Source organism: Cardiocondyla obscurior, linkage group LG18, assembly GCF_019399895.1.
Source record: "Cardiocondyla obscurior isolate alpha-2009 linkage group LG18, Cobs3.1, whole genome shotgun sequence".
Taxonomy (NCBI): Eukaryota; Metazoa; Arthropoda; class Insecta; order Hymenoptera; family Formicidae; genus Cardiocondyla; species Cardiocondyla obscurior.
Window position 1 is genome coordinate 4572536 of NC_091881.1, and position 279958 is coordinate 4852493.

At 37.6% G+C, this 279958-nt stretch overlaps 35 protein-coding genes and 4 long non-coding RNA genes across 68 annotated transcripts; 18 read left to right on the top strand and 21 right to left on the bottom strand.

Annotated features, from left to right (window-relative positions):
* Positions 1-227: 227 nt before the first annotated feature.
* On the bottom strand, positions 228-5111 carry LOC139109558 (phospholipase DDHD1). Its single transcript, XM_070668699.1, has 10 exons — positions 4456-5111; positions 3566-3880; positions 2791-2958; positions 2556-2684; positions 2327-2468; positions 2143-2249; positions 1758-2071; positions 1371-1659; positions 1044-1199; positions 228-735 (listed from the first exon to the last, which is right to left on the bottom strand). The coding sequence occupies exons 1-10, from the start codon at positions 4535-4537 to the stop codon at positions 587-589; spliced, it is 1851 nt and encodes a 616-aa protein (XP_070524800.1). The 5' UTR covers positions 4538-5111; the 3' UTR covers positions 228-586.
* Positions 5112-7127: 2016 nt separating this feature from the next.
* Positions 7128-13239, top strand: LOC139109546 (probable methyltransferase TARBP1). 4 transcript variants are annotated; one of them, XM_070668674.1, is made up of 12 exons: positions 8243-8372; positions 8452-8565; positions 8645-10657; positions 10736-10965; positions 11041-11257; positions 11333-11485; positions 11568-11732; positions 11798-11986; positions 12088-12262; positions 12322-12644; positions 12777-12913; positions 12989-13239. In XM_070668674.1, the coding sequence occupies exons 2-12, from the start codon at positions 8509-8511 to the stop codon at positions 13137-13139; spliced, it is 3810 nt and encodes a 1269-aa protein (XP_070524775.1). In that variant the 5' UTR covers positions 8243-8372; positions 8452-8508; the 3' UTR covers positions 13140-13239. The 4 variants fall into 4 exon arrangements, with proteins under 4 accessions (XP_070524772.1, XP_070524775.1, XP_070524773.1 ...); XM_070668671.1 differs by adding an exon at positions 7128-7682 and having other exon boundaries at positions 7762-10657; XM_070668672.1 differs by having other exon boundaries at positions 8452-10657.
* A 1-nt stretch (position 13240) lies between these two features.
* Positions 13241-13961, bottom strand: LOC139109571 (ATP synthase subunit g, mitochondrial). The gene is made up of 2 exons (XM_070668723.1): positions 13798-13961; positions 13241-13584 (listed from the first exon to the last, which is right to left on the bottom strand). Exons 1-2 carry the CDS (start codon positions 13835-13837, stop codon positions 13325-13327), a joined length of 300 nt encoding a protein of 99 aa, XP_070524824.1. The 5' UTR covers positions 13838-13961; the 3' UTR covers positions 13241-13324.
* A 500-nt stretch (positions 13962-14461) lies between these two features.
* On the top strand, positions 14462-19388 carry Ter94 (transitional endoplasmic reticulum ATPase TER94). The gene is made up of 13 exons (XM_070668691.1): positions 14462-14630; positions 15506-15865; positions 16142-16334; positions 16405-16639; positions 16724-16857; positions 16931-17179; positions 17267-17431; positions 17505-17627; positions 17706-17918; positions 17988-18296; positions 18403-18564; positions 18790-18944; positions 19052-19388. Exons 1-13 carry the CDS (start codon positions 14614-14616, stop codon positions 19140-19142), a joined length of 2406 nt encoding a protein of 801 aa, XP_070524792.1. The 5' UTR covers positions 14462-14613; the 3' UTR covers positions 19143-19388.
* Positions 19389-20407: 1019 nt separating this feature from the next.
* Atg18a (Autophagy-related 18a) lies at positions 20408-28613 on the bottom strand. 5 transcript variants are annotated; one of them, XM_070668711.1, is made up of 11 exons: positions 28119-28613; positions 27382-27464; positions 26705-26871; positions 26364-26558; positions 26153-26269; positions 25915-26069; positions 25656-25832; positions 25456-25563; positions 25264-25346; positions 24302-24358; positions 20408-22743 (listed from the first exon to the last, which is right to left on the bottom strand). In XM_070668711.1, exons 1-11 carry the CDS (start codon positions 28277-28279, stop codon positions 22631-22633), a joined length of 1416 nt encoding a protein of 471 aa, XP_070524812.1. In that variant the 5' UTR covers positions 28280-28613; the 3' UTR covers positions 20408-22630. The 5 variants fall into 5 exon arrangements, with proteins under 5 accessions (XP_070524812.1, XP_070524810.1, XP_070524809.1 ...); XM_070668709.1 differs by having other exon boundaries at positions 24296-24358; XM_070668708.1 differs by having other exon boundaries at positions 26705-26880.
* A 624-nt stretch (positions 28614-29237) lies between these two features.
* Fwe (Calcium channel fwe) lies at positions 29238-35576 on the top strand. 2 transcript variants are annotated; one of them, XM_070668720.1, is made up of 6 exons: positions 29238-29375; positions 29489-29609; positions 29987-30194; positions 30301-30408; positions 31427-31586; positions 32570-32708. In XM_070668720.1, the coding sequence occupies exons 1-5, from the start codon at positions 29373-29375 to the stop codon at positions 31548-31550; spliced, it is 564 nt and encodes a 187-aa protein (XP_070524821.1). In that variant the 5' UTR covers positions 29238-29372; the 3' UTR covers positions 31551-31586; positions 32570-32708. The 2 variants fall into 2 exon arrangements, with proteins under 2 accessions (XP_070524821.1, XP_070524822.1); XM_070668721.1 differs by lacking the exon at positions 31427-31586 and having other exon boundaries at positions 32570-35576.
* Positions 35577-35954: 378 nt separating this feature from the next.
* Cul1 (cullin 1) lies at positions 35955-43424 on the top strand. Of its 3 annotated transcripts, none has more exons than XM_070668682.1 (13): positions 35955-36517; positions 36876-37096; positions 37214-37376; positions 37463-37681; positions 37760-38014; positions 38103-38396; positions 38481-38759; positions 38836-39015; positions 39183-39332; positions 39415-39654; positions 40148-40251; positions 40326-40545; positions 40706-43424. In XM_070668682.1, exons 2-13 carry the CDS (start codon positions 36933-36935, stop codon positions 40784-40786), a joined length of 2349 nt encoding a protein of 782 aa, XP_070524783.1. In that variant the 5' UTR covers positions 35955-36517; positions 36876-36932; the 3' UTR covers positions 40787-43424. The 3 variants fall into 3 exon arrangements, with proteins under 3 accessions (XP_070524783.1, XP_070524782.1, XP_070524784.1); XM_070668681.1 differs by having other exon boundaries at positions 35956-36248; XM_070668683.1 differs by having other exon boundaries at positions 35958-36248; positions 38496-38759.
* On the bottom strand, positions 43246-44887 carry LOC139109568 (testis-expressed protein 9). The gene is made up of 5 exons (XM_070668719.1): positions 44513-44887; positions 44268-44441; positions 44067-44201; positions 43821-43955; positions 43246-43737 (listed from the first exon to the last, which is right to left on the bottom strand). The coding sequence occupies exons 1-5, from the start codon at positions 44885-44887 to the stop codon at positions 43642-43644; spliced, it is 915 nt and encodes a 304-aa protein (XP_070524820.1). The 3' UTR covers positions 43246-43641.
* Positions 44888-44967: 80 nt separating this feature from the next.
* Positions 44968-49722, top strand: Sirt7 (sirtuin 7). 2 transcript variants are annotated; one of them, XM_070668703.1, is made up of 5 exons: positions 44968-45097; positions 45532-45630; positions 45771-45868; positions 46064-46279; positions 46452-49722. In XM_070668703.1, exons 2-5 carry the CDS (start codon positions 45532-45534, stop codon positions 47605-47607), a joined length of 1569 nt encoding a protein of 522 aa, XP_070524804.1. In that variant the 5' UTR covers positions 44968-45097; the 3' UTR covers positions 47608-49722. The 2 variants fall into 2 exon arrangements, with proteins under 2 accessions (XP_070524804.1, XP_070524803.1); XM_070668702.1 differs by lacking the exon at positions 44968-45097 and having other exon boundaries at positions 45434-45630.
* A 1521-nt stretch (positions 49723-51243) lies between these two features.
* Positions 51244-62392, top strand: Ckn (CRK like proto-oncogene, adaptor protein). The gene is made up of 7 exons (XM_070668688.1): positions 51244-51693; positions 56755-57033; positions 57180-57503; positions 57613-57950; positions 58079-58465; positions 58636-59094; positions 59231-62392. The coding sequence occupies exons 1-7, from the start codon at positions 51678-51680 to the stop codon at positions 59483-59485; spliced, it is 2058 nt and encodes a 685-aa protein (XP_070524789.1). The 5' UTR covers positions 51244-51677; the 3' UTR covers positions 59486-62392.
* A 747-nt stretch (positions 62393-63139) lies between these two features.
* LOC139109566 (uncharacterized) lies at positions 63140-68818 on the top strand. The gene is made up of 6 exons (XM_070668713.1): positions 63140-63722; positions 65050-65822; positions 66844-67190; positions 67284-67444; positions 68245-68429; positions 68499-68818. Exons 2-6 carry the CDS (start codon positions 65727-65729, stop codon positions 68790-68792), a joined length of 1083 nt encoding a protein of 360 aa, XP_070524814.1. The 5' UTR covers positions 63140-63722; positions 65050-65726; the 3' UTR covers positions 68793-68818.
* A 1578-nt stretch (positions 68819-70396) lies between these two features.
* On the bottom strand, positions 70397-79602 carry LOC139109560 (adenylate kinase isoenzyme 5). Of its 2 annotated transcripts, XM_070668701.1 has the most exons (12): positions 77454-79602; positions 76115-76693; positions 74433-74600; positions 74231-74341; positions 73944-74086; positions 73642-73824; positions 73406-73528; positions 73181-73331; positions 72835-73103; positions 72592-72756; positions 72261-72513; positions 70397-72092 (listed from the first exon to the last, which is right to left on the bottom strand). In XM_070668701.1, the coding sequence occupies exons 2-12, from the start codon at positions 76134-76136 to the stop codon at positions 71845-71847; spliced, it is 1836 nt and encodes a 611-aa protein (XP_070524802.1). In that variant the 5' UTR covers positions 76137-76693; positions 77454-79602; the 3' UTR covers positions 70397-71844. The 2 variants fall into 2 exon arrangements, with proteins under 2 accessions (XP_070524802.1, XP_070524801.1); XM_070668700.1 differs by lacking the exons at positions 76115-76693; positions 77454-79602 and having other exon boundaries at positions 74433-74681.
* A 559-nt stretch (positions 79603-80161) lies between these two features.
* On the bottom strand, positions 80162-82447 carry Pldn (biogenesis of lysosomal organelles complex 1 subunit pallidin). 2 transcript variants are annotated; one of them, XR_011546851.1, is made up of 6 exons: positions 82253-82447; positions 81922-82032; positions 81751-81838; positions 81534-81620; positions 81263-81459; positions 80162-80719 (listed from the first exon to the last, which is right to left on the bottom strand). XR_011546851.1 is itself a non-coding variant. In XM_070668722.1 (5 exons), exons 1-5 carry the CDS (start codon positions 82315-82317, stop codon positions 81343-81345), a joined length of 468 nt encoding a protein of 155 aa, XP_070524823.1. In that variant the 5' UTR covers positions 82318-82447; the 3' UTR covers positions 80162-81342. The 2 variants fall into 2 exon arrangements, 1 of the variants encoding a protein (XP_070524823.1); XM_070668722.1 differs by having other exon boundaries at positions 80162-81459.
* A 648-nt stretch (positions 82448-83095) lies between these two features.
* Positions 83096-86655, bottom strand: LOC139109572 (uncharacterized). The gene is made up of 2 exons (XM_070668724.1): positions 85158-86655; positions 83096-84358 (listed from the first exon to the last, which is right to left on the bottom strand). The coding sequence occupies exons 1-2, from the start codon at positions 85368-85370 to the stop codon at positions 84275-84277; spliced, it is 297 nt and encodes a 98-aa protein (XP_070524825.1). The 5' UTR covers positions 85371-86655; the 3' UTR covers positions 83096-84274.
* Positions 86656-89634: 2979 nt separating this feature from the next.
* On the bottom strand, positions 89635-97754 carry LOC139109567 (mitochondrial glutamate carrier 1). 4 transcript variants are annotated; one of them, XM_070668714.1, is made up of 10 exons: positions 97453-97754; positions 96657-96914; positions 96260-96306; positions 95082-95151; positions 94675-94809; positions 94442-94591; positions 91818-91954; positions 91158-91343; positions 90918-91068; positions 89635-90838 (listed from the first exon to the last, which is right to left on the bottom strand). In XM_070668714.1, exons 4-10 carry the CDS (start codon positions 95123-95125, stop codon positions 90700-90702), a joined length of 942 nt encoding a protein of 313 aa, XP_070524815.1. In that variant the 5' UTR covers positions 95126-95151; positions 96260-96306; positions 96657-96914; positions 97453-97754; the 3' UTR covers positions 89635-90699. The 4 variants fall into 4 exon arrangements, with proteins under 4 accessions (XP_070524815.1, XP_070524816.1, XP_070524817.1 ...); XM_070668715.1 differs by lacking the exon at positions 96260-96306; XM_070668716.1 differs by lacking the exons at positions 96260-96306; positions 96657-96914.
* A 162-nt stretch (positions 97755-97916) lies between these two features.
* LOC139109556 (putative sodium-dependent multivitamin transporter) lies at positions 97917-104664 on the top strand. Of its 3 annotated transcripts, XM_070668692.1 has the most exons (12): positions 97917-98049; positions 98622-98723; positions 98863-99583; positions 99672-99907; positions 100803-100924; positions 101027-101248; positions 101330-101670; positions 101750-101869; positions 101956-102173; positions 102391-102608; positions 102694-102938; positions 103009-104662. In XM_070668692.1, exons 4-12 carry the CDS (start codon positions 99775-99777, stop codon positions 103313-103315), a joined length of 1926 nt encoding a protein of 641 aa, XP_070524793.1. In that variant the 5' UTR covers positions 97917-98049; positions 98622-98723; positions 98863-99583; positions 99672-99774; the 3' UTR covers positions 103316-104662. The 3 variants fall into 3 exon arrangements, with proteins under 3 accessions (XP_070524793.1, XP_070524794.1, XP_070524795.1); XM_070668693.1 differs by lacking the exons at positions 97917-98049; positions 98622-98723; positions 98863-99583; positions 99672-99907 and adding an exon at positions 99935-100226 and having other exon boundaries at positions 103009-104664; XM_070668694.1 differs by lacking the exons at positions 97917-98049; positions 98622-98723; positions 98863-99583; positions 99672-99907 and adding an exon at positions 99937-100415 and having other exon boundaries at positions 103009-104663.
* A 993-nt stretch (positions 104665-105657) lies between these two features.
* Positions 105658-114021, top strand: LOC139109557 (sodium-coupled monocarboxylate transporter 1). 4 transcript variants are annotated; one of them, XM_070668697.1, is made up of 9 exons: positions 105658-105799; positions 109669-110014; positions 110169-110394; positions 110762-110829; positions 111143-111438; positions 111578-111796; positions 111928-112111; positions 112316-112603; positions 112910-114021. In XM_070668697.1, the coding sequence occupies exons 2-9, from the start codon at positions 109682-109684 to the stop codon at positions 113159-113161; spliced, it is 1866 nt and encodes a 621-aa protein (XP_070524798.1). In that variant the 5' UTR covers positions 105658-105799; positions 109669-109681; the 3' UTR covers positions 113162-114021. The 4 variants fall into 4 exon arrangements, with proteins under 4 accessions (XP_070524798.1, XP_070524796.1, XP_070524797.1 ...); XM_070668695.1 differs by lacking the exon at positions 105658-105799 and adding an exon at positions 106095-106132; XM_070668696.1 differs by lacking the exon at positions 105658-105799 and adding an exon at positions 107711-108123.
* LOC139109573 (uncharacterized) lies at positions 106818-117593 on the bottom strand. The gene is made up of 9 exons (XR_011546852.1): positions 116627-117593; positions 115111-115614; positions 112919-114882; positions 112310-112700; positions 111911-112155; positions 111544-111809; positions 111175-111452; positions 109677-109994; positions 106818-107097 (listed from the first exon to the last, which is right to left on the bottom strand). It is a non-coding gene; the product is annotated as an uncharacterized lncRNA (long non-coding RNA).
* On the top strand, positions 114719-119411 carry Myd (stromal cell derived factor mayday). Its single transcript, XM_070668712.1, has 5 exons — positions 114719-114852; positions 115146-115623; positions 116232-116495; positions 117683-117864; positions 118128-119411. Exons 1-5 carry the CDS (start codon positions 114835-114837, stop codon positions 118305-118307), a joined length of 1122 nt encoding a protein of 373 aa, XP_070524813.1. The 5' UTR covers positions 114719-114834; the 3' UTR covers positions 118308-119411.
* On the bottom strand, positions 119319-131446 carry Pdfr (Pigment-dispersing factor receptor). 2 transcript variants are annotated; one of them, XM_070668705.1, is made up of 15 exons: positions 130686-131442; positions 129206-129381; positions 128787-128894; positions 127434-127597; positions 127161-127264; positions 126216-126360; positions 125687-125789; positions 125234-125354; positions 124937-125015; positions 124488-124573; positions 122099-122279; positions 121726-121840; positions 120870-120963; positions 120739-120785; positions 119319-120544 (listed from the first exon to the last, which is right to left on the bottom strand). In XM_070668705.1, the coding sequence occupies exons 2-15, from the start codon at positions 129285-129287 to the stop codon at positions 120504-120506; spliced, it is 1470 nt and encodes a 489-aa protein (XP_070524806.1). In that variant the 5' UTR covers positions 129288-129381; positions 130686-131442; the 3' UTR covers positions 119319-120503. The 2 variants fall into 2 exon arrangements, with proteins under 2 accessions (XP_070524806.1, XP_070524807.1); XM_070668706.1 differs by lacking the exon at positions 120739-120785 and having other exon boundaries at positions 130686-131446.
* Positions 131447-134889: 3443 nt separating this feature from the next.
* On the top strand, positions 134890-136973 carry LOC139109796 (uncharacterized). The gene is made up of 4 exons (XM_070669130.1): positions 134890-135439; positions 135628-136074; positions 136144-136410; positions 136482-136973. Exons 1-4 carry the CDS (start codon positions 134988-134990, stop codon positions 136639-136641), a joined length of 1326 nt encoding a protein of 441 aa, XP_070525231.1. The 5' UTR covers positions 134890-134987; the 3' UTR covers positions 136642-136973.
* A 30-nt stretch (positions 136974-137003) lies between these two features.
* On the top strand, positions 137004-141387 carry LOC139109795 (uncharacterized). 3 transcript variants are annotated; one of them, XM_070669128.1, is made up of 5 exons: positions 137004-137594; positions 137776-138182; positions 138854-138893; positions 138959-139225; positions 140455-141387. In XM_070669128.1, the coding sequence occupies exons 1-5, from the start codon at positions 137128-137130 to the stop codon at positions 140456-140458; spliced, it is 1185 nt and encodes a 394-aa protein (XP_070525229.1). In that variant the 5' UTR covers positions 137004-137127; the 3' UTR covers positions 140459-141387. The 3 variants fall into 3 exon arrangements, with proteins under 3 accessions (XP_070525229.1, XP_070525228.1, XP_070525230.1); XM_070669127.1 differs by lacking the exon at positions 140455-141387 and adding an exon at positions 139297-140378; XM_070669129.1 differs by lacking the exons at positions 137776-138182; positions 140455-141387 and adding an exon at positions 139297-140390 and having other exon boundaries at positions 138447-138893.
* On the bottom strand, positions 139776-140375 carry Agt (O-6-alkylguanine-DNA alkyltransferase). Its single transcript, XM_070669133.1, has one exon. The coding sequence runs from the start codon at positions 140373-140375 to the stop codon at positions 139782-139784; it is 594 nt and encodes a 197-aa protein (XP_070525234.1). The 3' UTR covers positions 139776-139781.
* On the bottom strand, positions 141256-149308 carry Setx (probable helicase senataxin). Its single transcript, XM_070669121.1, has 8 exons — positions 149169-149308; positions 147398-147557; positions 146800-146913; positions 146580-146726; positions 146036-146225; positions 141766-145834; positions 141474-141684; positions 141256-141386 (listed from the first exon to the last, which is right to left on the bottom strand). Exons 2-8 carry the CDS (start codon positions 147473-147475, stop codon positions 141276-141278), a joined length of 4920 nt encoding a protein of 1639 aa, XP_070525222.1. The 5' UTR covers positions 147476-147557; positions 149169-149308; the 3' UTR covers positions 141256-141275.
* On the top strand, positions 148076-149018 carry LOC139109798 (uncharacterized). Its single transcript, XM_070669132.1, has 4 exons — positions 148076-148413; positions 148486-148621; positions 148731-148787; positions 148866-149018. Exons 1-4 carry the CDS (start codon positions 148076-148078, stop codon positions 149016-149018), a joined length of 684 nt encoding a protein of 227 aa, XP_070525233.1.
* On the bottom strand, positions 148779-151938 carry Arp8 (Actin-related protein 8). The gene is made up of 8 exons (XM_070669122.1): positions 151630-151938; positions 151297-151464; positions 150728-151225; positions 150276-150620; positions 150044-150190; positions 149684-149903; positions 149430-149558; positions 148779-149337 (listed from the first exon to the last, which is right to left on the bottom strand). Exons 1-8 carry the CDS (start codon positions 151663-151665, stop codon positions 149165-149167), a joined length of 1716 nt encoding a protein of 571 aa, XP_070525223.1. The 5' UTR covers positions 151666-151938; the 3' UTR covers positions 148779-149164.
* Positions 151939-152374: 436 nt separating this feature from the next.
* On the top strand, positions 152375-154163 carry LOC139109794 (CCA tRNA nucleotidyltransferase 1, mitochondrial). Its single transcript, XM_070669125.1, has 3 exons — positions 152375-152507; positions 152642-153246; positions 153366-154163. Exons 1-3 carry the CDS (start codon positions 152415-152417, stop codon positions 154150-154152), a joined length of 1485 nt encoding a protein of 494 aa, XP_070525226.1. The 5' UTR covers positions 152375-152414; the 3' UTR covers positions 154153-154163.
* A 143-nt stretch (positions 154164-154306) lies between these two features.
* Syngr (synaptogyrin) lies at positions 154307-160716 on the bottom strand. The gene is made up of 8 exons (XM_070669135.1): positions 160160-160716; positions 159994-160084; positions 159587-159814; positions 158825-158945; positions 158077-158300; positions 157797-157944; positions 157341-157666; positions 154307-157049 (listed from the first exon to the last, which is right to left on the bottom strand). Exons 1-7 carry the CDS (start codon positions 160311-160313, stop codon positions 157469-157471), a joined length of 1164 nt encoding a protein of 387 aa, XP_070525236.1. The 5' UTR covers positions 160314-160716; the 3' UTR covers positions 154307-157049; positions 157341-157468.
* An 893-nt stretch (positions 160717-161609) lies between these two features.
* Positions 161610-162799, top strand: LOC139109800 (thioredoxin, mitochondrial). Its single transcript, XM_070669134.1, has 2 exons — positions 161610-161744; positions 161909-162799. Exon 2 carries the CDS (start codon positions 162034-162036, stop codon positions 162451-162453), a length of 420 nt encoding a protein of 139 aa, XP_070525235.1. The 5' UTR covers positions 161610-161744; positions 161909-162033; the 3' UTR covers positions 162454-162799.
* A 595-nt stretch (positions 162800-163394) lies between these two features.
* Pcx (pecanex) lies at positions 163395-175677 on the bottom strand. Of its 2 annotated transcripts, XM_070669119.1 has the most exons (16): positions 175215-175677; positions 174587-174833; positions 173937-174209; positions 173465-173823; positions 173197-173340; positions 172839-173086; positions 172464-172729; positions 172275-172343; positions 168368-171687; positions 167714-168175; positions 167496-167640; positions 167145-167403; positions 166690-167043; positions 166493-166605; positions 166029-166303; positions 163395-165855 (listed from the first exon to the last, which is right to left on the bottom strand). In XM_070669119.1, exons 1-16 carry the CDS (start codon positions 175365-175367, stop codon positions 165574-165576), a joined length of 6969 nt encoding a protein of 2322 aa, XP_070525220.1. In that variant the 5' UTR covers positions 175368-175677; the 3' UTR covers positions 163395-165573. The 2 variants fall into 2 exon arrangements, with proteins under 2 accessions (XP_070525220.1, XP_070525221.1); XM_070669120.1 differs by lacking the exon at positions 172275-172343.
* Positions 175678-176286: 609 nt separating this feature from the next.
* On the bottom strand, positions 176287-177420 carry LOC139109802 (uncharacterized). Its single transcript, XR_011546895.1, has 2 exons — positions 176844-177420; positions 176287-176525 (listed from the first exon to the last, which is right to left on the bottom strand). It is a non-coding gene; the product is annotated as an uncharacterized lncRNA (long non-coding RNA).
* Positions 177421-179402: 1982 nt separating this feature from the next.
* Positions 179403-185504, bottom strand: LOC139109797 (TAR DNA-binding protein 43-like). The gene is made up of 2 exons (XM_070669131.1): positions 185364-185504; positions 179403-185279 (listed from the first exon to the last, which is right to left on the bottom strand). The coding sequence occupies exon 2, from the start codon at positions 185271-185273 to the stop codon at positions 184419-184421; it is 855 nt and encodes a 284-aa protein (XP_070525232.1). The 5' UTR covers positions 185274-185279; positions 185364-185504; the 3' UTR covers positions 179403-184418.
* Positions 185505-185597: 93 nt separating this feature from the next.
* LOC139109793 (TAR DNA-binding protein 43-like) lies at positions 185598-193353 on the bottom strand. Of its 2 annotated transcripts, none has more exons than XM_070669124.1 (4): positions 192445-193353; positions 191464-191591; positions 190939-191079; positions 185598-188056 (listed from the first exon to the last, which is right to left on the bottom strand). In XM_070669124.1, the coding sequence occupies exons 1-4, from the start codon at positions 192680-192682 to the stop codon at positions 187094-187096; spliced, it is 1470 nt and encodes a 489-aa protein (XP_070525225.1). In that variant the 5' UTR covers positions 192683-193353; the 3' UTR covers positions 185598-187093. The 2 variants fall into 2 exon arrangements, with proteins under 2 accessions (XP_070525225.1, XP_070525224.1); XM_070669123.1 differs by having other exon boundaries at positions 191464-191633; positions 192445-193349.
* A 935-nt stretch (positions 193354-194288) lies between these two features.
* On the bottom strand, positions 194289-196684 carry Nc2alpha (negative cofactor 2 alpha). The gene is made up of 5 exons (XM_070669261.1): positions 196497-196684; positions 196177-196249; positions 195983-196076; positions 195731-195913; positions 194289-195669 (listed from the first exon to the last, which is right to left on the bottom strand). Exons 1-5 carry the CDS (start codon positions 196536-196538, stop codon positions 195399-195401), a joined length of 663 nt encoding a protein of 220 aa, XP_070525362.1. The 5' UTR covers positions 196539-196684; the 3' UTR covers positions 194289-195398.
* On the top strand, positions 196642-200729 carry Dnapol-eta (DNA polymerase eta). 3 transcript variants are annotated; one of them, XM_070669257.1, is made up of 9 exons: positions 196642-196764; positions 196856-197227; positions 197308-197490; positions 197737-197871; positions 198058-198266; positions 198345-198511; positions 198604-198827; positions 198913-199036; positions 199105-200729. In XM_070669257.1, the coding sequence occupies exons 3-9, from the start codon at positions 197354-197356 to the stop codon at positions 200488-200490; spliced, it is 2382 nt and encodes a 793-aa protein (XP_070525358.1). In that variant the 5' UTR covers positions 196642-196764; positions 196856-197227; positions 197308-197353; the 3' UTR covers positions 200491-200729. The 3 variants fall into 3 exon arrangements, with proteins under 3 accessions (XP_070525358.1, XP_070525357.1, XP_070525359.1); XM_070669256.1 differs by having other exon boundaries at positions 196642-197227; XM_070669258.1 differs by having other exon boundaries at positions 196642-197204.
* Positions 200730-201007: 278 nt separating this feature from the next.
* Art3 (arginine methyltransferase 3) lies at positions 201008-205225 on the top strand. Of its 2 annotated transcripts, XM_070669260.1 has the most exons (8): positions 201008-201096; positions 201321-201647; positions 201731-201909; positions 201980-202138; positions 202298-202485; positions 202571-202797; positions 202955-203314; positions 203855-205225. In XM_070669260.1, exons 1-8 carry the CDS (start codon positions 201084-201086, stop codon positions 203962-203964), a joined length of 1563 nt encoding a protein of 520 aa, XP_070525361.1. In that variant the 5' UTR covers positions 201008-201083; the 3' UTR covers positions 203965-205225. The 2 variants fall into 2 exon arrangements, with proteins under 2 accessions (XP_070525361.1, XP_070525360.1); XM_070669259.1 differs by lacking the exon at positions 201008-201096 and having other exon boundaries at positions 201131-201647.
* Positions 205226-207052: 1827 nt separating this feature from the next.
* LOC139109501 (insulinoma-associated protein 1) lies at positions 207053-213835 on the top strand. Its single transcript, XM_070668596.1, has one exon. The coding sequence runs from the start codon at positions 210507-210509 to the stop codon at positions 211959-211961; it is 1455 nt and encodes a 484-aa protein (XP_070524697.1). The 5' UTR covers positions 207053-210506; the 3' UTR covers positions 211962-213835.
* A 22997-nt stretch (positions 213836-236832) lies between these two features.
* Positions 236833-239535, bottom strand: LOC139109530 (uncharacterized). Its single transcript, XR_011546846.1, has 3 exons — positions 239309-239535; positions 238573-239114; positions 236833-238292 (listed from the first exon to the last, which is right to left on the bottom strand). It is a non-coding gene; the product is annotated as an uncharacterized lncRNA (long non-coding RNA).
* A 7-nt stretch (positions 239536-239542) lies between these two features.
* Positions 239543-267796, bottom strand: LOC139109531 (uncharacterized). Its single transcript, XR_011546847.1, has 3 exons — positions 267386-267796; positions 267062-267087; positions 239543-239648 (listed from the first exon to the last, which is right to left on the bottom strand). It is a non-coding gene; the product is annotated as an uncharacterized lncRNA (long non-coding RNA).
* Between the last annotated feature and the right edge of the window lie 12162 nt (positions 267797-279958).

Consider the following 279958-nt stretch of genomic DNA (forward strand, 5'->3'; position numbering starts at 1 on the left):
GCGATAAGATCAATAATATTTAGCACTGATCTTAAAACATATTATTTATACATATATAAATGGCAATAGACATAACAAGGCAATCAACGAGAATACATTAGTTATCGAACTAATGTATTAATTAATATAAACTAATCAAAAACAACTATCGCGTCGTAACAAGTCATAGAGCTTACAAAGCATTATACTTAATAAACATCTTGTATATTCATAAACTATATCTATCAGGTGGTAACATAATTCGTAAAACATCACTTTTTTCCACGCGTTCTTATGATATAAAGTTTATATTCTACGTACAAATATCGATTACCTAATGTTTAGTACAAACAAGTTACTTTCCGAAACGAGCAGCGATAAATGTTCGTCTTGTGTAACTCGATGCAGAGCGATTACCCAATTATATCAACATTATAAAATGATCAATTTCCATAGAATTTGCAACATTATTGTATCGTTTTTCCGTTATCACAGATTGTTTTGGTGGTAGGCCCATTTACGATATCATGTTCTAGAAAAGGCCTACAATGGACTAGAGACTAGATTTTAGCGAAGTGTTGACCGCGCTAAAATGTTTAAATTGCCATCATGCTTCTAACGTCGGGAAAAGTCTCGTTAATACGAAATAGGCCACATCGTAGTTATTCCAATATGCCGTATGTGCTGTTACAGTGTATAAATAATTCCTTCCTAAGCCACCTGCACGTAGCACATAATCCAATCGTTGAGCTAATTCTAATGATGCAAAGATTTTTGTAAATAATTTAAAACGGAAAATATATGTACACTGAAAAATAGATATTGCGTTTGCTACGGCGAGCGGCGACGGCGGCTGGCATACGTGACTTCCCCTATTTGACCGCCGAGTACGGGGGGTGGTAGTAAAGGCGCGTTCCTCCTCAGTGCGGCACACCTACGCGCGCGTTTCGTGTATAACTTAACGCACACCACGTTAAGGTAACTATACGCTAACTGCCGTCGCCGAAGCAAGTGTCATATCTGCCTTTCAGTGTACATAATTCTGTAATATCGTATATAATTACCTTGACCTGGACGGATTGGTGGATTTGAATCTGGTGTTGGTGAAGACGGACCTTCCCTGACGTTCCAACCACCTCGCACTAAATCCCAAAGACTCCAACCCTTCTCTGCACGATTAGGTGGACTATCCACAGGACTGTCATCTTTATCATCATTTTCTGTTAATACGCATATTGACATTGTATTATTGTAAGTACTCCTATTTAAGAGTTTTGCTTTAAAAGTTATAAATATTCGCAAAATTTTCACAAAGAAAATCGATATCTTTTTAAAGAATTATAATATTAAAAATCTAATTTAAGCTATATATATAATGAAAAATAAAATACCTGTAGACGGTAGAGTCGGATCCGGAACGTTATTCAACGACGACGGTGACTGTGGTATCTGTTGACCGTCAACTCCTCCGTACAGTGGTATCAAAACCGGCTCAATTTTACTATAGCCTCTTTCCAGAAGCGGTTCCATTCTATATGCCACGGGATCGGACCAGTGAAATATATTATAGAATCTCTTGCATAAACTTTGCGGCATCACGTCCAGTCTATTAGATGGAGCACGTGTACGCAGCGCTAGGAACACAGATAACGGCGAACCCAAACAAAATAAGTTCTCAATCTGTAAACGAAAAAATAATTTTTTTCATATCTTTTATAAACGTAAAAATGATTAACAATTTATCTTTTATTATTTTATTGAGAATTAGGATTACTTACAGGAAATTGCAATCCTTGCAATAAAACTTCTTGCGCCTGTGGGCAAGGAAGCCGCATGTCAGGTCCAATCCAACCTGTAACTATATCGTATACGATCACGCATCCGAGGGAATGTGCTAAAACTGAGACCTTTCCTTGCCAACCGGGATGCCGACTCGCGAACATAAAATACAATCTATTCAACTCCTTTTGCAAGCCAGCTCGGACTTCCGCACCATACAGTGGACTTGTATAATACAAAATATCCATTGCCGATGTATTTAGCAGGTGACGTATGCTTAATACACTATAAGGCGTAATTGCATCTACTATATCTGAAAAAAAAAGAAGGTACACATTCGATAAATTAAATGTTAGCACGGTAAAATTGTATTTTGCTTTTTACCTCCATCTAATTTCAAAGACGATCGCCATTCAACTGGAAAGAATTCTACTCTGTGCTTAGAATTTGGAAAGTATTTTTGTTTAAGCCAGTCTACGCAATCTCTGAAACTGTTAATTTATTTACATTTAAAAACATTTTACAAAAATTATACACTACATAAAAAATGCTTATTATTTGTATGTACCATGTGGTGTTACGTATAATCTTCCCAGTATCTCGCTTCTGGCCTATTCCGTGAACAACAAATACTAAGTGATCGATATCACGTGGCTTATCCTCCATACTCGCATGCGTTTTATATCCCCTTTTCAATCGATAGCCTGTTGCTACCAGTTTAGAATAGAAAACGATTATTCATGTAATAAGAACAAATATGACTTTAATGTTTTTTATATTAATGATTTTTTACTTACTTTTAGCAAAACCCAATTTTGATGTAACGCTTCGCATCAATTTAGTAGGAGTATATTCGCTGTATAATGTTACATCATTGACCGAATGCCAATCAACGTGAAATTCGGGAAACTGCTCGGTATGTAATACTAAAAACATAATTGGAAAAGCTTTAATTTAAATTCATACATGTGCACGCACATTACACAAGTTTTAAAAAGTTAAAAAAAGAAAGAAAAGAAATAAAGAGAGTACCTTTGTAGGATTGAGCATTCGTTTCGCATGTAGTAATACTTTGATTGTTGCTTTCTTTTTGGAATAATTTAAGATGTACCTCTTCTATCACTTTGGAATGTTCTATTTCCAATGGTATCCAACTACCATCATAATACCACGTACCTCGCATAATTTCCCATTCCTCACCTTTAAAAAAATTTAATGTTATTTAATATATTTGTACAGTATACATATTTTATAACAAAACATTTATAACCAAAAGATGCAAGAAAAAAAAAAAAGAATTTGATTATTGCATAATACAAAATTACATCTCTAAGTAGCATTGTTAATTATTAAAAAAAAGCTTAATTTTTTTTTTATTTACATTTGCACGTCATACAAATAACGATACTTATTTCGTTAAGTGCTTTGAATGAACTCTTTATTACGTAGAATAAAAAAAATCCATTGCTTTCGTTATATTTGTTTTGTACATGTTGCAAGTCATAATAGGCACAGTCAATAGGAATTGACTATAATAACTTCAAGGACAAAGTAATCTGTGCAGTATAAAGGCATACATTGCACATACGAATGGAAAATATAGAGAAATTTAAGCAGTCATTGAAACATTATTAGAGCATTCACACGTGTCCGCATGCAATTGCCAAGCCATTGTTTATTGCGATAGACTTTTAGACAATAAGTCGAAGTCGGCGAATTGATTAATATACAAAGCGGCGTATAACAAATACATTATAAAAGCACAAAGCGTGCCTGTGATAAGCTAAAGTTAAATTATAATATTTACCTGGCCAGTATATCGAAACGCATTTCATATTATCAATTTCGACATCGTACATGCCACCTCTGACTACGATTTTTTCGACGGGCGGCAAACCGTTCGTTCCGTCATTACTTTCGCTAATTAAACGACTCTGACGCTCCCGATAAATTCCCTCGATTCTTAAACTGTCGTACCCGCAAAACTCGTTCCACCTCTTGTCAACGCCGTCCTTGTAAAACCACCGTATTTCCTCCGGGGTTAAAGGCTCGGCAGCCTCGCTTGCAATATTAATATCTACATCGTTCTTTGGACCTTCTTCCACTACCGCTTGGTCATCACCTTCACAAAAATTAAATCATTATAAACTTTGTATTTCACATAATTACCAATGATTTCTACGAGCGATAAATCAAGTCTTATTATGCATCGGTGAAGTGTTGCGAAATAATTTCACAAACGTGAAATAAAACCGGAATAGATTTTCATTAAATATATATTTCATAAAAGTGTAGTGTACGCAAAAGCAAATCAATATTTAAATTTATTACAATTGAAAAGTGATCTATGCAAGCGTTATGTGGTCATTGCTCAGACACTTGCAGATTATTTAAAGTCCCGAGAAATGCAGCCGCATAAATTAAAATAGGTAAATAAACTGCAGTCTGTCATGGAACGAGAATAAATTAGAAAGCTCAAAGTTTAAATGAATGGAATTTCGCTTTGCATGCCCGATCGGCCGTGCAACTGTTCGAGCGTCTCCCGGTTCGAACGTCATCGCGGCTGCACGCAGTTTACGATAAGCGAGTTAATGCGGTCAATCGGCGCACAGTCGGGCAATCGAGCACTTGACCGATGCACAATAACGACGTCGCGTTGGGTCACGACACCGGGACGTCGCGTCATCCTTCTAGTACCTTCGCAAGACACTTCCTCGTCTATAGGCATCTCCATCGGCGTCTCACTGAACGGGTCGACCTCGCAGAGATTACTGGACATCCTGCCGCTGAGTCAGACGAGGGGCTGTCAGATACCCGAGCCCGTTGAGCAGCTCCGCGAGCTTAGACGGCGATAAGTCGTCGTTGTACGTGGGCGGTAATCACGAGACTGTAGTCGTGACTCTTATCGCGGACTTGTCACCCTCGCGTCGTCGGCGGGGTGAACTTTGTACGAGCATGGAGGAAGGGCATGCCGAGAGACGAGAGAGAGAGAGAAAAAGAGGAGAAAAAAAAAATACGGACGTACTGGGCGACGAACGCTTCGGGCGAATTTCGCTTCGGCAAATCGCCCGTCTGTGGGCGAATTCCACGGCTTCTTGCGCGTCGTCTACTCGCGGTAGAATCGCCCCCGCCGCGGCGCCGATGCAGCGGCAGTGCAGCGCGATGCGCGACCTCGCCGGTGTTCTCTCCTCCGATCACCTGCCCACCTCTCACATCGTGCGTCGCACCTGCCACGAGCGCTTTATATAATATGCGCCCCCGCGCACTTTTTTTTTCTTCCAGGTCGGACCCTTACCTCGGATGTTTGCACGCAACACGACGGCGCGACTCGCGACCAGCTGATGCAGTGCGTGCGATACGGACGCGCGCGCGGCTCACAACACACCGCTGAGAGCCGCGAGCGGCGTGCGCGATGACGCGCGAGACGTACCCTCCACCCTTTTCCTCCGTGTGACCTGTGCGATATGCGGCACGAAGCAGTTGCGCACGCGCGTCGCACAATCGCCGTGAAGCTGTCACCACGGGGAACACGGGGGATTTTGAATGACAATACCTCTCTGCGTGTTTCGCTCGGGATCGCCGAAATTGCACTTCATTCATTCAATTCGCGAACAACACACGGATTCGCGATGCTATCCGCACGCTATTCTAATTAAAAAGAAAACGTAGAATTTTTCATACAGAGATCTTAATTTATCAACGCGTTTATGTATTTAATAATCTGTTATCAAATGCAAGAAATTAACGATGTAATTTAACGTAGGAAGCGTATGATGTAACTGAGAGATGAAAAATATCATTTTTTGTTATGTTGTGACGCAAATTTTAACATAAATTAACATATAAATGATCAGAAGTCGAAATACGTAATAGCAGTAAGTACGTACATAGTATCTTTTCTTTATCGTTTGAACTTATTATTTTACATTGCTAATAGGATCTCGAATGATCTCTTTAAAAGTTCTTTATTAGTTCCCTTAATTTTTTTTTTAAGAAATCTCCACAAAATACGATCAATATCTTAATTCAAAACGGTGTTCACCTTTACAAACTTATATAATCTTAATAATCTCAATTATTATCTTATATAATCAATAGATCACAAGTCAGAGCAGTCTTAAGATTTCATATCAATGAAATAATTTAGATATCACAAGTAATCGTTATGAATTTAAAAAGAATTTATTTTTAAATATTCCACTCGAAAAAGAGATGCAAAATTAATAACGTAGAAAAAATAGTTTTTTTTTTTTTAATTTTTAAAAAGTATGTTTAAAAAGTTCGTGAAAAAAGGTTAATATAATAGTTCAAAAATTCCCAAAAAATTTATTTCCCGATTCAAATATATTTTACTTATATTCTCTATAGTCTCTACACCATTTAGACGAGTTTCCAGATCACGTTTGAAATAATCGTGGACGTAAGATTCCAAATGGTTCCTTTTTTATATGTTTGCTGCTCATAAATTTGAGTATTTTTTTTAATATATCTAATATCTTCACTGATATGACTTCCCGGTAGAATTTACATGTGCGCACTTTCTCTTTGCATCCGGATACAATTCACGTGCACGTAGCGTGCAGCTCACCAGTGTCCTTGAACAATGAGTCTCGCGCGATTCGTGCACGTTATTTTTGTGGACTAAAGATCACTTGGGCTCGAGAGACTCGTCTAAACGTACAATTTAGCTGGAATTGCCGCTCACATGGAGTGCAATAATTGATTTCCAACTTACAAGTGAGATTCGCGTCTCGCGGAAAAAAGACACGCTAACGTAAAGTGAAAATTGCGAGCTTTTTTTTTTCTGAAACGAAAAAACCGCGTGATTAAGAGCACTCCTTGAATTTCTTGTTTTACACATGCCGTATACTCCCCTGCTCATGCAAACGTCAACAAGTGTCGCAACACGTTGGATCGATGCCCGGTTTTTGTCTTCGACGGTGACCAATTTTGTTTTCCCTTTCTCGTTCTTTTTCTACTTCAGCTGCAATGACTTATAATGATTATCATTTTCTGCCTAGCTGAATCTTTATTGCTGATCTAGAAAATACAATATATATGTATATAAAGAGACAGAGAGAGAGAAAGAGAGAAGCGATCATATCTTGGCAATAGGATATCTAACGTAAAGTTGCTTCACAGAGATAACGATAATGTTAGAAATAAAAATATCATACAGAGTTACAGTACAAACGAATGCAGTTTGCTTAGTGCATTCACGATATAAAATACCATCAAGAGTTTTACGTTTTCATAAAGAAGTTTTAGACTGTTACCTTTGCAAAGATTTTTGTAAATATTAATTAAAGATGATATAAGAGAAGGCGATCTTTTACAGCATAATAAACGGAAGAATATATCGCCAGCAAGACTAATATTTTAGGTTACGCAATCACGTCCGGATTAATTTCGAAGCTAGTCTCGTGTCGATGAATTAATAGACGTTTTTCATAGACGTTACGCTACACCTCTTGTTTTAATTGTGAAAAACTTTTCGCCAAGAAAATTAACTGTAATCGCAGATTAATTTTGTACCTTTTATGACTTTTAGAGCTTGAGAACTTGTTTGAATTACAATTAAACATTACTCATTATCGTCTGTAGCTTGTTTTGCGTTGCAGCTTCCAGTTCCAGCTGCAATAATCAACGAGAGGGCGTTAGTGCTCGATGTATCAAATTTCAACAACGTGAATTTATCAACCCTTCTCCCTCCCGGCGTTATCACTCGCAACCACGTGTACGGTTAGTGGGTTAGGTTTCTATGTGTTAACTCTAAACAAATGTGCAGTAAGTCTAGAAGGGCGCACTAAAGATGTTTCAATTTTTTTAACGTTCGATGGAAGCCAGTAAAGACAAAGAGGTGGATATAACGAAATGCGGCAGGAAGCAATTAAACAGAAATTAGTAAGAAAAAAAACATATTTGTAAGTTAAATTGTAATACATCTTAATAACTATAATACTTAACAAACTGCAAGTATAATAACTTTTCCATATTTTTTAGATTTTAATTGTACTTAGAAAACGCAATACTGATTTTTCGACAAATAAGAAGTGGCGGAGTATGGTGATACATGCACTTTATACAGCGTATTGAGAAATAAAATATTATACTTAGCGATTTCAATTTTTATCGACGACTAAAACTCAACAATCTACTTTAGCCGTGTGGAAAATATTCAAATAAGATGGATCTACATAAACGCTATTTAAATTTTTCCACAGTGAAGGTCTCGTTTCTGCAAATTCTAAACAGCGAGTGCAAGCTCAATGTATATCAAATGATGCAGAGCTACAATCACGAGCTGACCGTGGAAGATTTGAATACAAATAAACTCGAGCTTTGCCGGTTGCTACTGTGTCATGAATATCAGACTGCATTTTACGACATCGAGAACAGTGATAGTAAAAAATATACGGTACCTACTGACGCGGAAAAACTCTATTTTCCTAGCTTAAAGATGATTTTTCCACCGAATCATGTACGAAGTGCTTCACAAATTTCGCTGCTATGCGACATTGTTATTTTGCAACTGGTGCTGTACCATAATGCGAATTCAATCAAACAGTGTTTGCAAAATTTTCTCTGCCTGAGCAACGCGTACATCGCAATCAGTGAGTCTAGAATTATGTATATCAAAGTATCGGAATATATTTTAGAATTTATACGTTTGTATGAACTCTATGCCACTAGCGAAGAAATCAAGGAATTAAAAGACTTTAGTCGCATGTACCTGGAGATTGTGAAGTCATGGGTAAAAGTAAAAGAAGACAGCGAGTGGACACTGTTTACTGTAATGTTTTCCAAGTTAGTAGAAACTTTTAGTCCTAAATATACCGTTTTTCCTTTATGGGATTACTTCTTGTATGAAATGAATGATTTAAAGGAATTTCTCTCCGTCTTAAACATCATGGCGAACATTTGTCTCACGTCATCGACTTCAATGAGTTATATACACCAAGATATTTACTGCAAAAATGCATTCTGGCTCGTCATACTAAAGGGATTGCGGTCGCCCTTGCAACAATATCGCAAACAAGCTCTGTACATAATGAAAAAAGCGATCGATTCTATGAATGAAGAGACTGTGTCAAATTTAGCGAAATCAAATTTTATAAAGGCAGAAATTACACCGTTTATTTGTAATCAATCGCATACGTTTTCATTAGATTGCGTTAAGGAGAAATTCTTCTTGGTGTATGAAGTATTAGAAGAGAAACAGGAACATTTAATAACGCCAGTTTTAAGCCACATAGTTGATTTGGTAAAAGTGAACAAAACGCATAAGGTCTGCGGTTGTTTCAGCATTGTATGGCTACAGTGCATTTTCGAAAAAGTTTTACTGCACGAGAATAATCACGTTGCAAAGTGGGGTGTATTGTACGTATGTAGACTGGACGATACTATTTTTACCGATGAGTTTCTGGAACTGTTTGTAAAAGTTTTGAACAACAACTTCCTATACGAATGTCAGCTTGATGAAGACAGCCCGAGCATCGTGAGAGAACTCTCGCAGTTCCTCAGATGCGCGGAGAAAAGCGATTTGCTCAATAGATTTATTAAAAAGATCAGTAACATTGCCTGGGGTCCTGTGGCGATATTTTACATTATACACGCGCTACGAACGATCTCGGAAGAAGGGATACAACATTCCAGCTGGCAAGCTACCGAATTGAGTGCCGTTAAATCTTTAGTGGAAACCAATCTGAGCATGCACTCTCACATTCTGCGTACCGCGTCTCAAATTGAACTTCTGCGAGCGATTCCTAATTACGTGCGACAAATGGATGATCTATCTCTACTTGCTAATGTCTTAGCTGCCTTTCCCCCTGGAGAAGGTCTCACGAGAGGAACAGTACCGTGGAACATTATTACAGCATGGCTGGAAAAGTTATTGGATAAAAATAATGTCGAGACCTTCGTGTTAAATGTTGCGAATACTATTTCTGAGATAAATCCGAAAACATTTGCAATAATAGTGTATTTGTTATATAATGCAAACTTTATATCATTTTCAAACAAGCTGTGCAACACTGCAGCGTTATTAAATAATTGGCTGTCTTTCTTACATGGTATCATCTTACGACCTTACGCCAACGTCACCTCGAGCATGTATGTGGTGGAATTTATGTCACATTTGTTGGATCTTTCCGCAAAAAATCCTGCCGACGACATGACAAATTTTATATCGTCGCACATACCTAGCTCTTTCGATTTTTTAATTAAATATATGAAGAACATATCCGAAGAGCTGACTTACGAGGACTACGTGAGGTACACAGGTATTGTACACTTGCATATCGTCAACGCGCCTTTCTACATGTCGACGGAGCATTTAAAAGCCCGCATAGAGGCATTGAAACATGGAAGTATGCATCTAATAAACCACTTGCCGAGCGTAAATCTACAATATTTATACGGACTACACGTGTTGTATCTTTCCCAGAGTGCTTTGGCTTCTCCAGTGACAAAAGATTTCTTAACGAAGCACTTGGCTATGCAGACAATGGACACGGATATCAGTACGGCAAAAGGAAAAATTGCATCGGAATATTACTTGCTTTTTTTAAAGCTAATGCGTCACTATCTCGAAAATTCTTCGATGTCTTCGTGGTTACCTATTGCCACAATATTATCTAATTTGCAACGATTTCTCGAGGTGGGCCCACTGGAAAATGTTTCTGAAATTGCGAAGATACTAACGATATTAATTGATAACAAAGCTGTAAGTGATACGAGTGATAGAGAAATGCTGGAAAATACTTTTAACTTGGGCTTTAAGTGCATCATCGGCGTCAAAAAGAACAATGTATTTTGGATGGCACTGGAGAACCTCGTAGGAGTTATTATCAATAATAATTTCTTAATTTTGCTTAACGCAGTACAATTCGCGAAAGGAGTAAGTCAATAATTCATGCCACAAGACGTATCAATATTTTTGAAATAGCGGCCGCTTATAATCTATCTTGCTTCACAGTATATCGCTAAATTACTAGACGAAGGAGATAACACACCGAGGTTTAAAAGGGTGATACTTTCTAAAATGAAAGATTTGGACGTGTGCAATTTGATGAAGCTAAAAAATCCATTAGGAAACTGTTTCCTTCATGGCTCTGTATATCGGCGTGATAAGAAAATTGAGAATCACGCTCATTTATTTATTGTCAAGCACTTGGGTCTTTACTATCCGAAACATATCTTCGCAATGTAAGTATTTATTTAAAAATGTAGATATATAAATTTGTAGACGGCTGGTTAAGTAAATAATAATGATGATATCAGGGATTACAATAATGACGCCGCGATTAGAGCAGAAGCAATTATACTATTACACCGAATAATTCATCCAGAATTAAATTATGCAACAACGTTTGTGCAATTAATACTCGATGCGCTAGAAAAAAACAAAACCAAGAGATATTTTAACGACTCGTTCTTACATAAGTTAAAACACAGAACAATGCAAGCTTTATTGATATTAGAACCAGTGTTGAATGAGGTAAATTAATTTATTATTAAAAGTATAATTTAATTTTTATTTTGATTGAGAAATTAATAAGTGATTACTTTGTAGGAATCTGCATTTTTGCTACAAAAAAAATTGTGCGACTTTATCTTTTCTGAAAGCAATCAGTCTAGCGTGAGAATAATGCAAGAATGGTTACTTATACGAATTTTTGTGCGAAATAGTCATTTGCATGACCAACTGTGGTCATTTTTTGTAAAGGTAATCCAAATAAATTTTAATTGCATTAAAAAATAAAGTAAAATAACTACGTTTGACTGTACAGTAACATATTTATTTTCAGAGTATAAAGCAGCGACCGAGATGTACGATTTCTGTGGCGAGCATTGTCTATCACGTCGCGAAACTTCTTTCAAACGAAAATCAGAAGGATTTTATTCACACGGCTTTGCCATATGTAGCACAATGTTGTTTAGGGCATCAGTTCAACGTGCGTCTTTATAATCAGGCAAGTAAAATTTATGAGAGAATTAAAGTATTTTTTATAATTATGCTTATCTTACATTTTTGTAGTTTATTTTAACACAATTGTACGAATTAATGAAAACAACGTATGGCGATGACAGTATATCAGAATACAAAGGCATATATCAGGCAGCAGTGATTGTTTTGCAGCAGGAAGTTTTGACAAAAAATTCAATTAAGATACAGGACGATTTTTACTTTTCCCAATTTCATCCAATCTTAGATTATAGCTTACAGGTATGCAACACGTTTATTTTCGAAACAGAATTGAATTTATTAATTTTGACGACTAATAATAATGTTAATAACAGTACTGAATTAATTTATAATATTAATAGACAATTTATTACGAATTACCACGTTTGACTAATGTAAGTTGCGACGAATGGATTAGTCCAGAAGTATTTAAAGATTTAATGTTTGTGCAAAATAATGGTACTCTGAAACTTTACAACGCGAACTCGTTTCTAGGCGAGACGAAATCTTCCGTATATCTACCAAAGCCTATTACAGGTAAATTAAAACGGCAATAAATTATTATTGCGTGGAATATAAAAAAAATTACATTGCAGGTGATGCACAGGCCGAGTCATTAAAAAATATTGAAACACTTATGGGTTTGTGCGATATCCAGAAGAAGATCGATCCGTCAAAGCCGGTAAATTTATGTGGCGAAGCGACGAGTGAATTTATGCTTTTGCAAGATACACAATCACAGGAAGGTCTAATAGTTGTGGCATCATTCATCGATCGACCGCCGAATTTAGGCGGCATCGCCAGAACGTGCGAGATATTTGGAGTTAAGGCATTAGTTGTCGCGAATGCTGACTGCGTAAAAGATAAAGAGTTTCAGTTTCTCAGCGTATCTGCTGATAAATGGCTGAACATGCTACAGGTATTTGGCAAATTATTTCTAAAAGTATATAAAGAATAATTTGAAACTATTTAAAATTTTTTTGAGTTCTTTGCTTATTAAAAATATTTCAACTACAATCTAATTGCCAAAAGAACACTTCGAAATCTTTAGGTGAAGCCTCACGAATTACAGAAATTCTTACTGGACAGAAAAGATGCAGGATGGTCTCTAATTGGAGTTGAACAAACTGTTAACAGTATCAATTTGAAGACAATGCAATTTAAGAAAAAGACGATTCTTGTTTTAGGGTAATTAAATTAGAGCTTGTTATTACAAGACGCGTTATTTCAAAATTAGCATAATTCGAAATTTAATTTTTTTAGGAACGAGAAGGACGGTATACCATCAAATTTTATTCCTCTTTTTGATAAGTGTGTAGAAATTCCACAAATGGGTGTAACGCGATCATTGAACGTTCATGTTACCGCTGCGATTTGTATATGGCAGTACGCGAGTCAGCACGTGTTAAAATAATTTTCCCACGTTCGTAATATATAAGATGATAGCGTTGAATAAATGTATTTTTAACAATACAAGATATTCGTTACACAGTAACAATTGTTGGAAAAAAGAAGTACGATCTATATTTTTATATATTTACGAACAAATCTATAATTTATACAAGATTATCTATATAAGATTGTACATATGCAGTGTACTTATGGATTGTATGCAACAATGCGGCGCTTCCCGATACATTCTCCCACAAAGAACCAGCAGTATATTTCGGCAGCTACTAAGGTGTTGATGACAGCTTCGCGTACTGTAACTTCGCGGTAGCGACCCGTCCGGGCGGAGGTGATCAATTTTGAGAATCCACTACGAATCGCAGGGATGTCTTTAAAACTTGGAGGAGTAAGTTCCACTTTGGCGTACTGCAGCCATACTTGCAGCACAGGTCTTGCATGAGTAATACCAACTGTAATTCATATATATTATTCATATATATCATATATAAAAAAATGAACACAGCACTCGTTCACCATAGGTTTTACACGTGCAAACAATTGTCTCGTGAAAATTTAACATAAAAGTAAACGTTACATAATACACAGTGAGGTTAAGTCTCGCTCGAAATAATCGCGCAGCGACAAGAGCGCAGCAATAAAATATTTAAAAAAATTATTCGTACGTTTTACCAATTCGCTGGATTTCGAGACGAGCCCCGCCATCGCGTTCACCTGTTTTCCTCTCGGAAAGGAAGAAAGAAATAGACCCTCAAGCACCAAGAACTTTCGACCGATGAAGTGAAGTAAACCGCACCGCGAACACAGCGAACTACGCGTGACGTAAATCAACTTTAGCCGCGTGCGCAGTCGAAAAGAAATGGGCCGAGCATGTTAGGCTCACAGACCAAACGATCTCAAAGCGTCCATAAAATAGCTTAATTTTTAATTAATTTACTTTTTATTTTATTTTAACAAAAAAAAAAATGTATACTAATAAAATACAATTGGTTTTACATTTAAAGGTAACCAATCATATTGAGATCAAATAGAATCGATTAATCAATGCGGCAACTTGATCAGAGCTTCGAGTAATCTACATTCCTGTTTATCTAATAATTTTTTATTCGGAAAACGCAGCGATACGACAAAGGCGGAGAATACTGACAAGAAAGAAAGAAGAAAAAAAAATGAACAGAGGGAAAAAAGAGGGAGAAATGACTCTATGGTTTTCGAGGATGCGGCGACCTGATTGGCGGCCGAGGAGTTTTGCCTCGCGCGTCGAGGCGTCGCGCAGGTTTACGCGATGTGGACGTACCTTCATCCTATGATTTGGCAACGGTAGAAGCGAGCCATTGCGCATACGATTGCTCATTTGCGTCCGTCACTCCGTTACTAGATTCACCGCTCGCGCCGCAGAAGAAAGGAACACAGAGAAAAAGGAGATTGTGCGTCGTGCGGATTCTGTTTCTTGCACGGGGAAGCAGCCGAAAACTTGGACAATGAGCGACTCGAAGAGGTGAGGATATCCTCGGCGACGGTGCCCAGGCACCTGCTCCCTGAGCGGCGGCGGATTTCACGCGCGCTCGCGTGTACGTGTATGTGTCGCGGCCACTCGATTTCACGATGTCATCATGTCGACGTGACGCTTCCTCTGTCGTTGCCCGCGATCGCGCGAACTGTCGCGCCCCTTGATCAGCCCCGAGCCACCCTCCCTTTTGGGAGGGGGTGTCGCGAAAAACGCGGATAGGAGTCCGTCAATCTTTCGTCACGTCGGTTATGGCTATGCGCTCGCCGAACATGACAAAAGAGAGAAGAAGACGGCTCGATTCTGACGCTCGCGAGTCAGCTGGCCGCAAGCGCGAGTACGAGACCCGCGAACGGGAACGCGACGCTCCTCGCCGCGATCCCACACTCGCGCAATGTGGCTGAAACATTTTACAAATATGCTAATCCTCACGTACCTATTATGTACAGTCGTCTTTCGAGATAATCGAGGAGACTTGGGTGGATATCTGACACATCGCGCTTTATCTGCACATATTCTGAATTATTAATTTTATTTTTACCTTTTTAAACTGAAGAGAATATTTGTCGTATTATATAAATATTTTAAAATAAATTAATAGCAGAAAAAGTTTTAGATAAATTCAGATTTTTATGGATAAAATAATTTTCAAAGGCGTTATCTTTAAGAAAATAATCTTATAATAGGCCCCGATAATTATCTTTTTTATTTTTTTAATTATAGAAAAAAATTTGATTTTTAATTAATTTGTATTATTTAATATTACTTCGATTATATAGCTGTATATTTTTATTTGAAGAAAATAATACTTTTAATATAAAATACATCGAAAGTATTTAATATACAATTAATGTTTTTTGTTTTAGTGGTGAAGATTTGGCAACGGCTATCCTTCGCAAGAAGGATAGGCCTAATAGACTGTTGGTTGATGAAGCGATCGCTGATGATAATTCTGTGGTCGCGCTTTCTCAAGCAAAAATGGATGAGCTGCAATTGTTTCGTGGTGATACTGTATTGCTGAAGGGCAAAAGGCGCAAAGAAACAGTGTGCATTGTTCTTTCTGATGATACTTGTCCAGATGAGAAGATCCGTATGAATCGTGTCGTCCGAAATAATCTGCGTGTACGCTTGAGTGATGTTGTTTCTGTACAAGCATGTCCCGAAGTCAAATACGGGAAACGTATTCATGTACTGCCAATGGATGACACTGTCGATGGTCTTACTGGGTAATTTTTATAAAATTATAATTATAGAGAGAGTGTATAAGGTGTCCCATAGTAAATGGAAATTTTTTCGGGCGTAGGCATTTTACATTTTTTCGCGATAATAGTCCGTTTATTAATTTTTCCAGATAATTTATTTTAACTTTATTGGTTGTTCATAATTTTTTCGATTCCACAGATTATTTTTTTTTAACATAACTTTTTAACAATTAATATTGTTATAAATTTTTTTGATAAAAAAATAAAAAACATAAATCACGTATTTGTATATTTTTGCAGAAATCTATTTGAAGTCTACTTAAAGCCGTACTTCCTAGAAGCCTACCGTCCCATTCATAAAGATGACAATTTTATTGTTCGAGGGGGTATGCGAGCAGTGGAATTCAAAGTTGTTGAAACTGATCCGGGACCATTTTGTATTGTGGCGCCTGATACAGTGATACATTGTGAAGGTGATCCGATAAAAAGAGAGGTCAGAAAAATATTCTATGTTTTTATGTGATTAATATCGACGCAGCTAATAAAAAAAAAATTATTTACAGGAAGAAGAAGAAGCATTGAATGCTGTGGGATACGATGATATCGGTGGTGTACGCAAACAATTGGCGCAAATCAAGGAAATGGTAGAATTACCTCTGCGACATCCGTCTCTATTTAAGGCTATCGGTGTTAAGCCGCCACGTGGAATATTATTATATGGACCACCGGGAACAGGAAAAACTCTTATTGCGCGCGCTGTGGCAAACGAAACCGGCGCATTCTTCTTCCTCATAAACGGTACACATTTGTGAATATTTTTAGAATAGTACTGCATAAGAAATGTAAAACAGCATTAGATAAAAAAATTTACCTTTTTTTTAGGCCCCGAAATTATGAGCAAGTTGGCTGGTGAATCTGAAAGCAATCTGCGTAAGGCGTTCGAAGAAGCTGAGAAAAATTCTCCGGCTATTATATTTATCGACGAACTTGATGCAATTGCACCGAAACGTGAAAAGGTTCGCCAAATCAAACTTAATAATTTTTTACAAATTGCATTTTAAAATAAAAATTATATTTTTTTCCATATAGACGCATGGTGAAGTTGAGAGGCGTATTGTGTCGCAATTATTGACACTTATGGATGGCATGAAGCAAAGCTCTCATGTGATTGTAATGGCAGCTACTAATCGACCGAACAGTATCGATGGAGCTCTGCGCCGATTCGGGCGTTTTGATAGAGAGATTGACATCGGCATACCGGATGCTACTGGCCGATTGGAAATCTTAAGAATTCACACGAAAAATATGAAACTCGCTGATGACGTCGATTTAGAAGAGGTGCTATTTATTTTCATGTTATTTCTAAGAGATTTAAAATATAATCGCATTTTGTACCGTAAAATAATAAGAAACTTATATTGCTAGATTGCAGCGGAAACTCACGGACACGTTGGCGCCGATTTAGCGTCTTTATGTTCGGAAGCGGCTCTGCAGCAAATTCGTGAAAAGATGGATCTCATAGACTTGGAGGACGATCATATAGATGCAGAGGTTTTGTCTTCACTTGCAGTAACAATGGAGAACTTTAAGGTGGGTTATTATCTTAATTTTATGTTAAATTAATTTTTATCTTTTTCTAAATGAAAGTATCTTCTCGTTAAAGTATGCAATGACAAAAAGCAGTCCGAGTGCTCTACGTGAAACAATTGTGGAGGTACCGACTGTTACTTGGGATGATATCGGTGGTTTACAAAATGTCAAAATGGAATTGCAAGAATTGGTGCAGGTAAGAAACGTGTACGGTTAATGTACGTGTATGAATTTGAAATCATAAATTTATTAATGTATTTTTTTTGTTGTACAGTATCCTGTTGAACATCCTGATAAATTCTTGAAATTTGGTATGCAACCGTCAAGAGGTGTATTATTTTATGGCCCACCTGGTTGCGGTAAAACATTATTGGCTAAAGCGATCGCTAACGAATGTCAGGCCAACTTTATTTCTGTCAAAGGTCCTGAATTGTTAACTATGTGGTTCGGAGAATCAGAAGCCAATGTCAGAGATGTCTTCGACAAGGTAACATTTCTCGAACATTTCTTAATAGATAATTAATAATCAATGTTAATAAAACTTTGTTTTTTTTAGGCAAGATCAGCAGCGCCTTGCGTATTATTCTTCGATGAACTCGATTCTATTGCGAAGTCTAGAGGTGGTACCGTTGGCGATGCTGGTGGTGCAGCGGATCGTGTGATAAATCAGATATTAACTGAAATGGATGGTATGGGCGCGAAGAAGAACGTATTTATCATAGGAGCGACAAATCGACCTGATATTATTGATCCAGCAATTCTACGACCTGGTAGATTAGATCAATTAATTTACATACCGCTACCGGATGAGAAGTCCCGAGAAGCGATATTCCGCGCTAATCTTCGAAAATCGCCAGTGGCTAAGGTAATTTCTTGGCAAAATAAAAATATAATGTTAGCAATGTAATGCTTATTATATATTTATATATTTTTACGCGTCTCGTTTTAAAAAAAAATTTTTTCGTTATTAGGACGTAGACTTAAGCTACATAGCCAAAGTTACGCACGGATTTTCTGGTGCTGACTTGACAGAAATCTGTCAGCGGGCATGCAAACTTGCCATTAGACAGTGCATCGAGACTGAGATTCGAAGAGAAAAAGAACGAGCCAATAATCCATCCGCATCTATGGACGTAAGATATTTTCTTATAAAAGACATATTATAATATTTTAAAGACTTTCTGTGTCAAATATATAACAATTATATTCGACACAGAAAATAGTTTTCTTTAACGTAGAGAAAACAAGAATAAATGACACGCACGAACGCTTTATAATGTCCAAATTGCATAAAAATTACTAGCGATATATATACATTATTCCTAAATCCTAAGTGTGTATATTCTCTTTTTTTTTAGATGGATGAGGATGATCCTGTACCAGAAATAACACGAGCTCACTTCGAGGAAGCGATGAGGTTTGCGCGTCGTTCAGTGTCCGATAACGACATACGCAAATACGAAATGTTTGCGCAAACACTTCAACAATCTCGAGGATTCGGGACTAATTTCAGGTACGAGTTTTTTTTCTATTTTAATATTCGTGCAACATTTAAGGGAATAAAACTAAATATATGCATAAAAAAAATGTATTCTTAAAAAAAAAAAAAAATATTTACAGATTTCCACAAAGTGGAGCAGGCGGTGCTCAAGATAATACGCAAGGCGATCAAGCTTTTCAAGATGATGGAGATGATGATCTCTATAGCTAAGTTTTCGTTTCCTTGTATGTCATTACAGTGAGCATACGACAAAAGGGCCTGTCTGTTACCACATAATATATTGCACAGGAATCGTTTTTAAGTGATACAATTGAAATATAAAGAGCGTAACTAAATAAGATAAAATGAAAATTTTATATGAGGTATACATACGGTTTTGTGTTTGTAGAAGAAAGGCATGAACTCTAATTCATGTAACTAAGAAATATTCGGACATAAAATATCGATTAAAAACTTGCTTTGTCATATGATTATTCGCGTATAACCATTTCTATTAATGAAATTAATAATTTAATGGCATTCTTATTAAAAAAAAAATTTTTTTGGTCACGTTCTTAATAATATGAATACGATGGAAATACGATCACATCGTTGATCGATAATTATGTGAGATAAAAAATTATTAGAGTTTGGAAGAGTCCGGGTACAAGCAGTACGTTTCAATACATACATGTATTACGATGCAGATATCTACGTATTACATAATTATATTAACATTTTTAGCAAATAAAAGTATTTATTATTACATGCAATACATGTAAATATAAATATATTAATTATGTTTTACGTATTATATATAATACGTAATTATTATGTAATACAAAAATATCTGCGTTGCAATATGGATACCCGTTTTAATGCACACGGATAAGTGCCCGAATATTCTGAACTTTAATTGCAAGATGATACTATACTGTATATTATATGAATATACACATTATCCATTGCAATTTTACTACATAATTTTACAATTATTATCAATTTATGTATTTTTGTCGAGCTTGAACTTCGAATAGACCCTTTTGCTGGATTATCACTGTACTCGATGAGAATACATTCTGTTGTTCACACTTTCACGCATTGCAGTAATATAAAAAAAAAAAATTTATACCATGTCGAAATGAAATTGTCAACCAATAATGATGTACGTTGACGATTTTATAAATATTCCTTAATAGTAAATTAATCCATATACGACGATAAAGAACCTTTTTTTTCAATCTCGTCATACAAATCATACGATTATCTGCATTATAACTGTTCGCAATTTTATAAACGTTGAAATTTCTGAGATTAGAAAGAGGAGCCAAATAAACCTAACCTAATCGAACAGAGTGATAACGCAATTTTCAATGAAAAAGAGCATCGGTTAATTTATAAAAAATCGTCAGCAATTTTATTAAATACAAATAAAAATTGGGACGTTGAACTAATCGTAAAGAAAGACTCGCAGTGTCTTATTTTTATTATTATTATTATTATTATTTTTTTTTTCTTTTCAATTTTTCATTTGCAGACCAGCACAATCACTTGTGTTAATAAGAAACTTTATACGCAATGACGGTCAAAGCTTAAGCCTTAGCACGTTCATATGTACATTGGTTATTTTAACGCTTTTATTTATCTTTATAAAAGTAAGACTATTTACCAAATAAAACTCATTAGTATAAAACCGCCGCGTAACGACATGACTCATTTAAGGATCTACGATACTGACGTACTTGCGATCGCGTCGAATCCTTCGGTCCGCACAAAAGAAGCTTCTTACTATAGTCTGAGATATTAAAAGATTTATTAAATTACATAATACGCTACGAAGAATCAATGAAAACGGAAACGTAGCTGTGCCTCACTTAATTATATGACAAAATATCTTTGCCAGCGTCAGTGTCGTCTTTCTATTCCGATAAATTGGCACTGATCAATGGAGACATTTTATTCGTAATCAAGCTTGACTGCCAAGAAAATACTAAATGAAAAAAACGCAATGATATCCAAGATTCTGTTTCTACTGTTATTTAGCTATTTATACAAATTGCATGTCATGACAATTTTTGATAATCGATTCGAAAAAGCGCTCAAAGACTTATTGCACATTCGATACGATTATACCTATATTATTATACATCATAATCTTAATGTTTGATATAAAGCATTAAGATATACAGCATGATATCCGATAATAATAGATACAAAACTATCATTGAATTAGAATTCAGTACGCGTAGTTTTGGAAATTATTCTGTCAATATGAAATGACGTTTGTCTAAAATGGTTTCAAATTTAAAACAAAAGAAGAAAAAAAAAAAAAAGATGGAATGAATCCTTTTCTCCGTGTTTTTAAATATTTTATACTTGTCTTTACTATAATTTGTCTTACTTCTTATCTTGTAGTTGTAGCGTAAACTGACGTACTTTTCGAACTCTCTAAATGCCAACGAAGTATTATATCGTTACAAAATTGATGTTTTTGGCAAAATTATACAACCTGATCGTGTTTCACATTCTTCTATTACAAGAAGCTAACGTATGTCAAAAGATCTTACATTTTATACAAGAATTACAGTTGAAGCTCATCCATTCGACAGTTTACTACATATATTTATATGTCTTTACATTTTTTTACTTCGCACAAAAGATGAGCTTTCTTTGTTGAACACAAAGAAGACAAAGATTTTATTATAAAAAGGTATAGCAATCCAATGAAACGTTTAACATAACTATAACGTCGGCTACACTGCAGGTGCATACGTAATTATAAACGTTAGGATGCGAATTTATTCAAATACATTATTCAGAGATATGTAAGAATTTAGATAATTTCACACTCGTCGTTCGTATATAAAAGGATTTCAAAGTCTTTTAAATCACATATAATATATATATATATATATTCGTTTCTATTAATTTCACAAGGCAGACTTCACCTTCATTAATTTTTAAGATGGTATATCCTTAATTTTTCTTCTCTGTATTAAAATAACATTGTGTATGGATGAAAATCCATACAAATAATAATTACAACAGCTTTGCTGAATTACTTAGAATACGGTATTCGTTAAGTAAAACGATTTAATTACTGGTCCGTAAATCCCGATATTTCCAGAGGCCTACATCTTAAGTTATAGTATAAACACACGATTTTTATACGAGGTAAGTACCTTCATATATAAAAAAAAAAAAATTTGAATATAGGAGCATAATACTTTACGCATACTTTCGCTTCAAAATCGTTATCATTGGATTACTATACTCCTCACACGACGTTGCATTCTTTTGGCGAAAGCAATGTCTATTTAACTAATTAATAAAAGAACATCCTTGACAATCTGCAAGCTCATTAATATAACCGAGCGTTACTTAAAAATACTTCTTTTTTTTGCTGTACGCAAAGATTACCATATAAAAACCGATCTCTCGAATGAAGTGCATTTCATTTAGATCTTTAATGCGTACAAAAGATGTAGTAACAATCTCAGTAATATCGCCTGTAGATCTTTTTTTTTTTTTTTTTTTTTTACATTTGGTTCTATTAAATCGGAGTACTGGATATACGGCCGTCTGTAAATACTGGACGTCCTCTGCACTCTGTGCCCCGTTTTGCCCTTTCGTTGCTGTTGCATGGCTTTTTTTTCTCATTTCCGTTCAGCTTGAGCTTTTGATATGCCATTAATTGTGTATGTGTGTGTGTGTTACGCTCAGTCTGTCCTTTGTGTGACAGGCGGGAATTCGGTATCATCGTCCAGACGAAACGGGCCGCCTTTCGGTGGGCTTTCCGTTGCTGCTATCATCTCTTGATACTTCTCTGACTCTACAAATCCATTTACATTCAGATTATCAAGTTTCCACATCAGTTACATTATCTCAAGCGGATATAACGATAAAGATGTATACAGACGATCAGCATTCAATGATATATGATATATTTTATGCATTCAGATAAATTGCCAATTGCGTTTTAAATTATTCTCAACGCAAGCTCCGATCTTCGGTTTGCAATTTGAAAGAACTTGAAATGTAAACTCGATGAAATTTGAATGCACTGCGCTGGAACAAGTTTCTATCTGAGTGCAAATGTTAAATATTTCATTGACCATTGTCTACATCACATTGCCGTGAAATACATTCACTAATGATCTCGTTAATGAAATATGAAACTACGATTTTCTCTAAATGGAAAATCAGTGATCTCACTTAGGTATTAATTTTCTAAATATGGCACGTGTAAAATTAAATTAAATAAAAATAAAATAATTAATTGGACAAATAAATAAATAAAAATAAGATACATTTTTTTTTTTCAACTTAGCAAAATTTATATGCGCGCAGACGGCACGTCTATCTTTTATAAAAGGCACTTCAATGTATTCGCGACGATGTGAATGTTTGCTCTTTAATTTATTCGATAATTAAATATGATATAAGATTAGCAAAAAAAAATACAAAACAGTATTTATAAAATTAAATATGACTTTGGCTTTCTGGTAACTTTATATCAACCGAAAATCTAAAGAAAAAAAAAAAAAAATATTAGATAAAAAGATTTTTCTGTTTCCTAACAATTCTACATATCGTATTCATATGATGTATGTACACTGAGAGGCAAATGTAATATCTGCTTCTCAGTGTACTACGATACTATCACCAGAAGTACGTTATATGTGTACTCTTGATAATATTAGTAAGTTATTTTTAATAATACATGTTACTATTACCTGCTACATAATACCAGATATAATTACATACTAATGTCATACTGGCCATTTATGTTAATAGCTTAATAATAATATATTAGTAATCATTATATACAATTGTTAACATTGTTATAGTAATAAGGTATCTATGAAGTAGCCTTCTCTAAAAGCAGAATACTGCTTATAGAAATTCTCAAGACATTTTCGTAACGGGAACAATGCTGAATATTATTGTATATGTTGACTAGTAAAAGAACTTGCATAACGTGCTTAGTGACCCCGAAAGTATACTCTAGTGCCTACATGCATGTCCTGTGCACACGTGTATCACAGACTCGTTTAAACATATTCGTCCTTAAGAATTCGTTCGGTCTGCTGTTAATAAGCGTAATAGAGATTTGTACTATTTGTGGCGTAACAATATAAACTGCTCGTATTAACGAGGCCGCGTGAAAAGGCACATTATATTAACTCAGCGGTGCTCTCATTCTTCCTTTCGCTGCGTGTACGTACGGAACAAATGCGCGAACGCTATTAGTGAGGCACACACACACAGAGAAAGAGACAGAAAGAAAAGTCTAAAGCTCTAAAGGAAAATTGAGTGTCTCGTGTGCGGAGAATGAGAGCGAAAAAAAAAAAAAAGTTCGAGGGACAGAATAGAGGACATACCAGTACCTGACATGGAGTCTGGCGAACGGCCACGCAACACACCCGCGTAGCTATTTATGCAGGCTTCGGTGGAATATTAAAAAGAAAAAAATTACATCAAGTAAGGTCGACTATCGGGCCCCTCCCCCCCTCCCCAGAGCCCCCCGAAAGAAATTGTCTGGCTATTTAATTTATAAAGGGGACCAGAAGCGAGAAAAAGAAGACATAAAGCAAAATTATAAAAGTAAAGGCGTCCGAAATACGCGGCACACGCAGACACACTTACACACACGGTACATAGCAGACAAAAATATTTCATTAAAGCTGATCTTAGATCAACTTTAATAAATACTATGATCTACCTACAAATACATGAAGTAGCGACATATTTATATTACACAATAAACAGCATAGCAAAATCTATAAACAAGAATACGGTTTTCATCTGAGAAAAAAAAATATATAAATAATTATAGTTTTTTATAATACAGAGAAGTATTACTTGAAGGATCAAGTTAATTAAGTTGATTGCCATTTTTTTATTACTACATCTTCACGGATAAAAATAACGAGATTGATTTGAGAAAAAGTTTTTCTTTTATGTACGTTTAATCAGTTATAAATATATTTCAATATGTTATTCATAGTTTTTTGACTTAAAATATTTAAATGAGTATTTGCTAGTACCAACTGTGTGTGAGTGTGTGTGTGGCATGCTTCAAACAAAGAAGGAAATACTTAATCTATCCTGTTAGTGCTCAAATAACTGCGAAACTTATCAAAATCACAAAATTAAATTAACTTTTAAATAAAATAGAAAAAAATAAAATAAAATAAAAAACTACACACTCAAGCGTATCATACGGAATATATAAAGAAGTTTCGCATTAAATGTACTTTTAATTTAATTGTCGGTAATGTATCTTTATCGTCAACTCGCTTCATTTAATCTACTATAAAATGCATAGTCCAAAATGCGGTCTTCATACCTGTATTTGTATTATTCGTAGTAGCTGCTGCACCTGAACCAGAACCACCACAATCTGATTCATCCCGCTCTTTATCGTCTAATCTGTAAAAAGTGAGCAAAGAATTAATTTTTATTCTTATTTCAAAAATAATAAAATTAATAACTTAAAATAACGATTATTTGCTCACTTTTGTAAAATGAGATCACAAACCTGTGTTGTTTTAAAAGGGTACAGGTTCCGCTTTCTGTTGGATCCACAGAATAGACATATAAGTAACCATCGGCGCTAGCTACTAACAATTTTGGTACCTTATGTGTTCTAAAACATAAACAAGTAAATATATTGTAAAAATATAATTAATTAAATGGGTAATTTATATAGATTTAAGATGGAAATTTTTAGATACTCACACAGTGATGGCACAGACATTTTTTAAACCTTGAAATGGTAGATGGACGCTCGCGAAAGCACGTCCTTGAGTAAAAACGTCAGTCACTTGCGACGGCAAATATGTGGCCGACGCTGTCACAGCCTTCGTCAAATACCCCATCCAGCTTTGTGCTTCATCTGCGGTTTGTTTGTTTGGCCTATAATATGAGTAACGTGTTTAGCTTTTACATTTTTACTGAATATTTATTGAAACGAAAATGGCAGATATGCGATGCTTACGTTTCTTTCGGTTCTTCCAGTTTGAATATATGCACAGTTTCCGTATTACTGGAACAACAGAGCCACATAGAGTCCATGCTGAAAGAAAGACTGTTTATCGTGACGCATCGCTTAACTCCGCGTCGAAATTCAAACAACTTTGTACCCTCGTGGACCTATAAAAAAAAAAAAAAATGTTTGCAATTGCAATCAGCAATTATTAACAAAATAATATTTCTACGTTTATAGTTTATCTTACATCAAAGACTCTAATCACAGTGCCTTTTTCAGAAGCTGTCGCCACTTTTGTACCAGTCGAGCTGAAAGCAATTGCTGCCAAAGGACTGTCGTGTGCCGGTATCATTGTTTTTGCTTGCTGTATAATTAAAAAAACGTAAGATTGTTAAAATTTCTGATAGATTAAATTTTTTGACTAAATTATTTAATTCAAATTTGTTCAAGATATTTACAAGATGATTCGCGTCAAATATCTGAACTTCTCCAATCGTATTCGATCCTGGGTAAGCTACGTAACAGTTGTCGCTATTTGGCGAAAGTGTACAAAGACCCGTAAGATTCGGAGGAGTGTCGCGAATTGTGTGTAACACTCTCATATCCCGTATGTTATGAATGTAAAGGGATTCTTCCAGACATACCACCAATCTCTGAAATAATCGACATTATTAGTAAAGTATTTATTGTGGATATTTATAAAAAAAAAATCTTCTGACATAGACCTGCTAAAGACTCAAGTATATTTTTATACCGCTAAAAAAGAAAAAAAAAGTTTATGTAAATTTGAATAACTCACCGCTCTGTTGAGTTTCACAGCCAAAATTGTATTCGAGTAACTGTAGTTACATATTTCTGTTCCTTTTCTAAAGTGGCACACCGTAAGCGTACGAGGAGATTTAAGACTAACAATCGCCACCAAACTGCTGCTGAACAATCGCTCGACGATACATATGTCCTCGAAGTCTGCATCATCTCGAAAAAAGAATACTCTAATTAATAACATCAAAGACTTTTCTTTGACTAATCGCTTAGTCTCATATTAATAGTTTAATTATCGAGATTATTAACAAACTTTTCAATATAAAAAAAAAAAAATAATAATCTTTGAAATATAAAATTTTTAATTATTTTAAATCGTAAATAATTAAATAGTAATAAACATACCAAATAAAACGTGTGCAATTTACCATAAGAAAACTTTTTTAATCATATTATGCAATATCTCACATTATATACGACTTTAATAAGAATTTTACTGAGGTATACATAGTAAGGCAAATAAAATGAAAAATAACGTGTGTTAATGCAAGACAAAAAACGCTATAAACACCTTCTAATTCAATGGATATTCACAATATTTTTATCTCATTGACAAAGCTTATCGTCAACTATCTTTTTATCAATCATTATTATTGAGCAATTGTTATCTCTAATCTAGAATTATTGACAAAATGTAGGAAAACTAATTATTACCATTTTCATATATTTTCTCAAGATGGCCAGTGGAGCTGATGGAATAAAGTTTGTATCCGGATTTCGATCCCACAGCCAAGGACCTGAAAAAAGCAATCAATCAGAAACTACTGACTTTCTCTTTTCTTTTAGCTTAAAGATCATTTCAAACACAAAGAGAACCAAATACTTTCGATATCCGTGCGCAGATATGTACTTTGTTTATTCGTCGAGTGATATTACCACCGTCGCTGTTCGTACGTGCAGATATCGTGCGCGAAAAAAAAGAACGGCGAAGTTGTCACGAATGATACGCAATCGCGTGAGGTGCAGGAGCAGGAGCATAAGTCCTTGGATAAGGAGGCGCGAGTGGAAGGGTCGTGCGACTGGATCTCGCGGTGCACGCGTACTCGTTTCCTTTTTTTTATTTCCTCCCGCTTACCACGCACGGCACACGAGGAGGCGCGCGTTGAAGGCCCTCGTTAACACGCAATTAATCGGTGAAAGGGGGAGCGGCGAATGACGCAGGCACAAACGAAAACATTGCGCGAACCTTGGCGCACATTCGTTACGTGCACACATGTGTGCATACATGTGCATGTCATTGAAGAAAAAAAAAAAAAAAACGCGCGTATATCGGTAGAAAAGGAGCGAGAGGAGAAGCGATCGAAATGGGGCGCGCGAGGTTAGGATCAAACAAAGAAGGAGGCCGCGGCGGCGGGGGTCAGGAGAAAAAGGACTCGCGTGCAAACTCTTACGTGCAGTCCTGATTGAAGTTGACGAAGTAGGGGCCGTTGCTCTGGGCGTCGGACGTCGGGTCGGACGTCTGGTTGGCCGCGAGGTTCATGAGTCCTGATATGCTGTACCTTAGCCCTTGCGTTAATACATCCAGGTTGATCTCGCGCGGGATCTCTCGCATAAATCACGGCGGCACGTGCGTGGCGTGCGTACTCGATGTGCGTGGGTGCACGCGCGCGCGCGCGAAAACACGCTCCTTGAAGACTCCCTCGTCTACGACGTGCTCGGTACGCACAGCTACTTCACGTACCACCTCGGTACTTCTTCCCCCTGAAGCTGTCGCAGCGTCCACCCCCGTTCTACGTACGCGCGTCCTCCTGCGCGCCACTGCTCACGCAAGAGGGACTCCCGCTCTCTGCTTCGCTGCCTGCGGCGCCTGGGCTGGCTTGTCCTCGCTTCTGCACGACGACGGCCAACTCCTACAAGTGACTGCACTTTGCTTTGCTATCGTTCCATATTGAACAGCTGACAATCGCAGCTGCTGGCCGGAACAGCGGAACGCGAAACATCAGTCCGCGTTCCGCGCGTTCCCGGTTGCCTTGGCGACGCGCTGGTTTTCCACCTCTCGTACCCTCCGCGTAGTTAAGACAGTTCGCAAATACAGCACGTATTAATCAAGAGATTTCGACATCGGCCATTTTGGCTGTGATACGGAGCTTCTTTAATATTAGACATTACAGGGCCCGCGTCATTTATTTTTTACCTTAAAAAAAAAAATTGCTTTACATTTAATTACTTTCAACGATTTTATTAATTAATTTACATGTCTACATTAATATTTTTCTTTTTATGTTATAGTCACCGGCAGAACTCTGCATCTCCGCTGAACCTCATGCAGATTGGTAAGTTGCATGATTTTTTTTTCGTAGTTTGTAATCGGGCGTCTTAAACCGTCGTCGTCGTCGACTATACTATAATGACGCGCGCGAATTGGGACCTTTCAAAAAAAATAGGCTTTTCCTCTTATATTAACACATGCTGAACTGAAGTCCTGTTTGCCGCGCATGTACGAGAAAACCTGTCCCGTCTATTAACACTGGCGATGTTCAATTTCTTATTACTTCAGGAACCCCGTGCATGAGGCATATGGCGCGCCCTCGTGGTCGCGGACGCGCAAGCAGCGGGTCGATTTTCCGTGCATCAACAGACATCAGTGGTACTGTCAGCGTTCTCAGCTGACGCACAAAAAGGAATAGCAATAAAACGTCGCAAAGATGGTAATGAAACATACTCATTATAAGTTTTATAATATATTGTGCGAGGACGCGCGCCCTAACGAGCCGTCGTGCACGCGAATCTTTCCTTCACTTTTTTCCCCCTTTTTTTTTAGTCTTTCGGCGAGAAAATAGCGTCGATCATGCAGAAGCCCGGACAGGACCCTGTCGCCAAGGACGACGTGCCCTGGTGGATGAAGTACGCGGGCCGCGGACTTGGCACCGTAGGCAGCATAAGTGAGTTCACGCATATCGATACCGTATCGCTTCGTAGCTCTTCTATTTTCTTCTTTGTCCATCGTGATATTTCGGTATCTCTTTCCTGCGTGCGTATGTGTGTGTGCGCGCGCGCGCGCGCGCCACATCGGCATACGAGATACTATTATTTATTTAATCATTTACTTCGTAGACTGAGTGTCTTCATTTAATCTGATTTACAGGCGACAATGTTTGCCCCTTTTTGCAAATTTGTATGTGCTAATGTGTAAACATACGTTGACTATACGTAACTTTGTAATATTGAATGTACTAAACGTTATTAATTACAGTCTTGAACTACAAGTCTGTTTGAATGAGATGGAAGTCCTGATGGAGATTGCCTGGTTTGTTTGCAGTTGCAATCTTTCTCGGTGCCTGGAATTGCGCGTCGATACTCTTTGGCCAGATTGACTGCTTGATTAGTGGTATGTGTCAAATGATAGTTGGTTTCCTGGTTGTAATGATTGAGGCTCCTTGTTGCTGCCTGTTCATCGATTTTGTACAGAATTTAAGTGATACTGTGGAAAAGAAACCGTATTGGAATAGAGCAGCCCTTTACTGTGTGTAAGTTTTTTTATTTTTTTTGTAACTTTTGAAATAGATTAATACTTGTGCTATTATAATTTGTACAATTTTTTTTTAATAATTTACATTGTATTTGTTAATTTAGATTAGCATTGCCAGCAGTCTTCCTATGTCCAGGAATGAGTAGTATATTCGGAAGCGGTTTAATATTTACGACGGGTATAATATATGGAATGATGTCTCTGGGAAAAAAGTAAGTATAATTTTGTAAAATAAAATCTATAACTGCATAAGAGCTTTATCAACAAAGAAAAATCAATTATAGAAATTTGCAAGTACAATTTGAGTAATTTATGTTTAACTAACGACATAAATAATCTTTTGTTAACAAAACTAATCAATTTTATTTGATAAAGTTATCAAATTGAATTGATATGCAAAAATGTCTAAAACACTGAAATTAAGGAAAGGAGCCTTAATTAGAACACCGAAAACAACACAATTTTTTAAGAATTTTTTTTATGAAGAATATACGATAATAATAGCATAAAAAAAACATACTGAAATACTTCAAGTTTGGGTTTTTAATTTGAATAACATATTTTTTTTTTAATACTATTAATTTATAGGAGAAAAAAAACGATTTTTTCACTCGGTAATTGAGGTTTCTCCTTTAATACTGTTATTTTGCATAAAATATCTCACAATGGTTGCATGTTTTTTGTCAATCTTTTATGTTAATTTAATTGTGTTGTAAAATCACTTTTTAGAAATTGAAAGTGTCATAAATTAATATTTATTTTATTTATTTATCTTTTCAATTAATAGGATATTTATTACATAGTTTTATATCTAGATAACATCATCTTTAAGTAATATAAAACTAATGTACGCTTTTTTCTCCTTCCTTTTAATGTATATCTTTTTCTTTGCTTTGAGGTGGGAAATCAAATTTTATATTGTGTTTGTATTTTTAACGCTTCCTTCCTCTTCTGCTTTGGTTTTGTGAGAAAATTTTTTGCTGAAAAATATATTTATATGAGACAGCGTGTTAAAATTACCAGAAATATCTTGAAGAGAACTTTGTATTGGACGCGGAGGAAGATACCACAGTTTGGAAGATTGAAACAATTTATTTCGTTTTTAGCTGTATATTGATCGTTATAAAATAACTCTAATAAATGATACATCATATCTTTGCATGAAATAACATTAGCTTGTTTTTCAAATGGTTTCTACAAAGTATTTACTAATGTATAACATAATAACAGAGGAGCTAGGCCCGACCCAGCAGGAATGACGTCGGGCGTGGGTTCCCCACAGGGTACAGTGCCTCCTACTACAGATCATCATACTACTCTCATGGAAGATCCTGACGTCTGGAGGCCTACATAAATCATCAAATATTCATTGCACCACTTCACTAACCAGGCAATAATATACAAAATTTAATGTTACAAAATCTAAATACAACGCCTCGCTATAAATGTTCATTTTGTTCTTAGCATACATTTTTGCTATTATTTGTTTCATTTTGTGTATTGTTTTATTATATGTATGTCTGCTTTGATTCGATATCAAATAGAAATATTTATGCAATTTTACAAAATCAAATATAATTAAATATGAAAATAGCTTGATAATTTTTACAAAATAATGTTTTTTTTATTTTAAAGAGTTTTTGTTCTCCGAGAAAAAAAAATTAAACTTAAAATATATTTATATTGTTAATCGAAGAACTTTTGGTATCGAGTTTGAGTAACATTTTTTCATGTAATCGTCATTCTTTATTTTTTATTTATCAAAGTCTTATTGTTGAACATTCTATTGTTTAAAATATGTGTCTTGTGATGTTTCTGCATTTGATTTTTTCTATTACGCTGATTAATATGCATTATTATGTTGAAATGCTTATTATTATATTACAAGAATATAATTTTATATAATTCTATTTAAATAATTAATTTATTTGTAATATTAGTAATTATTAAATGAGATTACGTTAATCTATATTTGTGTGCATGCAATTATGCGGAAAGAAACTAATTTTAAAATATAATTTGTTAGATATGAATCATTTTTAGTATTTCTACAATAATAAAAATAAAATTTTATGTTACATGCATATTAGTAAAAAAAAAAAAACTTGGCAATTAATTTTTTTCCGCAAATATACTCAATTGAAAATAATGCTATTATGTTGCTTTTGTTAGCAAATACGTATTAACATTATGGACTAAGCAAAAATCGTCAAGCTTATGTATAATTATGTTTCTTGATAAATTATAGATGGGAAACGTTCTATGTGGCGATAAGCTAGAAATAATAAATTTATATTTGAATTATAAACATATATTTTTTAAAGAAAAAAAAAATTAATTTTTGAAAGAATTAATATGATATCCATACTTTAGGGCACCTTTTGGCGAAATGAGAACAACAGCGATGGATGTTCAAGCTCCATCATCGAGCATGCGGTCCACACTAGTTGAAAATACTCAGCCAATCGGTGTTAGTACCCCAGCTAGTATTGTTTGATCGTTAGGAATTAATTGGGTGAGCAATCAATTTTTTGTTTTGTACGAATGATTATAAGTGATATCTAATCGTTCAAGTGACAGTAGTTTAAATAAGTAAACGAACGTACGTGCTTCGTTTTATTTTAGTTCTAACGATACAAATTGTAATAAAGTGTCCCGCTAACTTTACAAGACATTTAGTAATGGGACAAAAGTCGAAAGCAATTGTATCATAAACGTATAAATTCAAGCGTATTAGGAACTGAAATATCATTTAGAAAGATTATTTTTTTAATACTTAATTCCGGGATTTTTCTATTTCCGTTTTCACTTCCGACGTACGAAACACATTCATCAGAGAAGAGTTGTATGCGCTTGTTATACTTTACGTTGTTATATCTTATTTGTATGAAATGTATATAAAATGGAGTGGGATACATTAGAACACAGTATAGAAAAGGATTTGTTGCTTCATTTTAATAATGCCAAAGTCAAAGACTGTCGTAGAAAATGATGCTGTACATGGGCCTAGCTATCCATGGGCCCATCTGTCCATTGTATATCACGAAATGTTAACAGACAGAACGGTAGAAAATCATAGATAACTTGTAACTTGTTTTAACGTATGTAATATCAAAGCGCTTTATTTTGCAATTAGTTAAGTAAGTCAACTTGATCAATGAAATTGAACAATACTTCCTGGATAATTTCGCATTTAAATTATAAAACACATTGTTTAAAAATGTCATATGAAAGAATGTTATAATATATATTAGTTCTATGTATAATAATTATACGTCTATAGATAAGACTCTCTCTGCCAAATAAGTTTTATACGATTTAAATATGTTTTGAAACAATGCATATGAATGCGAAATAATTTTTATTGTAATTCTACAGATTCAATTTAATTTAGCCACAAATACGTAGAGTGAGTTCAATCACTTTAGCGTTTGTTTTAAATCATTGTAATCTAAGAATTTTACGAATGAAACACTTTGTTTCATTTTTTTTCTTGCTTGCGTTTTAATGCGGTGCTATTTGTTATACAGTTAAAAGAGTAACATAACGTAACGCTTAAGATAAAAAAAAATATAAATTAATTCTTTTACCGTGCAATGTGGCAGAGGGATGATTATTTCTATTATTGATATAATTATATAACGAATTGTGTGTATAACCCACAAATTTGAATATTGCGTACGTACAGGTTCTGTCATTTCTCTGTGTATTAAATTTTAGTGATAAATTTCTTCATCGTTTTCTATATTGAGTTAAGATAAAGCGGTTGGACGTAAATTTTTCTTTAAAAAAGGAAAAAAAGAAAAGATTGCAAAAGAATTTTTAAGTATCTGTATTACGTGACATATCTTGTATATATGCATATATTCTTACGAATGCCTACCGTACGATTTCTAATAATTGATTTAAACAAAAATGTAAATTTTCTATAATTTTTTTTAAATGCACAAGTTAGAAATTGTGAGCAAGACACTTAGGGCACTTAGCTGCATGAATGGTAGTTTCATATTATTCTATCTGCGTTGCGCTTTTTAAATTATTAAAATTAGATGTGCCAAAAGTGCTTGTTAATAGTCATTCCGCATTAGCTCAATTTTTTATTCGTAATATTTGTGCCGGTATAATACAAAACTTTTGTATACATTTATTTTATATTCAAATCTTATCAATTTGTATTAGAACTCGTTCTCCCCTCTTAGCCTACACATTCCTTATATGTTACTTAATTTATTTAAGGAAGAAAGAGTTGTAGGATATTGTACTGTCATCTGGCTTTTACTTGATAAATAATTTATATTTAGATAAATAATTGCTCATAATAAAATTAATTCTTTTGTGATCGATACAGCGCGTGCATTGTCACACGACAAGAGAAATATCTAACGCATGTATATGTGTCTACTAGTACGTCACTTAATTATACAAGGTATCCCACTTCTAAAGAGTAAGTCATTAAAATTTAGATCTTTTAAGTAAATTGACCTAATATTGAATCCTAAAATGTCAATGCGTCATTAGCTCTTAAATTATAAGAGATTTAAAAGAAGACTTTTCTAATTAGAAAAAGGCTTCTCGAGATTTTTTTTTGTTAAAGAAATATGTTAAATGGTTCTGCTTTAGTTTTAACATTAAAGTTTAATTTGCTGTAGGTTGACTAGTAAAGATTTAATTACAAATGATGGGTAAAAGTGGAATATCCTGTATTTACTGTATGCTACGTGTATACGTTTGCTGAGTATTTTTGACTTGAGTTCGATTAATCAGCGTATAATATTAGAATAATTGAATGTAATGCGATTAAATGAGTATGATAGTGGAGCAAAAGTGGTGCTGGTTGCAATGAACAAATATTGCGTTTGCATCAAGTTTTTTTCTTCTCTAGCCTTGTTGCGCCTTTTTTCCCAACAATTGGTCGAACAATCGGCCGCCAGAACAAAACGAGAGGAAGGAACAATTGACGCAAATACAGTTCAATCACGTTGCACTCGAATGGGAACATTTTTGCTCTGCATTATGTAACGATTGAAGGATACATGTGATTATTATTTTATTAGTAATTTCGCAATTGCTGAGAAAAGGTAATAATTATGTTCTCTGAGCATAAGAATAGCTTGTTTAAAATATAGAAAACCATGTTCTTCGTGCGAGTAAAAAATTCAAGATACTGCATTTGATGTGCGTGTTGGTTTCATTCTGTTGAACTTGTACATTTCTCATAAGTGCCCCGTTTCCATACAAGTCTCATATAAAGTTTGCACCGAAGGAAGTAAAAGATAATAGAATAGCAGACAGTGTTCCAATTAATAATAAAAAAATATTATTTGGTGTAATAAGTATGTAAGAAGAGAATGAATAAATAGCGAACGGTTTATTTACATTACTTGCTTTAAGGCTCCGAATACATTTATGTGATATGTTAGAGATAAGATATTACGTTTTGTTATTTGAATCATTATGGTATTGTTTAATGTTATATCAAAATGTAAAATCGTAAAGATTTCGTTTTTCCTCGTTAATTCTTTTAACTCTTAGAAAAATAAAAAAAAGACAGGGTCTATGTCTATGTCGGGATCGAGTTTGAAGTATCCGCGTTTAGGCATCCATCGGAGCCGCGTACGAAAATTTATTCGGAAATAAAAAATCTATAGTTTGCGTCACGTGTATTATTAGATTATTCGTTGTTCGGGAATGGGTTTTCGAACACATCCTGGTGGCCGAGTTGCGCGTTGCGGTTGGCAGCTCCGCGCTGCCTAACCTGTCAGAACCGAAGCAGCGGATCCGCGGTAGTGGGTAATTTTTTAAGCACCGTACGTTGGCTCGCTCCGGCCGTGTCGCCGCGCTCATTGTCGCACAGGACGTGGAATTGTACGGGCGCGGACGACGGAGTTTCCCGGCAACGTAAATCCCCCCGTGGTGGTGAAAACCGTGGCGCGTTCGTGCTCCGTAACGCCGTTTTGTGGAAGCGAAGCGGGCCAGCGCTCGGTTTAGCACGGAGAGAACAGTCGTCCCTCGGCCGTTGTTATTCCTGTTATGCGGTGGTGAACGTCGACAGGTGAGCGCGTGTTTTCTTTCGCACAAAACGACGTCGCCTCCGTTTGCGCCCTCCGTTCCTGCGACGCGGCCGTTTTTTCGCCAGCAACGAGAAACGCGAAGGGGAAAAAAAATATGGTGCGCGAGGAACGCGAGTAGGCCTCTATTTCGACATCCCTCCTTCTCTCTCTTTCCGCTGCGCTCGCTCGCTCCTACTCTCGTACGCCTCTGTGTGTGTCTCTCTCTCTGCCTTGGTCTTGCCAAAGGATTGAGTCGTGCATCACACACAATGTAACGGAATACTCATCCGTCGGTTAACCTTTCCCTTTCACACAAAGCTCTCTTTTCTCTAACGAATTTGAGAGTTACCTTGATGGAGTTCTCGTTTCGATTTCGAGCGCGTGGATAAACGTTGATGAGCTACTTTTCTTCGACCTTTAACTCGAGTCGAAGATGTTAAAAGATACTTTAATGGCTTTCAGATAACTTAATTCTTATCTTTAAATGTGGAATATTGAGATAAAAAAAAAAATTCTTTTTGACGTGCATCTCATTATTGTCGTAACTTAAAATCATATGTCTACTTATATTAACAAATAAGTGAGGAAAAAGGTAACACGTTATATTTATGTTATAAATATTTCTACAGAAATTATAGTAGCATATAGTAACGGTGACGCTCACTCGACAAGCATATAGGAACAGAATGTCAGGGCATAGAGGCGGTGGAGGGGCTGGAAGTCATCAAGGTGGCCCTCCAGGTCTTAAGCAAATTGACTTGGATCAAATCTGGGGAGATTTACGCGAGGGCATAGAGCAAGTATACAACAGGCAGTGTATGTCAAAGCCGAGATACATAGAATTGTACACGTATCCTTTTTCATAAGAAATACTTTTCGATTTTTTATTTTTTTTTTTATTTTTTTTATTTATACATATAAAATGATTATCATGTATTTTTCTTATTGCATCATACAATTTCTATAGACATGTATATAATTACTGTACAAGCGTTCATCAACAGCTAACTAGAACTTCAACTAAAAGTAAAAAGGGACAAATTCAACAAGGAGGTGCACAGTTAGTTGGTTTGGAGTTATATAAACGTTTGCGCGATTTTCTTAGGAATTATCTTATCAATTTACTCAAAGTAAGTATATGTAATTGTTGTGCTTTTGGTTTAAAAAATTTTAAGCAAAAATTTACTGTACATATATATGTATGTATATATTACAGCATGGTATTGACTTGATGGACGAAGATGTACTGCAATTCTATACAAGACAATGGGAAGAATATCAGTTTAGTAGTAAAGTGTTAAATGGTGTATGTGCATACCTTAATCGTCATTGGGTGCGAAGAGAATGTGAAGAAGGTCGTAAAGGAATTTATGAAATTTATCAATTGGCTTTAGTTACTTGGCGAGATAATTTATTTAAACATTTAAATAGACAGGTAAATAATATTCTTGCAGATATCACGATACATTTATCGTATATTTCTTTATTAAACCGTGTATAAACTTTTTTTTAGGTCACTAATGCAGTTCTTAAATTAATTGAAAGAGAACGCAATGGTGAAACGATAAATACTCGATTAGTCAGCGGCGTCATTAACTGCTATGTAGAATTGGGTTTAAATGAAGAAGATCCAGGTGCAAAAGGACAAAATTTAACAGTATATAAAGATTCATTTGAAAATATCTTTCTCGAAGATACAGAACGATTCTATACTGGTGAAAGTACCGAATTTCTTAGGCAAAATCCTGTAACAGAATATATGAAAAAGGTATCTCTCAAAAAAAAAAAAAATAATACGCAAAACAGAATAATAATCGTGAAAAAAAATCTTACTCTTCCTTGTCTTGTTTGTGCAGGCGGAACACAGATTATTAGAAGAACAGAAACGAGTACGCGTTTACTTGCATCAAACGACTCACGAGCGGTTGGCAAAAACATGCGAGAGAGTACTTATCGAAAAACATATGGATATATTCCATGCTGAATTCCAAAATCTTTTGGATGCTGATAAAAATACAGATTTGGGTAGGATGTATCAGCTTGTAGCGAGAATACCAAATGGCCTTGGGGAATTAAGAAATCTTTTAGAAAGTCATATCGCCAATCAAGGTCTTGCAGCTATAGATAAAGACGGAGATTCAGCAGCTAATGTACGTTATTTTTAATTAATAAATTAATTAATATTAACTAATACATTGTTAAATATTGTAACTTTTCTATAAGTGAATTGATAGTTCTCACATTTGCAGGATCCGAAAATTTATGTGAACACGATTCTGGAGGTGCATAAAAAGTACAACGCTTTAGTGTTGGTAGCATTTAATAACGATAGCGGTTTTGTTGCTGCCCTAGATAAAGCTTGTGGACGGTTTATCAATAGCAATTCTGTCACAAGAGCAGCAAACAGCAGTAGTAAGTCACCCGAATTATTAGCCAAATATTGTGATTTGCTACTTAAAAAGAGCAGTAAAAATCCAGAAGAAGCAGAACTTGAAGATACTCTTAATCAAGTTGTAAGTAATTTAATAACTTTTTATTTTGTATTTTTCTGAACGAAAAAACCACGTTTATCGTATTTATTATTTACAGATGGTAGTATTTAAATATATTGAAGACAAAGATGTATTTCAAAAATTCTATAGTAAGATGTTAGCAAAACGATTGGTACAACATATGTCTGCTAGCGACGATGCAGAGGCTTCCATGATCTCTAAGCTGAAACAAGCTTGTGGATTTGAGTATACTTCGAAGTTACAACGCATGTTCCAGGTAATATAACATGTTATTATGTAAAGTAAAATTTGAAAAAATTTAATATTAAAAGTTAATTTAAAATATTCTACAACTTGTATATAATTTTATTTGAGCTTTTATCAAGAGATAACGCATTTTATCACAAAAATGTTATAATACAATTTTAATAATTTTATCTACAGGATATTGGTGTATCAAAAGATTTAAATGAACAATTCAGGAGACACTTAACAAATTCTGCTGAACCTTTAGATATAGATTTCAGTATACAAGTTTTATCTTCTGGTTCATGGCCATTCCAACAGTCTTTTACATTTTCTTTGCCAACTGAGGTAAAATTTACCGAAAAGTATTAAGTCATAATTTTTATTTTTAGAACCGACACTGGTATTTACTCATAATTTTTACTTGCAGTTGGAAAGATCTGTACATAGGTTCACTACTTTCTATAGTTCACAACATAGCGGCAGAAAGTTAAATTGGCTATACAATATGTCTAAGGGAGAGTTGCATACAAATTGTTTTAAAAACAGATATACATTGCAAGCATCGACTTTTCAAATGGCCGTTTTATTAGCATACAATGGATCTACATCGTGGACAATACAACAGCTGCAATATGCAACACAAATAAAGATGGATTTTTTACAACAGGTAATATTGCTGTTCGCGATTTTTTGAGACGCGAGCGTGATCGGAGAGCGAGTTGCTACGCCGTGCCGGTATGTACGTGATTTTGCTGTACGTCGATCTCTTCCGGACTTTTCCGATAAAGTAATTCACACGGGCTAGACGCCGAAATTCTTACGCTCGCTTGCCGATCGCAGCTCAGTAGCCGTACACGACTCGCTTCATATACAGCTCCGGTTTCTTTTTTTGCGCGATCTCCCGTACATCGCGTGCCAATTTTTTTTTGTTTTGTACAAGTTGTCCGTCTAGTTTGTAATAAAATCGGCTATAACGGTAAGCCAGAGTATATACTTTTTTTCCACTCGCGTTGTGCTGTATTTCCTTGCGCGGCAGTTATTTCTGGCCGGTCTGGTATTTCACACGTGTACCGCGTATCTCGATCACGCGTCCGCACCTAAACAGTTGCATTTGATAAAATTTAACGATTGATTATATTTAATTAATAATTTTTTTACAGGTTATACAAATACTTTTGAAAGCCAAGCTTTTAACCGCAGCTAGCGATGATGTAGCTGAATTGACCCCGTTATCAACGGTAGAACTTTTTACAGGATACAAAAAGTATGTTACTTTTATGTGTATATGTATATATTTAATTATTCTTTGTAGCATTTGTTACAATAGTCATTTTACAGCAAAAAATTAAGAGTGAATATTAATATACCTATGAAGACGGAATTAAAAGTTGAACAGGAAACTACGCACAAACACATAGAAGAAGATAGGAAACTTTTAATTCAAGCAGCAATTGTTAGAATTATGAAAATGCGAAAAGTATTGAAACATCAACAATTAGTGGCGGAAGTATTGAACCAATTAAGCTCTAGATTCAAACCAAGAGTGCATGTCATTAAGGTAAGTACATTAATTTAAAAAAAAAAGAAAAATTGATATAATTTATACGTTGCTACATTTTTTACAAGTTTGATAAACGCAATATTATTAATTTAAGTATATATAAAAATTGCGTAATATTAATACAAATATTTTAATAAGACTGGATGTCTTCTTGCAGAAATGTATAGATATTTTAATTGAAAAAGAATATTTGGAGCGCACAGAAGGTCAAAAGGATACTTACAGCTATTTGGCATGATCAGAGCAACGATACAGAAACAAAAAAATTAAAATCTGCATCACTCACTCACTTTCATTGATATATACGTACCAGATTTATTTATTTAAGATTTCAAGTGTAATTCCCTATTTTTATTCTGTACATGAATATCTTTGTACCATACTGTCATTCTGGTCGCATTTAGAGTCTGGCTTTTTATATATCTTCTAAAAGATATATGGATATAGCGTGAAAGATGTTAATAAAATTATTTCGTAATTCTTAACCAATGCTAGGTGTGTTACTGTCTGTGCTGGTTTTCAAAACAAAGCAAATTTTGCTGTAATATCACAAGCATTATTTAAGATTTTAGAAAATCTATAGAAAATTATATGAAATTAAAAACGAATATTTTCATTGCATTATTAACACTAATATTTTCTAATCTTATAACTAAAATATTTAAAATAATTAATTTTTTACCAACTGGAAGGAAGCGTATTGTAAATGTGGAAGAAGTAAAAAATGCGTTATGTCCATTATATATATATATATATATATATATATATATATATATATATATATATATATATATATTATATACATATATATAAAAGATTACTAATGTAATTGGTATACCAAAAGAAATCAACTTCACGCACGTATACAATAAGGTTTACTGTATAATAAAAGAAGACAATGTACAAAATTTTTGCAAACACATAGATAGTAATGCATTTTAGCAAAAAATTAACTTTTGCAGTAGACATATATATACATAAGTCAGGAAATTTTATAACAATACATGTAAAATTCTATTATAATTATAGTAATTCAAATGTTTTTGCGCGATAGCATAGTTACATCAACTCTGCGTGTTTTAGATAGAGTATTTGAAATTATAAGAATACAAATCTTATGATTTCTTTTCGAGAGTATACTAATATCAATTTACATGCAATTAGCAATCGTGAAAAAAAAAGGGAAATTTATATTTTACAAAATTAAATTAACAGTATAATTTTTTTTATTTCGAGCACAAAAAGCAGTAATTGTCTTTGGGTCAGAACTGGATTTAAAGATTAACTTAATCTCGAATAAATTTGTTTATATGTTTGTAAAATTTTCATTGCTATGGTAAAGAGTTGCGAGAAACGCTTGATGTTCGTGCAATATGGAAACAGTAATATTTATGGTATAATAGGATTTAAAAAAGAAAAAGTATATATAAATGAATAATAAACGTAAGCTACAAGTGGTGCTTATGTGAATCTTAACTTTAGTGCCCTCATAAGGGCCAAAAAGAACTGTAGATTCTGTAATTATAAGCGCTCACAATAATTACGATCATTTCAGAATTGAGTTTTGAAACTCAATGTGTATAAAAATAAACGAGAAAAATAGAGCGAGAGAAAAAAAAAGGTTTAGAACTTTTAAGTATATATATATATATATCATGATTCTAGGTATTCAAATATTAATGACATTTTTTCATGGCATATTGTCGATGATAAAAATTTGAAGGGCGAGAAGAATAAATTGAGAATTATTGTAATTAAATTGTATTAATATACTTACCCGCAGGGTGAGCAGCAACGTCTATATATGTATATATATACATACATATATATATACATATATATATATTTAGCTAACAGAAACATTAACTTAATGTATTTTAATAAAGCGTATTGCGAATTTCTTTTTCAAACTATAAAAACCATTAAAATAATGTTATTCGATCTATAGGTTGTGCAGAGGGATACTGACTATATCACGCGGTCTTTATCCATATTATATTGTGATATTTGCTATTATTTAATTTCCATACGAAAGAAGCTATTTCAACGAATTGTTTGCGAAAATATTAAGTTTGCTTTTTGTAAATTTAGACTATTACGGTACGTACGCATCATCTAGATCAAAGATCTATCGCAATCTTTATATCGCAGAAAGAACACTAACATTCGTGTGTATCACCCAGTGAATCAATGACAATTTCGATGAGCTGGATATTTTTTGATAATTCGTACAGCTCATCGTATGACATTATTTTGGATGCGCCGCGCAATGGCAAAAATATGTTTATGTTCCCGTTAATATGCAGCGAAATCTAAGCGTTTTGAGTTTTTGTATACTTAGATTTTATTATTGCCAATTATTATTCTTTACACTCCCCAAAAGAAGTTGTGCAAATGAACTGAATGAGACATTTGAAATTGTCAAACGTAGAAATGACTTGGATTTGATATAATCACGATGGAAATCAAATTTTTGAAATGATTTCCTATTATTACCTTGTTACTATTAATTATACTTATTAGATATATTTAAAAATCTGTAAATTCTTTTACGGTCTATTTAATCAGACATGCATTTGTCATTTTATATGATGTCAATGAATTGCTGTAAACACAATAAATGCACGCGCATACGTATAAAACGAAACAAAAATATGAATTATAATTGTTCGCAAAATTATTAATAAAAAGTAACAGTTTCTGATAAATTACGAATATAAGTTTATTAAAAAAGTATAAAATATTTCAATTTGATAATACTCGATTTTGATATGTGAAATAAACACATACAAGCTTTCTCATAAAAAGATGTATATCAAATCTGATTTGTGCTTTAATGTATAATACTGTAAAATATAAATAGCTATAAAATGGGATTAATTTCATCTTTTATACATAGGTTACAATCTCACTTAATTAATATTTTATGTAAAATGTCCGTAAAAAAAAAAAGAGATTGATTAGAATATCAAGAGACACAGTAGCGTCTCGCGTCAAATACACCGAAATTTATCGTATATATCTTTACGCGAGTCGTCGAATTGGCGACAGCTGAGATTATAAATAATATGAATGCTATTACCATAAATGCTACTATGATGCATCCACAATTTTCTGAGGTTTCCACTCTAATAATTTTATAAAATCTTCTTTCGTTAAGCTAAGTTGCCCGTTTGCCATTAAATGTATCTAGAAAAATTATAAGTTATAAAAATTCGTACTTTATGATGCTGCACAAATAGGAGAAATTAATAACGAAATTATGTACATACATTTTGTTTTTTTAAATTGTCTACAAGTAATGTCTGCTTCTTAAATGCTTGCACCAATTCTGACCGCTGTTTTTCTAAACTTTTTACAGCCAATTTCTTGTCATCTTGTAATTTTCTGATTTGATTTCTCAATTCCTGCAATATATTATTTAGAATATTCAAATAGCCTTGTGTGTGAGCCATCAATTTTGGGCACAGCAGGCTGAGCAATATTATTAAAAAATTTGTAGATACATGCTATTATACCTTTTCTTCTATCTGGCTGCATTTCAATGCACTTCTGAGCTTCTCATTGTTTTCTAGAGATCTATTTAATCTTATATCCAAATTGTTTGATTGTTGATTCAATGTTCTTATTTCTTTCTTGAAACTTTCCAAATCCTAGAAGAGAATATTTGTAATATATCCATGCTAGCAATTTTATAATGTGTTGTAAAGTAAAAATACCTTTTTTAAGTTAACATTTTCGTTGTTTAAAGTTTGATAATTGGACAGTGTATCGGAATTAACATTTTCCAATTTCGTAATTGTATCGTTTAACGTTTCTACTTGGTGATGCAATTTAATTTGAGTGCCTTCGAGTTTCTTTTTTTCCGCCTCTAATTCTTCGCAATAATCGCACTGCATATAAAAGCAATTTATCGTGTAGAAAAAAAATAATTCTGTCAAACGGTAAAAATAAGAGGTACTACCTTATCGTTATATTCGAGTTGCATAGTTTCTAACTTTTTATACAGCATATCTATCTTGCCTTTAAGCAAAGTGATAACAGCTTTACTTCCCACAGTGTTATCTCTCTTCGAACATTCATTGTCATTGGTGCATTTTACTGGTGCTTCGGAAATTTTTACCGATGATATTCTTAATTGATTATCAACACTTAGTGCTCCCTCTTCCAAATCCGCGTTTTTAACATCTTGTAAATTTGAAAGCGATCGGCTCGCGGTGTCAAATATATTCTCATGTATAATCGAATCAACGGCCTTCATTACATCGCGCGTTCTTAGCTTAAGATCACGATTCAGCCGGTGAAACTCCTTTTCTTTCGCTAACAAATCGTCAGACATGTTTTTGTCGAAAGTGAAACACCTTTCGAGGTTAGAAAATTTATTGACAGATTAGCGACACAAGTGCGAAGTGTGCATATGTGTACGCGGTGACGCGCCGTGAAGGATACAGAAACGCAGCTCCTTTCATTCTGCGCACGGGAGTTCCGTCTCTTCCAAGTATGCTTCCGGTGTGACGTGACGAACGGGGTGTTTTCAGCTAAATTCGAGGTGAGCAGGCTTAACTGAATATTCATCAACCCCCCGTGAGATTGTTAATAGCTTCGACATTTAAATCTCCTTCCTCGAGTCTCCTTTAGCTTAGCTAATCCGAGACCTAACCTAACCTAACTATCCGCGCGAGGAAAGTCACGAGCGTTATCGTCGCGCGCGCGGAAGATCTGATCGCGAAAAGGGCCTTCAAGAATGAACATTGGCGGCCCGGCTGCTCGTCGTCGTTTATCTACAGCCCTTCGCTGCCGTTAATGGTGATTAGACAAGGGGCATCTCGAACGGTGGCAATGGAGGCTGAAAAAGTTCTTGTCGCGACGCGTGTGAGATCAACGTCGATCCTTGTTCAACAAGAGGACTGACGGTCGAGAGACGCGAGACATGTATCAAGCATGGGCAATGGTACGTCACTGCGCAAACCGTTTTGATTAAAGATGGAGGAGACGAGAGACGAGAGACTCCTGTCGCGAAGACGTTCCGCCGCTTTGAAGCCTTTCAAAGTTAAGGACGAGAGAGTGGCCACTCTAAAAAAGGTAAGGTTCCGCTCCGTCGCTTTGTGACTTCGTCCGCTAGATTATCGCATGTTAATCGCGCTCGAGTCTTGAACCTCGGCCGCCAAGCCGACGTTCTTTAATATCGTAAACAAATCTCATTGATGCATGCTTTTTATTAGGTGGCGGCAATTTTGCAAAAATCCGAGATTGATCGGACGGCGGAGGAAACTGGGATACTCGCCTCGTGCAGCGATGTGGTGAAGGAGGTTAATTTACGGTAACGACTGTTGCAGTAAAAAAATATTTCAGTACTTTTTTAAGATTTCTATAGTGATTTTTATTGTTATTTGGAGTTAAATAAATATAAAATTGTTTTTATATATAAATTATAGTTGTAATATAATTTTTTAATAATTTTTTTTTTTAGATTAGAGTAAAAACATATTTTTATTTTATTTGTCTCGATTTGTAGGCAAGAAAAACGAGACAGAATAAAGGCAAGATTGGAAGAGGTTGAAGATGTGCCTGAAATCTTGGAGGAAAAATGTATTCGCTTGGCAGCAGCAATCAGTAGGGCAACATCACTTGCAGTATACACTGGTGCTGGTATCAGCACAGCAGCATCTATTCCAGACTACAGAGGAACCAATGGAGTTTGGACTCGTATGCAACAGGGAAAGGATATTGGGTAAAAATTATTTTAATTGAAACAATTTTTGTGTTATCTCGTTTTAATAGCCTTTCTGGTTTTGCAAAAAATATTTGAAGACAGTTTGCTGTAAGGTTTCTTTGATATTGTATGATAAATTATGGTATATTGTACAGCATATTTATTGTTAAATTATTTATATTTTTCACAGAAATCATGATCTCAGCCAAGCCGAGCCAACTGTGACACACATGGCCCTTTACGCGTTATATAAAGCGCGAGTTCTCAAACATGTAGTTTCTCAGAACTGTGATGGATTACATTTACGTAGTGGTATCCCGCGCAATCTTCTATCCGAGGTGCACGGTAATATGTATGTGGAAGTTTGTAGAACGTGCAAACCGTCTAAAGAATATTGGAGACTTTTTGACGTTACTGAAAAGACTGCGCGATATCAACACGGCACGGGAAGATCATGCCACAGATGTAATTCGATATTGCAAGATTCTATCGTTCATTTTGGTGAAAGAGGTAACCTGCCTTGGCCGATCAATTGGAACGGAGCAACACGAGCTGCAAAACAAGCGGATGTTATATTGTGTTTGGGTTCTAGTCTGAAGGTTCTTAAGAAGTATCCGTGGTTGTGGCAAATGGACAAGCCCGTTCAAAAGAGAGCCTCTTTATATATTGTCAATCTACAATGGACTCCAAAAGACGAGAATGCAGTTTTAAAGATAAACGGGAAATGTGACGAAGTAATGAAAAAAATTATGAGTCACTTAGGACTAGAAATACCGCAGTATAATCGTACGAAGGATCCGATTTTTTTTCACGCGATGAAGCTCCAAACCGGCGAACAACTTACCAAGACTCAGCCATGCCTCGAGGAGCCAGCTGTAAAGGAGCCTTTAAGTCAAAGCAGCGATGAAAATGTAGAATGCACAGTGCAAGAAACTGACAAAGAAGACTGCATATCGTCCATAGCGGTGGCCGATATAACGACCACTTATCCGGCACCGGTTTTCGCCGCGTTACCGTTTTTGTCTATGGGCTTGCCATTTCCTCCTATGTACATGTATCCCCAATTGACACCATTATTTTATTATCCTTTTATACAAATACCAAATGTGCCAGCGGAGGCACCGAAACCGAAACCAGCGTGTTCGTTTTGTATGGAGCATGAAGGCTCTCTCACCTGTTTGTATTATCAACGTGATGTGGATTGCCCAACACCAATAAAAACCGAAAACGAGCAAAAGGTAGAAGAAGATACTCTAGTGATTCGCGCGGACACTCCCGTAGCATCTGCGAAGAATCCAGGCTGGTTTGGCAAAGGGTATCGTAAAGGTATGAAAAGGAAGCGGTAGCATCCACTCTATGTAAATCTATGCAATATGCTTGACCGACTATTTATCGGGACTATACAATATAATCTTATACAATATATTTAAAATATTTAAAGTCTCCATATCATATAATAAAACTCGTGCATATTTTGTAGATTTATAGCAATTTAATTCCAGTATTTAAAGCTTTAACAAAGAAATAGACTGAAATTTTGGAAATATTTCTTAACGATGAAAAAGCAATCCATTATTTTTGTCCGTTTTAAAATAGACTTTGTCAAAGTTCATTATCTAAATTTTTTTTTCAAGATGGGCAAGTGGAGTGCACATTTTAATTAAAATTTTAGCGTTGTCCGTTGATTTTTAATGAAAGATTTATTTAAACATTTATCTTTACCACAAAAATATCTTTCTTGTTCAGTTTGTTTGATTTCTTTAACTATGCCTCCTAATTGCCTCATTTTATTTAATAATTGATATTATTTTATTTAAGAGAATTGTCGATTTTTATACTATTATACAATTAATATCTCAATATTAATATATAAAATGTGGTATGTGTTGTGTTTTTACAAGCAGCTTAAATTATTTTATCTATAAATTATGTTAAAAAAAAACAATTTATCATCACTTAATGTGTGCGAAAAATGAAACGTCAACGTCTTGTAGCCAACTTTATATGTTAGTATTTTTAAGAACATTATTTTCTTCCTACATTTGCAAATAAGTTATAGAACAAGTTGGGGCAAGTGTAAAAACATAATAAATTTTGGCTGATAAGTAATTTATTTATAGTAACATTTAATATGCAAATTTTAGATACTCATTAGAAGCTCTTTTAGTAAGTTTATAGAAAAATAATTTTATTTCCTTATTTATTATGTTATCTAGTGCCCTTACTGATTAATCAAAAGTGGCTTAATACTCGCCCTAGTCGACTTTACTCATTCTTGTATATCAAGTTTGTATTGTAACACAAATCTAAAATTAAATATACAGACAATTCAGCATAAATAATAGTAAAAACTATTATCATCTAATATATTTTTCTAGGGTATTTAAAAACATGTTTATCATTTTAAAAATCATCTTAATTTAAATTATTGCTATTGCATATTATTTTTGTTATTTAATGAATATATATTTCATAAGCGTGTAGCGATAGATCTGACATCAATCAAATGTACCTGTTTTTAACGTCACATTTTTTTTGTTAAATATTTGGTTATTAACTTGAAATTAATACGATTTACATTATATGTATATAAACGCAGAAATATTCTATGTATATATTTCTATTGAATATTTCTGTATCATATAATTTGTATAATAATTAAAATTATTATATGCGTTTGTAATTATCTATTGTTTAAATTATTTTTGAAGGTCTAAAAAAGCTCATTACTGCATACAATTACATTAGAATATATATATATTTGTTCTTTTATTAAAAATTAATTCTAGAAGTAAAGTTTTTCTATTACATTTTAAAAGTTAGAAATAAAATAAAATAAAATAAAAATAAGCAATAACAAAACTGATATACAATGATATAATTAAAAAATGTTGGTTAAACAATTATGTAAATGTGTCATTTAATATGTTATAATGTCGGCAATTCTCGAAGCAATATATTAATTACAAAATATATATTAGACGACCTATAATACAGCAATTGTGATTTTCACAGGTCATTATACATGTACGCAAGTATTGTACACTTAAAAAATGAATGCTTTTCCTAGGAATTATAATATAATTAACATATACATATATATACACTGTGTAATGTGTTTTTGTATTAAAAAAAAAAAGAAACATGAATTTTTCATGAAAATTTTATTGATAAGGAAGTTCGAGCATTTTTACAGCATAATTTAAAAATATATGACACTGTGTCAAAAAATTAATCCACCTATCAATTTCAAAACTGTCTTTAATACAAGTAATTTTTTTATTCTTTTTTTTTTTATGAGAGAATGTGTCTGTTGGTTTTATCAACTATCGCATTAAATAAAGTATCACCCATGCCATTTTTTACGTCTTGTAAATATCCTGAGAAGTTCTTTATCATCAAATTTTTCATTATTAAATATATGTACGATTTTACATTGGTCGTAAAAGTAATCTAAGAAATAGTTTTTAATTTAAAAAAAAACCCAGTGAATTTCATGCGAATAAATTCTGAATCAATTGTAAATTAATTGTATGACAAATTAGTCAATTGTGCGAAACAAAAAAAAAATCTGTTAAAGTGAACTTGTCAAGGGTCGAAGGTACGGGGACTCCGCGCGGGGTGCGGGCGTGTCTCGGCCACTGATCGTCTCGGCCGACATTGGCGGGGCCCGCACGCGATGAAGTGAGACGAGTATCGTTCTCGCGTTCACGGGCGCGGACGCGGGCGTCCTCGTCTCTCCTTGTCGCTCTTGCAGTCACTATTGTTAGCCGGTGGAAAAAACTTCAACCGGGCGGCCGAACGAATTTCGTGGTCGATCACAAATCGTCATTGGCCAGGTTCTCTGACAGGAATTGCGCGATTATCGCGGGCCTCTGCGACGAGGCACTCTTGCGTGTCGTGGACGCCTGCCGTTCGCGTGCTTCGAGGAACGGCTTCGAGGTCGACGTTCAGCCGTCGTCTTTAAATGGGCAAGCGGTGGTGAACGGGCTTTGGACGGGTAAGAGAGCCTGCGGCGACGGCGAACCGGAGGCGGAAGAATGACACGCGGATCGCGCGAGGAAACCGCCGACGGGAGCACGGCCGCCCCGTGAGCCGCGACGGTCGTGCCGGGAGGTGGTGACATTCGGGCAAGAGCAGCAGCGGGACATTGGTGAGTTAAAATACGTAATCGGGGAAAAAGGCCGCTGCGCGTGGGGTGGACGTCGGTGGCAGGTAGAGACGCACGTCGTACGCAAGGGGAACGTAAAGAAAGGCCGAGGAAGCTCGTAGAGAAAGAGAGAAAGAGCGGGGCGGGAGAGGGGAGTACGATTTGTCGCCATGGTGATGCCGCACAGCATCGTCGCTGTATCCGCCGCGAGCACGTCCTTTGATTCGTACCTCGAGAGCTCGAAAACCCAAAACTCTCTGTCCCAAAAAATTGAAAAATGATCGGAATATTACATCAGTTGATAATTCTAACTCGTAACGTTATTCCGTCAACGCTTATTAAATAATAAAGACAGAAAGACGTCGCACGTAAGAAATTATCTATACTTCGATATACATGAAAAAGCAAGCAGTAGTCGTCTTTGTTTCTCGAATAAAATAGTCGACTTTTCTTTTGTGCATTCTCGAGTGCTATAATGAGTTTCAATAATGTATTCAACTATCAGGAAACACATTCCTACTTGGAATCTCCATTAAATCGCGCCGCGATTAAAAAGTTTCCGCGCGTTTGCCCTCGTCTAGAAATCAGATAAAATATTATGTTACGGAGAGATTATTCACTCATTTATTCGACCACTCTCGCCTATCCGGATACGTATGTATGGCCTTGGCGGCAGTCGGGAGCTCGCGCGCCCTCGCGACGTTCCCGGGTACTAGCGAGAGCCTCACAGTTGTACGCGGAGGGCACCGCGGTGTCGCGTGTCTGTTGGCTCGTCCTCGTCGCGTCTCGCTTTTTTTTTCCGTGCGCGAGTGGTGCGTCGCGAGACGCTGGCAGAGCGGCTTCCGCGCCTCGTCTTACGGCCCGCGTGCAGTCGCGGTGCGGCTTTACACGGCAGCCGGAGGAGACTCGTGGGTGAAGGAGGCGAAGAGGCGGCCCGCGCGGAGGCGGGGGAGGAGGTCGCGAAGCGTAGGCGCGTGGGTCGAAAAGCGTCCCGCCGCGACGACGTACGGAACGGTTTCGCGGCGGTTTCCGCGTACGTGGTGCCAGGAACGGCGACGAGCAGTGCACAGTGCAGAGCAATGGCGCGAGCGCCCCGACGCGCCGCGGCCGCGACGTGCGCGGAGGGCAGATGATACCGCGGCGTCCGGGTCATCCGCGTGGTATGTTGTTTACGTTGCGCGCGAGGGTCTACCGTAGGCGTTACGACGGCGCAGCGCGCTGCCCACCGAAGGACGAGCTCGAGCGCGAGCCGCGTCGTCAGCCGCCATGAGACGCATCAGCGGTAAGCCATCGTCACGAGATCTCTCTCTGTCTTTCCGTCTCTTTCTCTCTGCCTTTCCGTCTCTTTCTCCCTTGTCCCTCTTTCGGTCTCTTTCTCTCTTTCTGGTTAAATGACCCCCTTCTCCCCCGCTTTCCCCGCGTAACTCTCTTCTCCCCTATCGCGGATTTCGAATGCGCTCACCGCCGTCCTCCGTCGGCGAGAACGATCGTCCGACTTTCGCGTTTCCGTATCGAGATCGATCATGTTACATTGGCCAGTACGCCGCATATGCTTCCCCAGTGAGTATATGTGTGCGTACTTGGAATACATGTGCGCCGCAGTGTGCACGAATGAACGCCGCGTACGCGCTGATTGTTACGTTTCTCTGTAATCTTATTTCGTAGCGAGATATTTCGTTATCTGATTGACTCCGTGCAGCTGGCGTCGTATTCGTTGAAACGTTCTCTTCGTTAGTTGACGATTTATTTCCTATCGGAGATAACGATATTCAATTACAAAATATACAATGAAATTAATATTATTATACAAAGAATAAGATAAAAAATAAAAGAAAGTTTTGTAAAGTATTGCATTTCCAAGTCGCCAGGTTAATAGTTCAAAGGCAATTTTATCAATCACTTCCGGAACTGTTTCATAAAAAAAAATAATTAAAAAAAAAATAAAAAATAAAATAAAAATGTAAATTGATAGATTCAATTAATTAACGTCGATAATCGCGTTTCCCTTAAATTCTCTCCTTTAAATTCAAATAATAAATTAGATATAATTTCCGCAAGTTAAATTATTTAATCGAATGACGGCGCGGGAAAAGTTTTTCGTTTTACAAATTTAATATTTAAAGCGCAGTTTGGAGCGAGCGTTGCTTTCCTCTTTCTCAAAGTCTTTGTTTCTTTTATTTTATTTTTTTTTTTGTTTCTTCCTCCATCACGTACTTACGTGTTGTGCGAAATCAGCGTTCTCGATGTACGAGTGCACTTGAATTGCGCCCGACGCCGAATTGTGTAAAATCGCTGATGAACTCGGTAGGTTTGCAACTCACGTTCGTCAGAATACAGAGGAACTGCCCTCCAGTATTGATTCCCGCAATCGTTACTCGATTCGCATAAATGTATATGATAGCGTCACACTTTTCTTTTCTTTCCTTTTTTTTTTTTTAACCTTTTGTTACGAATATTCTATTATGTAGGTCTTGACAAAGACGAGATAACGTTTTGAAAAGCGGCCCTTTTAACCGCCTGAAAAGGATTGCACTTGAATACCGCGGGAAAGTTTATACACGTGTCGCGATTTTCGTGCGACTCTATAACGAGCTTCAGCCGAACAAATGATTATTAGATAATTAAAGGCGACGCGTCTAAATCTATATTGACTTTGACGTGCGATATTTAAGATTTTAGTCTTCTATTCGCGAGCATGTCGCGAAGCGTTTTATTAATTTCATTGGAAAATTCAAGTCGCATCGGCTAATAACGTCGCCGAATTGATATCGAACTGTGACATATAATTCAATTCGTGATTTAACAATTCACGCCCCCGTGGATAAAACCGTCAAAGTTAATTATTCGCTAGTCACAATTCCCGTGAAATGTAGATCCGCGACGCGATTCGTGCCCTTTCATTTCGCTGAAAAACTGCTTCAGCAGCCAGCGTGAATAATAAATGCGCGAATTCAATGAATTTGTCTATCCGGTCACGAGTGCCGCGCGAATAACGCGCAAACTGGCGTTAATTTAAGGATACGATTAAAAGTCGTGCAGCTAACGGCAAATTCTTTTTGAGCTCAATTAAAAAGCTGTGCTCGTAGCTTATTAAAAAGAAAATAAAATAAAATTATTAATAAAAAATAAAAAAAAAAAGGGAAAAAGTTTCATAAAATAGAACACCCGGCTTTCCGATATCGCGTACATTTAAGAAGTGAATATACGATGCGCGCTATATATAAATGTTTATCGTATGCCAGCGCCTGTGCCGCTTATCTCTTCAGTTCGCAAGTGCCGTCGATTAAAATCTGTCGGCTGAAATCCCTGTTTCCTAAGTGTCAATCATTTCTTACGTCATTCACAACGCGCGTTTACGCAAGTACGTTAAAAGTATGCGGGGAGTGGGCGAAGGAGCGCGGAGAAACTGAAAGAAGTTACGGGGAACTTGTAGATCTCCCCGTGGCTCGTTTCGGACGGACGTTAAACCGCCGGCGTGCCCGCGCGCCGGCTGGAAATTATCTCGAAACAAACGAAACGCCGAGGTTTCACGACGGCTAACAAAACGGGCCCCGGGATATTCTGGCGGGTCAGCGAAGTTGGGATACGCCGGGGATAAGAAAGAGGGGAAAATTACGCGGCGATAATTACTACATTTTTCGATAATTACCTCGCTCCGGCATGCGCTGATATTCTCGCTGACATACTTGCCCGATAGCCGCGGGGAGAAAGAAGTTTTATTGACGATGCTCCTATTCGCAATTATCCGCTGCATCACTGGAGTATTGATCCCAGGGTGTTTCAGTCGCGCGGAAACAAATATACTCGAGCTATCGCGAGATATCTCGTTATCAACGAGCACCGGCGTCTGAAAACGTCGATCTCGTGCTATTTTTGCTGTTTCGTTACTCGAAGTTAGTCCCGCGAGGTATTTATTCCGCGATTTAACGCGCCGCGGATGCTGCGCGCCTCTCGAGAAGGTGTCTCGTTTGCCCCCGAGCCTTTCGTGAGATAACGCTTCTCTTCGCGCTGTCGAAACGAGGGACAACGTGATAAAAAAAAGAAAAAAAAAAAATGATAATCAGATACAAAACGATTAAGTCATCGTAATTGCAGAGCAGGGCAACTCGTTTCCGTTCGTCCTTGACGAGGATCCACTCCAGCGATCGTCCACCTCGATACATTATGCAAATTGCTCCGGCCCGGTCGTGGGCAGTTGCGCCGCTTTTCTACTTCTTCCTTTTCGCTTTTAGACGTCCGGCGTCCTTAAAACCGCATTCATATTAACGATTCTGTCGTCGTAAATTCAGCCGTGCCACCACGGTACCCAATAAATTTGATAAAACCGCGCTCGTCGTCGATTTAATTGAATTCAACGAAATCGATCTAGCGGACCTTCTATATCTTTAAATGCCTTGAATAATTCTGGCCAAAGTGCGGCGAGGAGACTTTCCGAAAACATCCAGATCGCTCTAATTAAGATTTATTGTTATCCAATTTTTGTAGCAACGTTAAAACGAGAGGTCTATTTTTTTCTTTTTTTTTTTTTTTGTAATATCAGGCAACTTTATTTTTCTTTCGCTGTCGTCCTTACTCAACGTGCACGTTTGATATCCTCCGATATTACCATTTTTCGCATTGATTCATGGACTATGTTTCTCGCGCTACCCACTCGTATCCTAGCAGAAACCCACGCGACTCACGGGCTCCGGGACTCGTTCACCCACCTTCGATCTCCATTCGCGTTTGTCACCATCAATGTGCCACCGATCGGACGTGCGCCTGCGCTTATCTGAAACCGCACTTTCCAACAGTTGTATTTGGTACTTGTCGCCGGTGCTTTTCCTTTACAAGACCGGCAACGAGCGCGACCGTTCGATCGGCCGAACACGGGATAGATATACTCCGCGCCGCGCGTTCTCTCCAACTTTTGTCGAACAAACAAGTGCCCTCGGATAGAACTACTTCCCTCTAAATAAAAAAAAAAAAAAATAGTGACCGGACCGACGGATGTTTCCGCGATAAAGCGATTGGTTTTATTAATTGTCGAATTTCGCAGAGGGTTTATTTCAAATAAAGTGCTTTCGTTCAGTGCGACCGTTCTAGTAGCAAGCTCAATAAATATATGCAGAGATATGTGAAAGTGGACTAAATGTAACGATTGAATTTTGTACTAAATACCGGTTTATATTTGTACAATCGTGAAAATGTTCATCGGGCTAGTCCCGCTCGAGATCTAGAACGAATTTTCATAGACAAATGGCGATCACCGCCGTGACGAACTGCCTGGGTCCTCCACCCTTGCCACCCGGGAAACGATTTCTCCACAAGTCCTCGAGGAAGTTGTCGTCCACTTATAGGAGCTTTCGCGATCCTGGCGTAGAGATTTGGCTGTCGCATGGGATACCGGATAATTTAACGTCGAAATTGTCCTCGCATGACGTGCCCGCGGGCAAGATCGGCGTCAATCAAAGCCTGTTTAGGAGCTGCTCCGAAGGCAACCTTCGCGCGCGTGAGGCTACGCGTGAGGCGATGCTGGGCAGCGCGCCGTTGAACAAATACATTAAAGCCATTTACGGCAGCTGGAAAAATCTCTTGCACCGTAAGTGCGCGAATATAAAGATTGCGTGTTGCTGAGATACGCACGAGATGAATCACAATGGGATTTTGCCATTGTAAAACCCACGGCCTTAAAATCGACCGAGAGAATTAATTTCCGACGCGAAGTAAATCCGGGAATCGTACCCGCTGCACGGTAATCGTATCCGCTGCACGGTAATTTGGCATTGAAAAGCTATTTTGAAGTCGTGCAATCAAATCTAGAGATTTTACAGACGAAAGTGTACGATTTAAAAGTTAATGTTTCAATTTTAAATCTGTATTATATAAATGAATAGTGAATCGAAGCATTAATGCAATACTCAGCTTTATCAAACGTTAGAGGAGTTTTTCCTCTTTAATTCATCTCGGATGATTTGCTCTGGTTGTCAGCTTTTGCATAGGAAGTTCATTGTAAGCCTCGTATGGTCTTCATGGAACTGATAAAAAGTAACGCGCGCTTAGTATTTTAATGTATATCATTAAGGATGAAAACTGAACGGACGTTTGTCTAGACGGCTTTATTTTTTTTAATTTATTTATAGAATTATTAACGCATTTTATGTTATTGATTTGAGACTTATTTGCATCTATTTAAAATATGTTAGATAATTAAATATATATATATATTTTTTTTTTATTAATTATACTATCCTATGTGAAGCCATTAATCGTGTAATCAGATTCGAGTGTCTGTGGTGAACAGATGTACGTTGCAACACTTGATTGATTTCATACTTGACCTGTCTTCTGTTTTATGTTACAGTTGGCGGTATGAGCCGGCCGTCCAAAGCCGTGACTCAAGCGAAGAAAGTAGCACCACCAGCTGTACCAGACGTGTTTCGACACTCCGGTTCCTCTTTTGGTTCGGCTGGATATGCTAGCAGCGAGGATAGCTGCTTCCTCTCCGGAAGCGGCCCTGGGGGCACGGCGGACGATGGTTCCTACGGGATGCCATCTGGAAAAAGCCCGGGACCTATTTTTACTCATTCGGGCTTTGCCTTTCCGCCGGTGATCGGCAAGTATGCCCACGCCGAAGATCAAGGTGCGAATACGACGTCACATTACTAAGCTAATTCTTTCTCAACGCGAAAAGCGACGTCTTTTTTAAATAATAAATTTATTACGTTATTATTGATTGATTGTTTTATCACTAAAATAGTAAAATATAAATATTTTAATATTTTTTAGGTATCGATATGACCCAGAGTCCTGGCAGAGACAGTCCTGGTAGTTCCGGATCAGGTTCCGGTTCCAGGCATTCCACGGCGTCATTGGATTCTGGAAGAGCGTCTGGATATCACTTGGGCCCTAGAGGACCCGGCGCTCTCGCTTCATCTCCTAGATGCTCTATTAGTTCCCTTGGGAGTCATCCCGACCGACCGGCAGACCTCGACGTTGTTCACGCTTGGTTAACCGAACTCCAATTTGAGGAATATTTTCCTTTGTTCGCTTCCGCAGGTTACGATCTTGCTACTATAACGCGTATGACACCAGAGGATCTCACGGCTATAGGTAAATATGTCGCATTAACGAATATAATATAAATCAAATTGCATTAATTTAATTTATAAATATAAAAAATAGTATAATTGAACAAATATTTTTATACACGATATTACAGGTATCAAGAAACCTAATCATAGGAAACGATTAAAGGCGGAAATAGACAATTTGAATATAGGAGATGGATTGCCGGAACATGTACCCGGATCATTGGAAGAATGGCTCAGGCTTCTCAGGCTTGAGGAATATCTGGGCGCACTCCATCAACAGGGTATGCGATCCGTCGAGGACGTGACAACTCTTACTTGGGAGGACCTTGAAGACATCGGTATCGTACGATTAGGGCATCAGAAAAAATTATTGTTAGCAATTAAAAGAGTTAAAGATATTCGCGCTGGCAAACGTATACAGCCGCTCGATCTTGCGCGCCTGCCGCCGCATCCTGGACATACGCAGGTAAATCATATATAATTATTTTCTACGATCTCTTTAATAATACGAATTTATTTTAAAACATGTTATTTTGTAATTGCCTTGATTAATATATCGCAAATAAACGGTATCGCATAACTTGTGATTTTTAGGATGTTGTTATTCAACGAGGTGGACCCGATTTACCATCACCTGATGAAGATTGTTCTTCGCCTGTACTTAGATCTTTTCAAAGAGGTGGAAATGACACCACTTCTGGTGTTGCATGGAAAAGTATGTACGCCGCGTTTCCAACCGATTATAACACGGTTGGTCGTACTAGTTCTCGGGGAAAATCTTTGGAGAGTTTAGAAGATGCGCCTCTTGGTTATCCTCCATCACCGGCCCCAACGTCGCATCCACAACCTCTTGATTGGCGCCCGCGAAGTTTCGAGGATGGCGATCTCACACCCACGAACGATGCTTCCGTTGTAGACGCTGGTGGTGGCACCCTTCCACGACCAAGACATTGCCTTGTTCGTCCGCGGCCCGTAGCCAAGGTATATTCGATTTCTTTTAATGTATAATTAAATAAAAAAAAATTAATTTTTTAATAAAATTTTACAATGTCGAGGAAACCAATCGATATAAAAAGAAAACCCGACTGCACATGTCGACGTAACTTTTACACCGGATTAATTTTTATTGTGATACATGTATGTAATTTTAGGTCACTGCAACACCGGGGCAATATAAATCTTTGCCGAGAGACTTGGATAACAAATATCAATTAACGTACGGGCTTGAGAGTAGCCCACATCTTCCAAAACGATGTCCTCCATCACCTCCAAGACGACAAAGTTCTAGAGACACTAGTTCTTCCGTAATCGGTGTTGGTAATTCAGCGGTCGGTGACGTTGTAATAGACTGTAGCGGGCCAGTGCCAACCGCTTCGTGCGATGATCATCACATTCATCAACATCATCATCAACATCACCATTTGCTTCATCATCCACCACCACCGCCTCCGGCACCTACGCCGGCACCTTCCACACCGTCGCAATTAAATCGGCCGTCTTCTTCCATGTCACGTTCGTGGGGTAGTGTCAGCGTTAATATTAATGAAGAGCACGAGTTAATCGCATCTCTCGCCCTGCAGCATCGTAACGGATCAGACGCTAGTTTTAAAGTACGTTAAAGTGTTTTACAAGTGTTTTTAATATGTACATTTTTTACAATGAGATAATCTAACGCATATGCTATTGATTGAACTGTAACATTGTCAAGTTGAATATTTGTGTGATACATATATTTTATTTTTACAGTCAAGTTCCAGTACAGAATCAGATTCATTGCCATTTGCCAATGAGAATGCCGGCACGATAAAACAAAGGGCCAGTCGGGCGCAAGAATACATGGCGGGTCATAATAGTGGTATCGGCGGCCACTTAGTCAATCATTCCAATGGTGGTGGTGAACCTGCGGATGTTTTGAACGACATTGGGAATATGCTTGCCAATCTTACAGATGAGCTTGACGCAATGCTCGAAGAAGAAAAACGCCAAGGCCTGAACTCATAATTGTCACTGCCTTCGTTTGCACTTTTCTATTCGACTAAAGTTGCCATAGAAATGCAGGCTTTGATACATAAAATAAACTTGATTAGTGCAACGTACATAATTAGATACAAGTGAATTTACAATTCACGGCCGGGATAAACTGATACAAATCACATTGAGACTCGAAGATCTCAAATTCTAAGATTCTTAAAAACGAAAATTATTACTGATATATAAATCTATATCTTCGTTGCGAGAAAAAAAAAAGAATCTTCTATTTCAAAAAGGACAAATTACATATTATGTCGCTCTAAATTGATGAGAATATCTGTTTTTTTTATTGTGTAGATTATTGCATATCCAATTGTATTTTTACGTAATTTATGCTTTGCTTCGATTATTATTATCTTTTGTATCATTATAGGAAGAAGAAATTTACTTACTTTTGCGTGGGAACATTGAATATTCCGGCAAGTTTCCGAACGCAGCTGTGGTACTGCATTTATAATGGTATTGCACAATCTTTTCTACTTCTTAAATAATTATGTAAGTTATACTTTTTTCCTTATTACAATGGACAATATTAGAAACGAGTGATAATATAATACGCGTCGCTCTATTCTGTATAATGAATTAGAGCAGCCCGGTATTCAAATATAAAATACTGATATGGCAGGGAGAAGGGGGAAAGGGAATAAATTTTCTATCGAATACGGATATATTTGTACAATTATTATTTGTGCAAATTACGTGACAAACAATTCGAAAAGAACACATGTGTCTTCTATATACAAGCCATTTTTATAAGAAATTTCTAATCAAACCTGACCCCTCTTCTCGAAGAATCTGGTTTTCGTTAACATACGTACATTCCAATTGATATTTTTCCATTTCCGTCCTTCGTTAAATCGATAATACGATAGAAATTGAAAATTTTCTACTTATAGTTGACTTTATATGAAAGCAAGGTGCAAAGAAAGATAATCATGTGTTCCATCGCCCAAATGAAACAGCTCCGGACGTTAGAAACATATTTACAGGGAGATTGTTACAATGGTGAAAAATAATCAACAGGTTGCACTTGGCTGCATCCCGATATGAGTTTATAGGACTGCATAATTTTTTTTTTTCTTTTTTTTAAGACACTGATAGTGCTTTGTCGTTTAACAAAGAGTTAAATAAGGGATGCTATCGATCATATTTAGAATTTCAAGGCAATATTGTTTAGTACAGAAATATAAGTAATGTATGCCAATTAACATTTTATATTTATTATCTGTACTAATGAATATAGGGACGTACGTAGCTTACCATTACTGTACGGCACATCTGGATATGGCAAAGCAGTTGGAAAGTATTCATGTATATTAAATCAAAGTGGTAGCTGTGGGGACACTTTTGAGATAGACGCTCGAAATGGTCTTCCGAAAAAAAAAAAAAAATGCGTGTTACTGGTACGTTTTGCGATCTGGATATAATATTTTGGAAGACACTTTTTATAAAGCACTTATATACGACGTATATGGACTGCATTGGAAGGTAATATTATATGGAGAACATTTTTTATCTACCTTTGTAATAATTGGCCGACGCAAAATGGCAGTGTTGTAACTTGAGGATCACTCGAGGTACGATAAAAGTTTTGCATTACACTCTTAGACAACTCAAAGCTGTTTTTTTATACAAGCAAATATATATTAATTATTTTGTACTTATATGATATAATTAATACATGTTATGTATTATTGATATTTGTTACAATGGTTATTTACATGTCTATTTTCACAAAGAAAGATCACTTTACGTACCAGCATTGATGACTGAGAGTGCAAAACGCATGATTTACGATAAAATGATTATAACACCATTTTTTGCGTGGCACATTCTATCTTTAGTTCTGATGAGAATTGTTGTTTATAACCAAATCCACTCGCGTTCCGCAGATAACGAAAGAACGAAAGAAAATGATAAGTCGTATATAGAGTTTTGAAATATATCATTATACTTAGAATTAATTAATGAAAAATGAAGACTGCCTAGCGCAGAATTAGAGATTTGTCTTGTTAATTACTGTAGATGTATTATAATTCTATATAGTATATATATATATGTGTGTACATATATATCATATATATCCCATATATATTATATATATACACACATACACATACGTACAGGATATCCAATAATCCTTTTAATGACATCCTTTGGCCAATTCGTAATTTTTCTGAGTCACTAATTACTTTTTTTCCCTATTTTTTATCACAATATATCTAGAATTAAACCATAAATTAAAATTAAGTCTTATATGATGAATAATGCAGGCTGTTTCTTTACTTTTTTTCTTATATTTAATAACGCCGCTTGTTATACAATTATTTATAACTTAAAATTAATTAAGTTTATATTGGTCATAGAATTTGTCATTAAAAATCAGTTTTAGGACGTCCTGTATATACGTACACGTATGTACATACACCATTAGTAAGCAATTTTATACGATAGCGATCTTGTAATATCCAAAATGCAGTTGAAAGGCAAATAGAATAAAAAGAATGTACATGTAAATAGTAAACTGCTGTTTGCAGAGAAGTGACGCTAAATAATCAAATTTAATTGGCAGAGTTTCTTGCATATTGCTTCTACATGGTGTATAGACACACACAGAAACACACACACACACAAGGTACATTAATTAGTTATGATTTTTGTACAAACGTATGTGTTGCGTGCTACAGTCTCGCTATAATCTCGCTTACAGCGAGCCAAATGCCCGCCTAACTGCATTGTACAACCTCCCTTCCTTCTACGTTGGTTTATATATATTATATATATAAATGCGCATTAAATATATATTATTTGATTTATCGATTAAAGAAAAAGGTGATTGATCTTTAAATAAAGCCAGCGGACACATTTATTCCTTATTTCTCGATCGATGTAGATTATTTTCCCCTCGAAAAAAAAAACCGAACAGTTGTAAAAGGCAGTGTGGGAGTGGACCACATTTTTAAGAAGCGTATATACATTAAAAAATATGTCATTGGTTTGTCACTTTTATTTGGTGATTTTTAATTAACTTAAAATAAAGTTTTTCTTACAGTAAAATGATTGAACTTTATTATTTTTAGTTATGTATGTATGTATATATATATTTTTAATATTTTAACCAACAGTTTTATTTTTATTCTTGTGAAATCCGCTACGAGCCGCCACCGACTTCGCTGAATCGACCTAGTAGTACAAACCAGCGTATCGACAGGCTGACCGAAGGCATTCAGTAGTATCGATACTTAGAACAAAAAAAATTAAATAAGTAACAAAAAAGAACCAGCTTAAAAATTATATAAAATTAAGTGCTACCTAAAAGTCATGTATATAAAAATACATTTTAAATATAAAGTGCAAAGCGGACGCTTTTTGAGAGATCGACGCGAGTCTCGACGTCATCTTGGCCGCCTCGAGATGGTGCGTTAACATCTCTCTCTCGGCACCATTGCGCGTTCGCTTTTTCGTTCCTCTCGCGCGAACGAGGATCTCATCTGGCCGTCCTTGTCGCGTCGGGACGCGGCGTGATTGGCGAGCGGCGGTCAATGAGTTCGACCGCGCGGATGTGTTGGTGCACGCGTACCCGCGCTGTACTCGTCGCGGCTGCACTCTGACAACGGGAGTCGGTCGGCGGACGCCTGTCAGTAGAGCTGCCATCCCCGAGTGCGGAGTGTCTCGCAGCCGCCGCTCGTCCCGACGCTGGCGGACCCAACGCTCGGACGCCTCCCGTCCGCGGATCGATCGGCCGCGCACAAAGGAGCGATCGCGGATCGTTTTTACGCTCGATCGTGCCCGCGAGTGAGTGCCAGCGTGTTGCCGACGGGACGCAAGTCGGATTATCGTCGCCCGTGAGTGATCCTCCTCCTTTTATTCTTTTCTTTTTCCTTTTTCTTTTTATTTCCTATCCTTTTTCACGAGCGCGAGACCGTTTGGTTAGTTGGGAAATCTGCCGCGACCCCAATCGCAGTTAAAAGGTTCTCCTCTCTCTTCCTCTCTCTCTTTCTCTCGAAGGCCTGATTTACCGTTCGCTGTCGCGAACGTACGCGGGAGCGCACCTTCGGCCACGGATCGCTCGCTCTCAGGACATCCGAACGTATGCGGCCCGCAATCGTGCATCTCATCGGCCCCGACGGCAGCGTACGTCCTCGCCATGCTGGAGGCGCGCGCCTGAGAGAAGGCGCATCTCGCAGCGACGCGCAGGGAGATGCAGGTTTGTCTCCCATTGTATATATTTCTTCCGAAAAAAATTGCTTTTCGACTCTCTCGCGTGCGCGCGAGACCCGGAGGAGAAAGCGACGGTTTTAACGCGGGGGTTTTATTCCGGGATAGTCGAGATGCGCGGACGGGTGGTTGATCATCCGACGTCGGTCCATACGGAGGTGGCGGTGAAATGTATAAGGAGATGAGGATGTCGTCTTCGATCGGGCTCGCTCTTGAATTTAACCCAGTTCGTGCCGTTGTTTCTGATCTCGATCGTCTGGTTGGTTTTTTTTTTTTTTTTTCCCTTTTCTTTTCTTTCATCAGTTAAAAAAACTGCAGGTATTTTTGGTCTATGTGTTAAAATTTATATTAACATTCACGTCATGTTACTTTATTTTATTTTGCTACATTTGTGCCATTTATATTGACTTTTATAACTTTTTGGTATTTTTATTTGCTGTTTGACGCGAAAAATGCAAAACGAGCGATTGAATAATGTTAAAAGTATATTTGAAGAAAATGAGGTACACGTTGAGTAGATGCGGCGGCGATGAACTGTCAAAGATCGGTATCTGTAAATTTAACATCATCCGACGGTCCAACAATAACATTTCTACGTGAACTTGGCGCAGCTGCACGCCGAGCTGCACGCCGATTGTTTCTTTTATTCGAACTGCAGTATGATTATCGAGGCGATAAACATTCGTTCGGAGTAAGCTCTGTTAGGGATTATTGTAGTTCTGTGTGTAGGTAGGAAGCGAATAATTTGGAGTAGAAAGTAGTTCTGACAAAGAGACGCGCGTCACAACTGTCCGGAACCGATTCGATTCTTCTCAAAGTGCGTCGTTAAACACAAAGGCACATCAAGGTGGACTTTCCTCGTAAAGAAGACGTCTCCTTTCCTTTCTGCGAACGTACAAAATTTTCAGCGAAGAAGCTGCGGGTTTCATTAAATTTTTCCCCCGCGGAGAGCCGCGACTCGATTCCTCGCCCTAATTTTCTTCCAGCGAAGTTAAAACGAAACCGGCTTTCATTTTCGTTGGGTTCTCTTCGCGCTTAAAATTTAATTTAATCAATAACAATAATTATATTAATAATTTATAATTATGAAATATAATTATATGTTTTTGTTTTTTAATTTTTTTTAAATTAAATTAATCAAATTGAAATCACCGCGAGAGCCAAAATTTCTGTTTTTATCTCTGCGAGAAGTCGCAGAAAGTTTGCGCGATTAAAAATATTGTCAGGCTGCGAAAGGTTTACTCTGACTGAAGACGGCATCCTCTCCGATCGAATCAAATTGCTAAAAATGGCTTTTTTTTTTTTTTAATATTTAGATTGCGTGGGAACGACGATGCCGTGGATCAGACGGTAGATCGGCCGAGGAAGGCTACGCGGCAGCCTTTGCGAGGGATTTACGCCGCGATGGCAAGAACCGAGACGTTATCCTCGCGCGATGCCGCTCCCAGGCGAGTTAGCGGAACACTGTGGAACCGGAGGCTGTGCTAAGAGCGCGTTAACGCGCGCGGTGATATTCGGCGCGCGGAGAAAGGATCTAGTTTCGTGGCCGGACCGGTTTGCCGTATGGCGACCAGTTCAATAGACGATAACGGCGTCGACCATTGTGTTCATATTCGTCTCTCGGAATTGCCATACTCGACGTTGGCATACTCTTCGACAGTTGCGCCTTGCGCCGATCGCAAAAAAAGCGAAGGGAAGAAGATAAGGAGGTGAGAACGCGGGATTCCTGGGCGACGATTCACCTTCGTTCACCGGGCCGAAGGTAGGAAAGGGCTGAACCGAGGAGAGAGAGAACCGTTTCATGCCGAGTCGCAGGGCAGGACAGGGATTGACATAAGACGGACGAAGAGGATAAGCGGCAGATGAAGAGGATTATTCGGGGAGACGCCTGGGGACGTAAGGGCAAGAGAAGCTCAGCCTGAAAGGTTTGACCTCTCGACGGGACGCCCGGGAAAAGGTATTGAGCTGGTAAACCCATGTTCAGGCTCGCACGATGGCCGAGGCCCCATCTGACCCGAGACCCGTGAGCGTTATCGCCGTCGACGGCGCCGCTGCGGATAATACAAGGAGCACCGCAGACCAGACGCAGGTACCGTTTCGTTTCCTCTCGCGACGTGTCGTACGCGCGGCCAATCGACCGAAATCCGCGAGACAGGAAACCGCTTGATATTGCCCGATATTTAAAAAACCCTCCCGGGTCTTCACTCGCTTCGCAGTCATAAGTTCCGCGAGCTGCACTGCATGTTTCGTAGATACGTTTGAATCCACAACGAAGGAAACTGAACGTTCTCGTATGCTGAATGGAAGCACAGAACGCAAAACTTACATGAATTTTTTTTAATTGTATATTGCCCTGATTGCTATGAAATAATTAAGTAATTCGGTCACTTGCATCTTTGATGTTCTTTCGTTTTTCATGTACAAGCAGATAAAATTTCACGAGCGCAGCACAAAATATATGGGATAAATTAAACAGCATACTATAATTAGATGATAGAGAACCGGCACGTAACATCTTTTTATCTCGTATTTTAATCTTGATTGGAGTCTACATCAAAAATAAAAGCGCACTAAAATTACATGCTCTATAAGAGAGAGAGTGCAAATTGTACGCTATAATTTATTATCGTATCGTATTAATAATCGTATTAATAAACATGATAAGAAAACAAAGAGTGAAAGTATCGATGAAAGTCAGCTTGGAATAAATACCGAAAATTCCATCGAAAATAATTATCTTTAATTTTTTAAATTTAAATATCATGTTTTAATATAACTCGCCATACCGATTCAATTAAATTAAGAATAAAGTAATTTAATTAAAATTAAAATAAAGTTAGTTAAGTAATTAGAATAAAATAACTCGTTTACTTAAATTGCTGAATTAAATTAATCATTAAGCAATTATTGTTAATTATCTCATTTTACTTTAAATAATTTTTGTTAGTAAGTATAATAAATAATGTTATAGTTGCATAAATGCGTTACACAGATCCTGAGCACTCCGTGTGAATGTGACTTAAATTCTGACAATCTGAAAATCCGATGATTCGCAATCTAGTCACGTTGCAGTTACGTTGCTGAAATTCACAAGTTTATTTACATTTCAGGAAGTGCGAGACGCGAGGTCTTTTACCTCGACCGAGGCGCAGACAGAGCTGGGACTTCAAAGTGCAGCTCCGCCAAACCAAATCGAAGAGGTTTCCAGTGGTATTCGTGACGCCCGTAGACGAGAGCGACGGATACGCAGACAGCACCGTCGCGCTTTGAGATGCTGCTCTATACCAACGTATCCCACCGCCACGCCAGGTTGTCAGACGGCGTCAACCGCACTAGGAGTGCCGCTAGTACCACCCGCCAGAGGTTTCCTTCATCCTCCGCCTCCGCATCTGAGCCTTAGAGGCCTCAGCCTCGGTTTGCCCTTCCCCGTACCTGCTAGCGTGTCTGCCTTCGGCAGGTAAGCTTCGGTGCTTGTATCCTCGTATAAAAACGCCTTTGAAACACTAATGAAGTTCTCACGATATTTAATTATTCGCAACTTGTATTACAGGGACACGGTACCAAAACAATGCTGCGGCTTGGGTTCTCCGCCAGTACGTTGGTCCATATTAGGTGTCGGTTTCGTAGGTCTAGTCTGCGCCGGTGCAGGCACTCTCCTAGGCGCCCTCAAAGCCTCCGGTCGTGATCATCTCTTGGGAATATTTATGTCTGGTAAGTAAACTTTGCCACGAGCATGTTTCTTTATTCATTAATGTGTTAATAAGAAATGCTAATTTACCGCGAGGACACGTTTAACTGCGACTTTTAGCTTAGAGAGGTGCTTGTTCATTTTAGTTCATTGCAGTTGACTTAGCGATTCTTTTTTGTATTTGTGATTTAGACAATTTTGTCTATTAGAAAAGCGTTGCGGGAGAGATTATTCATTATTTGGTATCACCGCAGAAGGAAGAAACTTTTTTAATTACTGAACTTTGATGAATTCTTAAAACCCTGTAATTGGAAACTGCTTAAGAATACGCAGACGTAATATGTAGATTATCATAACGATCAACTGCACGTGGCGCGCAGTAAGATCGAGGAAGAGAGAGGAGAGAATAGGGAAACTCGAGCTCGCAACAGTTACTTTCTAAACGTGGGCATGTAAGTTGCGACCCGCTTAGAATGCTTCTCACACTGAGAGAATGCCGCTTACAGAGATTGATGTTGTACACTTACACACGCTAAAACCGTGAGACCGAGGGAATAATAGCTCAAGGAACAAATGGAGGAATAGACAAACAGATATACACCGTTGCCTTTTAACTAAAGAAATAATAACTATTGGAATCTATTTGCTCGTTTTCTTTCGTATTTTGACGTAAAGAAAAAAGCTAATTGTCTTATAATTACTTAAAGTGACTTAATCCATTACTTTTATAATAAATATATAAATAAAATAATTTTAGATTGCTTTTCTAAATTTATTTGACTTAGTATTTGTTTAAAATAACAATATGCACTTTTCGTTGCAGGTATAGGAGTGCTCTTAGTATTGGTGAGTGCAGTAGCGTGGCGATTAACTAATCAAGATTACTGCGGCAACTTATTCGGCTTTACAAGCATTTCCGGTAGGATACCGCCGGCGAGACCGATACATCCATACGCCGCTATGATCTATCCAGAATTTCAATTTAGAACACCGCCACCAAGCTACCAAGTATATTTAAAAGCAATATTTTCTTCAATAATTGCTTTCTACAATATATAATTTATTAATTTATTACAGGCTAGTATGCAAGAATATAGACTTAGGTTGTTGCTACTAGACCGATTGCAACCTACGTCGTCGCCGCCACCGACTTACAGATCAAATGCGGGAAGTATCGTGACTCCTGGTACTGCAAGGGAAAGTCGACCGCCAAGTTACTGTGCCGAATCTAATGTCGCGCCTAATATCACTTTAGTGTCTTCGAAGAAAGATGCAAATCTCGTTAGGATTGTCCAAACCGAATCCGAACCAGTTATTCTCAGTGGCGATCAGACGCCACCAGTAGCTGTGGAAGTATTAGCGCATCTTTAGATTAAACGATAAATTCATCAAGCTTTTGCCATTCTTTTTTTTTAAGTGTAAAGTGACAATGTACCTAAAGTAGAATATTATAAATTATTTTTGGTGTGAGAAGATGGAGAAATTGAAATTCACAAACGCCATGTATGCCTTCACCTCAATTTGAATATGTAGAGTTCATTTATGAATCGCAGCTGTGTACAGTCGGGTAGACAATGTATATAAGTCTACATATAATACTTAAAAAAAATTCTATGACTATTAGTTGAGGATAATTGTATTTTATATTTATTTTAATATACGTTATTATATATATAAATATATCTGTAACATATTCTTATATAGATTACTTTATAAACAAATTATTAGATCGTTGCAGATAAAATAATTGTTTTTAAATTTTGAGTTATTACCTTTTAATGAAAAGTATTAGAATATTACAAAGTTTTAATATTTTCAAAGGAGGTAATTAGAATTTCTTTTTTTTTTCTTGTATTTTTTAAGTATAGTTTCAGTCATTTGAATTCGAACAATGCAATCTTTATTATCCATCATGTTCTGTTGGTAAATTTGAAGTAGAAGTATTGGTTGTCTGAATTTTTGTAGATTTTTTTTTTCCTTTTACTAATCATTTTATTATATTTTAATTTAATACCACGTTTTCGTCTTCTTAGATGTGACGTTCAATCTGTAATAAAAGTATAAGTTTATCCTCAATAAATAAATAAATAATTTTATTTTTGACAAACGAATTGACACGTACGGTTTTCAAGAATATTCATCCTTTTTCTCAAAACGACTCGTACTTGGTTATTAAAAATTTCTCTGCACTATACATCGAAACCAGATGGTAGCCGTCCTCTCTTTTCATGACATCATATACCAGGTAAAGTATCAAGACGCTTTGTTAACAATTATACAGCAACATATAATATGCATAATTTGTTTTACATTTGACAAATGAATCCAATTCATCTATAAATTGTAAAAAGTTAATTTATTTGTGTGAAAGAAAATTAGACGAAATCTTTTTTAATATTAAAAAATACATTAATAATTAAATAAATAATATTTAATCCTCAATTAAAATTAAATAAAAACGGTAATTTAATTATGCGCCTATGTAGATAGCTAAGAAATTAAAAAGTAAACCAAATAATAAATTCGTCAATCCCGGGATTTCGCGGTGCTGAGCATCTGAAATTGTCCGAAAACGCTCAGAAGTTATCAGGAGTATAGGAGGAGTAAGTTGGTATACCGAGAGCCGTTTCCCGCTAACATTGTGGCCACGCCTTTTTTGTAATGGTTGCTACTCTTCGCCTCCACCGCAGAATTGGCGGGAACGACCGGAACGACACAGTGAGTTTCCGGTGGCGGCTCGTAGCAGATTTGTTAAAAACTAACAGAGCGCTGTTTGCGCCAACTTCAAATTAAAATAATTAAATTATTACAACAGATGCAATTAGATTTTACCTTGTATTAAACGTGTTATTTTATCTGAGTAATAACAAAAGTAATTACATATAATTCAAAAATAATATTTAAGCAGTATTAGTATTAAAACCAACTTGAGTAAATGGTATATAAAACATTGTTTAATAAAACAAGAGCGAAAATAACACTTTGAGTTCTATTGTATTTTTCAAAATAATGTTTTATACAATCTTCAATATTCAATATATTTCGATGTATTAATATCAAATCCACTACTTAATAGGCTTGGTTAAAAAAATTAAAATAAAAAAAAGGAATAAATAAAATAATATAGCACGGAACATAAAACTATAATAGCAAACGTCATCGAAATCTTTATAGAGTTTCAAGCGTTTTCATAATGATTTCCCTATTCTCTTTTTATGTATTTCTTTCTGACAAAATTCTATTTCTAGATGTTTTCCACCTTCTCATAAATAAATAGGTTATATAATTAAATTGTTAAATTAAAAAAAAACCCTTTAAAACTATTTCTTTCTCTCTCCTTAAGCTTATTGCAAAAAAATTGTTTAGTCCAATTCTTACTGAGATCCGCTAATCTCTCGAGGTATTCTTCATTAAATCGAGTATTATATACACGGTACATCTTGCTATTTGCTGCGCGAAACATAACATCTTTTGACAATTCGTACTAGTCTGTTAATATAAACTAAAATAAAATGTATTCGTTAATCGCATAATGCGCTAAACAAAATTTTCGCAATATTAATTCGCAGGAATAAAAATTAGATTTGTTCGGCGCGATATGCGACTGACGATTAAGTATATTATTCCAAATGATCGCTGACAAATCGCATATAAATACAATTATGAATAATATAAATATTATATAAGTAGAATATGCAAATATAAGTACAATTGCGGGCCTGCGCATGTGAGCTCTATGTGATATTATTAATCAACCTTGATAAATTACAACTTAAAACTATTGTGACCTCAACGCTTTTGTAATAGAATTCTCGAATCTATAACACTATATGCTATTAAAATATCCGATTATCATAAAATGTATGTATAAATATATATATGCATATGCCAGGCATAATGACATATCAGTAAAATTTATAAAAAGGTATAAGGCTACTAAGAAAATAAGAAAAATTACGTAATCCTACGAACTAATTATTGAGAAATAAAGAAATATTATTATTAAGAGAAGGTGCGCGAGAGATTATGCACTTGTGCACATGGAGAAAGTAATTAATTTGGAATAATTGTAACAAATTTGAAAAAAAAATAAAACTCCAAATAAAAGTATACAAGTCGTGTTAAATATACGAAAAAATTTGTATCGAGTGTTTTAAATATTTTAAAATAAACGAGAAATGTACATACTATTTATTTTCTAATAATGACTTTTAGTTTTGGCCGTTTATAGCGGATATATGGACGAATTAATTGTACTATTTCACATCTTTTCTTTTTTAAGGCACGATATATCGAAAGACATTACGATAGCAAATTATCAAAGTTATCGATACAATTGTAAGTCCCAGCGCGTGATCCGTCGCCTTTCACACAATCTCAACAATAATTCAACAACATTAAAAAAGATCAACGAACGTAATGTTCACATGTGAAGATTCTGCTGATAACCATCGACTTCGTTGTACATTTTTCTGATGGGATCTTTTGGCAAATAATTGTGCATCGCGGGTGCAACTTTATTGTTGCCAGGTACAATGCCGTTGGCTAAATGCGCCACACCATTCTGCAACATATGAGCCGTACCGTTCGCGATGCCATTTTGATAAGCATGACCGTTCTGTTGAATATGCTTCATATTGTTTAATACACCATTAGTGATGGTACCTACTCCTAAAAGAATATCAAATAATGAAGCACATTATTAATAATAAAAAGGGACATTTAAATTTCTTTATTATTACTAAAACAATTAGTCGTAAGTTGAAAAGAGTGGTCTTGAAAAGTTTAGTAATACTAAAAATCAATATCATGTGGCTAGTTGACGCTATAATTGTTCACCTTGAGCAATAATTCCGTTTTTTGTCGTGGCTATTTTTCCAAGATTGGATACGCCGTTGACCGTCGGTTTGGCATTGCCATTAGGTATGGCACGTTCATTCGAGGCACGTATTCCGTTTGGGTGTCTCCTTATTGCAGGCGAATCTGGATCACGTGGAATTGCTTCTTCTTTCCTGCGTGACTGACGCATTAATTGATATAACGCAGCGGCAAAATCTTGCTGCACACTAGGCACATCCGTATCGCCGTCCACCTATTCAAAGATAAACTAATTATTATCTAAAGCAACTAAAAAATTAATTCAACACTTTTGCAATTATGTATTACGCACAATTGTTAAACGATTATCGCTGTCCAGTGTTTTCAGCATTGGAAGAGACACCTCGCGAAAAAGTTCCAATCTCTTCCTAAATGCCGAGACACTATCGTCCAGTCTTCCTCTCCCGAGTTGCAATTTGGAACAGTCAAGTAGCACCAGAGGTGGTTCCTGTCCGAACTGTTAAACATTAACACAATTCGTTAATGATCCATCGCGATTTTAAAGCACAATACATTGCGGACAATTCGAACTTACTTTAGTCTGAAACTCCTGCACTTGGTTCAAGTCTCTCGGATAGCCGTCTATGACGATACCGTCCGAGTCTCGATTTAAGAGGATCTGTTGTTCGATGAGTTGCATCACGATGTCATGAGGAACCATTTCACCCGAAACAATCGCGTCATTCACAATCATATTAGATGACGCCATCGTTCTTAATAATTCTCCAATGCTTATATGCAGCCAGCTTGGCATGTTACGAACGGTTTGCGCACAAAGAACCGACTTGTTACTTCCTGGTCCGCCTAATATACATAATACGCAATATAATAATTACCATAATGTATGTTGAGACTTGTATGCGCTTCGAAATAAAACGTACCTATAACCCAGATGAACGCCGGCAATCCTTTCCTCGGCTTGTTAGCGGTTTTTGGAGTGTCTATCGGCGCTTGAACCGGTATCTTGTCAGTTCCTACAATTTGTTGCGATAAAGCCGACCCTGTCGACGCTTTTCTCCTTTCCACTTCCACCTAAAAGGCAACAAGACGCGGAGTTGTAAAAACATAGGCTTGCAATAAGACTTGTAATGCAATTTTAATTTTACCTCGGCTTCCAGAGATTGAGGTACGTCTTGGCCCTGAGTTTCACCGCTCGACATTCCAAGAATCCTAAGAATGGCATCCCGAAAGCTAATGTAGACTTCACTTGGATTGCGTTCGCCATTGATCTGCGCGATAAATTTTTATTTCCATAGTAAATCTAATTTACACATGCATTATTCTGATAACATTTCTAGGTTGTCCATCTATATCATTTTCAATGCCCTTCTTGCCCGCTTACCTCGAGTAGCATTCCGCTTTGATCGAAATATTCCGCAACCGGCATTACATTCCTATAAAAATTATGCAACTCCATTCTAGCTAATCCGATGATAACGTGGCCGAGTTGTGCGCCGAAATCAATTTGTCTCTCCAGCACTTCCTGCCTCCATGACACGAGAATGACACCGTTAACGATTTTTATCTACAAGAAAATTATAGGTATTTAGCTTGTCCCTACACAGTCGAGTTATATCGGAAAACTGCTTTGCGAAATAAATGCTTACGTTAGAGAAAAAAAAAAAAAATGCAAAGAAGACTCACTTTTTCAGCATATTCCACCACGTCGCGCATATTTCGTGGATATCCGCTTACAAGAAAGACTTTAGCTCCCGGGGACATTTTCATTTCAAGCATAAGAACTTCTGTGACGGTTTTGCTACTAAGTTGCCCAAAATCTTGCATATCTACATGAAGAAACAGATAAAATACATACGTTGAACACGATATACGTTGAAAGAATATACTTTTAGAAGTCGTATGTGTCGCACATTGAAATTTAATTAATTGCAAAGTAAGAAAAAATATTTAATAAAAAACGAAATACAAACCGTTTCCTAGTGCGTACTGCTGAAGAAGATCCATCATGTTAATATGCGTTATACCTTTTTTTTCTTGTATCAAATTGTCGCAATATGTCACCTTACCGCTACCAGGACCTCCTGTAAAACGATCGCAGTGCACGTTACTAAAAAAAGTCGATTCTCGGGCCTTAATTTTTTTAATCTCGTGACAATTAGCTGATATACCAACCGAGAACGAATATAACAGGAACTTTAGGTATCTCAAATTTAACTGGACCAACATTTTGCTTCGGGAAATGTCCATCCGGTGGAGTCGCCAAAAGGCCGGCCTCACCTCGCCACCTTCCTGTAGCTCGAGCATCGTTTTCCTCGAACATCTGCGATCCATTTTGCTGATCTGAAATGCATTTGTCACTCAGCATTGTGTTCGCACGATTGAGACACTTGTTATTCGATTTAAAGTCGTTGAATAAAAAAGAAAAGAAAAAATGTTCAATAAAACATCGTAGTCCTTTGCAAAATTATTATTAAAAACCGCGACGATCAATTTGTGGAGATCATTCTCAATTAATTTCTCCGAATGATAAAGTTCCGTCTGTTTTTTTTTTTCAACTGCACTTCCTTTAGAGATCACTTCGCTCTTTCTATATTTTATCGAACACATTGTACATTACATTCGCATCTAGCTCATCACGTTGCGTGACGAAACTGAAGACTCTACGCAGAAGCCGCGGGCATTAAATATGTATTGCCACACTTATATATTATTTATTACATGCAATGCATGTGAAATCAAGTGATTACTTCGATTTGAATCAAATACTAGTATTCACAATCTTAAATAACCGCGTAATTTAGAATTTTATGAATTTTTTTTTTTGCGTAACGCCCGATACTTTTTATCTGGGGCAAAAAATCTAGAAGCATTATCGTAAGGACGATTATACGATACAGTTTAAGCGATGCGATTTGATACCGTCACTTAAACACCAGTGTAACAATTTTTGTGAGACAGGATAATGACAGATATCTGCGACAGATATCTCGAGGTGTTTTCCAATTCATTATACATTCAATCTGATCCAGTATAAAATTTAAAAAGGTAAAAAGGCATCAGATCGATAGCCGCTACAAAATATGATTCTAATAAAGTCAGAACTTTATTGTAAGATTAATTGTCACCGTATATTATAGTTAATCACCTTTTGATTAATGAATTGGCTGTTGGATTTATTTTCAAAATACAAATTAATTAAAATAATGGATGTCAATGACACTTTATGACGCGAACGAAGAAAGCACGTTGCTATTTATTTAATGGCAATGTTAAATTGATATGTATCCATCAGTTCGAATCGCGTATATCTCGCGACGTGAGTATACTGTAACGAGAAAGGACTTTATATCCTATAACAATGCCACTTTCACAATATCGATCGCGATAATGCATTTGCGATAATCGTGGGCATCTTGTTACGCGTCTTGCATCGTGCATTCAAGTTGGTTCTAGATATATCGCGAGAATTCAATCATTACTTGACTTAACGAAAGGAGTGAAATTGACAGTACTAATCGTTCACTTGCGCAAGTAAACATTCATTCTCATTAAAAGCATGAAATTAACACAGATTTCTTTCCTTCTACATACGATTTCAATTTGCGCAAAAAAAAAAAGAAAAAAAAAAGGACGAATTACCTTTTTTCACAAGGCGGATTATTTTCTATTCTTTCTCACGTTTACCTTTAATCTAAAATTGTGATGTATTCGACGACATGAGCGAAAGAATGAGTGGCATTAATTAATAATTGTGACCAAATTGCTTGCAAAAAATATTCCTTCAAGAATAATGCGAAAGAAACGTTCTCCAATTTTAAATTTGTTAAATAATCGTAACACGCAGATATACTAACCAGTGTCCAGGCAGATGCCCATAGTAAGTTGTTCAAAGGCTGACACGATCCTTCTACGGCCATTTACTCACATGCTTCCGATAGATAAGCTTATCTCCGCTTCAGCACATACGAGAGGTGTATGTGCCGAAAAGTTCCGGCGTGCAGCCTCACGGAATCTTTCACATTAGACAGGAGTGTCGCGCGTGTTGTCACTTGATGAATTTCTCGAACGGCCTTTCGGCGGTACCCGAAAACAGCCGCGCTCGTTCCCAAATTGTCCTTTTCTTTTTCCTTCTTTCTTAATTAACCCTGTTTACCCATGGGACTTAACTTTCTCGCCTACAAAGCGACGTCCCAACGACGGGGGCGTATGCACTTGCCACGTGTTGATTTGCGGCTGATCTATTCGGCGTATCTTCTTCAACAGGCACTTGAGAATAAAACCAAGCAAGACCAGTGTCCACATCGACGTTACGTATTTAGACCTTTGGGAAATTTATATTTCGGACTTGCGGCAGGCAATAGCAACTGATCCGATTTCAAATGTCACATCTTAGGCACTTTTCTTGAATAATCACTGCGTGGGTTAACCGAGCACTGAAAATAACAAGTTTGATTTGTCGAGTCTTAAAAGAAAAGAATTTTTGGGGCAATTATTTTCTAGCCAGCTTGTTCTCCTTAATTTCCTTCGACTCGATAATTTGATATTATTAAATGTAACGTAATATTTTACATTTGTTTTGACGAAAATCCAACCGAGAAGTGGATAATTTGGATAATAAAAAATAACAAGAGTATTTACTTGCACGGATAATAAAGAAACTACTTTTGCGTTGGATTGGCGTTAAGAGAATTTAATAAACAAGCTGGTCAGTGTTAAAAAAAAATAAAAAAATAGCAGTACAAAAAAGAAAATCACGAAAAAATCCAGAATACAATTAAAGATACGTAACACTGCAAATAATTTAAAGCATCTCTTCCTTTTTGTATTAAAAAAAAAGAAAGAAACAAAAAGAGAAAAGAGAAATGCTTGAAACCACTTGCAGTGAGACTTTGATTCGCCATAAAACGCATAATATACAATTAGTGCAATCGCAACGTGTTTAAAAGGATCAAGATCAGCCGACAAGATCTGTATTTTAAGAGCTCGTAGCTTAAGCCGATTAATTCTAAATCTACAGCGCAGATCTCGATTCAGCTGGAAAACACTAGAACGTCGGCGCAATCGCCAATTTTCAGAGAGAAAAAAAAAAGAAGAAAAAAAAAAAATTAACAATACGAAATACGAAAACGCGTTGCGTTTAGACTCTCGAGTAACTCGCGAGTTAATGATCGATCTCCCGTAAGTACAACTCACGGATAAGTGATCGATGAGTAAATCCGCACGTTTTCCACGCTTCTACCGATGGAAGCGGCACACCACCATCCGAGCACCGCGGTCGCACGAGAGCACTTTGACGAAACTCGAGGCCGAGCACCGCGTCGTTGCGTGCCTTCGGCCCGAAAATCACGGGGGCCGCAATGTGTCGCATGCGACCACGTAAACGGTAATGAGTCACGTCGTTACCGCGGCGGAGCTTTTACGACGGAGCTTCCTTGGCACGTATCTAATGCCATAATGATTTGCCAGGTACGAATGGAGGTCGTAAGAACCACACATCGTCATGGATACCGCGCAAGCGCCCGGTTCTTTTATACGTTTCGTGCATGTACTTTACATACGGCCGCGATAATGGACGAGTAGACCTCCGCGGGCGCCTGCGAGTGTGTCGTTCACGTACGTGCACGTAATCATGTGCGTGTGACGTGCAGAGGGGTTGTAACGTAGGGAGGTTCAATGTCAAGTTCCTGCCGACGCAACTGTTCTCGAACCGGGGGTTCGATGAGCGGGCAGTCGGGCGAGAGTGGTAACGTGAAATGCAAGTAACGTATACCGTAATGTAAATACAGAAATGGAACGCGGTGCAAAGCTGCAAATGAGTAAAAAAATTTTAAAAATATTGTAAACGATATAGCGGATTAGAGATGGATTCGTTATCAGATTCGTACGCTTACATCTCGCACGAGCACGCGCTCGTTTAGCTCCCTCGCGCCTAATATGTTTCTCGTCAAATAACTTGATGCGAATTAATATCAAATATTAATCACTGTCCGAAATTGTACTATTATGAAATTTTACTCGGTTAAATATAAATCGATAGCGTCTTCTCGTGTAAATACCGATAGGCGGAATCAAAGAGTTGAAACGGCGCAGAATTGACCCGTGCAAATGATAATTGTAAATCACTTTAGCGTCACTTCAGCCGGCTATATCGATTCCGTTTTGCTTGGGTATAAGTTCTTGAAGAAAAAATATATATATATATATTTTATCTCCTTCTCAGAAAGATTACTAATGCGCATATTTTCGTGGGATTTCTTAAGGGTTACAACAGGTGCGCCTAGCAATGTCGCTTAATGTAGGAGTAAGAATGAGGACGTGTCGGGCATTTAACGCACGAGGATAATGTGATATTTATTACCCGGTTTTACAATCGATCGAGAACCACGTGAGGACCATAACGGAAAGATATATTTGTAGTAAACTGAAAACTTTCCAAATGACTCCGTTCGCGCATCGTCTACTACTCAATGCTGATTACAGTGTACTTCCTTTCAGCTTAATTCCTAATTAGCTTAATTTTTCATCCTAATATCATTTCAGTCCAATTTCAATTTGAACGTATTCGAAAAAAAAAAAAAAACTTGGCTGTACGAATTTATTTTTAATCGCTGTCGTATAAGACTCGATTGTTCTGATGCACATACTGATAATATAACAATAAAGGACAAGAAAAAAAATTTATTAATATTTGCCGAGATATATTTAGGCAGTGGATATGTCCAGACAGTAAATCTCGATCGATATGTAAAATTGCATATCCTACGACATGCATGTGCTTTCCGTAGACATCTTAATTCTTCTTTTATTGATGAATGAACGCCGACGTAATATACGCGCGCTTTCGTAATAAGGTAACAACTTGTTTTTATTGCAACATAAGCTGTAAGTTTACCTTGTTCGTATTTCTATCTTAGTCGAATTAAATTAATTTATTAACAACCTAACGGCGGCCATTCAAAGAGCCTCTTGCGACGAATAAAATTCACAGATTGTTTGTTGCATTATTCGTTACGCAACGTCAGTCTCCGTATTGTATAATAAAATAATCCTTATACTTTTAAGGAAATACATTTTACAAGAAATTTAATTTGGACTGTTGTAGTATCGATTGTAATAAAAAAAGCAATTTCTTAAAATTCATTCGGCTTTACACTTTTTTCTTTTTTTTTTTTTTCTCCACATTATGTGTATATAAGTTTTCAAGCCGCAATATGCATAAGTCTGCTTATCGGCCCCGACGGAGGCAACTCGTTATGCGAAACTTCTTAATATAATAATAATTGCATCTCTTTGAAACTGTGAGTCATCCAGCCGTTTTTCCTAATGTAACATTTTCTCGGTTGCACTTCAACATAATCAAAATATAAATATTAATTATTCGCCAGGTATATAAGTGGCGTTTTCAAGGTATATCACTTTAGCACGGAGCTTGTAAGGCGCTGGCAATGTAAGACCGATCGACTTGCTATGAATATTTAATAGATACCTGTTATCAGTCCTGTTTCAAGAAATTATATGCTTGTACAAAGCCATCTAACCCACTTTGCTATACTCGGCCGAAGGAACAAGAAGGAACGGACGTCGATTTAATTGGAATTTAACGAGAGTCTGATGGCTGGTGTTACATACGGCTACTTAGGGGAACGTAACATTTTCCGAAAAGATCTACATTTATTTGACGTCGCAACTTGATATTGAAATTTCCTTCGTTTACTTTCCATCTCTTCACGTAACAAAATTATTCACAAACGTGGCCAGATAAGCATCGCATTAAATCGCTTCGTCTATTAATCCGGATAAGATACATGTATTTTTTTTTGGTAATTTCTTGTAAAAAGTATCAACGAAGCTAGACAGTCGCCCGATACAAACGATTATATATTTTATTAAATAATGAGACGTTGTTTGTTAAATATTTTATTGCGTGTCATTAGTGGACGTACTTTTGCATTCGCAATCGTGTAATATAAATGATTTAGTAGGACACGTTAATATACAGCTGGCTGTATCTCACGTATTCTTGCATAATTCTATCTCGTCAAAGTGGAAGACGCGGCTATCATTTTTGAATATTTTCATCTATATTTTAGGTGACTGCTATTTCCTACTCGCATTCAAACCAAGAAATAAAAATAATCTACCAGCATTTCTTAATGTGTCATATCGCAATTTCTGGTAAACTGGTTTATCTTTATCTTTCTTTCAGAAAAAAAAATATATATAAATTTGCCAAGAAGTTAGAACCTGCTCTCAATCATTTAAATAAAAAAGAATATTTTATCACTGCTTTTCCTCATTTTTAGGTCAAATTTGGCTCGTATTAATATAAATTTTACATAATTATACAAAAATTACTCACGCGGCATCAAGGATCAAGCCAAATAAGAGAACGTGTAATCAGCTGAGCTACAAGAAACAGCCTTCTTCGACGCCGATACTTCTCGATTATTTCATTTTTACTGTGAAAGCATGTTTGACGAGGTTACTTTCTTATTAGTAAGAAATGTATTAACAATTGAATAATACTTAATTCTTAATTAAAATTAAACGAAAACGGTAATTTAATCATGTACTCACGTAGGTAGCTGAGCAATTTAAGTTAAACAAAAAATGATAGATCCGTATTAATCCTAATGTTCCTCGGTGCTGAAACTTCAAAAATGCTCGAGAAGTAACAGAATTTTTAAATGTATAAGCTGGTGACCAAAGTAAGGGAACAAAGTTAGCCATTTTTTCCACCCTCACCGTTAGCGTCATCTTTGATCGAAAGTAAAAAAAACTAGAGCACATTATCCGACGATAATGGAGATGGTAAAACAGAACGGCGTCCTAACTTTCGTCATCTATTTGTTCATTCTAAAAATTTGTTACTTATCAAGCGTTTTCAAATCTTCGACACTGAGAAACATTGAAATTAATACTTATCTATTATTTCGTTTACTTTGAATTTATCAACCATTTATACAAGTGTATGATTAAATAATCAATAAAAAAATAATTACCATTTTAATCAATTTGCATCACGGAACAAATTGCAACAATAAATTCGATTCGATTTAATGTGACTTTTTAAAGATGGGATTTAATTAATTGTAGATCTACCAATTAATTCTTGTTCCCTGCGCAATTCTTGTTCTCGCTGTTGCTCTTTATTCATCGCCTCTTTCTGTTTTATCTGTTGCAGACGCAACACCCGTTTCTGTAAAAATTTTTTTATATTAGTAAAAATATATTGTACGCGCATCTTAAAAATTAGTTTTACAGTAAATTTACCTTTAGTTTGGAAGTCCGTTCGTGAATATTAATCATTTCTTTCCTTATCACAGTTAATTTTCCCTGATAAATTTTAACAGTTGAAAACTAAAACATATATTTTTATTATGAAGGGTATTCTTCCATTTTAAAATAAAATTATTAATACTCCAAGCATATTCTAGTTTCAAGTATTGAGAGTATTCGATTTATATCACAAAAGAAAGGAAAGTTTTACCATATCATTTAAATCTATATCTTCAAGTGTCTCGTGTATCTTTTTATTCTCAAGCTGCATTCGAGCAAGAAGAGATTCCTGTTTGCTTCTGTAAAAAAAAAAAGATTGAGCTGTAATACAAATGACAAAAATTATATATTTATTATTTGCATTATTGATCTGTATGCTTACGTCAGTTCAGAAAGTTCCTGTTTAACTTGCTCCAGTTGGGGTTGATAAATACTCAAAAGGCCTTCCACGAGCTTTTCCGTGGCTCCTGAGAAATCCACTGTTTCCACTTCCCTAAAAAAATTAATTAAAGAATCAGTCTTAAATTACATATTTTTATATAGTATTTTACACGTTAGCATTAAAAAAAATTACACGATTAAATGTACTGACAAGAATTTATTCTCGTATATTAGCGCGGACTCGCTTTCAAAGCGCTATAAAACCTTTTTTTTTACATTTCGTAAATAAATATATAGAGTTGTAAGAAGGAGAGTGAGGAAAAAGAGGTTACCTCTCTTGTTTCTCGGATTTCAATTGAACCTCCGCCGCTCCGGCCTCCCCGACGTCGGTCATCATGTTTATCGCCGCTGTTTTTTTCTCAATTCATTCGCGACAGCGTGATTGTGAGCTTCCGGAGTGAGTAAAAGAACGCAGCGTAAGATTGAAACTCTCGCTGTGGTTACATATATCAGCTGATCGCTTTCACTTTCAGGCAGAGAGCCCAACTCGGAATCGCGGCTTCCACGCATACAGATGCAGAGGCTCGTCCGTGTGAAGCCAGCGCTTCGGCTGCCGTCGGATAGAAGAAAAGGCCAGACTCTGAAGTCTACAGAAATGCATGTACGTCGAGGCCCTTGAATCCCTGTTGCACAATGTGCCACCTAATATTCTAAAATATATATTGGGACAGTTTAGCAAGGTAAGAATTTACAACACAATCTATATGCTTAACGGGAAAACGAAATTTCACGATAATATATAGTATAGCGAAAAAAGGAGCATCTGATAATTTATTAAACGCAATATGAATATTTTATTGAGTGTGTCTCACATTCTAATGATACGTTATATAAAGTGATAATACAAATCTTCTCTTTCTCATTCAATACAACGCATTTAGGACATACTTGCTCGTTACAAAAATCACATAGGATCTTGACAATCGAATGTAAAATATAGCACGCCTTTCCTCTGGTCGTCGCTCAACGAAGATTGCGTTTCGCGATTACGTAGATGTTTACGTTGCACAATATTTAAATATATGCAAACGAATACACGACGAAGCTACTAACATACAAATTTTTGCTCTACTTAAAAATTGGTCACAAGCAGCTGCGCGTAAGGGACGCGAATGTTTCCTGTTTTTTTTTTTCTTTTTTGGTTTATGGGAACTATTTTAAAATACAGATATCTTATTAAGTACATTTTGGTAGTTCCGAAGAGAATATTTCTAATACTATTACCGTATATATATATAAGAATTTTCATACACGCACACATACACGCATGAACACACATACGCATACTTCATTGCAATTGCTCGAATAATTTTATATTTCTACAAATCTTCCGATCGATATTCTCAACCAATTAATTTTCAATTGTGTATTTCAAAAAGAAAATAATTCTTTTTAAATATAGAATATAATTATGCTAATTGCGTTGCCATTACGCATAGATATGCTCAGAACAATTCGGAAAATCTACAAATAGGTATTCGTAGGTCTTCTTCCTTTTTTTTTTCTTTTTTTAGCTTTTTCTCGTTTTTCTCTTTTCTAATTGTAAGATAGTATGGCACATTTAATATTCCAAAAGAGCACATGTTTCAGTCTTACGACAACGAGTGGTAGCTTCGGCTAAGTACAAATACATGCTTGCCTTATTTAAATAGAACTCATTTAAAAAATTGTTGTTTAGGTACGTCTTAGGTAATTGTTGAACGCATGATTGTTTTCCAAGTTGCCCTCGCTAATTCGCGTCTATTTTATTATACCGTTTTATTCTCTAATGGCAGTATCTGATACAAAGACAAAAATTGTAAAAAACTGTTCGGACAGGGCAATGAAGGGACTCCGGTTAACAAATTTCGGCTGATTAATCGACGATAAAATTTCAAATTATGTTAAAGTGATAAGGCATTGATTTGATATTCGTATTAGTCCATATGTATTATACAAATCTTATACCGTTACATATGCCCTCAGTTATGTATCTCTAATAAATATTAAGCTCGTCAACGATAACACCATAGACGGTAATTTCTGTATACATTAAGTTGCTGGCCGATTCGATGGGTTATTTCAGATTGCATCGGCAATTAGGGATTCTTACGTTTAACATAAACTTTCCTATAAACTTTACAAAACGAGTGGTCTCGCAGTACATTGTGAAAGCGTAAAGACTGTCAACGCCTGTAGTACATGAACTTCACATTTTAACGTGGGACACGTAAAACGATGCGTATTTAGGACGAGGAAATTACAAAATGCAATCGCATAATGCACGGCAAAATGCAGAAAAGTATATAGTGAATTTACCAAAACTTTTGCTGCGTTTCGAATCTTAAAGCAATTAAGGCGTATATCCGGCTCAGAGCATGCAATCTGTCCAAATATTTCTGTAAAACAAAACAAAATGATTGCTGAAAGTTTCACCAAGTTTGAAAATATATAAAAAATATATGTATACTACATACAGCTGTTGTGAGATAATCTTAAAACCAATGACGAGAATCAAAAAAGAAATATGTCATGAACAGAGATGTATCGATTAATTTTTTCGACAAGTACATTGATACGGTGCGTTACTTTTTCTGCATTCTTTTTTATCAATTAAAAATTGTTTTCGTGTATATATTTATATAAGAGTTTCTTTTCTATTTATGTAAATCTTTCGATTGGCAGTTTTCTTTCATTGATTTTGTTATTTAATCAGTGACACCGAAAGAAAAAGTCTTCCTACAGAGTAATTCGTAAAAGAAAATATCTGAAAATCAAAAGAGTTCATAATTAAAAAAGGAAATTCTTTTTTTTTTTTATATATTGAAATTAATTTTGTATAACTCTTGACTATTTATCGAATAATTTGAAAACAAGTACTCGATTATATTATATAAAATTTATATCCTTGTATAATTTAGAACCGATATTATTCGATTAATACTTTACAAAATTTTTATACAAGTTTACTTATTTACAAAGTTTAAAAAAATATTTGGCCGCATTCGTTATGTATATACATATATAAAAAAATAAAAAAAAAAAAGAAACGTATCGATAAAGTCTATCTTTATGCTGAAATTGCACTTTAAACGCAAATTTTTCGTCACTTGATTGTTCCAGCAAAAACGACTTAATTTACTCATCTGTTTCGTCATTGGGTTTAATGCTAGCGTAATTGTTCATATTTCTATTCACTCTCAACATCTTGAGAAAACTGCCTAATACCAGTATAGTTTTTCTGTGCCTCCTAAAGATCCCGGCGTACAACTCTTCGCGTACATCCCTTCTGTCGCTGACATCAGAATCGATGCTCGATACCGAGACCACCGAGGGCTTGGCCGAGACCGGTTGATGATAATTATTGGTCTCGCCAGCGTTAAGAATCACACAATGCTGATTATTTATCATTTTGTACCCCTCGACCCTGTCTCTCGCTATTTTCTCACACGCACGCTCGTACCTTTTAACTGTTCGCGCGAATATACAGTCCGCGAAGTCTTCCAACTGTGCAATGTAAAATCTAATCTTTCAGTCGGTTGAAAGACTTATCAAACCGCAGTTTCTAACGAATTCCCTTTCAACGTAGGTCTCAAGTCTTCGTCGCGTGATCGAGAAAAACTGATTAGGAGACTTTGTAGAAGTGATTTTATAGATATACGCTGAAATACGTAATGCAGCTTGTAGGAGCGATAAAGCCTCTCAGTTTTTTTACGTCATTCAAACTGTCACTTATCTTGAAAATTTAAGGCAGCTATCTCGTCTCGTTGTCGGCGTTTTATGTACCGAACTCTTGCGATTACACGACGCCTGAAACGATACTATTACGACAAATTAATACGGTTTCTTTTCTTTTTTTTTTTCTCGCAGAGCATTAATTAATTTAACTTCTTTTTAAGTTCACAATTACGTTCAAGTTCAGTCTCGTAGTTTTTTTTCTTGTTCTATGAGGAAATGTTCGCAAAAGCGCAACTTCCTTTTCAAACGTGTATCTCCATTCCAAACGTGCTCACGTTTAAGAGGTCTTGGTCCGAATTTAGATTTGAATGTGGTGTAAATTAAGCACACGAATAAATTGTTTGTCAGTCGTTTCCACGGAACTTCCGGGGTGATCCGGTACCCTCTCTTGCACTGTAACGCAGGATAATATCAACGGCGCGCAGCTTTGGTACTTTGTCATCGGGTATGATGTAACGTTGCTGAGAACGCACGTGTCGCAATGCCTTCTATTACACATCAGTGGCGCAGCTTCGCTCGCGGTCCAACTTGTCAAGCGACAAAACTGTAAACAGACGAAAGCTAACGATGTAAATTTAAACAAATAACACGCAGAAGTACGTAAGCAAGCGTGCCATGAAATACGTCTAAAAGATTTGCTTGCCTACGGCGGGATATACCAAAAGAAAGAAAGAAAGAAAAAGAAAATTAAGTTCTAGATGCGTAACGTAAAAAATATTCACGAAGCAAATATAAAGAACCGATAAACGTAACTGAAAAGAACAGCTACGAGAAAATGTACTTCGTCACGTTAATTCTGGTGGAATTAAGTTTCAATTATTCGTGCTGTATTTTTTGCGGCTTATTTCGAGTTGAATCTACTCTTCTTGATATACAATTGTATTCTCAAATGCTCTTACGCGGTCTTAAACACCTTTTCCTAACAGCCTGATTATATATATATGGAACATAAATTATTTCTATGCCATTCAAAACTGCGCAGAGTAGGTGGTGTAAATACTACGTCGAATTGATTCTATTAATAACGATAATGCGTTGTTTACGAAACTCCATGTCAGCGGTGGAGAACGGGTCAGTAAAGCAGTACATTGATATGGAATTAAGGAAATTCACCGCCGGAAAATTTTCGTTCTCTTTTCTTTTCTTTCTTTCTTATTTTTTTTTTCGTTTTTGTTTTATTTTACCTTTCCGCTTTTTTTTATCATACATTTTCCATCACGTATTTAACCTTGCGAGGTATAGTTACAACAATTCAGAATAATTGAGGAGCTTACAACAAAAGTTCAAGAAGTTTAACTCATTATCGTATTGACCCTGAGTACCTTGATTAAAAATTCAATACCAAACGATGTACACGTGCGTTATACACACTATGCATATGATGCACATATATAGGTATACCAAGTTTAAGATATGGATTGATAATGCGAAATCTAGCTAGATAGAAATTAGATATTTTCTCTTAACGAGAATTTGATTGCTTTTTACAGTTCGATAGACTTTTAGACAATAGACTGCATTTAATTTTGAATTTACTTTCAATCATTCAATCAGTTAATGAAGTATATGTGCACATTGATTTTTTTTTTTTTTGTCCCTTTGAACAAGTCTCTGATTTGCAGAATTGTAAGAGAAGCTTGATAAGATCTGGTTTATTGATTCTCTGAAGAGGCTGTTCTATATACAAGTTAAAGAGTTTTGCTATCATGCCAATTATCGGCAACGTCAAAGATAGTTAGATTTAATACGCGAACATTCGATTGCATTGAGGCAAGTGCAGCCTTAACTGATGATTCAGATTTAGAGTCACAAACACGGATGAGTAATGCGACATTTGGCGTTTACCTAAATGAATAAGCATGCTGTAAGAATTCCGGTAGATCGAAAAGCGAGAATTTGAAGAGTTAAAACTTGGGACTTAAAACTTAAATGTATGTATAATAATAATATGCTTCGTTTAACGCAATAGCATTTACTCGAAGCATTTCTTTTTACGTTTCGCATAGATAAAAGATACAGCACACTATCTGGAGCAACCTTACTTCAACTTAAGTGGCGGTAAAAACTGTGTTCTTATCTTCAAAAGATCTTTAAGGAAAAAAATCTTGAATTGTAATTAACCGAAAGCACAGAGCGAGGTGTGCACAAGACAAACCTAGAACACGTTCTCAGACAGTACTGCAGGTCAGGTTTCAGAAGCCTTATTCTTAGTACGCGGTGCAGCACACGATACCGAGATCTTCAATGCTTCCTGCATTGTGTTTCCGGTTTTGCACGGCCGACAGCATTGTTTCCGCGCGGCGCGGTATCTTTCCTGTACCCGTCATAACTTTTAACCGATCGTTTCATCGGCGTTCTCGTTGCGAGAAAACGGGAGCGGCGCGATACTCTGGCAGGAATAATTCCGCGTTTGTTTGTAATTTGCAGATTTTGCCGCACGACGCGAGGACGAGGAGGCTGTTCGTCACGTCCGGCGGCTTGAAAAAGGTGCCGGAGATACAAACTGAACCAGGCACCGTTCTCTCGGAGTACGTAACGATTATCAATCGCTGCTTCGCGGAGGAAATCGTCAGGTTACTCTCGTTTTTTTTTAACGTCAATTCGGAAAGAGATACCTTGGCAAAGCGAGAGTCTATGTCAAACGTGTCGGTCGCGCTGTCCCTTCTTCGCCTCTCGAGGCCGCGATTATCTGCGATTCCTCTTTCGTCAAGGCGGCCCCGGCTTTCTCCACGTCGTGCGACGATTCCCTTCGACAGTTCTCATTCAAAAGGCCTCGGCGTCGTCTCTCTCGCGGAGAGCCACCTAGTCGAAATCGTTAATTCATAATTAACTGGCTGCGCGACGATTCCTTATCGCAAAGTGGCCTTTACGCGCGCGGGACATCCGGACGGGAAGCCTGATTCTGCGGAAGAGAAGTGACAGACTATTCGCGGCCCAGGGAAAGCGTCGTAAATTAATTAAGGCCGAACACTAGTTGCTCGTGCATAACCTTCTTTCTTTTCATTTTTTTTTTCTTGGCCCCTTATCAGGGTTACTTACGAGCGGGCGAAGGCGCCGTCGTCTTTCCCTCGTTCTCCCGTGGCCGTTAAAAATCTTGACTGGTACGCGCCACCATCGTTCACACGCCGCCAGCGTGTGGAAATAACTGCCGCGGCACACGTTTCCGGAGTCCCCGGTGTCTTAATTTAAATCGACCGTGCGATAAACAGCACGCCCGCCATGTTGTCACAGCTGATCGCCAACCCGGAGTGTGTTACAACAGATGCGTGGCGCTTCGGCTCGCGTGCGCGCAGGATCAATAAAACGGTTCCGATTGCGTACGTTATTTTCGCGCGCTATAAAAAGGAAATTTATTTCGGGGTATTATTACGATTAATAATTATTATTTATAATTATATTATATATTTTAAATGTATATAATAAAATAATTTAATAATTCCTCTTTTTTTTATTCCTTTTCCTTACATGTACTGCTCTCCTGGCTATCCGAACAGCATCCTGGAAACTGTAGAGCAATATCAACCAAATTGCATTTCCACTTTCCACCACGAATCGTTCCCGGATGACACAGAATCCATCATATCACTTTCCAATGACGAGAGATGATTCTAATTTATATATATATATATTTTTTTTATTATTATTGTATTTTTTTTACGTAGCGAGAGAAGTATTTACGAATATACATTGTAATAAAAAATCCTACTCATAGTACAAATTAATTTTTTTTTTTACGTCAAGTTGTATTGATAAAATTAAATATATTTGTCACTCACGCGCGATCTTGAGACACTTAAGTTATCTATCTAATAAAATTTTCCTTTCTTTTTTTTGCGTTATCTCACGTACACGAAATTGGAATTTGCCGGCAATAAGGAAATCCAGCTGACTATATATGTCCAGATATATCAAAGGAATTCGCGAAATACGATTGGAATCTTACAAAAATTAAGAAATATAAAGGTATTAACAATATCATTAAGCAATCTTTTATGGTGGATGTCGGATACGAAAGGTTTCTTGGGCCGGAAATGTTCTTCCATCCCGAGGTAAGTAATTGATTAATCTTACATGTAACTTGTATAATTGTTATATTTACATTTTTTTTTTTTTCTTTATATTATATGTAAATACTTTAGTTTTCCAATCCGGACTTTACAACTCCGCTCAATGAAATTGTTGACGACGTAATTTATAACTGTCCAATCGATGTTAGAGGACCATTACATGGTAATATTGTTTTATCGGGTGGCTCCACTATGTTCAAAAACTTTGATAGACGATTGCAACGCGATATTTAAAAAATCGTTGACTCGCGGCTCAAGCTTAGCGAGACGTTAAGCGGTGGCCACATTACGGTAAATATCACGATAATATTCGATTGACTCGCTCGTTAAGTTAGCATGCTAGTAATACTTGGTATTAAGATATGAATTTCAGTGTATACATGTATAATTGACTATAATTGGCTAGTTTGGTAGATATAACAACAAAGATCCTGGTATACATTTATCAACGAATATATTTCGTAGACAGGATCTCGCATATAATTTATAGTCTATAAAATACATGGAAGAGATAAAGAAGCGCTATTCTTCTATGGAAAAATTGCATGAACGATCTAAGTCGAATTGAACATGTAATTGGTTCGCGCGTTCGCTGTTCGGTCGTTAAATGTACACACATCTTTAGACGAACATTGATTCCGTTGTATTTGATTAATAAGTTTTTAATGCACTTGACGGACATGAAAGATAAGAATATATTTGCTTCAATTATATATGCATTCGTTTATAGTTTGCAATTTTGGAAGAATTACGATAATTTCATAATTTACTTTCTTATTTTTCTTTATAAGCAATCGCGAGATCCTATTTAACAGCAATATCTTTATTGCAACGACAAGAGCAAAAATCTCAGCAAAAATACAACTACGACCTACAACGATTATTGTCAGATTTCCCAGAGTGTTTGAACGGCACGAATCGGCGATATGGCGATTTCACTTCAATCCCAGCAGCCACTCAGCTACACCAAGATAATACACGGTTTGTGCAATTCCGAATAATGGCGCTATGACTATCATTCGGCAAGCGCCGCCTTTGAAGAACGCCGTAGGTCCCTCATTTTTAAATGTTTTCCTAAAACCCAATATAAAGCTTAAGCATTAATCTTATTAAAATAAAAAATTAAACGATTATTTAATTCCATAGGACTCACAGTATACAGTCTAATACTCCATTGTACGTTGGATCACCAGGTGCTCTTTTGATAACTTGCAGTCTAGTTTTGATTACGTCGAATGGATTTACCATTAATGCAGCCGTTGAACCAGCGGCGCATCCGGAGAGGAATGAACACCAAAATACAGCTAATAAAGAAATATTTTTAAATATATTCTTTTAGGGCCCATCGTATATATTAATACTTATATTAGTAGGTATATTAATTAATACTTACATGAACCGTCTTCTCGTTTTGGTCCGAGATTATTCAGTCTGGCGAACAGAGGGAAGTAAATAACGGAAAATGTAACGTCTCTGAGTGCCGTAGCACCGGTTCCTTGGTACAATCCCAGTATCCCTCGTTTCTTAAGTAGATCTGACGTTAACGACCAAGCGGATACCTTTGGCACTGCTTTACCCGCTGCAACAAGTAATGTGTTATGCAATATATTGCCAGAAGTGCAAGCAAGCGTAATAATTCTGAAACAAACTCTAGTTTCAAAAACTTTGTAAGTCAAACAAATTTATTGATTAATTGTATTAATTACTTTACTCTAATTGCTATTATTATTTCTATACGTATACCAGAAAATTAAATTTTATAATTATTTAAACTAATATTATAATATGCATTACATTTCTATTTCGATGTCGATACACGCATGTGTAGAGTTCTAATTTTATAACGTGTATAGTCGCCCATGGCAATTAATCAACATCATAAAAGATACAATAAATAAATAGCTCGCTCAAAATTATTCACAATATATAATGATGCGGAATTTAGATGTGCAATTTGCTTAGTTTCTTGAATAATAACTGCAAATAATTTTCCTATAAAAAAGAAAAAAATAAAAAAAAAACATTTTGAGAATTTATTGACTGCTTTTATCACCTTCCTTAGCTGCCATGGCGACTCTGCCAGCATCTTGCATTTGTATTTTAAGCAGTTCCATCGGAGTGGTAACGATTATTTGGCATGCTCCCGCCAAGCCGCCAGCGAGCATTTCACGTTCTATTGGCAATTGTTGTCTGGACAACAGATTAAGAAAGTCCTAGGATCACGGGATATCGCAAAAAGTTTTAATACATAAAGCAAGATTGGCACACGACTGGTCTTCGAAAAAAACAAGGAGAAAATGTTATCATCTCAATTACTCATTGTCAATTGTATAATTTAATCGTAGATTAATCAAATAACGCATGACTTAATTATTGAAAAGAAAGTTTCTTAAATTACAAAGTTGCTTAAGGGTACGGAAAATGCTTTTTCTTTTTAAATATTAATTGTCACAGTGCCAGTCTTGATACAGGGGTTATTTAACGCTAGTGGCATGATAACCAATATATCAAACATCTTAACGGACCGCAGAGCATCAAAATACACTGGCAAAAAAAATGTTAACGAAGCAAATTGTTAACTTCATGACTCACAATTTATTTGTAATTTCATGAACGTGATATGGCCATGAGAGCTTTTTATGAATAAACGAAATGATTTTAACACAAAATTTAAATTAAAAAAATATATAAAAAATTAAGACGAGCTACAATTCGTAATTGTAAGCTAAATTAACACTAACTATTACATTGCGTTTTACTGCTAACCGTAACTAAATTAAAATTCTTAGCGATTCTATCGAACTATTTCTTACTAAGTTTATATAATTTTTGACGTGTAATCACTCTTGGATTATTCTAAAGAAAGTATTTCGTAAGGAAGAAAAAGGGGAAAGCAAAAATTACCCTGCTCTTGTCGATTGCTTGCGACTTGGTTAGCTAGTTACAGTTGCTTGCACCTTTTGCCAGGTCATTTAACTCGGAAATTACATTCAAACAGGTAGCTTCAGTCTAAAATTACAGAATAATATATTTCAATAAGTTATATAACACAAAATTCTGGCATAATAGCGCGAGCCCAACTTCGTTTTATTGCCTTTCTCGGCAAGTAGAGAACGAGCCATGCTCGCTATTTTAAAATTTAACAACACTTTAATCGGGTTTAATAGATTGCAGTTGAAAAGTTATAATTCTGTCAATAAATGACGTAAATCATACGGCACATCACTGATCACTACTTCGATTAGCTTGATTTTTCGGTCGCGTTTGACTCAAATCAATCGAGGTAGTGACGGGAGTCAACTAACATATATTATACTTATTATTTTGTTCATTTTAAATTTTGCAAACGCCTATATGGGCACGGGATTAAATTACAGTTCTTGTTTAATTGTAATTGAGGATCAAATATTACTTATGTGATTGTTCAAATGTACTTTTTTAATAACAATTGAAAGTAAACTCGTGCTGTCACAATAAAAATAAAATAATCGAAAAATGTCGGTGCTGAGAAAGGCTATTTTTTTGTAGCTTAGCTAGTCGCACATTCGTTTGGCTCACATCGCAACTTGACTCATAATAATAAATTACTTTTTTACATATTGATAATTTCCTGGTATATTAAGTAGGTATACTTTACGTGTAATTCGTTTAGAAGACAGTGTTGGATGTTAAATGCAAGCAGTTATCAAACCAAATTAATAACAGTAATTAGCAACAAGAAAAATAGACTCTAAGGTGTTCTAAATGCAAAAATGCTATGATGCTCTACTGACAAAGTGCTATAATACTTTTATGATGCTCTGCTGATATAAAAAAGCTCTACATTAATTTTTAGAGCTTGTTAATTGCTTTAAAAAAAAAAAAAAATTATTAAAGCAAAAAAAAAACTAAAGAGAAAAATTAATATTAAAAAATGTTACTTATTTATAGTTTACTTCGTACAAATTGATTTAATCAATACTCTTTGGCTTCGCGCTTCGTTACTGACGTAATTTAAACCCGACATGGCTTCAGAGACTTGTTTGTGTCATTCTTTAATTAAAAACAGTAACAAATTTAATTAAAAAAAATTGAATTAATTAAAATTTTTCTAGTGCTTTACAAATTCTTGTAATTAATTAACAAATTATACTAAGTTTATAAAAAGTTAATTGAAAAGCCCAAGTCTGCAACAAATTTTATATCGACAAGCTACTAGAAATTTTATCCATCCGATATTTATTTCATACTAATCCACTCGCCATAAACTTTGAATAAATCCCTTTAAAATACTTGTTAAATCCAAGAGAAATTTCTGAAGAATATTATAACTTTGAACGAAAATGTAAAGGTAATACACAATAAAAATAAAATATGATAAGTTGTCTAAGAAGTGAGTCTAAAAACATATAGAAATACTAATGTTAAGTATTACATACGATGATAAAAATTTGAATCTATTTAAAATTAAACTTTTGGGAAAAAAAATTTGTTAATCAATAGTGGACATTCACTATGGATACATAATGAGTGTCTTCAACAATATTTTAGCATAATGCTACTAAACAACTCCCATGCCATTTCTCACGGATTAATTTTCATTTTGGCAATGTTACACATAAAAAGGAGCACATACCACAAGCTTATACCTTTGATAACATGAAAAATACATTTAAAAATCAATCGTTTGCAACATACCCAGGTCCGACGGAAAGATAATGCCTAAATGTATCATTGGCAGTGAGTTTGATCGCTTTCTCAGGCGTGATCAATAATATGTTCACTGCGGATCCTTTATACATGCCAAAGTAACCTTCTGCTTTGTAAGTCTTTTTAAAGCAATCAAACCTGTAAAAAAAAAATTATTTGATATAATAATCAGAATTTAATTTGCGATCCGTGACGACTTATATGTTTAATAATGTACTTGCATTGACTTATACATGCGTTCACCATTCGGCCCAACAACCTGATTTTGTAATCTTGTCTTGACCAAATCAAGAGGGAACACCACAGATACTCCGATGATTCCAGCAATGCCACCATTTATAATTTTCGGTACAAGTCTAAAAACATAGATACAAGTTAATATTACATGCATATATGTATACCTTTTTCTACATTAGACTATCGTATTTATAGCAGAAGGTATACGCTTGTAAGAAGATATTTTATTTTTATCCGTTACTTTATTTTTTAATAGCTTCATCGCTTTATTCATGTTATATTTAAAATAAAAAAATTGTGACAGTTTTAGAACAGTATATTCCGATCGCTATTTTACAAGCTTTTATTATTCTGTAAATAAGATTTTATAGAGAAATAAAAAAAAACGTACTTGAATTGCTCCGCGGGCTTCGGAGCCGGACTTTCTTTGGCCATGGCTAGCACGAACTAGTCTCTCGCACCTGTAAAAAAAAAAAAAATAATTAATGGAATCAAATACGGTATCATGCAGTGATTAAAATTAAATAGCGAAGATGCGGTGGTGTTTTCTACGACATAATAACAATTAATTTAGAGGCTCACAAATATAATTTCGCGGAAAACTCCTCAAATTCGTAGTGAAGGAGCCTCGAGATGTCCCGAAGGTATATTTGTCTGCAAAATTGAGGCTGACTTGCCAACGTAGCGTCAGTTAAGCTGCAGGCATTAACTGTGGCATCACGAGGACGCGTTAAACATTAGGCAAAATATTGTGCCAAAACTTCGAGGCTGCTTCACTGCGCGAAGTGCTTCGCCTTGCGGAACGTTTATCGGACAAATTACGCTTTCCCGACAAAGATCAATATGCTCATACGTCCGTCATATATTCCTGTCATCAATTTTTGATGATAAGACTGCACGCGTTCGATGAATTACGCAAACAGGAACTTAAAGAAATAAGCGCAATTAATGTTAAATGTAAATCGTCTATGAAATGACATAAAAACTCGACGTTGTCTATCCTTCGGCGTTGCTTTTGCGTCGCAATGGTAAAAATTTAACAGCTTTTCCTTTTCGCATTTTAGTTCTCGACAGGTGCTCGGTACGTATTTGCTTTATACGTTTCCCTGCGTAATTTCTATTTTCATTCCTCGCCTGTTCTCGATTATTAATGGACTCGCGGGCAATAATCGCCGCTGATCCCACTTAGCGGATAGCGTTTTCGGCCGCAGCGGCTCGTCAGCGACTCGTCCTTTCGTCGGGGCTTATGACTCGTTTAATTATGTATTTTGATATCGTCGCGAAATCGCCTTGGAAACCTATTTCCCTTCAAATGCCGCAACGCCAGTCGATTCGGTCGCGTGCACGGCCACGAGTTTGCTCGTCGCACAATGCCAGGCATCAGCGTCGTACAATACTGCAATCAATGCGGCGAACAGAAATTGTTATCAGCCCAACGAAGACACGAAGGTGTACACGCGAGCCGAGACAAATCGCCAATCAGCCGATTGTGAACCGCGTAAATTGATTTCGCTCTATCTGCCTCTCCCGATCTCTTACATAACGGATGGTAGACCTAGTCGATATTACCTCGGCAAGTTTGGAATCTATTCCTGAGCGGAGATTAAAGTCCCGTCCTGTTAAACAAAAGAAAAAAAAAAGTAACTTAACTCGCAGACTCTTCCTTGCGTCATTTTATTTATTCTGATTTAAGAAATTAAAGTTTTCTTAACGCGACGAAAAGAAAAGTCTCTTAAAATCTTATCGAAATTGTTATATTATTATCTTATCCAGCATGCGTAGGCTTCTTGCAGCAGAGATAAGCGTCTGTGTATTTATTTATTTAAGCGAGAAAAAATTGAGAGTTGAAAAATCTCACGGATAAATAATACGAATTTATATTTGCTAAAACGCGGCATATCTCGTTAAGTGCATGGGAAATTAATATTAATTGCAACGTAATCGCATAGAAGTAAGTGATAATTACACAAATGTCGATGAGGCTCGTTTAATTTCAAGTCTGCGTGGATGTCGCGGGTGAAGTCTCGCTGTATTTGCTGTATTTTAGTGTGATGGATCCGTTGAATCGGACTATTCCCATACGTGCAAATAAAATATCAATTTCTCTCGCCGGAGGAATACATCAAGCGCTCTCCTGACCTATATCCCATCCTGATTCCCTCTTTTTCTTTTTTTTTCTGGCTCTTTTTTTGTTATAAATTTTGAACGACGTAAATTTTTGGAGCTGGAACAGAATGTCAGAGTTTAAAATTTTATCCCGAGCAAATCCTCAAGTATTTCATTTACTAAACTTCAACGTAATTAAGACTTATTAGAATTATCCGAGTGAATTTAGGAGCGATCAAAGATCGGCGTAATCGTGCGTGCGGAGTTTCCTCACGGGAATCAGGCCGCAAAGACGACGATCAGCTGATCGAGCAATGCTCGACTCGCCCGATCACCCGATGGCGTGAAACTCGGCGGGCGTCGCCAAGCGATACGAGCGAGATTAAAGTCTCCGGCGGAGAATTAAAAAACTAAAGCGTTCGGTAAGTCGCGTTCAATCGCCAGCGCTTTGTCAACGTTTATCCTTACGTCGCGAAAAGTTACACCACCTTCTCGAGGTACCAAGAAATCCACGGGCGGCGTCGATCGACTCTTCGGGGTGTAGATCGTCCCCTTTCCTTCGCGCCGCGCCTTTTCTTTCCCCCCGTTGAAGAAGGTGAATCGGTGCTTCCGAAAATCGGTCTTGTAAAGGAGAAAGAACAACGAGTTCGACTTACCGGTCAGGCAGACTCCGAGTGCACGAAGTGGTCCTCTCGCTGACACCGAACCTGCGCCTCACACCGGATTTTCGGCTCGATCGAGCCTCGAGAGACCACCGCGACCCGGGACGGCGCTCGATTAGCGGACCACCGGGAGACTGTTTACCTTCGCGTCGGCCGACTCTGATCTCGTGAGCAGCATCAGCGACGGCGCGGCGGCGAGACTTTTGACAGTCGAGTCCGCGCACAAAAGTGATCTCAGGCCTGACATCTCACACGAGGCACTCATGCGCGCGCGCGAGTTTTCCCGGCAGGCTTGCACCGACTGTGGACGCGAGATTAAAAAGTTCCTCCACCTTCGACTCGCCGCGTGAATCTTCCCTAGAAACGATTGGGGAAACGAAACGAACTCCCTAAAGCCCGTGCGCACGTAGTGCACGCGTTATGTTTACACGAACGCGTGCAATGGCGTCTCCGCTTCCACCGTACCTCGACCGAGCCTCCGTCACCTGATGTAATTACCGTTGAACGATGTATTTACAGCAATCCACAGCAATCCCTTTTGTAACACCCGTCCGTTAGCGAACTTTATTAGATAAATGTAAAGAACGTTGAGTAAGTATTATAATTATTTACGCGCTCTTTAAGCAAAGATAATTTACAAAGCACCAGCTGGGCGCAGGATAATTCTTTGCGGCGGAAAGAACTGAATGAATTAATGTTAACTTTCAATTTTAAATTACTCCGTGATGTTAATGCATGAACTTACATGCTTTTCACGCGCTTGAGATGCACAAATAAGAACGATGACGAAATTCACTTTTAGACAATTCAAATAATGATATAATGAGATAAATGTCATAAAACAATAAAGCAATTAAAAAAAAAGGAAGGATTAAGATAATACGTTTCTAAAGATAGAAGGCAATAAAATTATAATAATTAATTTTTCTATACTTTTTTTTAAGTATGTAATTTACTTACCTATTGTAAAACGTTTTAATCAATGTGTATGTCTTTCGATTTTTTAACGTTTTCTTCTGCAAAGTGCTTATCTTAACGGAGCGACCTTTGATCTGTCCGTCACGTATGTCGTTTCTTTCTTTTTTTTTTTTTATTACGATTTATGAGTTGTATCAATTTATCTTTTTAAAAAACGTTAAGATTTCTTGCAATTTTTGCGACAGGCCATATTAATCATTATTTTGTCATCGCGGAATGGACAATACGACGAAATACCGAAGCCAAGGTCTACTTTCACTGAAAATTGAAAGAGAAACGTGACTGTTGTAAGTATAATATTTTTTATATATCAGTAAAAGAAACATTCAAATATTTAATAATTTGTTAACAAGTCTATATGAACCATTCTGTTATCTTTCAGTATTTCCGTCTGCTATTGTTATCTTCGATTTTCTTTTATTACAGTTTCTTCGGCTTTGTGACTGCCGGTATTTTTATTCATCCGCTCTCTAACAATTGCTTCAATATCTGTTTGTTCTTCAAGCAATTACAAGAAAAAAGTATTCTATGCCTTGATAATACTTCTATGGCACATGACGATTGTCCTGCAAGGTTTAAAAACTTTAGAGTTTAAATTAGTGGAGTGTTTTTTAAACACAAACACAGAATGTAAAGACTACAAAGAATCAAATAGATTGACGCAAGTTAAAACATTCATTATATTATATCACTTTATTTATTAAACGGTAAATGATCAATGACGCATTGTCGGCTGCGTTTCGTAACGTTATTTTTTTTTAAATAAAAGTTTAAAAATATATTAGTTTTTAGTAACTATAACATTTTAAATATAATAAAATTGGGAAAAGAAATTTTGCTTTTGAAACTTGTTAGTTTGATGTATCACTTTAAAACGGCCTTTTTTCTTCTGTTACATTTAATGACATCTCGTGCGTGTTCTTTTTACAAACTAAAATTACGCGTTCGTGGGTGTGTATATCTGTATATATAATTTAATTTACAAACGTCATGTTGAGAGAGATGTTAAGAGAGATGCCGATCTACGATGACTCGGTTATTAAATTCTATAGGATTTTTTAAAGACATGTCTGGAATTGAATGGAACCTATATATTCTACGAAATTAAATTCCACGTTTTATCAACAAAATATAATTAAGAAATGCAGTTGAGTACATTTATTTAAATATATTTATATTAATCGCTAAGAAATATGTATAAGAAATATATTAATTTTTATTTTTATTTCTCGTAGGTCTTTATGTCAATATCTGGTGGTGCATAGAATCCAGCTACTGACGCAGGGATTTCAGGTCTTGGGGATTACAATAGAGAACGGGTGGAAGTGATCGAATCATATGGAGTGTGCGCGAGGCCTAGGGAACGCTGACAAAAGAGAAGTTCCGTCTTTCACGTCGCATTTGCTCAACAACAGTCGTGCGGATTCGTCGTGTTGCACGGGTGTCGGACTACGATTTTCGCTGACGATAGGCAAGTTACCGCAACAGGCTAATTAAAGGAACTCACATTAAAAACCCTCCGTTCAAAATCATCTGCCAACGCGCCACGTGTGCGTCATCTATATAGATCAGTGCAACGTCACGACGCGAATGCCGCTCGTCTCACTTAAGTTTGCGGTCATTGATACTTTTACGTAATCGCTTGCTCCGTTTAAACAGCGAGCTACATGGACACACGGAATGATTAAATACGTTTAAATACTTAAATTGTATCGACATTTTATGTTATGAAACGTGTGATGTGAGACTGCCACTCGGCGTCGGGATGATGTTCACGGCAAATAATAGACGTAAGCGTGTGTGATACGCGCATGATAACGCACATGTGAAACATAAACTGAGTATCACCATAACCGTAAACTCATCACGTGGACCATCCAGTAACCCGTATCTTTGCAAATCCCAGAGAACAATTGCGTCATGAGCCGCACAGTGGGAAGAATAGATTGGAGACAATCGATGACGAAGTCATAATTAGGGTAGATAAGTCGATTCGTGTGATTTAGCATTATTTATCAGATATATTTTCGTTTTTTATCGTCAATTCACAGAAGGTCGGTTAAATCGTGAAGCTGTACATACATATAAATAACGGTTTAAAACGTAAAATGAGCCATACATACACTTTAGAGAATATTTAGTTCTTAACTGTTACTTTGTGAATAAAATTCACAAACCAAGAAACATGTTGTTCCCTTCGGTTTAATAATTTTAATTTCTTTTTCGTAACACTGCAAATAATTTCGAAGGTTTTTAAATTACAATTTCTTATTTTATTCTTTAAATCCATTTGATTCATATGTATTTATATATGCTTTCTTATTTCTTTGTAATTTAGGTTTAATATTTATTATGTAATATTTCAGACAAAATGACAGTAAATACCTTGGGATGGACCGATTACCTGGTTATAGCTATTATGTTGTGCATAAGCGCTGGAATCGGTATTTATTACAGATTTAGCGGAGGACGTCAAAAAACTATGGAGGTAACTATTATTATTAGATTATTTTATAAAAAAAAAAATTTTTTTAATAAAAAAATTACTTTGTTAACGCTTCACTGTAATAAAGAATAATGTATTTTACAGGAGTACTTTGTCGCAAGTCATTCAATGAATATTATACCAGTTGGTATCGGTTTGGTAGTTTCTTTTATGTCTGCCGTTACATTACTTGGTGTGTCAGCTGAAAATTATACGTACGGAACACAATTTGTCGTGATCAACTTGTCGTATCTTATTGGAACTCCTATTGTATGCTACGGCTTCCTACCAGTATTCTACAAACTACAAGCGACAAGTGCCTACGAAGTGAGTCCAACGAAATTAATTTCGTCTTGAGAAGTTTTTTCGATGACGCATATATTTAACAGAGTTTATCATTCCTTTTAGTATTTAGAAAAACGTTTTGGAATACGAGCTAGAATGATAGGTAGTTTTATTTCCTGGCTTCAACTACTCTTGTATTCGGGAGTGGTGCTTTATGCTCCTTCTCTAGCCTTGGAAGCGACCACAGGAATGTCCAAGACTGCCAGTATTATTATCATCGGTTTGGTGTGTGCCTTTTACTCGAGTATAGGTGGCATTAAGGCGGTGCTGATAACCGATGTATTTCAAGGATTACTTATGTTTGCTGCCTTATTCTTGATTATTGGCACAGCCGCGACTGAGGTTGGGGGATTGGGGGAAATTTGGGAAATCGCGAAAAAAGGACAACGGCTGGAATTTGATAGGTAAACCTTCGTCTTTTTCAAATATTATAACTGCATAAATCTAAAAAAGTTATAAATATGTGCTGTTGCTATTTTACAGGATAGATCTGGACCCGACAGTGAGACATACATGGTGGTCTCTTACGTTCGGTGGTTTATGTACATTTTTATCACTTTATGGAGTGAATCAAGTACAAATACAGCGCACGTTGTCTGTAAAGTAGGTTCTCTAATATGTAAATTAAATGTTACTAGCGAAATTATTAATTATATTAGAAAAATAAAATTAAATAACTTTTATTTTAGGAATATGAAGGCTTCACAAACAGCTATGTGGATGTCTTGGCCCATTCTGACGCTTCTTTCGTTCACAACTTGCTTCTCGGGATTAGCGATGTATAGCAAATATTACAAGTGCGATCCATTTCTTAAGAAAAGAATTACTTCGCCCGATATGCTCATGCCGTTATACGTTATGGATACAATGTCCAACATACCCGGCTTAGCGGGCCTTTTTATTGCAGGTAAAACTTTCATTGCGAATCTGTTGGTCGTGCGGTTTAATAATTTATAAATTTTATAAAAATTATATATTAGATTATAAGAATTAACATTCAAGAGCATAAGCAAATGCTTAAATACGATTTTAGGTATAACTTTTGGATAATTTTAAGTAATTTAAAAATAAAAGCGCGCAGAAGATGTGTCCGATACTATTATTAGACTTCGATATTTTTCCAGGTATTTTTAGTGCGGGCCTCAGCACTATTTCTGCAGCGCTAAACTCTCTGGCAGCACTGACGTTAGAGGATTATATGAAGCCTCTGTGTAAAAATTGTATTAGGTTTGAATTTACCCCTTCGAAGACTGCCACCATCGCTAAAATACTTGCATTTGCATATGGCATTATTTCCATTGCTCTGGCATTTTTAGCGCAGTTATTAGGCGGACTACTTCAGGTAATGTTTTATAATAATAATAATTATTATATGTACCAATGTAAGGTTTAATGACCGCGAAATAATTTACTCTTTTCTTTTATAGGCTTCCTTAACTATTTTTGGAGTAGTCGGCGGTCCTTTGTTAGGCATTTTCACGCTTGGCATGAGCACAGTTTCAGCAACGGAAGGCGGTGCGGTAACGGGTGTTTTCACGGCATTTGCATTTCTATTTTGGATCGTATTTGGTCAGCCGCGGCCAATACCACCAAAATTGCCGACGACTATCGAAGGATGTAACGTTACAAATGTAACGATATCCATTTCACAGAATATCATAAATTTATCTAAGTAAGTGATCCGTCGAATATTAGCTGTTAGAATTAATAACTTAATATCACTAATTGTATTTTATTTTTAGATCCGTTGGCGACAGTTCATACTTTTATTTGTACCGCATTTCGTATATGTGGTACTGTCCAATCGGATTTTTAATAACGTTCCTAGTTGGGCTGCTCTTCAGCAATCTGTTTCGTTTGTATTTTAAAAATGAAAACGACAAGCTGGATATTAATCTATTCTTTCCCGTGGTAGCGCGACGTATACTAAAACAACGACGTACCAATATAACCAATGAAGGAATTTCGCCGTTAGATAGAAAGTATTCTTTCAGCGATGTAATTCACGGGAAAGACAATGCCACGGATAAAATTTGTACAAAACTTTAGTAATTCAATTACAGTTTTAAATTGATAAGTATTAAAGCATTCCGTATTTATAATCAGATAAAATTTATTTTTGAGCCAAAACTATAATTAAAAAAAAAACATTTATCATTAAACTCAAATCAAAAATTGGTCTAACAAATTTTATCTGTGATTAGTATAAAATATAATTTGTTGTGTTCATAAAAATAATTTTTTATACTAACGTAACGTACATTATTTAACATTGGTTTTTTAGTACAAATTTTTTTGTATTAAAATTTTTGTAATTACATGTTAAATTACAGTTCGAGAGTGGTGTCTTCCATAATAATGGCGTTTGATACTGCCGATTTATATGATACTTAATCAAAATCTTTTACGAAGAATGTTATTTAAACAAGTTTTACTTTGTGTTATTTGTTTTAAGTAAAAATTTTTGTAATGAGACATATCTGTATATAGTTCCTGTTACATGCATATGCATTCTTGTAAATGTATTTATAGAGAATCCATTTCTAAACCAAAACGTGACAATAATTCACAACGTAAAATAACTTTAGAAAAAAATTTTCTTTAAGGCACTACACTTGTAACGCTTTAAAGAAGCTTTAGCCCTTCAGTGATAAGAAACATGTCATGTTATTATTTTTACTGTGATTATTTTTTGTTGTATACGTATAGGATATAGTGTAATTATTTAAGAAGACTTATTACTTTTTACAAAACGGTTCAATCATGATAGGAATAAATCTGCAGCAGCAAAGTTTAGTGGAATCGTTTGATACGCTGCTATTTATAAATACGTAAAATTTCGATTTAAAAAATGTATATTTGAAAAATATTTTGGCATTTAGCTATTCAAAATGTTTGGTAAAATTTAATATACAATATTATAGAATTAAATAATAATGATGTTAATATTTTAGGAATTAATATTTTATTCTAAATATACCAAAACCTTAAGTAATTATTAAAATAAATGCGAGTTCTATGTTAAAAATACCACAACTGAGGTTTGCATTTATTATATACTGTTATTTTTAATGATAAATAATTATTAATTATTTATTAAGTATTAAAATCGATTGAAGCGCGTGAAAAATCACTTTATGTAACATCGTAACGAGAAAACGTCGATTTCAAGTGCAGTAATTATTCTTAGCAATTACCAAGAATGTCCTAAATAACCAATACTTACATAATAATTTCATCAATTAATGGTATTTTTTCAAAGGAAAGAATAATCACTTCTTTATATAAGTTTACTTTTATATCACTCTACAGACGTAATTCTCGCCAAGAATAAAATTAGATACTTAGTGTTAGAACAATCTAATATTACCTGATAATAACTTCGTTATTAAATGCTAAAATAATGTCTGATGATTTCAGGATGCGTAATAGAAGTAGAAAAAGAAATTTTTTTGCTTCTCACCTGGTTTTTAAGTCGCAACTTTTCCGTCAATGGTTTTCCTCCGTGCTGCTGTTGGCACTTTAAGATTCTTGCCAAAGCGAGCAAAATAATAGAAAAAAAAATGAAGAAAGAAAAAAAGGTCTTTGGATTTATGCAAAAATATGGCACACCATCACACGAGGTGGATGGAGGGGAAAAAGCCAAGGTGGCAGCGGAAAGCTTCTGGTTCGTTCGGATTGATACGCCAGATTGAACCAACGTCGGCCAGTTGAAACCAGTTTCAATTTATGCGACTCCGCCGGACTGCCGATCGAGGCTCTTTATGGGCCCTTTTTAATTATTTTTCCACTGAAATGAGTCAGGGGACGAAGGAGGGAAAGGAAAACTATAAAATAGCGCCCGATGTTAAAGTCTTTTTTCTTCCAGGACCGGGTGACAATTTATTAATGACTAATTAAGCCATCAATTTAACGAGCAACGAGTGCCTCGTATTCATCATAGATGTCAAAGGTCTCGGTGACCTTACTTCGAGTTACGATCGGTTTCCTTGACGTGTATTTCCGACGCTGCCTCGTGGCTGGATTTAATTTGGCACTCTTTAAATTGTTAATTTACAAACAAGACGAAAGATTTACGACCCACATGAATTTAGTTTCGTTTAGTAAGCTGACTTAAGAGTCATCGCAATCGTTCTTACTTCTCTCGGATCTGCAATTATATTTTAGAAAAATTAATAAACTGAGAAATTGAAGAGCTATCCCATTATAAATAGGGAAATAAGAAATATATATATATATATATATATATATATATATATATATATATATATACATACACGTATAATTATTTTATAAGAGAAGGGTGGAAAGACACTTGTATTCCTTATTCCCAGGGTCTCTCTGTTCTTCACAACATGCTTATATTACATTCGACTCTAGATGTCAACAGTATCTGTACGCCAGTGCCTTGGACACCAGTTCCGCAAAAATGAAATTTCCATTTCGCACCCGAGAGTGATACATAAAAATACTTGTTTAACTTGTTGAGTGTAATAATGTGTAATCACCAAGTTTTGCTTTTTCATTTTAAATGTGAGTTTTTGCCATCAAATTCCCATTACTAATGCCAAGAGTAACATGTCAGTACAACGTTGAACGCGTGTGAACGACTTGACAGTAAATAATGCGGCCTATACCCTGATAATTAGCCGCGTATTTTATAGAACCCGTAATTCACATCTGAGAAATCGCGACTGCCGTGACTAGAAATGCATCGGATAAAAACTGTGCATCGCCCTTCGTCGATTTTATTCGGAATTATCTGGTTAGATCTGAACGCGATCGTGTACACAGGATTTCAAGAAATTCCTTCGCACGTTCTCTTGAGACGCAGGTATCAAAAATGCAGGACATTTATTGCCTGAGGTAAATGTGATCTTTTAACAGTTACTCAATTAAAAAAAAAAAAATAACACGCAAGTAATTTGCATTCTTGGCATCGAAATCTTGATTTGTTCGTTCTTTTTTTTTAATTAAAAAAAAAAGTTTTTTTTTGCTTGCTAATACAAGTCAACAAATATTTGTTTAATATGGATATATGTTAGAAAGAAAGAAGAATACGTCATTTCTGTTTAAGAAAACGTACGCTGTTATCATCAATTTGAGATTATGATTTTAATTAAATGCACAATTTATGCCATTTCAATATCAATTGACGTACATCGGTGCATAATCCTGCATCTGTTAGAAATTCTCGTTCTACCTCGTTTGTTTATCATCCTGTAAACCATAACCGGTTAAATGTGGACTTAGCTGGATTCGCAATGTGGTTTTCACGCGTGCCGCGACTTCTTACACGTTGAACGTATGACATTGGCTTTTTGTCCTAGCTTCAATAGCGAATTAGCTCCTAATTTTCGACCATCGAACTTAATACGCTCATCGTCATTGAAAATATTATACGCCGTCCTGCGTAATCAAGCTACGATATGATGAAATACATCTACTATTTTTAATAAAAAAAAAATAAAGTACGAAAATGATATTGACATTTTTAGGAAAAAAAAAACGGTAGAGAAGTAACGTTATAAAAATTAAATTAACGTTATCATTTGCTTCTTCTTTCTTTTTAATTATTTTTTCAATATGTTTTTTTATACGAAATAGTTTTGCAGAATATCTGATAATGTAACTTATTAGCAATTTTTAATGCTGTAGAAAATAATAGATGTAGGGCCTCTTAATGGAGAGACATATGTTTCTTTTCTTTCGTGTAAACTTATAGAATTAAATATTCACCGAACAAGCGTCATCCTGCGTCATTTGGATATATATTTTTTCCGCAAACATCCACCATTTGCCGATGTGTCTTAAATCTCGAGTAATATCATCTGAAATAATACATTAATTTTGGATAGCAATCTTGCAAAAGAAATAATTTAATGTGGTAAAGTTTTTGTTGAGTCAGCTTAATAATTAGCACCTGATTTCCTGAACGCTTTTATATAAATCTCCTTTATATGCAAACTGATACGATCTCTTCTTTTATGATACAGAAAATGCTACATATTGTGTAACACACAGCTAACAAAACGTATTTTACCGTATAGAATATTTGCATTTAGTCAGTCTCATCTTAATCATCCACATAAAAGCTAATCTCGAAGAACCTTGCAGCGTTCAAACAAATTTCAAAGTAACGCGTTATTATTTCCGATTATTATTATCATTCTTGAAATTATTATGTTCAATCTAAGATGGCGAAACATTGTATAATTAAAAGAAAAAAAAAAAAAAAGGAGAGAAAAAAAAAGATGCGCGCAATTTATATAAATACGTAGAATTATAAAACCGCGAATAAATCCCGAGAGAGATCTGTGATCAATTACGTGATTTATAGATTTGTTATCGATACGGTGCAGCGGCGACTGGATGATCGTTATCGTTTCGGGGAGTTTCACGCTGAAATCCGTCGCATATAGTAGTAGGGGGATGATGATGGAACCGTTCGTATAAAAGCGCACACGTGATAATTAAAACGATCAGTCTTGATTCCGTTCTCTGTTTAATCCGTTGTTTCATTTTTGCATTGCGCAAAACCGCAAACGGGGTGAGCGCGGAATCGGAAATCGGTAGTGTTCGAAAGGGCTTTTGAATACCGCGACCCTTCGCTCGCGAGCCTTCCTGGGCGAAACGAGCGGACTCGCGTAAAAGGCGGGGCTTTGATCGAAGAGAACTCATTAGCCGATCATATATGCGTTACATTAGGAAAACGAGCATAATAATTCAACTACAATTTCGTACGTTCCTATCGAAAACTGGCACGCGCGACTAAGCGCGATCGAAAGGAATCTTTCGTCTTGCACGCAGATTCTTTCGGGTGATCCGTCCCACGTCTTGAAAGAAGCGACCAAAGGGTAAGCTCTAGAAACATTTCTAACGTTCCTTTATAATTGAATCGGGCCAAAAAGAATTTGTTTCTGCGTGCAAACTTTCAATTTGACGACTGCCAACTTTCTCCATTAACATTTCCGATGCGACCGAGTAACGGTGAAAAGTATACGCGTTTTACAGCTATTCTACTTTATTTCTGTCCTCGTATTTTCTTCGTGGATGCAAAAACAATGCGAATTTAGCTCGCGTCAAGGATTATTAGATATTTAATATCATAAAATACTTTTTAAAATATATTTATAGTTATAGTGGTAAAGTTCTGTTATTAATTTACTCGGTAGCAGTAATTACGAAAGATATTTTAGAACACTTAGATGCTTTAATTATTTTTAACTCGTTTTAAAATTTTTATTAGTACAATATCTAAAAAAAAAAAAATAACAAATAAATAAATAAGCAAGAACGTATATCAAAATCATTACTATTAAAATTAAAAAATTTATAAAACTATATTTTCACTTTTTGTTATTAATTTCTTGCTTAATTTTATAAATATATTTCTAACATTTCACTGAAATATGAATTGCTTCACTGCCAGAATTGATTTTAAATTTAATAAAAAGTATAATATATTACGTAATCAATTTTACCTAGATTATATTCCAATATTTGATGTAACCAGTTTTAACTAGTAAGCTGATTCCAACCGGTTCGATCATAAATCTCAATAATGATAGAGAAATAGTTAATAACAATTCTGACGAGAGTGACGAGTAATTAATAGAAAAAAAAAGAAATATATAACACTGTAGTTGTACTGCGCGAATTATAAAATTAGAATTAATCAGCATGTCATAATTTCTTAACCGATTATGTCATTAAAATAATTAATTGACAATTAATTCGTGATTGACATACTTCCCTTTGTATTAATCTACGCTTCATCAGAAGATTGATAAACTTGATAATGTAATCTTTTATATTAATCGATGCAACGCTTAATGAGGCACAAATTATTTCAAGCTTTTGTTAATCGACATTCATCTTTGTAAAGTTAAGTGTCATTTCTTGGAATATTTTTTAAAGTATGAATAAATTAAATTCAAGACTTTAATACCGAATAAGTATCAATACTCTCGACTAACGTCATACGGGCACGTTTGATTTGAGTTAATTGATATTTCGATCGAAGTTATACCGATGACGTTTAAATCGAAATGATATTTGACGTGATCGATGAGATTTAAGGTGAACGATGTCAAATGACAGAACCAATTGAGACTGTTTCTTATATCAATTTATATGAAGATTATTAAAGTATCAGTAATAGTGATTGTTGAAGGATTTTTCCGGAATTTTCTGTGCCGCTTGAATATACATCTACATCCATTAACTGTTAGATAATTTACTTAACAAGTTAATCGATATTTTAATTATTTTAATATTTTTGAAATTTGACTCGACATGCGTGAAGCTGTTTTATTTGTACGCCGTCATATCGATTAATTCTCAATTTTGTAAATGCTTTTCTTTTTTTAAATTTATAAAAATAAAAAAGAAATTGATAGATACTTACAGAAAATGCGGCCACATCTCCTCGTCTTGTTTTTCTTCCTATCGGCGTCATCTGCAGAACAACGGCACGTAGATACCGCCGAGGAAGAATGTCAGGCGGAGCATCCAACCTTGCTCTATTATTTCTCATGGGCGGATTACCTGGTGTTCGCCACGATGCTGATAGTCTCCTGCCTGATTGGCACTTTTTACGGCTTTTTCTCCAAGAAGCAAGAGACCAGCCAGGACTTTCTGCTGGGTGGTTCCAACATGGGTACGTTTCCCACGGCAATGTCGTTAACCGCCAGCTTCATCACGGCCATCGAGCTTTTGGGAAATCCTGCGGAGATGTATGGACAGGTGCGTTAATAACATGCATTCATAAACTATTATAAATAAATATGATTTTAAAAATATAAAAAGTCTCAAGTAGAATTTCTCAATAAAATTTTCTTTAAATAATATCTATAAGTCTTATTATTATTTTTTTATTTTATTTTTTTTTTTTTTACAGGGAACTCAATTTTGGATGACTTGTTTTTCTTTCATACTCGTGGTGCCGATCACCTCTTGTCTGTACCTGCCAGTATTCATGAAATTAAGGTTGACATCGAGCTACGAATATCTGCATTTGCGCTTTGATCGGAATTGCCGATTACTCGCAAGCGCATTATATATGCTACAAATGGTGTTGTACACGTCGGTAGCAGTGTATGCACCTGCATTAGCGTTAAGTAACGGTGAGTGATAACATAATTGGAAAGTTTTTCATTTTATTATCATTGAATTTTAGCTAAAAGTAATTCAAGAACTTTTTTTTTTTATTCGATATAACATAAAGTATATTAAAAATCTTAAAGTTCAGCAGCTAAGTCACAATAAGTAACTTTGGAGAAAGAAAGAGAAAAAACTTTCACACTTTCAAACTCTTATATATTTATTCCCTTTTTATATTGGTGCTTTACTAAACTGGTTTAAATAATTTCTACCAGAGTTGAAGAATATATTTATCAGTTGATCCGTAAATAATTAAAAACTTTCACAACTAGTGAGGTCAATTATAAAATTTAACAGTTTTAAAATTAGAAAGGTGCTCTTTAATTTCAGTCACAGGCCTGAATACTTATATAGCCGTCACTCTAGTCTACGTGGTCTGTATTTTCTACGCCTCACAGGTTTGCACAATTTTTAATATAATTAAATAATTAATTAATTAAAAAAATAATATTTTCTTTTTTTTACGTGTATGTAAATTATCGTATCTTACATAACATTCACTTTTAACCATTTAGAGCCGTTTGTTCTAATTTTCTGGCAAATTTGCCTGTCAGGTAAACATGTTCCTATCTTTTTCTACTTAAATTCTATTTAAAATAAAAGATAAAGATAGAAAAATGATTACTTGATAAGTAAATTTACAAAAAAGTTGGAACAGTCGGGCCTAAATTTTATTTATTATATATTTATTTGCGAATATATTCTCGACAGGGTGGTATGAAAGCCGTGATAATGACCGATACCTTTCAAGCCGCCGTACTTGTTGGCTCGTTGTTCCTCATCTTGGGTTACGGGCTGTCTTATGCGGGCGGTACCGCGTACGTTTGGGAGGAGAATGCGAAATCCAACAGGATGGAATTTTTTAATATGGATCCCAGCCCTACGGTGCGGCATAGCTTCTGGAGTGTTGTGATCGGTGGTACTTTTTATTGGGCCACTATGTTCTGCAGCAACCAGGCGTCCGTCCAAAAGTATCTCAGTGTTGAGAGCATCTCGCAAGTAAGAATGTGAGTTTCCGAGACTGTAACATGAAAAGTCGACAGAGAGATTTTAGTTAACAAGTTTAACGTCGACACGCTTGTATGAACTTTTAATGAAAGTATATATATTACATATATATTATTAAATTGCCAATTAATTTTACAGAGCGCTGTGGGTGTCTGCGTTTGGCATGATTGTAATTTATAGCGTGAACTTTCTGACTGGAATGGTGCTGTACAACGCTTACAAAGACTGTGATCCTTTGACTGCCGGATATATAAGCGGCCAGGATCAAATACTTCCGTTGTACGTGATGAATTTCTTGGGGAATCTTCGTGGAATGCCTGGATTCTTCGTGGCTGGTATCTTCGCCGCATCTCTTGGGTATGTAGAATGCCTGAGGGAAAAAATAAAATAATTAAATAGCATGTTTAACAAGAAGTGAATTAATTTTCCTCGAACTCTGAAATTCATCAGATTAATACTTGAAATATATACCTTTATTGTATTTTCAGAACTGTGGCGACCGCTCTGAATTCATTAGCAGCGATAACATGCGAAGACTTTCTTCGCGGAGTCTTCCAAATAGACCTGTCGGCGAACAAAGGCGCCGTTTATGCCAGATGGATCAGCATAATTTTCGGAGCTGTCAGTTTCGCATTGGTCTTCATCGTTGAGCGCCTTGGTAGCGTTCTGCAGGTAATTTACATGCTTCTGCTACGTCTCTTGGTAATTCGAGAGACCTTTGAAGATAAATCAATTGTATAATTCAGGTCATTGTGGAGAAAATTAATTTTTTTTTTTATCGTTTATGTTTTTTCTTTTTATCGCGGTGTACGCTAAAGTCTTATATATCAAAAAGTACCCGCAAAGATACAATTAAAAAAATATAATTACTTTTAGGTTGCTCTGTCTTTTAATGGCATGGTCGGCGGGGTAACTTTAGGACTATTTTCCTTGGGCATGTTTGTGCCGTGGGCTAATGCTAAAGGAGCAATAGTAGGTGCCATCACGAGTTTGATAGTCGTGCTGTGGATTGGATTAGGCGCCCAAGTTGCGGCTGTAAACGGACAGATTCAATTGGATAGCAAGCCCATATCGATTGCAGGCTGCCCTTGCATAAATGAGACTACAATCGTGCTGAATCAATTCGAGCATACCTCCGATAACGAGGTCCTGCCTATATATCAGGTACATTTTGTCTCTCGAAGACATGGCTCGCAATTACGTCACGCAATTATACCTTTCAGCCTTCCAATTAAAACAATAGTGATTAGGGACGTTATTCCTGCAAATAAATATCTATTAGTTAAGAATCGTAATTATCAACTTAGCCTTTCGTAATTGATTTTTATCTAATTAATATAGATCTGTTAGATAACAGCACCAGCGTTACTTTTCAAATTATATAATCTGTTTCGCATTTGCACCGGAGTAGGAGATTGATTTGACATTACATAAGTGCTTTGACAATTGAGACAATTTCTTGATTCGCAGATTAGTTACCTGTGGTACAGCGCGATCGGCTGCGTGTTGACCATGCTGGTGGGCCTGGCGGTAAGTTTTGCGACCGGAGCGCAAAATCCCGGTGACGTGGACCAAGACCTCCTGAGCCCGCCGATCGCAGCAATGTTCCGCATACAGACGAAGCCTCGCGTCTCCACGAATGTCCAGGGCATCGCAAACTTCGGCCTGGAGCTGGAAGATGAGAAGCCACGGCAAAAAGACGTTTGCAAAAGCACGAAGTGATCTTCTCTCGTGGAAGATCATTAATCAAAATCGCGCGCTTATACTACAGATCCCAAGATAGTAAACAGTTGAAAGAAAATTAATTTTATCGGACAACTTGTTACAATCAAAGATAATTCCACGACAGAATATTCGTTCTCCATAGGTAGCCTTGTCCAGGAGATTAAGAAATCTCTTCCTAAACGGCACGAAAAATTTGACTAAACATTAGAAAGACATTTTCTTTTCCCTCCCTGCAATTTGTTTTCTCGTCAGTATTAGATAAATCAAATTAACTATTATATTAACTATCGTTCAAGACACACTTTGCATTTACACTTATGGACTTGTTTAGAATTCCAGAGTTCCGCAATCTGTGTCGCACCACGACAATTGATTTAGTTAATTACAGTTATAATTAACAAAGGTAGTTTAAGAGAATTACAGAGAGCTGTATTTCCTCGTTTGTACATTTTTCTTTTTTCTTCCTGCGCAAAGTGATCCGAGAGTATGTGACTGAGAAAATAGTAGACGTTGCAGCGCTTCGGAAGACATATTACCATGACATAACAGATAAAAGAGAACTGGAAAATTTTTGCTATCGAATTTGCATTAAAAAAAAAACCCTACTTGTAATTTAAAAGAAAGCTTTGGCGCGTCTGCTCAAGCGCTTTTTTAATAACATTTTAAGTAACGCCATTTGACTTGCTTATTGAAATTTCTACGCAAAGGCGATAGCAAGAGATTTCAATTATATACACACAGCATTTATTTACATAATATAATTGCATTGTAATTGTTTCACCGAATAATTTTTAATTTAAATAAACCATAATTTATTGTTAAAATATTACGAGTAAATAAAAAGAAAGATTATTTCAGTCTCCATTTTATTTGGACCTGCATGACCGATTTTATATTATACCTCGCAAGTAATATAACTCAGCGTGCATTAAAGATGCTTCGCTGTATTATATATATTTTTATCTTTCCTTCGCTTAATTTAAGGGAGGAATTTTTTGATGCGACAAGACTACCGACGGAGTACTAGTATCAGTACTTCGTTTAATACCTAAGTAAGCGTTGAGCGAACGTTAACACCATTTGTGTTATTGTCGGAGGGAGGAGAGAAGGAGAACGAGATAGTGAAAGTGGATCAATACGCGGTGAGCGTGCGGCCTGTCTGGCAGCGTGCAACTGTTACTCCTGCGAGGCCGCTTGTGCTGGCAAGACAACTGCAAGGAACGTTGACAGATCAAGTTCCTTGACAATCCTGGGAAATCGTCGGTTTGCCTCCGAGTTCCACGGAACCACTTCGACAGGGATGCACGAGGTTGCTGTCGAAGCGTTGGTGTTCCATCGAGGGTGTCCGACTCGAAGCGCAAGGTGTCTCGTCTTGGCGGCTCCGGATTTAATACCCCGGGACGATTGAGGAGATTGGCACCTTCCCGTACCTGGTCCCGCAACCCTTGACTGCCATCCCCCGTCTCCGTTTCGTCGTTGACGATTCCAAGGGTGTCTTGATCTTGCGTTCGATTATGCGGCCGCGATAGTGTGACGGACAGGCGGCGGATCGATTTTCGCTGCATGGAGTCGGACAGATTGGAAACCTCGCCGGCTTGCGGTTGACGGAGAAAACGAAGAAGGAATTAGAAAGCGGTTTCGGGTCACTGTGTGTATGTTACGTGGCCGAGATGCATTTGTCTCATCTTGTGAGTAACAACAAAGTCACCGGCACTTTACTGAAATTGTAATTTTTTTTTTATAAATGTGACACGTTATAAAAAATTATTATTTCATGCTTTAAGTTTTATTAAAAATTGAAATCAAATTTATTTGACAAATTATAATAAAACAAAATTAATCTTAGTTCTATTTATATGTATATTATTTTTTTTTTTAAATAATTATTTCTATATTTTTATCTACTTTTATATATATAATAATATAAATTTGTCAGATATACTTACCAGAAAAAAATTTGATAAGTAAATCCTTTCCAAAGGTACGAAGAGTGATCTGCAAGCAGGAACTCAGTTGCCTGCGATTCTTACGTTGGACTGTCCTAGTTCCGCTCGTAATTTATATATCGCTACTATTCGTCAAGTACAACAAAAGCGTGCCTCTGAAAAGTTTATCGACTACGGGTGACAGAGACAAGGAAGGTGCTACGATGGATAACTTGTTCGTCGAATTGGAAGCCGTGACTGCTGGCAGGAAGAGCTTGCCGGGGTACAAGAACCCGGGGTTCAATCGGCACGGAGATGAGGAGAGAATAAAGGAGGTTGTGGAAGCGGAAAATCGTCAGGACCCGAGGAGCCTTCTCGAGGATATTTTTCAAAGAGCCGACACCGACGAGAATCAATTGCTGGACATCAAGGAGCTGGCAAAGTGGATCCACACGAAGATCACCGAGCATATCTCGCGTGCCATGCGGGAGAACGCCGGCCTGTTCATCGCCATCGACAACAATCCTAGAAACGGTAATCGGATAAACGCGCCACTGATTGCCGCTGCAATTTGGCACGAGCGTTAATTAAAATCGCTCGGAACTAACTAACATTAATTAACATCGCCTGGGCTATTGGGTTTATTTGACGACGGCGTGGCTTTCGAATCGAATGGATTTCAATCCGCGATACGCAGGAGTTGCGTGGGAATAATTGGCGAGTGGCTACTATATTCCGGTGTGCTGTATTATCGTTGCAATATCACTGCCAAGTTAAATATGAATGAGCACAATCAGAAAAAAGAAAAAAAAAATAAACCACATTCTCGTCATTACGCGCGCATTATTATGTTTATTTCGTTACCGTAATACGTCAATGAAATACTAGCTTCAATTATCTCTTTGATTTCATTAACCGATCAATGATATTCAGTCAACTGCTTAATAATACATAATTAATTAGTATACATGTTCAAATTGTATAATCAATTAATACTATTTTTTCAAATTTAATTCTTGGAAAGAATGTGACGAATGTAACTTTAAAAAAAAAAAAAAGAAAAAAAACTATAAAAAATTTAATGATACGAATTAATTAGTATTGATTGTTTTTCAACGTGTCTTTCGACGTCAATGTTGCAGGTGAGATAACGTGGGACGAATATCACGCTTATTTTTTGAGAATTCACGGGTTTTCTGAGACTTATATTAATTCTCACGACAAGAAACACAGCGAGATGCCGAGGGCGTTAAAAGAGAGCATAATGCGCGATCGAGCGCGGTGGAATGAAGCGGCTCGGAACTATCCCGAAAAGTTGGCTCTGGACGAGTTCCTGGCCTTCACACATCCCGAAAGCAGTCACCGAGCACTTCTACAAATGGTGGAGGACCTCTTCGAAAAATTCGGTTAGTCTCCCGTAAAGAAAACTATGCGCGGCTCGCGTCATTACATTCGGGAACATCAGTTAATTATAATAATTTCTTTATAATTACAATTGAGTGATCTACGACCGACGGCACGTTGCCAGAAAACTTACTTTCGTATCTTCCGGCTAGGGTTAGATTATTTTTCATCCTTCTGGCCGTCCTTCCTTCCTTCCGACCGTCCTTCCTTCTTTCCTTCCGTGGCAGTATTCTGTATTATCTTGACGAACGATCCATTTGTTGTATAAATCTGCACCTTCGATATTCGTCGCGTTGCTCACTTCCACCGGGTCTTCATTTAAGTCGTTCTCGATCGCGACACAAAAAAACTGGTTACGACGTAAAGCGAGGTATCACTTTTGATTCGATTAATTCTCGTCGGCAGAATAAACCACGCGAAGAACTTGCGTCAAGCGGCGAATGACACGAGTCGCGGTATGAAACGTTCCCGATGCACTTTATCTTCTTCAAGTTTCTCAAAAACCGCTTGTTCGAAATGGGATGAGAACTTTGGCCGCGACGAAGAAGACGCGCGAAGTGCACATCTCACGCTCCGACAATGACGGCCGCCGAAATCCTCTGGATGTCGCTGAAAGAGATGGCGAGTGAAGCGGATCGGAAATACTAAACGTGACTAGCTTCATGCCGGACGCTTCGTGCGCTTCGCTCGTCACATAACCTTTACTTTTCGAAGCACTTTTCCAAGGCACAAAACGAAGCACAGAATGAGTAGAATATCACAGAAGCACAGAAAATGATCGTTCCCGAGCCGACACTTATTCGTATACCGAGGATTGTCTTATCCGCGATCGAAAATACGCGTAGTTTCTCAGCGACTAGAAACACGTCCTCGCGCTCGAGACTCCGCGACTAGACTGACCATTAGAGATTTCGGCCCTTAGATAGAAAGAGACAACCGCGTAAAAAAAGTGAGACAGCAACAGGACCGATCGTCAATTGAACGCTGTCTTTCTCGCACGGAGTTCTCGAAGCGTCGAGCTCAACGCCGAGTCGATCTGTTTACATCTTTTTTTTACTCGCCGAGCTCGAGGTATCCTTTCCCCCTAAAAAAAAAAAAACAAGTGGTCTCGATGCTCGAGCTTTAAGACACTCGTGAAGATAGAACTTCTCGCAAAGAAATTCGCGATAACGCGTTTGGGTGGTTTTAGATCGGGACGGCGACGAGCAGCTAACGGAGGACGAATTCTCGGATTTGCCGTCGGAAGGTGTTGGTTTGGATTTACGTGAAGATCGACAGCAGGCGATAGGAGGCAGCGAGGACCGGCGTAAAGAGTTCCAGCATCTGATTGACAAAAACAAAAACGGGAAAGCAGATCGAACGGAATTGCTGGTGAGTAATAGAGCATAAATAAATTAATGAGAGATTCTACGGTTCGATGAACAGGACTGTTGCCGGCAATACTTTGCCTTTTCTTAAATAAATACAAAAAGCACATTAAACACTTAATTGTGACAGTCTCGTAAATTAAATTTCTCAGTACTGACGTAAGAAGATGTTTCTTGTCTACTTAAAAGAATCGCCGCGCATGTTCGTAATTAACGAAGATTAAGGAAGCACCGTTATTTTATTTTTTTGGCTTTTAATAATTTCAGATGTACATCGACCCACGAAATCCCAGACATGCCATCCAAGAGGCCCAGCACTTGATCGCGTTATCGGACACGAATTCAGACGGCAAAGTGGATCTCTTAGAAATTTTAAGCAAGATGGACTTATTCCTCGATAGCAAAATGGTAAACACGGAGAAGAGTTTCCACGATGAATTTCGATAATTTACGCCTACGAACGAGTGTAATTATAAATACGGATACTGGAGGAGGGGAGATGTCTTTTCGACGTTTGTACTAAACAAAATAAGACAATATGATTTTTTCCTTCGATGGTCAACGTGAGATTAGACCAATGCAGATAATTAATCGATTTAAGCAGGGTACACTATTAACGAACTTCAATGGAGTTTCTTTACAATTGACGGACTTGTCGCGGAAATAAAAATCGTAGGCTTTTAGAACGTATCTGTGATAGTCTTTACGACGTAGGATTATTATTTAATTAGATACGGTTATTGTAGTCGTAACACAGAACTATGCGATTAAGATGATCAACAATTACTTGGCAATTAAACGAACGAATAGATTATTATGGATAAAGGGTTTGCAAATCCGTCCTTCTTAAGTCTCTTTCACGACTTCTTGTTCCTTGTGTGTGGCTCACTCATTAACTGCAAACGACTTATTTAGATTTCAGATGAAAGGTTTAAAGAGCTCACCCGTTTTGAATTATCGGTCTAAAATCGTGTCGCTTTAATCACGCAAGAAGATAATATCAGAGATAATGTGAACATAATGTAATTGTTTAACATAACATGTAAAATACAGTATCGTTATTTGATTTGTGATATTAATGAAGGCAATTGATATTTGTATATAATTTATACATTATAAGAAAATTATAAATATAATGTTACGACATAAATGTAATGTTATACATTTATCTATTTAACACGAAACATATAAACGCTGAATGTCTAGCGAAATTGCTACAATAAGTGTACGAAGTTAAAACAGCGGAACATCTTTGGAACATCGTAACGACCTAAGTGTAAAACAGAAAAAGTTCGCTTAGGCCTCTGAGAATCCAAAGAACTGAAATATAACTCGTTGCTCATTATCGGAATAAATTCCGTGACAATTGACGGCTTAATGTCTCGTTTAAGAACGTTAAGAACAAAGCTTCGTATAACTTTTAGATTTTAAGATAACAGGAATTGATGTTTCTTTGTAAAAAAAAAAAAAGAAAAAGAAAAAAAGAAATTTTGTACGCTAAACGCGTTTTCTATATTGTGATCTAGCACAATAAAACTTATTCAGAAAGAATCCTGGTGTTCCACCTTCATCTCTCAACAATTCAAAAGCAATCAGTCTGTTCGTTTATACTCTGAACATTTTTTCTAATTTTTTAGAGGCGCGCGTTGTATAAAATATATTACATTTACAGCTTAAAATTTATTTATCTTACGTTTAATGATACGTGTAAACGTCCTATAGAATTAAGGTAACAAGATTACTTATTCGTTTTTTTTTTCTCACAGAAAAAGAAAAAAAATCTTTGCGGTTCGAAAACGAGTAACACCTTATAGCGTCGTACAATTTTATATCTTCGGCGAATCCGCAGGTGAAATCGTTTATTCGAGTGTGATTATTCGAATTTAATACATCTTATGAGAAATTAATTAATTTATAAGTTTCATAATTGACACACGTGTTAAGAAAAATAACAATTAGAATATTAGACGAGATAAAAACTTTCGGCCTTTTATCTTGTCGATATTAAACATTGACTATAGTATTTCATAAAGTTTGTATTTTACAGAGCACTGTAATAGCGACCTTCAAACTTTACCGTTTAAAGCGCTTCTTCGTGCACGTTCAAACGTTTTGAGCCGCGCACCAATTATAAGTGTTAAAGAGAAGGATCTCGTCGGATAATGAGCCGGGCAATTTTAGAAGACTAAGTTTAAATCGCATCTGATAGCTTCCTTTGACGTAGAGACGTTTCCATCCTCGCGATTACTAAGCCGGATTTCCATTTCCTGTGATCTCCGACGATCGATTTTCTTGACTCAAACTTTTGACGATTAAACGGACAAAAGGCTTAGATCATTCTTCCCGATCAAAGCGAATTAATATTATATAATAATTAAAGGCAATAAATTTTCGCATTTATTAAACGTTATTTCTGGCATTTGAATAACAATTAAATTTCGTTTCGAACACTCTGATTTTGATAGCTTTAATTAAGACGAAGGGATAAAGTGATCCACTTGGATTATGCTTAAGATAAGTGCTATTCGTGAGATACATTAAGATATTGAGAATGAAACGGGAGATAAGAAGCGATAGAGCGAGAGCCTATTACATCAAAGGTATTTATAAGCTAGACGTAATTTCGAGAACTCTAATACATTGTCATTTTCTTTCACCATTTCCCACGCCGGAGCTTCCCTGCTCTGTAAAACAAAATACGAAAGACATAGGACAGATTTTTTAAATAAGTTTTTTTTTTCTTTTTTTTCCTTTTTTGTTTGTCGTTTTTACTCAACAAATAAATTATTATGTACGTAACCATTGCTCGTTTAGTAGAAGCGTTTCCGCATATAAAATAGATTATAAGTCTCGATTTGAATTGCGATTAATTAGATACCTTGAGAAAGCGCGCATTCATCAATTTTATCTCTCTGCTCCTGCGTTCTATAAATATAATACGAAACTATGAGTTCGAGAAGCGGACAAATTTGCAAATACAGCGTGGAATTTTCCTCAATTGTTACTCACTCGACAGGTCGATCCGGTGGCGGGATGTTTTTGCCGCGACAGCACAGTCTCAGCAGCTCGATAGGCCGCGTTTCTTCCTCCTTTATTTCGATCACTACATACGAATAATAAATGCAAAGTAGCCAGAGCTATAAATTATATAATTTATAAATTACAAGATAAACCTCAAATTATAATATCAATGCGATTATTAATTCGATTAATATGAGTTGAAAGGTAATTAAAAAAATGCAAATACCATTGAAGAACGTATCGCTTATAATGAGGAGGAGGAAGAGGAGGAGGAAGCACGTCCGATTCAACAACATTCAACCACCTCATTAGTGGATTAATAGCACTGATTGATCAGTACGAGATTAGTGGCATATTTTTTTAATAAGAATGTGTTATCGGATTATTTTGTAATCAGATTACAGACTTTCGATTTCCACGGTGGCATTATAAGCTACAATCAGTTATCTAATGCATAATGGAAATTATATAGTAATATTACTGCTATATAGTTATAATTACTTTGACATTTTATAAATCCACCAGTTCTAATAACACAATTTTCGATTTTATATATTAAGCATTATTTTACAAAAAAAAAAAAAAATTTCAGTAAAAAACTCGTTGAATAAAATAACAATTATTATCTCGCGCAAGTTGTACATATCATTTTTTTTTCTACTGAGTTTATTCAACGAAATATGTTTCTGTGAAAATATTAACGAGAGATAATTTGTCAATTTTTGAAAAGGTCGACATGTTATATTCATGAAGAATAACATTATTGTACGGGTGTTTATTTAATAATGTAATATTTTTAAAAGGATAATTTGGTTAAAATTAAGATATTTTTTTTTACACCTACCAGAAGTTGCTCGCTGAGGCTGGCAGCCGCTGAAAGTTGATTGCCTTCTAGTCTGCAAGTCGCCTTTTCTCAAGGAAAGATAAACGGCAATAGTTTTATCCAAAGCAAGCCTTACCTAAATAAAAAAAAAAATACAACTTTTACATATCTTCTTTCTTTCTTTCTTTCTTTTTAATAAAGACATGTAGAAATTACAATTTAATATCTCCATTAAAAGTACTTTCTTATTTATTTTTTTTTTACTTTTTTTAAATATATGGTAATAATAAAAATAATTTTTATTTATTTTACTATTCCTATAATTTAACTTTATTGAGAACTTAATCTAAACTTTATGAAATTGTAATTTTAATTTATATATTTTATAAATTACCTCGCCGTTAAGAAAGCAGTAAAGCGTTGCAATAAAGAGGCCCTGAAATGATCCCAGAAAATGCGTAGAGTAGGACCACACGGCGAATTTACTTACGTTATCCAGTGGAGCTTCTATCATGAACAATACGTTAGTGATGCCCAGTAGTGGTAAAAGTACCACTGCTGCTCTTACAGCTTTCCTACGTGCAATGTAAAATTTATTTTAAATTGAGGATCCATAATGTACATACGTGTATTTTTGTCGGGTGCAGGTCACGTTTTAACGAAACGCAAAATAAATTGGATAACGAGCCGCGCATTTAAAGGAAAATTTGTACATGAAACACTCTGAAATTTGAATTTAATAATGAGAAAATAACGATAGTTACATGGACATTTAATTAAATTGCTAATTAAAATAAGTCCAAATAAATTTATTTTAAGTTTATCAGTTTATTTTAAGTTTATTTAATAAAATTGTTTAAGTTATTTATTCTGATAATAAAGATTTCAACGACTTTACGTAACAATTTCTTACTACTCGATAACTACCCGGGTGGAAGTTTATCTATCTAATCTGATTTTGCAGCTAGTGGTTAGATCGCGCAGATAAAATATATTTCTTAACTAGCGACGAGCTTGGTACAATCCATAAATTATAAGAAAGTATTTGTTATTTAGTGACTATCTTCAAAAAATAAATTTGTCATTAAAAGAAAAAGACAAAGTCTGTCTAGTATCAATCGTCCAGTCACTGTCCAACGCGGACCGTATTTCTAAATAGATATCTAAACGTTTTTCGCCGCGTACTTGTTACCGTTGCGTGTTGACCTTACGCAAAGCTCGCTCGACTGCCGAAATCGCCGGGCAGATCTATTTTCGTCGTCCGCCGTCCGCCGCCCGCGCGTCCTCCACCATGCGAACTTGGAAAACGCGAGGACTGCCAGCTGATGAAAACACACACACGTACTAACACTACCGCGGTGGTCGACTGCCGAATTCGCCGGGCAAATCGGTTCTTGCTGTCCGCTGCCCGCGCGCCCTCCACCTTGCGAATTTGGACGCGAAGACTGCCGGCCAGATGTTGACACACGCATACACTCACACTACCGCGGCGGTCGATGACCCAGGATAGGTCAGGACGCGCAGCAGACTTAGCACGTGGCGAAAAACGTTTAGACATTTAGCTTTTCTAGCTCGTTATCAGATAGTAATAATTATCTGATACTTAATACGTTTTGAGAGTCACATTTCTAGCTCGGTGCTGGATAGTTTTGCTAGACAGCCACGAGATGAACCACGAAATGGTTAGCTAAATTATTAGGTAACGCTGGGAATTAATTTCCACTCGGGTATTTATAACTAATTACTGTCTTATCGACGACGTTTCTGTTTTTTTTCGATCTGACATTCAGAAGCAATGGAAGTCGCAATAAGTGGCTAACTGCCTCGCTACACCGCAATGTTATTAACTTAAAAAAAAAATGGGGAAATATTAAAATTAAAAATTAAATTTGCCAGCTTTTTTTGCCGCAAGTATAAGAATTATTTTCGATCGTCTTCGAAAAGAACGATCTTAATTAGTATCTGAACAGCATCCTACGTATCTGTTATTAAATTTCTGAAATTGAAGCTTAGGTGCAAGTGTTGCCGTACAAGATTTCTTTGTCGCGAAACACCTGTTGGACATCGCGCTGTCGACCTCGTACTGATTTATATCGCGTACATATGTGTACATTATTTTGTCCGTTCCATTATTCATTGTCCGTGGTGATGTGCGATTATCAATTATCTCAATTTAACTACCTAATATCTTATTACTTAGAAATTCTGTAACAAATGTCTCGATAAGTAGCGGTTTAGAAATTTTCTTTTTTTTTTTCTTTTTTTTAAATCGTAGAAAAATACTTTCAAAGTTCATTTATTTTCGAGTTCAACTCAAATTTAAATTGTTACTTTTCGAAGACACTACAAAGTTATAAAAGACCGTGCTGAGTTCTAACCGAGGCAAACAAGATTTTCACAAATCGTTTTATGTCGTAAGTTATACCTCTGACAAGAACAACTCTTACGAAATATAACGAAGTTTTCTGAGAAAACATTAAGAAAATAACGGAAGATAAAATTTGATGAGAAACATTTTCAATTAAAGACATCACATACATACAAAAAATAAAATAAAATAAAATAAATTAATCAATTAGTGACGTTATTAATGAGAATATTATTTCGGCAAAATAAAATTAAAAAACATAGCTGTGTTCGATTTATGTATCTATTAAATAAACTATCAAAAAAATCGAGTTTCTATCTCGCGAAACCATAAAGAAACTTAAGTATGTGTCTGAAATCTATTGATCCTTTAACAGAAGTTTTAATTTTATTATCTATTTAAGCGTGGTACTTACAAAACTTGTTCAATTTCACTTGTATGGCTTTGCCGTAGCTTTATCACGAGGACTCTTATAATGTTCAGCAAGAACAAAAAGTTGAGCTAAAAAGAAATAACAAAAGAAATCACGATAAAGTTGAGCCACTTATTACTTTAAATACATCATTAAATGCAATATTAATTATGTTTTCTAACTGAGAAAAAAAGAATACAAATAATAATGAGAAATAAACCAATTGACTTAACTGTCTCATTCAATGCAACATTGATTGTTAAACAATTACTTGTATTATTTATTTAGGAATAATTATTATTAATATAAAAATAATTCCAGTCATCGAGAAATCTATACATATTTAATCATGTTTCCCGACACGTTAATATATAATTTAAAACGTATGTTATCAATTTCACGTTTTAATTCTTTAATCGATTATTCAAATGTTAATACAGTAAATTTCTCACCAATATTAATGCGAATCTGGGTCCCTCAAGGATCCAAAAGTAAGATGATAAATTGTATCCCGACCAGCATCTGAGAAATCTAATATTTCGATAGACAACATATGTATTATTAATGAAATACTCACCAATTAACATATAAAAAAATATTAATTATTATTTTAATTCAATGCGAGAAAAATATCTATTTGTTTTTTAAGAGATTTACTCGTGATTAAGATACGCTAAATGGCGATAGAATTAAATAGTCCACGCGTTAGTTTCACAAAGTTTTTCTACAATCAAGCGATCGAAACTCACTTTGATTTCGGATGATAATAAAACGCCATGATAAAGGCCCAAGCCGATGTCATCAGCACTGGACATCCCCACCCAACGAATCGGTATATCCGATAATGAGATGTCTCTTGAAAAACTGTCACTACAAAATCGTAATTATAAAAGTGAAATGATACACGACAATTGCTCTGAATCTGAATTAAAATGTATTCTAAAATTATTAGCTACGCCAACGATACTTTTTCTTTTTCCTTTTATCTTTTTTTTTTTTTTTTTTGCGTTGGAAGTTCGCTATGTTAAAATCTTATCAAATTTAATTTCTTATCTTTTTTTTTTCTTTTCTTTTTTTTTTAAACATATTTCTTTTCAAATTTTAACTCGCACTTCCATGTTGAGCTTCTGACAATACATGTATAATAACGCGGGTTTTGCACGAGATGTACGTAAAATATTCTTCTCTTTTTTAATACATACCAGTCACCATGTTGTGCAGAAATAGACCCTCGATGAACATCCACATGAACATCGCTGTCTTGACGTATTCCAGCAACACGTAACTGGCCTCGCATAGCAGCGGCTGTAAAAGAAGACGGAAGTTATAACGCGTTTTGCGCAAAGTGAGTTCTTGTGCTAACGTAGGTATACGAAATGTATACGAAATCCGTTCCGCGCTCGAGGGAAAACGTGATGATGAATAATTGACGTCTGAATTTTATCAGCGATCCTATTTTAATTTCAATGAAATCGCATCTCGAGCTGTCATTTCCGGATTGTGCGGGAAAAGTTTTCGCCCTCGTTAACATTTACATTTACTGACTATCGCTCTCGTCCCGTAATTATATTAATAATTAATATTGTGTTGAGGATAATTATAATTAGCGGAAGCAAAAGGGCGGAAATGTAGAAATATATAACGTTATCGTTCTAACGAAAATCGAGAGGATTTCAGCTTTTCCTCTCCAGATGCACTTTGCGAATGTAAAATAATTTTGTCGTGTCTTACGGTATTTCCGATTCCTCGCTGCACATCGTGCGGCTTTCTACGGTAAATTGCCATGTCTATGTATAACGTTAATCTGATTAGTACTTGCACCACCATGGCGACGAAGAGATTCTTGTGAATTCTGGTCCTCGTGTTTCGCAATGACCTATAATGCGATAGATGATTCAGCCACTTAATCGTTTAAGATGTAAATTTATGCAAAATAAGAGACTTTGTAACAGTACGCCAAATGTAACTTGACGTAATGTTTACTAAGTTAATAACTACCAAATTGCAATTAATTATTAAATATTATGCAACATGTGTAATTAATATACATAATGTAACTGATATGTAAATACGTTTATCGAAATTTAATCTGTTGCTGTTAAAAAAAAAAAAAAACTGCAGAAGCTTTTTATAAATTAACAAGTTTATTTAAAAAAAAAAAAAAAACCATAACTAATTATATGTTTGTATTTATAATCATTGTAATATTTTACGTATACAAATTGTCTCTTTAACTAGAATTTGAAATTTGCAATTAAATTTGCACAAATATTATAATAATATAATTAATGTCTATCGCGGGTAATTGATTATTCAATAATTAGAATTATTATTAAAATAAGTACATATTTCAATAATTTAGATATAAATGTAATGTTAATTATTAATTAATTACTGATATAAATTTACTTACTTAAATAAAATTTATTATAAATAAAGATGCTTTACTACGTTCATTTAAAAATTTCCGATATCTTATTATAACTTATAATACATCAGGCTTTTATAGAAAAGTCATTAGAAGAAAATGCCATTAACTAATGAGTTTCTATGTCGAAAATGACATTTAAAATCGAATGATTTTATTTTAGCTTCGAAGACAATATAAATTGAAAGTTGTTGCATTCGAGTTTCTTCATACAATTACATACAAAGAATGCTTTTATAAATACTCACCTAAATCGACAAAAGATCACCAGAGAAGCAAGCAAAGCGACTAAAGATATACTCAGACCGACAAATTCTAGAGTACGAGTTTTCTCGGCTATTTCCATTTTCATCTAACAAAAAGAAGAAAAGCAAACGAGAAAAATCAATTAAATAATGCATCCCTTTTTTTTTTGTTACACGTTAATATAATAGAAAGAATTATTTAAATTTAGCTCGCATAGCATTAAAAAATTTGCGTGTCGCTTATTAATTGAATGCAACACCTTTGATGAAACTTACGTCCCCTTCGACATTATTATTGTAGACTCTGTAGTGAAGCCATAACATTTCTGGAGTTAGGCAGGTGGTATAATTTGCCCAGCCAATAAATAATTCCTCGTTCGTGTTCGTACCATTTTGTGCCTCCCAACGTCCATTGTAACCGCACTTTTTTTCTACGGATTCTAGAAATATATGCGCGATGGGCGAAAAGTGAAATGGAAATTTAATGTCGACAATGGGAAATGTCAATTGCATTGTTATCACGTACAGAATTTTCAACAGATTACTTTTAAGCAAAAGTATTACATCTTATCTGCTTCGACATTGTATCTCCACGATGCTGCGCAAAAGCATCTTATTTCACACTTTTTGCTAAAATATATTAAAATTCTATCGAATCAAAAAATTGAATTGCGCGAATCCATTATATTTATATTGAATTTTTATATTAAAGGGTGTGCCGGTTTGTGAGTGAAAGTATAATGCATTAGATGGACGTTCCGCGAATATGACGGAAACATAAAGAAGACACTCATTTTCTACATTTTCCTTTAAACATTTTTCTAAATCACGGAAAATTGAAGAACAGTGGATGAATGTTTTTCATATAAACTTAAAATATTAACGCGCTCTCGTTCATAATTCATAAAAATATTTTTAATTCGTAAACTAATATAAATTATTTCCCACGTGCAAATAAAGAGTTAGTGTGCATCAATCAAGATATAATAGAAATACATTAATTGTTTATTAATTTCTCAACGCGCCGAGAGAGTTAAATATGTTTGATTTAGTTTTTTAAAGACAGAACGATGAAACAATAATTATAGAGAAAAAAATGTTTAAATAAGTTTTATACGTGAGGAAAGAAGAGAAGAAAATCTGTAATAATACATCGACAAATATGAAATTACGGCGCATTTGGCACTGGTAAAACTGTGCTATTGAATGCAATCAACGTTCGATCGATTCGAGTAAGAACACTTTAAACGTGTCGAGATGCGCGAGAAAAATCTTGTCTTCTCACAGCTGTGCGTCGAAGATGCCGCCTGAATGCTTCCACCCAATCGCATTAATAAAACAAAAAGTGCCTTTAGTAATATTTTAATATTTTTCTAACAAATTGTTTGCATACTTTTTAAAATAAAATATCAAATAATGAGTGACTTAAATTAAATGCTTTTTAATACATTAGAAGTAAAATATGCAAAAGCTGTTACGTGACAAATGTAATTGAAATTATGATTAAAAAAAAAAAAAAAAAAAAAAGCACCTGCAGATATAATCATTCCTCCTCGATACAGGCAACGTTAAGGATTATCAAGAGGATTCAGATCGACATTCTGTGTGGGATCAAATTCATTTACTTACTGGTCGTATCGAATCCGTCTACGAAAGGGCATCGCTGCTTCGCCGTTGTCGAAGCTTTCGTTGGCGGCCAACACAGCAATGAATCCCATACCGGATTACACCAGAGTTCTAAAAAAAAAAAAATATAAAAATAGATTAGAACAAGTGACTTTTGAGGAACTTGAGAAACTTCATTTCTCGCAAACGAGGATCTTTTGAAGAACAGCGCGCGCACAGTTTCTTCTGGTACATTTAAAAAGATAAGGTCTTGTAATTTATACAAAACATATTTCGCAGAATGTAAAAATTTAATTAATTTTTATCAAGAAATATTGCTCTATTTATTTATTAATAATTACGGAAGTTTAAATTTTGCTGATTATATATTTTAATTTTATAACAAGTGTTTTTTGCGATAAGTGAAATTTAAAGAATCGTACCTCCATATGGCACCACGAATTGTTTGTACTGAATGCTACAGAATTCTCGTGTGTTGTTACCGCTGGGATCTAGACCGTCCATTTTTTCTCTAATAACATTTCCATTTTTTTGCTCGGTGTCTTTACATTTTTATTCCAGTGCTTGCCATTCAGTCGACAGAGAAATGCGCATAGTCCTGCAAATAAGCTCTTTCATCATCTGTTTTCTTTTTCTTTCCTCTTTGTAACACCACTCCTATTTCTGTCTTCAATAAAAAAAAAAAAAAAAGATCTGGGAATAAATTGTGGATTACTTTCGCTCTTTTTACTGCACAAAACGTTACGTTTGCATTGTCTAGATTCGTATTGTTTTTCTTTGCAATAGTCCAGAGATGCAAAACTATTTATAAAAGTATAATATGGAACGTTAAACGAAGTTCTGACCGCTATTGTCGGCGCATTTTCTTTTAGAAAAGATAATCAATCAAATAGAATTAATAAAATATTTTACACGTAAATGACAATTATTGATATTGATATTAATATATTTTTAATTTTTTTTTTCTAAGTTAATTATAGCATAAATTAAAACGAAAAACTTTTCACACATTAAATACGTAAGAATCAGTTAGTATGTATTTCAGTATGTTAATATTCGTGACCTTTTTAAGCTTTCAAGTGAAACAGGTCGAGCTGAGCATTGACACGTTTTCCAATAAAATATCTTAAAAAATTTGGGCGCTTTAAAAATTTTTCATATAATCTTATTACTTTTCTTTCAAAGAAATTATCTTATTAATTTAATAAGCGTTACATATACACGTATATTACAGACATTAAAAAAAAAAAATAACATTATATTATTTCCCTACTTATTGCATCTAATAATATTATTAAGATATAGAAGATATTAATATAATTAATATTAATATTATAATGATAATCATTTTAACATATGTGTAATTAAATTGCCTGGATTTATTACACACATGTATCACTTTGTTTTGATAATACTTTCCCCGAGTTTGATAAATTTCTGAGTTTTCATACATATTAAACGGATTTTAGTATTAATTATTATTAATTATTAATATGTAAAATTCGTAAAATATTTTTGCTAAATTATATTTATTTCTACAAATTCATTGATTCGATAATTCCAAGATTGGATAGGTAACCATTAAAGGTATATACGTATATGTATAATAGTCGCAGTTTGTTTAATTCACAAGGGATTTGCGATATGTGTGTTTTCAACCATACTGCAGTTTAATCTCTTGCGACTAACACGATTTTGTAATTAAACTCAATAGGAAAAAATCATTAAAAATAAAATTGCTTTCAAACAACGTTTTCCAACGATCAGAACAAATATGTTTCTGTAGAAACTCAAACCGTACACACAGTACAACACAATATTAACAATGTAATATAAAAAAGAAAAAATTATTGTAAATAAGACACAATATTTAATTTCATAAAGTTGCGTTAAACATCTTACTAGTATCATTCCGTTTGTTTTTCCGTCAGTAGTATAAGCTCAGATTAGTCAGCCTCGTCCGTAAGTTCTTCATTTTTTAAAGCTCTCCAAGAGATGTAAAGTACAAATGTTAAGGCCTACATCAATGTCGTAAAATAATATACATAAAATAATACAATTAAAAAACAATCTTATATTATTCTTAACTAATTTTAACTTCTTTCACAAAAGAAAAAAAAAAGATTCTATATACCGTGCACAACACGTTCTAAAAACTAAAATCTCTAAAATGTTTATGTTAATTCGAAATAATAAATGACACTTTTGCTTCCTCGACAAAATTAATTCAAAATAAATACTGTAATCAAGTTTTACTTTTGTGAAAGTAAGTTACTTTCACAAAATAGAAATTTAATTTTTAAAAAGTCGGTGAATTAGCTTTCACGTATGATTAGAAACAGAGTTGGGAACTCGCGCATAACTCATACAATAACTTTTGAAACTAGGATCCTTCCGCGAAGATGGGAAGGTACGCGAACGTCTCAAGGGATGCGTGCCGACTGTGTCGCATTTGCAACTGTGAATCACATCTCGCAGCCACTCGAACCTCCGCGCAGTCTCCTTCGATATTGGTCCACCCCATTGCCAATCCCGTATTACTACCCCTATCACCGCTTCTTTCGCGATTGAAATTCTTTCGCAAATATAATTTTTCCTCACAATGCATTACGCATTCGAGTATTTTATTTTAACAGAATTTGAAATTATATTTAATTCATAAACTGAAAGATTTTAAATCTGGCAACTAGTGAAACTTTTTATAAATACTAAAAGGTTCTAAAAAGATATTTCTTTTTTCTTTCTTTTAATTTAACAATTGAATTGAATATTATATGTATAGGCAAAGATAATTTTTGAATTACACAACGAAAGACAGACTGATATATTTTTAAAACTTGCAAGAAGTTGTGCAAGAGCATCATGAATATGTAATAAAGGATTGTAACATATTTCTGCACGTGCCTACGGCTTATACTTCCACTTTTGCTTGTGCAATCACTCCTGTGTAACGAAATATCGCTTCGGGGGTTTATTTCTTGTCGTAAGGAAAGGGAGTGCTGCGCGATTCTATAAAATCTGTCGGCTAATGAGGCCAACGAGAAACGTGCGTTATACAGAATAATTTTCAGTTTGCTGTTTATTTGAAAGATAAAAGTACGTCTTTTACGCCTATAATAACAAACTTCTTACAGCCGCGACGACGATGAAGTAATTAAATAATCGAGAGCACGTTTAGAGCTTCAGAAATGATAAGAAGTAAGTTACCTTTGTTCTTGCCCTCGCGGTCATTTTTTATTAATTATACTTTAATTATCAACATAATATAAAAAGATATGAAAAAAACTTAACGTTGAATATAGTCTCCAGACGCAAGAGTTATGTAGTATAAGTCGTAAGTTCTAGTGCAGCAAAAAAAGGAAAATAATGAATATTTTTTTGCAAACGTATGCAGCCAGTTTTACATAAGAATTGATTTAAAAATACGCAGATTGTTAATCGCGCTATATGACGCAAATACGAGCCGCAAAAATTGGATTCAGCGGATATCCGGTTATCAAAACAATTCACGCGTCTTTCTAATGCGCTATGTAACTAAGTCGCTTATATTTTTCATAGACACACTTCGGGAATTAATTAAATGCTCGAGACAACATCTTCCGCAAAAATCATACACCGGTTCATCAATTATATTACGAATTACTCTTCGCGTATTATCTCCACCACATATTTATTATGCAATTTATTCGATCACATTCGTCTCTTTATATTTTGGGCGTTACGAACCTTTTAAGGATCCTGCGCGGCCTGTTCTATACGTTAAAAATGCGAAACAATGGACGTTCAATCGCGCGGAATGAACAGCGGACCCGTTTTAATAGATGAACTGAAGCGACGAAGTAAAGCTTGTGACATTCTCGTTGGCCGTCAACGCCATCGCCGTCGACATTACATAACAAAGGGTAAACCCGTGCGCGGCGCTCTTGCTTACCGTTATTAATTAAATAAAACGCGCGTAGGAACGGCGATTACTAGTCTTTAATTAATATTTGTAAAATGCAGTTGCAGTGCGTCAGCGATTACAAGCTGCGTATTTACGTAACCGCGTGACAAGATGCAAAAGCACGTGGACCGTCGCCGGCCACGTGAGCGGCATCACATGCCAAGGATGCTCGTTTCGGTTCATCCACGTGCCGTAGCACCGTTTCTCTCTTCACCGCGAGACAGAATCCGTGGTGGATGGAATTACGTAACGGCGAAAATCCAACACAAATTATATTCGCTGATTTCTGTGAAAGAGATAATTCTGCGGAGATACAGACCCTTCATCCTTGATGCTATAAGCCAATTATGCGCACCAATTATTCGAAATGTAAATGTGATGCAACACGTCGGTGCGCAAGAGGAATAAACGCACGGAATAATATTGTACGTTTAAGAAACTACGAAGTCGAGTTTCTCGCGAATGACATTTCAGAAAAGGACTTTGAAATATCGAGTTATACATGTATTAACGTTAAAACTTTTATGCACATTGGTTTTACAAATTAAAATAAATAAAGTTTGAGAAATGCTTAAATTAAGAAGTATGTAATAATTTAAAAAATTAATTATAAAATATAATTATTATTTTATAAATATATATATATGTATATATATATATTTTTTTTTTTATTTAATAAAAGACAGATTAATTCAACAACTTTGAATGAGTTTAAAGTATAAATCGCTAATATTGTAAATCTTGGTCAACAACGCGAAGCACGCACTTTATAGTATCTAGTGACTGTAAATTGTAAATAACGTAAGAGCGTTCAGATAAAAGTCTCATTAAAAATATAATTAATCAAGAGACACGATAGTGCCTTGCGCCAAGTATAGGCGCAGCGTACAACCAAGCTTCTCTTATACGAGACGACGTATTGAGAAATCCGTAGATTTTCGGATCTCAATAACAGCTAAATCTATCGCTTTCTAAATAGGTTTATCGTGTAGCTTGGGGTCAATTTATATCCGGAAAGTGTTTTTATTTTTCCGTTACGCATCCTACAAACGAAAATATTGCAATATAAAATTTACTTTCATGTAAATATATTTAAAAAAAAAAAAAGATATTTAATAAAAAATTTAGAAAACTTAGCGCTGCTCGTTTGTACGTATGGGAGTGAGAAAAAACGTGAGAAAGAGAGAAACACACATGTAGACACGCTTAAAAAAGGGAAATAGCGGGACACACACGCACACACATACGTATGAATAAACAAAAACGGGAAATAATAATGTTAACAATTATATCTACTTAGCTTGTTATGCAAAATAACAAACACGCTGTACTGACATCACAAAATTAATAATTAATATAGAAAGACGTAACTAAACTTAACATAAGTAATACAATACATATCGTAAGTGCAATAGTAACAAAGTTCAAGCCAAGTCCGAAAGATAAAAATGTTATGACAAATGATAATCTGCAACATAATAAAAATAATATAAAATAGCAAAGATAGTAAATGCAATGAAACAATATTAAAACTTAACTGCATATATAAAGCTTTAAATAAGTTTATAATAATTATTTAATATTCAAATTATTTCTAGTAAACCTCGTACTTGTAAATAACAGTAAAAACTGGCACATGTTTTGCAATGTCTTTATCGTAATAATAATAAATATCAAGTAATACTAAATTGATATTTCAATATTAAATTGTTCTTTAAGAGTGTTGTAACTCAAGCCCCTCAATTAATTGTTGGCACATCACACGCCAAATAAAGAATAGAAGCTCAGCAGATTACCAATTCTCATGGAATCTAATGACATCAAGTCAACGTTTTCGCCACATCGTGCGATGAGCGGAAGACACTCAGATATCCGGTCATTGCATTCTGCAAATTCGCTAATTGTTCATAAGTTCAAAGCTACATCGAAATAATGCACGAAAGGCCAAACTCGTCCAATTCAGTTATTTATAATTCAGCGGCACGTAAACGAGTGGAAACCTACGGGGAAATAAACACAAGTATATTTTTACTAAGTCTTCATTCAACATATTATTTTGATGACCTCATACGATCCCAGGAAACCGATACCGATTACAAGGCTACAAAACAAAACAAAAATTTAGAGGATATAAAATAACGAATCAGCTTAAATCACACAATATTTTAATCTGTGCACAATACAACATCTCACTTTTACTTCGATTTCTATAACTTTTAAATATACATTGTGCTTCGTGTGTGACAATTAATATTTCAAGCATGGCAGACCAAGATCTATTTGAAAGCACTTTAAAAAAATCTATCTCGAAAAATTTTAATGAAAATGAATTTGTAATGTTATTCAAAGATTTATTTCAAACAAAGTCTCAAAATAAGTTTCCAAATGATTTTGATACCTGGACCGTGAAACATCAGTGCGGGTGGTTGATTGACAATATTGCTGAATTTTTCCCGAACACTCCACAGTCGTTATTACATTTAATCCCAGGTAGTTATTGCCAGTTAAAATATAATGATCGATCGCTTGAAGAATTACCAGATTGGATGGATGTAGATAAGTATCGCAAAGGACAAAAGTTTTGGCTTAAGAATTACATCGCTATCATATTATCTAAAGTAATAGGCCTGACATGTATATTTTCATTCGATGAAGAATTAAGACCAGTTACTTTTGGAGAACACGCACATACTCCATATTTAGCATTCAAGAAGTAAATATCTTCTTTAAAATATAAGCGCGAAAATCTTATTTCTAATGTTACGCATACTTAATACATAGAAAATAAAAAATGGTTATATTCTTTCATTGATATTAAATTTGTTATTGCGTTATTGCCATTAAATAATATTAAGAAAAAACATACGTAAAAAAATCTACTCTAATTTATAAAATTTTTAGGTATATGTCAACTATAAAACGGATGAGCAATTGGTACGAAGGAGATCCTTGGATTAAAGGAACTGACGCTTACAAAGACATGCGAGTGACGCGTAGTATGCATATGCAAATAAGACAAAAGTTATGCGGTATGAGCCATGAACAAATTGCTGCAAAATGCACATTAGCAAACCCATGGAACCCTGACCGTGAAATGCTTCTCAAGGATTTTTCTGCGGCTTGTCCACCGGAAAAACATGGACAACGTCCTCAAAAAATTAGTCAGAAGTCTTCATATAAACCGAAAGGTATAAATAATGGAGATTTCGCTATGACGCAGTTCTGTTTTATCGTTTTACCTGTACTTTATCCAAAAAACATTGGAATACACGACGCAACCGACGAAGATTTAGAAGCCTTCTGCCATATGTGGAAATGCTACGGATATTTTCTTGGAATAGACGATGAGTACGAACTTCAATTGTAATATTGAAATTTTATGTATAATGAAAATTATAAATATGTTTTATAATTTAGGTACAACTTTTGCCGCGGCACTTTCGACGAGATAAAGCAACGTGCATATGACATTCATCATTATTGGATTCGACAAAATTTTAAGGAAATAACGCCAGAATGGGAACACATGTCGCGGTGTCTCATTCTATGTTTAAACTATTTTCCATGGATGTATATGCCTTACAAAGTAGGCATATTATTACTGACAAATATTTTAAACATAGATATGCCTCACTTATATACGTCGTTGAATTATACAGAGTGGATAACGTATAAATTTTACAAGTAAGTGACACGATTGATTTATGTTAATATTATAAATATAGCACTTAATTCCAAAGAAATTTTACTTTCAGATTCATGTTCTATGGAATGAAATTTTCATGGATAAAAATGACAATTAATAAAATAGTGCGTTACATTTTTCATCAAGCGTACGACTTTGGTGAAAAAGAGTTTGAAATTATTCGTAAAAAATCGAATAAATTATTGCCAGACTTTTCACTTTCCCATTAGCAATATAATCTGTATAGTATTAGATATTTGATTTATATTTTAAATATTTTAGTCTTTTATATTTAAATAAATGTACATATATAAATAAAATCTTTTGAATTATATAAAAAATGAACGAATTCATTTTAAGACAACAAAATTTAAATACAATAAAAGTATAATGAATTCTACATGTATACAATTTTATTCAAGTGAAAATCAATTTATATACAAATTATCAATAGAATTTTTTATATTCTTAAGAGGTATAAAAAACAGACATTTTTGTTGCACTTGTTCTGTCGTATTGATATTAAACGTCAAGTGATAATAAATCAGTGTTTCTATATTGAATTAATTTTTAATGGAGGGAATGTAGAGTATATAAAGTTTCATGTCAGCTAAGATCACAGTATAACATAAAGCGTGTGGAAGGAACATCCATTTGTTTCTTTAATTTTTACACTTTTAAATACATTGTCCCTCGTGTGTAACAATTATTTCGATATGACACACGTCAAGAATAATCAACAAGATATACTTAAAGACATCTTTATAAAACGCGACTCAAAAAATTTTGACGAAAATGGATTTGTAATGACGTTCAAAGACTTATTTCAAACAAACTTTCGAGATAAGTTTCCAAATAATTTTGATAAATGGACCGTAAAACAACAATGCAGTTGGTTGATTGACAACATTGCTGTGTTCTTTCCAAATACCCCACAGTCTTTATTAAGTTTTATCCCAGGTTCTTATTGCCAGCTGGATTATAATAATCGATCAATTGAAGAATTACCTAATTGGATGGATATAGATAAGTATCGTAAGGGACAACAATTTTGGCACAAGAATTACGCCGCTATTTTAATATCTAAATTAATAGGCCTTACATATGTATATACATTTGATGACGAACTGAAACCAATTATTATTGGGGGAAACGAACATACGCCATATTTAGCATTTCGAAGGTATATTTCTCAAAATGTACAAGCAAAAATATTTTCTCTTGTGTTATGTATATTTAAAACAAAAAAAAATAAAAACTAATTATATTTTTATATTAACATTAAATTTACTATTGAATTATTACCATTACGTAATATAAAAAAATATATAAAAAATTTTTCTTTAATTTGTAACATTTTACAGATTTCTCTCATCTGTAAAGCGAATGAGTAATTGGTACAATGGAGATCCTTGGATTAAAGGAACTGTAGCTTACCAAGATATGCTGATAACACGTGCTATGCACTTTGGAGTGAAAACAAAGTTATGTCAAATGAGTCATGAACAAATTGCCACGGCATGCATATTTGCAAATCCATGGAACCCTGATCGTGAAATACTCCTCAAGGATTTTTCTGCGGCCTGTCTACCAGAAAAATATGGACAACGTCCACGAAAATTGATAGAAAAATCACCGTACAAACCAAAAGGTATAAACTGTAGCGATTTCGTTCTGGCACAATATTGTTTTGTTGTTCTACCTTTACTCTATCCACAAAATATTGGAATACACGATGCAACCGACGAAGATTTAGATGCCTTCTGCCATATGTGGAAATGCTACGGATGAAGAATTAAAACCAGTCACTTTAGGAGAACACGCGCATACCCCATTTTTAGCATTTCAAAGGTAAATATTTATTGCAAAATAAACATGCAAAAATTTTATCTCTAGTATTATGCATACTTAACATATAGAAGATGGAAAATAGTTATATTCTTTCATTGATATTAAATTTGTTACTGCGTTATTGCCGTAAAATAATATTTGAAAAATACGTAAAAAAATCTACTCTAATTTATAAAATTTTTAGGTATATGTCAACTATAAAACGGATGAGCAATTGGTACGAAGGAGAGCCTTGGATTAAAGGAACTGACGCTTACAAAGACATGCGAGTGACGCGTAGTATGCATTTGCAAATAAGACAAAAGTTATGCGGTATGAGCCATGAACAAATTGCTGCAAAATGCACATTAGCAAACCCATGGAACCCTGACCGTGAACTGCTTCTCAAGGATTTTTCTGCGGCCTGTCCACCGGAAAAACATGGACAACGTCCTCAACAAATTAGTCAGAAGTCTTCATATAGACCGAAAGGTTTAAACAATAGCGATTTCGCTATGACGCAGTATCTTTTTGTTGTTTTTCCTTTACTCTATCCACACAGTATTGGAATACACGACGCCACCGACGATGATTTAGAAGCCTTCTGCCACGTGTGGAAATGCTATGGATATTTTCTTGGAATAGACGATGAGTACGTTCTGAAATTGTAATATTAAAATTATATAATGCAAATTATAAATATGTTTTATAATTTAGATACAATTTTTGCCGCGGCACTCTCGACGAGATAAAGCAACGTGCAAATGATATTTATCATTATTGGATAAGACAAAATTTTAAAGAAATAACGCCAGAATGGGAGCATATAACACGGTGTTTTATAATATGTTTGAACTATGTACCTTTGGTATATCTGCCTTACAAAGTAGGGATATTAATACTTACAAATATTTTAAACATAAATATGCCTCATTTATACGCATCATTAAATTATGCAGAATGGATGACTTATAAGTTTTACAAGTAAGTGACACGATTAATTTATATAAATATTATAAATGTAGCACTTGATTCCAAAGAAATTTTACTTTCAGATTTATGTTCTACGGAATGAAATTTTCAAGCGTAAGAAAGACTGTTAATAAAATAGTGCGCCATGTATTTTATCAAGCCTACAACTTCGGTGAAAAAGAACTAGAAATTATTCATAAAAAATCAAATAAGTTATTGCCAGATTTTTCTCTTTAATATTAACGAATTACATAAATTGCTCTGCAACAAAGTTTTAAATGTTTAATATGTGCTTATTTTACATGTGTGTCTTACGTTAGAAAAAAATATTAGCTTAAACAGATTAATACAAATATTACAAATATCATATGGTGGAATAAAAACGATAAAAATAAAGATGTACTTGAAAAAGGAGTGCAGAAACGGTTGCTCTGTCTAACTTGTATACCTATTCATATAAAAATAATTATACAAATAATTATAAAAATTGACAAACGTTTGATTTCATTCTGTACGACAGTCGCACGTATTCATGCGACGAGCACGTGCTCGCGCCGCGAGCACGTATTTAAATAACAGATTCGCTTTCCAACTTCTCTTTAGCTTCGTACTCCAGGATAGCGCTTCTCCGTTCTCTTCCCCAGATATACTTGGGAGTAATGCCTCGGGCGTGCTGTAACTTATGCGTCACGCGGTGGCATGGCACAACGTAGGCGATGTAATTTCTCGAAATTGCACCTCCCACTGCTCTTGGCGCCTTACAGTCAGTCTTCTGCGCGATATCCTCGTACGTAGTCATCGTTCCCTTCGGGATCTCCATCAGGCATCGCCATATCTTGATTTGAAACAGCGTGCCCTTCATAATAACGCAAACTGGAGCAACTTGGCATCCGTCAGAGTCAAAAATCCTTGCGATCACGATCCCCGTTCTGTTCTCCGTATCTTCCCTGATGCGAGTTAAGGACCACTTTGCTTTTAACACTTTGATTGCCTCCGCCTCGTTTTCATCGTCGACAAACGTTAAATATGCTAAATCACGATCGATGTCGGTCACTGCTATGAGGCACTTGCCGAAGGGCGTCTGATGAAACGCGTATACCAGTTGAAACGTCATGAACTTGGCCTTATACTCCTCCAACGTTATGCCTCGAAATGTATTCATAGCTGTTGATACGATCGAAGAACCTGGAATATTAATTTTTATGATTCTTTTAATGTAACTCTTTTCTTTTTCTTGTCAGATAACAACAAGTAATTTTAAACTTGAGTTCAACAATAGATACGTACTATCGACAAACGTCAAAGTGACATTAAAAACGAAAGACCGGTGAAAGCGATGAACACCAATGTTATTTTAATCAGCTGATCTACCAGTTGCTCGTTCCAAGATGTGATGGAAAAGAAATATGGCACATGCGCAGCACTCTTCGACTTCGTATGGTCAAATATTAAAGAACTTTTAAATTTTGTCAGGACAACGATCCTAAACATAAAGCGAGAATTGTTCAAGAATATTTATTGTACAATTGTCTAAAAGTATTGCACTCACCGCTTTAATCACCGGATTTAAATCCCATAGAAAATTTATGAGACGAACTCGACCGCAGAATACGTAAAACAATTATAAACAAAACTGAACTGAAAGAGCGATTAATAGAAGAATGGAATTTAATTAACGTAGAGTATTCTTTTTTTAATATGTTTAAATATGCCTAAACAATTAAAAAATATATTAGAATAAAAAGCGTATCCGACAAAATATTAATTTTATTTTTATTTTATAAAAAAACATTTATTTTTTAACGTGTCCGAATACTTTTGTAAGATGAAAAATCGACCTGTTTTTGTAAAATTTATTATTATACAGTATATATACCAATTTATTGAAGTAATACAATATCAAAATAAAATCAATAACGTTTTATAAAAAAAATGAGTAAATTTAATTTTTCCATTTCTTATTCAGCTAAATTACATTATAATAATAAATTTTTGGTGTCCAAATACTTTAGAGATTAAGTTCGAATACTTAACTGTAAATAAAAATCTTTATACAGCTTCTTTACTTAATGATAAATTGTTTAATAGCGGTAGGTGTCGCATTGGGTTTGATGTGATATAAAATTCCACGAGTCTTTGCATCAATTAACAATGCTTTCCACATTTGATCTTTCTACAAAGTAAAAACTTAATTAATATAAGCTAAAAAAGAATAATAAAAAATGATTAAAATATTTCTTTCGTATTATCTTTCGCTTACCATAAAAGTGTCAAAATTTCCACATAATATCAAACTACGCTTAGCTCTCGTGAGAGCTACACAAAGTCTCTGCTTGTCCGACAAAAATCCAATACCTTTGCTTCTCACGCAAGACATTATTATAATATCTCGTTCTTGGCCTTGGAAACTGTCGACGGTGTTAACTTCAAAATCAATTTTTTTCTTTACATTATACGGCACAGAAGATATCCTGAAAAGTACGCAAGTTATAAATTTAAATTTGTAATTTTTTATAAAAAATGATTTTTGCATGCACATGTGTGGAACTTACTTTTCGTTAATTTTATTCATTATAAGAGTTCTTTGATTCTGGTATGGCGTGAGAATTCCAAGAGAGACGGTAGTGCTTGTTTGCTCCCAATTAGCAAACAATAGCATGGTTAAAATAATATTGGCTATGAATTCCGCTTCGGTGGTATTGGAGAACTTATCGTCATTCTGAACGAAGCCGTGATGTAATACTCTATAGGGATAAAATGGGAATGTTGAGAAGGATTCGACGGCGTTTTTCAGTCTTCCCTTGTAAAAATGCTTATTTGGCCAGTACGAGATCGCATAATCCATGCGATACTGCGTGTCTAACATTATAATTGGACTGTTCGGGTGTGATGCAAAGACATTCTGTATCCTCGAAAATACCGATTGATCTAATCCCAGTTTCTTTGCTCGCTGACTAATAATAGTTGCGGGCAATTGATTCGGATCGCCCACCAAGACCATTGTGTTCACTCCCAACATCAACGGTATCAGAGTCTCTGCTTCGCAGCTCTGTGTCGCCTCGTCAACGATGCATACGGATATTCTTTCCTTATGCCCGAAGAAAGACTCCATTTGATTTGTGTAACAAGACGAAAGTGTACAGGCAATTATATTAGCGTTCGAAATAATTATTTTCTCAGATCCGCGTTGATATTTCACATATTCTTTCGGATGGAGATCGTTTATCGTCTTATTGCTTCTCAGCAGTTCATATCTTGTTGACGCTTCAAACAGACAGTTTGAGAGTGAACTCCTCTTCGTTTCGTCTCTGTGTTTCATATTTGCGAGCTGATTTCTAAGCGAATCAATACACGTCTGTAAAGTCGCCAGCTCTTCGGCGTAGGATATACTATTTAATTCTGGCTTCTTCGTTATTTTCAGAAGATACTTCTTCGCCAGTTCTGTCACGGAAATGTTTTTGACACTTAAATGCATCGTCTCTAATCGACCAATCCGTACCATATTAAAACGTTTCTGTTTCAGAGTAGATCTAATATCCAGAAGTCTTAGAACGATCTCATCGACGGCGGCGTTAGACGGTGCGCATATCAAAATTTTTAAAGACGTCTTATTTTCTCGTTCACCGTACAGTATTTGAGTAACTAAGTTAACAATAACTTTAGTTTTACCCGTGCCCGGTGGGCCCTGAATAAAGCATAGTTTGGGATCTTTTTTTAACACAGTATCTGTCACTCTAAATACGGCCTCCAATTGCTTTGAATTTAAATTATCTTTCGTGACCAACGAAGATACGTTCTGCTCGTTTAACGGCGGCAATTGATAATTCTCGATTTTCGGATTTACTATCATTTTTAATAGAGGTGATTGAGGAAGATACTGTAATGCCTGCACCATTCTAATATTCGGTCTTAGATATGTGACTGTGCGAACTCTGTGCAGCCTGTTTACAGGAATAACGTGCTCGACATTTCGCGTCAACAAGGTGTATGTTATCACAGTATACGGATCTTTAACATAAGACCGTAATTCTCTATTATAATGAGTAAACTCGTTAATAATCGTGTGGTGCATTTGAGTGATGTACCCAAATATCTTGTAAAAGTTTTTTTTGCCGCGCACGTTACTGGCGTATTCTAAATATACTAGATCCCCAAAAACGGGATGAATTTGCTTACTCAGGTCTTCTTTATTAACTAATACTTGAAGTGTTAGCGTCATCAAAAATAAATTGTTCGATGATATCGGAGTGTATGTAATAGAATTCTCGACTATGGCACACATCATGGTGGCACGTTGCATATTTTTCGTTTCAAAATCCTTAGTTATGATGCACCATATCTCCAGCAAAAGAAGAGGCATTGCGATTTTGTAATACTGTTTAAAAGAATCGTAGGATAATCTCATGGGTTGAAGTTCACATTCAGACACTATCGGCGGATCTCGTTTCAAGTAACGCTGTTCTTCGAGCCACACGGGATTCCACATAAAAATACGCGCCAAAAACTCCTCCAGTTTTGGACTCCAATCTGTATAAACTACGGGTGTCCATACTAATTTATCTGTGGGTATAGGCGCATCTTTTCCATGCAATTTCTTTAACGTGTTGCTAGAATCAATTTCGTAGTCATTTACTTCTAATTTGTCAGAGAAAGATACTTTCTTTTTTTTTAATGACTTATTTTTTACTTTTACGAGGATCGATTTTAAATTATCCGATGATAAATATTTTTTGTTAACCACAGAATCGCGTTCGATCGACATATTTTGCAATGAACTTTTGGAGGTGGATGCAATATTCATGTTACTATTATTAGCATCGTTATGTCTTTTCTTATCATCAATCGTTTTACAGCTTGTCTTCTTCTCTTCGGAAGTAGAAGGCACATTATTTAAATGCAATGTTTGTTGTAATGATGTAGCAATAGTGTTTACTGAATCCTTAGAAACGTTTGTTTTCTCATGCAATTTCAATGTTTTCTTGCAGGAAATCATGAAATTTTCAACATCAGCTTGATTAGTATTCGATGTTGACGGTTTTGTAGATTGATTTGAAATAGATTTAGATTCTTGCGATTCATGCTCAGTAATAAGAAAGTCACCGCGATTTTTCAAAGATATTTTAGCTCTTGGTTTAGCAATCCTACGATTGATATTTTGACCATTTTCACGAGCTTTTTTCTCTTCTGCGGCAGTTTCCGCAATCTTTTTCAATTTCATTTTTCTATTTTCGATTATTTTCTTTTTTTCGTCTTTAGAAATAGATGATCCAGGTTTTGGTAATATTTCACTTAATGAGAAACCGCCAGATATTGATTTAGATCGCTTTCTACAATTCTTTTGCAATGTTTGTTCCTTATCATAGAAATGATCATTAACGTGCTTTTTTATTTTTGACAAATTATGATCATTCTTTGACGTTTTTTCTTTTAGTGCCAATTTCGATTGCGAAGTCTCACGTACTTTTATTTCTTTGTTCTTACTATGATTAATTTGTCTTCTTCTTAAAGGTAATTCTAATGGTTCTATTACTGGTATCAGTTTTTTTGTTGATTTTGCAATCAATTTTTGTTTTAAATTTTCTAATGTTTGATCATCCTTCTTTGCGGTTTGTTTCTTTTCTGTTTTCTGTTTGCTTTTGTCACAAATATTAATATCGGCATCTTGTTTACTTTTATCAATATCTTTTGCACTAGATTCGTGAAAAGAATTAGCTTCGTCTACATCCATTCTAGTTACTTCTTTTATCGATGAACTAGTATTAATATTACTGTTAATAATTTGTTTATTTCTATCACTATCTTTTAAACTAAGTTCATTAGAAAATCCGACTTCGTTCATATTCAACACATTGATTTCTGTCTGTTGTAAGTTAGTATTATAATCGTCTTTTTTATTTCTAACTTTATCATAAGCACTCGCATGTGATTGAACAATTTCTTTATTACAAGAAACCTCACTAGTACTTGGTATTTCAGACGGATCAACCATATTTGAAATTTCATCCCAAATTCCCAAGTCATTCTCATCGTTTGCTACTGTATCAGTAAAAACAGATTTTGAATCGTCGTTTAATAACTGACTTCTCGATAATCTGTCTAACCATGGATTATTCTCATCTTCGCTGTCTGTTAAAATAATCACTTCGTCGTCAACATTTATTAAAGTAATATTCTCAGTACTTAACTCATCATTGTTGACACATTCCTGTTTAATCTCTATTTTAGTATCTGCATCATCTTCGTACTTAATATCAAATAATTGAGAGTATGGAAATATTCCGTCTTCATCATCGCTCAAATCGACAACATCGATATCAGAGAACTGCACTTTCGGCTCGTGTTTTATTTTCTTTAACTTAATCAATGAAATATCTTTGCTTGTATTATACTCCATATGTTCTATGTTTACATCTTCTTCATCATCAGTTTGCAATTCTGGGTTACAATTTGCATTAGAATTTGAATTATTATTTGCAACAGTTTCTTTCTTGACATCTTTTGCTAATGATGTATGAATTATTTCAATGTCATCATCTATAATACATTCTGCTTCTACTAAATTACTAGTACTGTTGTTATTGTGTGATTTCTGATTATTATTAGATAAATCAGAAACATTTCCTGTAAAAAAAACAATTAATTAATAAAACAATTTGTTACAGAATAATTTAATATTTATTTTTTACTTGTTTATTATTTGTAAAAAGGAAAAAAAGATTACGTCAATTTCTGTTTAAAAATGTAATTTCTGATATGAAGGATACAACTAATACTTTTTTGTAAAAAAAAAAAAAAAAAAAAAAAAAAAAAATAGGAACTTACCTTTAGAAGAATTATCATTGCAATTTTGTTTATTATCACATCCGACTTTCAACCTTTTATTTACAACTTCGCAATGTTTAATTTTTCTTTTTAAAACATCATTCTCAGAAGAAACAGAAGGTATTTCTTGCAATGAATTTATATTTGTATCCGATATAACATCAATTTCATCTCCTTCAGTAATAGGTGACTAAAAAAAATTTGCAACATTAATTCAGTGCTCGGAATAAAATGTACATTTCGGCCCAATTCTAAATACTTCTCTTCCGTACTCCCATTATAGCTCGAAGGCTTGCGGCCGAGTTGCCGATCGCACGGGTTACGCTATGTCTCAGGAGTGTTTATACGTGATAAATGCAGTGAGACATAGCATCACACGCGCGATCAGCAACTCGCTAGTCTACGAGCTATAGTGGGAGTACAGAGGAGAAGTATTTAGAATCGGGCCGAAATGAGCATTTTATTTCGAGCATTGCATTAATTTAATGTATAAAAATTATAATAAATGCAAGAATTATTAAATATTGTCCAAAAAATCTCTTACCTCAAAGATGCGAACTCTATAAACATAAAATGTCTCATCATTCTTTGGATTAATACTTGAGCAGCCTATTCCAATAACATCATTGTTCCTTAGTCTAATCTGAACTGATTCTTTTTTTTCGCCGTTGATATGGACACCATTTGTACTCTAAATTAAAAAAAAAGGGGAGAGTTAATATTATTTACATTGCAACAGTAACTTAAGCATTTCTTTTACATACCCTTAAGTCTGTAACATACAAGTTTTCATTATCTCGAAGAAAAATACAATGCCTGCGAGACACAAGTATATTAGGGCAAATAATATCATTTTCCTTACTTCTGCCACAAGTGTACTGAAAAAAACAAATTTTACAATTAGAGTTTATCTTACATATTTCTTAAATTAACAATGTAATATCTAAAAAAAAAAAATTATTTATTCTACTTTGTACTAAGTAGTATACATCTACAATTTATTTATTTAATTACAATCTAAAATAACATAGATACAAATCGATATTAATATCACTTTCATTAAGAACACATAGCAGGGCTTGTGACACATAAGACAAGTAAATCCAATGCTGTGTTCACTCATTCATCAACCAAATATATATCCATCTCATTTTAAACAAATAGATTGACATACATTTACTTCATCAATTAATTCAGAAAGCTCGCACAATCCAGTCCTAATACTTCGACTTACGTAGCCAATATAAAATTGCTGGAGTCGCATATTTGACGTGAAGACGTCGAAACAAAACCACTCCACACCCTGAGCGAACGCATATCCGAGCTACAATGACATCGTGTTATGAATTAAATGTTACTTACAGAGCGATAAAGTTCCGACAAGTAGAAACTCGTATTCTCCGTCTTGTGTATTCGTTCCAGTGAAAATATCATTGTCATCTCGATGAAGACCTGAAGGAAGGAAGCACTGGTTTCGCTTTTCTCTCTTCCTCATATGCGGCATTCATAGGCTCGTGTTAACCTTTAAGACGCAAATGGTGAATCGGGTTTTTTCGTTCACGACTAAGAGCGAATTAAAAGTTCGGCAAAGATCGCGAGTGACTAAAAAGAGAGATTTACTTAAATTAAAGACGCAATACCGAGCACAATTTTTTTAACTGCTTTTATTTACAAGCACTAGTGCGGCTTGGCGGGGCTACAACTGCGCACGGTCTCCCATACCCATAGCTCAATTACTACTTGCGCACGCGCTGCGAGTTTGGTCTTCACTTAACGTTCAGGCCGCGGAATTCTAACGCTGTATAACCTATTCAAGTTGTTGTTGACTGTGGTATTTTTTAAAATTAATTCTTCATATTCTTTATTTTATGAATTAGAAGGACATGGATAACATTAGCCAACTATTCTTTTTAAGTCGATAATTTTTTCTACAAATAATGTGTCACATTTGATTTACAAGGCTATCCTCATTTATGGAAACAGCAGCTTAGCAAGCTCTTGTGTTTGAGAATTTAGATATATGTGATAGAAAAAAAGAACATGGAATATACATTAGAAGACGCATTTGAAACACTAAAAGGAAAGAAGGCGGAACTGGAGAAAAATATCGACGATTTAATAAACAAAATATCAAACAATGAGGTCTTTGCTTTGAAGCCAAGCAGTTCATTGGAGGATGTGAAAATGAAGCAGGACAGATTGCAGGAGAGCTTACGAAACGAAATCCAACCTGTGGAATCTGCAGATTATCCAATTTTAAGGACGTCTGCTTTACGTCTAGAAGTGATAACTGAGATGGAAGTAGACATAAATAATATGCAAGAGCTCCTTAATAGTTTACAACAAAAGCTTTCTGACATTCAGGAAGATATTGCATAGTAAGCAACTTGAACATTTTATCTCCAATTAAAAAAAAAATTGTCTCCTTATCTTTACTGTATGTGTTGCAGTTTAAAAAATAAAAAGAATGGATTAGATAAAATGAAGGAAGCTTATTCTGATAATGTAGAAATCTTTTCAAATAAAACATATGAGAAGGAAGTAGTTCTAACAAAAAGAATATTTAAGGAGGTAAAAGAAGATCTGGTGAGTCATAAAATTACGATATTTGTTACCATTTTTATAACATGAAATTATAACTTTCACAAAATAAGACAAGAAACAGAATATTTTAAACTGGGAAATTTTTTTATAGTATACTGTGGTAGATACCATTTTCCCAGGCAATAATGGATTCAAAGAATTATTAGCGGTATGAATATGCATTTTTATATAATTAATGTATTTTTTACAAAGTTAGATCTATAAATATATGAAATTATGATTACAGGCATTAACGTCAGCTTACGTGAAAGGAGGAGACGACATCTATATAGATATTACACCCGATGTTTTACATTATGTAAATTTTCTACTGGAAGCAGATATAATACAATATCATCGTAATGATAAAAGTAAAATTAAAATGACCGAGTTATTATGATATTAATTAATTATTTAATATTTTACAACCTTGGGCTACTAACGTGACACAATATAATAAAGAATAAATGACAAATATGATATAGGTTAAAAATAAAAATATTCGCCAATTTTAATTATAAATACTAAATAAACTAAAAGGTTTTTTTACCATAAGAAAGGAGATCTTTCTCGTAATATTCTGACTCCCCAACGATGCCACTCTGTTCGCGTAATCCACAATTCCTGAGCCGATTCTAAACAGCTTAAAATCCCTGCCCCTTTCCATGTAGTCATACCAGGATCCATATCTTTCGGTTGTGTTATAATATCTAATTGTTCTAAAAAAAATAAAAATTAAATTCGCAATATAATATTTATTCGCCACAATGCAGGATATTTATTGATTAGGTTATTTAAAAGATGTAATTACCAGGCCTATACATGTAAGGAATTTGAAGAGATATTCGATTGCGAAGCCACATGCCGATACCTTTAAATTTCAAACCTGATCCCACGACTAATACACAACTGTACATTTTTCTTTTGAGATCTTCGTTGGCTGTTAAAAAAATTAAGACTAAGTACAACGTGTTTTAAAGCACTTTTAATAACTCTCGTGTAGATTAAAATTAATAAAAAGGCATTCTACGTACGTTATAATTTGATAAATATTTTTATACTCACGACATCGCTCGATGCTCTGCAATATAGCTTGATCAAGGCCCAATAATTGTTGCGGAACCACGAAGTCTCGGGGAGCTTCTAGGTCACGATTTGACAAATTAGGTACAGGATCGCCGACGGCGTCAACCACAACTTCATCGTCGCCCACAGTCACAGGTGCAACCGCTGCTTCCTCTTGCATTTCTGACGAATGATCGAGAGTTTCTTTCATTCCACGTCTCTGAAATAAAAAGTAATTAAAATTAACTTTGAATAAATGTTAAATAAATGAGTCAATTATAAAAAAAAATTTAATTTAAAAAATTAAGAAATTTAATTAAAAAATGCGTCAATCAAGATTAATATATAACAACCACTTACACTTGTTTCTCTTAAATAATTCTCGTCGTAAGGATCTTCTGGGTCTCCTAACGATCGTTTTTGAACATGAACATTGTGTGTTCCAGTAATTCTGAACAATTCAGGTTGAAATAAACTCAAAGGTGCTATTAAACATTCATCGCCAACCTGTCACAAGTTTCAGAATAAAATTCAATATTTTATAGAAAATTTGCTTTTTTTAAGAATATAAATTTAAAAAAAGATATAATACTTGTATGGTATATGTTTCCGTTTGTTGTTTTGGCTTTCTGACGACAAACGTTTTCTCTTGCGAACCGCATACATTTAAATCGACATGACAAAAATCTATCTTTAACTGTTCTAAGAGTAGCACGTCCAATTTATTAGTAGGATCGCATAATTTATATGGGAATGCAGATTTTTGTAAAAGCCACAAAAACGTTTGTGTGACATCTGCGCCGCCATAATCCATACGAACACGCGTATCCTTGTGAGAGATTGCATCCTCGACGCACGACACCGATATCTTTTGAGCCCCGACGTCCACTATACACGCGTAACCCAAACCTGCTCCAAACATCGCGCCAACATGATCCTGCCATTAAATAAAACACAATTTTAATTCCTGATTGAACTTTACGCGAATTGTAAAATGTTTTAATACAAAGGCAAGAATTTTCTTTTTGAAATATACAAACTAACTTGTAATAGAATACAACGTCCAAAACCAATCTCATCCAACAACAGTGTTGTTAATTCTTTTAAATATGGTCGATGATAAATATCAGGTACAACGAGCACTGCCCGATAGTGTTTCAAATCCTTAAGAGGAATATCTAACTTCTCTGCTAATACATACTCCCAAATGGTTTTTAAATCTGCCATGACTGCTGTTAGGCTACCACCTGGGCCCGAATGTATATTAAGTTCCCCCCTTCTGTATGGAAAATGGATATTAAAATTACATTCTTCCTCCGGATCTAACGACAGGATGTCGTCGCCGATAACTATGTCACGATTAGTCGTCGTCCACTTCATATTGCTGGGAGAAGAGATTTCCGGGCTAGACCTACGATTAAAAGCAGCTATCTGCTGAGGAGGAGTAGCGTATCTTCGACTGCCATCAGATTGCAAACAGGACTGAAGTGTGTGCGACACTTGTAGCCGAGACTCTTCCATTGCTTGCGTTAGCTCCTTTGTCTACCAAAGATCGCGACGATTAAAAAGATGATAACAATAAAATCCTTTCATATATTTATTTCAGTACTTACTAATGTCACAGTAGCAGGTAAGAAGCTATCCTTATATTTTGCTCCATTTAATAATCGTTTTCTTGCAATGGCGTGTAATAATGTAATAGGCTTTAAATCAGAAGCACGGCCCATACGAAGATACATAGAGCCTGGATGAATAACGATAATTGTTTGGGCTTGGATTTGCTAAAATATATTAATAATTATGTAATATTTAGCTAGATAGTACACACGTCCGAAAATTATCTCACAAAACATTTAAATGCGCGCAAATGTTTTGCAAATAATTTTTTAAATATGTGTGGTATCTGAGTGCTTATTATGTATTAATAAAAATATAAAAATAATTACTTCGGCTTCTTGATAAACTGGCATTTTCGTGGACATTCGATTTTTTTTTTGAGAATATCCCTTTTACATTTGGTTTACTGTTGAAATCAGTAAAATATATTTCACTTTCTACTTTCCTCTTGTAAATCTTTTTCTTCAATTTTGTGGCAAGAAATTTTCAATTATAAATATAACGTGGCACGTAGTAAACTCATAATGCGTGTTTAAAATATCGATATCCTTTGACGAAACATTGTCGATGACATTTGCACGCGATAAAACAGGTTATGTTTTCCGTTGTTTATGTTACGTCGCTACACGCTGGCAAAATATTCTGTTGTATTAATGAGAGGAATTTTATATTCTTGCAAGATCCAATGTATGAAAAAAAAAAAAAATTATTATCTTTAAACGCGCTAAGTATTTATTTTATGCAACATTTTTTATGAAAAATAAAATAAGACATAAATTATAAAATCAAGAGCATTCCGAATAAACGCAAAGCTCACGCTTTGTAATATTTAATGTTATAAAAAAGTATATTAACAGTAGAATAAATAATGTTCAATCCTCAATTATAATTAAACAAATACGGTAATTTAATCATTTATCCATTTAAAAAACCGCGAAATAAAGAATAAACAAGCTGACAAATCTGTCAATTCCGGAGTTTCGCGATGACGAATCGTCTGAAATCGTCGAAAAAGTATCAGGAAGTATTAAGAACACAGATGGTGTAAGTTAATGACACGGCGAGAACCGTTGCCCGCCAACTTTGCCACTCGTGTACTCGTCGTGACACGTGTATGAATGGAAAAAACAAGCTAACGAATGCGAGCGCTATGTTAAATACATTAGCACGGCGAACTGGACATTTTTTTCGCCGCCAAATTGTAACCGTAAGTAGAACGATCGTATTTCTCGATACGTCTTCGAAGTAAGTTTGTTAGCAAGGTTATTAAACAGCAATACCGGCGATTGCTCCGGAATAAAGAGTATGGCACGGCGAAAGAAACAGTTGATTTCGTTACAGGTGAGAAAATACGGAGTAACGTCTCACGAGAAGGTTTGGAAGGCATCTAGAATGAGCGATGTGCCATTGTCGAGGATCGACCCGGTCGTCATGAAACTAGACAGCCCGGAGTTCCATTCCATCTTTACTCCGGAGCTCAAGGTTCTATCAGATCTGTTTAACAAGTATAACTACAAGCTGAGGATTGCTGGCGGCGCAGTGCGCGATATTCTGATGGGAAAGCAGCCGAAAGATCTCGACTTTGCAACTGACGCTACGCCGCAGCAGATGAAAGAAATGTTCACAAAAGAGGCGGTCAGAATGATCAATGAGAAGGGCGAGAAGCACGGAACGATCACGGCGAGAATAAACGATACCGAGAACTTCGAGATCACCACTCTGAGGATTGACATCCTCACCGATGGAAGGCATGCACAGGTGGAATTCACAAAAGACTGGAAGCTAGACGCTAATAGAAGAGATCTGACTATTAATTCTATGTTTCTCGATCTTGATGGCAAGGTGTACGATTACTTCTATGGATATGACGATTTGAAAAAGATGAGGGTGGTTTTTGTAGGCAATCCTAGTATTAGGATACAAGAAGATTATCTTAGAATCTTAAGGTAAGCTGTAGTATTATGAGATTTGTGAATTTATATTAATTATTGAATAAATTTCTTAATTATCATAATTATTATACTGATATATATATATTGAGTTTGTGTTGCTTAATTGTCGCCAGGTACTTTCGTTTTTATGGAAGAATAATGAACAGCCCAGATCAACACGACGAGACGACAATAAAAGCGTTGAAAGAAAATATCAATGGGCTGCAGCAAATATCGGGTGAAAGAATCTGGAGCGAATGGAATAAGATCCTAAGTGGTAATTTCGCTTTAGAATTGACGTTGAAACTACTCGAATGTGGAGGTGGTAAATACATTGGTCTACCCGAAGAACCCGACGTAGAAAATTTCCAAAAAGTTTATGAGCGCATGCAGTCGAACAATGTGACTTTAAAGCCTATATCTTTGATCGCGTCCATGCTGAAAAATAACCACGAGGTGTTAAAGTTACATGAAAGATTAAAATTGTCCAATTTTGATAGAGATCTAGGATTTTTCTTAGTGCAGCACAGAGAACAGGAACCCTGTGAACAGGTGTTAAAACCTTATCAAAAATTAATTCTTCTTCAGCAAGCAAAGAGCTATGATATTCTTCGAGATTATGCCAAGGAATTATTGAAATATCAAGGTGCAATACAGCTTTTAGACGAACTTGAACGATGGACAATTCCAAAATTTCCTGTCAGTGGCAGTATGTTAATTAACAACGTATCGAAGCAAAAAATGATCGGCAGCATCTTATTGGAACTGAAAAAAATTTGGATTGATGCAGATTTTAAGCTTACCAGTGAACAGCTTATGGACTATGTACCGAATATAATTAATGAATTAGAAGAAAAATTAAAAGAAAAAAAACCAACATTAGATGGAGAAAGAAAAAAGAAATTAAAAAAAATAAAGTAAATGTTGAAATACTTAAGTAGTTTTGTATACCTGTAACAAAGACTCATTACGCGACATTTACAGAATAGAAGTTTAATTAAATATTTAACTTTAATCGTATCTGTGATTTATATTACCTAATTATATCTTTCCGATAAATACCAAAAGAAACGCATTTTTATGTTGTGTTAGGCACTCAAAGATTTATTAAGAAATAAAATCCTGCATTTTTCTTTGCAAATTTTACAAGACGTGCTATATAATATATACAATCGTAGCAGATGTATAAATTTTTTGTAAAATATTAATTAACTGAAACGAAGGGTATGACATTCAATTTTGCACTCGCGTAACAAATCGCTAATAGCGTAATAAGTGACAATTAGTCAAAAATTACGTATTTTGCTTGTTCAAAAATGCGTTATTGTTGGAAATAATTGTTTGTTTTCGCTGCACTTCTGAAGAATATGTACTGATGCACATTAATGCATTAAATTAGAATATAAGAAAAAATATTTACTGTACTCTAATTTATTGCACTAATTCAGAAATGCAGCTAAACGTGGCAGACTTAATGTGTGCACGAGTATAAATAAACATACAATCTTACTTTTGAAATAGATCTTTTATGGTAGCTTGCACGTCTGTCAACGATGCTTGAACAGTTCAGTATACTTACTATTTGTGAAATAAATGTAAAAGAAAAATAATATCATATGTAATGTATTGTGAATTACACATTAACTTATTAAATTTGAAACAAATAACTGCAAACTGAGATTGCATAAAATAAATATATCGCTTAGCTGTCATACAATCATTTGGACTTGCATAAAAATAATCACTTATATGTATTTTGGCTATTTCAAGTTACATTATAGACTCCTAAACACTCAAATCTTTACAGACGCATACGCATTGCTACTGCATTAAATGCAATGCGATTAGATGTGTGTATATATGTGCATATATACACACACATGCGTTTTATGCGTGTATATATGTAAGTACAATAATACAACAGCTATTTAGTTATCGATATCCACATCTCAACACACGTTTTTATTCCTTTACAGTAGTACGTACGATACTTTTCGGTAGCATTACAGTTTTGCCGATACAATTATGTATGTATCTTACTTCCTTTAATTTCACAAACGCGAAATCGAAAGTATAATATTTTTCTTTTTCTTTCTTCTGGTAAAGATCGAAATTGTAGACTTTATTATTGTTTTAACCCTTCTTGGTGGACACAAGCTGTGCATTATCACACCATACTACCAGTCAACAATGTTATTAGCTATGTACTGAGAAGGGCTAAGATTTCAAAGAGATGAGATTAATTTTGAAAGCAGTATATATCTAAAAATCCCATCCCTTGAATATGCAATCTAACGATTAAATAAAATTAAAAAAAACAAAACTAAAATAACACAATACTGTACGTCAAAGAGATTTCTTTCTTATCACAATTAATCCTGCACGTTACAAGGGATAATATTTTTAGAACTGTCGAGAATACATATAATGATTATTATTGCGATTCACGTAATATTTTATACACAAGCTATATTTTCCAAATGATCAAGATACCTTATCATAGTATTTCTTTTTTTTTAAGAAAGTTACGCAAACTAGAAATATTGAAAACCTTAAGAAAATTAGAAATAGAAATATCTATACGAAAGATCTTTTTAAAGAAATAGAAATTGAAGAATATCTTTCAACTGTACAGTTTATACTTATTTCAAATATTTTCGAAGCACTAAATTACTGCATAATATTTATAATAGTGTTCACATTGTTAAAAACAACATATAATAAAAATTACTTCAACAAATGTTTTAAACCATGAATTTAAAATAATATAAATACTTGATAACGTATAATACTATTATTTTGCTTTAAATAAAATTTTCTGAAACTACGAATTAAAAATTGTTATTTTCTATTATTCGATGTAACGCGTTCCTTGAGGAAGCTTCAATTCAGAATTATTACATTTTTTTAAATAACGCTTACGTTTATTATTATCAAGTAATTTCATGTTTTTAGTAATGCAGGATTTATACATATTGAGATTTTATCCACCTTGCGTAATAAATAAAAATTATATATAATTAAATAAATAAATAATCTAACTAACTGAAGAAAATATATTCCTGAGATTCTATAAATATTTTTCGAAAAAAAAAAAAGATTTAACATAAGAATTTAATAAAACAAATATTTTTCCCTTTTAACTGTAATTTAGAAATTTTTTTCTTCTCATATTAATGATTTGTTAATTTATAGAGTTATGTATATATGAATTTATATTAATAAAAACTTTGGTTTGTTATTCATCACGACTTACAAGTGCAATTACATTTGCTAATGCTATCGTGTAAGGAATATTCCATTACCTTGCAACTGATGCAACAAGTAACTTAAGTAACTTAGATATTGTCTCACTAATATTAAAACACATGTTGACTTATTCGAAAACTTACTCATTTCAATCCTAGATTTTGTGTACATCGTTTAATACTAATTGCATAATGATGCAATGCATTATTACTGTTATATTTAAGTCGCGTTTATCATGAACACGTTACAACGTTAAAATATACGTAGCCTGTGCACATGTACTAATTCTTACTTATTTATTACGGAGCTTTGCTATAGTGTTTTTCATTATAAGATATATTTTACTTCCCACAGATAGTCACCATCGTAACGTATATCCAGGCGTATATGATTTCAAACACACCTAACGCTTTTTTGTGATATTGGGCGTATGGATAAGTGTAACTTACAAGTGGTCAACAATAAGAAGCACAGTTTAACAAATAACTTCCTTCTATATCTTGCCATGAAAACTTATTCTATGACCAACGCGTTGCCCAGCGACCTATCAGCGAATGAAGTTCTTTAGTCTGTAAAGAAAAATGCAATTTGATGTAATTACTAGACAAAATTTTATCGAAATATTTTTACATCGCGACGAAAAAAAATGTACACGCCGATAATTCTTGAATATCATCATTTTTTACGTACCTTGGCACATATTAGCCGGAACCAGAAATATATTTACTTTAATAAAAATCTTGTATCTTTATTATTTTAAAGATTAGTATCAATGCATTAAAAAGGCAGCTACACACGAGAATTTGTGAAGGTAACTAAAATATTAAAAAGATTGTCCATAATAAGGTTAAATTTTTTACCTTTAAGCAAAACAGGTGATGGAAAACAATATATCTTGTTCTGTAAAATTAGCCTAAATCATCTTCTTTCGTAAGTAGCTCGCTGTGCATCAATGGAAATACATTTTGGTATCAACTATGGATGACTTTTAGTAAGCTGGGGCTTGAAAGTCACCCATGCCCCGCTGTTGCTGTTGACCGAACGGCGGTTCTTGGTAAGCAGTATCAGTCGCGTCAGGGTAGCTTGTATATCCCGTACTACCGACAGGATCTGCCTCGTAACTTGGAGCGAATGCCGCGTCGGTACCTTGTTTAAATCTTTGAAACGCAAACCAGGCGCAGCCAGCCTGTAATAACGAAACTAAGTGTCAAACGGATTTACGGAAAATATCATTATTTACACCTATATAAAGAAAAACAAAGTAGATACGTTATTACTTCAATAAAACCTGTCGGGACAAATAAAATCCAACATACCCAAGTAAAGATGGAGAAGAATGAGAATGCGATAGCCGCTTGTACGTTATTCACGCCGTATCCGCCGGGTGGATTTGCAGAATTATTCCATGCATTTGTCAAGTAGCAGAATCCCACAAAATAGAGGAAAGACCAGAAACCCGAAAAACTATAATTATAATATATTATTTGTACATGTTTTATTAGAAAAATTTCAAAACACTTGACATCGTTTAAAACGATATCAAAAATACAATCCGATCAGCTGAATGATCAGATTATAAAAGAAAGCATAGCTCACCCCAAATCTATGAGAACAAAATGTTTCCTGGTTTTGACCGATGACATTTGTTCAAATAGGTATTCACCAGCAAGGAATCCGATACTAGCCAAAAACGCCAGTACACCAATACCAATTCCATAGTTGCACGCATTATTGTCCTCTTTGTAAAGACAAACCTCCTTCCCTTCTTTTGTAATATAGCCTTTGCTGCTTATACATCCAAAGACGATTATTGCAAATAGCTGGAAGCACAACATAAATTCTTTTATAGTGTACAGAGGGAAGAAAAAAAAAAAAAAAAGCAAATAAAGATACGTATAAAAAAAGGGTCTAGGGGCGTAAAGAAACCGAGGAAAGAATTCGTTTCATAGCTGATAGTCGAGGGAACAGAAGATGGGGAAGGGGCTGGCAAATTCAGCCCCGTGTTCTGCAAAATATGTCCGCCACGGGACAAGATTCGAACGAAAGACTCGTTCCATTAAATCGACGGATATCAAATCGGATCGTCGAGCACCATGGGGATCTACGGCGGTGTGTGCCATTGGAATTGGTGAAAAATCAATAGAACCCCATCGTGGGCGCGGTAGCGGGGAGGAGAGGGGAGAGGAAGGAGTTTTAAAATCAATGACTATCCGCGTTGAGAGCTCTCTTCCCCTCTCTCTCGCTCTTTCTCTGTCGCGTTACCGCGATCGTCGCGTTTCGCGTACATGTATCGGTCTGAGAGGACAGGCTGGCCAGCTGCGGGTGCTGATCGATGATGACTTACCAGGCACACCGCTCTCAGAATCACCTGCGGCCGTTGAACGAACGCAATCGGATCAAATGGGGCCCCGGCCTTTCCGCCACCGTACGCTCCGCCGTCCATCTTAGCGCGACTGAAGCGGAGATTTCAAAGCCCACACAACGATCGGGGCGCATGCGCATGCGTTCGACGGGGGGAGGGGGGTGTCCATGGTATGATCCGGAGAATCCGCCCCGCGCGTCCCCAAAATCTCCGCGAGCGCCCTCGGAATTTTTCTTGGTCGCAATTTGAAATTCCGATCGTGTTTCTTCTCGACTTTCCTTCTTATCGAAATTTATCCGCAACAACTTGCAGCTTCCATTCAATTTTGCAATATTGTATTATTATTTTATTGTTACAAATAATTATTAAATATAACATTAATATTTCTTTTTAAATTATATTATTAAAAATATGTCTTGTACTTTTTTTTTTTACGAAGTATATTTTAACAAGAGTTACAAAATACGTAGAAAAATTTTTGCTTCCATGTCTTGTAATTAAAAAAAAAAAAGTATACATACATTAAGGCTCTTAACAATCTATGAAACTGTTTATCTCCAAAATCTGCGTAGTAATATATACATTGCAATGCACGCTCCGCTAAACGGAATACTATATAAGGCGTAAGAATGCTTCCACCTTTTTTCGTAAGGCTGTAAAAAAAAAGAAATTTAATTTAAAAGTTTTTTTAAAAGTAGATGGGAACTTGGCATTTTTTAATAAAATCAGACATGTACCATAAGTATCACAGTTTCTAATTCTTTGAGTTTCAACTCAGCTTCATGGATTTCCTGAAGAGTTGCGTCAGTAACCATACACAAAATTTGAGATGCGCTCAAAGCCTTATCTGGCTCGACAAAAAAGTTATGTCTTTCCTTTTTCAGCTTCATTCTGCAGTATTTTACATAGTCTTGAATTATATTAAGCTGTCTCTCGCCCAGCTGTAGTATCTCTACTTTATCAAGTAATAATCTGTAAGAAAGAAGTAAGACTTCTCAGTCTCCACGTTTGTATTGGCAGTTTTCCTTTTACGTAAATGCCGATTGTCATAAGTTAAACAAGGTGTTTTGTTTAAGTTTTAATGACATTCTAAAAGGAAAGCAACCAAATTATATGTATGCCAAAATGCATTTTAAGTCATAATTTAATACTTGTAGTTAGATTCTGCTTTCACATGAGATACATTTTTCTTGGAGGTACACAGAGCATTGATTATGTTTTCCGCCTGATTATTATCGGCACCTAAAAGCAAATAAAAAAAATTAGTAAATTGTTGACAAAAAACAATGCAATTTTTCATGGAAAATAAGCGATTACCAAGATGTATAAAATCCTCTTTAGTTAATTTGCGCAACGCATCGGTTGATATGTCCCTCCTTTTAAACTCGTCTATTAAATCTTGCGCCCCTACACCGCGCAATAACACCTCGGTCTGCTTAGTGAATCCTTGAAAATCGATGTCCTTGCTCATCTTTCTCCAACGCGAAAAATATATTTACTCGAGAAAAACTGTTGGAGATATAAAATTGTGCATCTACGTTCCTTCTTTCCTGCTTGCTCCGTAACTCTCTTTCTTTTTTTCTTCAAAGGCTACCTTGCTTTCTAACACTGTCTAATTCCAAGGAAGAAACATAATCAAGCCAAGCATAACCTATAAGCCAGGTCCACTTCGGGGTGCAGTCAGTTCAGCTGAAAAGAATAAACCTCCTTCAGGACTTTCAGATCATTTCAGATCCCGGCATTTTCGGCGCAGGCGTCGGTTATACGGGTTGAGAGGTGGTGTGAGGCGCGTCAGCTGTAAGGTAACAGTTCTGTTCTACATATACATCAATATACGTATACATATATTTCTGTATCGTCCCTTTTAACAGGTCTCGTCCTAGATATTGCCAGATGCTCCGGCACTCCGCGCGGCTACAATCGACGCGTGAAATATGGCGAGACGCGCGCTATAAATGTACATACTCCCATTTTGACAGTGACGGTTCTCGTATCGCTCTCCCGTTCTCTCTTTCGGAGGAATGACAACCTTGATACTCGGCGTCGGCGTGGGATTATTCCTCATCCTCAGTCTGTGGGTGCTGGCCGCGCTGATATTCGTCGTGACGTTGCGCGTCGAACGGAGGTTCGGCTACTTCGCTATACTCCTCGCGAGCGCGGTCACAATTGTCCTTATCAGCGTGCCGCGCGCATCAGAGAATCCCATTCCTGCAAGCAAGGTACGATTAGAAGAAAATCGAAGGGATTAGCTTTGAATGTTGGATCTTTCGGAAAGATATTTTTCCCTTTCCTCTTCCTTCTACCTTTCTCTCTTGGTCTATCTCTCTCTTTCTTTCTCTGATATTTTAAATTGCACATTTATTAATAAGTGTGACCTATTACTTATTTTATAAAAGTATTTTCTTATTCTGAATAAAATTGTTACATTTTTATTAAAAAAAAAAAAAAGTACAGTTAAAATGAGTGAATAATGTAATCGGGGAGCTTTTCAAGCTAATTAAATTGATTTCATTGATTAATGTATGCGTCGATCTATAATTCGGAAAAGGTACTCTTGCAAAGTTCGACATTTTTAGCTTTATTTCTTATTCACGCGCTTAGCTCAACTTTAAAAATAAATTATTTTAATTAGTTTTTAGGATCAACTTAGTGTAACAAAGTCAAACGAGATTATCTACATTTTAAACAATTATATAATTGATTATTTGCAGCATGTCTAAATAAATATCTTTTTATAGGTATACGATCGACTTTTTATCTGGCGAGTAATACTTCTGATCCTGCTGCTTGCCTCATCTGTACTCTCTCTTGTGGGATATATTAAATTCGGACTAGTAGAACCTGTTAGACCGATAAGGGTACCTAGTTGGGTGTATACTATGCTCTAAGTGTATTCTTTTCGGTACGTTTTAAATCATAATGTAGCAAAAATATTATTAGAAATAAAATTAAAATACAATTAAAGTAAAATTAATTTATGACATTAGATAGAAAATGTTTCTCATGTAAATATTTACTGCATCATGATATGTGATCGATTATCATAATTTTCTTTTTTTTTTTTAGGTACTGTGGACAAACATAAAAATGGTCAATATGTGCAAAACTTAATTTATAAAAAATTAATCTTTTGCATAACATAGCCGTTAGTTGCTTATCTATATTATAAATTATATTATAAAGAAAAAAAGATGTTGTGCGGTATAAGAAATTGCATACCGTCTGTAGTGAGGAGTTTTTCATTATTTCGCCAAAATAATAAACGATACGAAATAAATAATAATAGTGAGTTTGTGAACAAAGTAATGAACGGAACCGTGCCGGTTATAGTCAATTTTCATGCGGATTGGTGCGATCCGTGTAAGATATTGACACCTAAGTTAATAGAACTTATAGAGCCTATGGATAAGTTAGATCTGGCCATAGTCGACGTAGAAGAAAATCCTGAATTGGTGCACGCTTTTGAGGTAAAAGCCGTACCCGCGGTAATAGCGATTTCAAACGGCTTGGTCGTAGATAAATTTATTGGCTTAGTCAATAATGAAATGATAGAAAGTTTAATACAAAAGCTAACGCACGAAGGACCAAAAAGTGACGATGCGGAATCATAGCCGTGATAGCAAAGAATTATGTAATTTACACTTCATGCTCCTACTTCTCTCTATCAACTAAATGTATTTTCATATTTGTAGAGAGAAAAAAAAAGAGAGAACGCAACACTTTAAAGCTACTTCGTCCAATAATTATGGCCTTTTTTTATCTAATCATACTCAGATAAGCACCGTGTAAAAATCCGAGATATATATGTTGTAAAATGGCAATATAATATTAATTTAATAACGAAGCTAATGTATATATAAATATTCATCTGTTAATGTCCAGATTATATATTATATTAAAATATTTATACTTCTATATAGATATTCTATAATACAGAGAGCTTGTTTAACAACTATATTTAACAATCTATATTCTTGAATCGACCAAAACGATATTAGAAATTCTCTTTCAGATATTTGAAAGAAATGCAAGAGAAGATTCCTATTATAGAAAAAAAATATTAAAAAAAAAAAAAAGTATTGTAGAATCTGCAAAGCCTGGGTAAATTTGTTTGTATAAAACACTTGTGATATATATCTTTTAGATATGACTTTTTTCAATATATCCTCGAGATAGCTGTTTTCATATCTTTACTTAACATTTATATAAGTGTCATATAAATTTGTAGAAATCACCCGACAATTAAACCATTAACGAATTATGTGCAATAATGATAAATTTTCAAAGCGATACGAATTGCATTATTTTAGATAATACATTTTTTTAAATACATTTTATACACATATACATATATTTATATATATATATATATTTTGTGTAATTTAATTTTATTTAATATTCAATAGATAATTTGTACGCTAATCTCTTAAATTGTACAAAAAGTATATATTAATTTCGGTAAGTTGTTCAAGAAGTTGAAGGACAGTTACTTTAACAATTAAATTGCGTGTGTATCTTCGTAGCGATGCGGCCAAGATAAATCATTATCTAATCAGATTTCAATTTCTCGTTTATTGTTGATCATCGTGTACAATCAGTGTACGAAAGTACTGTCCATTAAAGATATAGTAGGCCAGAGATATAATAGATTATTACTCCACGTAAACTCTCTGGTGAAAGAGCACCCTTTTTCCCTCTTCCCTCCTGAGTCCCATCTTTCGGCAGCAAGCGATACGTAAACGAGTTACTAACAATTAAAAGACTAGTCGTAATCTTTTCATCATCAGTCAGGTGTTTTTTAAGACACCATGATAAGGCAATGCTGTGATTCTGTGGTTACTTGCAAAAAAAATAATTATTTTATTTCTTTGCCAAATATAGATGTATAGAAATACATATACATATATATTTTTTTTTTTTTCTATATGGCAACGAACAAACATCAAGTGTTCCAAATTTTTATAATTTTTGCAAGCAACCAGGCATTTTTCTTTATTAATTTATTCTTTTTACTTAAATAACCAGTAACTACGTCTCCATCTTTAATCTTTATAACATTTATAGTGAAACAAGTAAAGCAGTAATTAATTTATAGAGATTTTATATACAAAATTAGAAGAGAGAAAAAGAGGAGAAAAACAAAAATGATTTGTCACTTTCTCCTAAAGATAACATTATAGACACTTCATTGCCTGACAGAGCATTATCAGCTCATTCGATATTCTCAACGTAAATCTAACAAGAATGTTCCTCACATAAATGCACTGTTGACTAATGATCCTGCACGTAATTAAGTAAAGCACAAGTTCGAACTTTTGTGCACGAACACAGACGTCGCAGTGAACAAGATAGTATCGCTACTTTAATTGTTCAACGTACGCGGATATGTTCTGCCTTTGAGCGGCCTCGTGGTTCCGCAAAATTATAAGTAGAATAGATCCCAATTACTTCGAACGATATCGATATTTGCGATAATATGTCGTACGACTATATATTTACAACTTATCTACATCGCTTGTTTTCTTTTTTTTTAAAAAAAGAGAATCGTAACAAAATGTAGAAAAACATGAAGAATACTTTTATATACAATTATTCTATCGATGTCGCTTGTTGTACTCCCTGCGGTACGATCTATACAGCAACAGTACGGTTAAAGAGAATTTATATATAATATACATTATTACACATGCTTGTAAGTAATACACTGCTCGACGATTCTTTACCATTTCACTCAACCGCCAAAAATATATACTGCTTTTATATTATAGAGCAGCAATCATCGACACATTTATATTACAGATTAGTGGAAGAGGAACGCGCCCAGACGCTACTTTTTCTTTCATTAGTCTAATAAATAATTTCGATATTATTGGGCAACAAGTAACATCTGTTCCGTCCCGTGAATAAACTAATTTATCATCATATTATAATATACAAGTATATATGGTACAACATAATACAATTCGATTTGCATTGAATAACTTGGCAATTTGGCGTTTTTACCTTCTTATGCATCTCACGAGAAATAACAATATATGTATCTGTGATACTTACAAAGTGATAAAATATTCTTATATATATTTCTCTGTCTCCTCTCTTTATACAGTCTACAACTTTTGTATATATCTTTGTTTCGCGTCGAAGTGTCCGAAAAGCGAAACCATAATAATTCAACGACAATCAAGAGGCAAAGAACGGGTCATTAAATCCGACGAGAAATATAATCGAATCATATTTGTGTAAATTTTCTAAGTACAATATTAACATAAACGTTAATGTAATCGAAAGAATGTAGAATGATAATAAGACACGGAGGAAGTTTCAATTTAATAATGAAACAAATGAAAAATATTGCGGACTCCATGATGCTTTAAAAAAAAAAAAAAAAACAAATGTTTAACTTTGCGATTGTAATGATAAATTGTGTCAATTTAGATAAGTATAATAATGGTCTCGTGTAATGATTGAGCATGTCGTTGAACCGAATTCTTCCCTTTGAATTACGTGCTAATGACGATTATTGACTTTGTCAAGTAGATAGGTAACTAGCGTTCGATATCACATTGTTATGATATCATAGATTAATTTTGCATGGTGTTAGGCAGTCTCGAGCAAGAGTCGGACTGTTGCTGCGCCGCAGTTGACGCGTATACGCTACCGCAAGTCTGCAGGTTAGCAGAACAAGCGTACAAAAACGATGATTGTATCGCGTTATCCGATTCATATATGTGCTAAACCTCCGCCCCCAAATCTCGCACACCTTGCTCGGCTATCGGCACGTACTTGTCCTCGATTTTCACAAGCAGAATTACTTTGTCGACGTGCGACCGTCGATTAGGATCGCGATGATTCGGCGACCAACGATGAACCACACAACCCTCCATACCTCGCTCCGGTACCCAATGCTGCCAGCCGGAGCGACCACCTTGCTGTCGCATCCTTTCGTCCGGCCAAATTACATCTATACGTCGGCCCAAATTAATAGCGTCGTATACTTGATTAGGATCCATAATCTGTTCAAAGAAATAATAAGATAAAGCACTGAAACGAGTGTGTAAACTCGTAAACTTTTCTTTTTTTTAATTTGATAATTAATTGAATTAATATAAATAAAGGAACGACTTTCGAACAATTTATGACAAAAATTTATGTGAAATTATTATGCGTGCTGTACTACGACACTTACGCGAACTCTTTGAAAAACTTCCTCTTTTTCTAGCTTACTAGAGAAACTCGTTTCGCTCTTTGTTTCCATTTTGATATCGTTACTACTCAGCAATCCGGCTAAACTGGCGAGTGTCGAGCTGGTCGGCTTTCCGACGGACGCTAGCGAACCTCTGTTACCACTAAGAGAGCCAGTATTTGCACGACCTAGGGAACCCCGACCAGTTGAACCGCCGATCTGACACCCAGACTCCATCGACTGAGAACCAGAAGTGTTGTGACCCGATTGAGCGTAACCTACAAATTATTTAATGATTTATTGCAGCAATATAATTATTTAAAAAAATTAATATATTGTTTATATTAAAAAGAAAAGAAGAGATTAAACTCTTATTTTGCATTTTTTATCCTATATTTTTTTCACATAACTTATTTAAGTTATTAAATGTATCGTATTTATTTAATTAAATAAATATCTGTAAATACCAGAAATTATATTGTACGTAGTCATTGCGTATACTCCGTCATTTCCGAAACCACCGTCATCTTGGGAACCAGTACCGCCGGAGGAACAACCTTGACCACATCTTCTTCTTATTCTAGAAATAAATAAAATTTTATTTAAAAGTAATCTCTCAAATATATACGTGTTTAACATAAGATGTCAGATAAAAAATATTTACCTCCTCCATAATTTCAACACGGTGCTTTTTATGGTGCCGAATGTTAATGGTCCTCCGATAATCGAGCATAATTGTTCGTTGGTCTCAGCGTAGCTAGTTGTCAAAGGGGAAACATAAATCGGATATCCTATCGGCTGGTCGCAAGAACTATTAATTATATTCCTCAGAGCCTGCTTGGCGTTCTGTATCGAGCCACGCTCCGGATTTCTGTTTCTCAAGTATACTAGCTCTTGTTGCTGGCCAGCCCACAGTCCACGGACACATTCGCGATTCATTTTAATTACTCGAAAGCTTAAGTATCGTTTGTTAAGCATTATCACTTTATACTCATCTATGCCGTCGTCAAGTACGTGTCTAAAAAAATTACACATATTTATCTAAATTGCTATCTATTTTAAAATTAGCTACTTTAATTATGTTTTTTATTTATTTATTTTTATTTTTTTTATACAAACCTGAGCGCCAGCAAACTAGGCGCGCCACTCAAAACAGCATTTCTCCAAAGAGGATCCGCTTCGTGACTGATGACGAGATTCTGATCGTGATTGTCAATGGCCTCGAAAAGTGCCGCTGATTCGATATACTGTTCTGGACTCATAAAGTGGTCCTGATGCAGTTTTAAGGCCATTCTTATTCCTTTTGCAACTACGCTGCGTAACAAATCGACATCATGCAACACCCATTCGTCACGAACTGATGTTATCCGAAAGTCTCCTGTTATCGAATACATCTAAATATTATACTCAAGAGAAAAATATAAAATAATAGATATATATATATATAAATTAATACAAAATTATTTGTACCTTTAAACAAAGCGTGTAATCCATAGAGAAAAAATTCCACGTTTGATAATGTATTATGAGATGCAGCACCTAATACACGTCTTCCCAGCAGACTTAACGAGAGACACAAAGACACGAGATACGAATCGCGTGTTCTATCTAACGACTGCAAAATATAATAGTATTGTAAAATAATTTGCAGAGAGAAAAAATAATTTTAAAAGCTACGAATATATTACCTTGTCTTGTTTACCAGCGCAATATTGTATCCAATCGAGATAAACGTTGCAGAAATTACTTCGCGTGATACCGCTCGCTCGAAAATCAAAATCTTCGTCGATCTTTACGTTGAAGACGGGATCGAGATCAACGAAGTTTTTGTCGAGCGTTGGCTTTAACGCCTCGATGATATCCGGATTTTCCAGCCACTGCTTCAGCTTGGGCGATTTGACGGCGTAAAAAACGATGCTCTTGACATAGTAAGTCACTAATACTTTACGGAACTCAAACACTTGTAGCATAGAGCCCGCCGAGTTGTCGGAGATTGAGTATCCCTCAAGTACATATTTGGCGCTTGCGACTTCCCAGGCGAGCCAGCGTTGGCTGAAGGCTGCGTTTACACTAAGGACATTTGACAGATGACCCATTTCGCAACAGCAGCAATTGTCGTTGTCTTCGATACCTTCTGAAATTGCTTCTACCTGAAGAGATAAAGAAAACTTATTTAATTAATATATTATTATTATTCTATTTTTATTATATACTATCTATTATTAATAGATAATTAATAATTATCTATTAATAATTCTATTAATAGAATTATTAATAGAATAGTAATAATAAATAATAAAAAATAAAGAATAAAGAAAGCAACGATGTAATATATTGCGTACCTCTCTTTGCTGGCAGTACGTTCCTCGAAATTCGAGACCTCTCAACTGGAACGTCACCAGTCCATTACCTAATTGAACTATGTGCACTAGGCAATTCAAATAATCCGACGCAAGTAGAAAGCAATCGCCCTGCTCGACGTTTCCCCATCGGCCGAGTGCGAGATCGCCACACAAGCTATGCTGGAGGGAGCGCGTAAGTTGTTCGTAAAATATCGAGTTGAGATTGTTGTCGTCGGCGCCTAAATTGCGCTCTAAATGCGAGGACATGCGCGTGTTGGAGTGATCTACTCTTCTGGTCTTGTAGTCTCTTTCCCAGAATTTAACGGGGCGCACGTAAGAAGAAATAAAAATTGCACTGCCGAGAAGTGGATTCAAGGGTGTGCTGAGCATCGCCGAGATGCCGGCTTGGAGAAATAGCATCGCCGAATGCGGCACGGAAAAAGGTTGAGCGAACGCGTGGAACGCGCTGCCCCAGGTGATCTGCCAGGGTGCGATGTACGTGACGACGAAGCGGATCTTGAGTAATAGCTCGTAGATTTTGGCAAATGCAATTCCCGTGACGAAGTAGTCCATTAAGAAGGTCTCGCTCAAATTACTGAAATCAAGCTGGAAGAAAAGCACTGAGAAAATGAGAACGAGATAGCGCGTGGACGGGTCCGAGTAGGCCGACCTGAGCGATTTGAGGCCGCACACGACGACGATAAGCGCACCCACGCTCTCTCCGAACTTGTCCGAGATCTTCGACGAACACTCGGTGAGCGCACCCAGAAAAACCACCGGGTAGAGAACGTTCCGCTCGAGAAAACACAGGCACACGTAAGCTTTTTCGAACCACATGATCCTCACTGGCTCGCGTACTTCAAACTGTGCGTGCTCATGACTACGTAGCACTGGTCTCGAAAGGCACAGCCACGGGAGCTGCTTTCGCAGCTGCGGCACGATGTAATGCAGAAGAAAACCAAGGCAGCTCACGCTACTCCATAGTATTGGATTAAGTTCCGGTTGCAGGGCGGTGAACACTGTCGTGCGATGAATTCCAAACGACAAGGTACCAATTACCGCGCACACGATTAGATCGTTCTTCAGCCTAGAATTCACTGTTGACCGCAACTTCTCCGGCAGAGGGTCTATCAACTCGGTATCCGACATTTGCTCGCCCACCTTGATTTTCACGTCTTTCTTCCTACCGGACGTCTTGCTCTTTGCCTCCTTGTAACTCGCGGCCACATTATCAGGCTGCGGTGACGACGACGAGGTATTTTCAATTATTTTCGCTTCCTTCTCTTCCGTAGTATATCTATCTCCTATTTCTGGTGGCCACAGATTTGTCTTGAGAATGTCCCATATCACGGTAGGATCCGATGAAGATCGACTCAGATGATAGGAAATTGCTACGAGTAGACCGACAAATATAGAGAACAGAATGTGCTGCGAAGATTTCGGCTCGAGCAGGGCACCATAGGCAAATCCGTAGAGTATGAGTACTGCAACCACGCTGCGGCACAGACAGTATACAGATGATACCAGGCTGGTCGTCGCGTTACCGCCAAACAGGTGGATATCCAGGTGTTCACAAATGTACATGAGAAACGTGTTAATTTGTGGAAAGAGCCCTAACGAGAATACAATCGGAAAACACAGCAGGAATATTAATAGAACGTTTCGCACTTGAAGTATGAGATCGTAATCTGCAACGCGCAATCCGTACACTCGAAAATCCGATGATTTAAAGTTTCTAAGTGTCTCGTTAAATATTAAAATCAGGCTCGAACACAGAATGTAATACGCGGGTCTGGAGAACACTATAATACGGTTGAAGCCGTGCGTAGGTGACGCAGCGTCGGGCTGGACCGACTTCAGAAGCGAATATTGGCAGCCAGCCGTCACAAAGCAGAATATGAACGCGAAGATGTCCCGATAGAAACCCTGTTGAAGCAATAGGAGACCCAGTCCTGCAACCGCGCCCGCCAAAAACGTAGAAACAATGGTCTCGAATACAGTCAAATTGCGATCTAGTAAAGCCAGCAAGGCGAGACGGTCGAAGCGTATCTTGATGTGAGGTAGCTTGCCAATTTTCCATTTATAATAATGCCTAGTTTGCTTGGACTTAGAATCGGAGCCATCTAAGCCGTCGACAAAGCGATTCCATGACAAACTGGTATTTATGTCGGGTTCCTGACATTGTACGGGCAACGTTAGCATTGGCATGCGGCCGTTGAGATCAGATTGATACTGATTTAGATTCAGATTACCCAGTAGATTCTGCAGTCTGCGATTTCTGTCGGCCATCGAGTCCGAACGTGCGATTAGCGTGTGATGAAACTGCTCGCGCTCCGAGTTTTCGCCAATTGTGCATTGATTCGAGCTGCCTGACGAAAGTAAATTTGATGGCGGTGAACTTTGCGTCTTGGTCTGATTACTTGCTGGACTCGATAATACCGGTGGCGTGTCAATTATCACTGTCAAACCGGCGGAATTAAGTGATAAACTGCTGTAACTATTACTCAACGAGTCTGCGAGCTCCCAATTACCATCATAATGCATACTTTGGTTGAGTTGTTGGCGTAACAGAGTGTTCAATAATTTTTCGTTGTGCGGGTTGGTGGGTATCTGCGTCGCTGTCGCTGTCGCTGTCGCTGCCGCGGCAGCGGCGGCCATATCCAGACCTTTCTCGTCAAATGTGTAAGCCAAAAAATGGCCATTATCGTCACGAAAGTAGTGCACCGCTCCTTCCGAGGTATCATTTTGATTCGTAGCTAGATGACATTCCCCGCTTGAAATTAAACCAAACAACGCAGTCAATGGCACGACGTTATCGTCGCGATTGGCAATATTGCGCGACCTGGCGCGGTGAGCTCTATGACGTTTTAATCGTCTGTATCTAGTCTGAAAAGTTCGCTTCTCGGAATTTCGAAGACGCAAATCAGATGACGTGGTGCCAGGCTGACCGGGCAGATCTCGACCGGTATTCAATAACGCAGCTAATAATGGAGACGCTGGACTTGGCAGCAACGTGCTCAGTTCGTTGTTCGAACCGCTTGTTTGTTCAAATTTACCATCCCGCCTTCTGGTTTTTTTTCGTCGCACTTCAATGTAACGTTTCAGATTTTCCCGCGGTTGTTCCACACTTGACACGATGCTGTCGTCCGCGGGGTCCGACGCGGCAGGTTTTGGACGGCTATTCTTCGGGATCGCCCCCTGATGACGCTTAACGGTGTTATCCACTTCTAGTTGTGGTAATAAATTCCGCTTTACCTCGTTCTCGATACTAAGGGTCGTTGTACTGGACGATCCTGAATCGGGTTCTTTAGAATGAAGATCTACGAAAATAGCATACAATCATAATTATTATCTTCCATCGATTTTAAGTTAATCAACGCTAAAACAAATCAATGATGTTTGAGCTCTTATTTATCAAAACCGTGTGGTGAATTGAGTCATGCGCGAAGCTGGGTGAAGCGATCCGTATTAAGTAAGTTCTTCACGAGCAATAAATATAGGCTCGAGAAATTTTTATTTAATAGTTTTAAAATACGTAAATGCTGAATTAATTTTAAAATATTTTTTAAATTATTTTATTAAATTATTTTATTAAAAAAAAGAAACAGAACTAACTTAATTTTAAGCTAGCCCACTTCGTTCTCATTATAAATCAAGTTTTCTGCTAAACTATTCGAGTATTAAATTTTAGAATATAACATTTAATTGGCATTTAATTAATAATTTTTGTTAATAAGCCTATATTTATTGCTTGTAAAAGGCCTTCTTTAATAGGAGTGGTGAAGCGCTAAATGTGCGATAAAATTATTTGCCAATTGAATATCGTATTAAAATTTTTTTTTTTTTTTACTTATTAGGGATCTCTCGAACATAATAAGATTCTAACTTTATAGTGCGTCCAACTTACAATCTGTACTAGCCGTCTGTAGGCTTTCTGACGTATCCGTATCATCAGAGCGAGTAAAAGTCCAAAATACTGGCAGCACGAATTAGAAAAACGTAACAATATAAGCTAGCAGATAGCGAAAAATAATTCGACCAAATCACTTTTTACCTACAAAAAAGATCGATACGTTTTCGTGTTTTTAAAACTTACTCGTACTTGTCCACGGCTCCACTGAACAGTCCCCACTCTCAAATAGCCAATCTATTCCGACTATACTTCCCGAGTTGAGTGGATCTTCCGTGTTTTTAGATTTATCCCGCCGTTTCTTTTTACTTTTTTTACTGTCCGAAAATTCATTGCCACTTTGATTAGAGTTGCTGTATCTCCTTTTCACTCTTCTCGCCTTTGATTTACTGTTTAGTAAAGCATCTCGGGAATTTGCCGAATTACTATCTATTCCATTATCGTCGTTAAATCTAAAAGACAGTAATATCAATATAAAATTGTATATTGCTATTTAATAAAAAAAAAAAAAAAGAAAATAGAATGTATATAAAAATTATATTTATCGGTACACATTAGTACCTTGAGAATCTGTCTTCAAACCTGCCGGCGCTAAGACTTCTGTCTCGATTAGACGTAGCACTAGCGTCACTTATGGTTTTTCGCGTCAATAATGGACTGTAGGAGTCACATAAGCTAAATTCTTCTGAACTTTCGTTAGCAAACTGTTCATCGCTCTGTTCCGCTATCGGGTAAACTATTTCGGATCCAAAACTAAGGTACGGTAAGAGCTGTAGTTGATTTCTCTTCAGTGTGTTTTGTGGTAAGACCTTTAATTTTAATTTTTTTTTGTTTAATTTTATTTTCACAATGCAAACGTGTATTGTTTTTAAGGAAAAATATTTATAATAAAATATATTGTAAAATAACTTGCTTGTACCTTTTTGGTATTAATTGTTTCAAGACTTTGAGGATGAAGAGGCAGGTTATTGTCGTCGGTGCTATTTACATTTTTACTGGCAGCGCCAATTGTCTCAAGACTTTGTGGATGTACCAGTTGCTGATGAGGTTTCTTGGTAATAACCTTAACATTTAAGATAAACGAAAACTTTTTTTTAGTGCTTGCTAAGAACAAGGCATTTAGCAGTACCAAAATTATTTACATTTTGCTATTCGACTGTCGGATTTATAGCTAGTTGGAAATTTACCTCTAACGATTGCGGATGAGATGAGATCTTATTGTTGTCCGCATCCCCCTTTTTTGATATGATTTCTAAGCTCTGCGGATGATCATTCGACAAACGTGCTTTGGGTATAGAATTGGAATCAAGCCTTCGGACGCTCCGATTAAACATCCAATATGGGTAATCGTCGCCGATATGACGGTGATTCGTCAATTCTAATGAACTGGTCTGTTTTATTTGGCTCTCAGATCCCGTTTTGCCGAGATTGCTTTGTTTCGAGTGCCGATTTCGAGTTTCCTTGGAAGAATGCCGATGTAATTTATGTGAACCCGATCGATCTTCCTCTGCGATCACTACACACTTTTGCCGTTTTAATTTCCATTCTGTGCATAAAATTACTTGTGTAAAATATTAATTACACTAATCAGATTTTTATTTCAATGTTTGCATATATAAACACACACATATATGTATTATAATTTAATATTCAACTTACCATTTATAATATTCTTCGAACGTGGCTCGTGATACTGTGCAGAAACTAATTCAGCTTCGTGTACATTGATGCTTGTTATTGGTTTAAGTTGTTGGGCCTCTTCCGAGCTTTCCGAGCTATTTTTTCTATGTATTTCTACTTTTAAATCTATAGTCGAACTAGCTTTATCCCGAGTATATTCAGAAGTTATACTATCTGCGTCGGAATTTTGTATATTTGGTTCAATGAACGAGTTACGTGACGAACATTCTACAGGCGGGGTATCAGTTTTGCCTAGAAACAAATCGTAAAAATTAAAAAGATATTCTCATGCAAAGTGATATATCACATAATATAAAATTAATTAGAAAAAAATAATTTTCATAAAAAAATATTCGAAAATTGTAATTATAAATAAAAATCTTTTTTTAATAAAATAAATACCACTTTGTTATAATTTTATCTGTCTAATAAATTAAACACAATCACATAGATATTCAATAAAATTTAAGGAACAACACATATTATTCAGAATACATAATTACTGTATAAAATAAATCAGTCTTATTATTGTTCTCAATAAAACATAATAAATTAAAATAAATATAGTATAGTACTTTGCCAGGTAATTTAATTTAAAGATTAATTTATCATTAAATAGGACAACATACCGTTCAAAACTTGTAATTCTATGCCATGACTGGTCTGATCTTGCGATTGTTCTCTAGATTTATTATGGCTTGCCCATTTCTTTTCACCCTCCGACTTTTGTTGGCTGATGGCTTCATTAGGTTCCTCCAAACATTCCGTGGTATCATAAACACAGTGCAAAGCATGGTTTACGCACTTAATCGTTCCAAAAATGGCAACAAACGACGAGCAATACGCCAGCCAGACGTACGACGTGGGAGGAAAGTACTGAAACACAAAAATTACTTTCAACCGACCTGTTTTGCGAGCGCTGCAAAGATAGTAATATAATTGCACGCAAATGAAAAAAAAATAAAAATAAAAAAAACAGCAATGTAAACATCAGAGAAAGGTCTCGATCGCGACATGTTTCTCACGAAAGTGGCGCAGAACTTAACATAAATTTTTCACGCTAAAAACCGTTGTAACCTTGCCGTGTGACGTTGACGTCACTTTAACGGATTTCGTGGGAGTGCAAAGTACAGCCTTGAAAGAAAGAAAAAAAAGAAACTAAGAAATAAAAAAAGAATTAATAATAATAAAAGGGGGGAGGGAGAGGAAATGTAGAAAAAAAAGCAGTATCGTCCGTCTTTCTCTCCCCTTTCTCACCAGGTAGATTGTGAACGGCAGGCAAAGCAGAAACAGCCAGACGTAGAGGTGAAACGTGTTGGAGAAGACGTCGAGATGCGGATCATAAAACCAGCCGCCTGTCAGGCTCGCCCAGACGCCCTGCCTCAGGATCTCCAGCGTTTGCGAACCCATGCTGCCAGTGGCCGAGGCGATCGAGCTGCCTCACCATCTTCTCATAACGTCTTAACGCCCGACAAGCCTGTTCGCTGCGATCGCACGCGGCGCCGTCAGCTCTTCGGCACGACCAGACGCGCTAAGTGCGGCCAGACGACGTTGCATTTTATTTTTGTGTTCCCCGTTTAATCGATGGATCTCTGGCGCACACACGACTCGATCGAGCCACCGCACCACACACACGCCAGACGCAACCACCACCGATTGACAGATTGGCACGGATACCACCTACACCGCCTACACCTGTCTCCAACTCTGATCACCGACGTCGCCGAGAACCTCCCCCTTCTCTGACCCCCGTGCCTATACAACGGCACACGAGCTCACGAGTCGCGTATCATTAGCTAAGAGCAAGAGAGGAAACTAAACGCGACCGCGACATTTTCGACGACTACGTTCACGCGGCAGCTCGACGGGTCAGCGTAAGAGAGCTTTAAGGCGGAAGGAATTAACCAATCGCATTTGATCATTCTCTTGAGACTTCGACGTTATTGGCTGTAGGTTAGAAAGTGTTTGCCTGACATATAAAATACCGGCTTATTGACTATTTTAATTATAAATGGTTCTTTTTTTACGCTTTGTCTCGTATATTTCCGATACAAAACGGACGTTTTGAATCTGTCGGAGATAATATTTAAATAATTATATCCGACGTTAGCCCGAGTCTATATGCAAGGTGTCAAGTTAGGTTAAGTTAAACCGTCGATTTAATTTCTTAATTACTCTAATTTATAATTACTTTTCTTTTTGTTTGGTTTGCAAGTTTTTTTTCTATATTATAATTTCTATTGAAATTCAACGTCGGCTAAAGATTGCTTAAACTCTTAAAAAACGAAGTAATAATTAATTAAGGAAGTGATTTAAGAAATGATTAAACTTGAATTTTCAAAAATTATTTAAAAAGTTTCTAAAATTAGCATATATGTAATATATACACACACAATTAAAACATACGCAGAAAAAAATTGAACATATCTAATATAATATTTGTAATATATATATGATAAGTAGTTTTCTTTATGAATAATTTTTCTTGCGATGTCATTCTTATTTTTTGTTGTATATCTCATAGTACGTTAGAAATCCTTACATGCGATGTTCAACAGATAACCGAGTCTGAAACAAGAATAAATAACATTTTTATACATTATTATACACAATTAGAATTCTACTTTTATAAAATTATTACACTAATTACTTGATATAAGACATATATTATGAAATAGAATAAATTATATAAATAAATCATATATGTATATGTGTATGTAAATTAACGTACACACGTTTTTTTTTTTTTTATCTAGATTTTAATAAATAATAAATAATGGTATTCAGTTTCAATAACTTTCAACCATTAGCTAACAAGAATTAAACAGTCAAATGCATTAATACTCGGAATATAATTAAATTGTACGGTAACATAGTAATAATTACTTCAATCGTTCGCGCATTATCCTGCCGCAGTCATCGGTAAACATATTTTCAGGACAGTAAGCCTCTCCAAATCTAAGTAGACTTTTTTCTCTTTCTTTTTTTTTTTTTCCAAACGTAAGTTTACGTCCGCGTCTGCCTTGGGGGAGTTATTTGTTTCTTCTTGAACGAGAGCAAGCGCGAATCGATCGCGGTCAACCACCGCCGCGGATTGCGACGTACGCTCTCGCAATCTGAAAGCAAAATCGCGTTAAGACATTAAACTGTCCAACGGGGAATTTTCGACTTTCACTTATGTAGTGCTTCGCAGTCACGCTTACGAAAAAAACTTCTCCACGCTTTCAAAAAAGCACTCGTTCCACACTTGCCTAGCAACTTCTCTCGGCGCAGTGCATCATCATCATCATCATCATCATCCCATCAAATTCTATTAGCCTGCAAAAATATATACTTCTCTCTCGCGCGCTCTCTCTCTCTCCCCCCCCCTTTTACTCTCTCATCTCTAGATCCTTTCATCTTTCTTTCTCTCTCGCTCGCTCGCTCGCTCTTTCGCGTCCTTCCACCACTTGCATCTCAAAAAACTTGCCAACACTTGCTCGTTCGTTCCTTTTGATCCATCCAAGAGGTACGGACATCAACCATCCACATATATTCACCCAAGCTGTTGAACAGAATCGTACAGGATTAGTGTCACCGGTTACTTGAAGAGATGGGGAGGTCGGGCTAGCTAGAACATTACTAACATTCCAAATTTACAATTCTGGTGTTTCTCAATCGGCTGGGCTCCTATTTATACTCCAGGACGTGACGTGAACGAGCGAGAAACATTGTCGCAGGGTACAGTGCCGGTATTTTCTCTCTTCCCGAACCGAAAACGGACCCGTATATCCCGAAATCGTTGGTAGCGCAGCTCCGTTGGCTCTTGTGGCTTGCAAACCAAGATGACGAACACGCGGCAAATACACAGAAACAACGATTTCTTCGAATACCTTTTTTTTTTTTTTTTTGCTTCTCCAATATATTTTAATGTAAATTTTATTAAACGTTAAAAAATCGTTCTATCTGCGTGTGTATGCCGGCAATCTCTCATTCACCGTCGGTGATATCTGTGAGAATTATTAACTAGCAGCTGGTTGCACGCGGGTTGTGGCAAAAATGTGTTCTCAAACGCTAAGGGAAGCACGAGCCACGGTGTGACGCTCTGTGAGATTTGGTGTGGCGAAGCGTACGGTTATTAAATTCACAATAAGAGCTGACTCTGGCGTCTCGTTCTTTCCATAAACGTGAAAGATCGAGGGCCACGACGAGGGTGGGTGTCAGTCGTCGAAAATTAATGTTGAATTCCCGCCACGTAAGAGTTTCTCGGTAAAGTTCAACAAGCGAATATGCGAGGAACAAATTGCATACATTGGTAAGGAAAACAATTGAACGTATTACTAATCGATTGGCATTTACCGCATTTTTGTCTTTAAACAATGTCTTATTTAATTAAAAAGTTATTGTTAAATAGAGCGAGGAGTGTCAAGAGAAAAAAGTGTTTCAAAAGACGCGACTAGCGGGAAGAAGGAAGGAGATTTTCTTTTTTTTTTTCCTCTTTTAGGAAGAAAAAAAAAAAATATTGCGAGCGTGGCTAAACGCAGATGGCGATGAGAAAAAGAAAAAGGCACGTAAAGGATAAGAAAATGCCGGTGGAGTAAGGTATGAGAAATTAAACTTTGTAAAAGTTGCGGAAAGCCAAGGTGTCGATGAGAGCGATTGTTACTTGATTCGTTGATGAGAGATGATGAGGCTTTATGAAAGAGAAATAATGTCAGATCGTAATCACCTGTTTTAGGAGGATCAGCGGACGTTTCCGTAGGCTTACGTTTACTTCAGTCATCGTCTTCATTCAGCTATCGCCGGAAAAAAACCGGCCACCGGTGACTCCGTTACGTTACCTTTCAAACTCTTCCATTTGTTTCTATAATATTACAGTTATGAACGGTCGCCCTAAGCCCCGGTCTGTCCCTCGTGTTGCTCCCCAATTAATGTCTTGCCGTTTTGCGCCTTAACCGAAGCCGGCCACCGATGCCGGCGAGAAGTCGCAAAACAATTGTTACTTTGTACATGAAAATTCTCGAGAGCAGCTTTATTACAATTTGTATTATGTTAGATTAGGATGAGTTATGATATTTCTCCGTATCCGAGAGTCATGTATTGTGTTTAAACAATTTTTATAGGCGCGACAATGTCGGATTGATCGGATACTTTCTGGCTGTCTCAAAACTGATAAAGAAAAAAAAAATAAATAAATAATAATAATAATAATCTCTGCTTACAATAATGTTCCATCATTAATTTTCATCTTTCGATTTTAATTCGTGAACAATGGTTTGTCTTAATTAAAATTTGCGAAAGCCGATCGCGACTCGGTTGTACTTTAAAAAGTTATCGGCACGTAAGTGACGACGTCGGATTGTCGAGATGTTTCCGACAGAGACATTATTATTAATTAGTATTTCTGAAACAATTCTGGGACAACCAGCGCGGATGCGGCACGTCGATGATCAATACTTAAAGGAATCTGTGATACCCCGATGCTTGGGTCTTTTATTCTCGGCATAATTTAACATACACTACAATCAATGGAGAACGTTACGAAGAGCATTGAGTGTTCTCGCGTTAACTCGGCGAAAACGTTTTACAGTTTCACGGTAAAATCGCCGACATGAATCGGGGAAATGTGATGCCGTTCGCGATCATCTAATGCTCACACCTACGAAACTTCGCGCGGCATACCGCTGTAAAAGTGTAGACAAAAGGATCGCGACCCTTTTCCGCTTCGTTCGATGGGTAGCAGCACGCGTAAAAATCGATCGCTCTCGTACATATAAAAAATCCACGGGCAGCTTCAATTCGCATTCGATTCGTTTGTATAGCTCCAGCTTGAAGCTATAAAAGACTAACCGAATTATTCGACATATTTATTACCCGCTCACTCGAAATTCAATATCTGTATTTCAACGTTTAAAATAGTAAAGTTATCCGAAAACACTTGAACCTGCAAATATATTCGAATCACGCTATTGCAGATGCCGTATTTAGACGACGAGGTGTGCATTATTAATTTTGTAGAAACTCTAATAGCAAGATTCAAATACGTTATAAAGTCTTGAGATTTTCGGATAGTTTCAACATTCATAACGCTGAAATATGGATCCGAATTGTTAAAATGGTTCAAAGGCGCAAGTTCGAGTAGTCGAATAATAAGTATCGTGAACAATTCGGCTGTTCGAATATCCGATTATCCGGATCGCATATACAGCCTTAGCTCCAAGTATTTCAAAAAGTGTAAAAGAATGCTGGAATTCGCGGTTTCCTCGTCGCGCCTTTGTTTCACGATGCGGGGGCTTCGAAAATTTTCCTAATAGCCGCGAAATCGACGGATCAGAATCAACATTCTCACATGGCAACGTTTCACGACACACGTCTCGGACTTGTCACGCAATTTCATCTCATCTCATCTCATCTCATATCATATCATTTTCCTCTTTCTCTCCCTCTCTCTCTCTCCCTTTCTTTCTCTCCCTATCTTGGGACACAACATATCGAGCGATTTTACAGAGCGCGACTAACTCTACAATAAAATTCGTTACATTTTGTGAGCGATATTAAAATTGCTTTATATCAATCTGTATTTACATACTTCGTAGATCACTTCCAAATCGTTTTGCAAGGCATCCTTTGAGCAGCGGGCGCTCTCATTTCGCGGGAAATATTCAGCGATTGAGAAATCCACGATAAGATGCCGGTAATATCGTAGGCATCGCTGTTTCAAACGATTTGAAATACTTGGTCTGACAATTAAATTCACAAACAACGTTCATTTAAATTTATTTTGCATGTGGCTTGTTTGTCAACTGAATAATAAAAAATATCCCCTCTTTTTTTTTCTAAAATAAATAAAAATAAAAGTGTGTTAAAGGAAAAAAAAAAGAGAGAGAGAAAAGATACATCTACAAATTTAATTGTCAGAGCAAGTAGATCTATAATTACGACGACTCGCGCACGAATGTTCGATGATCAATCAACTGTTACTCATTGTACAGTCATCCATCAACAATTTTACTCTTTTGCTTCTTATACAAGTTATTAAACTTTATTCTAATTCTTTTTCACTTCTTGCATCGTAAGGAACTACACTCTCCCTGAAAATATTCTCAGACGTTACAAGGGATTATATAATGCGAACATTCGTGCCGCAGCGGCAAGCTTGGTACGGTTCCAGTTAAAGTTTGTCAAAAGCTGTCTCAAACCGCAGCTTCTACGTAGATGGATTTAACAATTTATAGACTTGATAGTGTGGCAGAAATGCGCGATCAACCAACTTCGCAGCGTCTCTCCTCGTCGAAGATTCGTATAAATACATGTAACGTGTACGTGTATGTGTGTGTACGTGTGTGCACGCACGTGCGTATGATTTACTTCTTTTCTTACGTACGCTACGTATATAAACAGTCTCCTCTCAATCTTAAATGTATAATACCAAGCACACGCTGGACGACCTTTTTGCTCACTCTCATCTAGTACCGCAGTGCTTTTTTTTTTTCTTTTTTTCCCCCGCTCGCCTTACGCATTTATTATTCAGTCACTTCATTTCTTCACCTCGCCCCGCCAAGTACACGCTCTCTCAGTGCTCTAAACAAACGATATCATCACTTTTGCTAAGTAGTAAAAACTCACGTCTGCGTGGTTTCGAGACGACCCATTTAATAAATACATTCAACCGTTACACATGTACATCCACGCAGACGTACGCACATACACGCATACGTAAATATTACCAGCCACACACATACGCAAACACATGTGCGTTGAGTAATCCAGTTTGACATTCCTAAAGTTGGAAATTTTTCTCATTTTTTGTGTCTGTTTTTTTCTTTTTTTTTTCCTTTTCTTTTTTTCTTCTTCTTTTTCTGTTTTTACACGCAACATGCACATCGACGAAAATTCATGCTAATGAGAGAGAAAGAGCGAGAGATTATTATCGTTAAAATTGTATATTAAGTAGTATCTCGCGTTCAAAAGAAGGAAGTCATTTTTATGAAATCACTGTATGACAAAATGAAAAGCAGAACGGTACGTACATCTCTTATATAGAAGAGTTATTTTATTCTTTCAATAATTAATATACTCATAAGAGATAATTAGCGTATTCTGAAATAGTCCATCTAAATAATTCCTTTAACGTGATATACAGTGATATATCGCGGTGACGAATGCGGTATTTAAAGTTCAAATGCGACGTAACTATTTCGTACTTTAAAAGTTATTGACTATAATTGTGAGATGTGAACTGCATTCTTTTTCATTCTACGGCTCTTACTTCTTCACCTTCCTTTCTTTGTTTCTTTTTTTTATTTCTTTTTTGAAAAAAATAAATACTCTCGACCAGTAAAGCTATTTTTTTTTCATTATCGTTCAATCAGGAAACACCTTGAAAGTCTTTTCGTTAAAGATATTTCATTCAGAACTCTCTCTCTTATGACACATTATACACAGACATATAAGACATCTAAAGTTTCTTTTCCGCGTTCTTCAAATCATTCAATTAAAATGGAAAAATTTGATCGACTCAAACGATTTGTTTTTTTTTTTTTCTTTTGTCACACACACCGATCGATACTTTTGACACACCTGCACACTAGTGTAAAATTCTCGCATAATAATAAGCTATTTATGTGTTACATTTGAGATATTTGGAACAAAAGTTCAAATCAATAATATACAATACGGATAGCTGCGATCAATCTGGTGTGTTGCGAGCTATGCTGATTGACACATTCATACATTTTCAGACAGTCACTTAAATCGCAAATTATGCACTTTCTTTCAAATTGTTGTTAACGTTTTTTGGAAAACAATAATCTGTCGATTATCCACGAAGCGGATGTAAAGTAGAATGGGATCGTATTGAACGGAGGTAACTTTACACCACAACCAAAGATAATTTTCGACTCACTTAATGCCTAAATTAATAAAAATAAATATTTTAATATCAATATTGTTTATCTCTATAGATGAAAATGAATCTTTTTTTCTTCGTAATTCCATTACCATGGATTCACATTTATGTCCAAATAGTGATAATCTCTTTAAAACATAACGTAGTAATATTCTGTTCGTACTACGATGATGTAAGAAATAAAATCGTTACCCACGTCGAGGAAACATTTTACTAGAGAATGTTATAATAAATGATAAAAGTATTACAGAAACAATTTTCTGTAAGTTTTCAGTGAAAGTCTTTGAATTCAAAGAAGCCGTCAATTCTTATAATACAACCAAGTTCGCAATGCTAGAAAAAAATACAAGAGGAAACATAAGGAGAAATAACGATTCTAAAATAATCAAGAGATCTGTCGTTAAAAATAATATGTAAGAAAATGGAATATTGTATATAGTTTGATGGCAAGTTATATATTGTATTATGTAATGTATATATATAAACGCCTTTCACGAACGTCTAGCATTTCGGGGTGGCTCAATATTCAAAATTAATTGGCTTTGGTTTCACGTTTATTACCACATTGCACCTATGAGATCGCCTTAATTACAAACTCAAGCTTGTAACTAAGACGATCGAGTCTCCTCCTACATCACAATTTTGACATAGAAGAGAAAAAGATTTAATTAGTCACAGTTGAACCAAAGCTGTGTTTTAATAAAGTTAATATCTCAACGAGAGTTTTTAAGTAAATATTCACAAAAGCCCCCTAAAGATATTTGCGACGAAGGAAGACTTGGGCTATTTTCAATTTATTAATAATTTAATAATAAATGCTAAATGAGAATTTCATGTACTCGGGTGGCATGAAGAAATTATGCAGATGTAATTCGTAACCGTTATGTCAGCGCAGCGATGGTAATTTCTCTTGGAATAAAAACTATTTTAGTGTATATTTCACTGGGTTCGATGAACATTGAAGTAGCCCAAATCTTCTCGAGGCTCAGATCTCGTCAGATAAATTACACATTTAACAATCGTTAAACTAAGCCGTAAATGATACAGTTCCGTCTCTCTGTCGTAGAATTACGTTGTTCATACGACAATTTCATATGTATCATTGATCTTACTCAAATCATTATTCATCGTACGCTCACACCAGAAAAATCACGCAAATATCGGGCGCACATATAATATATCCGATGATCGGAGCTATCCGTTTTTATTCATAAACATAAACCTAAACCACCTCTTTCAACAAACGTAATTGTGCTAATTTATCAAACCGTTTAAGAGATTGGAGAAGGAAAAGGTTTCGAAATATTATATAATACACGCAGTGGCGATTAGTGCAAAATATTAGAAAAAATGTTAACGTCAACTATAGGCTCTGGCTCTTGATTTATTTTCTGGGCGGGGAAAGGAGGAGGAGGAGGAGGAGGAGAAGAGACGGAATCGACGCGCTTTCAAGAAACCGTCGATTCCGTCGAATTACTTAATGTCATCACTGTTCGTTTTACGGCTGTTGCATCGGGACCCGTGGATGGAGGATCCGTTTGGTTTTACGAGTAGACCCACGGTCCCGATTGAATTTACTCGTACTTGAGAAAGGTATTCGACTTCTGGTCACGCTGACCCGGGTGATTCTGCCAGGCGCCCTGGGACGCGTTCGGGTTATTCGGCCCGGGGCCGCCGGTGCCGGGATTGCCGGTATTGCCGTCGCCGCCGCCTTGATTCATCCAGCTGAGGAAGCCGGAGTTGCCGCTGTTACCAATAGTATTGTTACCGGAGGGTGGCTGGCCCGGCGGACCCGGCTGGTTCGAATAACCCTGGTCGTTTCCCTGGTTCTGCAGGTTACCGATCAGACCCCAGGACGCCTGATTCAGAGCAGCGGCCACCAATGCTGGATTGACCGGCAACGCGGACAGATTCAGGCCGCTCATCGCCAGGGGATTCGACATGCCACCACCGCCACCGCCGCCGTTATTTTGCCCAGTAATGCCCAGAGCCTGTAGGTTCGGCATATCGAGATTACCGCGGTTTCCCGGATTATTCCAGCCATTTGGGCCCATATTGTTGCCCGAATGGCCCATGTAACGGTTACCCTGATAATTGCCCTGCACATTATTATCGACGGGTCCCGGCGCGCCCCTGCCGCCCCTCATGTTCGAGTTCACTTGATTGTTGAAATTCTTATTGTTGCCCTCGGACTTGGGCGCGGCATTCGAGACGTGTACCGAGACGCCCTTGATAATATGATCTTCGCCGCAGAGCGACTGGGCGACCTCGGGATCTAAGAAAGTAACGAAGGAAAACGCGCGAAAGGGTTTTGGGATGAAAACGTCCGTCACTTCGCCGAATTTGGAGAAATAATCTCGTAGATCGTCCGCGGTTAGGTCTTCCGTACAGCGGCCGACGAATACCTTGCAGGGTACTTGTTGAATCATTCCTTCCTACATACAAACACACAATCAGTCAATCATGTACGACAGGTTTTCACAGTTATGTTAAACTTGCGTACAGTGCACATTACTCACAATATCGCCGGCGGTAGAATCGTTGCGCTTGCGAGACGCGTAAGCTTCGTCAAGAGAGTGGCAATACGTAATATAAGTACATTAGGTACGTTTTACAAGGTGGTTTACATCGAGTGTGTCGCATGCTCACAATCAAAGTTCCGTAGACACGCAATTTCTCGCTTCCGGCTTGGGACTCTAACGTTCCGTCGAATTGTTACTAATCTGCACCAAACGCCAAGTTTTATATAGAAAATTCTTAAATATTTATATTTATCGGTTCAAGAAAAGACGCCAGGTGGCTCGATTTACGTGTAAATCCATATGTGTTATCTATATAATGAACACTTAAGCACTATGACCACTGGAAATCCATGCATCGATCTGTACAAACTTGTCTTTTTCTTAATCTTCACAATGTAGAGAATATCATCATGCTACATTACACCGTCTCGATTTGAATAAGCACTTTTGATATTTGTTAAAATATCAAGTTATTCCAGGCTAATTATTTCTACCATTAGACAACATATCTGTTAACAAACACCATGAATTAATGGGAATATTTAAAAAATAAAGGAAATGTTTTTTTTTTCTTATCACGAAAGTCAAGTATATGAAACAACGTATTTATCTTTAAAATCTAAGTTATCTCTATTGTGCGTATACTTGTGGAGAAATATTTGCAACTGTTTTTACAGTAAATTCAAGGATAAAATGTTAACCTAACATTTTTAATACTATTTATTACGCCTTTCTGAGATAAATTCTTAAGTAAAATTGTACAAATTTTCTATAAATAAAAATAATTTTTCTAATTTTAATTATTCTGCACATATAAGAGCGTTAATAGACCTTAAAAAAATTGTTTGCTTACAAAAAATTTTGTATTTATATAAATATATTTTTTATCTTATTTGAATTTTTATTTTACATTGCACAATAAACACAATTTAGGTAATAAAATGCACATATCTAATAAGTGCCCGATATATCACTTGAACAAAAAAAAAAAAAAAAAAAAAAAAAATTGCAAAATAAACAAGTAAAAATATCAAATAATTTTGAAAATAATTTAAAATATCATAGAAGTTGATTTTTTTAAGAGTTTCTACAGTTTTTCAAACATTATATACCACGCATCTTTTTATTTCCGACATTCCCGATATAATTCGATGGATCTGTAAATAATTTTACACGCTTAAATCAGAAATAAGTTAACAAAACTTTAAAGTACACGAAAAAAAAATAAAATAAAATAAAATAATAAAACAATAAAACTATTTTTTTGCCTTTTCTTATAGAAAATGACGATTGCTATCTGCAAATGTAAAGTATTAAAAAAGTGTTAGGCATTAATAAATATTCAATAACAGTCCAAAAATGGATTAGAATGTGGTTTACGTACACATATACACATCATTATATATAAAATTAATATTTCTGGCTTTAATAAATGATGCTTCAGGACGTCGACTAAAAATTCGCTAAAGTAATGTGTCGCAAACAATGGTTGCGTTTATACGACATTGTTATTACGTTAACCGATCATAGCTATTCTATTTTTTTTAAGCACGGTTGCGATATGTATGTAACAATATCCTTAGCTCTCGTAGATGCGTGGTATAAATGCGTGTGAGGGATTCGCTTTGATAGGAGTCCGGGAGAAAAGACTGTCGATGACTTTTCTCATCGCGCGTCCATACGTATTCCCATTAAGACATGATCGATTGTAATTACGAATTTTCTCTTCAGTATCTCGACGTGTCCGCGACGTGGTGATCCCTCGACGGTCTGTGCTTGTAATAGCGATCGTAATAGTTCTCCTTCGCCGAGTATCTCGCTGGATCGGCGTATCTGCCGTCGAGCTCGCGACCGTCGACCTCGCGAGTGTCCATCGCGTACCTGCCGTCCATAGGTTCCCTGCCATCGACGATGTATCTCCTATCTATTTCGCGGCCGTCGACGTATCGGCAATCCGGCTCTCGACCGGGCTCGGCTGGCAAATGCCTAGCGTCTGGATGCCTTGCGTCCGCGTAACGTACGTCGTACCTGCAGTCAGTCGCCGCGACGGCGTAACGACCGTCGGTCTGCTCATAGTAGTACCGTTGATCGTAACCGTAATTGCTGTACCTGCCCTTGTCGTATTGCTCCGGACAATTGTCGGCCAGATAAGCGCCAGCACGTCCCTCGCCGTAGTATCGCGACCCGTATTCGCCGTCGGACGGCGGGTACGCCGGATTAGCGGGCGCCGCGGCGGCGTTTCCATGCGGTGGCACCACGTAACCGCGTGAATCGTAAGCGGTGGACTCCTCGTAGGCGGCGTAGTTCGGCTTCTCGTTGTAGGCATTGTAAGCGGGCTGCTGCTGGCTGCTACCGGCGGTACCACCGCTACCGCCGCCGCCACCGCCACCGCCGCCGCCGCCGCCGCTGCCGCCGCCGCCCTCGTACTTGTACTTGTTATCATCGTAGGGATAGTTCGGAGGATACGACGGGTAGTGAGTCGTTTTGTAATCGTACTCCGAATCGTATCTCGGGGGTGGCGCGCTCGGAGGCGGAGCAGTGGCCTCGGACGACGAGTTTACGTTGGCTACGTACAGCTTCGACGCCGGCACTCTGCGACTACTCGGCGTGTGCACCGGTATAGGTCGGTAGCACTCGTTACCGTGCTTACCCGTATCATACTGACGTGCCATCATTAATCCATCAATATTCTGCAACCAGATTACACCAGCCCTCGACAATCACATACAGACTTGATCGAAATGCTGAGACACACACTCGCATTCGCTCCGCTCGCCACAGCAACGCGGCACCGCGATCTCGCATACTACGCACTCAAATCGTTCCGGTACCCCGCTGACGCGACATGAACTACGTTTACATAGCACTGTTAATCAGGTTTAGTAACAACCCATAAGTTATCAGGCTAGTCAATCACAATCGTTCCAGAAAAGAATGGATTGATTATGATTAGCTAATCAAAGCCCGATTAACAGTGATCACCGAAACATGCGAACGGATAAATCCGCAGGAAAGGTTACACCTCGACATTTACATATATTGCAGGAAGAAATGTCCTGAGAAGTTTCCTCGCACGAATTAAGAATTACTAGAAACATGTACAAAATTCGTTTAGAGAGAACACTATAAACTGGATGTAAAATATGTAGAAAACATATGACGTATCAATATAAAAAAAGATATTCATTAAAGTGTAAATAATACGTCATAAAAATAAAAAGATAAAAAAAAAAAAACTGTTAAAGGGTTACAGAGTGTGAACATAAGCTCCTTTCATTTAAAACTACACATTTTGTTCTTATCACTTTATACCATCTAAAACAAAGCATAAAAAAGATAATACTTTGATTGTTCTTCTTTTTTAAGCCAATATCATTTTCCGCTTAATTCTTACGACAAGTTTCTCAGATTACTTTCCTCTACAACACATATAAGTGGCGAGCAGGTCAGCGAAATGTGACCTTTTCTCCAGATTTGCCACGCGAATGTAATAAGTGATTTCGCAGCGCATCTATCTGTTCCACAAAACGTGACATGACGACATGAGTTTATTCCGCCATTCACTCGCGAATGTTTCATTCCCAATCACGCACTCTATTATCCAGCGTCGCTTCGCAAAATCTTTTCCACGCGGCCACGCCATTCACACGCCCTGGACTCTAGAACGTTACTCGGATATCGTGATCGCATCCTTGATATCGCAAAAGTCGTTTAAAAGCGTCGTACCCGTATCACGGAGATTCCGCGCGAATTCTCGAATGTAAGAAATCGATTCACGGCTGTTCACGCTTCATGCGCGATTGCGTGATTCTGCATTTACATACTCCAGCACACAAAGCCATACCCGTTACAATATTTCATGTATCCGCGCTCAAAAGCGTGAAAATCTTGACTTCTTTTTTTTTTTCTTTTTTTTCTTTTTCAATTACGCTCTCTTAATGCAATGCGCGCGATACATTCCTTCTTATAATATTCTCATTCACGCGTGCTCGTTAACTCGGAATGTTACGCAATTTAGTATTCTAGTTATTAGCGTCAAAGATATTGAATCTCAAAAAAATTAATTTCCTTTTTTTTTTTCCCTTCTTTATCTGTCGTGATCGAAGCCTTTGCAAAAGCTCCGTCCACTTTTAGAAAAATCTTGCGAAAGATAACACACGACGTTAAATCTGCCGTAAATTAAGTACGATTTATCGAGTCATTTCTCTCTACGTTGCAATCTCTGACACAGAACTATTAATCACTCTTCTAAAGAGATCTCATGCCGTGTTTTAAAGACACAAACACACTGTATTATTTTCACGTAAACACATCATTAATGTTGCTTTTTTCATGGCTCACGCATCACCCTCGTATAAACATACATTCATACATACAGACATTTTGCATTCTTTCTATATAATTTCACCACTCTTATAGCCTTTCGCACATTCATCTATTTATACCATAGTGAAACATGTCTCATATACATAAAAATAACATATTCAAAGAATATGAGAAAATATTGCTATTCGCTTAAAGTATTATATGGATAAATGAAGATAGAAAGCTCATAAGATAAGGTATTATCTGTATCCACAATCAAAAGTTATCAGCTTTAGCCGACTGTCTCTCATACGACATTCCATTCTTCACTTGAAATATTACACGTGCATTTATATCTGTACATATCTTAAAAAAAATAAAAAATTAAAAAAAAGTAAAAACTGGTAAATAATCTTAAGCTAGTGACAGCAATCGAAGTTTAAAAACATTCGTCTTGCAGTCTTGTAACTAAATAAAACTTAGACGATTTTTTTTTAATAAGAAATATAATTTAAAAACAAATTGAAATTTATCAGGCAATCGAATAAAGATAAAATTCATTTAAGTTATTTTGATATGTCGTAATTATGTATAATTATAAATGACGGTACTGCGAATTAATGGATTAAATTTTTATTTTAATAAATTTAATTAGTATAGATTGTTATTGTCAAATAAAAAATAAAAATAATCTCGCTAAAGATAAATACAATTATTTCGATAATCAATAATAAATCTTGCTATTATTTTTACTTTTAAAAATATGTACAAATTAAAGGCACGTGTACTTTAAAGAAAGAGAGAATATATCATTTCAAAAACAATATAAAGCGATATATTAATGACATCATTAAATGTGAATTTTTGTAGTAATAGCTTTCGGTAAAATAATAATTATTAAAATAATGATCTTAAAATATGTAATTAATAAATTAAGAGATGTTATTAAAAGTTTATCGAGCTGAGACACTATTGCAGTAGCACATTTTTCAAATAAGATCTAGCTGAAAAGTCTTTTACTATTTTTTTCTACGACAAATGAGTAATGGTGATCGTAAGCTGAATATTGAAAAAGTTACTAAGCTTCGTTTGAATGTAGAAAAAAAAAATATTAATCTGATTTTTCATTGCTTTTAAAATGATTTATTTGCTCTTACGTGCTTTAATGCACCATCGATTTAGCGCTCTTCAAAATTTTCTTATACTTTCGAGAAAGCGGTAAAAAGTAGCAGAAAGAGTTGGAGAATCTGAGAAGTTATATTCTTACCTTACTGTTAGGAACCTTAACATCGCACCATCTGCCGTCTATCATATGACGTTGAGCAAGGCATCTCAACTGCGACTCATAACTTCCAAATCGAATAAAACCAAATCCTTTACTTTGGCCGGATTTTGCATCTTTTTTTACCTAAAACATGGATTTTGTTAGAATTTTTCACAATCACGAATATTCTGCATATTACTGTTACAAATAAAATATTTTTGTTATTCACATTTATTACATTAAATAATAGAATAAACATTTTTTTTTATTATTTAGGAGTATTAACAATTAACGTGTTACAAATATTTACCTCATTAAGATTATTACAAGTATAACTATTAAATTATAACTGTTAAAAAAAAAAAAAAAATTTTTTTTTGTTCTAAAGATTTTAATTCTAAGGAGTTATAATGTAATATCATTCTTTTATTTATTTAATAGATTATTACAGGATACAATATTAGTATAGAATTTCACTGGGTTAATGTCCAAGTTCAAACCCAAACTTTAGTAATCGCTGAGACTCACCTGTGCCATTAGAACTTCGCCAAATGTTTCGAAATACTCGCGCAAATTTTGTTCGGTGGTTTTCCATGGCAAACCGAGTACAATCAAGTCAGTGCAACGCAACTTCGTTTCCATTCTTTTAGTCTTAGCTGTGGAATTTTCCAAATTGTCATCAGATTTACGTTTGTTCTCTGAAAAGACATAATAGACGTTCACGTCTAACCGGCTCCTAATTATGTTTGTAATTGACAAAAAAAAAAGTTAAAAAAAAAAAGATAAAGAAAAACAAAGTTGAAAAAAAATAAAATAAAAAAAATACAGCTAAAAGATTTATAATTTATATATTAAACTTTGATTTCATTCTTCGGCCACTACGCTATTCATCTACGACGAAGTTAGTTTCAGTAGTGATTTATAATATTTTTACATATAAGAATATTATTCCATTAATTACAAGACAGGTGCATTAATTAAAAAATAATTTCATTAAACTTATTAGAGTAACCATATGTGTAGAACTGCTCTTTTTAGATAAATTCGTCAAATATATCGAACACAAAGAAGTGATTGCTTCCGACAGATAGATGCTGATAGCTTTAGAATAAACTTGGACCAAATGCATTTCTCTTTCTCTCTCAAATGGAACATTATTCTGATCGCTTTATTTTTTTCTTCCTTATATTTTGAGGCCTAATGTATCAATTTTAAAGCTTTTTTTTAAATTAATGCAGACACATTAAAGAGAAAGAGTACCGTATGCATATTCAAAAGAAACAAAAATAAGAATAAGTTTCAAGAAATTTTAACGTTTAAAAATCGTCCTGGGTTACCGTAACCCAATACTCCGGGAGTCGAAGTCGCATCATCGTCGTCGCCGGATTTCGCGTCTGCGAACGCAGCGCCGCCATTACAAGTACCGTGAATGAGAAGAGAAGCACACGTATGTGTGCGCTTATATATACGTTACGATATGTATATGTATATGTAAGAGTAATTTCGTACCTTTGGGGAATACGCAGAAGTAGACCGCCTTGCCCCAGCCGTTCTCGGGTGGATGTAGCCGGCCGTCGACCAGCCGGACGCCGCGCATCGTCCGGGACTCCGGGTTGCGGTACTTAAGGCCGCAGGTGCCGGGGAATTGGGCGGACAGGGTGGTGAGCAGCAACGTAGTGTCATCTTCCGTCGGCAGTTCAATCGGCTCCTCGCCCTCGTCCTCGGCGACCTGGATGTAGGACGACATCGTGGCCTCTATTCGTCACGGGCCAATACGACCCTCTATCAATTGGACCGACTGGACACACACTCTCTCTCTCTCTCTTTCTCTCACTCCTGTCGCCCCCTTGCGATGCGTGTTTCTCTCTCTTTCTCTCTCGCTCTTTCACTCTATCTCTCGCTCACTCTCGTTCTCTTTCTCTCGTACGTTTTCTCTCTCTTTCTTGCTCACTCTGGCCCGTTTCTTCCGAGTTTACTTCGACCTGGCCGTTCTTCCTCCGGTCTGCTCGCGTTCAAGTATTACCCGAAAGAGCGGTGAGCATGGGAAACTTTGTAAAATTCGTTTACGCTTAACAACACAACAAACACACACGCGCCACGGTCGCTCGCACCCAGTCACGCAACACCGCACCTCTTTCTCTCGGCTCTCTGGCGACACGGCGAATTGGACGTTCGCGAGCGCCACCGGAAGCGGCGCGGCCGTGTCGGTCGGCGTCTGGAAAATTCCACTTGGCGACGCGACGCCGCGGCTCGATTTCCACGACGGAAAATACGCGTGGCGACGTAAATCACGGCCGCGCACTCGTGCGCGACGGCGAAGGGGCCTCGGCGACGGGTTTTCCGCGTCCAACGTGTCCTACTAAAACGATATCCGGCGGGCTCAGACCGCCGCGGATTAGCGTCGTGTCGCGGTCAACTTGCGTATGAATACTCCGCTAAACGTTCTGTAGAATCGTGGCGCTGCCAACAAACTGACCGCGCGCCATTGATTTTCCGACTGTAGCCGCCAGTGCCATCTTTGACAAACAGTGGGGAAGCTTGAACTGCATTTAACCCGATAATAAAAAGAAAAAAAACGCGGGAGCGGCGTCTTGGCTTTGAATACTACTTTCATCACCCTAAACTCCTCTTACTTTTCTTTTTCGAGCGGTTTCGAAGTCTCGGCAGCGAGAAATCTTGGAATTCGGATGCGTTCAGGGAGTCGCTATTCGTGCAATATAACACTATCTTTTTCTTCTTTTTCTTCTCTAATGTCACACATTAGAAGAAGAAAGTTGCTAAATTGCACGAATAGCAGCTTCCCGGGACGCATCCGAAGCCGCGTTGAGAAACTGCCGACGTTTCGCAAACATTGCAGCTCGCATCATCCGATATTAAATCGGAGCTTCTGATTTAATGATGCGAACTGCAATGCTTGCGAAATGTTGGCTCAACGCTTTCTCAATGCGGTTTCCATCCAGAAACCTCCATTTCTGGTTTATCATTTTTTTTTTACTTTGAATTTCTCAGACATTTATAGCGTACGATTAAATTATCGTTTTTATCTAATAATTAACAATTTTTTTAAATCGAGCATCAAAGACTAAAGTTTAAAAAAAAAATTGTTTAAAGTTAAATTTTTTATTGTGGACTGTAGTCGACGATGTTAATTTATTCCGTATAAATTTTCATGAAGTGGAAAAAAACTTACAATGTAATGCAATACCGAATATTAAATGTTGTGAACTATTTAAATAATCAATTTTATGTAATTATACTTTATACTCGACGGTCTTGGAATCGAGAAGTGCGGGGCTTTAATATGTATATAGCACTCTGACGTTTCGTCGAGCGCAAGAAATATCATTTTAATAAACATTTCAATGAAACTTTAATGAAGCCTTCAAGAAAATATTCCTTGGTAATCTTAATGGTAGTTTTCTACAACTCTTTTTTTTTTCTGCAGCTGGAATTATAAAATTGTAAAAAATGATAAGAAAAACGTCCTATTAAGGGAGTGTATAAATAAAGGACATATCGCGTCGAAATTATACAATGTTTTAACTAAGATACGCATTTGCAAGATTAATCGTCGTAATCCGCTTTTCTTGTTGTTGTTGCTTTTTTTTTTTGTCTAAACATTTCACGATTAACAACATCGTTACGTTTACTTGAACAGCAAGTTCATCAGACAAAGATTTCACAATTAGCTATGATTAAACATGTTTTTGTTTTAATACGTTAATGTTTAAATTGTGCAGCTTGACAATAAACTATGATGGATGACTCGAATAAAATTTTTATATGGGTATTACAACAACATTATTTCATCTCGAATTGTACCACGATATCTGCATTTAAATAAATGTGTCTGCACTTTTACTTCATATCGCAATTCCCTAATTTCGATGAATTATTATGGATAAAAAATTAGAATAAATGCAGATATCTTAAATCAACCTGAAATAATATAATTGTAAACAAATATATATATAATGCTGTTATATATACATACGCACACATATTATAACTTACGAACGATTATTAATTCAATTAATATAATGAAAAGAAGACTAAATTTAATGGACCTGAATAATTTTAAATATTTTCTGTAATTACACCGCAATCGCGCGAAAGATACGCTTATAATTGTAAGCAAAATTACACGATATTTAATTTGCGACAGTGTCTTCTTTAATTTAAATAGATAAATCTGCTTAAAATAGATAAAAAAATAAAGTGACAAATAATACGTTATTTATCAAAGCTCTGGAATATCTTGTAAACGACAGACGTGAGCAAATGAGGAATTTCCACAATCTGAAAGATATTCAATATTAATTTACATTTTATGTGAGCAATTAAAGATGCTTCTGACGTACGCGTGTTTTCTACTGAACTTCAGCTAATCTGTGCATCACACGTTCATTAAAACAAGTCGTTAAAACAAGTTTGTAACTTCCTAAATTTCGTAAAACGGATTACTATGTGTCGTAATCCTCATCGATGTTAGCGGTACGAGCAAAGTTCGAGGTCGGCTGGTCGCTTGCACTTGCGTTAAGTTCCATATAAAAATTTGGTCGACTAATTTGAAAGGCGGTAGGTATAGACGTGTGAAATTCTGGAACTTGTGAGTACCCGCTTAGTGTTGTCGCCGAGGCCCTTTGGTTCAAATTGCTCGACCTGTTATCTTTCGCACTCCTCTGATTTGCATTCGTTTCGGTACTAACTGGCAGTCCCAGATGCTTTTGATATCTGGGGAAATACGAATCGTGATTACCGGTGGAAATTGTTAGAGGCAAGTCCAAGAACTTACTCTAATGGATCGGGGTGTTGCATCGTCGTCGAACACGCCATGGCTGTGTTTGGAGCATTCGTTGGCAGAGTAGGAGTCTCTGGTGACATAGGCAGCTCGTCGTCGGGTCCCGAGACGTCAGGCAGAGATTTTACTAAATCTTTTAAAAAGTCAAATCGACTCTCTGATAAGATACACTGTTTCCTGCAAAATTGACGCGCTGAACGTTTAAATCGCGAACTCGAAAACTTAAAGTTACGTTAATCTACTCACATATGAGACGGACTTAAAGTCTTGGCATTCTTAGCACTTGTGATCTGCATGGTCTTGGTTAACAGCGAATGTACAAATAGTTCTAGGGTCCTAGGTAAGCTTTGTTAAGGAAGAATCAGCCTGGAGCGGTCATTGAATGGAGCAGACATGTTTTTCTATATTCTATTAAAGGAAAGCGCAAAAAAAAAGGATATAGATTATGATCGGCACAGCTTGGGCGACCTTCCCGACCTCCTCGTCGGTCTGCATGATCTTCTTGATACGACCCTAACAACAGACAAGCAAGTTTGAGGTTATGTCGCACGAAAGCGTCAGGATAGCGACCTCGACGTCCGGATGCGCGACTTCCACGTCGCGGCGGTCGTCGATAAACGTCAAGGGAGATGCGTCAGTGACGAATAAACTTCAGAATACGACGCATTTATATCCCAGGTATCCCAGTCACTGTCCGTGTCGTGGACGAGAGTTCCGCGACGGGATAGCACCGGGGGGCCAGAAACAGGGATTCGCTTACCGCTGGGAAACGAGCGTTGTATTTTTTCTTCTTGCTGGGCATGCCGTTTCCGCGGTACGTCACGACGCGATACGGCACGGTAGTCACGGTACTGCACGGCGGCGCGGCACTGCACAGAGGCGCGACGTCGACGGGGCGCAGGACGCACGCACGCACGCGACACGACGCGATCGCATGCGTAAACAATCGGGGGGGAGGGGGACGGCAGAAAGGAGCAGGAAGGAGCGAGCAGGAAGAAAAACTGGAAAAAAGCGAACAGGAAGTCGAGGTAATATCAATCTAACGTTACTCCGAGTCGATTTGCGGTTAAAAAAGAAAAGAAAAAAAATTAATAACGCAACGCTGTCATAATTATTTAGACGATTGTTAGACCTTCTGCTCCTGTCGCGAGTTGATTTCTCGCGGGTGGACCGCCGATCGGACGATACCCGAATCAAGGGCAGGGATCTCCCGTCTCTCGCGTTGTCTAGTTTGTGACTGTGATTTGAGCAAGCTGGACATGTGGCTCGCGTCCCGCCAAAAGACGATCAGTATAGTAAACAAGTATCGCAGCTGATCGCGGAGCCGGAGTGCCCGGACTGCCCGGAGTCTGAAACAACGCTGAAGACAGGACAAGATGAAGCCTTTGAACGACGCCGACCAGTCAGATGATTCCGAGATAACTCCGGGCTCTTAATTGCTAACCCTCAAATGGAACACTGAGCTACGGTAATCCAGGACGATTTTTAAACGTTAGTTTCTTAATATTTCTGTTTGTTTCTTTTACATATTCTTAACATTTTTTTTTCTTTATATCCGGACGTTATTTTAGGTCCTAAGGTTCAAGTAAAAAGAAATAGACCAACGTTTCTAGCGAGATGGCAAGCCTAGGTAACAGAATCGTCGTCCTGATCGACATGGACTGCTTTTTCTGTCAGGTTGAGACAAAACTGCAACCCCAACACGCAGGGAAACCTCTTGCCGTCGTGCAGTATAATCAATGGCGGCTGGGCGGGTAGGAAAAATCTATTTTGTGGATCTTATGATACAAGATTTGTCACTTGATAGCGATTTACAATTCTTAGGGTGCAGTCACACAATACGGAAATCGTGATTCGAACAGTCAATTACACATTCTTTGTTCCACACGCTAATTCCCGTATCGTGTGACAGCACTTTTATGCTTACTACAGTAATAAAAATTTTTGAAATTTTTTTTCCTTTGATATCAGACGTGACCGTAATAATCTTTATGTTGTAGAATAATAGCTGTGAACTATGAAGCACGAAGTTTTGGAGTAACTAGGCATATGAGAGGTCAAGAAGCTAAAGAAAAATGTCCAGATATAATTTTAGTCAGTGTTCCGTGCCTTCGTGGGAAAGCAGATACATCCAGGTGATAGTTTGCAATTAAAGAAAATAATTGTGAACGTGACAATTATTTAAATTTTGTAAATTAATGAATTTGATATTTGTTTCCTATTTTTTTTACGTCCTTAAAAATTTGATAATGAGTAATTGTTTTTATTAATAAAAATTAATATTAAATTATTTAATTAATTCGATAATTTGTGTTATGCAGATATAGAAAAGCCGGTCGCCAGGTTATCGATGTTATAAAAAAACATTGTAATATAATAGAACGTGCTAGTGTGGACGAGGCATATCTTGACATTACGGACATTGTCGACAAAAGATTAGCATCATCTGAAGTCTCTTTAAAAGAATTAATATCGTCTCTTACAAATACGTACATTGTAGGATATTCAGAAGTCGATAAAAATGACGAAGGTAATGTTAAATTATTGGTAATATGATTCGTGTTAATATTGCACGTGGAAAACTAAAACACGCGTATTGTTATTTCAGAGGAGAGACGTCAAGGTTTACAGACTTGGATATTAGATTCTTGTAAAGAACTACATGATACTAAAGCTCAGAGACTTGCTGTAGCGGGTGCAATAGTCGAAGAAATAAGAAGTAGTATATATAAAGAAACTGGATTCAGATGTTCTGCTGGAATATCACAGAACAAAGTCAATATATTTCTTTTTTATATACTCCATATTTTTCTACGTATCATATTTTAATAATTGGTATCTAATTAAATATTTTAATTTATTTACAGATATTAGCGAAGTTAGCATGCGGATTGCACAAACCAAATCGTCAAACAATTTTACCTGAAGCAGCTGTTTCAAGCCTTTACTCGACGCTCCCGATAAAAAAGGTTCGAAATCTCGGTGGAAAATTTGGCGATGTCGTAATTGAATCTCTCGGTTGCAATGTTATGGGAGATCTAATACAATATTCTTTGGAACAGTTACAAAAACACTTTGATGAAAAAACAGGGTAAATTTAAAGTTTTTTTTTCGTACAAATAAAGTTTTACTTTAATTTACAATTCGTCATTTTTATCAGAATTGCTATTATTCAGATTTTGGTTGTACAATATTGCTCGAGGTGTGGACGATGAGCCTGTCGTTAACAGATTATTAGCAAAATCCATTGGGGCGTGTAAAAAGTTTCCTGGGAAGCAAGCTATTACTTCGTTGGATGTGGTAAATTCATAAAAATTATATACTTTCTAATATTATATAAAATAAAAATGTGAAAAATATATATTTAGTTAAAGCACTGGGCCGAGGATTTGGCAGCGGAAGTTTGTGAACGGCTTGAGGAAGACTTAATAGAAAATCAACGACGTGCAACGTTACTTGTAATTTCTTATCATTATTATCAGAACAAAAGTATTGTATCTCAAACACGTTCGCTTGGCTTGACTTCGTACAAACCGGAAAAAGTGGCAAGTCAGTGTGTCGATGTTATCACCAAATCCATACAATGTCCGATAGCATTTATGGGCATTACCGTCACTAAATTTGTGCCATCGAAAGAAAGCGGCAGCTTTTTGAAATTTTTCAAAAATGCTAAACCGAAAGACGAAGTTGTTTTAGATTCATTTACAGACACAACGAATTCTCCGTCTACTTCAAAAGCGAAAGACACATCTTCTACCATAGACAATAGCAAAGAAATTTTATTAAAAGCTGAAAAACATAAAGCGCAAAAAATCGAGGAATCTTTTGTCAAAGATTCTGTCGAGAAGAACAATGAAGAAATGAAAGGAACTAATAAAAGAATCTTCAAAGACTTAAATACGACTGCGGAAGATTCGCCTACGTCGAAAAGAGTTTCCAAATTAATTCGAGTATGCAATGAACACGACCGGACAAAGAATAAACGTTTATCGGGTGTGATAATTGATAACAACGATTTCCAAGATTCGTTCTTTATGAACATATATAAGACAGGGGACAAAAAATGTCAAAATAATGAAAATGTTAATTTCATGAAAGAATCAAAATGCAGGAAGCAATTGATCTCATCTGATACAGATGACGAAGACGTCGATGATAATAATGATTTACACATACAAAGAGATGCTTGTGGAACATCTTCCACGAGCCTCGTGCATACTCTTGTAAATAATAATGAGGAGACGAATAATGAAGCATCTTCCGTGCAAGGTCCTTCGGTAAAATTACGAGAGATATTCCCGAATTTGGACGATATAGACCCTGACATCTTGTCCCTGTTGCCGGGCGACTTGCAAGAAGAAGCAAGGCTGTACATGAAATCGCACAGTAAGAAGCAGGAAAGCATCAAAGCTACTCGAGAATTACTAAAAACGGGAAAAGGAAGGCCTAGCAAGTCTAAGCTCGCTACTAAAAATGGTAAAAAGCACAATCCCTTGGACAATTTTCTAATCAAGACTAATTCGGGCGTTCATGATGTGCCTTTAGAGCGATGTGCTGATTGCAATCAAATGATACCTTTAACGAGGTTCAGCGAACATGTGGACTTTCACGTTGCACAAAATTTATATCAGGAAATTAACAAGCCTACATTAAACGAGAATGGAGACGGGAAGAGGAAACTCGAAGACGACAAAGTCGTCAGTTCCGTAAAACCTCAAATGTCAGACGTTTGTGAGTCTACATCAAATTCTTGATTGATAACTACGTTTTTTCTGCGCCCCATATATTTACTTGATATTTTATTATTAACAATTAATTTTTTTATCGCGATGGAATCGTGTTTTTATTGTAATTGGAAAAACGTAGTTAAAAATGTATGTAAATATATACGCTAAATTGTATAACAAATCATAATATATGTATAATACACTTATTAAACTATTAACATATTATATTTTAATTAAAACAAGTAAAACAAACTGAATTACGTCAAGTATGTTATTTTTCTATTCCTACAATAAATTTTTAACTTTATCTTTTCATTCACATTAATCCAAAAATATATGACCAAATATCCATTAAAAAATAATAAAACATTAATTACAATAATTAAATAAAATTTATATTAATAATTAATTAATATTAATTGCATGTGTGGATATTTACATGTTTATTTTTGTTGGCGTTAATACTGTAAAACACGTGGTTATGTAAACTTGACATAAGAAAAGTAGAAAGGTCTGGTCTGCGCTGCTTCAGTTGCGTCGGTCAGCGACACGTGCTCGACTCGCGCAGCGAGTCGTTCGTGAATTTGTGGTTAACGTCGCGAAGGAAGAAGAGGCTTACTATGGCAAAATTAGGTAAAACATTAATGAAACTTTCATGCAGTGTATCGCGAAATGACGGAGAATCGTCGCGGATTTATCTTGCACCGTGTGGCGATCGAGAAAAAAGTCGAACGGTTAATTTATGCTGTGTAAATAATGTATTTCCAAAATCTGATTACGGACTATTCTTTTTTTTGCGCGAGATCGTATTTCAGTTTTGCGTATATTTTTTATGTCTAATACTATCTATGTTTTAGAATGTAACGATCTGTCAAGTGACAACGACAGCGGAGATGATTGGGAGGAAAACGACGAGGAACACCATGACATTTTGTGCCTGTTTTGTACAGAAATTATTAATGGATTTCCCTCTGCGCTGCAACATATTGAGACCTATCACAAGTTTGACTTCTGCAATTTTATAAGGAAACACGTACACGACACTTACTCGTATATCAAGCTAATTAATTTTGTTCGCCGCAAGGAAGTTTTACTGGAACAGCTGAGTACGCTCGGCGTAGAGGCTTGGGACAAAGACGAATACTTACGTCCTGTTGTAGAAGACGATCCGTGGTTAATGTACGGCAAGTATAAAGAAATTGAAATTCGCAGAAACTTTTTTTACGAAATTGCACACGTATTGATTTGCAAAATTATTTTTACTTAGATATCGAAGACCTAATCAATATTAAGGATGTGAGTGACGAAAGGGAAACGAGACAAATAAATCAGGGAGACAGTAATATAATTTTGTCCGAAGTGCAATATGAAGATATGAAAAAAACTATTAGATCGCTCAAGGCTCAATTAAAGGAAAGCGAGACAACGTGCTTTTTAGTAAAGCAGGTACAGTTTTATGACTGTTAAATATGCGTTTGTGTATGACAAAAAAATTTTAATTTGTTTTTGCTTGTAGCAAATGGAAGAAATGAAAGAGAAGGCTCAGAAATTAATACTGGGTGACGATTTCGATGACAAAGATAAAAATATTCTGGCCAATGCTCATAATCCTAATGCCGACGAAGGTTACTTCAATACTTATAGTCACTTTGCTATACATCATGAAATGTTATCTGTAAGTTTTGCATAAATCCTATTTATTTGCATAAATCCATTTAATGATAATTTTTTTCGTAATTAGCATTAAATAATGTTACATTTTGAAGACTCCTTTTAAAGACAGAATATTTATCAATGTGCTTACAAAAAAATAAAAAATAATACGTTCTATTAGGATAAAGTACGAACAGAAAGCTATCGTGACGCATTATTAACAAATTCTAACAAATTCCACGACTGTGTAATGTTAGACGTCGGTTGTGGGACTGGCATACTGTCTATGTTTGCAGCAAAGTCTGGTTGCCGTAAAGTTATTAGTGTCGATCAATCTGATGTGATTTATCACGCTATGGATATAGTTAGGTACATAAATTGTATGCTGTTTAAAAGTTTGAATTAAGTATTATAGGAAAAAAATATTATAAAAAAATGTATTAATTTATTTTAGAGAGAACAACCTCAGTGACATAATTACTTTAAAAAGAGGTCGCTTAGAAGACATTAGTATAGGAGTAGAGAAAGTAGATGCGATAATATCCGAGTGGATGGGATATTTTCTTTTGTTTGAAGGAATGTTGGACACAGTCATCTATGCTAGAGATCATTACCTTACACCTGGTGGAGTGATTCTTCCAAACAGATGTACTATTAGTATTGTGGGAAGTGGTGACACAAGTATGTGTGTTATAGATTTAATCTTTACTATAATAATTTTAAATACGTTTTGTTAGCGAAATCCCCCATAAAAAATATAATTTATATGGTGTAATTATACAATATTATTCAATTATTTGCAAATTATTTTATACAAAATATTAATTTTTTTTTACAGAGAGATATATAGACTTGGTCGATTATTGGTCAAATGTGTACGGTTTTAAAATGAGCTGTATGAAAGCGGAAGTGATACGTGAGCCCAGTATAGAGATCTGTAACGTCGATAATTTGGTAACAAGCACCGCCGAGATTCAAGCCTTTGACTTATATAAAGTCACTACGGACTGCGTTAATTTTTCGTCTCCTTTTACGTTGAACGTGAAGAAAACAGGATCGTTAACCGCGATAATCGGTTATTTCGACATTTTCTTCGATCTGGAAAATCCGGTTCATTTCAGTACAAGCCCTTCTTCCACGCCAACACATTGGAAACAAACGGTATTTTCTTTACGCGAACCCATCAGTATAACCGAAGGTGAGTTTAACTAATTAAAGTTAACTAAAGTAAATGCAGTTAATATATCTGTATTTATTTCTTGTTTAAGACAATTAGATACGAGATAAAATTAAATAAGAAAAATTTTCCGCTTTACAATAGCTTTGAGAATTTTTTTTGTTATTAATAAAGCATATTTCTACAGGGGGTTGTAAGAAGTGATGCGATTAAGTTTGTTTAAAATATCGCGTTTTTCAGGGAAAGTAGTCAACTACTTTATCGGACCGTCAGTAAACTAAGCAATTACTTTATCTACAGGTTCACAAAATTAGCGCGCATTATCTCTTGCAACTTCCTCTGGTAACATATTTTTCTAATAACTTTTATGATTTTTGAGAATTTTAGTAATATTCAAAGATATTATTTTCATCTAGTATTTCATGTTATATCGATTATTTCCGGAGGAGAAATAAGCTGATATAAATACAGATATTTTAAGATGCGATTAGGCAAAATTAAATATTGCAACACGCAAATATTGTAATAAAAATTAGACATTTATAATTTCCTGTTTCGCAGGTGAAGTCATTAATGGTACGTTGGTGTGCCGAAGGCATTGCAAGGACATTCGTGGCCTAATGGTCGTTATTCATATAAAAAATTTCTCTCAGACGTACTTTCTGGATTAAACGTTGAAAGTTGCTTGTTCCAAGATACGCGCTAATAGTCGCATGTGCCAAAATTTGGGAAATAGGGTCCAGCTATCGCGTTACGAAGTTATGATTCTTCATCGAACGATCTTGTTCGTGAATAATACATCGCTTGAGCTTTATCTCTCTTACTATTTTCAAATTTCAAATTTACGATACGTAGAGTCCGTATCTATAGAGATATATTCATTATTTAAATATAAAACCTGGCTTATCGAAAGCTAGCGTTTCGGAAAAGAAAAAAAAGAAAAAAAAAGAAAAAAAAAATCTAGAACCGTAAATATATTACTACATCAATTAATATATATATATATATATATATATATATATATACACGAAATACTTTTTCTCTCTATCGCAAGTGGGATATAGGGTACGGCGCTTTCTCTTAAATATTTGTGATAATTACGGAATAATCATTAATCTAGTAGCTATTTACATTCGTGCCTTTTTAATGGTAGTGACATACATATATATATCTTTCTCTAAACCAGTTATATACTTAAATATTCAATTTTACGAATTTTTGCATGAACAATAGAAGGTTAATCTTATAATCGATTGTATTACGCCAGAAACGGGAAAGGCAAGAAATAAATAAAAAAAAAATTAATAAAATAAATAAATAAAATAAGATAAAAAAGAAAAAATCAAACGAAGCAGAGCTTACAATTAGTACAGACAACGACGCGTAGAATTTGCCCGGGTTCAATTTTCCATTAATTCTAAGGAAATCGTTCGCCTGGTGATTTACCCGGCGAGAAACTCCCTTTGGAGGCGACGCTTCTGCTAGAATTTTTTCTCCGAATAGAAGTTTATTGAACATCTCGTTGACGAAAGGACAGCCGTGCGACATAAACGCTTCGGTCGTCCGACATTATTAATATTACGCGAATTTTCCTGCCACTCTTACGTGCGTATACGCACCGAATTGTATCAAGTAATCTAGATATCGTTCTTGCTACCGCGTTGACATTGCAACCAAACGACTAACACAATTCTGTGATACGACTAAAAGTTAGCTTATAGGCGTTTACCGGGAAAGCGGCGACGCGGTGATATGCTTCGCAGCTGTCTGCACACGAAGTATTATACCCCGCGGCATTGTATAAGTAACGTACAATCTGCTAAAATAGCGAATTTTGATTCTATTTGAGCTGCATGTAATTGCCGAATTAATTATAACATCGACGATCTTTTGAAATGTATGCAAATCGAAATAAATCTTTGAAACCTCAAATTCTCTCGTGAAATTTATTTCTATAAATGTTATCCTTGACTCTTTAGAGACGTATGAGAATTTTAAAAGAGAAGGGGAAGGAGGAGAGCAAATTAAATTATATATTATCGGAGATATTAAACATAGAATTTATATTAATTAAATACTTGATGTTACGATTCCTCTAGATACCATTTGATAAAGACGAACTGCTATTTGCAGAAAATGTTCAACTCGAAACCATCCTTTTATTAAAAAAGAAAAAAAAAAAAAAGAAATCAAGTAAGTAACTATCTAGTTTTCTCTTTTTGATCTGAATAAATAAATAGACAAAAAAAAGAAAGAAAGTCAAGCTTGCTTAATGAAATTAGGACCGATCGTTAACGTGCGTTGGACATCTGGACTAACAAGATCTTGGATCTTCGAAGTGCAATAATTACGCAGAGTGGGCATGCCGTCGGTCGGAGATGCGCCGACGTTCGTCGGCGACGGCGACTGCAAACGTGACATATAATCGCGTGTTTGTCGGCGGCAAACTCGTCCGTGTTCATCCGATATCCTGACGTGCTCGCGAGCCGGGGATACCGGGGCATCGGTGGCGAGAGGAAGCGCGTGGCGCGTATGTTTAACGTAACTCTATCCAATAATGCATGTTCTGGCCTAGGGCAACTGAGCGTTCACCCCCTCGCGCACCGGGCAAACACACACGGAAGGTAGGGCAGAGCTAGTCCGCCCGAGCGGACGAACATACGTTCAGACATGCAAAATCTTTCCCCTGTAAAAGTATTCGTTTAACCGCGCGTGTCGTGGCTTGCTGCGGCATCCGGCGCGCTTGTATCTCGTAATACGCGAGCCCAAGCTCCACTCTCTCCTTCACAGACGCCACGAAGACCGGCGATTCACCGGCTCTCTCGGGAGGAAGCTTGGTCGAGCTACATTAGAACGACCGGTGTACCGTTCACCTAAACCGCGTTACGTTTTTCGGGCACGATAGCGTGCACCGTCGTGTTCACCATGCATTCTCAATAAGCGTCTATCGAAGACCTCGCAGCCTCCACGGACTTTTTCTACTATTCTAATTAAACCTTAGCTCGCGAGAGACTCGGAGACCTACTCGCGCGCGCGATTTATCTCCCAGTCACCCCGTCATCAGGAGTCGTTGGAGTTCTTAAAGACTACGGGAGCGAGGCGACCGCAAAGTAATAGCCGTCGTTTAGGACCCGGCGCGGATAAGGAGCGTCGGCCGAGGGGGGAGGGTTTCCGGGTGAGGGAGGCCGGGCGGGACAACGGGGGTGGAAACGAGAGAGCGACCGAGGCCGGGGATAAGGGTGGCTTGTTGCGTAAGCCGATTAGAGCATCACGGCAGTCACTCCTGCCCCGTGCAACGTGGTGGCACACGGCCTCCCATCCTCCCTCTCTCTCTCTTTCTCTCTCTCTACCGTTTTCCCAGGTCCTACCGGGTGTTCGCCGAGTGGAGCGCCAGCGGAGACACATTAAAATCGCATAAAATATGCAGTCCCACCCGCCCTCCGTCCCATTCCCTCCATACCGGCGGACGAGAGTACTCGCCTACATCCGCGTAGGCAAAAAGCTTACTCGCCCTGGAAGCTGTACTGCGTCGCGTCTTTCTCTCTCTCTCTCTCTCTCCCTCTGTCTCTCCCCGCGTCTCGACGACGCGCGAGAGAGGCGAGCGTTCCGCATTTGCGAGATATTTAGGAGATCCCTCTGTCGCGCTTCCGCACCAATTCGGCCAGGAGAGATCTTGCCCGCGTCTCCTCCTTCGTGCGGGAGATCGGCCGGCAGCGGACCGACGCGATCGGGGGGGAAAATGTCTCTATAATAGCATATCGGAGTGGCTTAACAGACGAAACTTGACTGAGATAGAACTGCCAGCTCTCGACGACGAGGCAAACGAAATACGTGCCTTTTAATTCGCGCGTCTCGATGCGCATTCTCAAATTTCAACCCCCCGCTTTTATCCTCGCGATCGAATGCATTATACGTATTGTATCAGCCGGTTCCTATTCGTAGGCACCGGGGGAATCCTTCTTCGCCGTCGTGAATACCAAGTGCCCGGCTCGAACGGAATTCTTTTACAATTTAACGTCGCGCACGACCGACGTCGCCTCGGGGAACGTAATGCATTAACTCGCTGTACAATTCCGCGGCCCGAAAAGCGCAAACGTGTATCTAATGTCGCTCGTTTTGCGGGTAATCCGAGCGATGCATCGCGCGGGGTATTTTCATATGTACAGCGCGTATGTATATATATATATAAATCTGTATGCGCGTATCAATATATGTATGCGCCGCGTATACGTATCGGCGGAAACGCATTCTGTACACCGCGCGCGGTAGCGCAACACGTGGCAAAATGTTTCGCCATCGATATCAAATAATCATGGCAAATCCGCGCCGACTGCAGCCGCTCGCGCGGCTCGGCTCTCGGCGTTAATGCCTATATTTTACATCCGTCCGTATTTAGTTCGAATAACGTTTGGCGGATAATAATGGACCATTTGCCACTTGTTTTCGTTAGCCCGGCGGAATGATTACGCCGGGATACGCGTTGAAATTTTACGCCCGCGAAGCGGGAGAGAAAGGGGAACGGGGAGAGGGATTACGCAGGGCAAATGTACGCGGACGGATTTCCGGATACGTGTTGCAATACCTACCCCTCCTTTCACCCCCCTCGGTACGCGCGGGTCGAGGAGGGGCCGACATAATAATATACATATATAACTGTGCCGAATGCAAAAATACAGGAGCAGAGAAACAACCGGCGAATCGAAAAGGTTCGGGAATAACAATTAATCAATCCGGGCGAATGTAGAACGCGATCGCGTGGCTACGCACCGGTCCACCGACCCCCCTTGTCTTCCTCCTTTGAAAAATTTTATCGCCACCGCGCGCAATCGCGAGGACGAAGAAGAAGCATTCTGTCGCGTCGTCGACGACGGAAGTTAGAAAGTAGAGGGAAAAATTGCGAGACGGAAAATCTTGCGCGCGAGAGAAAAAACGCTGGCGCCGGAGGGGAGAGGAAAGAGCGGAGTAAAAGTGTTTTTCGAGAGTTTGATTTCGCGGATCAGGTCGTGATTATAAGTCCCACTAATTTCCGTCGATCTTTTCTGGCCGCCTAGAGCGACGCGCGACGATGACCGAAGGATAATGACCGCAGGCACTCGACGACGTCGCGAAAACTGTCAATCGGTTCCTCGAGAGGGTGAGCGACGACCTCGAACGCATCTCGACGGTCCTACTTGTCCAATTACCGCGTGATTGTCCTCGGTCTTGGCCTGGTCTCCCGAGGGGGTGCGGATCCGACCACCACGTACACGCACGTGTCCCGCGTACGCATACAAACGCGCTCGGATCGGCGCAACGTCGGTCACGTCCATCAGCACCGTGGAAATATTTATGGCGATTAATCGGTGGACGTGGCCGCCTGTTAATTACGTAAGAAGATCAACGGATTACGACGCTGCTGCGCTTTTCGCGAGAGACGTCTCTCCACGGAACGGCCGGCAGCGTCTTGTCGATACGACCCTCTCTCGTCGGGGGGAGGAGAGAAAAAAAAAAAGAAAAAGAAGAAGAAAATGCCCGTTCTCCCCTTTCCCGTTTTCTCTTCCGGTGACATTTCGAAGTCAAGCTACGCGAAATAATATCAGTTTGGTATCGCATATTAATAAATGCCAACTAATGCATCTCAGCTGTAAGCTTTATAAATATCAATATTAATTTTTTTTTTTACTAAATAATTTTTCTCAAAACTTACCCTAATTAAATTAATTAAATATTAAATTAAAAATAAAAGAAAAATAAAGGAAAAAAAAACGTATTGTTTTCTTTAGCGTGTGTAATGATAAGCTATCAAAGCGTTTGATCGTCACCGCCGTCGCGTCGTTCGCGATATCTATTCCGTTTCTACAGCTTGCTGATGGGAAAAAATTAATGTGGAATGCCGCAGCAGGTCGTTGGGTTAAATTTAATGCCGCGAAGAACCTCGACGGTGCTTTAAATGTAAATATGTTGCGCTTCCGCAAGCGCAAGCTGAACGAGAGTTGCCTCGATAATAAGCGACTTAATCTTGGCGACTGAATGATTGATCATCGACGTCGCGCGGCAATATTGGACGTGTATCATTGATGCGACATTGGACTTTATTGAAAAGTAATCGACAGGAACGTTCTAATATTAAACCTGAGGAAGTTGCGTGAAAGATACTGTTTTTAGCCTCGCGAAAAAATGTTGCTTGGCTTCAAAATCAGCCTGCTTGTTAAAATCTTATTAATAAATTGTCAATTTTCTACAGTCGCTACAGTCGCGCGCGAATTAATTACTTATTTATTTCTAATTACAACTTGCCACACATCTCGCAGGTTTTAATAAATGTATTTCGATATCGCGTCAAATTGTTTGCATTTAAATAAATTGCTATTGTCTCATCTTTTTTGATCGTTGAAACAATTAAAATAATACTTTTTTTTTTTAACTTTACAGAAAACTGTCAAGTAATTTTTTAACAATTTAATAAAAGAACGATTAATAAAGAAATAAATTTAATTTTATCTGCTCGATTCGCCAGATGGCTGTGCGAGTTCGCTCGATTATCTCTCGTTACAGTTCAGGTATTTATTTGCTCGAAATTGATTAACGTCGCGAAAATATAGGTCCACCGATATCAGGGTTAAAGTCCTCATTCCTTATCATCCCCCGCAAAATGTCCTTGCCTCGTAGGGACCCCTTGCAAGCGGTTAGCCAGAAAAGAAGCTACGAGTAGGGAAGCTACGAAGAAGAGTAGGCTTTCTACCCCACCAGCTGCTCGGTAACGTTTACCTGTGGTGGAGGCGCGTCACGCATTGCAACGAGCACGCATGCGTTCGGCAAGAGTGCAGAAAGAGGGTGGAAATGTCGACCAATGACTGTCCGACGAGCGGTGGGTGCCCGGGCGGAGCGTACGGCATAAACGAGACGCGGTAGAAGCGGATTCTGCCACACGACGTCCGACAGCCGAGGGAAGACGTACGTCGTACCATCCAGGGAAAGAGGCAATCTTGAGAGAAAGAGAGAGAGAGAGAGAGAGAGAGAGAGAGAGAGAGAAAGCTCCTTGCTACGAGCTTTTCTCGGGGCATTTCTTTCTCAGTGAAAGTGTCCTCGTGACAGTTGACCGTTCTCCAGCTTCCCTCGGCAACGAGTCGTGCGAGATCTACTGCTCGACATGGAAATACGAAGCGAGAAGCGAAAGGCGCAGCCTGGCTTTTGAAGAAATTCAGATAACAGGTAGACAGATAAGTAGGGGGAGATGCTTCACGGCGCTCTACCGAGGGCCTTCCTGGCCCCGGGTCTCAACTACATGAGCTACTACAGCGAAGAGATTCATCCCGCTTACCCTGCACCGCCGACCACGTGGCATATTCCAATGGAGGACCTATCCTCGCCGATTTACTCGCGAGTCCCGCCGGCCGAACATCACGCGTCATTGCCCTGGGAGACGAGGTCCACGACGCCGTGCCCCTTGGATTTGTCCCTGAAGCCACCGCCGCCGCCGCCGCCGCCGACATCGACGCCGAGCACCCCGAAGACAGAAGAGATGATCGAGGTGGACGACGAAAAAGACCTCAGGATTCGCGAGCAGATCCAGGGTCGCTTAATCGAAAATCGCCGAGACAACGAAGAAGACTCGCAGCTGATAGTGGACGACTTGGATACTTTACGAAGCTCTTCAGCGCAGAGCCACCACAGCCATTACGAACGACTGGTCCTAAATAAAGAATCGCCTCGTTTCCACGACTCGATCGTTGACAAGCTACATCATCTTCCCGAGGAAAGCACACGATTACCGCCGTACGCCGGAAGCGAGCTCACCTCGAAGTACCATCTGCATAATCAAAAGCTCCTTCTGGCGAGCCCGACGCACTTGCAATCGATGCAGAGCTATCATCAGCAATTGCTTCTAACGCCGCAGCAACATCTTCAGAGTGTACACGCGCCCATGACCCCGCCTAGTACACCGTCACCGCCTCAGTGCCCTAGAAGAAGAGTCCGAGAGGAAGATCTCATTTCGCCAGCCGCGGGACCACCCGTCAGCGGCGCCTCCTTGTCGACCCCGAAGCAGACCAGCAGCGAGAAGACCGCCGCCCAGAGACCAAAAAAGAAACACGCCAGGCGATTGAAATTCGACGAGGACACCAGCAGTCCGGTATCGGGCACCGTCATCTTGGGCCCGGACGAAGCCGTGGTCACCGGCGACATCGATCCCGCCTTCAACATCGTGGAGGTCACGGAGGAAGCGCGCGCCGAGCTCGCCAAGATCGAAAATCGGCTCGGGCCGTATCAGTGCAAGCTCTGCCGGCAGCTTCACGAGGACGCTTTTCAGCTGGCGCAGCATCGATGCTCTCGAATCGCCCACGTGGAGTATCGCTGCCCCGAGTGCGACAAACGGTTCTCATGCCCGGCGAACTTGGCGTCTCATCGTCGCTGGCACAAGCCCAGGCTACCTAACACCGACAGCTCCGCAACGTCGTCGTCCTCGTCGTCGCCCGGAACCAACGGCGAGTTTCCGTGCACCAGATGCGAGGCCAAGTTCACGAGGCAAGCTGCCCTGCGGAAACACCTCGCCACGCAACACCCCGAAGCCAATAATAACGTCGCGAGCAGCAATAATAACAACACCGGAGCCGACGATCAAGAGACCATCGGCAAACCAGACGCAGCTCAGACAACCTCGACCAATCAGTTGACCAACGAGATGACCTGACACCAATTTCCAGCGAGACCCCTACCAAGACGACCCGGACTCTACTGGAGATTCGGCCTCGATTTGTAAGAAACGATGATTTTTACTAATTTAACGGCGGTTTTTCGCGAACGAGTACATAATCAAAACACTCAGCATGATCTTTCTAGGATGTTTTATGGGAGGATGTAAAGAAAGCTGAGCCGTCACTCGAAGAAAGAGATAGAGTATTATTGTTATTGTTGCTGAGAAGGGACGCTTAATTTTTTAAATTTATTTTATTGTTTTATTTTATTCGGTTACCGCTTATTTTATCGTTAATTTTTGCTTTTTAAAAATCTTATTATTATTACTATTATTATTACCTCCATCCTATTTTATTTTATTATATATTATATAGTTTTTAAATTAATTAATTTGAGTTAAATTAAGTGTCCCCTCGGTGTATAATCTTTTCTAGTCCTTGTATGTACAAAGATGTCTAGTCCTTGCATGTACAAAAATGATACTATTTCTAGTCTTTGCATGTACAAAAATAATCGGTTCTAAAATAATACTAATAAAATGTTAAGAATACTAAAAGAATTAACACCGAAGAGATTAATCATCCTAGAAAATTAATAATACTGAAGAAATTAAGAAAAAAAAAACTCCAAAAAACTAGTCATATCAAAGAAGCTAATACCAAAGAACAAAAAAAATCAGACTAAAAAATCCAAAAAAAAAAGAAAAAAAAAAAAGAATTAAAATAAAAAGATGTGACTGACCATACTTTCTCCATTGTCTCTTTCGAAATGCTGTTTTCTCGTCACTTTTAAAGAGACAATATGCAGCATGGCCAGCCACTTTCCTCTGTCAAGTTCTTGTTAAGAGAAATTTTTGAGAGCACATGTTAAAGATGACTTTGTTCCCTAAAAGTGGCTCCAAATCGACTTAACAAAGACGAACGAAGATTTACGATAATTCTACGTTGGCGTAACGGGCATTTTTCCCATTCAACGAACAAAAAAAAAAAAAAAAAAAAAAAAGAAAAAAAAATAAAATATATTTGTTAAAATAAATTTTACTTCGTGTCAAGTTTCCCGTTCATGCTTGTTCGCACTCTTTGCTCAATTTGGGGCCACCTTCGGAAAATCGTTAATAAATCTCCCTCGTAACATTCACCGGGAAAAACAGGGTTACGTATCACCGTGTCCGAATGAAATATAGATTTGCATGTGTATGTGTGTGTCGATCGTATCGAATCTATAGCTGATCGGAAAAAAAAGGGTCAAGTATTAGCAGTGAATAGAAAGGTATACATTTCCACCGAATATAATACCTAGCGATTTTTAGCAATCCGAGGAGCACTGTTCACATTTCGAAAGTTACACGGTCTTAAATATTTAGCAAAAAGAAAAAAAAAATAAAATAAAATAAATTAAGAGATTAATTAGTAGCATTAAACGCGTCTATCAAACGCAAGTGTCACATTATTTTACGATTAGAGCTGTACGTAACTGTAAACTGAAATTATCGAGTGCACTATTGCCAAAGAAATAATGGTAACTGTAGAATGAACCAATGATCTCTAGTCGTCTCCAATTATTATATGTATAATAAATTCTAGTCGTAGACTCGCGTCTGGTAATTAGCAGCAGATTTTAACGAGGGGCGTACAGTTTTTTGTAAATTCCTGTAAAATTTCGACGACGTTAATCGCGAGCAGACAATAGGCGGAGGTGATCTTTTTCGTGTGATGTAAATATGTACATAGCGTGCACGATGTATATACAGACGCGATTACGTTAAATGATAGACTATCTGATATGACGATCTCAATTTGTCTAATGCTAAGTTAGGAAATAGATTTATACGCTCTTTAGAAGTTAATTTCCCCACGAATATTTAACTAATTATAAATATATATATATATTTTTTTTTGGAAAATTATTTGTTTATAATTCTATTTACATTAAGTTGTATTAATTATTCGCGTGATTATATTTTTTGTACGAAGTCGAAATTTTAGAGTAAAATTTAATCACTTGCCATTTATTGTAATTACTATAATTATTATAAGCTGTTAATTTTATCTTATCGATTCTTTAAAAGCTATAAAATAAGTCATTGGAAATAAGTTTCTTTTTCTCAACTTTATCTTATGTAATGGCTAATGCAAAATGCTTAAAACAACTTGCCTATGAACATATCGACACGTTAATAATTAACCTTTCGTAGATCATTAATCTCAATGATCATACAGCTAACACGACCAAAGTTAAGTAGAGATATTACGAGCTTTAATTAAGAATTTATTTCTTTTTTACGCGATTATTCTTCTTCATATTAATTTAATTTTACATCTTTGTCAAATGTCGATAACGAACATTTTAGAATATTTCGTTCCTTAATGAGCTGAAATATTAGCTTAAATTTAGAATAAATAATTCCAATATGTCGATATACTATGTGTAATAAATATATTCAAATTGACAAGCGATATATATAATTTATACATTATATACTATACTATATGTTAAATATAATATAGTATATAATATATAATATTGCACAATATATAAAGTGCACACAGACAAAGATTCCATTGCATTTAATAAAATTTTGTAAAAAAAAAAAAAAATTAAATATTTATCTTACGTATTATTACTTCAATTAATCAGGTCAATCAACCAAATCGATAAACAACGATAAATAACGTAGACACGAGTTGTTCTTTTCTTTTCCTTTCTTTTCGGGCGGAATGCAATTTTAAGCCGCGAGCACACACCTTTGCATAACGCATAACGCGTATGCATAAGTGCGTGCTCGCGGCTTTAGTTTTTAAATTTCACAATTTGTATCGCTTCGTATTTCAGTTGCAATAAAATGGACATCCCGCTATGTGTAAGTAGAGATCTAGATATAGAATTATACGTAGAATTAATAGACGTAGCTCTACCGACCTATTTAATACGTACTTGAGAAAAAGAAAAAAAAAAAATCATGTTAGATATATGTCGCTATAATTATCCAGAAATAGTAACGTGTACTATCTTAGAGCTGCGAGATAGATCGCGTAGGTTTTTACGGCGCTACATTTATTTAAGCGTTTCTCGAAATTGTACATAGACTGACCGTATGTACGCGCATATGTATGTATAAATGTATGATATTGCTGTACTCGTCGAAACACGAATTCGCATCACTTGTATTTATTATTATACTGCTTCGCGTTAGATTAATTTGCGAATGCGTCAGGCTGTCTATAACTGTAAATAACGTCTTGATTTCTGAAATACATGTCTCTCAAAAAAAAAAAAAATTATAATAATAATAACTCGTCTACCTGTATTCAATATATGCAATATCCATAATACTTGTCCACAATCACACATAATATCTATCCGTATCTGTAAATAACGTCTTGATTTCTAAATATATGTCTCGAAAAGAAAAAAAAAAGTGGCTCGTTTATTTCCGTCCCCGATACCCATAATATCTGGTCTTTTAATGGATGTAGAAACGAAAGTTTCGAAAACGATTCTACCGATAAAAATAATAACCCATCGCGAGATTAATTCAAATATAATAAATTGGCCGGCAGTAGCATATTCGGTATTTTATTTCTCCGCGAAAGGGAACGAATTTTTGGGAACTTTTTCGAATTTTTTACGAATCCATTTTAAAATAATTCTTTCCGTAAATTGACATATAATATTATTCAGTACTGTTTGCCGGAGCATCGTATGTAATCTGTGGACCGGTTAATTAATATCGTAAAACGTAAAGCTACTCGGTGGGATGGGACGACGAGACTCTCACGGCATCGAAGTCACGTTGCCGCCGAAGTAGTTGCGGTTACGTAACGACCTAGAGCGAGAAAAAGGGAAAAAGTGACAAAAGGAGAGAAAAAAAAAAAAAAGATTCAGGGATTCTCAGGCGCCGTATTGTCCAGGGATGAGATGCCCTTCCATATTACTTCACTATGTGTCGCCATAATGCTCCTTCGTAAAATCCATACAGCGTGGGAGAGGGGGAGGGGATTGGTGGTCCCGTAATCTTCACGAAACCTTTGTGTGCCATCGAATAAAGAGACGTGTCGGGGACCCTCATGGGAAAAAGAGAAAGAGGAAGAGGAGAGCTTTAAACGTAAGAGGCTGATTTCTTTTTGAAATCTTCCGCGACTGCCCACTAATAGGTTCCTTCATCTTTGACGTTCGAATTCTTACGAGTTTAACACGAGCAGTTTAGTTTATCACGTATGGAATTAGGTGCCAAGCGGTGACACGGAATCAAGATTAAGTTTTGTAAAATGTGAGATCATGTTTTAGTAAAAATTGGCATATTTAAGTGAAATTAAATATCTCAAACAATATGTATTTATATATATATATTCTGCAACAAGAGAATATTATTTGTTATAATGAAAATAACAGGGATTTTAATTTTTATCATTAATAATTACGTATTTCATTTATATTTTTATAAGCAGACTTGCTCCACTCGGTCTTTACATCTCGGTTTTTAATTCCTCGTACATATTACGTGCTCTACATGTTAAATAAAATGTGTGTAGATTAAACGTCGCTAATCTAATATCTGCAAGCTGCCGGGGTATACCTATTAAGAAACAACTATCCCCCAAGTCAATTCCAATAAAAGAACTCCGACTATAAATCCGGATTCTTTTTTTTTTCCCCTCTTTTTACCTTTCCTTACTCCGCTCTCTATCTCTTTCTCTCCGCTCCGTTCCTTACGTCAGTCAGAAATTCAATTGACGGTGCACTTTCTGGCGACAGGGATATATCCGGGTCCGAAAGGTCATGGCGACATCCTCGGAAAACGAAAACGCCCACAAAGATATCGCGAAATCTACTTACTCCACCTCGCCGCTTGAGTTCTCCTCACCTTCACTCTTTCCTCCCGCAGGCGCTCCTTTAGTTAAACAACTTGGCGACCGAATATTTCAGATATGGTGCGTATCGTCGAGCCGAGGCGGAGTACCGGACGGTGGGTTCGCGCCGCGCTTGCAGGAAGCAATTTCGCAATTTTCCTCCTTGACTTTGTCATCTTCGCTTTGCTATTCGCCTCGGCGAAATAGAATTTTCCGAGGTCGAGGCGGGAGAAGCGTGGCGGGGACAGCCTCGAGTGCAGCTTCCACATCGACGTGTCTTCGAAGAATTTTTAGAATCGCTTCTCCCGCGAGACATCTTTCCTTTCGTCGTCTTAAGTGCGTCTGTATAGGTTCACCGTCTATACATAGCGCATATATGGGAAAAGCTTTTCTTTTTTTTCATAGTTCAAGCGAGATCCTAAGAAATATCACTGTAAAGTGTATACGAAATGATTTTGCGATCTTTCGGTACGAAATTCGTTTCCGCGAAGTAGAATTCTTGAAAATTTAGATCTTTACCAAAGTACCAAGCGCTTCGACATCGGAATATTGAATATGTACAAACCTAAGAATTTTTCATTTTGTTTCCCTATGAATTTTTTTTAATTGTATACGAAATAATTTTTAATCAGTCGATGACGGCGGCGTATGCCGCAGCGTGATTTAGCCCGAGGGTATTTCGTCTGCAATGGCATGAAACAGACTCTCAAAACATACACGCATGCCAGTTCTATCAATATAGGCTCAAAATTTTAACAGAACCGACCATGATTCTTGAAATAATTAAATATATATAGAAAAAAAAAAAAATTCGCCACGTAACGAGATTTTAATTTGCCTGCCAGCCTAGAAGATTTAATTCTAACTAAATCAAGCGAAGCTGCAAGATTAATGTTCCTCCAGAGAAGATCGACGCCAAACTCCTATATAGAAATACCGCCCGTCAATAATCGCCTCGTTCCCGCGCGATACTGTGTAATAAATACAAAGCCGACGAATTACATTAAAGGCAGGACGGAAATTGCTCGTCGCCTAGCGCGGAGGGATTCAGGAAATCGGCGCGAATCATATAATTGTTTGATGCCAGTGACTACCGGCCGTCCGGAGGCCGGCTTGACACATTCTTGCGAGCACCCCGAAAAGACGACCCTTATATTTGTCCGAGAGGAAAGGATCACTGCGAGACGCCCTTAGCTACAGCGTGCCGTGGTGTGTACGCTCGCCACCCCCGGTAATCTCCGTGACATCAAACATTTTGTACGATCAATCCAATGGGGAGGATTCCGGCCTACGTTGACACAATGATAAAGTATGCCGATATCAAGAGTCGGTCTTCAAAGAATACATACTCCTGCGGAGCAACTTATGGGACGCAATTCATATTTTGATTGAATTTTTACATCCTTTTTTACTCCAATTCAATGGGAAAGGAAACCCCAAATACGACTTGAATTCACCTAACTGCCATTTTTATCCACTCAACAGTTTGTTAAATGATCATTGCTATTATAAATTTTAATTTGAAACAATTGCCGTGTAATTTCTTTTTTTTCTTTTTTAATTTGTTAAACAAGTATATCTGCAGATAAATTTTTTTTAATATTTTTCAATGGTTCAAATAAAAATTGATCGCGGTCGAGACGTAAATTTCTCTTTCTTGAATAAAAAAATTCTCTTTCGAGATATTCGGACGTCGGTGAGAAACGTTCGTGAAACGTGTCTTGCGAAAGCTTTCACAGTTATTATCCTTGAGATATCTTGTCGTTTAAGAGATCAGTATCAGGATTGAAAAAAGCTAAGTTGGTGCCCTGGAGCATTGATCTAAATATAAAAATCTAGAATAATGTAATCTTTCATCTGTCAATCTTTGCGCTTAAAGTACAAGCCGGGAACTATGATGTCATATAAAAATTAATAAGATTGATTAAGCTCGTGTTCGATTACTGTTAATTTAATCCGAATTAAATAATTAAATATATAAAATGAAGGGAAAAATCAAGAAAAAGTATCGCGCGTATTTTCCGTGGCGTAAAAGAATACTGCTTTAAATCCGATGGGATGCCGCGTATTTTATCCCACCCCTGATTATATTGCGGCGATGTGAGCTAGAGAACGGCGATTGTTTGCCAAGTGGTAAAAGCATCGTTTTCTGTTTGTCCATCTTTCCCGTTGCCCTTTTGCAGATGGACGAACTTCGTGCTCTTTTCTCACATGGCCCGATTTCATGTCGAAGGTAAAAATTGAATGACACAATGTTGCGCTAGATTCGTCGTTTGAAATAAAATTATTGTCGCCGGTAAAACATAATTGATATTAATTCCGATCACCAAATTATTCCAAGAATAATTAAAACGTCATTAAAAACAAAAGAAAAAAAAAAAGAAAAAATTAATTTAACAGTGGCTCCATTGCTGATTGCAATGCAATTAGAATTAATGAAGCAGAGGGCAATCTCGTCATATTATTTTGTCCGATCAGTGTTAATACGCAATCGTTTCCCGTGGCAAAAATTGCCTCGAAGCGACCCTAAGGATGTATCCGTTCAGGGCGTTCAAGCCTCACCCTTCGGCAACCCCCGGTAGGTTGATCACTTTCCTCTAACAATCCGCCGGGTGACCAGTGTACACAGAATGAATACGAGGACGCGATATAGGTCTGATATTATATCTTTGCGCGATATAGAATGTTTCGCTTCGCAGAATTTATCTCGGTGAGGAATGTTCCTCTCTTCGGTCTTTCACGTCGCTCTAAGTTCACAGAGATAGGAAGCATAATTATTTTCCCGATGGAATTAAGGAGAAAGAGAGCGAGAGAGAAAGAAAAAGAGAGAGAGAAGAGAGGAAAGGAGAAAGGGAGAACGCAGAGACGCACCTCTCAATCCGCAAGCCTTCCCATTCACGATGACGGAGGATCAGCCGCGGGAAAGCACCTTATACTCGGTGCTCGCGCTATCTAATTCCCCGGGAGTTCTTTGATACGCCGTCATGAAGGCCCGTACAAAGGAAGAAATAAGTATCGCTCGATGATAATCTCGAATCCGCGCGATGTAGGACACACGTCCTTACCAGAGAGCCTGCGCTTCGCGGTAATTCAACGGGCGCGCAAGCGATTAAATTCCGTATCCGAGATATGCCGACGGTATAGGCCGGAAAAAGCTGCTGGGACGCGCGATAACACGATTGTCACGAACTCGGACGAATAAAGCGAAAGGCTCAGGTTGTTCCGAAAAAAATTTTTCCCAAAAAATTAAATTAAACTTTCAATTTAGAAACTTTTTGCTCAATAAAAATCTATTTTATGTCAAAGTGCGTTCAATCAAAGGTGTAAAAAAAGAAAGAAAGAAAGAAGAAAAAAAAAAATAATAGCAATTTTTAAATGCCTTTTACAGCAGGGGATTCTGACTGCTCGGAAGAAATAATATACGGGTTTTAGCCGCTCGCGACAGTGGACCCCGCGTTCTTTCTTGTCAGATTCGCTGGTCCAGGGTGATGAGTGGTCGTCGGCCATTTCCGAGATATCAAACGCAGCCTCTGTTCCGAGACAAAGTCGGCGACGCGCCTTTTTGATCGCGTCCGTTCCGCTCGCGACGTCGTTTATCCGGACATTTCCTCTCGTTTTCCAGTTGGACCGTTCACTTGAGAGAGAGAAGATCTCTCTGACAATCGCGGCCGCGCCGGACGGTCGGTCGCGAGAAACGACTCCGCCCGGTTCGTTTATGCATTTCCGCTCGGGTGACCCGCACGGGTCTCCGTCGCGTCGTCTCGCGCGCGTTTCCGATCCTCTTCAAAGGAAACCGCAACGCGAAAACGGTCAGTATCGTCTAATGATGTGGTCGAACTGTCGCCGGCGAGCCTGAAAACGAGCCACGGCGACCCGACACTCGATTGTCACGCTTACTTTATTTATATTACGTCGAAGAAAGAAACGATTTAATAAATCGCGCGATTTTTATCGAGTCGCGTTCCACACCCGTTGAGTAATTCTATATATATTGTATATAACTATTCTCGTTAATTAACAATTTCATGATAAAGAACACGTTCAAGCTTACTGAACAAAATTGAACAATAAAAATGTGAACTAGAATATCCCGAGTGACAATTGAGCTTGATCGTTATCTAATAACTAGCTAGCTAATATGTGGTTTATAGAAATGTAATGCTCAAAACTTCTACGTGTTAGACAATTATTACTGGCTAATAATAAGCTAAAAAAAACTAGCTACAAAGATTATCTACACGTTTTTTGCCGCATACTAGCTTACTGCGCGTACTGACTTAAATAACGCGCGCTCGAATGCCGCGGTCGCCGGCTATTGAACCCGCCGGACCCGCCGGACCCGCCGCCCGCGCACGTGGACTGCAGCGCGATGACCGCCGATGAAAACACAAGCACGTGCTCGCAGCTGACCGCGGCGATCGGCGGGCCCGGCGGCCGGCAGCCGGCGGACTCAGCAGTCAAACGCACGTTGCATAGGTCAAGTACGCGCAGTAGAGTAGTACACGATGAAAAACGTTTAGATATCTAGCTTTTCTAGCTCGTTATTAGCCAGTAATAATTGTCTCTCTATATGACTCGCGCTGGCTAGATGGCTACTAAGCAATTTTGATTTTTTTTTTAAGCTAATTTGCGCGATCTAAACTAGTTGCAAAATCAGAATACCTAGATGAATTTCCACTCGGGAGAATTTGGTTTTTTAAATTGTCAATTAATAAAATATTATTCTAAATTAGCGGATACTACATGACATCTTGATTCAGAGTCTTCGATTTCAGAGTCCGATAACGACAAGAGCGAGGGCGTGGAGATGCTGACGATCTTCTCGTTCCCGCTGGACCATCGAGGTGAATTAAAGAAATTGTAGCAGGTGTCGTAAAGACTTTCGTTAAACTTGCAATCGTGTGACAGGGAAAATCGACACTGAAGAAAGCATTATTACGAATTGAATTAGAATATTTTGAATTACATTAAATTATTATTATATTATAATAATTAGGTACTTAATTTCCATGATTTAAGAATTAATGTTTTTCTTTTTTTATACCAAAGTTACGTTTAAAATCTTAAGATCCCTCGCGGATACGTACGTAACGCGCGTCTCTAGCCTTCAGCTTCATCCTAGCCTTCTTTTCGCAAAGCATGAGATTCTCCGTGAGATTTCTCACAACGTCGTTTACCTTCCGATCGAGCGTGTCGTCGGTGCAATTGCTATCCGAGCCAGAATCGACGGCGGCCAAAGATTCGATTTTTTCGGCGCTGTATTTTTTTATTCTATCCACGTCGAAGGAACTGTCGCCGGTGTAAAGATCGATTGGGGACGAACTGAACCCGCTCGAGTCTACTAGATTTAAATTTGAACGCGAATCGTATCTGCAATTTACAACCTCGTCGTCAAGCTCGCCTCCGTATCTTGATATCGAAACGAGGCTCGGTATCTGCGTGCAAGAGAAATACTTGGACAGGGTGGAATTATTGTTCGAACACTCGCTCATACCGCAGATCGACATCGAATTCTGAATTTCTGCCTCGGTCGTATCAAGATTCGTTAACTCGATCAAAGGCGCGACGTTAGATTCCTCGATCGTTACCGTTCCGACGTCCTCGATGTCGCGAAAATCAACCCCGCTGCTTTTTTGCGAAACGGTGAAAAAATCTTCGGTGTCATTTTCGCTTCTGTCGACCGGCGAATCGTCGAAATCTCTGTCGATTCTCATCTTAATGTCTTTTAGAATAACCGCCTCGCCTAACTTCTCTTCAATGATTTGCTCACGATATTTTGATTTCCTTGAACTGATAAGATCTTCAGTCGAATTCCTCGCTCGCTCTTCGTTATTTAAGATCGACGAATTAGAAACTGTTCGAGCCGGCGCGGTTTTGTTGCAAATATTATTAAACTGTAAAACGCACCGCGGATTTTTACACAGGCCGCATCTAGTTTCTCCAACTCTTTCAACGATCAAATTCTTTTCTATCGACGTGTTTTTTCTCTTTGCGATTGTCGACCTGCTTTCAACGTTACTCCGATTGATTTTTCTTTCGTCAAACATCGATGAAACGTATTCGTCGCGATTTTTCATATTATTTCGCGAATTCTCGCCGTCGCAACAGGTTTCCCGTAATGTCGCCGTTATCTCCTCTATCTGTCGATTCACGGCCGTGAATTTATTTACGTACTCGGCGCGCTTGTTCTCCAGAACTTGGACACGCGTCCATGGCTCGTCGCGACAACACTTTTTGCTCAAACTACGCGAATGAATCGCGCAAAAGTCCGCGGAGATTCCGGATTCGTTACCGCAACGTTTGCAGCAAGAAACGTTTTCAGTCGTCAGCTTCGATCTCTTTCGCATTTTTTTCCGTCGCAAGCTCGAAGTTTGAATCTGCGCGTCTCGGGTCATACAGGCACCGTCGGGTTTACGATCTCTCTTTATAAAAGAATCCTCAAAATGTTCAGGTAGGAAAGCGTGATCATTAGCTAAACGATCGTTCCGCAAAGTATCCGATATAACGCTTTCCTCGTCTTTGACACATTCGTGTAATTTATTACATTTCACAGCTCTGTTGTATTTCGAGATAATCTCCGTCGATTTTGTACTATTAATTATCGTCGTTTGGTGGCCCGTGTACGTTTTAAGAGATACGTCCGTTGATAAGCTTGACGTTAGAGCTGATTGCGCGATCCAATATTTACACGCGATCGTAGGCCTGAAATCGTTGCAAACTGTATGTTCCTGCAATGTTTCTCGTTTTGACAATCAAGTTTAATAGTAATAGTTGCCGTTTAACCTTCTCGTGCCAGAACGTAAGCCGATGGAGCAGATCTTGGGGGTTTCCGGGACAAAGTTTCTCCACCTATGTCGCGATATCGCGTGGCATTCTTTGTTAAAGCTGTGCTGATTATCGCGAAGGTACTTCGCCAGAAGTTCCGAACGCCAGTTCCGCGACGTTTGTATGCGCGACATGAAATCGCTGGGATACCGAAAGATACTCTTCAGCTGATCGATCACGAGCGACATCGACGTACGAGCTACTTTCAGCTTCTTACGCGGAGATTTACGCGGTCGATACTGCGCATCTTGCGAGAAACCGCTTTCACGTCTACGAGACAAGGCGAATGCAATTATTATAATTACTCGGGGAGACACGTTACAATTCTATCTTTAGACCCTGAGATCCGCGGGGTCTTGGAAAATTGAAGCGTTAAACGTCCAAACGCCGCAATCTTAAATTCTCCCGGCCATTGAATTCTTAAATAACGTTAATAATTTTTGAGGCCGTGTAAAGAATTTTTATCATTTTAATATATATTTAAAATATCACCTAAAAACTTTTATATGTTCGCATTAGGAGACGTTAATCTTTAACAATTGGTTATTAAAATCAAAATTAACTTACACACGCCTGACATTGAAGAAGCTGGAAGATAAGCGTTCGGTTTTAATGTCCCCGAAATCCATAACGCATGTTAAAATCAATAATGTATTCCTGTATGCGACGTCTGTGACTCGTTGCCGTCGCTAAAAGGTATAACGCAAGATAATTCGGTTTGTACAGTTTGACATATCAGTAGGTTAGTTTGCATAAGCACGAGTCCATCGCTCGAGAATTATTATTTCCAACGCATAACGTCGATATACTTTAATACAAATTTCATAACTTCGATGCTGGGAATCAAAATGTGGCTCCCCGGAGGGACGAAAGAGAACTACACTGTACGTTTAAAATTACGTTATGTTTGAATCGTTTTAAACTTTTCGTAGATTGCTGACATTTCAGAGAATTTCGATACCGATTAATAATTATTACGCTAATTGGTTATCTCGCTTGGCTCGCTTCGTGTAAAAAAAGAAAATTTACTATTATTTTTTTTTTTTAGAAAAAAAAGAGATGTAAGTACTGCGTGTGACAAAATTGCGCAGGCATAACGTAAAATAAATGGAAGAACTTTAAAAATATAAGTAATACAATATAATAAAAAATATATATATTTTTTTTATAAAGAAAAAAAAATTAATTTTTGCTTAGTAGTGTAATCGATGTTTCATTAAAGTTCGATATAGGAGGAAGGACTACTATGAAATTCTCTGTACTGCCGTCTATGATCGTCGTAGTGTTAAGTCATGTGCAACGGAATGCTTCATCAAATAGCAGAACTAATTAGCCTACGTATTTAATAAAGACCGTCGTCGGCCACCTCTTGTACGCGTGATACATTATTGCCCACAGCATTCCGCTTTCATCAAGCACAGGCCCGATAACTTTTTACAATCATCAAAGGGAGCTTACAAAAAAAAAAAAAACCATCTAGTAAAAGAATATTTTTAATATAAAAAAGCTTGTACCATTTAAAAATTAATTTCTCAGCCTTTAAATTAATTTAGATAAGTAAATCGATGACGTCGCAGTGTTTTAAATAACTCATCGATTAATTTCACGTAACGCGATCAAATTCAGCCGCGTACAAGATTTAATTGAATGCGATTCCGTCGGTGTGTGTCTGCTGCGGATATTTCGAGAGACCTTTCGTCACATTAGGGTACATTCGCGTGGTTCGTTGAACGATCGCTTTCGTGTCAAGTTCGTCGCTTCGCCGCCCTGCCCTCCGACTCTTGTTACCGCTACCCTCCTTCCTCACTTTTAACCGCGTTTCGCCTCCTCTTGCGAGCACTTGTTGCATGCCCGTCCACCCTCGGGAGATCGGGAATCGTTACTACCGAAATTCCGGACGTTCGTCTTCGTAAGTTGACGTTCGCAGGGAAATCGATCAGCGAGAAAAATCACGACTCTCCCTCGGCCCAAAATAAAACCGTTCTTTTCAAATATGAATGCGACGTGGATTAATTTACATCTTTCGATCCACGATTTCAAACTGGATTTTTAATTTAGTCTTATCGTTTTCTCTAATAGAGCTCGCGCGACTTCTCCGTACTTCGCTGAGTCAGCGATTTCAAATTTTCTCGTCTCACGATAAGCGATCACCTGATGACTATCTCGCAGGTTTGAAACGCGAGAGAACCTATGCGCGTAAACGCATTTTGCCCGCGGCTGATCGCGCGGGCGAGGAAATTAACGTAAATACCGGTGTGTGCAAGTGTGCGGAGATCGCCTTCGATCAACGCGATCTGGGTTACAGTCAAAGGTTACGCACGCGACAATCGTTTACGGGCTTTCCCGTTTCTGCAAATGTTTTCGAAGGCCACCGCGTTGAGAAACTCGCGAGAAAATCCCGCATATCGTTTGCGTATCCTCGTCGAAATAATATTATAGAAAGAGAGAGGGAAGGAAAAAAAAGTTTTTTACAGCGAGAATTTAAATTAAATTTCCATATTTTCCGAAATACCGCGCGCGTGTGAATTCGCGCGTTCACGTTTCGCGTATATTTCGAAGCGTAGTAACTTCCCCCTTTCCCCACGAGAATGAAACGTACACAAGGTAACTTTAGTCCTGCAAATGTTTTCCATATAAAGAGCGACGAGAGTAAAAATTAGCGAACACTTTCGGGAATTCGGTTTCGCATTTATTGATCGGGCAAAGCGTGAGCTTTAAATTGGACGAGACCTCGTTGCCGTTCACGAGCGACAGGGAAGTTTCCTACCACGTTTTCTTGTAACTCTCCGATTCCCGATTACGCCAGGGACACTTTTTAACGCGAAGTCATTTGCATACGTCCAACTTTTGCGTTTCCATGCGTGCATTCTTTGACTCGGAAACCACGCGTGGGGGCGAGAATTTCTTTTAGCTTTCAGCAGAACTTTCACCGCAAAGCACTTAACCCTTAAATGTTATCTCGAAATGAAATGTATGTTTCGTGTGCGTTTAATTTAATATCTCTGTCGAATTAAATAATCAAATTAAATATGAAGAAAAATTATATGCGTATGAAAGATTGTGCAGTCGAGCGATGTTATGCGACCTACCTCTATACCTTCCCTCAATTTCCTAGTAAAATGGAGGAAAGGATAAGGGAAGTATGCTTTGTGGTTGACGATAATATGTTTCCCGGTAAGTAATTACTTGTGCAAACGTACACGCGTGTGCAAGTATTCAATCAATAATCTAAACAACATCGCCGCACTGTCGTTCAAGAAAAATTCGACTGAAAGTTAACGAAAGGAAACGCAATAAAAAAAAAAGTTAAATTAGAAAAACGACGAACTGACAATTGCTCGTTAGTTCCGCGACATTTTAATTCGATATTATTCCAACGTTTAAATTTTTTAATTTATTTAGAAAATTTTTTTATAAAGAAAAAAGAAAAAAAAATAGTGGAAAATTAAGAAACAATTTTGAGAAAAAAATAAAATAAAATAAATATATAAAAATGAAAAAATTGTGGCTCGCTTATTCACAAGTGAAATTACAGCTGAGAAATGGAACGAAGAGTAGCGGCAAAATGTCGGCTATATTATGTCGAGTATGGGAGCGCACCGACACCCTCGGCTTTACGAGAGCGTCCTCTGACATTTGGGCAAGGGTGCTCGTCCCTTTTTTTTTGTGCCACCCGATGCAACGGTCCATTAGACCCTGTTTTGATGCCACGGCTCGGCATCATCGTCGAGAACTTTGAGTAACGAGCCGACACCCTCGTGTTAAATTTATTAAGGTCGCGTGGCGGAGGCGAGAGACGTCGGCAATTTCGCGATTTAATATACAGGAAAGACTCGCACGATCGACGAGAGTTCCGATTGACGCGCGTGTATTAGCCGGAGGGAAGGGGAGGGTGATTAACGTGGAAAGGAAAAGAAAAAATTATAATATTTCCTGCACGCGCTCGCGCATTCGTGTCAAGGAACTTCGACGGAAGTTTCTAGCTCGGGAAAATTACAAACGTTTTAAACATATACGTATATGCATAGATATATTTAAATCTTAAAACACGCGCTCCCTCGCATGCAAATAATATTCCGCATGGAATGTTTCTAATACTAGAACAAACCATGCACGCGCTATTTTTCAATATAGTTTTATTTTCCAAAAAACAACCAATCCAAAAGATGTTTTATTAAATTAAAAAAAAAAAAAAAAGAAAACCTGGTTTGTTCTAGTCTCCTATCTTAAAAAGTTGGTGCGTTACGCATGAATTTTTTTTACAAGTTTATCTATCCTTAGGTAACAATTAAAAAGCTAATTCATGCGCCAATTTTTTATAAAAAATTAATGTACGAGAAAAATTAAATATCGCCTTTTTTTATATTTTTTAAGCACCTCTTGATAAAGAATAGTCGTTCGACGTATAATTTCTCGGGGCAAGATATTTTATATAAATCGATGCTCACGTGCCGCGTTATCAATGTCAAAGTTACGTTGCTTATCGGGGAAAATCTTCTCGTGCGCGAGGCCGGAACAGTAAAAACCGGCTGAAATTCCGTGTAGGTCGTTCGTTCCTTCCTTTTCGGCATTAATATCTTTCTATCGAACAAAAGCGCGATACCACGGCCGTGTAATTTGTATCGTTTCGGATATATCATGCACCTCTATCGCGGGTCGCCGATGTGCCGACAACTAGTAACTAACAGTGCAATTGCAGTCGCGCTCCGCGGCGAAGGAGAAAAGTCGCTTTTCCCGTCGGCCGCCACGTGAAATTGTGTCCGGCCACGACCATGGCGATCGAGATAAGGTATCCAGCCGGTATCAATTACAGGGGCAAACGGCGAACGGCGGACGGCGGTGTATAATGGCTGGCCCGGATAATACTTTAAGTCACACTCGAGAAAACGAGCGCGCGTTGCCGCCCTTCGTCGATCATTACCGCGCGCTCTTTCTCTTTCTCTCGACGGCACGCCTAATTACTAATTATTACGACGTAATTGTGCGGCATTACGGCCCGCCGGCGTTACCGCATAATCTACATGCAAGGGCGGACTACATTATTCGCGCTTACACTTCGCGGTCGCGCTTTAGCGCGGCGGGATTCGGCTTCGAACGTTAACGCTAGCGATTTTCCTCGCCGCCCTATCGGCAATTTTTAAGAACCGAACGCGATAAAAGCTCGCGATTAGAAACAAAAATATTTTTGTTTACTTCTTAATTCTCGTGGTCGAGATTTAATTTAATAAGAATTATCATCGTGATAATGCAAATTCGAAAAAGGAGAACGAGCAGTTGGCGTCTAAGAATCTTTTCGTCCGCTTCGTGTTTTTTTTTTTTATTTCTTTTTCTTTTTCGTGATTTTCTATACCCATTTATACCATCCATACCTATTACAGTAAAACTCGCGTGATATTATATATTTTCGCCGTAACATAATAATAATCGCGGGGAACACATAAATGTCACCATTCGCGATTTGCATTGAAGCCCGTGCCTCGCGCGAGTTTCTCTAATAACTTAAACGTCGATAAGGGCAAGGCTTTCCTATGACGAATGTGTAACCAGATGTAAATGCGGAGCCGATTAGTATCGGCCGCGGCGCGGGCGAGCGAGCGAGCGAGCATTTCAATTAGCGATTTCTTGCGAAATCGCGCCGCATTACCGCCGTAATTTCGCGGCCGCCGAATCGGCTCGTCTAATCTCCGTGCGTGGGAGGATTACATTATTCGCGCTTACACTTCTGACTTGCACGCCCGTGATTTGTAGAACGGCAACGATAAAGATAAAGAAAGTATGTGTTACGATGACGTGGTGCATACTGTACACTTAAAAGCAGATATGGCGTTTTCTGCAGCGACAGCGGCTAGCGTACGTAACCCTAGGTGGCTGAAGCAGAGAATGAGAGAACGAGGGAAAATCAGTCATCGGCAACCGGCCGGCGCGGTACATACATGCGGCTCATATGAAACTCTAAGCACACGACTGTAAAGTTACGTTCGCCAGCTGCTGTCGGTGCAGCAAACGCCATATCTGTCTTCCAGCGTACATATGTATATGTTAATAAAGAACGTATAAATTTTTCTGTTTCATTATCCGCGTAGAACACACATTCATTTGCGAGTATGTATTTTATTTGAGATACTTTGTTATTTAACATTTTAGCGTAGAACTTCGAAAAGTACCAATGTAATACTAATTATTGTGATTATTTTTTATAGTCAATTATTTTCGTATAATATAAATATAATTTTATTTGTTGCATTTGTAAAATATAAATTGTAAACGCCTGTCTCTAAATTTTTTTAATAAATTTTATTAAATCCAGAGAACCTGTGCCTCTGTGTAAATAATAATAACAATCGAGAGCACCCTTTCTTTTCAACGTCGCCGTAACCGATGGCGCGGCATCATCGAGCCCATCATCGGGCGCTTTTCAATCGCGAGTGGATCTCCCCTATTGTTTCGCGCAGGCATTCACGGATCTTCTCCGGTCCTCCACGGGTTCCCATAGTCGGCGCTCCTGTGGGAACCCGCTTCTCGCCAGGTCGCCGGCAATTCCTGTGGGAAATATTCGCGTCCCCATGCGACGGATCCGCGCTTTCACGGCGTGTAAATTGGTTTACATGGCTCCGTTCGCGTTCGCTCGCCCGCTCACCCTCGTCACCCGCGCGTCCCATAAAAATCCGATGGCTCGAGTTTATCCGTTTCACGTTATGTGCGACGACACGTGCGCCAAGCTGTATTCCGCCCGTAAATTTCGCAAAATTAATTCGACAACTCGACGCCTTTCTGACTCACGCAGCTCACCACGAAATTGCAGCGCGAAGGGACAATACGCATTTTGTGGATGAAAAACACCCCTTAATTTGACGAGATACTTTATGGATATACTTATAGTATCAATAATAATTCTCGTTACTTTTCTTCTTATTGTATTTTGCTTTAAATTATTTTAAAAATTATAAAATTATTTTTTTATAAAGAAAATTTATCTTTTTTCAATTAATATTGTTCTTTTCTTTTTTTTCTTTTATTTTTTATTACAAATAAATGTTTTCCCACGCAACTGAGATCACAAACTTTCTACTCTCTTCCTAAATTATTAATTTTCTCTTCATCTATCCTGTACTTTCAAAAATTTGATTACATCCCGATAATACGCTAACTGGTCGCCACGTGGCTGCGGTCCATCACCAATATTACATTATCATACTCGTTGCAGTATTCTACGATGATGCCTAGCCCTCTAAAGAAGTAACCCTTTCTCCCTTGGGTCTGTTTCACGGCTCATGAGATTCGCCAGTACGTAATACCGAACTTCATTTCGCCCCGACTTAACAGCGATTATTTGTTCTTCGTTAATTAGCGAATAGCGCATGCCTATTATTTATCTCCACGCAAAACATGTATATAAAAGTCCCTAACAACAATAAAAATTTATTCACGCCGCAAAAAAAAAAAATATATATATAATTACGAAACCCGTGATTCTAAATCGATTTAAAAAAACGGATTCTTATTCGCTCAGGAACAATCTCGTTGGGTAAACCTCGAACAAAGTTCAGGAACCTAGCGCTACGATTACATTGTGCCGACCGTGTGCCATGATTACTTTCTCAAAGCTGCCGAAACCACGTGTCCGCCCGATATTCTGCCGATAGTTCCTCCACCCTCTCGGAGTTCATTTAACAGTTGACAGGATTCTGCGGCGATCACGCGTGGCCTCCTTGCGAGGCTCCCTGGAGACCGGCACGCAGGGCGGCGTGCGGTTCGTATGTACACGCTGCATGTATTCGCGGTTACTTCATCACGGGAACAACGCGCGCACATGACGGATGGATCAGGGCGCCGGAGAAGAGACGGGAGAGAAGGTAAAAGTGTGCCGGCCCGGACACAATGCATTACGGCAGCCAGAAAACTCGCGACGCCGAGATGCGTGGCGCGGCACGTGCCGGGCGCGGGATTAACGAGGGTGCCGCGGCGTTTCTCTTTTCTTCGTCCTCCTCGTCCTTCTTTTCTCCTCGCGAAAATTTGTTGCGAGTGTCGGTACGTCGTAGGGAGGATCGCCCACGAGTCCCTGTCATCGCGCCTCCCTTCATCGGCCGCCGCGTAAATATTCGTTTAGGGAATCTCCCCCCTCCGTTTGAATTGCGTTGGAAATCGTTGGTCGGAAACCTCTTTGGGAAAATCTCTTTTCGCGCGAGGGCAGCCCCGCCGTTATTTAAAAACCGGACCCATTTGCCTCCCGCTGCGCCTCATTATTTTATCAATGCCGCGCGATAAACCGCAGGGGGTTCTGTTGTTTCGTTCTGGTACTTTTATTTGGCGACTAGAAATATTTTACGACAAAGAACATATTAAATGAACTAACGATAGCGTACATCTCTCTCGACGAGATATATTCTTATCGGTGGAATTTTTATCGACTGCTTCAATTCTTAGATTTCCACATATATTACAAAATTCTGAACTAATCTTTACGGAGAAGGGGTATTAATATATTAGCTAAGTTTTAAATAATCCTGAGCAAACTGTGCCGCGAATAACATTCGAACTTAATATCGCGAAGTTCGGTCGCAAAATCAATAGAAATAAGAGCGTAGGAGGAAACATCAAAGGAAGGAACCTCGTCCTGACTGCGACACGCGTATATCCCGCGCACGCACGTGCGTGAAAAGCGGGTTTCGGCGCAACGTGGCGTCGGTGTGCGTCGATGTGCACTCTTAGGAAGACGGCAGCAGGTCAGGGCCAGAAACTGACTCACCCTGGACCCGGCAGCGTATTACATCGTGCGAGAAAGGTACGCGAAAAGGGACGGGGAAGAGAGACAGCTAGACTCACAGAGGAGTCCGCGACGGCTCTCGTCATCCCGAAAGCAAACAGCGGGATGCGAATTTACAAAAAAAAGAAGACTCGCCAAGAGTAAAAGAGAAAGGAAGAAAGAAATAAAAAAAAAGAGAAGCAAAGGGATCCTCCATTCCTCCCATTTAGGGCCTGACGATGTTTGATCAGATTGACTGCGAAACAGCCGTGGCGAGGGTTAATTAAAAAGGGGATAGGGCTGATTTGATTACTGTATTTTCGACAGTCGTGTACACTCGTATCCGCGCGTCGTAAATTTTCGATTATCGGAGTGTCTTCCCGGTGGGTTTTTTTTTTTTGGCGTCGGGGATCAGTGGATTAGTCGGCGCTTCGCCGTACGAATAACGCGCCGTGTAAATGACCAAAATACATAACGCAGAATTATTAATTTGCCAGTACGAAGGTGGGAACGTACGCTAAAGGAATTTAAGGGTCCGAATCTCAAAAACAAATACCTCGAACACCCGCGACGCTTAAAAAGTATATAAGCTTGCTATAAATAAATAAAATAAACGTGTCCTCGTTACGCGATGACAAGTTGAAACAATCGAGAGATCTCTTGGAAATTCACGAGCGTGAGAACGAAAAAGGAAGTACAAACGAACGGAAGCGCCGTCGTGCCGGCGACAACGTTTCTGCGGCACGTGCAAAGAGCAAACTCACGCACGCACGCGCGCACGCACACAGACGTGACATTTAGTAATAAATCGAGGATATTTCAGCAGCGGTTTCCACCGGCGAGGGTGCGATAACGCGTCCGATAAAATAGGTGGTACCTGCCCGCTCGGCGTGTACGCTGGCCGCGGTCACCGTGAGTCACCGGCGGATTTTTAAAGGGGGATCGCTGCGAGTCCTCCGCAACAACGATATACTCGTCATGCGGTATCGAGAGGGGCACCGTATCGATTTAATAGCGTTCTTGTTTACCAGTAATGAGTCTAGCCCGACCGGATGCAACGGCGAACATAAGAAATCAATTATTATCACGGAGGGAATCGAAATGTGTTAGTCTTTTAAAATTGGCAAGACGTTCCGCATTACAATAACAGATTTATTAAAAAAAAAATTTTTAACATATTCACAGCAAAGAATTATTAAAAGAAAAAAAAAATTATTAAAAATTATTATTATTAAATTATTAATATTAAAAATATTATTAAATTAATTCATCAAAAAATTTCAAATGCGAAATAAAATCGACTTGGATTCTTTAAGGTAAATAGATATTTTTCGTTTTAATCTCAGACGAAAGGGAGAACGCGTTCCATTATAATTTTACCAAACGGTAGCCAAGCTATCATGCAGGCAGGTATATTAAAAATCGTCGCTACGAGCAATTACGCTCGGCACGTGGCCGACCCCGCGCGATACGTGCACGCACGGGGTGCGTATCGCGCGTAAACTCTTGTAACCGACTATCTTAGTTGGAAACTCGCGTATATTCGCTCGTTGCATATGCAGCTGATTAAGTTACGAGTAACGTCAGCCTCTCGAATCTCGCCTTCTCGCGCAAACAAACAATGCCGCATTCGCTAACTTTCCGCCTCCCGTCTTCGATTTAGCTCGACAACAAAATCACGAAGGCTTCAAGATGATTCGCAGACAAAATATTGCGCCGGTCAATTAGCAAACGAGAGAGAATGTCAACGCGAAATTGTGCATACTATATTTATTATATACATTCATAAAAAGAATTCTTATTTCGACGGTCATAATTTATTTCCGAGAATAAAATACGTTTTTATTTATTTAATTTTTCTTTTTCTTTTCAGTGCGCCTTCTTTGCTCTCTAAAAGAGGTGAAAGGTTGCGAAAGTGCGATACCTCTTGCCTGTGTCTCACCGTCACGGCTCTCGCGAGATAATCTCGCGAGTTATTCTCGCGCGGAGTAGTCGGCGCGTATATACGCGAGCTCGCCTCGCTCCGACAGTTACTTCTCGTAACTTCGTTATTTCCGAGAGCCGCGCGGGCTCTGCTTAACCCTATTAACGCGCATACGACGCTTATTTGCAGTATCAAGCCCCGGTGGCGCGTCTGCCTCTCTATCTTCGTCTCTCGCTCTCCGCGAATCTCTCTCGGCCGCCCCGCCCGACGGCGTCGCGAGAGTAGCAGCTCTCGTAATTCGAGGTGTACGCGTTAATTGCCGTATTCATGCCGGGTCGGCCGGAAGGGTTGCCCGTGTACGCCGACTTCTGAATAGCGAAGCTAAATACTGCGACGTAATCCGTTTAAAAGGGATACACGACTGTATCAAGAGCGCGACGAGTATTCGCCGAAGAAGGCCTCTCGAGCGATGATGATGATTTCCCACCCCCGCGGAGACTGGCCGGGGATCCGCGGACGGACGCGGCGCGATCAAGACGGTTCGGTCGAATTAACGGGGAAAGACAAAAAAAATAAAAAAATATTAAAAAAAATAAAAGGAAAAAAAAATACGGAAACAAAGCGAGCGAGCGAGCGTTGATAATTCACGTCTCACGAATTCTGTCACGTTAATTAATTAACGACTGCGAGATCTGTCCTACGCAACTGTTAACGTTTAGGGAGATTCGCGGAGCTTTTCGAAGGTAATTGTTCGCCGGGATGTCAAAAGAATTCGCGACGCTCTCGCCGACTTGCGACCGTCACGAGATATCAGATATCCCATTAGATAACTTTCCTCCTTCGTCCTTACGACGCCGCCCTTTCGACCCCCTCGCGGAACGGAACGTCGGCAGTCGACCCCCATTAGGCGGACAGGGTTTCGGTAGCAGATTGCAGGTTTGCCATTCATGATGCGCCGAGGGAACTTCTTTATTCTTTGCTTTTCTTTCGAGGGAGGGGAGGAGGCTTTCATTGACGTGGCGCGAGGACGGACAATACCGGGACGCCGCTGCAAGCAGCCTCTAATGAGCGCGTGCCGCTGACAGAAATACATAAGCATTACGCTCGCCTCCGCCTCTCTCTCTTTAGCGTCGCTCGATGGATACCTATGTACTCCGAAACGAGTATTCACGCTGTTCCGACGATTCTACAAGGTCTTGCCAATTTGCATCTTATCTCTCGACGCGATTAATTGTAACATCAATGGAACGGCAATAGAACGAAACGACGCGTTAGAAAAAAAAAAATCGAGACGTTATTATTAATTCGATCAAGACCTTCGCAAGTCGAGTTTTTAATTATTTAAACGAAAATTCTAATTCTTTTCGATTCGCTGCATTTTAATTGTATTAATTATTGCACAGTAGATTGAGAGAGTAATATTATGTACTAGGCGATCAGCGTTGGACGTTTTTCAAAATAATTTTTATAAACGATAAAGAAAGCGAATGTCGCTTAAATAAATTTACCTATCGAAGACAATGGATCGGTATGTGACTTATTTTCTGATAGAAGATAGCGATAGAACGGAAGGTAGCTGGCGGCGAAACGCCAAGCCGCGTATACACATAACGTTAAAACCCTCGGTGGAGAAATGTCGGGGCCCTTAATCACAATGTATCTGTCTAACGACAAGATTAGCATGTTCCAAGTTTTGCAGACGAGGGGGAAGGTAAGGGGGAGAAACGGGTCGCTCGAGATCGGAAGCCGACGGAGGGTGCAATTACAAGGAAACTTGGAGCAGTCGGTCGAACATTATCGAATCAAGTGTCATTATGTATCTCGGTCGTCCGGCGATTCGCGACGCGGGTGCAATGCGAGTTACCTCCCCCGTATACATATGTATATTTCAATTTTTCCCTCTCTAACACCCACGTGCCTACTCGGTGCGTACTCAACTCCGGTTCGTGCGACCGTTGCGACGCAGGTGCAGGGGCCTCCGTCTGCCTTCAACCTGCACGTGCATCGCGGACACGTTCGACACGGCGCGGCCGCACCTCATCGCCTCGTTGTCCGGCATGAATCACCGATCAACCGTCAGCAATTTCGAAGAGACCCCCGAAAACTTATTCGTGACGAAGCGCGGCAGTTACGGTACCGTGTAACGGGTCCCACGAGTTTCTCTGTTGAAGACCGATCGCACCCGTCAGTAATCACCTAGACGACAACATTAATCTCGAAAACGAGACAGTCCTAGAGAATGCACTCGCGAATTGAGAAACTTCCTGGGAAGAGCGATCGCTTGGCGATGAAAATAAATCGTAATTCTTTTTTTTTTTTTTTAAGCAACCGCGAGTAAAAGTATTAAAAATTAAAGACGTGGAGTAACACTAAAATCCGATGACGATTATTAAGGATTGTCTAAGGGATTTAAATTTTATTTTTTTTTCCTGCCAGTTAATATTTTATCTCTAAACGTTTTCGTTCTAGATAATTGCGTGATAAGAATCAGTTATTTAAGCATTAATTAGTATGGTTATTTGAAGTTTTATTTTTTCGTAAATTTCATCTCTGAAAATAATAGCCGAATCTACTCGACCGGAAGTACCACTTCTAGGGATGATGCGTGGTCGTTTCGCTATCAATTATCGATTTATCAAGCCCGTTGTGGCGTGGGAATTTCAAGTTCGAGTGGGACGCGCCGGAATATCCGTTAACTCGAGTGCCGGAGCTTATGGGGAGACGAGGGTAATTAACACATCGATGTTCCTCTCGCTTGTGAAGGACCCCCAGCGAACAGGCGGTTGGGTTCGCGTGGGAATTTCACACCGCCGCGCACATTCGCATCTATAGAAAGCTATCAATGTCGAAGAAAATGTTTCCTCTAAGCTATCGTCGAAGCTACGAAGTTATCTTCACGCGCGATATAATCGTCGCAATTGAAATGTAAATCTTGAGAAAAAAGAAACTGCTAAATAAATGAAAATTTATTATATCCTGACTTGGCATAATTCAATTATCTATCAAAGAACGATATTTTTCGCATAATTCTTCTGTCTTAAAAAAAGCCGCAGTTAAATCGAAACGAAGTTTATTGTTGCAGATTTCTCGTAATCCTCATATGTTTTTTCAGTTGATCGTTTCGTACTGCAAGATTAAAACCTCAGGTTAAGTGTTATTAAATCATAAATCATAATATAGATAGGTACATAGATAAGATGTTTATTCACTCTGCGTGGTACATTGCGGACCTCCGCTCCGCTTACAAAACAAATACAAAAAACGGAAAACGCTAACATAATGTTATAAAATACAAACGCCAAATACAGAAATCGTGAGTTACAATAATTATTAGTTTTCTATGAGTAGGTTACATTTTTTAATTTTATTAAGAATTAATTATTAAAATTTAGTTTAATTAATTTAATTAATTAATTATTAAGAATTATATCAAGAATAAATTTCTTACGAATTTTTTACGATAACGTTTGTTACGATTTTATTACGATAATGTTTATTACGATTTTTTTTACGATAACGATTATTACGATTTTATTACACGTACGCGAATTAAGAAACGATATTTTTTTACGCGGATCGGATCGGATTGGGGAATTAATAAAAGTATTAACTGTGCCGCAAGTGGCATGGAACGTCGTCTGTGCCGCAAGTGGCAAGAAACGTTCGTCTGTGCCGCAAGTGGCTGAGGACGAATCTCGCCGCAAGTGGCTGAGAAAGTCTCTCCACTTGCGAATTGTACTACATGGCAAAAAAACTACACTACTACTACTAGTATAGGCAACAAATTTACGAGTTGTATTTTTTTTAATTTTATTAATTATTGTAAATTATTGTAATTAATTATTATGATTAATTATTGTAAATATATATCAAAATATCATAAGTTTATCGTAATTTTGTTGCTCTAATAAATAAAACATGCGACTTACATTCGATGCGACGCGGGCAGAGTTCAGCAATGATGATGCCATGGAAAGATGCCATCTGTAACACACAAAAAAAAAACCAAATATGAAAAATATGCATAAAATAAAAATCCATTTTAAATATAATTTTTGCACGCGACTTTAATTGATTTTTTTAAAAAGCTATTTATTAATATACATTATCTATTTTCCATAAAGATTTTATAAAAATTATTTTTCTAAAGTTCGATCTTTTTTTTTTTCTTTTCAATAATTCTTTAATTATTTTTGGAATGATAAAACTAGTCAAACAAATAGAAAAAATTGTTACTTTAATATAAATGAGAAGAGATAATTACCCAAACGTTGCTCTGCCGATGCCCGATGTCCTTCCTGGACCTGCTCCTCCTCTCAGCATTCAGAATGACATGTCACAACATCCTCTCAGCATTCAGAATAACAGGTCACTCGCGACACTCGCGAATACGCGCGCGGATTGTTATATTATTCGCGCGACACTGGCGGCACTCCCGTTAAAATTATAAGTAAATTTCGGTCGCCCGGTTACTTTGTGCGATTTCGCGACGAACCCCGACCGTGGTTCGTAATACGTTCGATCGGTTACGACAGTAGAACTGTAACAAACTATTATATTGCGTATAATAAAGTTGAAATAAATATATAGAAACTACGACTACGACTACTACTACTACAACTACTACTAAAAAGCAGGGTTTGGTTTACGCGAAGTACCGATTGCGCGGAGTACCGATAACGCGAATTTTTAAAAAGATATTTCTCCGGACTTAAAGTTTTTTTTTCCCACCCGAAGTTCTTAAATTAAAATAGATAAAAGAACCCATCACCACTTACTTGACCAGCGGAGTTAAAGATAGGTGATCTGTAACAAATAAAGATAACATTTAAATGTATACATATTTAGATGCAAAAATATATTTTAATATTTTAGTAAAAAAAGAAAAAAAATGTGTACGCGATTCTACGTAAATTATCAATTAAATATTAAAAAATAAAGTTGTCTGTTATCTGAACGGCACAGCTATTAGTTTTTTGTAAAGAGGAAATGATTCTTACCCAGGAGTTGCTCCGCTGGTGCATGATGCCTCATCTCAGGATGTCCTCGGGTACCTTTCTTCAGCACCTTAGATATTCGCGATAGCCACGATCGTGAATTTACAGACGCGAGAGTTAATAAAAAAATTTATCTTTAAAATCTTCGCGCGACCTTGATCGATATTCGCGTTTCTGAGCTTCAAATAATCAAATTCGATCTATTATTAAACGATACTTCTAAAAAAAAAAAAAAAAAAAACAACACCAAAAAACAAAAAAAAAACTTGACCGACAAACTAACCGCAGTTTGTATACTCATTAATGTGACGGCGAAGGTGCACTGGTTTCTTCGGATTCTTATCTAAACAGAAAAGAAAATTTTTTATTAGATAAAGAAAAGAAATAAATTTACAATATAAATGTATAAATACGCGAAACGCTACCGCTTTTCTTAATGTAAATCGCGAGAAATTGAAATCACTCCGTTATAACTATTTTTAAGCATTCTGCGGAAAGTATTTTCTTAAAAAATATTCTCCACATATATGCGTGTGCGTGTTATCGGTTCGTCTTAAAATGTAAAACACGCTATTCTTTAACGTAGAAAAAGCAAACGCAAAAGCACACTTTGTAATGTATAGTCCCATCTTAAAATGAAGGTGTAAGAATTTAATCATTGCCAAATTTCTAACAATTGATTCTCTCGCTACTGATATGTAATAATTAGTATTTGTCGTTAAATATTTTATTACACATGAATTACACGAGCGAATCTTTTCTGCATTAATATTATTTTATATGCTGGTATTTTGTTACATTATTTTATATTTTATTATACAAATATATATTTTATATATAATTATTTTATTTCATGTACATATACATATGTGTATTATGGCGTTTGCTGCATTCTCTCTCAGTCTTCAACGGCCGGCGCTCCGCAGTACATTTATGTACTACGTGCTTTGTATGAGTCTCTATATACACCACGCTAACTATCATTGCCGCAGCAAACGTCATATCTGCTTTTTGATGTACCAGATATCCTCATAATACTGACATTTTAATAAAAAAGTATTTCTAACGCGCTAATCTGATACGTTGCGGCGGAATTACACAGCTTTACGTACCTACGTGCAATATAAATTAATACAGACGCTTAAAATAACTTGAACCGTTTAAAAGAATATTTTTATGCGCTTTTAATTAATTTCCCAGTTAAAAGCAAAGTTGTAAGTATCGATTCCTCGTGCGTCGACCGTGTTGTCTAAAACGCGATCAGGCAAAGCGTTGTAGGATTTCTGGCGACGTCTACGCCGGTGGCAACGAGCCTTTAGGCGCCGTTCGCGAGAAAGAGCGTCGCGACGCAGCGCATCGAAACACGGGTCGCGTGACACACTGCCACCGGTGAACCAATGCATCACGCGTCGTGATAGCGGTCCCGTGGCGTTATGACTCAAGGGCCACCGTCGAAATAGGCCGACGAGTGACTCACGGCTAACCCTTTCGCAAGAGAGATTCTCCGAGATTAGTCTAACGCCCCGAAAAAGTTTCGTAACCGGCGACACTACCTGGCATCTCTATTTTTACGACCTACAAATTTTTATCATATAGAAAAAAGCGTACGTAGCAGAAAGAGAAAAACTTCAGTAAGATAAACCCGTAGAATTATCATTATTGCTTCGCATCATGCTGGAGATAAAATACTTTAAACAGATTCGAGAGAGAAACGTCCAAAGAATGATTTTTAGATCGCTTCGTAAGCGCGACAGGCGAATGATCGCGGATGTAACGTGGCAAGAGGCACGGCTTTTCATTTAGAGAGGAATCGCCCTATCGACGATGTCCCAGAAACGACGTTGGAAGTCCTCGACATTACGGCGCGGCTCTATTTTGGGCGACACCACTACAGGGCGGCGTAGTGGTGCACCGGAATGTAACGCGCGTTTTCTCGTCCGGGCGCGCACGCGACCCTGACAGAGTGCCGCTTGATCTCTTCGCCGTAAACGAGATTAAAGGTCCAATTATAGAGTTCTTCGGTAAATTATTACCGCCGCGTCCTGGAAGCGGTCTCTTATACCGAGACGCGTTTCCTCGGAGTCTCTGTTGACCCTTGACCCCGCTCTTCCTCACGCGAAGCTCTCCCGTCAAGTAACAAACGGTTGTCAAAATGAACATCGCGAAACCCTCGAGCTTAATTCTTCGGTGAATTTGTTAATTATCCGAGAAAAGCGCTCGCCTTGGAAAATGTGATAAACGATTAGCGAATATCGTCTCACGGTACGAATCAAGATGCGTCATTATTCACACTCGAGTCTAACGTTGTTTATTTTTGAAAATATAAAAATTAAAAACCTTTGTCTTATAATAGTTGGTTTGTAGACTAATTGAACAAGTGTTATTAAATTCAGTCGTTTGCTTATTTTTATTTTTTTTTTTAATTTTTTTTTTCGGGTTTCAGGTTCATTACTGACGTCGCGACGCCTTCGCTTGCCTTGACAATTTTGCCAAGGATTATCGGCCCGTTTCCGCGCGCTTCCTCGCCGTTCGCCAATAACTCTTCCTTCCCCACGAGTCGGATATGCCGTTGAATCAACGCACAGCTTGTGGAACTATTTCAAAGCATCATGTGTCATTGCGTGCACGCAATATTTAGCCGTGCCCCACCGTGTGCGTCGGGCGTCGGCGTCGAGTGAGTCAGTGCGACGACGTCGTCGACAACGACGACGACGACGACGACGTCTAGACACCACCACCAGCACCCCGGCCGGGCGTTATCGTCACCGATTCGCTCGTTTGTCCTCGTGCTTCTGTTGCCCGCTCGTAAAATGGGTGAAATCATTCTTAGCCCGAATCCGGCGAAGCGCCGCGCGAAGCAAAGGTTCATTCACGGCAGTGACGGGCGCGAAATAGACGCAACGTTCTCGAAACTATTACTTTCGCGAGAGATATTAGATTCTCTTTCAATTAATTCCACTCACTTTTTTTTTCACACGGTAAAAAGAAAAAAAAAATAAATAAAAATAAATAAAAAAAACCAAGCTCTATGTTAAATTTAACATATTTACGTATGCCAATTTACTGACTGAAATTTTTGTATCAATTTTACGCAAAACAAACACGTGTAAATAAAAAGTGACGGAAATAATATCTATACGAAAATAACGGAAAAAAAAAAAAAAATTGTAACGTTTGAACGCTGTCGACGATAAAGCGTCTCCTTCCAGCCGTCTCCGCGGTGAATATATTTCAAATTATCTTCGTCAAACGTATTTCCCTTATAGTTTCCTTTTAGAACGATCGACGAGTAACAAGCGAGCGGAAATCGTATTGCGAACGAGGTTCGTTGGTGGCGGGCGTAACCAGGGATAAGGATGCATTTTAGTAACTATACCAACGTCCCGTCCCAGGTGAATCATAATTGTTCTAGTAAGTTTGCGTGCGGCACCCCAACCTGAAGCCACCCTCGCCGGGCCCCACCCTCACCTCTCTTTCAGCTCGCTGCGTAAAGACACGCATAGCCGGCCAATTATCCCTGGCGACGCATGCCTCGTCATGCAAGGTATGCGGCCCTCTCCCTTGACGGACGTGCGGAATTCTTGAAACCGGCCACCCGCCGACCGTCCGAGTTACATTCTCGAGTGTGCAATTTATTCTTTACTCGCGTGCGTGCGTCCCTTCCCCGCCTTCTTCGCGGGCATCGGAAGAACAACTACTGAATACTAGTGGTAGACTAGGAAAAGGAAGCTAGACAAAGTCGTTCTTTACTTAACAAGGGGGCTGTACCTCTAACTATTATTAATACCTCGAGATAGATACCTCCGGATAGGTAACTATTGCACGGCAATAACCGGACGTTTCGCGACGGATGTCTACGAAGGGAGCAACGAACTATTACGCGACTAATTATTTAATAAGAAATTCTTTCGACCGCGAAATTCTTTCGTAAGTACAAATTCAGATCGCGCCGGGCACGTTGCCTAGGTAGGCTCCGTTTATTTCGCGATATACCACCTCGCGCTTTTATTATAGTTTCGTAAACGAGTGCATTAACCCACGAGATATCGTATCTTTACTCGATGAACGTGTCTTGTCGAAATATGAATATAAATAGCGCCGGGCGAAAAATAGCTTCCGCTCCTATTATTGTAAGCAGTTACCGTTTTACGCTTGTATATAGAATCCCAAATTATTCCGACGTTAAAACGCAATGCCGTCCTGAATTTCTCTCCCTCCTCCGCAGGCCGATTCGCCTCCGTCCTAGAACGTTAACGACTCGCGGGGCACCGTGTTACGCATAATCTGGCAAACACGCGGAGCGCGCGACGTCCTGTATTTTAAACGGGCAATTTCACAAGTCCTTGGCCACTGTAGTGATTTCATCCCTCTTCCCCCGAAACGACGGATGGCGGGAAGGGCGCTAACTACCCTTATATCTACTCGCGGGCGAGACGAAAGGGGACAGGGTCTCCGCGTCTGCCTGCTCGCCGTCCCTAAACGCATCTCGAACGCCTCAACAGGTCCATGAATAAGTTAGGGCCCTCCGACAGCGACGTGTCGAAGACATAATAGATTTTGAGAGCCGCTCCGACGCTCTCGTGAAAAGGCTTTCCTGGGGAAATTGCCTGTGTGGCCTAAGATCGCCCGACTTTTTGCATACGAAATGCGCCATCCTCCCCCAAGCAGTGTAGATTACTCGACAAATTTCGGTCTCATTTTTCGCTAACGACATTTACATCTATTAACCTAGTTCTTGTAACGTTTCCGCCGGTCGGTTCACTCGATAAACAGATATTAAAGGAAATAATTTGAACTTTTTGGTACATGTATTATAAATAGAACTGCTCGATTGGAGCGACCCGGCGGCGCAACTTTTTTTTGCGGAATATGACTTCCTCGCGACGAAGCAAGACGAGGCAGGGAAACGCGCGTAACCTCGGTAGCTACACGCTTCGCAAATTTTGCGGCGGCGCACGGCGGCAAATTAGATAGCGTTCGCGATCAAGAGAAAAGAAGGGAGACGCGTCGAGAAGGGTGCACCGGATTTGCATCGAAAGTGCCTCTTAAACGTCCGGCCCTCTTTTCTACGCGGCATCGGGTACCTAAGAACAGATTGCGAGACAAATTTCCTACAGATTCAATATTAAATCGCGGGATATATTCGGCCGGTGCCACGGGCGATGTTGACACACCGAAGTCCATTAGCTCCATAAATATAACTCGCGAACTCCTTTCGCGAAACCCAGCGCGGCGATCATTCTCGCTTTAACGCGCTGCCAGCCTCGTATAATTAAGCATAATTCAGCGCCTTCGGTGTCTTTCCGAATTTGCAAACGACGGAATCGTTGACAATGACGGAGAGCGCTGGAAATATCGTGTCGCAGGTGCAAATAACAAAACTGCGGGGTAAATGTCGTCGCGCGGTATCTCGCGTGAAATTCTGCGGCGGTTATAAATTAAACAAACTCCCCGACGAACAACGAACTTTACCGCTGACGTAACAGGATTTCTCTCCGCCAATTATTAACCCGACGCGCGGTGCATTTCTAAAAAGCTGTTGCGTCTTTTTCAGCGCGCTTAATTCCCGCATTCGCCGTGATTATTTCATTTTCCTATCTATCCCAAGGTACGGGGGGGGGGTCTTCTCGCGCAGAGGGAGGTGGGGAATACGAGAATCGTGTCACGCGACAGCTGATAACGCCATACAGAATTGATCAAATCGCTTCGAAGTCGCGCGGATCGCGCGTACGCCGAAATAGCATGCAATCTAGCCGCGATTAATTATTCCCGTACGAATTCAATCAAGCGCCGTACTACGTCACCGCGTTACACGAAATGTCACTCTCTCCGATTTCGCGACGCGTTATGACACGACGGGACGCGTATATCCGTCCCGTGGACGATCGATCCATCAATGGCTTATCCTCGGCCCCCGCGTATTCGTCCACCGCCATGTAATAACGTAACGAGCGCGTCCGACGTGTGCAATTATGTCTTTCCGGTCCTTCTCACGCCCCCTCCCTTGCCCGGTTCAAGGGGGGCTGGCGCCTGGCCTCGTCGTACCGGTAATTAATGAAATCTTATGGTTGCGTACATGCGAGATACACGGCGCTGGGGCGCACACAAATCGTAGCCGTGCCACGACACGCCATATGGTCAACGTTCAAAGGACCCGGCGCGATACTTACAACCGGTGTCCATGGTGATGATCGGTTGGAAAAGAGCGAGGGAGGAGACGTAGGTGAAAGCGTCCCGATATCGAGTACCCCGGGCTCGTTTCAACTCGCCGGTCCCCCGCCCCGAAGAAATTTAAAAAATGCAGGGGAAAAAATAGTCCCTTTCTCCCACCCAGAATTTTTTTTCGTTAACGTTCGCGCACGCACTTTATTAAACTCCCGCGGGTTCCCTCCAACAATGCGCCGCACGGTGAAATTTTTGACGAAATTAAACATTTGAAAAAGTTTGACGCCCATAAACGCGCGCAATTACGATAATTTGATAATTACAGTGACATTTTTGCATTTACCTTTTTCTATTTTTTTTTTTTTTTTTTTTTTTTGTAAATTTTATTTCACACAAAGCGATATTAAATTTTGTTAATATCTGCAGTTTTAAATTTGAGAGAAAAATGTTCCAACCTGTCGATCTTTTTTTTTTTTTTTTTTCTTTTAATAATGCACTGACTTATGCGCGACTCTCTTCTTCATTTTTTTTTTTTTTTTTCGTACTGTTTGCCCTGAGAAGAACCCTAGGCACGACGGAGTATGAGAATATTTACGTAAAACATCGAGTCCTTTTCTGCGGCCGACTTACGGCAAAGTCGTGGGGATGCGAGCATAAAAAAAATCTAATTCGATGGACTCGCGGCGTGCACGAGTAATTCTTGCGAAGGGAAAAAACCCCGTGGGTTCTCGCCCGAGGCTCGCCGTCGTAGCCGAGCGCAATAACTTTCGCGACGTTCACCGTCGCGCCGGTCAGCAGTTATTATCTCTGACGGGGTGGACTCGCGGGGGGAGGGTAGGGGAAGCCGCTGGCTATTATCTCTCGGCTGTTTGAATTTGAAAAATTAGCGAAGCGCCCCGACGGCGCGCGACGTTCTCTCATAGGGGGCGGCCGGGAAAACAAAGTTCGAATCCCGCCGGTGTGCGTCCTCGCGTGTGGCGGAGAGAAAGAGGCGCACACGGCCGCACACGAGCATCACATATTATGCACACGTATGTCTTACATGCGGCGGATCGATGTAATTGACAGTACACCTATCCTCTCTATCTGCAAAGCGTTACGTCACCGTTCCGAGGACGCCGAAATATAGGAAAAATCGCTGTCGTCGCTGGCGGCGATGAGAGACACAATCGTCGCAACGTGGGCCTTGATCGATTCCACGCACACGATCAATTTGTGCCGGCCTGGCGCATAATTCCCCGCCGTTCTCTCTCTTTATCTTTCGCTCGCGGCTGAGAAAAAGGGACGCGGCCGACGACAATCTCGCGCGCGGCTCGCAATTCGCATCGATTCCCATTGTATTTTTCAAACGGTGCTACTCCGCGTATCACGGTGTTCGCGTAACTATACCCGAGATATGTCCTCGAGAAAGGGATTTTTTTAACGGCCGATATATACTCTCTCTCGATTTCGCTCCTATAATTTTCCGCGAAAAAATATTCTTGCGTGACGGGAGAGGTCTGAAATTATCCCCGGTCTATTAAAATTATGTTGCCGCTAAAAAATGTAACGAGCGGCGATATCAGATATTTTCCCACATTCCCGTTAATTACGGAACAGAGAAATCTAGAGTTCACGTTAGCAGTTCCAGTTTCAACAGCAGGAAACGATAGAATTATTCAACGCCGATGATTAAGTTAATCCGGGAGCGAGATTCGGGTTTCATTGGACGCGAAAACACGGGATCTCAATTTGTAATAAGATGAAGGAACCCTTACGGAAATCAGTTTCGGCGCTCGCATCGATATATTCGAGATGCACGTGAAAGATCCCGGGAGCTTCTGGCTGCGATGTCGAGCAATTTTAATTAAATTTGGTCTCGTTTTACGCGCGGAATTTCGATTTTCCCAGATGGGAACCTGGCGAGCCGCATTAATTGATATTACGACTTCCGACAATTTGCGCGCAGATTGTCTCCGCGTGCGCGCTACGCGATAAATGGAATCATTGAGTAGCGCGGTGTGTCGCGTCGCCGTGGGCGCAACGCGCTGCTATATTTATGCATGTGAGAATATGCGCACGCTGCATATAGCCACCGGATGGCGGAGTGTCGAGCCCGGCCTTTGATATCGTGATAATTTTCCGGCGCGCAAGTGCTTATTAAAAACCGCTCCTGCTTTCAACTTTCTTCCTCGCAAGCCGCAAAGGGTTATCGCTTGTATTTAAATACTCAACAACCAATTACGGCTGTTAATAATCCGTACCCTCGATACGCGTTCAATTTTTCACGCTACTACCGAGGAGTAAGATCTCAATTGCATCCGCGGGGTGCGGGTACTACTGCATTTGAGGACTCGAGGGAACATCTTAAAACTCTACATTCTCGCTTTGCTTATCATTCGCCGTCGTCTCGATCTTGTCATCCTGTATTTTACTTGCAAGTGACCGCGCGCGTCGTGTCGAGAACGTGCGAGAGTATTCATCACGCGAATCGATCCGCTGGGCGCTCGGGTAATTTTAATGAAAGCCGATACTTTCCGGCGACGCGTACGCGATGAACGGATCGGCGAGGAAAGAGGAGAGAATGCGAAATACGCGTGTACGACAGAAAACAGAAGAAAACGAAGAAAAACGCCCGCAAAACGCACCTTGGCCTCTTCCCTCGCTTCTCTCTTTTACGGTAGGGAAAAAAAAGGGGGAGACGGGGGGAGGGGAACGGGCCCGGTGGAAACAGGGGATGATGAGGTGCACCCTTCTCCGCACGCGCTTAGGGCTCGCGTCCTCACCTGCCCTTTCCAATGCCGCTCGACCTCTTACGGGGTCTAGCCAGGTGATGAGTCACCCCGTGGCTCTGCAAAGGGGGCACACGCTTTCTCTCTGCCTCCCCCGATCATCCCCTCCTTTCCCCCCTCCCCGTTCGTTCCCCTGTGCCGTAATTTTCGATGTGCGTGTGCCACCGCGCGGCCTGCACGCTCGTGCGTGAAGGCATGGGCCCCGCACGCCGTCGTCCTGCGAGGTATTACGCGACCCAGGATCCAGGATGTGATTTATTACGCTGCGCGACGCCTAGGCGTAAAAAATAGGAGGGGCGATACCGAAACGGACGGTGGTTCCGATCGCGGTGCTTCTGTCCTTCCCGAGGCGAAATTAAAAGGGTGAAACGCACGGTTCTCATTAAATAAACTTGTAAAGGAACTTGATAGCGCACTTCAAAGAAACAGACGTTTAACAATTGAGAAGTAATTAAAAAAAAATGAAAAAAAAAAAACAAATTATATAAATTGGGCGCTAATTAAGTGTCGAAAAGTTTCGTCATAAATGTATATCCGATATCCCGGTATTTTATGCCAGAGGTTTAGCGCGAGAAAAATTAAAACTCGACTCTTAATATACCTTTGACGCTAGCACGTAATTCCGAAGAGAATAATTTTACGGCGGGCGCGAAGAAAATTCAAGAAAAACCTTCAAGCTTTAACACGTCAGTAGTAATCCTTTGATTACGCTTTCACGGAGCGAAAAGAAAATTAAAAGGGATAAAAAGCATGTGTACTTTATATAGAGATTTCTTACATCCGTTAAAAATGCGATATTTCAATTTCTAAATTTCACGAGGCTCATTTAAATATTCAGATATCTAAAGTAACTTCGGCTTCCATTTCTCATTAGATTACATTTATATTGAAAATGGACACATTAATTTTATCTAATTTCATCTAATAATAAATCGATCCCATATCATACATAAATCATCGTCGTGCGGTAGATTAAAATACGTAACGAATAAAATACCTAAATGTCGCGGTGACGTTATTTTCTCCTTCCGTTTCGCCGTTCCGTTTAAGCGCGAGCGGTTTTTAAAAACGTCGAAAGCTCATTAGCGCCGTCGTTAATATTACATCTGGTTAATGTCGCCGTTAATCACCGGTGCGTAACAATGTGAAAAATTTCAAACGCCCAATCAAAAGGACTGAAATAGGAAACTCTGTTACGAGACGAATCTTTCGTTAAAATATATCCTGTCACGCGGATATCACGTTATCATCCGAGAGCTATTATTGCATCGTTTTAACCGCATTTAACAATTCACAGACATGTATCGCAAATTTCTGCTCAATTATGTTTCTAAACTTAATGTGGCTCAATGTGCAGGTATATTCTCGTGCTTAAACACACGCACACTTGGACGTATATAGGCGTTATAAAATATTTGCATAAGTAAAACTCCTAGGGATTCTATGTCCGTCTGTACGGCGCCATAATATTAATCGCGACCTAAATTATTTTCACTCTGTCGACCGAGTAGGATTACACTAAAATTGTACGTCGCATTTTTGAATACATAGTGTTTTTTTAATGTTTTATCATTGCATTTTATCTCGACATTTCCTCGTCTGTCCACGCTCTTTCCAACGTAGTGGTAATATACGGCGAAGAAATCGGAGCAATTTATACTTATAACTCCGATCGATTTTGTCGAAATCAGCGCAAACTTCTTATAAAACGCCGGATATCTTAAAGCCAGGTTTCTGGATATAATTATCGAGTTCTCTGAATTTGAGATCTTCCGAGAGCGAGATACACTTGAACGGAAATGCATCAAAGTTGCAATAGCGTGTCACATTAGGTAATCTAAATAAATGAATGCAGAAACGCGAGCACTAATTTCATATTTATTTATTTATTTAATTGATTTACTACGTGGATGTCATCGTATTTCATTATGCATTTAATAATGTATTCTTTTACGATATCGAACAATCGAAAAAAAAAAAAAGACAGTATTGAGTCATCACTTAAAAAGAGACAAAAGAGCCAATAAACCCCTTGTAATATTTTTCTCATTTTATTGCATAATAAAAAAAGGGTTTAAGTTATTGACCTGGCGATCGCTATGGCACAAAAAAGAAACAAGGAAACGAATAAAAGAAACAAAGGTAAAAAAAGAGATAATAATATTTTTTCACAATTCTATACAAATCTAAAAAAAAATAAAATAAAAGTAAAAAAAAAAAAAAGAAAAGAAAGAAAGCGCTCGGAAAGAAAGGCGAGAAAGTAGGACCTGCTTGTCGTGTAACACCTTGTGACCAATGTGTTTTATTTGCTCGAAGACCCTTTGACAAAAGAAGAAGCCTCGCTCTAAAGAAAGGGCGTCGTAATCTTTCTCTGGCTCGCCAGGGCACGCGTTTAGGGTTCCTCGCTCCCTTATTAGAAGTTCGTAGGAAGAAACTTGGGTTGCACTACCAAAAGCGGAAGTCGAGGTTACGCGACGATGCGTGTCGGTGTAACATACACGCAGAGTTACCACGTGAGTGACCATTGTCAATGGCTGTGTCAATTATACGCGTCAACGATTTCTAGAGAGACATGAGCTGAGGAACGAGCCGAGGGAAAAAAAGAAAAACCGAAAAAAAAACGGTGTCTAATGGTCGAACGCGGCACTGCATATTTGATTTATATATGAAATAAAAGTAAGACCACTCAACAAACAGTATGCAAAATTAATCGCAACACATTTCTAAAATATGCTTTAGATTACTTAACGCGTGGAAATTTTTTAATTACATTAAATTTAATTCAAGCATTCGAAATCAAATATGCAAGAACTATGCCGGGCGTAATCTATCGTCTGTGGATCTATCGGACGGACGAGCGCAGCCGAGCGGAATGAAGACGAGGGTGGAAAGAGAAAGGTGTGGGACTTAAGGTTGCGTATGGCGGAGTAAGAGCACGCGTGCGTATCTAGCACGTGGGCTACGGGCCATGAATGGCCCGGAGACGTAATGCGACCTACGGCAAGAAGCCATAGAGATGCCCCCTCGTGCCTCTGGCCTGATCCGAAAACGTGACGGTGAATGAAACCGCACGTGCCAACTTGCTCGCAACGATACTCCGAGGACATTGAAGAAGCGGCCCTCAAGCTTTCGAGCGAAAAAGAAATATGAAGAATAGGAAGTTGTAAAGAGATCGTTGTACATCAAACCTGCCCCGTTGTGAGATTAATGAAAGGGATGCGAGCTCTCGTTATCGAGCGATTAAACGTGCCGCGAAAACAAAAACCTCCCTTGAATCGCTACGGACGAGGCGAATTTCGGCGGAATCGATCGAAAATTCATTGTACGTGTGTCACGCGCGAAAACGGGGAAAGTGATATCCTCCTTTCTCGACAACTGGCGCGTTACGTCAGAAATGTTTGCCAACGGCGAGCAAATGCGCGCGGGAGGGGAACGAGAAATACGACGATGGGCACCCGCCACTTTTTCAGGGGTCCGCGCATGAATCTGCACACGTCAGTCGAGTGGAACGAACTGCCTCTCCTCGTCGGGGCCCTTCCCGATTTTTGCATCTGTTGGTGGCACGCGCCGCGAAAAGGATTGTGAAAGGTCCTCCAGTAATCAATCACCCCGGAAAAAGAGCGCGGCCACTAGTCCGATACGCGGCGAATACGTTTCTTAATATGTTTCTTCAATTTTAGAAAGAAATCGATACCAAGCGACCTAGTACGTAAGTTTAAACGATTCACGGAAGCTCATACAATTATTAAATTTAATTTAATTTCCTAATTTCATTAATTTTTTATTTAACAAGAGATAACTTAACGCTCACACAATTTTTCACCCGTTCGTATAAATTAATAAAAGTCCGTCACTGGTCGACAGTGATTTAGTAATTGTACTGTTTTATTGTTATTCTACTGTTATTATTACCGCCGTGATATCGTTTAGTCGGATAATAGTCGGATAACAGTCCACGAGTCAATCTGCCACGAGCTATCGTAATGGCAAGCGCATCTGTTCGATACATGTTAATGCGGTACGGCAGAATTGTCCAGGTGGTCGTGGCACCCACCAGATTTTTCAGTTTTCCGTTTCACGTTCGCTATACCCTTTCTACGACGAGCGCCTCCCACGTGGAACGCACCTTTCCTCGATCTCGGGCACCGCTATTTCCACCTATGTACATTAGCCCCGATGTCAACGATCTTCGCCGGAAACAACATAAAAAGGGAACGAAAAAAGCGCACACCTTGTCAGCGACGCGAAACTTTATTCCCGAAGTATATATTCCTTGTACAAATCGACTTACTTTTCATGCCTACGAAACTACCGCGTCCCGAAGAAAGATATCGAACTGTTCGCTTTTACAAATTTTATTCACGGAGTTATTTTGCTTACGGGCAATAATAATTGGCCGTTGCATTCCTATGATCGGTCGCGGTACTTTTTAAGATGCGCATCATCGAACGAACAGCGAACGGGTAAATTCATAAATAAATCAATCGTTACAAAAATAATACGTCAGCAACGCGCATCGCCGACGAATGTTCGCGGTCGCTACGTACGTTCGTCGTGTATACGCATTCTTACGCGTCGCGTAGATTTTTTTTATTATTTCGCATGTAAAATGAAACGAGGGGAGTTAACCGCCGGAAAAGAAGGGCTATCGGAGGATTCATCGCGCGCTCGAGAATTCTCGCGCGTGAATTATATACTTGACAAATCAAATTTCCTCGCGTATCTGCCTCCGGCGAAATGCGGGAGAGAGAGAGGAAAGAAGAAGAGAAGCGGGCAAGCCGGTCGGATCCGGATTCGAGTTCTCCCCTTCGATCCCCGAAGCCGGAACATCGCAGCTACGAGGGGTGAAAGAAGACGGACACGTCGAAGGGGGCGGTATCGAATCAGGGCGAGGGGAACCCGCGGGGGGAGGGGGAACGAAAGCGCGCAGCTGCCCGAACTCGATGTCACAGCTTTCCGGCTCACAATGCACATCGCCACAATGCATGATTTTGCGCCATTGTTTGCGCCGCGCGCGGCACGAGCGTGTGCATAGTGCCGCACGCGTGCCGTATAAGCGTACGCATGCATGCGTGCGTTGATGCGTGAGTGCGTGCGTGCCTACGGGCTCTCCGACGGCGAACCTATATCGAAGTAGACTTCGGCCACGCGAGTCAGCTCTCTTCTCGTCCTCGACGGACCTGTCCCTTTCCCTCCGCATCGTTCCAGAGGACGCGTTCGCTTACCCGGAAAAACACCGCCAGTTTTCCACCGTCGAGACCCTAACTGCGAAACCGAACGTTCCGTCGGCGAGTGGGTGCCCGCCCAGATACCCGAATCAACTAATTGATACTGCGAATGCACTTCTAATTACGCTTATTACGCGTGAATCAAAAGGGTCGTACACGCGTGCGTAGATAAAAGAGGATTCGAGGACTTCGACGCGAACCTAGACAGTTTCTGCTTTCTTCCTCGGTGCGGGATCGTTCGATATAATTAGCCCGTTGGAATTGCGGCCGTCATCTCGATCGTGCCAGCTACCCTACGCTCAGTTAAATTAACCACCTGTTCTATTTACGTCGTATCATCGTGGCCGAAAATGAAAAGTTTAATCGCACCGCAGATGGAGGAGGCGCGGGGCGCGATACGACGCGACGGCGGCCACGATCGCCAGGAGATACATCTATCTGCATAGTAATTGCCTCCCTAATTAATTAATAGCTAAGCATCGTAATGCCGCACGCGCTTGTAAACACACGCGCCATATGGGATGCAGAGGAAAGATATGCGGTCGGCGGGCGCTCGCGCGCTCAGCCCGGGACAAATTTATGCCCGTTAATTAACGAGAGCAACGACACGTCCGGCATAGCGTCAATACACCGAGCGATCGCATTGTATAAATAAAACCGCTAAAATTATTCTAATGTATTACGATTTACCGCTGTTATTTGTTTACCGTGCAATGGCGACTCCATCCACCGTTATTAATCGCTCGGCCAATGGAAAATAAAGCCGATAACAAGAGAAATTGTAAATACACGCCGAACATTAATTATGAAAATTGATGCCGCGTAAAATTCAAAGTGCACCCGTAATTGAAACCTCGATAACGCCCGTACGTATGACGTAAAACTATTTAGGCGGCCGAAAAATTTTCACGGGCCACTATATCGCAAGCTTGCATCGAAGTCGAACATAAATAACGACGAGCTGTGAAATTTTATTATTTTTCCCGGTCGCGTAATTGAACAAGACTGACAAGGTTTTTGTGTCATCGCGGTCACGTGCCTGAGATAACGCTAATCATTATATCATGGAGTCTCCGATAACATCCAATTATAAATGCGCCCGGACGGGCGACGTGCAATTATGAGCATAATTAGTTTAACGAGACAGAAGTGCAGTTAAGTATACGCCATGCATTTCATCGTCAAGTAGATTTTATCATTTTTCTTAATTGCGTCGGGAAATCAATCTAGCGAGAGACACTCGCACACATTTTTTTTTTTTCGTCTTGCTTTATCGACCGTTAATTATACGGATAACATTGCTTGTAAATTGTAAATCACTATTAATATCAGCCAAATTATATATTATATTTTAATACCTCGGCGAGCGTAATTGAGTTAGATTCGATTCTCCTGTGTGATAAGTGCGGAATATCGATCTTAATTCGTCCGCGTGACACGGCGTCGCTCGTAATAATAAAAAACGTCATGTGTTTTCGCGCAAGATATGCGCAGTATTTAGATGACGGCAGGATGTTGGAGGATCAATGCTTCATAAATTACGAAACCACGAGAAATATTTACTAATGCGTTAACACGATAGCCAAATGTCGTTGCTGGTCACGCGAATATCCGTCCGATTACTAATGCCGGCCGAAGTGTTGCGGGCGACTCCTGCGTTTTCATCGCGTGCCGGCGTTTACGCAATATTGTATGTTCAGGATTTTCATTGTTATGGAATATATCGCGATAGAACTTTATATGCCATTATTTCAGAGGCTTGTTGTTAAAACGAGTTGATACCTTGATAATTATACAATGTAATAAGTAATTAATTTAATGAAATTCAAGCGGTAAATAATTAGCGACAAAATTATTCTGGAAAATAATATTTCACCGACATTACGTTCCGCGAGCACGGCGTGTCTTACTTTTCAGTTACCCAGTTGACAATTGATTTACTATTTGTTTATCATCTCATTATTAAAATGTTCATTACGAAACGCGGCGCGAAACGTGCGCGCGAATAAAATTTAATTTAACGACCAAGTTGCGTGCAAACGTCGTTGTTTCTAGAGACGCGTGGCGTTGCGATATGCAACTGCGTGCTTTTCGATGCTGGAATAATGCCTCGTCTAATTACCGTGTTAAGGCATACATCTTTACGCGCGACGTGCTGGGCACGAGTGTTCCCCGGCCTGGCGCACGCAACGCGACGCACTCGCATGCCGGAATTCTCGGATCAGCATCACATCGGAGACAGGCACGTTTACACCGCAAACAATTGTCCACCGGTAAATCACTGGCCCGCTGTTTGCCTGCCTTCCGAAGCGGTATCTAACGTGATTGAGTCGCGAGAAATATTTCATATCCATTTACTCCGGCGAGTCGATACGCAATAATCGTCGGCGCATCAATTAATTAGCGGACGCCGATTCGAAATTTCGACATCAACTATTCGGCCCGAATCACGAAATTAAATGAAGCCCGAGCTTTATTAAAATAACGCGTCGCGCAAACTCGACGTAAACTAAATAAATCAAACGTCAACATGAAGGAAATGCGTTACTCCGGACGAGAGAATTTATTAGAGGCTGCTGACGATTCCGTTCAACTGTTTCGTTTATAGTTTTATGTAAAAAAAAAAAAATAATAAATAAATTTCTAATACCTACGTGAAAGCAACTTAGAGATAATCACCTTCGTGAAACGGAATGAATTACGTTTTCGAAAAATAGTTAATATGTATCGAAGTAAAATGTAGGGTTAAATTAAACGAGGGTCGGTGCAACAGGCGCAAAACGTCTGACATGCCGAACTATTTATTAGACACTTTACTACTGGGAGGAGCGTTTCGATGCTTTCATTACTCGACAGAAGTTTCTACGGCTAACATCTGTTCGGAATTCTTATCTGCGCAAAGATTTTAGAAATTAACTTGGACATTGGCGTGCGGAACGTTGTAGTTTGTCCATCGTCACGGTGATACGATCTCATCGAGATCGGATCGTCGAGTGAGTAACGTGAATGCACGACAGCGTTAGTGCCACTGGCATTTAGTATAAATGTGTAACCATTATCGTTATATCGCGTTACTGTCATTATACAATTAAAAAAATAATTTAATTTATTCTAAAACCCATTGTCTAAGCAAGAAAATGTTTTCAAGTATCAAAAAAAATCACGTTACCATTACGATAAATAAAAAATATATATATGTATTTTTTTAAACGCGACAAAAAAAATCTTTTACATTGTAATTTATAAATTAAAAAAAAAAAATTTTTTTTTTTAATTATTATCTTCAAGTTTTAAAGTGATATCGATCGCAAAGCAGATTTCGAAAACAGTGAGTTTCTTATTGTATGGAAGTTAAGTATTGTCGTGAAAGAGATTTCGATTCGTCAGGTGTAAAATAAATCTCGTATGGTCCGATAATGCGAGCACCTTGCATTTCCTGTTCCGCCCAACTTCCCACTTCGCGACACTTGGCCTGCATCGCCTCTCTTTGATCACCCCAAGAAATTCTTTGGGCAAGTTCACGAGGGGCTCTTTGTGCGTACACTTGGCACACGGTACAAACGTCTTTCCCGTAAGCCCGGGACGCGTCTTTGTGTGCAACCCTCGAAGGAGAGAACCCCTCGTAAGGTGCCGGCGGAGATATTCGGGGTGAATGAATTTTACAACTTACGCATACTACAAGAGGTCTACATTTTGTCCTACAACCTGCTTTTGTGACGTATACACGACAATGACGTCACGCGACCTTTACCGACCGCCCTCCCCGCGTCTTTGAGACAGGCTGTTTCAAGGATTGCACCTTGACCTGACATATATATGGCCACCGGCACGGCAGACGAAAATAAGGATTAACGTATCGTAAAAAAAAAAGAAAAGAAAGAAGTCGTTAGCTAAGATTTATGTAGAAGGCTCAACATAATTTTTTAATTTACGTGGAAAAGGAGCGTAAATTATTGCTAGCGTTTTATGATATGCAATGTTTGCGAAATATAATATTAAAAAATTAGCTCGATCTCATAGTGAGGTATTAAAGTATAATATTAATTCCAGATAAAATTATATGGCTGTCGCATGGAGATGGACAAAACGCGATATAATATTAATCATTATTAATTTGTAAAGGCAATCTAATATTAATTAAAATATAATATTAATAATTTAATGTGAAATGTTTACAGTTCCTCTAATAAATAACCCAACAAGCAAATTTAAAATTGCACGTTTTACATTTTTCAAATTAGCATCGTAAATAAGGTAATGCAACATATGTACTACAAATTTCGGCAAATCTAAAGATCGTCTACGCGATCGTTAATACTGCATTATTCTCTTATTGAAATTCCAATGCGAGAAGCTGCGTCGCCGAAATTACGAGATCATTTTGACTCGGGCTTGCAAATCACGCCTCGCGAAATCGTGCCGGGTCAGACACCCCAATAAAAATTCCGGCATTCCGAACGAGGGATGTCAGAATGGTTGGTAGTCTAAGCCTACGGCGGGACTCCCTCTAATCGCCACCAAGCCGCGACGATGTCGACCCCTTGCGCGTCCTTTCTCTCTCTTTTCCTCCTCCCCCCCTCCTCCCCCCGTTACAGTCTCGACGCTTCGTGCCCCGACTTCTTTTTTATGCCAATGCATTGTCGGATCCAGGCCGCAGCTGCCTGCAGGACCCCCATGCGTGCGTGCCCCCATACGAAAGCCACGTCACACCACCTGGCCCTGCACGCGGGTATGTACACACGAGTACAAGAAGGGGGGACTGGGGGGGAGCAGGAAGAAAGAGTGCACCCTCCCTTACGCGCACCGGGCCGAGACTCGTGTCGAGGGATGCAAATATATCGGGAAAAGGATATCGACGTGTTTGTACTTAAATTTTGAGGGGAACGTAATGCTCTCGACAGAAAACTCACTCCCACGTAGTAAATCCGAAAGCCGGTCTCAAAAGCGAGCGAAAAGACCGTTTTTTAATTTAATTTAAAAACAAAGTTAATTATAAACGTTATTGCAAAATTTTGAAGCAACGTCAAAATTATAGTTTATTAATTTGTACCGCAGGCTTCTAAAAAAAAAAAAAATTCTCGGTAGAAAATGAATTTCAAAGTCAACACCAGCGATAGGTGCACGCGTGCGTGCGCGTGTGAGCGAATAGATATGCAATGGGCGCGTGCCCTGACGGGAGATACAGGGTGCCCACCACTGCGTACCAGTATTACCCCCGTGCCGATTTTGCGGCTTGCACCTTATTTCCATGCGTTCCCATAGATAAGATCTGCGGGCACGTGGCGACGCCGGCTGCGAAATAATATCGCGATTCGCGGGGAGGAACGAACCCCTACAATCTCTGCGACCGTTTAACGTTCTGCTTTTAGCGATATTTCCTACACGGAATTATTTATCAAACGTGGGAGCGAGGCACGTTGCCAAGCCTCGAATTCTTTTCGCAATAAATACGCATGTAATTTTTAACTTCTCAAGGTACAGAAATAGAAAGAAAAAAAAAATTAAAAAAAAAATAAAAAGATATGCCTCATGTTTGCCTATGCGAGTATAAACCGCAGGTGATAAAGGCTTTATCATTCGCCATGCAAAGTGACACCGACTTATCGTATTGTCGTGAGTTCGGATAACATTGTATCTCACTGGCTTATCGCACGCGCAACCCTACGCCCGCAACGATACACGCGATCGTGTTTGACATTTTGATAATTGTATTTGATCATCGACGAATTATTTAACGACAAAAAAAAACCCCCCCAAGAAATACAATACGATTTTTGTAAAATAAAAATATATTAGAATCATATTAATTTTGCGCAAATGCGCACTCAGATAGGCCGCGATGTAATCAGGCAGATGCTGTTCTTCAAGTACTGCCGGGATATCTAAAGAACCATTTCGACCTCGTTCATACTCGAGATTGGTACTACGATATTCATCCAATAACTGTTTCGCGTTTCATCGCACGGGATGCGATGTAGTATATGAACACGCATCTGTGCGTGAAAGTTCGATGATGCGGGCACGCGCCGCGTACAATCAGAGAAGCTCTTACGATAACCCCGTATAAGCCAAAGAAACTGCTCGTTCTCTCGTTGCTAATCGAAATGCATGCGCTTTGTTTCATACCTGCCGTCTCGCTTTATTGTCACATTTAATTAAATTATGTAATTTATTTCCTTGTTACAGATAAATATTAAAATCTTTTATATAAATATATTAAAAAAAAAAAAAAATATATATATAGTTTGTCAACGAAACGTGACTCGATGAATATAAAACAGCTCGCGTGCGCGTATCACGAGTTACCGTTAAATATACATACGTGTATTCCGAGATTTGTACGAATGTCGTGGAGACGTTTGTCGATTCGCGACTATCTGAATAATGCCCACTCGATCACGGATTCTTTTTCGTTCGGCAGAAGCAAGAGAGCAATGCGATGCATCCACGCTAATGCTCGAGTATCGCTTCGTTCCCCTACGGAGGAGAGGAGCAGGACTTGCGTCCACTTACGCATCTGTCCACCAGCATCCCTCGGTAAATACGGCGTATAATGCATGAAACACGCAGCGGGGACGCGAGAGCTCTCCTCTCCCTTTCTCTCTTATTGCCGTAGTCGGTATGTATTGGCCACATGCCGAGAACGTGTCTGGTATCACCAGCGACCGCGGAGAAAAAGCCCCAAAAAGATCTTAATCGCCGCGCGGAGCGCACACGAAAGTCACCGTACCCACAGGCAATCGATCCTGAAATCGATATGCGGGAACGGTCCTTGTTTCGAGCTTGTCAAACGAAAGGGCATAATAATTATGCTACACGAACGTGGGCCCGAAGCACGAAAATTAAGACACACACACATATCGCACATATAAAATCGCGATAGAATATAGTCAGAATAACGATCGGAAGTTAAGCGTCACGACGAACGAGATAATAAAATAAGAAATAGATGCGATGACGCGGAACGGTAATATATTTTAATTAACGCGCCGTTAATTATAGATGTTTAATAAGATTCTTTTTTTTTTTTTTTCCAAACCGCCTTGGCAACTTCGGGATAAAAAGAATTAATTATACCAGCAGAATTTAAAATCCTCGTAAATATCAATGCGCAATAATTCGTACAGCCCGCAGGCTTGAATCATCACTCAATGACAAGGTCCTAGACGACTGGTCTTCTTCTCGAGAACGCACGAATGACTTACAAGATACATTTGTAATAACGACGGGCGAGAGAAAAAGAGAGGAAGAGGAGAGAGATGTGGTTTAAATAATTTTAGATTCATAGGGGCATAGATGACGACAGAATTTCGATTTGAGAACGAGAGATTTCAAGTGGCTTCGCTTTACGGCCTTTTTCTTCTTCGAGTGCCCATATTATAGATAATCACCGCGATGGATACGGGCACGACGCGTATATTACCTACAAGACGTAGATTTTACATTCCACGAGATCCAAAAACCTGCGGGTAGACTGTGATCCACTCGAGAGCGACATACGTTTCATCTAAAGGTATTTCGTAACCGACGTTATCGTTACTGCTTCAAGAAACTCTTGAGAAATTAAATTTTTATACGCAGACCCCGTTTACATTTGCTTATTTTCCTTTATGCGCATTTGCATTTATCCTTTTTCCGTGAGAAAAATATTTTCAGCGATACACACCGGCAAAATAACAAATCGTACAAAACTGTTTATCAATTCATCTGTTATGATTGTGTCGTCGGTGAGAGTCGGTGGAAAATAAAAAGAGGTGAAAAATATTTCAAACTTTATGCCGGATTTTAAACACGGCTCACGCGATGAAACGGGTTATTTCTACGAATTAAAACGATGAAAATGGGGGAAACGCAAGAACAATTTACCGTTGTTGAAATAATCGAAAAAGCCCGGAGTACGTTGCCGGTGCGCGGGAGTGTAATTGCCTCGCGATAAATAGACGATATAACTAAGAAGAAATATTAAACTCCGAAGACTTCGCTCGGGCGCGCGTATTAAAAATGTATTTTCCTCCCAGCGACTTCTTTCGCCCTCTCGCTTCGGAGGATTGCAAATTAGTTGCAGCATCGCCCGGCGACGCAACCGGCCGTGCGCCCTCATAAACTTTCGAGTACTTGGAGCACTTGGAGTAAGAAATATTGTAAATTGTTCGCGGCAAGTCGAGGCGAAACGTCGGCTAAATGAATGCCGGTCCCTGAAACGGGACCTCGTTAATTTCGCGGGCTCAATCCGTAATTATATAACCGATAGCCACGCCGTCCTAATAGCAATTAAAATTCCGGATTGCAATGAACTTTTAATCGAAGATTATTAACGTGCCAGGAGGGGGCCGCGAGTATTTCATTACGCATATATTCTTCCCCAGATTTCCCGCGTGTCCCGTTTGTCGCGAAGACGCGTTTCAACCTGATACGTCGGGTCTCCATTTTTTAATTGATAATTAATAACACGGTATTATATTAACGTTTACGAATTTCAATATTCGTCTTGCAAATATTTCACTTCGCATTTTTCATATTTAAAAGAGTTTTAAATGTACGCGATAAAATATGGGATACAAACGACAAAAACTGTTTATAAATTTAAGCAGCCGGTGAAAATTAAACTTCTTATTATCTCCGCGCGCATTAAGCTGTCGCCTTTTTATTCCGAAAAGTCGTAGAACACCGATCACACGTACTTATCGCGACAGTAAAATTTTTCCTGTCTGACAATCTGTTGATATTTCCATCGTTATAAATTGTAAAATGACGGGTATTCACCTATGATTAATTATACGTTACGCGAATCGTTAATACTCGCGCAGCTGCAAATTTATAATATCTTGAAACTTGAAACGAGTCTCGTTTCGCAGGTTAGCAAGTGAGGAAAGCGGGGAGAGAAAGATATTAACATGGGATGTTATATTTATCCGGATCCTAATTATGTATCCGCGAGGTATTAAATGAAGCCCCCGGACGGACCCCGTGCGGTAATGGCACTTGTATGACGTCCTATAGTGGATTACTTTACCATGGTGCCTATGTGCTATTGCCGGGACACGCCGATATATCCAGGCCAGCTGCCCGGAAGAGCGACCGCGACACTTCCTTCCTGCACTTGCGCGTCCTGCCTATCCACGATGTTCTCGTAATTCCAATCGCGATCCGCCGTGCGATCGATACCATGGATACACCCGGTCATCGATATCCTCCCGACACGTGACAACGCGTTTCTCCTTTTACCCGAAGGATAAAAAAATAGGACTCGCATTCAGCGCGATTTCTTTCGATATGTTATGAAAAATTATAGAGACTCTATGTCCGCTGGCTTGGTCATTGAATTTTAAATATTTTATCCCTACGACGTAGTTTGTTACTATTATTTATTTATCGAAGTTAATAATTTGTTTGAAAATACAGTTAATTAATGATTCTCTGAGTAAAAACGCGTAATGAAATATACAACGGTATGAAAGATTATTCGTAAAAATAGAAAAATATTAAAAAATGTATTTGCAAAGTATTTCATAAATTTCCCGACCGAACTGCCTTCATTTTTAATTTCAGTTACGTCTGCCAATTGATGCCTTCAGGTATATGTCATATAAACGTGACTGGAGAAATATTTTCTTCCATTCGCAATTATACAATACATTCTTTTATTTTTCCTTAGAAAGTTCTATCCTATCCCCTAGTTTATAGTTTTATAATCATTTAAAGAACCTCTTTTTTTTTTTTATCTTAACTTGTATAGAATTTTATCTTCCCTATTGAAAATGCCTGTAATTTACGACTTGAGAATACTTCAGCAACGATATGTAAAATGTGTTAATATAATATTAATATTTTTTTCTAAACAGAGTTTTGCGAGTAAAAGAATAATTGTTTCTATCTGCAGTCAATTGTAAAAAAAAAGCAATGCGTTTTGAAGACTTTATGTGACGGTTTATAAGACAAGTTACGGTATTAATGGATATACATAAACTGTTGGTAGCTATAGCGTTAAAAAAAAATCGTCGATGGTAATTTATGCAAAGATGAAAACTGTTTCCAAAGACTTATTATTCTTACGAGACTATTCTTTACGTACGTAAAGCCGAAAATAATTAATTATCGTGCTAGACATTTTATAAAAAATTCTTTGAAACGTGATGATGTATAGTACTAAAATAAAATTAAAAACAATTTTTTTAAAGTACTTATAAAATTAAATATCATTTAATAAACGTTTCTAGCACGAATAACTAATGCGATATTTCATCCCCTCTCTCTTACGACCCCGTGACGATTAAAATTCAACTGTGCCGTGAGCGCTAAAGCAACTTGTCAGCTATATGTATTAAACGTACGGCAGGAAATGTAAAAATGCGACGAGACGCATGACTCATTTTAAAGCGATGTGCAGGTTCCCATAGTTACCTATAAACACTAGAAACCTGTCCCACCTGTATACACGAGGGATGTGCACTCTTCTCTCCCTCGACCGAACCGGTGCAACAATCCCTTGCCTCTCAGAAATCGTATGTGACATGGGAAATAAATATATTTCCTGCCCCAGTATCAGCTTACAGCGGTCGATTGGTAAAAATATTAATTTTTAACTACTTCTACAGGCCAAGGAATAAAGCTAAGTCTAAGTAATTCGCTGGGCTACGTAACGGTAACGGCAAAAATATTCGGAAACCATATACACGTCGCGCGGGATTTTTTCAGAGGCTTCCGTTCGTGTATCTCTCGTTTTAATGATTGCCCGCCTCCTAATCGCCGACTCTTCGAGGGTAGGTTTCCCAAAATGTCTGATCCCGCGATTAAGAGATACTTAAAGTGAAAAAAAGAAAAAACATAAGCGAGACGGAAGGAGTTCGGAATTAATTTAGGCAAGAGTTCTACGGCTTCGCAACATCTTGCGTTATTTCTTTCAGAAAGGTTTCTCGTCACGCGTGCTTTTTTCCGGATATACGTATCGTTGTATTTCGAGGAACATGTTTTCTAATTAATCAATTGCATCGGCATGAAAGTATATAATATCGAAATTATTATTTATCGACTCTCACTTATTAAGTACGATGAGCGGATCGGTTCCAGTTTTTGTTATTGAATTGCGCGAATAAATATCGCTAACCTTATCGCAGATGCCCGTCGTCAAAATCGAGATAAAAAAAAAAATCCCGGGATACCTCGTACGAATAATTTTGTGCGTCGGACTTCGGCGAGTGATGCGAGGCCGACTGAGGGAACACATTCGACAAGATCGTTATAGACTTTTGCACGAATAGCTACGGATCGTGGCAGATGTCCACGCACTTCTACCGCACACCTCTCGAGTGTCACGGTCTGTGTCAACGAACCCGCGAGGGTCAAGAAAGGGTGATAGAACCTTGGCTTTCTTCTTCGGCTCTTTACCGTGGCCATCGCGTTTTGCGGCGACATGTCGCCGCGGCACCGAATAACCGTGCCACAAAGGGAATAAACGATGGCAAAGAGAGCTCTCTTACGTCGGCTCTAATTTCCCGTAAAAGCGAACAAAGTGGCCTACGTGCATCGCGCCGTGTGCATTTCCCTGAAAAGGAACGCACGTCGACGTACGACGTCGCGGTGCTGGCGCGAGCTCACGATATGTGAATTATTTTAAAACAGAAAAGGCAATAATTTATTTTGAAATTATCTACCGCGCGTCATCGAGCGATTGCAAAAGAAATCCTCTATTACATTTTTTTTTTTTTTTTTTTTTTTTAGAAATAGCACTGCGGCAAAATAATTTGATACAGATAAGAGAAAATAAACACTAAGATTTATCTACCTATCGCGCGTTATGATTCGCCTATTCCGATGTTTGTGCTTCCAGCGACATTATCGCGGTTACCAATCCGCGAGATTAGCTCTCGTAATAATCGACCGCGGCTCGAGGACACGGTGCACGGTGCAATTAAACTGGTATTCGAGATGAATATTGCCGGTGCGAGAGCGAGGCCCGATAGTGATCTTACGTTATGTACAAGTGGCGCGCATACTGTCGTCTGGCACGAAGGCTCTCCTTGATGATTGCTTCGTAAGAACTCCGTCGCCGCCTTTATATCCCGTATTAATCCGAAGCCCGAAATTCGGAGCCTCCGCGGTGAGCGATAATTAATCGGAATCGATAGGGACCGTAAATATTAAAAGGAGCCCCTTTACACCGATTCTACCTAATATAATCATGCCCGACAATCTACATTTTGAATTCGCGACGTTTGTTAATTTTATTAAATTAAATAGAAAATTAATTAATACGCTTATTGAATAATAAATCCAATAGCTAAATCAATCTAATTCTATAGCGAGCGAATAGACGAATCGAAGCACTTTACTTTTATCGTTCTAACAAGAGTTATGCTAAAAAATTAATAATTGGTTTCAAATAAAATGCGCGCATTCGAATACTATGTTTCGCTCGGCTATCTAATTTCGTTGCTTAATTTTAAAAGACAGAATAAGTAATGTAATAATACTCAAAAGCATATACATAATATTTTATATTACAGCAATTATATTTTCTGGGTAGACTGGCTCAAATAAATTATCTACATTATACATTGCGCCAATTATTAATTTTCCATAAAATAATTAATTATAAATGCGATTTAATAACGGGTACCTTAGGTCCAGTTATATATACTTCAGTCGATACGAAATATTTCTCAGTCCGGTATATGTAAATTAATACGTGTGTGTAGATGATCGATATTTAAGTATCTCCCGTATTCTAGGTATCGCTGATTAAATTCCACGGAGTTATACATACTTTTGGAAAGTAACAACTTCGTCCTATTAACCGCAGAATAAATTTGCATTGTTCCAGATATTAATATAGCGGCTAATACACATATTAAAATCTGACACGCGATAAGATTAAATCGCAAAATCGGATTTCAAGATTTGGTAATCTCGGGGATAACACGTTCCAAAGATAGAGCCGCGTATGTCCAAGTCGCGTGTTTTGTCAGCGCCAAAAAAGTTAAACAAGCGGCTCGAAGTAAACCTTCTGTTATTTTACTATCAAATTTAACGAGCAAAATCTGCGAGACTGATAAGGTAATCGATCAGTTAATTAAGTTAATGGGCGATATTAATAATATCTAGTTTTTTCCTTCATTTTCTATTGATTTTTTCGAAATAGAACTATAAAAAATCTTTTCTCAACTACGACTTGAAAGAGTTCGTGTCGATTACTTCTATTTTTAAAAAGGGACGTAAAGATCTTACTGTTGCCGTTTTTCTACTGTTAACTTGTTCTTTCGGTTGGCTCATTTTGTGCCACGAGAGTAAATGTCAGCCTAATTTTTATAACTTTGTTAATTTTAGTTGTTTTTATTATTGTACTTAAAGCAACGAGATTATGTACGGATTAGAATTAATATCATTTTATATAATAAGATTCCCTCCCAAATCAATAATCGTGCCTAGCGCTCAGTTATTATTAAAATTGTTTTGACTGATTGCGCGTAGGATATTGTAAAAAACAATAAATATTTAATATATTGGACAGACATACAATTTTTTGTGTATCGTACACTTTGTTCAATTTCTCATAACAAAATTACAATGAATGCAAGAAGATGTGACTGACTTACCGGTTCGATGCGCAGCGGCGGAGTTACTGTAACATAAAAAAAAAACATAAATTGTAGACATAATTAGAATAAGTTCCACTATTAAAAAAAAAAATGTTACGTGTCTCTAATTAATTCTTCAATAAAATAATAAAACAAAGTTATCTATGTATGAACAAGATCTGTAATAAGTTTAACTTTTTTTTTTCAAATATAAAATTTTATTGTATTAATAAATGTATTAATTATTAAAGCTTTTATTTTAATTTTTATCGAAATAGTAAGATTATAGAGATATTAAAAAAAAAATTAATAAACTTTATGCAAAAAAAAAAAGATACTCACCGATACGTTGGTCCGCCGAAGCATGTTGCCCATCCTGAGCCTCCTCCTCCTCTCAGTTTGGGTTGCCTTCCATCCGTGCACGAGAAACACGCGAAAACCGCGACCGGGTGACTCTACATCGCGAATAAAAAATAAAAAAAAAAGCTATCACTTGAAATTTGTCGCGCGACCCTGGATCGGCAATCGCGTTCGCTAAAATTCGCAGAGCAAAAATCGCGCGACTACTTCGGAGACACGAAAAAGTGGCCGACGAATTGGCTGCAGTTCATATAATTTATATAATTCAGTTCATATAACTCGGCGGCGAGAATTTTCCTTCTCTTCGAATATTTAGAAAGTCCGGCCGGATTTTCTTCCACACTCAGCACTTGCGGAATAGCGACAATGGCACGTTTGGTCCTCCTTTACATCCTTGCTGAAAACAGAAAAAAAGGAAAAATTTATTTAATTAACATTCTCAAGAAGGTATTCGATTCGTGGATAATCTACACACGTGCGAAATGTCGGGCGTAAAAGTTAATTCGCGGTAACGATTTGCTAATATTATTTTGTTACTCTGTAGCTAATCTCGTGTCCGACCGGCAAGCATACATTCCAAGACGAGCATGTATACACACGCGCCGCGCAGCACGTATACCTAGCGAGCACGTGCAGACCTTGTGCGCGACCTCTGCTTCCCTCGCACGCTATGCATTACATTGTACAATGGAATTTATTACTTTTAACGTATCATCGGTCAGCGAGGGCTTAAACGAAACGTTCGCAAGTCGCCACGATTACCCCAAAGACGCGAATATAATAATTAACACGTGTAATTGGTCACGGAACTTACTTTAAGGGAACGATCACTTTTCATAACTGTTCTCCGCGTACGGAGCATTCGTCAGCAAAGTGGATACGCACCGGGATACATCTCTGTACCGTCCGTGCACCATACGTGGCGTTTTGCTTCCGGTTTCGAGCGGATCGTATCTGGACCATGTGCTGCGTGGCTCGCTGTTCGGTAGTCGGCGGAAGAATGGAGAGGGGAGAGGAACGTGGCTCGCGCGCGCTGACTTTCCGGTTTCCCCCACTCCACCCACCTTATTAATATAATACCGGCGCACCGTACGAGCTCCGTAATGTTCAGTAAAATATTTATTTTAAATAATGATTATCACCGATATCAAAGTTCGGACTTAAGAACGCGATCTCGATTGCGGGCTCCGGCATTTGTATCTAACGCACGAATAAGTAATCGAAATAAGTAATTGGCGACAGGCCAATCTCGGCAATTGCAAGGCTGGTCGGCATTACGGCGTCACCGAAACCCTAGCGATCTGCCATTCAAGTGTCACATAAGAGAGATACGAGACGGAGACATACCCCTCGCGCAACAATAGAGAATCGGGAAGTCGCAAATCGCGAATACAGGGAACGAGGGATGCTGATACGATGCGTTACGTCACCTCCCGGGTCGGGAAAATGTCGACAAAAGAAAAAGAGAGAATCGACGAAGGTCCGACCCTCACTCAATAGATAATGAAATCAACATCGTAACCTTAGGAATTTGTTTTATCTCTGCCGTGTGTGAAATACAAAATTAAGCAAACGTATACGTACCTCGAATTTAATTTTTGTATGTATAAAAAAAAAGGTTCTAAGAGTTTGATCAATTTCGCGAGCTTTCTGTAGGTATATACGCCTTCAGAAAGCCATGCAAATAAAATGTCTGCCCGAAACAACGAAGCTTTTTGTTCGACAAGTTTTATCGTTACGCCGGCGAAGCTTGCTCTTTATTAATTGCAAGTCGCCTACAAGAAACATCGAAGTTGCTCATTTAGCTCGTGAAAGCTCTTTATCAACAGAGTTGCCTGCTAGATTAAAACATGAGATTAAAGCTCCGGCACGATACGTCAACTTTCGTGGCACTAAGGTTTTTCACATATCGCACGTGCATTATTACGTTTACGTAAATCCGGGCCCTTCGCCCGGCACGAATACGGAATACATTTGCGGCGGAATGAGTCGTCAAAATTTGACGTGACACAATAAAATTACAGCTGCTAAAGTAATAAAATTATTAATTCCGTATATTTGGTTAATAAAGAGGATTTAACGTCACGTTTTATCGGGCGGAAAATAAATAGCGGAATAAATAGATATGGGGAGAAGGCAGGTTATTCGTCAGGCACGAATATTTCGTGGCGAGAGGATATGCTATCGCGAATCAGCGTTCCACATACCAAGTGCGCCTAATCTGTTATCGTTTAATCACGTAATACGGTACGTGTGCCGGCCGGGCCTACGTATTCCGTGCTGGAAAGGGGTGAAAGTGTAACACTGTGTCGCGAATAAATGATTACCAGAAAATTGCAGCTCACGACCGGCCGGGAACACCGATCCGTTTCGTGGATCGGCACCCCGTCGTGGTCCTTCGCGTTTCTGTTCTCTTTTTTTTTTTCTTTTTTTCTCCTTTTATTTCCCTCCCTTTACCTTTGCCGATTATGTTCCTCTCCGCCTATTCTTTCCAACGACGTGATATCGATCGATGTCTTAAACTTTCGCCGGACGATTAGAACGTGTAGATTGCACGCTATTTTGCTGGCGACCGAGCCGCGATCTAAGTGCCGCGTACACGATATAAAAAATATTTAAAAAAAATCGCGGTCACGTTTGAGAAACGACGTTACAATCGGAGGGAAGAGAATTTCGAACGAGTTTTGATTTAAACGCGCATTAGATTCAACACTTCGTAAATTAATTTTATTATTTTATTACGATTAATATAATTGATAAACGTTTATTCAACGTAATATAAAAGTTATTAATTGTAAGTTCTGCAAACCTCTTCTAACGATAAAGTTATCGGAACTCGACTGATACGTGCCGTTGGAAAAATTCCCACGGAGGCGTCATACGCCATCGACAAACGTTTACGGGTTCCCATGGAAAATGATAGACCTCCCGCAGCAACGCGAGCGGCGGGGGAGGGGCATCAAAGTGCGCATTATGGTATCTCCGTATTTACGGTATTTATTGAAATAACGACATATGGTCTTACGTGCCAATTGTTTCGAGTTTCAGCGCAGGTGAACGCGAATACGTCGAACGTGCGATATTGGAATATTATACATATTGCGATATGCAGATAAAATACCGCCGGAAGCGTATAAATACACGTTGCGACGCGCGTATCTTTAATAAAATATTTACGATAACGATGCATTTACGATAATCACACGTTTCTTAGTGCGAGCTACAATTCCATTTATTCGTATTATTTGTGCGACCTGCTGCGATATTATTTCACGTCACTCACGGAATTTAAAAAAAAAAATAAAAAAGAAAAAGGTGCTACGAACATTTAAGATATGTATAACTCTTTTTCTTTTTGTTTGTTGCGTGAGGCATGATGGCTTTAACTATCTCTAAATTTCTTTCGCGTCCAGTTTCCCTCGTAACTCGAGTATTTCGGATCTCTTTGTTACCCAGTCTTTCGTCATTATCATTCAATTTGACGCCTCTCATGACGCCCGTCATTACGCAACGTTAGGGTGGCGGGTGGATGCGGAAGGGATCGTCGCGAGGCCTCGCCGAAGGGCCCACCTGTTGCCACTTCCACCCTTGAACACCCCTCTGATCAGCATACCCACATTCCATCGAATTTCCAGCCGGGAGAATACAACCTATTCCACGTCAGGCTCGCGTCGCTTTATTTGAGGCTCGCTTCGGTGTTTATTAGAGACGGGGAAAAAAGAGAGAAACCGGGTATCGATTCTCAATACGACCCCGCGCGTAACAAGTGTGCGCGAAAGCAAGGAATAAACGCAACGAAGAAATTTCTACGCGAAGGCAAAAATAACTCCGTGGAAGGTTACGGGGAGGAAAAAGGGAGCTGTTGCAACGCACCGTGCGTAACGAAAGTTTTCCGAGCGAGCCTCCGACGATGGCTATCAATTATTCACGTCGATTGTCTTGAGTCTTGATTCTGCGCAACATTGTACGACCGCAGGCCGACGGAGTGAAGAAAATGAAGGGAAACGAATGCCGGCGCTACGGGGAGAATTACCTTGCCACGGCGAGGGCGATTCGCGTTCGCGAATGGGAATTTTGTGTTTTAATACCACGTCATTTTTGTAATAGTCGCCGCGAAAAAAAAAAAAAAGGGGTAATCGCCCGAACGATGTTGCACGCGGTTCTCAGAACCCCGCGGATAATTAATTTACGAGGCGTCCATATACTTTGGGAACTATCGTAATAATGCTTCGGCGGAATCGATTCGTTCCGCGAAAATAGCGAGGTGTTATATTTCTGTAAGTACGCTGTATTAAAAAAACGGTATCTCGAATGCCTCTCGAAATTTATTTCTTCGCAATCGCACGCATAATGCGAGACAGGACGCGTTCTGTTTTAATATTCGCCATGAAATAATCCTGACTCCTGAATACTCATAAGATACAAAGTCGACGTGATGTGAAAAGTATTTAATCTTAATTTTTTTTTTTCTTTATGTATTTTTATCATTGTCGGTTCGAGAACGAACTGACGCTGAGTCTCTAATAATTCACCAGCTCATCGTTTTCTCTTGTTGCATCGCGATTGTCGGCGTATTCCGCGCTAGATAATAAAACATTCTTAATTGTTCGCGCATAATGAAAGACCATTATCACGGAGCGCTCTTGCAGCAGCCGTTAAAAGTCCTTGAGCGAACAAAAGATGTCGGTTCGACTAAAAGCGAAGCCGCCACTTAAATACCGGCTCTTTCTTTAAAACTTTTATTATTCAGCTAAAGGTATCACTTTGTGAGATATTATTGTTTCGTATGCATAGCGTAAAAAAAATGTGAAACACTTCTACAAATTAAATAAGTTAATATATATATATTTTTTTTTTTGTAATCAAAGAATTGAATGTCACGCGTAATAAAATTACTAATTAAAAATACCAAATAAAATTATTATCTCCTAACAATAAAATAAAAATGAAAAAAGTTTTTCTGCAATTAATATTTATATTTTGGTAATTAATTGTGAAATGTATAATCGCGTCGAAATCGAGGTGCGCGTGTATGCAAATGTTTCTTCGCAAATTAAATATGAAATTCGCCAAGTTTTGTTTCTCCAGGCTTGTTAAGATTGTTAATTATACTTCCGCATAGCGAGCTACGGAAATTGAGATGTCAGACGATGAAAATCGAGCGTCGTCCGATTAATCATTCGAGGGGGATAACGCCGGTGTCGGTCGGCGGGCGGGATAGCTTCGCATTTAAGTCAATTCAATTCCGATCGCTGCATCGCGTTCATTCTAGAGCCGCAATAACTTATCAAATTCCTAAAGAACGGCTCCAATAACCGTCGCGATTACGACGCGGCGACAAGCCATTTGGCTTGCGAGCGAGGACCCCGACGCGTTGGATTTATAGGTTTCGATTAAAGAATCCAACGGGCGATGCAATTATCTTTTTTTTTTTTTTACTTCATTGACACATGGAAGTCTAGAAGCAGATGTCCGAACTCGAACTTGACTCGCGCATCATCGCAAAGTGACCGGCTAGCTATATAACATTACACGTAACGAGAAACTATTTTCGCTTTAATAAATATTGGAATATGACAAAGAAATATAATTTATTAAAGGGCTTCTCTATTCTCTCAATTTTTTCTTTTTTTTTTCCTTTTCCTTTTTATTATCGTAGCTTTATCTTTATATATTTATTGAAAAATTATATACTCGACGCGATGCGATTTCTCCTCAGTGGAATCGTTTGTACGAACAAGCAAAGAAATGGGAAATGACAAGTGCCCTACCAATTTCTTTCTTCATTCTTCGATCTATAAGAATTTTTCGTGCGTGTCCCTCTGTCTCGTTCAATCTAATCTCACGTCTTACCAGCGTAACGGCAAGCACCCCTGTCGTGCCACCCCCTACCCCCAATCCAAGCTAAAGCGCCCGTATCAATAACGTTTATTCCATTTCGTAGCGTGACTGGAGATTTTGTGCGATGCGAGGCACCCTTTCGAGAGGCCGGCTGTTTGTCTTGAGGACGAGAATATCGCCCCATAGCGGAGTAAAATGCGGTGTAATGGTGTCCCGCCGCAGGCATACTTAGCTAATTAAACTGTATCGTGGATATTCGTTTCGGGGGATTAAGTTACGAAGAGGGCACGCGACCGTCTCGCAGCTGCGAGGAGCTCGATACATCGTCGTCGGACTATACCGGTTTGCAGTAAGGGCCCAAGAATTTCTTCCCCGGTATCTGTATCACGTTATTATTTCTATATGCTACGTTCTGGTTATCTTCCTACCCTCGAAATTAAATTAAAATATCAACGGCAAAAAGCAAATATAGAATCGAGTAACTATTTGATTTTTATGACATTTTACGCGCGTCTATTTTTATATTAGCGTAAACTGGCATTTTATAAAAATTCTCGTAAAAGATTCAAATGATGAAAGAGCAACCCGATAAACTTGCCTATTGAAACATTTTTTAGCCCCGCGCAGTTTAACACGCGCAGTTTTCAAAGCTAATAAAACGTGACAGTGGAGAGAAAAAAAAGATAGATAATAGATAATAGATATCGTTGCGTATATTCGGTACGTAATAGCATTTGCGGTTCACATCTGTCGATGTGTGTTATGCATACCAGAGATAAGGCCTTTAGATTATTTTTGTCGATTATGTGCGTTCGGTGCATTTTTTTTTTTTTTTTTTTAATATTAATTCTCTTCTAAAAAGAAAAAGAAATGTAAATATATAATATATCTGTCGCGAGAGTTTTAAAAATAATCCATAAAATGTACCGATTAAACGTTTTTATCAAATACGCGAGTAAATGTATTTGTAAATTCTCACTTTAAATTTGACTGTTTTTACTGCTCAATATTTCATTTTCGCGTAACAAACGGCTAAAATCGGAATATTCTTATTTTCTAACATAATTCTGTTACGTGACAACAATTAAAAAAAATGTATGCACATGTATATTAATCAAGCGAGGTAAATAATTTCCAACGTAATTATTTTCTTTTGTCGCAATAAAATCAATCTTCCTAAAGAGAGGCACAGAATGTCCAACGACATATGCCCTGAACATTAAGAGAATGCATTTATCCGAATGATAGGTTAATTACAGGTCTAGCCACGTAATAGCCTCATTTATCAAAGCCACACTAACCCAAATTGGCCGATGTCTGTACACGCACATAGCCACAAAAAGCAAATCCCTTCGATTTTAGTTTCGGTATCTCCAAGCCGCAATTCCAGCAGCCTCGCACATAATCGCATACAAATTTTGTACGCGAGTGTTCGCAACACCCTGGTTTTAATTAACCAAAAATTACAGAGTTGGCGTCATTACATTCGGACGTTAGTTAATTATATTAATTTTTTTGGGAAGGATAATTATGAAAATTACAATTGAGTAATTTAATCGGCGAATATCGCTTCGAATTCACAAGTTTTTTTTTATATTTAATGACCATAATTTTTTTTAAATAAGATTATAATATTTTGATAATTCAATATTTTATGTTTGTAACTTTGTAAAAGAAAAAGACTCTGTAAAATTTTAAATGTTACAAAATAATATGACTTAAAGTACAGAAATCACACTGTGAAATGTTCGATAAAAAGAAATAACAAATTCCGAAAGTTAAACGACAAGGTTAATGTGCTGATATTTATTATCGCTACCTTGAGTCAGATAGGGGTTTGGCATTGCGGAACCTTAGACTATTCCCTGCAAATCGATCGTGAATGCCAATGTTATACCCGCATAATCCGCTAGTGTTATACGATGACCTAACCATACAAATTGAGACTTCCAATCAATGACAAATACAGGAATGAAGACACAGGTGCGAATATTAGTGAAGCATGAACATGTCGAGATAACGCGGGCGCCCTACTTTAGCAATCAACGAATTTAATATCAAAACACCTCGTTGCTGCCGTTGCATTATTTTACGCTAATGCTGAATGCGTTTATGAGAAAGCTGAATAGGAAACAGAATAATTTATAATTGAAAATATTTTGCAGACTCGATGCTGCGATATTGTAATAAAAGCGCGACTCGCTAACGCAATTTGAAGCAGACGAATAATAAGCTGCCGTCGCGAGTTGTATTAAATTAAACAGAGTTATTCTTTATTGCCTCTTTGAAGCTAAGTGAGTAAATTAACAATCTGAGAGGGGCAGGAGGGGAATCTCTATTGTCTGTATACACCGTTTACGATCCAATTTCGGTACCGCGGCTATTAGCACTTCATCGGCCGGGGATTTTCCCAACGATAGAAACATCCGAGACGGTCGCATCGCTCGGCTCTGCGAAATTCCGGGCCGTCCATGAATTTTATTACAGCTATCGAATCAAGGGACGGTCCATTTGCTGCGCGGGGATTTAGGTATCTTTCTCTGATCTCTCTATATACGGCGACAGAACGGACTTGCTCGTGGATCCCGACGCGTGCCATGACCGTGGCTCGAATTATAGAATTCCCTCGTTCCGCATCGAATTCACTCGTCTCCCCTTCCTCCCCCTTCACCGAAACGCCATTGATCTCACTCGCAGGGAACTCACCCTTCGCTTCCAGAGGGTGACAATAAACTTCTGATCGCGTCCCTGTAACATGCTTCTGCATTTCGCACGATACCCCCGCGATAAAAGCAGCCGACCAATTTGCTCCGCGATATCTACTTTTCGATGACCGAGAAATACATTACGCTTTTACGTTAGCGATCGCAATTACATTTCCACCTCAATGCAAATATACTAAATGGAATTATTACTATGAAAATTATTCAAAGATATAATAATTTTGTCTCCAAAATATATTTATATTAAAAAGTGAAAATAATGGCAGTTAAAATATCGAATTGAAATAAAATAATTCTTATCTCACGAGGTTTGATTTGATATCGTCTATCAGAAGGCGCGTGTAATCGCAAATTACAAATATTGTATAATTTAATCGCGATCAAACAGATACTCGGGAGAGCAGAAGCATCGACTGTATTCCTTTTTCTATCGAGTGTCGCGTCGCGTGGGGAAAGTGCGGGTATAAATCTACTCGCACCCCGCGACAGCAAACAGCGTGCCTTATGTCTCATACCTCGGCGCGGCGTGCCCGACGGTCCGTGAATTCACGAGGGCTTTGCGGCCCTGCCACAGGGTGTCAGATCGAACTGCGTTTCGCACCCTTTGCTACAAAATCACGGCGCGTGCCACGCATAACTCCCGACACTCCGCGTCCCACCGCTCGCTCATTATGCCGCCCCCCCCCCTTCCTCCCGAAGTAAATCACTTTTCCTTCGCGAGAACGATACAAACTATCCCTCGAGAATGCCAAACGGCACTTTCAGCCATTATAACGCACGCTTTCCGCCGCCTCAGTGTCAAACGGTGCAATTATAATGAAACATCATGAAGATTCGCTCGTATATCTCGTTATAAATTTACATCTGCTCTAAGAGAAAAATATAGCCACTTTTTACCCTCGATAATAATAATTTGTGATATTTTTAACGAAGAAACATATCGACCCACTTATTTCCGCCACCGTAATGATGAATTCAATTAATATATTTGTTAATAAACATGTCATAAAATTATAATTGAGTGTTTTTCTCTCGATGTAAATATACTAGTTTATAAAATAAAATAAATCGAATATAACGACATAAAGTATCAAGGGTATTGCAAAAAAAAAAAAAAAAAAAAAAAAAGAAAATTGTGAGTCGCAAAATTCTCACGAGCGACCGCGCGGCATATGCTTTCGTGGGAGTGTCATTGCGGAAATTCTCCGGCGATGTAGCCGAAGCACGAAAATTGCATCTATTACCCCTAAAACCCCGTAAACGCATTTCCTGCGTAATCCCGGTTCCTGCCACTCCCACATCGTCCTCGCGTGTCGGACAATTTTTCCCGAGGCTGTCATTAGCGTGCACCTATTTGCAAAGCAGCTGTCGTTGTTTCTACCACAAAACGCTCTCCTTCCGAAGGTTCTATCCATACGGTTTTTTTTTATTATCAACATTCTACGTATTTCTGACGTGATACTCACACGATCTTATTTAATCTCGGCTCAAAAAAAAAAAAAACCTCTTTCATAGTTTTTAATATTATTCAAAATATACCTACATGTTATTTGTGAGCGAACGCGCACTTTCGCGTTGCAATAGATAAAAGGTGAAGCGCAGGAGCGATAACGAGTGCGCGAATGGAGCATAACGGCTCGTTTATCGCGGGGGTGGCGTCGGCAAAGAGCACCTAAACGCAGTGGCCACATTGACCGTTGGGAGAAGATTCATTAGTCAACCGTCGAAACGAACGCCGGTAGAAAAATGGCAAATTCGAATTCGAATCTGTGCCCCGATTGTTTTCGAGAGGTGGAGGGAACCCGCGTCATTTACCACCTTTATCCGTAAAACGGTGCCGATGAAAGGGAAAGGGAGAAAAAGACAGCAGGAGAACGGCTAAAAGCAGCTTTATTCAGCGACCACCAATAGCGTGATACCGGAGGCTTGTCTATCTATTCGACATCGCGCAAACCACGGGACGCGCTATCCTACGTAGTGGGGGTCCAAGTATAATGGGGCACGGCGATAGGATGTTGGCGATGTTGCTCGGAGAGAAGCGTTGAATCGGCGTTTTCGGCGGGAACGAGGTGGGAGTGCTCGACTCGGAAACGTGGGGGTGCTTACCCGCGAGACCCCCCGGAGGGTTCCCCAATCCATGCGGCTGGAGGCACCCGGTGGCCGCCGCAATGGAGGGGTAGCTAGCTTGTCGGGTTAACGTCGAGGTGGCGGCAGATACTCGCGTACCACCAGCAGCAACCCGGGAAGGGTGAAGTGCAAAGGTGGCCAGGTGGGGAAGGGACAGGACCGGGTCGGTCGGGTACAGTAGGAACATAAAGCCCAACATGCGCAAGTCCACGGTTAGTTTGCGACCGGACGAGCGAGTGTGCGCTTGCGTGACCCTCGGAGGGCTCTTCCTCTCTTTCTCTTTTGCCTCATCGTTCGCCCTTCCACCACGTTCCCTCGCAGTACGCTCGCCTGACCGACGGCAAGCATGACTCGAACCTCCGAGGGTCTCGCGATCCTCCGCCCGGCACTTCCGGCCTCGTGCCGGATTGAAATCTCTCACCCGGCCGCAACTACCCAACCGCACCTACCTGATAGAACGCTTGCCAAAAATCGAGGATTCCGAAAACGGTGAAACAAACATCTTGGGAGATGCGAGGCATCGAGGGAAAGAACACCCAAGCTATGAGGAAGAATCATTCTGACGATAAGCGAAACGCCGGATTTGAAATGGCAGAAGCAAAATCAAAGTAGAGAACGTGACAACCGCAGTAAGTACGCAACAGTCTAAATATTAACGCGCGTCACTATTAAAATATCTCCAGCTAAAGACATTCGATTGATACAGATATGTGGCAACACGTCGATACCAGAATATATCTCCCCCGGGATAACCAGTTTCATTCTCCATCTCCGTATAATACGTAAATACAGGAAAACGGAAATCGCTAGGCGAGCAAGTGCAAATAAAGTTCTAATTTAAGCACGTATTGATATAACGTGGAATTAAGGAAAGCGAGAGAAAGAGAAGGAGAGACGTAGAGTACTGATATTCAAAGTACAAGCAGTATTTGAACAACGCGCTCGCGGTGAAGGCGAATACCGCCTCGTTTCGTGATGGAAAATTTTCATTCGAATATCCTGCATCGAACACGGCTTAAAACACGATCGAAGATAGCGTTGGTGCGCAGTTCTCAATCCTTAACTGGCTCAAACACATCAATTGAAGAAAATGTTTACAACAAAGGCTCGCAAACTGATCGCATTAATATTTAAAATCAAGAAAAAACGTTTCCTGACAAATATTCCGTTCAAATTAACTCGAAGAATCAACAAAATCCACGCAGTTATGTCTTCATTCAAGCAAAGAAAATTAGAAATGACAGAAATACACGTACCGTCCTAATCTCGTTTAAAATTTCTCAATGACCAACGATACCTCTATCATTATTAACAACGTCTGTCATCGCTAGTCTGGTTAAAAAATTTTCGGGTGAGTAACTCATCGTATTTCACATAATATGCTATTAATTGTTGTTTGTGAATAAATGTTAATTATGCAATACAGCGGAGGTAAAAATAAAAAATTATGTTTATCAGATAACGCTAACTGTATGCGAAAGAGAAAAGTGGCATGGCATTTCATTCATCTTTAAGGATTATCTATGAAGAAGATGTAGAACTTCAACTAAACGCGATCTTTATCGACAACGCATCACAAATTGTTTTAACATCCAAAAAGGATATTCCACTCGCGATAATGCAATTTTAATTGCAAAACGTAAGTAATATCTGTAGATATATATATATATTGCAATATTAATTTTACAAGTAAATGATTACCTATATGTGTATAAGTTGCTATAGTGTAGAAAAAGATAGAAGACTTTTAATTAAATCAAAATAAAAATAAATAAAAAAATATAAAAAAAATAAAAAAACTAGATCCAGCCCGAGATTGCGTACCGAAATTATTAATAAAATGTTTAATAAAACAATAGCAAAA

Bases quoted from the DNA above. Each gene is read 5' to 3' on its own strand.
- Art3 (XM_070669259.1), top strand. From the start codon at position 201,296: ATGTCTAATACTATCTATGTTTTAGAATGTAACGATCTGTCAAGTGAC. The intron at 201,648-201,730 runs GCAAGTATAAAG...ATTTTTACTTAG, and splicing joins CGATCCGTGGTTAATGTACG to ATATCGAAGACCTAATCAAT. The intron at 202,798-202,954 runs GTATGTGTGTTA...TTTTTTTTACAG, and splicing joins TGTGGGAAGTGGTGACACAA to AGAGATATATAGACTTGGTC.
- LOC139109571 (XM_070668723.1), bottom strand. From the start codon at position 13,837: ATGGCGGGGCTCGTCTCGAAATCCAGCGAATTGGTAAAAC. The intron at 13,585-13,797 runs GTACGAATAATT...TATGAATTACAG, and splicing joins ATCCAGCGAATTGGTAAAAC to TTGGTATTACTCATGCAAGA.
- Pdfr (XM_070668705.1), bottom strand. From the start codon at position 129,287: ATGGACGGTCTAGATCCCAGCGGTAACAACACACGAGAATTCTGTAGC. The intron at 125,016-125,233 runs GTGAGTTTCGAT...TCGAAATATTAG, and splicing joins TATTATCATCCGAAATCAAA to ATTTCTCAGATGCTGGTCGG. The intron at 121,841-122,098 runs GTAATTTATAAA...TTTTTTATTTAG, and splicing joins ACTGCTTTCTTAACGGCGAG to GTAAGGCTTGCTTTGGATAA.
- LOC139109567 (XM_070668716.1), bottom strand. From the start codon at position 95,125: ATGGCCAAAGAAAGTCCGGCTCCGAAGCCCGCGGAGCAATTCAA. The intron at 91,955-94,441 runs GTATGTTGCAAA...TCTGTTGTCCAG, and splicing joins TATCTTTCCGTCGGACCTGG to ACAACAATTGCCAATAGAAC. The intron at 91,344-91,817 runs GTGATAAAAGCA...TACTTGTTGCAG, and splicing joins CGCCATGGCAGCTAAGGAAG to CGGGTAAAGCAGTGCCAAAG.
- Sirt7 (XM_070668703.1), top strand. From the start codon at position 45,532: ATGGAGGAGACGAGAGACGAGAGACTCCTGTCGCGAAGACGTTCCGCC. The intron at 45,869-46,063 runs GTAACGACTGTT...CTCGATTTGTAG, and splicing joins GTGAAGGAGGTTAATTTACG to GCAAGAAAAACGAGACAGAA. The intron at 46,280-46,451 runs GTAAAAATTATT...TATTTTTCACAG, and splicing joins CAACAGGGAAAGGATATTGG to AAATCATGATCTCAGCCAAG.
- Dnapol-eta (XM_070669256.1), top strand. From the start codon at position 197,354: ATGGCAAGCCTAGGTAACAGAATCGTCGTCCTGATCGACATGGACTGC. The intron at 197,872-198,057 runs GTGATAGTTTGC...TGTGTTATGCAG, and splicing joins GGGAAAGCAGATACATCCAG to ATATAGAAAAGCCGGTCGCC. The intron at 198,512-198,603 runs GTCAATATATTT...ATTTATTTACAG, and splicing joins CTGGAATATCACAGAACAAA to ATATTAGCGAAGTTAGCATG.
- Agt (XM_070669133.1), bottom strand. From the start codon at position 140,375: ATGAATACATTTCGAGGCATAACGTTGGAGGAGTATAAGGCCAAGTTC.
- LOC139109558 (XM_070668699.1), bottom strand. From the start codon at position 4,537: ATGTCCAGTAATCTCTGCGAGGTCGACCCGTTCAGTGAGACGCCGATG. The intron at 2,072-2,142 runs GTAAAAAGCAAA...TTTTTTTTTCAG, and splicing joins GTCTTTGAAATTAGATGGAG to ATATAGTAGATGCAATTACG. The intron at 736-1,043 runs GTAATTATATAC...TTGCATCATTAG, and splicing joins ACCAATCCGTCCAGGTCAAG to AATTAGCTCAACGATTGGAT.
- LOC139109501 (XM_070668596.1), top strand. From the start codon at position 210,507: ATGCTTCACGGCGCTCTACCGAGGGCCTTCCTGGCCCCGGGTCTCAAC.
- Setx (XM_070669121.1), bottom strand. From the start codon at position 147,475: ATGACAATGATATTTTCACTGGAACGAATACACAAGACGGAGAATACG. The intron at 141,685-141,765 runs GTAAGTTCCACA...CGTACTTTTCAG, and splicing joins ATGAATAAAATTAACGAAAA to GATATCTTCTGTGCCGTATA. The intron at 141,387-141,473 runs GTAAGCGAAAGA...TTTACTTTGTAG, and splicing joins GAAATTTTGACACTTTTATG to AAAGATCAAATGTGGAAAGC.
- Pldn (XM_070668722.1), bottom strand. From the start codon at position 82,317: ATGATGACCGACGTCGGGGAGGCCGGAGCGGCGGAGGTTCAATTGAAA. The intron at 81,839-81,921 runs GTAAGCATACAG...TTTTTTTTACAG, and splicing joins CAGGAACTTTCTGAACTGAC to AAGCAAACAGGAATCTCTTC. The intron at 81,460-81,533 runs GTAAATTTACTG...AAATTTTTACAG, and splicing joins AACGGACTTCCAAACTAAAG to AAACGGGTGTTGCGTCTGCA.
- LOC139109560 (XM_070668700.1), bottom strand. From the start codon at position 74,625: ATGCTGAGTGACAAATGCATTTCAGATCAGCAAAATGGATCGCAGATG. The intron at 73,104-73,180 runs GTACGTTTTATT...TATGTATATTAG, and splicing joins GGCGTTCATCTGGGTTATAG to GCGGACCAGGAAGTAACAAG. The intron at 72,757-72,834 runs GTAAGTTCGAAT...AATGTTTAACAG, and splicing joins TGCAGGAGTTTCAGACTAAA to TTCGGACAGGAACCACCTCT.
- Atg18a (XM_070668707.1), bottom strand. From the start codon at position 28,279: ATGCGAGAGATCCCGCGCGAGATCAACCTGGATGTATTAACGCAAGGG. The intron at 26,881-27,381 runs GTAATAATTAGT...TCTTTTTTCGAG, and splicing joins TGAGAAAATATATGAAAATG to ATGATGCAGACTTCGAGGAC. The intron at 25,564-25,655 runs GTGAGTATCTAA...TTTATGTTTTAG, and splicing joins AATGTCTGTGCCATCACTGT to AACACATAAGGTACCAAAAT.
- LOC139109793 (XM_070669123.1), bottom strand. From the start codon at position 192,682: ATGTCGTCCTACATCCAGGTCGCCGAGGACGAGGGCGAGGAGCCGATT. The intron at 191,080-191,463 runs GTGAGTCTCAGC...TCCATGTTTTAG, and splicing joins GCGAAGTTCTAATGGCACAG to GTAAAAAAAGATGCAAAATC. The intron at 188,057-190,938 runs GTAAGAATATAA...ATCTGGTTGCAG, and splicing joins TTAAGGTTCCTAACAGTAAG to AATATTGATGGATTAATGAT.
- LOC139109798 (XM_070669132.1), top strand. From the start codon at position 148,076: ATGGAATATACATTAGAAGACGCATTTGAAACACTAAAAGGAAAGAAG. The intron at 148,414-148,485 runs GTAAGCAACTTG...TATGTGTTGCAG, and splicing joins ATTCAGGAAGATATTGCATA to TTTAAAAAATAAAAAGAATG. The intron at 148,622-148,730 runs GTGAGTCATAAA...ATTTTTTTATAG, and splicing joins AGGAGGTAAAAGAAGATCTG to TATACTGTGGTAGATACCAT.
- LOC139109800 (XM_070669134.1), top strand. From the start codon at position 162,034: ATGTTGTGCGGTATAAGAAATTGCATACCGTCTGTAGTGAGGAGTTTT.
- Ter94 (XM_070668691.1), top strand. The intron at 17,180-17,266 runs GTGCTATTTATT...TTATATTGCTAG, and splicing joins ATGACGTCGATTTAGAAGAG to ATTGCAGCGGAAACTCACGG. The intron at 17,432-17,504 runs GTGGGTTATTAT...TTCTCGTTAAAG, and splicing joins TAACAATGGAGAACTTTAAG to TATGCAATGACAAAAAGCAG.
- Cul1 (XM_070668682.1), top strand. From the start codon at position 36,933: ATGTCAGGGCATAGAGGCGGTGGAGGGGCTGGAAGTCATCAAGGTGGC. The intron at 38,397-38,480 runs GTACGTTATTTT...GTGAATTGATAG, and splicing joins ACGGAGATTCAGCAGCTAAT to TTCTCACATTTGCAGGATCC. The intron at 39,333-39,414 runs GTAAAATTTACC...TTTTACTTGCAG, and splicing joins CATTTTCTTTGCCAACTGAG to TTGGAAAGATCTGTACATAG.
- LOC139109546 (XM_070668671.1), top strand. From the start codon at position 7,946: ATGGATCTACATAAACGCTATTTAAATTTTTCCACAGTGAAGGTCTCG. The intron at 11,258-11,332 runs GTAAATTAATTT...ATTACTTTGTAG, and splicing joins TAGAACCAGTGTTGAATGAG to GAATCTGCATTTTTGCTACA. The intron at 11,733-11,797 runs GCAAGTAAAATT...ACATTTTTGTAG, and splicing joins ACGTGCGTCTTTATAATCAG to TTTATTTTAACACAATTGTA.
- LOC139109796 (XM_070669130.1), top strand. From the start codon at position 134,988: ATGGCAGACCAAGATCTATTTGAAAGCACTTTAAAAAAATCTATCTCG. The intron at 135,440-135,627 runs GTAAATATCTTC...TAAAATTTTTAG, and splicing joins CCATATTTAGCATTCAAGAA to GTATATGTCAACTATAAAAC. The intron at 136,075-136,143 runs GTACGAACTTCA...TTTATAATTTAG, and splicing joins TTTCTTGGAATAGACGATGA to GTACAACTTTTGCCGCGGCA.
- LOC139109795 (XM_070669129.1), top strand. From the start codon at position 137,128: ATGACACACGTCAAGAATAATCAACAAGATATACTTAAAGACATCTTT. The intron at 138,894-138,958 runs GTACGTTCTGAA...TTTATAATTTAG, and splicing joins TTTCTTGGAATAGACGATGA to ATACAATTTTTGCCGCGGCA. The intron at 139,226-139,296 runs GTAAGTGACACG...TTTTACTTTCAG, and splicing joins ATGACTTATAAGTTTTACAA to ATTTATGTTCTACGGAATGA.
- LOC139109557 (XM_070668695.1), top strand. From the start codon at position 106,110: ATGCAGGACATTTATTGCCTGAG. The intron at 110,395-110,761 runs GTGAGTGATAAC...CTTTAATTTCAG, and splicing joins TGCATTAGCGTTAAGTAACG to TCACAGGCCTGAATACTTAT. The intron at 112,112-112,315 runs GTAATTTACATG...AATTACTTTTAG, and splicing joins GCCTTGGTAGCGTTCTGCAG to GTTGCTCTGTCTTTTAATGG.
- Myd (XM_070668712.1), top strand. The intron at 115,624-116,231 runs GTAATCGGATAA...TCAATGTTGCAG, and splicing joins CGACAACAATCCTAGAAACG to GTGAGATAACGTGGGACGAA. The intron at 117,865-118,127 runs GTGAGTAATAGA...TAATAATTTCAG, and splicing joins CAGATCGAACGGAATTGCTG to ATGTACATCGACCCACGAAA.
- LOC139109568 (XM_070668719.1), bottom strand. From the start codon at position 44,887: ATGTCTGACGATTTGTTAGCGAAAGAAAAGGAGTTTCACCGGCTGAAT. The intron at 44,202-44,267 runs GTATTTTTACTT...ATTCTCTTCTAG, and splicing joins AAAATGTTAACTTAAAAAAG to GATTTGGAAAGTTTCAAGAA. The intron at 43,956-44,066 runs GTATAATAGCAT...AATATATTGCAG, and splicing joins GCAGCCAGATAGAAGAAAAG to GAATTGAGAAATCAAATCAG.
- Fwe (XM_070668721.1), top strand. The intron at 29,610-29,986 runs GTGAGTTCACGC...GTTTGTTTGCAG, and splicing joins TGGCACCGTAGGCAGCATAA to TTGCAATCTTTCTCGGTGCC. The intron at 30,409-32,569 runs GTAAGTATAATT...TCCATACTTTAG, and splicing joins ATGATGTCTCTGGGAAAAAA to GGCACCTTTTGGCGAAATGA.
- Syngr (XM_070669135.1), bottom strand. From the start codon at position 160,313: ATGAGCAAGGACATCGATTTTCAAGGATTCACTAAGCAGACCGAGGTG. The intron at 160,085-160,159 runs GTAATCGCTTAT...ATTTGCTTTTAG, and splicing joins AGAGGATTTTATACATCTTG to GTGCCGATAATAATCAGGCG. The intron at 157,945-158,076 runs GTGAGCTATGCT...TTATAATTATAG, and splicing joins TTTGTTCTCATAGATTTGGG to TTTTTCGGGTTTCTGGTCTT.
- LOC139109572 (XM_070668724.1), bottom strand. From the start codon at position 85,370: ATGATAAATAATCAGCATTGTGTGATTCTTAACGCTGGCGAGACCAAT. The intron at 84,359-85,157 runs GTGAATAGAAAT...TTTGTTTTACAG, and splicing joins GTTTTCTCAAGATGTTGAGA to AAATATTTGGACAGATTGCA.
- Nc2alpha (XM_070669261.1), bottom strand. From the start codon at position 196,538: ATGCCCAGCAAGAAGAAAAAATACAACGCTCGTTTCCCAGCG. The intron at 196,077-196,176 runs ATATCCTTTTTT...AACAAAGCTTAC, and splicing joins AGCTGTGCCGATCATAATCT to CTAGGACCCTAGAACTATTT. The intron at 195,914-195,982 runs GTGAGTAGATTA...TCAATTTTGCAG, and splicing joins ACTTTAAGTCCGTCTCATAT to GAAACAGTGTATCTTATCAG.
- LOC139109794 (XM_070669125.1), top strand. From the start codon at position 152,415: ATGAATGGAAAAAACAAGCTAACGAATGCGAGCGCTATGTTAAATACA. The intron at 152,508-152,641 runs GTAAGTAGAACG...ATTTCGTTACAG, and splicing joins TTCGCCGCCAAATTGTAACC to GTGAGAAAATACGGAGTAAC. The intron at 153,247-153,365 runs GTAAGCTGTAGT...AATTGTCGCCAG, and splicing joins GATTATCTTAGAATCTTAAG to GTACTTTCGTTTTTATGGAA.
- Pcx (XM_070669119.1), bottom strand. From the start codon at position 175,367: ATGGGTTCGCAAACGCTGGAGATCCTGAGGCAGGGCGTCTGGGCGAGC. The intron at 172,730-172,838 runs GTACTAATGTGT...ACTGTCTTTTAG, and splicing joins TTTGAAGACAGATTCTCAAG to ATTTAACGACGATAATGGAA. The intron at 167,641-167,713 runs GTAATATATTCG...TATATTTTGCAG, and splicing joins GCGCTGGTAAACAAGACAAG to TCGTTAGATAGAACACGCGA.
- LOC139109566 (XM_070668713.1), top strand. From the start codon at position 65,727: ATGGCCGAGGCCCCATCTGACCCGAGACCCGTGAGCGTTATCGCCGTC. The intron at 65,823-66,843 runs GTACCGTTTCGT...TTTACATTTCAG, and splicing joins GCACCGCAGACCAGACGCAG to GAAGTGCGAGACGCGAGGTC. The intron at 68,430-68,498 runs GTATATTTAAAA...AATTTATTACAG, and splicing joins CACCGCCACCAAGCTACCAA to GCTAGTATGCAAGAATATAG.
- LOC139109797 (XM_070669131.1), bottom strand. From the start codon at position 185,273: ATGATTCAACAAGTACCCTGCAAGGTATTCGTCGGCCGCTGTACGGAA.
- Ckn (XM_070668688.1), top strand. The intron at 57,034-57,179 runs GTGCGAATACGA...AATATTTTTTAG, and splicing joins TGCCCACGCCGAAGATCAAG to GTATCGATATGACCCAGAGT. The intron at 59,095-59,230 runs GTACGTTAAAGT...TTATTTTTACAG, and splicing joins GATCAGACGCTAGTTTTAAA to TCAAGTTCCAGTACAGAATC.
- LOC139109556 (XM_070668692.1), top strand. From the start codon at position 99,775: ATGGAGTGTGCGCGAGGCCTAGGGAACGCTGACAAAAGAGAAGTTCCG. The intron at 102,174-102,390 runs GTAAAACTTTCA...ATATTTTTCCAG, and splicing joins AGCGGGCCTTTTTATTGCAG to GTATTTTTAGTGCGGGCCTC. The intron at 102,609-102,693 runs GTAATGTTTTAT...TTTCTTTTATAG, and splicing joins TATTAGGCGGACTACTTCAG to GCTTCCTTAACTATTTTTGG.
- Arp8 (XM_070669122.1), bottom strand. From the start codon at position 151,665: ATGTCCACGAAAATGCCAGTTTATCAAGAAGCCGAA. The intron at 149,904-150,043 runs GTAAGTGGTTGT...TTTTTATTTCAG, and splicing joins ATTATTTAAGAGAAACAAGT to AGACGTGGAATGAAAGAAAC. The intron at 149,338-149,429 runs GTAATTACATCT...TATTTTTTTTAG, and splicing joins TCCTTACATGTATAGGCCTG to AACAATTAGATATTATAACA.